The sequence below is a fragment of the Antechinus flavipes genome, chromosome 5, assembly GCF_016432865.1.
Source record: "Antechinus flavipes isolate AdamAnt ecotype Samford, QLD, Australia chromosome 5, AdamAnt_v2, whole genome shotgun sequence".
NCBI lineage: Eukaryota > Metazoa > Chordata > Mammalia > Dasyuromorphia > Dasyuridae > Antechinus > Antechinus flavipes.
Genome location: NC_067402.1, coordinates 188,742,281 through 189,002,984, shown reverse-complemented (window position 1 = coordinate 189,002,984; position 260,704 = coordinate 188,742,281). Strand labels below are relative to the sequence as shown.

The 260,704-nt window shown below is 33.9% G+C and overlaps 2 protein-coding genes across 5 annotated transcripts in view; one reads left to right on the top strand and one right to left on the bottom strand.

Moving 5' to 3' along the window:
* The first annotated feature begins 78,263 nt into the window (after nt 1-78,263).
* ATF7IP (activating transcription factor 7 interacting protein) lies at nt 78,264-225,632 on the top strand. Of its 4 annotated transcripts, none has more exons than XM_052001596.1 (15): nt 78,264-78,436; nt 162,735-163,777; nt 170,195-170,275; nt 170,568-170,716; nt 174,492-174,629; nt 181,321-181,386; nt 191,365-191,450; nt 191,913-191,998; nt 192,982-193,614; nt 197,094-197,158; nt 204,188-204,266; nt 208,338-208,496; nt 210,600-210,788; nt 214,246-214,358; nt 223,822-225,632. In XM_052001596.1, exons 2-15 carry the CDS (start codon nt 162,742-162,744, stop codon nt 224,236-224,238), a joined length of 3,297 nt encoding a protein of 1,098 aa, XP_051857556.1. In that variant the 5' UTR covers nt 78,264-78,436; nt 162,735-162,741; the 3' UTR covers nt 224,239-225,632. The 4 variants fall into 4 exon arrangements, with proteins under 4 accessions (XP_051857556.1, XP_051857557.1, XP_051857555.1 ...); XM_052001597.1 differs by lacking the exon at nt 78,264-78,436 and adding an exon at nt 156,394-156,753; XM_052001595.1 differs by lacking the exon at nt 78,264-78,436 and adding an exon at nt 160,722-161,180.
* Nucleotides 225,633-257,590: 31,958 nt separating this feature from the next.
* PLBD1 (phospholipase B domain containing 1) overlaps nt 257,591-260,704 on the bottom strand; it is a 77,109-nt gene continuing 73,995 nt past the window's right edge. Inside the window, exon 11 of the mRNA XM_051963482.1 lies at nt 257,591-257,893. Within this exon, the coding sequence (XP_051819442.1) occupies nt 257,654-257,893 (240 nt within the window). The 3' untranslated portion in view covers nt 257,591-257,653. The remainder of the gene's footprint in view (nt 257,894-260,704) is intronic.

Genomic DNA, 260,704 nt, shown 5'->3' with positions numbered 1-260,704 from the left:
TCACCAAATGGAAAGCGAGAAAGAACTGGAAACAAATCTTTAGTTTTTCTGTTTAGTGGATGGATATCAGTTCCCTATAAATGGCACTACTCTCCAGTTTCTGTGGATTCTTCAGATTAGTTCTGCAGAATTAATACTCCTAAAATAAAATGCATGCATTCTTCTTAACAGATTATCTTATCATGCTGTGAGTAACTTGAAACTTTTGCTTCCTTATGCAATTATCAGTCCAATTACCAGTCATGGGGAATTCAAATGTTCTGGGGGCCACTTCCTAAAATGACATTTTATTATGAATTGAACTGTGTACAGATCCTTTCTTAATTAATCTTTTTTTTTTTTTTTTTTTGGTTGCAATATCAGCTTTTGGCAAATGAGTCATCCATTCATTTTCACAAAGTTTCTATTAGTATCAATGTCAGATAAGTTATTCTACAACAAATCTCCTTTCACAAAAAGCTAGTGGTAAGCACTAGGAACCCACTGAATGGAACTCCTCATTCTATACCTCTCTCCCCAAATAAAAAATAATTCTAGTGAAGATATTGTTGTTTGTCCCCCCTTCAAGAAGAGAACCAGTGACAGCATCACAAAGGTGATGTGTTGACTTAAGCATGAATTGGATCCAAGTGAAGCAGAGCTATTTAAAGTCATCAGCCTTATTCTCTCCTCCAGAGTCACAGGTATTCAATGGCAAGACAAAAGTCAAGACAAGTGACAAAGCTCCAGAATGCAGTGAATGACCTTGGTCTTTCTAAATTAAAGTCTTTCCCAGACCTTAGTTTATTTGAAGCAATGTCTATTCAATAACTAAGGTGTAGGTAAGAACTAAGACGAAATATGGCCTACTTTCCCATAAAAGTATCTGTCTGGGAGGGAAATCCTCAAAGTTTCTGGTCTGAATAGAAAATAATTGCTTTTATACTCCTTCCAAGCCATCAAAATCTAAACAATAAGCAACAGAAGCTTGGATTGGGGCTATTATGGGTCATTCAATGAAAGCCACAGTGATTTGGGCTTAAAGGCTTAGTAAAATAGTTTCATTTGAACTACAATAGGCTTTTTATTTTTAAGTTTCTTTTTTCAGAGTTATATTTCAAGAAATCATAAATGAAAACTGTGCAGGCCAAAAGAACAAGAAAATTAAAAATAAATCTAGCCCTCTATAGAGGGCTGGGATTCTGAAAAGATATACTTGAATCAAGGACAGAAGGGTGCACCTACTCAGTGTGAGATAATGGTTCTTTAAACATATACTTAATATGATATGGTGATGTAATGGGCAATTGACACAGGCTCAGTGTGTTATAGTGATATAATCGTACTGAGTTTTTAAGAAAACAGAGAGTCTCTTTCAGACACAGACACAGAAGAAGAATCACAGTCACAAACACAAAGAAGACTCAAGACTCTAGGATCCAGATTCCAGACTCTATCTTTGACCAGCCTTGTGGTGGCCCTCTTGCTTTCATCACTTCTTCACTTAAAGACCAAGGCCTGTCCAGAGATCCTCCAGAAAGCTAGCCCAGACATTACATTTTGGCATCCAAATGTTGGTGCCTTGCAAAGCAGAGCAAAAATCAGTTCAACTGGCGCTATCATAAGCTTAGTGGAGAAGTCCCTGTAATACAGAAAAAGGGTGAGTACAAAAATAGACAAGCAGGAAACTTTGGTAAAGACTAAACTAGTCACTTTCATTTCTTCAGCTAAAATGAGGCAAATACTAAGAAAAGAGACTCCCCTACCCCAATTTAGATTTCCAATCATTAGGTGTTAAAATTTCAAAGCATAGCATACATAGTTAGGTTAATAAAGAAGCAAGATTTGTTGGTAACTTGGAAACAGATCACTGGACTCTTAAATATATTAGAGTGCACGTCTCCTTGGCTCTACAAGAAAGAAAAATTAAAGCCAAATATGTGGAAACTAGTAGGAGAGCAACTAATTGAATATTACAAAGCTATGGGTCCTGATTCAATTTCTGAGGAAACATGCCTTAGGTGCAACATAATACAATTGTCTTTAAAAAATCCCACAAGTTTTAAAAAAAGGAAAAGTTTTAAGATGGACAGTGAGACAAGGAAGGGTAAGGAGAAACAGCAGAAGGGAGATGGTATTGACAAAGCAGCTGAAAAGCATGGAGAGTTGGATAAGAAGAGGGTTTGGTATAGGGTGATAAACTTAAGGAGTGTGTTGCTTTTCACTTTCATAGCTCAGTTACACCTGAGCAGGCACCCTTAGGGTATTCCCGATCTCCTGACCCTCCTCCCTCAATTTCCCCTTCCTGAGGGGAGGAGGAGGAGAAATGGGAGGGTCAGTGATACCATTAGCACCACCCATGCAGCAGCTTTGTCCACCCCCTATGATACGATTACGAAAGGCACTAACTAAAGCTAAAAAGGAAGGACAGGATACATCTGGTTTGAGAATAGAAGCATATTGAAGTGATTGAAGAGTTTGACTCTTTGGGTCAAGAAAGAAGATACACTCCTTTTAATCTGGAAATTATCAAAGATCTGAAAAAGGGTTGCACTCTTTAAGGGTCTACATCATCTTATGTTGAGATGTTATTGGAGAATTTGGCTTTGAAATTTTAACACCTAATGATTGGAAATCTACAGCAAGGAAATATTTAGAACCTGGACAAAACTTATGGTTTTTGGAGTATAGTGAACTCTGTAGAATACAATATCAATGAAATGGGCAACCTGGAGCTAATATACTAGTCATCTTTCAAGAATTTCAAGGGAATTAATGAAAAAAAATAAAATGAAGGTGGCCTAGCTGTACCAGATCTAAAATTATATTATAAAGCAGCAGTTACTAAAACCATCTGGTATTGGCTAAGAAATAGACTAGTTGATCAATGGAATAGGATAAGAATGCACTATTTGACAAAAATTGCTGGGAAAATTGGAAATTAGTATGGCAGAAACTAGGCATTGACCCACACTTAACACCGTACACCAAGATAAGGTCAAAATGAGTTCATGACCTAGGCATAAAGAATGAGATTATAAATAAATTGGAAGAGTATAGGATAGTTTACCTCTCAGACCTATGGAAGAGGGAAGAATTTATGACCAAAGAAGAACTAGAGATCACTATTGATCACAAAATAGAAAATTTTGATTATATCAAATTGAAAAGTTTTTGTACAAACAAAACAAATGCAGACAAGATTAAAAGGGAAACAATAAACTGGGAAAACATTTTTACAATCAAAGGTTCTGATAAAGGCCTCATTTCTAAAATATATAGAGAATTGACTCTAATTTATAAGAAATCAAACCATTCTCCAATTGATAAATGGTCAAAGGATATGAACAGACAATTCTCAGACAAAGAAATTGAAACTATCTATAGACATATGAAAATATGCTCCAAATCATTATTAATCAGAGAAATGCAAATTAAGACAACTCTGAGATACCACTACACACCTGTCAGATTGGCTAAAGTGACAGGGAAAGATAATGTGCAATGTTGGAGGGGATGTGGGAAAACAGGGACACTGATACATCGTTGGTGGAAATGTGAACACATCCAGCCATCCTGGAGAGCAATTTGGAACTATGCTCAAAAAGTTATCAAACTGTGCATACCCTTTGATCCAGCAGTGTTTCTACTGGGCTTATACCCCAAAGAGATACTAAAGAAGGGAAAGGGACCTGTATGTGCCAAAATGTTTGTGGCAGCCCTGTTTGTAGTGGCTAGAAGCTGGAAAATGAATGGATGCCCATCAATTGGAGAATGGTTGAGTAAATTGTGGTATATGAATGTTATGGAATATTATTGTTCTGTAAGGAATGACCAGCAGGATGAATACAGAGAGGACTGGTGAGACTTACATGAACTGATGCTAAGTGAAATGAGCAGAACCAGGAGATCATTATATATTTCAACAACAATACTGTTTGAGGATGTATTCTGATGGAAGTGGATCTCTTCGATAAAGAGAGCTAATTCAATTTCAATTGATCAAAGATGGGCAGAAGCAGCTACACCCAAAGAAAGAACATTGGGAGAGGAATATAAACTGCTTGCATTTTTGTTTTTCTTCCTGGGTTATTTATACCTTCTGAATCCAATTCTCCCTGTGCAACAAGAAAACTGTTCAGTTCTGCACACATATATTGTATGTAGGATATACTGTAACCTATTCAACATGTAAAGGACTGCTTGCCATCTGGGGGAGGGGGTGGAGGGAGGGAGAGGAAAAATTGGAACAGAAGTGAATGCAAGGGATAATGTAAAAAATTACCCTGGCATGAGTTCTATCAATAAAAAGTTATTTAAATATATATATATATACTAGTCACCTTTGATGAACTAACAGGTGCACGTTCTTATGCAGACATTTTAGAGCAGATTAATTACCTTATAGCAGCATATGAGCAAATTGCTGCTGCTGCTGCTGCTATCAAAGCATGGGGCATTATCCCAGGAAGACAAGACAGAGGGGAAGTCTTCTCAAAAATAGAGCAAGGTCCAAATAAACCCTTTACTGATTTCATGGGACATCTGGAGTTAGCTGTCATATGAACTACTGATGAAAATGCTACAACAGAAATTATGATAAGACAACTTGCTAAAGAAAATGCTAATGAAGTTTGTAGAAGAATTATACTAGAATTACACAAGAATGTTTCTTTAGAGGGGATCATAAGACGCTGTGCCAGAGTGGGCACAAATGCCTTTTATACCTAGTCTACGATGCAGACTTTTCAAGATCCAAACATGGGATGACAGGCTCCCTTTTGGCAAGGGACTTTCAGAGACTCATCAATGCTTTCAATGTGGTAAAGTAGGGGCATTTGAAAGTTCAATGTCGGCATAAAGATAGAGTGAAAAAACAGGGTGGGAGAACAAGACCCAAAACCCCGGTCCAAAATGCAACAGAGGCTTCCATTAGGCATCAGCATATAGAATGACTCAGGGAAACAGGAAGTGGGGACCCAGCCCCAGGGCCCCAGGCAAAAAACACTTGAGGCAGGATTGCAGCCAAGGTTACAACCAAAGAGTCTTTAGAAGTTCAGTAGCAACAAAAGTTAGTGCTGCCCCTATGAGATGGACATTTGAAAGTGAAACAGGAGTTTTTACTCCTTTTGTAGTTGAAAAGATCCCCATCAATCTCTGGGGAAGAGACAATTTACAACAGTTAGGATTACAATTGAATACTTAGTTTTTTTAGGCAGGGCTGCTGTTGAAGGCCTGCCTGCACTCTCACCTGTTCCCATTCAATGGAAAACCGATACACCAGTGTAAAGATTCCAACATCTCCCCCTTTCTTTTGTTTTAGCACATAGGGTGGTCATGACTTCCCTGACTTCTCAAGGAGGTGAGAACCCCCCAAAAAAGGTGATCACGCCTTCCCTGACACCTCAGGAAGGGAGATGAAAACACCAAAGGAAATAGGAAGTCAAATCAGATTAGCGGGTTTCTGAAGGGGCTCACTTGAAACAGGTACACATAAATCCATCAATATGGGCCAGAACTTTGAAACAAATATACATGATATACATAAATCCATCAATATGGGAGGCATTACTCATAATTTACATAAGCACATAGCAGTATAACACAGGCTAGTAGTAATGTAACAAATAACATGAATCAACATGAAAATTTAAGTACTGCAATAGTCTCATCAACAATTTTTCATCTCAAGAAATCCAATGATTCTTGCAATTACATAAAATACATAAGCACATAGCAATATATCACAGACTAGTATTAATGTAACAAATAACATGAATCAACCTGAAAATTTATACATGTCCATAAGTCCTAGAAATAGTCCAAAAGGATTCCATTGTCCATTAGTTCATGTACCAGGAATCCAATAGTTTCTGTAAGCTCTGAAGTACTGCAATAGTCTCATCAACAATTTTTCATCTCAAGGAATCCAATGATTCTTGCTGGTTTTTCAAGAACTAAAACAGTCTCATCTTGTGTTAGGAAATCCAATGATTCCTGAAGATTTTAAGAGTCCTTTTAACAGGGTCATTGTCAGCCATGCTCTTTCAGTGTCAGATGTTTCTTAATTCTCCTTTGTTTTGAAGTTTTTCTCTTTTTCTATTTCATCTCAAGAAATACAATGATTGTTGCTGGTTTTTCAAGAACTGAAAGCTGAAGATTTTAAAGTTCTTTTGACAGTCTCATTGTCAGCCATCTGATTTCTTTTCCACCTGTGGAAATATAAGCAGATCCTCTTCCCCAAGCAGTTAACCTATCTAATTCTCTTCTATTTGCCAAATTTGGGATTTCTCCTCATATCTAGCAATCACATTGGAGCTGTTTGCACTGGACACTGCCCAGTTGAGTTAAAACATCTATATTCTCCCCAACTATAATCCTGATTGCTTTTCTGTTGGTTGATGACATCAGAGTCCTGAATTTCTAAAGTCTCTCTGGGTATAACCTCAACTATCATGCCTCACCTGTCCTTTGATTGATATTTTGGAGCTGGGCCCTGCTTTTCATTCCTTTGGGTCAACCTACATTCAGAGGCCCAGTGAAAGCCTCAGTTACATTTTGGACATGGGGTTTGGGGTTTTCTCTCACCCTGTCTTCTCACTCTATCTCCATATCTACAATGAGCTCTCAAATGTCCAACTTTTCCACACTGAAAACATCGACGAGTTTCTCTAGAATTCCTTTGCCAAGAGGGACTCTGTTTTTCCATGTTCATCATAGTTTGGGTATAATAAGCATTTGTGCCCACTGTGGCACAGCGTCTTATGATCTCCTCTAAAGGAGCATCTTTGTCTAGCCCCCATATAATTCTTTTGCAAACCTCATTGGCATTTTCCTTAGCCAAATGTCTAGTCATTATTTCTGTAGCAGCATTATCTCCAATGGTTCTTATTACAGCTATTTGCAAACGTCTCACAAAATCTGCAAAAGGTTTATTGGGAACTTGCTCTATTTTTGTGAAAGCATTATTTCCATCTTTCTGTCCAGGGAGAGAATTCCAAGCTTTATTGCAGCCTTAGAAATTTGCTCATACACTGTTATGGGATAATAAATCTGTTTTTGAACTCTCTGCATACTGATCTTGACCACTTGGTCAAAAGTGATTTGTCCAATAGCTTCTGTTTGCCTATTGCGTTGGGCTTGAATCCTATATAATTCATGAAACTCCGAAGGCCACAACAAATTTTGTCCTGATTCTAGACATGTCTTAGCTATGGATTTCCAGTCATTCGGTGTTAAGATTTCATAAGATAAATTATCTAGTAACATCTTCACATAAGAGGATGTAGCCCCATAAAGAGTGCAACCCTTTTTCAAATCTTTAATTTTTTCCAAATTAAAAGGAGTGTATTTTCTCTCTTTTTAACCTGAAGAGTCAAGCTTTTCAATAACAGGATATGCAGTTATAAAATCAAATATATCTTCTCCTTCATTTTTTGCTTTAATTCCTGCCTCTTCTAATCTTGTCATAGTCTGCTTTACAGGAGAAGCTGACTGTATTTCTGCCTCTCTCTCTTCCCCTTCTTCCTCCACCCAGGAAGGATTAATTGTGGGGGGAGGGTCATGAGATGTAGAATGACCTAATTCCTCCTGCCGTGAAGTATCATACTCAGAATTGTACTTAACTCCATTCTTATCTGATTCTTGCTCCTTTTTACCTAGTATAGTTGGCACCTCTCCCTGTTGCTGTTTCTTCTTTTTCCTTATTTTAATACTTATAAAATTTCCTAAAGCTAGTTGTATTAAATTATATGTATTAAGTATGTCTTTGGAAATTGAGTTAGGCCCATTTTTATTATAGAATTGACAAAGATCCTCTCCTACCAATTTCCATTTATTTAGATCTAATTCCTTTTCCAAATAGAAACAAGGACATATGTGCTTTACAATTTGTAAAAGTTCAGTGATCTGCTGTAAAATTATAATTAAACCTTGGCTTTCCATAACTTTGACAATGCTCTCTAAACATTTTCCTTGAACAGAAACAGGCTGTTTTCTAAACATCTGTCCCATCTTAGATGAAATTCTACTTTAACTCCTTTAACAAAATTTCTTTGTTGCACTCACCCTAATTTCTGGGTTGAAGAGTCTTTTCCACTGGATCAGGATCAGAGGCTTTTCCACTTGAATCAGGATTTTGTCAGCCCCACGCTGGGCGCCAAAATGTTGGAATTCTTGTTCTTCTTTATAAATAATAATATAAGAAGGTTCTCTCTGGGGGAGAAAGGTAGGTTTCTCGGGGGAGGTTTTCTTGGAGGCAGTCTTAGTATCAGTTCAGATCAATAATTACCCCAAATGCAGCCAGCTGGTAAAAATACAAATGTTTATTTTCTCCTTCCAAAATAGCCTGGTTAGTTGAGGCTTCTCTCTCTGCTTGGTTCCAAGAGCTCCCTCCGAATGTCTCCAAATCTAAAGGTTTTGTCCTTCAGCCTCTGCCTCTGCTTTCTTCAGCCTCCAATCCAGCTCGACTCTTCATATAATTCCGCTGAAATCTGTTCGAGAGCCTCTGTCTGTTTCTTTTATATGAGAGAGAGGAATTGTGGGATATGAGAGAGAGAGGGATTATGGGTTTTCTCCCATAGTGCTCTCTGGCCCCAAGAGCTTCAAGGGAGGTGTGAATTCACAAAGTTACACAGTTAACTTTGTGAACTCCCATACTTGTGAACTCCAATGAGTAAAGGTGTGAACATAAGCATTGTATCAATTAGTTCTACTGAGTACCTTGTTTTAGGTTCTGGCCCAAAACATCTTCTTGTAAGATCAGATCAATAATCTATCAACTCTAATGAGTTAGCAGTTTGTAAAGATTCCAACACACCAGAGAGAACAGTGGCCCTTAGCAAGTGATAGAATTCAGGCCTTATTAGATATAGTATAAGAGCAACTTGACTAAGGACACTTACAACCTTCTCTAAGTCCTTGGAATTCCCCTGTATTTGTTCTAAGAAAGAAATCTGGAAAATGGAGGATGTTGACTGATTTAAGAAAAATAAATGAACAGATGGAAACTATGAGAACTCTTCAGCCTGGACTTCCATCTTCTACTTAATTGCCTAGAGAATGGCCTCTTTACATTATAGACATTAAGGATCTTTTCTATTCTATTCCTCTAGATAAAAAAGATATGAAAAGATTTGCTTTTTCAATGCCCAGCATTAATTTAGCTGAGCCTTATAAAAGATGTGAATGGATAGTTTTGCCACAGAGAATGAAAAATAGCTCTACTGTGTGCCAAATGTATGTTGCTGCTGCTCTTACTCCAATAAGAAAAGCATTTCCAAAAGTTATGTTATTACATCATATGGACGATATCTTGGGGTGCTTACCTGAGGAGCAAATGTAAGAAGCATGTCTACAAAAGACCATAGAAACACTAAGGAACTACAAATCATATATAGCTCCAGGAAAAATTCAAAGACATACTCCTTTTCAATATTCAGGATATGATGTATATCCTAAGGTGCTTATGGCACAAAAACTTTCTTTAAGAACAGAGAATTTGAACACCTTAAATGACTTTCAGAAATTGATAGGAGATATCTATCCAATGCATGCATCCAGTGTTAAGCTTAACTACCTATCATCTGCAATCATTATATGACATCTTAAGGAAAGACAGTGCTTTAAACTTACATGCCAGTTTACAAAAGAAGCTCAAGAGGTAGTTGAACTGCTTTATCCAATGTGAAAGAGTCACTCAAAAACCCTTGAAAATACCAGTTTTTGCTACAAAAGAGGCACCCACAGCAGTTCTTCATCAAGAGATAGTGTGATAGAGTGGGTGAACCTCCCAGCACAACCGAATAACGCCTTACTCCTTACCCAGTGCTTGTGGCTAGAATTTTATTAAAGGCCATTAAGTGAGCAGTACAATTATCTGGGAAAAGACCTGACAAGATATGCACTGTTTATACTAATGCACAAATTAATGTGTGGTGTGAAACCATCCCAGAGTGGCAAGTTTTATTGGCCACAGCTCCAAATTTTACACACAAGCCTCCATTAAAGATAACCCGGCTATTACATAATTGGCAATGGATTTTTGGAAAAAAAGTTTCTAAGGTTCCTCTTAAAGGACCAACTATCTTTACAGATGCATCCAAACATAACATTTGTGCTGTATACTCACATACTTAACTAAAAAGAGAGTAGTCAGAACTCCTTTTCAGTCCACTCAGCAGAATTAATTGTGTACAATCATGCTAGTTCTTACATATTATCCAGGAGATATAAATATAATATCTGATTCGGCCTATTCAGTAGGTGTGGTACAAAGAATTGCCACAGCCCAGATAAAATTTGTAGCCTCTAATATATATCAACTCTTTAAGGAATTTCAAGAGTAAGTAAGAAAGCATCCAGGTAAGATTTATATCTTGCATGTCCACTCTCATAGTGGACTTCCAGGTCTTATTTTTTATGGAAATTCAAAGGCAGATAGACTTCTAACCATATTAGTCAATACTCCTTTATTTCAGGCAGCCCAAGAATCTCATTCTATCATCAGGCTGCTCAAGCTTTACATTTGCAATTTGGGATAACAAAAGAAGAAGCTAGGAGTATAGTAAAAGCCTGTATAGCTTGTCTTCCTTTCTACGCTCCTATGCTCCCTCCAGGGAAGAACCCTCATGTTTGAGACCCAGTGAAATTTGGCAAATGGATGTGACCCATTATAAATTTTTTGGTCATCTATCTTTTACCCATGTTGTAGTAGACACCTTTTCAGGATTCACTTTTGCAATACCAGCAGCAAAAGAGAAAACCCGAGTGGTCACTGAATTCTTTATACAAGCTTTTGCAATTATGGATGTGCCACAAGCAATAAAAACAGATAATGGACCTGCATGTACTTCTAAACATTTTGCACTTTTGTACCCAGTATCAGATTTTACATACCACTGGCATACCTTTTAATCCTCAAGGACAGGCAATAGTAGAGAGGAGAAACAGAGACATCAAGATGCTCCTCCAAAAACAAAAGAAAGGGGGAACCACAGGTAACTCTAGAGAACTTCTAAATTTAACTCTTTACACTATTAATTTTTTGATTTTTGATAAAGATGTACTGGCTCCAGCAGACAGGTTTTATAACCTGACAGAAGGGCATTGTCCAGTGCATAATCTCCAGGTGATGTGGAGATATCCAAAAAATGGAGAATGGAAGGGACCATATAGGTTAACTGCTTAGGGGAGAGGGTTTGTTTTTATCTCTCCAGGTGGAGAAGGAATCAGATGGGTGCCAATGAGCCAAGGTGAATACCTTGTTCATCAGAAAGAGATGGAGAAGACTCTTGAAATGAAGGAGAAGACCCAAGAAACATTCGTTCCATCACTAACTGTGCCCACCACTGAAAGAGCATGGCTGTTATGGCAATTGACTCATGATCAAATTGCTGATGAATCTAATGCAGGACTTTAAAACCAGCAGGAATCATTGGATTCCCTGACACATCATGAGACTGTTCCAGGATTTCAAAACTTGCAGGAATCATTGGATTTCCTGACACATAAAGTAATGAACAACAGATTGGTTTTGGACTATCTCTTGGCTGCTGAAGGAGGTGTATGTGTGATTGTTATTTATATACCCTCCTTCTAGGACTTATGGACATATATAATTCCTCATGTTGATTCATGTTGTTTGTTACATCACCACTAGCCTGTGTTATATTACTATGTGCTTGTGTAATACCTCCCATGCTGATGGATTTATGTATACCTGTTTCAAGTAAGACCCTTCAGCCCAGAGGAAATCTGCTATCAATATCTGGTTCGACTTCCCATTTCCCTTTGGTGTTTTCACCTCTCTTACTGAGAAGTCAGGGAGGGCATGATCACCTCCTTTTTGGGGTTCTCACCTCCCTTCCTGAGAAGTCTGGGAGGATTTGACCACCTATGAGCTAAAACAAAAGAAAGGAGGAGATGTAGAGGGCCAGGACTCTGAAAAGGTATACTTGAATCAAAGACGGCAGGGTGCTTACAGTTAAGTACTTACTCAGCTTGAGATAATGGTTCTCTAACCATATATTTAATGTGATGGTGATGTAATAGGCAGTTGGCACATGCTCAGTTGTTATAGTGATATAATTATACTGAGGTATTTAGGGGAACAGAGAATTTCTCTCAGACACAGACACAGAAGAAGAATCACAATCACAGACACAGAGAAGACTTGAAACTCCATCTTTGACCAGCTTCATGGTGGCCCTTCTGCCTTCATCACTTCTTTATCTACAGAGCAAGACCCATGGCAGATATCCACCAGAAAACTAGCCTGGACATTACAGCCCTCAAATTACAGTCTTACAAAACATAAGCCATCAAAAATACTTATTCAACTTCATTGTAAGAAAAAAAAAGTACTATGTGAAGTACTGGGGAAGAGAGAAAATTTAGATAAAACAAAAATTTTGTAATATTTATAAAATAGTACATACATATGACATTTATATGATATAATCATTCATATAATATGTGATAGGTGATGGGATTTTGAATGGTGTGCTAGACAGAGAGAAACTAAAGAATTGATCTCTGAGACAGCATGGATAAGACATTGATAGAGATCAGTTTAGCTCCATGGTCCCACCCTCTGGGGAAGTTATGATATAAACTCTATCCCCCTTTTCTTTGAGGATGGGGGTGGATCTGGGTTAGAGAAAGCCTAAAATCTCAACCCCTCCTGACCTTTGGGAGAGGCCCCACTCTCCTGTTCATAGGGGAAACTCCCAGATAGTGATCTCTACCTACAATTCAATTGGAGATCTTGGTCTGGGGCATAATCACTACTATTTATTGAATTAAAAATTAGCCTTTAATTGCTCCTTAGCCTCAAACCTCAGAAGGTAAATAAAAGACCTCTGAATCCCAAATCTTTGCTAAAAAGCCTAACAAGATTTGGTCCACTGAGACGTTGTTTCTTCTCAATGTAAACCCATCTTTGCTAAAAACCTATCTTTGCCATTTCCTTTGTAACTAACCCTCTGGGAAGTTGTTTCTCAGGTAATAATAAGTCCATTTTTTTTGCCAAAAACCTCCCTTACATTTGGGACTGCGAATTCTTTCACAAGAACCTGCAACACTGGCCTGGGGATCTTTCACCCTCATTTCTCATACCTCAACAGTTATCTAGTCTGAAATCCAAGTTAAATTTAAGATACACTAGCTGTAAAAGTCCCTAGCAGTTTCACCTTGCCTCGCCCTTTCAGAAATCCCTGACATATCACTGAGGTTAAATTTTCCCTATAAAACCCACTTATGGGCCATGACTGCTACCTGTCTTTGGGTCAGTTCACTACTGTAGTCTTGCCTCCTATTATCTTTCCTTTACCTCTCCTCCCCCATGCCACAATCTCTCCTAACTCTACTGTGCTTCTCAACCCCACTTCTCTTTCTTGCAACTAATTCTTTTAGTATTCTAAGTCCCTTTCAGAATTTAGCCTGACAGTTAAGAACATTCCCCAACCTCATTGGGTGCTCCTTTTCTACTGGGCAATTGTGAGTTCCACTGAAGAACTTGTCTTTCATATGCTCTTCTACTCTATTTCATATTTACCATTCCTGGTATTTATTGTATCCCTTCATTTTATTTATAACCTCTTTCCTGAATAAATCTACATTTTTACCAAAGAGAATGGCCATTGTGAATTCTTCAAATGAAGAAATCTCAACTTTTTGTTGCCTATCATCATTTTGATGTAATGTAGCAATGATTTTGAGGTCCCTTGATTTCAAGGGGAGCTTCTCTTCTAATAATATGTCAATAATTCTAAATCTTCTGATTTTGGAATCTGCCTCAGGGACTTCCCACATTTCCAATCTAAGAACAACAATCTGTCTGATTCTGAATAGACCACTCCTCAATTCACTGCTGACTCTCAGATAGCTTCTGGTCTCAGGATAGTCCCACAAATCAAACTCCTGAGACAGAAATGATAATCTGTTGGTCAGTGAGAACCAAATGGAGACCATTCCCTGATCTTGGACCTACCTCTGAGTCATAGAATTAGCATGTCAATGATAGAAGCTGGATAAAAGTGTCCTCTCTCTCTTAGCATTCTGCCAAATTCTCTTGGAATTTAGTCTGTAATGGCATTATTACAATAAAATTTTGCCCCATGACCAGGAAATGGGTTAAAACCTGTAAATTTTTTTTGAGACATCTCACAATACCGGTCTATGACTCCAAATTTTTGGGGACCCTTTCCCAATCTCAACAATCTAGTGTCTGTATCAACCATATCATTGGTCCCAAACCCCACATCAACAATCACATCATTATGTACATGAGAAAGATGGAACAGAAATGTGTTATGATAGAAGGGAGAGAAGGGCATGTGTGAATTGAAAGATAGTAAGTCTTAATGTAGGAAGTAGTATTTGAAAACTTCTAGTAATACAGGATTTAGTTCTCTCTCTCTCTCTTTCTTTCTCTCTCTCTGTCTCTATCTCTGTGTGTGTGTGTCTCTGTCTCTGTCTTGTCTCTCTCTCTCTCCCTCTTTTCCTCCCTCCTATTTTCTTAGTATATCTCTGCTTTTTACTTCGATTTCTGGATTTCTAACTACTGTAATCTAGCTATTTGTAGCAATTAAACATGAATCTGAACTTTCTAAGTGGAATTGTTCCTGTCCAGCTACATTTTTGTGTTCAATTAAGATTTCTAGGGTTGGTTTGCTTTTTTTTTTTTTTTTTTTTTTTTAACTAATATGTTTCCTTGACACAAATTTCCATTATTCTATATGTAGCAGGCTAGCAAGAAATGAAACTCTATAAGAGGACTTTCTAATTATTTAGTAATGTTTTTTGCTTAAGAGTTTATATTTCTAGTTGTTATATTTATTCAGCTAGGTGTTCAGTAATGCAAACATTTTTGGAAAGGCTTATTCAAAATAGTCCTTTGAAAATGGTAAGAATGGGTAGTTTTCAAAAAATATTTTTTAAAACAGATTTAAGGTAATTTTAATTTAACAAACACTTATTTATCAGGTGTTCAGTGTACTCACTCCAGGAATTGTAGACACAAAAAAGAAAAAAAGACAGTTTTTCTTTTTGAGTAGAAGAAATAAACAACTGTTCAATATCTGCTCTATATTGTACATTAAGTACCTTTTTGATGTCTTTTGGGAAGATTCTTGACAACAGACACAACCAAGTGTTAATTCACTGAATCTGAAGCTCTGGATTGGGGAAATAAAGGACAACAGGTTATGAGAGCCTTATCCTTTTCTTTAGGGACCAACCTCCCTCAGGATTCAGATCTGAATCTTGAAATCCAGAGGTTCATTAGGGAGAAGATATGCACCTTTATTTTTTTGCATCTAATAGATCTGTTACTGCATCATTACAAAAATAAGTATAATACAGAGTAGAGTGGATGAAGCAAAGGAAAAATCCAAAAAGATTCCAAATTCTAGGCTTATGCTTACAACTCTCACTTTTGCTGGCAGGTATTAGTTAACTATTTCCTGTTTCCTGTGGATTTAAAAGGTAGTTCTCAGGGATCAGGGGTAGTTTTTTTTAGTATTACAGCTCACAAGTCTCTTCTTATGGGCTCTGCTTGTTGACTATCTATCTATCTATCTGTCAATTATTGAGCCAAACTCAACTAACTTTTAGAAATGAATATTTACTAAGGTATCATAAATACAATTGGTAAAAAATCACAATTACTTCCTCAAGTCTAGGATGTATTCTCTCTCATAAATACATACAAAGTCTAGAGTAGGGGTCCTCAAACTACGGCCAGGGCCAGATGCATCAGCTGAGGATATTTATCCCCCTCACCAAGGGCTATGAAGTTTCTTTATTTAAAGGCCCACAAAACAAAGTTTTTGTTTTTACTAAGGTCCAGCCCTCCAACAGTCTGAGGAACAGTGAACTGGCCCCCTATTTAAAAAGTTTGAGGGCCCCTAAGGATAGTACAATCAAGGTTATAGTATATATAGTAAAGAGATAACTAAGAAACTCTTGTTTCTGGAAGTTTTCTTTTTCTTATGGCTCCTCCTGAAGTTATCCTTAAATGTGTTGTAGTTTTTTTAACTGGCATTCTTGTTGAGTCCTAAAGCTTTTTCTCACTGTGCCTGGTTTATCTATTTGCATGATAGAGACACAAGGGTGGACCCCAAAAATATATTGGGATTTGGAGCCAGTGTCATGAGATGTCTCAAAAGAATTTGCAGGCTTGAATCCATTACCTAGTCAAGGAGCAAAGCTTTATTCCAATAGTAACGCCATTAAAAAAACTAGACTTGAATTCTTGAAGCAAGGAGATATATTTATCCAGATTTCCATCATTGATATGCTATTTCTATGGCTCATAAATAGGAAGGAGTAATCTCCAGAAGGAATGGTTCTCAATTGACCAGATTATTACTGACAAGATTTTTTTTCTCCTTCTAAAATATATAGAGAATTGACTCAACTTTATAAGAATTCAAGGTATTCTCCAAATGATAAATGATCAAAGGATATGAAAGGACAATTTTCAGATGAAGAAATGGAAACTATTTGTAGTCATATGAAAAGGTACCAAATCACTATTGATCAGAGAAATGCAAATTAAGACAACTCTGAGATACCACTACACACCTGTCAGACTGGCTAGAATGACAGGAAAAGATAATGCTGAATGTGGAGGGGATGTGGGAACTAGGATACTAATACATTGTTGGTGGAATTGCGAATGGATCCAACCATTCTGGAGAACAATTTGGAACTATGCTCAAAAAGTTATCAAATTGTACATACTCTGATCCAGCAGTGTTTCTACTGGGCTTATATCTTAAAAGAGATCTTAAAGGAGGGAAAGAGATCTGTTTGTGCAAAAATGTTTGTGGCAGCTCGTTTATAGTGACAAGAAACTGGAAACTGAGTGGAGGCCGATCAATTGAAGAATGGGTTGAATAAATTATGGAATATTATTGCTCTGTAACAAACGACCAGCAGGATGAATACAGAGAGGCTTGGAGAGACTTACATGAAGTCATGCAAAGTGAAATGAGCAGAACCAGGAGATCATTGTACAATGCAACAAGAGTATAAGATGATCAATTCTGATGGATATGGTTCTTTTCAGCAATGAGATGATTCAAACCAGTTTCAATTGTTAAGTGATTGAGATAGCCATCTACATCTGATGAGGTCTAGATATGGGGTACCTAAATGAAATTAGGGTTTAGTTGAGGTCTAGTGGCAAGTTTGGGGTACAGGGAGTCAAATAGAGCTCTGCTACAATCCCATTGGATTCGGAGCAAGGATACAGAGTTAAATGAAGTCTAGTAGCAGCGTGAGAGTCTCCCATAAAGGAATGTATTGGCCCAAAAAGCTAGATTGATAAAAGAGGCTTATTATGGGGTTTGGAAGTAGGTTAAAGTATAGTTAAGGAAATAGGTAAGGATAAAGAGATAAGAAGGGCATCAGAAACAGGGCTGAGGGTGGAGTCCCAAGTTGGCTCAGATCCAGGTGGGGCTGGGATAGGCCCAGATCTTCTATTGGAATTCTAAGGGACCAGGATTTGTGAGTCAAAAGGTCCTGGATTGATAATGCATTAACTAGGAGGGTTGGAAATCAGAAAGAAAGGAATAATCAATTCTTAAAGGGACCACACCTGTATCACACCCAAAGAGAGAACCATGGGAATGGTGTGAAACACAACATAGCATTCTCATTCTTTCTGTTGTTGTTAGCTTTCATTTTGTTTTCTTTCCCAGTTTTTTTTTTTCTTTCTTGATTTGATTTTTCTTGTGCAGCAAGATAACTATGTAAATATGTTTGCATATATTGGATTTAATGTACTTTTTAACATATTTAACAGATGAATACCTGTCATCTAAGGGAGAGGTTGGGGGGAAAGAGGAGATAATTTGGAACAGAAGACTTTGTAAGGGTCAATGTTGAAAAATTATCCATGCATATGTTTTTTAAATAAAAAGCTTTAATTAAAAAAAAAATTACCAATTAGCAATGAACTGAGGAGTGGTCTTATTCACTATTGTCTCAAGAATTTGATCTGTGAGAGTTTCCTAAGGAGTGGTCAGAATCAGACAGATTGGGCTTGGGAATTTCCTAAGGCAAAAAATCTAGAATCACTAACTTATTGCCAGAATAGAAGACCCTCTAAAATCAGGGGACCACAAAATCATATTACATCAAAATCAAAAGGCAAAGATTTCATTATTATTATGAGGCAGACAGTTCTTAATGAAGCAGCTTTGTTACACTTAGTAAGGGGGCTAACTTCTTAAAAGGACTTAGTGAAGAAATGGGGTACTAGTAGATTCTTTTACAGGAGAAGAATAATCTTGGGGGTTGACATCCATAACTTAGCCTTCCAACTGGATATGGTAACTGTGGAGTCATGATAATTTTGTCAATGCAAGAAATTCAACAAAGGCCCACTGAAATAAAAACTTACTAAAGAACAAGACAATTGGGGCAGCTAGGTAGCGCAGTGGTTAGAGAACCAGCTCTGAAGTCACAAGGACCTGAGTTCAAATCTGGTCTCAGACACTTAACACTTCCTAGCTATGTGACCCTGAGCAAGTGACTTAACCCCAATTTTCTCAGGGGCAAAAAAAAGAACAAGAGAATTCTTTCAATGTTCCTCTCTACTTGCCTCAGATTGTATAAAGTAATTCAAGGCCTCTCTTGTTAATACCCCTCTGTGGGCCCCTATGGCCCACCTAGCTATCAATAACCTGGGATCTTTTTTGCTGGCATCTTATTCACCCTATCAGCTTTAGAAGCAAATAATTCTGTTAGTCACTGTTTTTTCTGGGCACATTGCTGAGACATCTATGTAAAGTCCAAAATCTTCAAACCTTTTGAAGTGAAGGAGGAAACAATTTCTCTCTCTCCATCCTCCCCTCATGTTCCCTAGCAATTTCTTTTTGGAAATTTTGAGGCATGTGCTCTTTTTAGTAGGTTAGATTATCAATTCAAATCTTAGATTCTGAACTGGCTTGCTATTTTACCCAAATATCTAAGGGAAGTAAATCATTCTTTTTGACCAATTCCAGTTCATTTTGTATGTAGTGTCATATTACTTAATTCAAATGTATTAACTTCTTCAAAAATGATCAATAGCTTTTCCTTTTACTAGATGAATACTTTTAACTGATTGATTCGTGTGTGTGTGTGTGTGTGTGTGTGTGTGTGCACGCACATGCCATTAAATAACCAATTCTAGGGGAGACCTAGAGTTCTTTCTTTTTTTAAAGGAAATCTCTCTCCTTGTCCAAAAGTTTACCTACCCAAACTATTTTATCCAGATGGAGTTGTTGCTCCATCTAACTAGAGTACCTTACAACGAATTTAATCTATTTAGACTTAAGTGGGAATAGATCCTTTGTCTAGCTTGCCCACAGCTGGGGGTCCTCTGGAAGTAATTTACATAATCAACATTACATCCTTCCTAACCCTTCTTTAGAATAGGTCCACCTCTCATTATAACATTCATCCTTCTCACTAATTATTAACCTATCAAAGTTGATTGACACTTTCAAGACCACTCAATCTTCCAAGGGCATTTAACCAGGGATTGGTTACCTGGAAGGTCTTTGACATTTGACTTTTTATTAGCTATGTATTAGCAATGACTAATAAAATGATTATTCAGAAACTATGTCTCTTGAACTTTTTATATGATACACAGTTCTTTCCTGACCTCAGTTTTGGTTGAAGAAAATTATTCTTTTCACTGTTAGTATTAACTTCTTTTTCCGATTCTAATTTCAACATTCATAGGCAAAGAACTTCCTGGTCTTTAGCTATCTAGTTTTTAAGACAGTTTTTAACGTTTTGCCAATTACTTTCATTATTGTTATTTCTCAATGGATTCTACCTTCTGTCAACTAGAACTCTCCCTTGTAGCATAGAAGTAGAGTTGGAAAAAAAAAAAACCAATAAATTATGCCCCAAAATGTATAATTCATTTTACAAATCCAATATGCCAATTTTCTGTTAAGAGACAGTAGGAATATCTCACGCAGTATTTTCACTTCACTTTATTGTTCAAATGAAAATGAGGTTCAAAGATTGCTTCTCCCTCCTCTTTTCCCCATTTATTCAGATTCTTACTTGTGTACTAAAATTATCTGGGATATTTTTTCCCATGATTCCTCATTTGCCCTCACTATATTACTTCTCATTTCTCTATTCTTGTAAAATCATCAAAACATAATAGAACCACTCCCTGGATTTTTGTTCAATTAGAGTCCTTCTATGATCCCTAATGATTATCATGAATCTTCTTAAAGGGAGGTCCTAATGCATTTTCTTCTCACATTAGATTATAAATAGTTATTGTTGATCTATATGATTGTTCGCATATTTACTTTTTTTTCCTCTTGATTTCTATGTTTCTACTTCCAGTCAGTTCTTTTCAATAGGAATGCTGGAAGTCCTTTATTTCATTTAAGAGCATCATTTTCCCAGTAGAATTACACTCAGTTTTGCTGGATAAATTATTCTTAGTTTAAAGTCTGTATTCTTTGCCTTCAGTAGTATCCTTCCAAGCTCTCTGCTCCTTCAGGGTGATGGTTGCTAAATCTTGTGTGATCCTGAACATGGCACCTCAGCATTTGCATTCTGTCTGTCAGACTGCATGAAGTTTTTCTTTTCTTTTATTTGGAAACTGTGGATTTTGACTGTCATGTTCCTGGGAGTTTTCATTTTAGATTTTCTTTCAGGAGGTTGACTGGTAGATTATTTCTATTTCTATTTTGCTTTGGAATTCTAAAAAATCCAGGAAGTTTTATTTGATCATTTCTTAAAATAAAGGGACCGAGGTGATAAAATAGAATGTTGGGCCTTGAATCAGAAAGACCTGATTTCATTTCCAGTCTTGGACACTTCTTAACTATGTGATCTTGGTTAAATTACTTGACCTCCATTTGCCTCAGTTTTCTTTTCTGTAAAATGGGGATAATAGCATATATCTTTCAGGGTTATTGTGAAGACCAAATGAGATAATAATGGTAAACTACTTACCATATTGTCTGGCCCATAATAAGTGCTATGTAAATTTTGGCTATCATCATCATCATCATCATCACCATCATCATTATCATCATCTGTTGTCTAGGCTCTTCTTTGGGAGCAACAAGGTGGCACAAGTGGATAATTCCAGGCCTAGAGTTAAGAAAATTCAACATGAGTTCAAATCTGGTCTCAAATAACTTACTGGCTGTGTGACCCTGGGCAAGTCATTTAGCTCTATTTCCTTCATTTTCCTTATCTATAAAAAGATAAGGAAATGACAAATTATTTCAGAATCTTTGCCAAGAAAACCCCAAAGGAGATTATAAAGAGTTGATATGACTGAAATGACTGGACAAAGGCTCTTCTTTAGGGCAAAGCTTTCAGGAAGCTCAGTGTTTCTTTTGTCAATATGTTTTCCAGGTGAGTTGTTTTAGCTGAGATAACTTAAATTGTCTTCTAGTTTTCAGTCTTTGGACTTTTTTTTTTTTTTTTGCTGAGGCAAAAACCTCATTCAGATTCTGAAGTGACTTGCCCAGGATCACACAGCTATGAAGTGTTAAGTGTCTGAGGCCAGATTTAAACTCAGATCCTCCTGACTTCAGGGCTGGTGCTCTATCCACTGTGCCACCCAGCTGTCCCAGACTCTTGATTTTTTAAAAATATTTTTTCATGTCTCATGGAGTCTTTTACTTCTATTTTTCTCATTCTAGTTTTCATAAGTTTGTTGCTTGAGCAAGGTTGTTTTCATCTTAACTTGTGTCAAGGGAAGGCTTTCAGCTGAAATGAAAATTTAGTATTATCCTCTTCACCTTACCATGGTGTTTCATGGAGAGGGGAATCTTAGTAGATGGGATTAGTATAATGGTTGGATCTGACTTTACTCAGGCAGTTATCTTATTAGCTTAATTTTGCATTGCAACAAAATGATACATTCTTAGGTCATCCAAAAGTTAATAAATGGAGGTTTGTTCTTGTTGTTTGTCTTTCATTCTTGAAGACAACCATGACTTCAGGGAAGTATTGTCATGACAGTAAGTGAATTGGATTTAAGTGAGCAAGGGCTGTGTATCTTCACAACCTCATTTTTTCTTCCAGAGTCATCTAAAGATATTGACCGGACATAGATCAGAATGACTCAAGATGGCGCTGAATATAGTGACAGATCTTGGCCCTTTTAAGCTATGATCTTAACAGGTCTCAGTTTGCCTGAGACACTATCCCTTTAGCAATTAAGGCTAGATAAGATAGAAAGGTTCACTTAGCATGTAAAGAATTTCCAAAAGGATACTACAATCCTTAGTTTGTATAGATGCAGCCTTCCCCAATCACCACATTACCACATGAAACATGTTTGGTCAGTAGGAAAGAGTGTGGAATTTAAGTGGCCTTAGAATATATATTAAATCTGAAGAGTTCCAACTCCATATAGTTGAGCCTTTATAATACCTGTGAGTGACAAGGAACCATATTATTATGGCTAGAGCCTATCAGGAAGCTACATCAAGGAAGATATAACTTGAATCTGGCCCAATCAAATCCCAAAATCAAGTCTGTCACCTTTCAGGGAAAATTGTAGCATAACCCTTGTGTCAGGACCAGGGGGGAATCCTGTCAGGTAATGGGTGTTATCACATTCCACCCCTAGGTGTCAAGAAGGTCCTAATGATCATCCAGCAGACTTTTTGCCATTTAAATGGTTTTTAGGGCTGTTCCTGAATAATTCTGCTCTGTGGATGTGAGGAGCCTGGAATAAATAGTCCTAGGGGAAATAAAGGGGGATGGGGTGGGGAAACTACATTTAAAAATAGCAACAAAAAATAGAGATTCACAACAACAAAAAAATCTAATGACTTCCTAAAGGATTAACTAAAAATATAAAACAAAAATATAAAGTAGCACCAGTAACATAAAGCCACAAATTCTCCAGCAGAATCACTGAATCTTGCCCTAATATCAAGCAATAATTATATGCAGGAGAAAAACTAAGAAAAACTAGGTCACAATCCAAGTGAAGATACTTCTTGCATAGTCACAAGATCCTTCATCACATGTCAGGGCCATCCCTGATAAAGTGGCTAAAATGTCAAATTTCTCTTGCATATTATTGCATCTGTGATTTAAATTTATCTACTCCTTACTCTATGTTCCCTGGATCAATCACTAAATCTGTCCTCCCACAGACATTCATGAGGGGAATGATTCCAAATTTTGACCCTTTTAGAAGCCTCTAGGAAAAAGCTGCCCCATTCTTCCACAGCAACTAGATAAGGATTCTCTTATCTTATCTTGCACCTTTATGCAAGCACTGAGTGTAAGGAACAGTGTGGAATTCTGGTATTATATAAACTCAGGATCACTACCAAGTAAGCTAGGGAGATTCTCTTTATTTTTCATTAAAAAAAATTCTTTATTAATTGTTTTATTTTTTCTCGTTATATGTATATATTAACTTTTAAAATCCACATTTCTTTATGAATGATTTTTGGAGAGAAAAATCAGAACAAAAGTCAAAAATATGGAAGAAAAAAACAAAAAAAGTCATTTTTATAAAGTTAGTCTTTCTAAAGGTTGGTTGTAAGAAATCACTAGAACATTCTTATTTCATAGGAATGAATCTTTCCCATTCTTAGAAATGCCTCAATTTATCATCCCCCTCACCCAGCCATGATCCTAATGAAGCAGGAAATAGAGAGAATGCCTTATATCTGTGTGGAGCTGAAGGGCCTCTAATATTACATACAGGACTCAATTCCATGGAACAATTTAACTACCATCCCTATAGGTCGGCCATCAATTGCTTTCTAATTGACCTTGTGTTTTTCAGTTATATCCAAAGCTCCCTCCAGAACAGTTTCATTTCTCTCTACCTAATCAAGCAGGACAGACGCTGTGCCTCCTCTCTCTATACCCAGAGCATTTGTTCTTTGTTCTGATAGCCATTTTCATCTTTGCTGGATAATTTTCTTTTATTTAAAGATTTATAGAGAAGCTCAGAGAGAACTGAACTTCTGGACCCATGAATTTCTGAACTTAACTCAAAGACAAAGAAACATGGATCAGGTAGTTACAGAATAAAATCAATTGTAGTATAGAATAAAATATGAAATACTAAAGCAATACTTTTTTTTTTTTTAACTGAATGATTTGTAACAAGTAAGAGCTCTGTTTCTAGTTTCTAAATGTGCTGGGCCAATTTACTTTCAGTCATACTAGGGTGACAGTCTAAATTCTGCAGCACTGTCAACAACAACTAGGGAATGCCTAGTTTGATGATTTCTTTATCCTCCTTCTTTGTCTTCTCCATTACCACTGAAATGGAGCTAATCGTTCCATGTCAGTAGAAGCCTGATCACTGTTCCATCTGGAAGCAGTTAGGTCACACAGTGACTAGACCATTAAGTTTGGAGTCAGGAAAACCTGACTTCATCTAGCCCCGGTCTTATATGGCACTAGGCAAGTCACTTAACTTCATTTTGTCTCAGTTTCCTCAAAATACAAATATATAAATATACAAATATGAAACTATAAATATATTGATATAAAATTTTATTTCACAAAGATAATAATTTTATGTAAATCATTTTTATAAATATATGAAATGGAGATGGTCACTCAGCAGCTAACAAAAGAAGGTTTAATTAGCCGTAACAAAGAAAAGATAATCAACAAGCCTATTGTAGTATGTAGCTTAGGTAACTGAAACCAGCACACTGGCCATTTTATCCTTAATCTGCCCCCACCCCCATCTCAGCGAGACAGGGTGTAAATTATTCAAGGGGTCTTGGGGTACAGGATACAAATAAACCCTGAAGGACCCCAGCTCTAAGTGGTTGGTTCTTTTTGGGGTTCTCAAATAACTAGGAAACTATTTCAAAATAGCCGCTAGTCATGAACAGGAAGCTGCATCATGAGCCTTAACCTCATAAATCAATCATGTACCGGGAACAAATTTTTTTCAAGTTTCTGGGGGTGGAAGAGAGAAGAGAAGGGAAGCTAGTCGTGTGTGTATGTGTGCGTGTCTGTGGGCATGCATGCATGTTGGAAAAACCCATAGTCTTGATATAATCAAGGAATGTTGAGGGCATGGTGATCCAGAGCAAGCATTGGCATTAACACTGGCACTAAGGACAAACTACATGCAAATCATTTATCTTCCTAGTAATGATGACTTTGATGCATAATGAAGAATCAATCACTGTGCCTAAAATACCATCATTAAATGCTGTATTCTTCATGTCCCTGGTACTAGTCTCTTATGTTACTGGTTTACATAAAAAAAAAAAAAAAAAAAAAAAAAAACTCATGGTAATTTCACATATTTGGCAAAATTCATCATAGGCTCAATGTTTCTGAGGTAATGGCAGTGGGAGTTGAAGCCTGGAATTTCTTGTCTTCATTCTCTTCCATATTCACTCACTCCTCCAAAATGCCATTATTGCCATCTTTTTGGTTTTCTCTCTCTTTTACCTGAAATAAGTTCTTCCTATTTCAGTGTTGTCAACACCATGTTTCTTGCATTTTTGAGGTCAGAGCTATTTAATAATAGCACCAAAACTATTTAATTTGTTTAAGTCCTTTTAAAAGTTCTTGAGACCTTGTCACCAAGAGCTGGGATATAATGGAAGATATAATTGTCATGAAGACAAGAAGAGGTATGGTTCAGCTGCATGATACACTTTTAAATGTATTCTGTATTTTTATATTTTCTCCATCATTTCTTAACTTTAAACAATCAATAAAACAATAAATTACTTCCTAATTTGTATCATTTGCTATTTTCAAGGAGCTAAGTATGCAATATGAATTTAACAATCTAATAAATGGGTTCATGCTGGCTCCAGTATATCACTAGTTGAAAAGTTTTGAAATTGATAACAGGAATAAGTATGAGAGTTCTATCCCATAAGTCCTCCAAACAGATATCTGATTGACTTCTGCTTGGGATATCCAGGAGGGGAAAAAATACATTGTAGTAAGACAATTTTCCAGAGTACCTTAGCATAGGGAGACAAATATAGAGGTCTATGGACATTGGGTTTAGAGACTAGGCAGAAAAATCACAAAACCATCACAGCCCAGGAAGAGGTTGTGGGCAAGGACAAGAAGAAATCCCAAATCCAATATACAGGGATTGAAACTTGTATAGGATGCAAGGATAGATGTCAACTCTCTATTGCTCACCACCTAGTTCCAGGTCACAGTCAGTACTGACTGAGAATGGAAGATACATCTAGAAATAACATAAAGTTCAGAAGCAAGCAGTAATCACATGATTCTGATCCCAGGAGCAAATAAGCATCTCAATTCTCCTGCCTACTCTGAAACATATAGTAGAATAACCTGAATAGGAACTTCATAACTTCAGGTTTGGAGTACCTGAAATTAATGACCCCAAAAAGACCCTATTCATCATATTTCAAGAAATCCTAAAATAAAGCTGCCTAGATTTTTTTTTCTTTTTAGAACTCTAGGACAAAGTAGAAATAGAAAGAATTTATCAAATACTTTCTGAAAGAAAACCTAAAATGAAAACTCCCAGGAACAGGATAGCTAAAATCCAGAGCTTCCAGATTAAAAAGAAAAAAAAAAGCAACAAACTTTTAAGTAACATGAAAAAGAGGATTTAAGTGCTGAGAAGACACAATCAGGATCACACAAGATATAGCAGCCAGAACTTGGAAGCAGCAGAGAGCTTGGAATACGATATTTCTGAAGACAAAGGATATAGACTTACAGCCAAGAATAATTTATCCAGAAAAACTGAGTATAATTATATGGAAATTAAAAATTGATATTAATGAAATAGAGGACTTTCAAGCATTCCCAATGAAAGACTTGAGTTGCATAGAAACTTTGAATTATAAACTCAGGAAAGAGACCAATAAAAAGGCAAATATGTATGAACAATCATAAGGGGCTAAATTGTTTTATGGGAACCCTTAAAGAGACTAGAGGAAAGATAGGCAATAAAACCTCACTGGTAGCTTCTTCCCATTGCACTCCTTGGATGAAGTCTGGTGGCTTGTGTCAGGAGCAGAGGGAAGGGAAAAGATATGTGTACTGGCGACTCTTCCCACCTAACTGCTGCATATGGTGTCAGAGGACATAAAACCCAAAAGTTCCCAGGGCAAAAAATGGGTATGATTTGTAAGTTTCCATGCCACCATTAGGAGAGGGAATATTCCTTATAAATAATCAAAGGATTAGAATCTTTCTCAAAGCTTCTATAAATTGACTAGGCTGTAGTTCATTATAGCTCTATCTTAGCTTTATGAATACGATTGCATTTGGCCTCCAAAGTTTATATTTGATGGGCTCCTGCTGTACAGCTGCTATTACATATTTTTCAGCTGCTTTCTTGCTGCTCAGCTGCAAATTGCTAAAGTAATGTTTGACTAATGGAGTTTTGTGCTTTTTAAAAGGAGAATTATTGATCTTTTGTGAAAGTGCCCAAATTTAGGGATACACAACACATTTTAGCTCTTTTGCTATTTGCCCTAAGGTACATCAAGCTAACCTAGAAAAGAACACTTAGGTTGAAGATTTTTTCTTTTCCAAGAACCTTATTTTTAATATCTTTATTATTAATATTGCTAATATTAATAACATATTCTTAAGATTATTGAAATATTAAATACCTTTAATATTCAGTTAGATGAGCGAGTTTCTTTCATCTCATTTTATAACTTTGAAAACTAGCTGCAGGGTTTGTATAGTTTTGCATGGTTTCAAGGTGATTAGAGCTAAATTAACACCATACCTGATGACCTTGCTTTGAATTCCTATTGTTACACCCAGATTACTGTCCTCCTGAAACATGAAGTTATTCAATAAACATTGCTTAAAACATATTATGTGCATGCCATTATGCTAGGCACCATGATTATGAAAGTGAGCACAGACCTTGTTCTTAAGAATTTATAAATTAATGGGGATGGGGAGAAGATATATGTAAACAATGATACTATAGTGGAAGGTAGAATGCAAAGCATAGGTCCAAGTAAAGTGTTATTATTAATATATGATAATTAATATATATACATATACATGGAAAAAGAGAGAAATATCATCTGGCTATGAAGGGTTATCAGGAAAGATTTTTTGAATGAAATGTCATCTTATGAACTCCTTAAAGAAAGGCATTAGAGACATCTAGGTGATGCAATGGAGAGTGCATCTTGGAAGGCAAGGTATTTTCAGTGTCCTCCTTGCAGTGTTGTTCATTACATTCCTGAATCTGATGAATTCTCTGATCCTTTTGATGAGCCATAAAGGGCCCTTGTTTTTAGAGTATAAGAAGGTCTGAGCATGTCCAGGAATGTTTCATTAAGGATGAGGATGTCTACTTTGTCTCAATGAAAGGAATGAATTGACTGACTCAGATTATATATTAGGCCTTTGCACAAGGATATCAGTGGCAATCAGGCTCTTTATTCTTTTTTTCTGAGATATTCCAAGAGAACCAGAAGCATAAAATTCACCAAGCTAAGAGAGTACCTAGGTCCTGAGGAAAGGGATTGGAGAACCTATATATGCACAGTCTTTTATGTAGGTATTATTAATCTACTTTGTGTGAACAGGACAATGGAGTTCATGTCCTTTTACCTTCATGTTTAGAGTTCCTATATCCTGAGTTTGTAGAATCAGGAATGCCGGGGTGCAGCCTATGAAGATAGAAAAGGAGTATTGTAGATATACATATTCTCAACCAAATGGTACAGGAGAGGAGAGTTATTTGGCCAAGTAGCAGGATTTCTGTTCCTGAATACCATTCTCTTATATAGATGAAGAATAATTTCTAGGCTAAATGTCTAGTCCCTGGAGAGTTTGGGGACCTAGTCTCCTAAACAGGGAAGAGAAAATTTCCCAGGCAGTTCAAGTCTTGGAATTGTCACTCCAAGACAAGGGGAAGGGCCTGGAAGAAAAAAGATTGTTTCTCTAGCAACCCTAAATTTATTTCCTTTTGGGGGAAATCCAAGTCCTTACACAGTAGTATTATAAGTGTGGAAGCTTAAATGTATAACTGGGGTACCACTAGAACCTATCTGAATATTGGGGTGGGGAGCTATTCCCAACCTGAAGTATATTTCCTTTTTGAGGAAAATTCAAATAAAGATTTTGGAGAATTCTGGAGATTTTGGAGGGCTATTTAGAATAGGGGAGGGTAAGTAGGATTTACCACAAAAGAAAGAGAATTTTATCTATTGTTAATTGATTATGAATTCTCTATATTTTCTGCATTTTCTTCTTTACTCCACATGCTTAGCTACCTTGAATACTTCCACAGTTAGATAGGAACTTTTAAAGTTATCTCTTTGGAGACCTAGATATGAGCTATTCTTGAACTATCTTCTGTGATTTCTGGTAAAAACTTCAAATCAGGGGCAAAACAAGCCACAAATACAGAAACTAGTCTTATATACAACTGGAGTCTTGGGCCATTGATTACAGTTACTATTGTTGACTATCTATGATTGTATAATAATTGTTAGTGTTGTGAATCCACTGAATAAGTGGATTAAGTTGTCATTGCTAATTAAGCCATTATATAGCTCCAGTGGCTTGGCTCCCTTCAAATTTTAAATTATTAGAAGATAGGAAATAGTTCTGAGATGACCTTCTGTGGGCATAATTGCCAAATTCTAATATCTGATTTGTCTCTAAATTTGGGATATTTTTTTCCCTTGACTTTTTGTATGTTTTGCACTTCCCCTTAAAAGTAGAAAATAGGAACTGCTTAACTACTGTGATTTTTCAAACAGAAAACCAGATGTAAAAAAAAATTAAAATATTCAACCTTTTGAGAAAATTTTGATAGATTTATTTATTTATTTAAAATATTAATAGATTTCTTTAATGTTTTGTATTAATGCTTTTTTGAAGGAGAAAAGAGGCAAAAATCTGTAAACAATTTCAGATTATTTAAAAGAGCTAAACTTCTTGATAATATTACTTTATTATAATCCATCTTCATTATTTGCTGTTTTTGCTACCTTGTATGTATACCATGAAGTATGTCTGCCCAGGATATAAAGCACTTGAAAAAAAGGTAATCTGTGAATCTAACCTATTCCACTGATCAGCTCTATTTTTTAGCCAGTACCAAATGGTTTTGATGACTGCTGTTTTATAATAATTTTCAATCTGGTACAGCTAGGCTACCTTCATTTGCTTTTCTTTTCATTAATTCCCTTGAAATTCTTGACCTTTTGTTTTTCCAGATGAATTTTGTTGTTATTTTTTCTAGGTCAGTAAAATAGTTTCTTGGGAGTTTGATTGGTATAGTACTAAATAAATAGATTAGTTCAGGTAGTGTTGTCATTTTTATTATATTCATTTAATCTATCCAAGACCACTTGATATTTTTCTATCTGACCTTATTTGTGAGGAAAATGTTTTGTAGTTTTGCTCATATAGTTCCTGACTTTCCCTTGACAGATAGATTTCCAAGTAATTTTATCCTATCAACAGTTATTTTAAATGGAATTTCTCTTTGCATCTCTTGCTGTTGGATTTTGCTAGTAATGTATAAAAATGCTGATGATTTATGTGGATTTATTTTATATCCTGCAACTTTGCTAAAGTTGTGAGTTATTCATATCTAACATATATAAGACTGCTTGCTATCTAGGGGAGGAGGTGAAGGGAGGGAGAGGAAAAATCGGAACAGAAGCGAGTGCAAGGGATAATGTTGTAAAAAAATTACCCTGGCATGGATTCTGTCAACATAAAATTATTATAAAATAAAATAAAATATATATAAAAAATAAAAATAAAGTTGTGAGTTATTTCTAGTAGTTTTTTAGTTGATTCTCTAGTTTTCTCTAAGTATACCATCATACCATCTGCAAAGAGTGATAATTTGGTTTCCTCATTACCTACTCTAATTCATTTCATCTCTTTTTCTTCTCTTATTGACAAAGTTAGCATTTCTAATACAATATTGAATAGTAATGGTATTAGTGGGCAACCTTGTTTCACCCCTGATCTTACTGGGAATGGTTCCAGTTTATCCCCATTACATATGATGCTTGCTGATGGTTTTAAATAGATGCTACTGACTATTTTAAGGAAAAGTCCATTTATTCCTACTCTCTAGTGTTTTTAATAGGAATGGGTGTTGGATTCTATCAAATGCTTTTTCTGCATCTATTGAGTTAATCATATGACTTTTGTTAATTTGGTTATTGATATAATCAATTATGCTAATAGTTTTCCTAATATTGAACCAGCCCAGCATTCCTGGTATAAATCTACTTGGTCATGGTGTATTTTCTGTAATCTCTTTGCTAATATTTTATTTAAGATTTTTGCATCAATATTGATTGGTCTATAATTTTCTTTCTCTGGTTTCATCCTATTTGGTTTAGGTATCAGTACCATCAGTAACAGTGTCATAAAAAGAATTTGGTAGGAGTCCTTCATTCCCTATTTTTTCAAATAGAGTATTGGAGTATTTATATAGTATTGGAATTAATTGTTCTTTAAATGTTTGTTAGAATTCACATGTAAATCCATCTGGTCCTGGGAATTTTTTCTTAGGAAGTTGATTAATAGCGTGTTCTATTTCTTTTTCTAAAATGGGACTATTTTTAAGTGATTTATTTCTTCTTCTGTTAATCTGGGCAAAAACTGTGAAAACAAAATGCAAGCAAACAACAACAGAGTGAGAATGCTATGTTGTGTTCCACACTCAGTTCCCACGGTCCTCTCTCTGGGTGTAGATGTCTCTCTCCATCACAAGATCATTGGAACTGGCCTGAATCATCTCATTGTTGAGAAGAGCCATGGCTATCAGAATTGATCATCATATGGTCTTGTTGTTGCCATGTATAATGATCTCTGGGTTCTGCTCATTTCAGTTAGCATCAGTTTATCTAAATCTCTCCAGTCCTCTCTGAAATCATCCTGTTGGTCATTTCTTACAGAACAAGAATATTCCATCACATTCATGTCCCATAACTTATTCAGCCCAATTGAATAGATGCCTAGAAACTGGAGAATGGCTGAATAAGTTATGATATAAGAATATTATTGTTCTGTGGAATGTTGATTAGGAAAATTATTTTAGAAAGACCTAGAAAGACTTATATGAACTGAGGCAAAGTGAAATGAGCAGAACCAGGAGATCATTGTACAAGGCAACAAGAAGACTATACAATGATCAATTCTGATGAATCTGGCTCTCTTCAATAATGAGATGATTCAAACCAGTTCCCATTGTTCCATGATGAAGAGAGCCATCTACATCCAGAGAGAGAAGCATGGGAACTGAGTGTGGACGACAACATAGCATTCTTACTCTCTCTGTTGTTTGCTTGCATTTTGTTTTCTCTCACAGTTTTTTTTTTCTTTCTTCTTGACCTTATTTTTCTTGTGCAGCAAGATAACTGTGTAAATGTGTATACATATATTGGAATTAACATGTATTTTAACATATTTAATGTATTGGACTACCTATCATCTAGGGGAGAGAGAAAGGGAAAATTTGGATCAGAAGGTTTTGCAAGGTTTGATGTTGAAAAATCACCCATGCATATATTTTGTAAATAAGAAGCTTTAATTAAAGAGAGAGAGAGAAAGAGAGAGAGAGAGAGAGAGAGAGAGAGAGAGAGAGAGAGACAGAGAGAGAGAGAGAGACAGAGAGAGACAGAGAGAGAGAGAGAGAGAGAGAGAGAGAGAGAGAGAATCCATACCTCCTTAAGACTGCTTCTAAGTCTTCCTTAACCTTTGAAAAAATACAGAGTAAATACAGCAAGCATGGATAAGGGAGAAGTAAAGAAAACCAATATGGGAAGAGAGGTGCCATGTCCTGAGAATACTGGGGATAACATCTTCAGGTGATAGCAAGGGAGCCACAGTCACTACCTGACAAGATTCTCTTTGAGGAGTAGGGTTGACTGACCGGAAGTCCAAATGGGGAAGAAGAAAGCAAGATGCCTCTGTTATCTTTTCCCACATTGACACCCTAGAGCAAAGTCTCTGATAGCCTGAGAGTTACAATCCTGTCCTTAGTTTTCCTCATGTGAAAAAAGAAGGTCGATATTCATGCATCCTTCCAGATTTAATGTTTATGACTCATAATAAACATGTATCTACCATATATGCTCCTTATCAACTCTTCCAGCAAAACCTCTTACCAACTATGTATTGATTTGCATTATTCTTTTATCAATGTTGTGGTACTAAGCTGTGCAAGTAAAAAGGTCAGTCACTTCCTCTCACTAGGCCCAGCCCTTATGTGGGCAGAGTTACTTCTCCCCTTGGATGTGACTTTTTCCCAGCCAGGCCTTCTGACCATTCTCTGAAACCAGCCTAGCTAATCAAAACCTTCTTCCCTTTCCCTTTACTTCTCCGAGCTCACCTACCCCCACTCAGCTACAGTTACTCATTATTTGTCAAAAGAAGTCCTATAAATATTCTCTTTCAGCACTGGAACACTGTTAAAAACAAATCAATAATTCTTGTTTTCATCTTTAAGCTCCTAGTCAGCCAGTTGTTGCATTTTTAATTCTATCTGTCTCCTCCTAGATGCTTCTTAATTATTCCTTTTTTGCCACATTTTGAGCTATGCAATGCAAGGCAATGGTTAACCACATTTATCACAATTACTTGCTTAAAGATGAACATGATAAACACAGAGAAGCATAGAAAGACTTAAATGAACTGAAGCAAAGTGAAGTAGATAAAGAAAAGAACACAACAACTATAAAGGGGGAAAACAACAACTTGCAAAATTTCAAAGAACAAGTTTGGTCCTAAAGAAGAAATGAGAAACTATCTCTTCCTCTCCTTTGTAGAAATTATGATAGGGAGTCCCAGAGTATGGGAAATTGCATATATTGTCAGATTTTTTTCAACAAATTAAAAGTTTGGTTGAATATTTCCTCTTCTTCCTTCTTTTATTTTCTTTCTTTGTAAATGTTTGCTATAAAGGAAACCTTTCTGGGAGGCAAAATGGATACAGGGAGAATTTTAAGGGAGAATTTTCCAAAGGAAAGCTTTTTTTTTTTTTTTTTAAATAAAGCCAACAATGGCATACACAAACTTTTAAGAAGGAGGGTAAAACAACATAGCATTTCCAAGTCCTCTGTTTTTGTCCTCTTGCATTTTTGATTTCCTTCTCAGGTTAATTTTACCTTATTTCTAAATCTGATTTTTCTTGTGCAGCAAAATAATTGTATGTGTGTGTATATATATACATATATTGTATTTAACATATGCTTTAATATATTAAACATGTATGGGTCTACCTATCATCTGGGGGAGAGGGTGGGGGGAAGGAGGGGAAAAGTTGGAACAGAAGGTTTTGCAAGGGTCAAGGCTGAAAAATTAGCCATACATATATCTTGTAAATAAAAAGCTATAATAAAAAAGAGAGAGAGAGAGAAGCAGAGGTAAATTTTCTGGGGAACAGGATATTGCCATCTTAAAAGAGAGGAAGAAAAAGGACAGAAAAGGAACAGAAATCAAGAACATTGGGTCTTGCCATCTGTATGGCTTAAAGCAAAGCAGGATCCACCCATGACCTTAGACATTGTTGGTACCTCTGAACTTCTGGTGCTGGTGACCTCATCCCTGCAACACTTGCCCCACTTTCATGGCAACTGTGCTTCCTCAGGCTTTCTTATAACTTCTCTTGGCCTTCTCTCCTATCAAAGCTTCTGTTCCTCAGAGCTGTGTCTGTGTCTCTCTATTTTCCGCATATTCCCACATTCTATCATACCAACTCTATCTGCCCTCATCTCAAATTAAGGGCTAGTGTGTTTTATTTCAGTTATTTGTTTTGTTTTTAATTCTGTGGTTTTGAATAAATATTACTCTAAGGAAAGTTGTAGGTCTTAGAGAATACAAGCAATTCAGTCACTATTTGAGATAATGTAGCTGATGATATGTGGAAATCAGATTTTTCAAGGGTCTTCATTATCAACCTAATTTTAGGGAGAACTTATACAAGATAAGCATTCACATAATGGTCAGAAGAGGAAGTGCAAGGACATTCTCAAGGTTTCTCTGAAGAACTTTAGTATCAATTGTGAGAGATGGATGATGCTGGCACAGAACCACAAAACATGGTGTACTCGCATCAAAGAAGGCACGGTACTTCAGGAACAAAGCAGAATCACAGTAACACAAAGGAATTGTGACCTATACAAATTCAGAATCACTTCCATTCTAAATATTCTAATGGACTTCTTGTGTTGGACATGTGATGGAACCTTCAGAATTCAAGTTCTGAAGCTAAATTGTTAGATTAATAATTAAAACATTTTTAGGGATTGGGACAGAATAATTCCTATGGTACAGGGGAAGCTTTTTAGATGAACAATTAGAACAATATGTTTCAAGAGGTCAATGGTTTTTGATTCTCCCTAGCAACATTCTCTTGTGTAATATTTCCCAACTCAATATTTTGAGATGAGTTAAATAATTAAGTTCTTTATAACCCACAATCAAAATTATATTGACACAAACATGTTTTTAAATTCTAAAAAAGAGAAAACTAAAATTTTGATGTAAGCATTTTTTAAAATAATTTTTTATTGATAGAACGCATGCCAGGGTAATTTTTACAGCATTATCCCTTGCATTCATTTCTGTTCCGATTTTACCCCTCCCTCCCTCCACCCCTTCCCCGAGATGGCAAGAGTCCTTTACATGTTGAATGGGTTGCAGTATATCCTAGATACAATATATGTGTGCAGAACCAAACAGTTTTCTTGTTGCACAGGGAGAATTGGATTCAGAAGGTATAAATAACCCGGGAAGAAAAACAAAAATGCAAGCAGTTTATATTCATTTCCAGTGTTCTTTCTCTGGGTGTAGCTGCTTCTGTCCATCTTTGCTCAATTAAGGCTCTCTTTATCAAAGAGGTCCACTTCCACCAGAATACATCCTCAAACAGTATCGTTGTTGAGGTATATAATGATCTCCTGGTTCTGCTCATTTCACTCAGCATCAGTTCATGTAAGTCTCTCCAGTCCTCTCTGTATTCATCCTGCTGGTCATTCCTTACAGAACAATAATATTCCATAACATTCATATACCACAATTTTAATGTAAGCATTTTTATGAATTTATTTTACCTCCAACTAAAACTGATCAAACTGATCAGCCACATCTGAACACTGACTCCAGCATCCTGATATCATTGATCCTCTTCAAAAATGACAATAACAATAGCTAGCATATATAGTTCTTTAAGTTTGCAAAGTGCCTTATCAATATTATGTCATTTTATCTTCACAATAATACACTAGGAGATAGATGCTATTATATTCCTACTTTGCATATAAGGAAACTGAAACAGACAGAGGTTAAATGATTTTTCTAAAACCACGCAGCAAGGAAATGTCTGAGGCAAGATTTGAATTCAAGTCTTCTTAACTACATCTGGTACTCTACTCATAATTCCACATAGCTGCCCCACTCCTACTCTCCTCTCCCCAATATTCCCAATGAAATAACATCAGTTGAAGCTTGAAGAAAAATACATTTAAAAATAATAAAAAAAACCCTGTAATTATTATAGACTAGCCTCCTGATTAATGCTCAAGAAATACTGTCATACACCTACACCCAGAGAAGGAACACTGGAAATGAATGTGAACTATTTGCATTTTTGATTTTCTTCCCGAGTTATTTTTACCTTCTGAATCCAATTCTCCCTGTGTAACAGGAGAACTGTTCGGTTCTGCAAATATGTATTATATCTAGGATATACTGCAACATACTTAACATATATAGGACTGCTTGCCATCTTGGGGGAGGGTGGAAGGAGGGAGGAGAAAAAACGAAACATAAGCGAGTGCAAGGGATAATGTTGTAAAAAAATTACCCTGGCATGGATTCTGTCAATACAAAGTTATTATTAAATAAAATAAAATTAAAAAAAAAAAAAAGAAATACTGTCATACTATGAAGCCAAGACCTTCATATTATGAAGCTTTTTTTTTAAACTGCTTGTAATGAACAAGCTAACATATATAAAGACTGGAGTACTAAAGACCAAGAGGGAAAGGTAGGGTTTTATTGATGTAACTCATTCTTTCATTCAAGCTTATATTCAAACAATGGTCAGAAGTCCAGAATAGCCTATAAGATCTGGGCATCTTCATCACACTAAAAGAGCCATCCTTTAAAAATGTTTTGGGAATTTTTTTTTTTTTTTAACTTTCAGTGGCACAAAAATATCTTTAAATTCTAAAAAGAGGAAACTAAGATTTTAATTTAAAGATTTTTATAAATTTATTTGATCTCCAACTAAAAATATTCACATAAAAATTATAGTTTATAGATACAAAAATGTTGAGAAATATACATAAAAAGAAAAAAAGTAGAAACACAAGATGAATGTTTTGTTTATTATTTGTACTCACTAATTTTTTACCCTTGGGATGAAAGACATGATATATGTCAAACATCAACCAGTCTTTTATTATAATAATCAAAATGTTTTTCTGAAGGCAGAAATGCCCCAAGCAATAAAGCCTTCACAGTTGATTTTTTCAAATAATAAACATTTAAAAATAGAGCTCCTTGGCATTTACTTCAATGTATTCCTGTTCTATAGATTATTTTATTTTCTAATTTTGAATGTTTTGTCTTAAATGTTAGTTGCACATGAGCATGGATTTGGAGCTAAAAGGGACTTTATGAATCATCTAATCCAAATAATCCAAAATCTCATTTTACAAAAGAGAAAATTAGATGAGTCACTTGAATGAATCAGAAAGGAAGCAACAACCTTAAGATATATAGAATGACATTGCATATTTTTAGGCAAGAGTATGTGAATGTTTAACTAATGACTTTCTAAAAAAAAAGAAAAAAATTCTATATGTGACAAAGTTTAATTTGTATTATTAACCTTTTCCCATCATCTTCTTTATTCTAAACAATCAACAAGAGTATAAATCAAGCCCTGATTTATAAAAAAATTTGTTGATTTCTGCGATCTAAGTACTCACACTGAAAAATTAATAATGGCTTCTTTTGAGCTGGTATCAACTAGCTCTAAACATACTCATATTTCTGAGTATCCTTCAAAAATCAGTTTAGTGAGTTCAGGAGACTGATTTGAAGAGCAACTCAGGACCTGTTGGGATAAGTAGAAAACAGTGGAGAAAGGAAATCTCTTAGTAACCATGTAGACCTAAAAAATGAGTATAGGCCTAAAGAAAGGGACCATGTCACAGGAAATACAGTTGCTTAGACTAATCTGGTTCAAAGAGGGTCATAACCAATGATCTGTATCTGAATCTTTCCTCATTACCAAGGACTCTAAGGTCTTTTAATTAGTTTCTCATCTCAAGCTTCCCCTTTGGTTGCAAGGAAAGTCTATTTACCATTATTTGTTTTAGTAATTTATTTTATATTTTAAAACAATTTTAAACACAGGTCTTTATTTATTTATTGGAAGTATTTATTGGAAATAGATGAAAAAAAAAAAAAAAACAAAGATGAAAGCAAATTTCCTAAAGAGATAGAACACTGAAACATTTTTGCCAGAAGTAGTGTCTCTGCCTGGGACTAAGAGCTACCAGGAAGATTAAATACAATTATAGATATTTTGATGCTTTTTCTCAGAATGGAGAAGGAACATAAATACTGAGAAACTGATCTATAACAACAATTCAGCATAACAACAAGTTGATAGTAGAATGAATAGTAAATGGGAATTGTCGAATACAAGATCAGATCCCTGGGACATTCTACTAGAGACTTCTCACCTGACATTGAACAAACAGACTTTTTGGTTTTGTTCATTTAATCAGTTGTGAATCAAAGTACACAGTCTATTGTCTAGTATCATTGCCTAGACCATTTCTATCTCTTTCATGAGAGTAGCATGAAACACTTTTTTAAAGGATTTGCCAGAATATAGGTGAATTGTATTTGAAATATTCCCCTTATCTAGCAGTTGAATAACCTAAACTAAACATGAAATAAGGTTAATCTGGTACAACTTGTTCTTTGTAGTATTGCTTCTTTGTGATAATCAATTCCTTTTTTTAGATATACCCTGAACATCACTTTAATAATATAATTTATAATTTTGTCCAAAATTGAAGTCAAATTCTCTTGCCCATAATTTGCATGGTCTACTTTCTTTTTGAAAACAGCAACACTGCTTTTCTCTGGTTTTACAGCACTTCTCCCATTCATCACAGTCTATCAGGAACTATTGATAGTGGTTCAGCTTTGTTATCCACTAGGTAGAAAGACATTCATCTGAACCTCCTAATTCAATGTCATGGAGGACAATTAAATAATCTCTTACCATCTTCCTTAGGTTTTAACTCCCTATTATGAATTTTTGTTCTTTACTTTCCATTCCAAAAATTATTCTCCATCAGAAAAAAACAGAAGCTAATCAATAACTGAGTACATAAGGGAAAGAGATTTGGCGGTTCTTTCTTTCCATCTTAGTTGATGTAACCATAAAATGTAATCACAGATCATGATATATTAGGATAGCAACAAGCTGTTAATATCCCATAATCTCTATATGCAGAGTAAATATACTTCAGTGACAAAATTTAGAGGAATATGACCATAATATGACCAAAAGAAATAGCATACTCTTCAGAGTTTAAATGGATAGTCCTGGAGACAGTTGAAGAGGTTCAAAATAGTGAAGACTACAAACCAGTAGCCTTGGAATAAAGCAGCTCTTCATTTCTTGGAGAGATATCTATCAAAAGACATTCTTTCCAGCAGTTAGAGACAGCTCAAGGGAGTTTTCAGTGCAATTGAGGGAGTGGAAACACATACTCCAGACAGAACTGGTAGCACCTTCGGGAAGAGAAAAGAGAGCCTATTATGATTTCACAAGAGAATTTACCTTGGAAATCTAGTTAGCTATAGACAGTACTCCACAGAGAAAGGACTTTTAGACATTAAAAAAAGGAGGTGGAGTGAGCAAAGACCTATGTGTACAAAAATATTTATAGCAGCTCTTTTTGTGGTAGCTACGAACTGGAAATCAAACGAATGCCCATCAATTGGTAAATGACTAATCAAAGCTGTGGTGTATATGATTATGATGGAATATTAGTGTGCTATCAGAAATGATAAGCAGAATGGTTTCAGAAAAACCTGAAAAGACTTACATGAACGGATGCAAAGCAACGTGAACAGAACTAGAACTTTGTACACACTAACAGCAATATTTTACGATGAAGAATTGTGAATGACTTAGCTATTTTCAGCAATATGATGATCTAAGACAATCCTAAAGGACTAATAAAGCATACTATCTAACTCCAGAAAAAAAAAAACAACAACAAACAAACAACAGATATTATTTGAATATAGAATACTTTCACTTTCTTTTATTCTTTTCTCTCCTTTTTGAGTCTTCTTGTACAAAAGGACTAATATGGAAATATTTTACATGATTGCACATGTATAACTTATATTTGTTTACTGTCTCAGAGAAGAAGGGATACAATTTGGAACTCAAAACTTAAAAAAAGTTTAAAAATTATTTTAACATGTAATTGGGGGGAATATATTAAAATTTTAGAAAGACTTTGAGAAACTGCAAAACTGGAGGAATGCTTCCTTGCTTGCATGTATTTCCTATACAGGAGTGTCACTACCATTGTATAGTTTTCAAGGATCATGTATTTATGGAAGAGTAAATCTCATATTAGAGCAGAAAGCAAGAAGGGTTATAGTTACCATTTTTACTATCCCATATTATTAATTCCTCTTACAAATGATATTATATCTCCTGACTGATTGTTGATGGACTTCTATGTACCATTATGTACCACAGCTGGATAGCCCTGAAAAGTCATTTAACTCTGCCTCAGTTTTCTCATCCATAAAATGAATTGGGGAAGGAAGTGACAAACCATTCCAATATCTTTGCCAGGAAAACTCAAAATGGGGTCATGTAGTGTCAAATATGATTAAAAAGTATAAATAACACTACCCATAGAATACTTCCTAGAACCAGGGAATCATAAGTTACTCTTTACACATGTAGAATGTGTGTGTTAGAAGAGTAGTCCAGAAGAGGGATTATAAGTTTACTCCATTATATATTGTCATTGTCTCATCCACCCAAAGCCAGTCTCATCTTTCCTTTTTTACTCTTACTTCCTTTTTTTTAAAAATAACTTTTTATTGACAGTTTATTCCTATTTCCTGAAAAAATGGCTTTAAAGAAAAATAAGAAACCCCCCTTTATTTTATTAGCTTTTTCCACTAACTTCAACTCATTCATAGTTTTAACATTTCTAACACTTTTTCACGGAACAGCATCATATTTTTATTATTTGTTACTTGTTTTTATCTTCTTTTATACAGGTCTTTTATTATTATTATTATTTTTATTGACATATTTTATCAATATATTGCGTTCATTCACAAATATTCACTCCAAATGTACCTATCATCCTGTGTAATATAGATTAAGAAAGAGGAAAAAAGCATTTCAACAGTTCTCCTAATGACTTTTGGATTATGGAATTCTGTCTATATTTTCTCTGAACTCGCAAATCTGTTCAATAATACAGGGTGCCTATAAGATTATCTTTATCTAAATATCTAAAATATATTTATCTTATCTGTATCTTCCTCTGTCACAAAGCTTAAAATGGGCTGGTTATTTCTTTCTAAGACAAAGTAGATAATATATTAGATTTGGAGCCAGGAAACCTTAGTCTTAAATTCTGAATTCAACACTTACTGTAAAAGTGAAATGATTGGATTAAATAGCTTCTAAGATCATTGTGAAAATCTAATAATAGTTCTCCCATTTAATTCCTCTACTTTTTGAAATTCATGGAGTTATAGATTTAAAATCTATAGATTTAAACCTTTAGAGGCCATATGGTTGAAGCTCCTTTATTTCACGTAAGTTAATAAGACTTAACCTTATTATGTCTTAAATTTTGCTTTAATGCCAAACTCTTGGAGGACTGGGAGAAAATACCATATATTTAGAGTTCACATTTTAATTTAGAGATAAAAGAATAAAATTCAATCCTTTTTTTTTTTTTTAAACTGAAGAGACAAGCAAGAAGAAAATGAGGGAAATGGCTAAGGTTTATGATAGGTTAAGGTTTCTTTTTGAAAGGAACCTGGAGTGGTTAGAGAAATCACATGTGAAAGGGACTTCCAACTTTTATTCAAGAAAGAGAATTATTCTTTCTTCAAAAAAAAAAAAAAGTACCAAAATTCATATATTCAGACAGCTCATCCCTGGCCATGTGTTGGAGGGGATTAAAATGTAGTGTTTGTGGGGCTTTTTTTTTCCCCTAGTAAGGATCTGGAATAAATTACATTAGAAGAAAGAAGAAGAAGAAGAAGAAGAAGAAGAAGAAGAAGAGAAGAAGAAGAAGAAGAAGAAGAAGAAGAAGAAGAAGAAGAAGAAGAAGAAGAAGAAGAAGAAGAAAGAAGAAGAAGAAGAAGAAGAAGAAGAAGAAGAAAGAAGAAGAAGAAGAAGAAGAAGAAGAAGAAGAAGAAGAAGAAAGAAAGAAAAAAAAAAGAAAAAAAAAGAAAGAAAAAGAGAGAAAGAAAGAGATTAAGACTCAAAGTGATTAAGTACTTTGCCTAAAATTATTCAGCTAATAGGTCTTTTCTTAGAGAAACTTTATCTTAGAGAAAAACAAAGTTGGGAGTTGGGGGAAGATAGTGCCATTGTAACATCACATACAAAAAAGTTATAATATGAGGAATTGGGGGAGGGTTTAGGTAATCTTAGTGGAAAACATTTGGATAAAAATCAATAGAAGTAGAAACAAAAGTGCTATTATAATCAGAGTATAAGATACACTACCAGGATATACGGCGGAAAAGAAAGAAAGAAAAGAGCAATTTAAGAGCCACAACACAAGCAAGACTGGCATTAAAATACGATTTAATAGTGATTTTTGTTAATCACTTCTGATTGTGATCCCCATGTACCATAGTCCATGTTTCAAGTACCATAGTACCATAGGTTTCAAGGTCTTTTGACCCTAAATCTGGCCCACTTTCCTCTATACAATGCTGCCTTTCCTTTGGTCATTAAGGCAGTCTAAGTAATAATCACCTATTCTGTATATAAAAAGAGGACAACTGAATTAAATAATTGAATTGGATACTTGTATAACTGAAGTCCCCAATCAATATTATATGAAACTGCTAGATGGCTCAGTGAATGGAATACTGGGGCTGCAGTAAAGAGGATTGAGTTCAAATTCACACTTGCTGTGTGACCTAAAGTCACTTAATCAGTCTTGCCTTAACCCACTAGAGAAGGAAATAGCAAACCACACCTTTGCCAAGAAAACCCTATATGCAGCACTAATGGACTATGGTACATGGGGATCACAATCAGAAGTGATTAACAAAAATCACTATTAAATCGTATTTTAATGCCAGTCTTGCTTGGGCTGTGGCTCTTAAATTGCTCTTTTCTTTCTTTCTTTCACCCGTATATCCTGGTAGTGTATCTTATACTCTGATTATAATAGCACTTTTGTTTCTACTTCTATTGATTTTTATCCAAATGTTTTCCACTAAGATTACCTAAACCCTCCCCCAATTCCTCATATTATAACTTTTTTGTATGTGATGTTACAATGGCACTATCCTCCCCCAACTCCCAACTTTGTTTTTCTCTAAGATATCCCTTTTGGATATGCTATAGCCTTGGAGTCATGGTTCCCATCCCATCATGTTTCAGTGATACTGATAAAGGGACCCCGAAACTCTCTGAAAACTCCTTCAAGGAGAAATTCTCGTTGAATCCTCCTCTGTGAGACCCAAGGAACCAAGATAAAGTAGTTTATCTTGGTGGGATTAGTTGAAATATTCAATTCCAAGATTTTCTACCCCTATTGTTGGCTAAAAACAACACCCAGTAAGTGGTCTCATCTAGGCCTGGGAGCAGAGACAGCAATGAGGGAATCTCATTCAATTGAAACTTCTGTCTCAGATTTCCTTATAAAAACTGTAACTCGGGACTCAATCTTTGCAAAGGAACTAATATACCATTCATGGCATATTAGTAAACTCTGCCCGCTTTCTTTCAGCATTACCCTTTCTTTATCCTTATCTATTTCCCTAACGAGATTTTATACATCTCTTTTGGGATTTCTCTACTAGAAACTTTACTTTTCTGTCAGACCTTGCCACTAAGGAATTCAGTCTTTCTATTCATGTATAGCAAAGGCTGACTTCCAAATGCCAATAATAAACTTATTTTTATCAGTCTAGCTTTTCGGGTTTGTAAATTCCTTTACAAAGGATCTCTGTGCTGCCAGAAGGGGGGGTTCCCAAAATTCCCTACTTTGCGCTAATCTTAAGGCGGTTTAGAGGAGCCAACCCTATTCATGTGGTTCCTTGAACCCCAAACCTGCCACTAGCCTCATCATTTAACTCCCTGACCACCAGGAACCCTAATCTCATCATTTGGTTCCCGGAATCTAGATCTCATCAATACAAGGTTAAAATTGCCTCCCTGTATTGGTTTCTCTGTTTCTCCTTGACCTTTATTCCTATATTGTATGACCATGGGCAAATTTTTTTCTTAGCCCTCCTTGGAAGCACTCCATCCAAGAAATTATAATTTCTCTATATTAAGCAGTGATGAAAAATGCAAATTCCATTCTCAGATACCTTCTTCTTAAACATTTGTTGGATATCCAATTTATTTACCTTTGCTTTTTGTAGCCTTAAATTTGCAGTAGTGATGAAAAAACACTACTATGTCTTTCCCAAAACTTCCTTAGCAATACTTTCTAGCTGTCTCTATGAGTTACCAGACCTGAGTTAACTTATTTTTACCTGCTTTGGGAGGTTCTCTGACAAAAGAAAGGAGCTTTTGATTATTAGATGGTCAATAAAGGGCTGCTGCAGTGGGTAATTCATTTCTTATTCCCATGAGCCTTATTAAAGGATCCCACACCTGTTAGGGCCTATGGATCCCTATCATCAGCTACATCCTGCTTATAGAGTCCAACTCCTTCTTTGAGAATGCTTTTATATCTGATATTTGGCTCCAAGTGTTCAGTGATCCTTTTTTTGCCTTTTCTTCCATTTCTTTAAAAGGAATGTTTCATTCTTTCTAATAATCTGCATAGCATAAAAAAAGGCAACATGGATATAATTCTCTATGGTTTGCAAATATATATACATACATACAAATGTTATGCCACAGTTCCCTTTTAATGTCCTGACCCAGCTTCTCCATTGTCCTTTTTAGTTACTCTGCTTCAGGTTATAACCTTTCCCTCTTAATGTTTGATGAGATAAAGATTTTATATCTTTAGGCTATAATCATTCCTTCTTAATGTTTGACAGGATAAAGGTTGATCCATTTTAGACATCATTAGACTATCAGTAACCTCTCCAGTACCTCCCTACATTGTGTCATCCTAGGTGCCCCCGCCCCCATTAGGTTACCCCCATCCAGGTGCCTCCCCCATTACGTCATTGTTATCCTATTAAAAATCTTGGTGTTTAATACTCAGTGCTGGATTCTTTGAGACAATAGTCTTGTTCAGTCCTGGGACCAACCATGAATCCATTTGGTCCCAGTATATCTCTCCATTTAATAAACTATTAAATTGTTCTCTAATCTCTGTCTTACTCAGTTTCTCCAGCATTACACACACACACACACACAAACACACACATATATAGACACACACTATATATCTATAAATGAAGAAAGATACAAATAGTGTTTTAGTGATCTGACTAGGGTTTCACAGCTAAGAAGTATCTAACTCAGGTGTTCCTAACTAAGTCTCTATCTACAATACTACCTTTCATTGTGGTCAATAATATCTGATTCTTCATAATCCTGGTGAGTTGTACTTCCTAGAAAGAATGTAGCAATTTCTCAGAGAGGCTAAAGCTACTGGACCTTGGGGATAATGTTGTAAAAAATTATCCTGGCATGGGTTCTGTCAATAAAAAGGTATTTAAAAAAAGAAAAAAGAAAAGTCATTCTTTATCGATCAATTTTCTTCAAAATTACAAACCTAATTGGACACAGTGAGAGGTAGACAAGTATAAAATAAGGTCTTTGGCCTTTCTTGGTTATGTGGTGGAAAAATATTTATTAATCAATTTAATTCAGATTCATAAATCTAATTGTTTTTGATGATTGCTTAAGACAAGTAGTTTTCAAAATTTTAACTATTAATTTGTTTACTGTATAACAAATTCTTTAGTAATTACATTTATATGTATAGGTTGTATGAAAATTCCAAATTGTGCCAGATGGTATTAAGTCACTGATGTTTACTTGTATGCATTATCTAAGGCAACAGCAAAACAATAGATACATTTATTAAGTGCTTACTATATGCCAGGACATAGTAAATCAAAATTTTCAAATTAAAAAAAAAAAAAAAAAAGCTACTGGACCTTGGGAGAGCCACAAACAACTAAGCCAGTGGTGGGTCAGCAAGCCAAAGAATTCAATGATGAGAGCTGCTCCATCTCTATTCAGTACTTTTCAACCAGCCATAGAATTCAATAATGGGTGCAACCCCACCCCTACCACTCCTCAATTGTACCTCTAAGCCATAAAATTAGCATATCAGTAACTGGAACCTATCCTTTGTTTCTCTTTCCTATAAAATTATCTTCTTGCTTTGGGCTCTTTGTTAAATTGCCTTGGAACTTAGCCCACTGTCAAGCAGCATAATAAATCTTTATCCCTTAACTTGGAGACAAACTTGAGTTTGTGGATTCTTTCATCATACCATCGACACTGATCTGGGGACCCTAATATTGTTGGGGTGTCTTCTGCCTCAACCATAACATTTGGGAATTTTTTCACAAAGATTTTGGAGTGTTTTTTCATTTTCTTCTCTAACTCATTTTTATAGATAAAGAATCAAGACAAACATTGTTAAGTGACATGGCCAGGATCCTACATCTAATAAGTGAAGACAGATTTGAACTCATTAAAATAAGTCTTTCTGACTTCAGGGCCAGCACTTTCTATTGTGGTACCTTGCTGCCCACTCTATCTAACTGTCTTTTTTTTTTTTTTTTTTACTTGCCAGAAAAGAAATTTTCATTCTATTATTCTCCTTAACTTTTTCTTTCAAACCAATATTGAATCAATTGAAAATTCTTTTAAGTTTCTCTATGCAACACCTTTCTCATCTATCCCCTTAACTTTTCATTATGACTCCACCTAATCTGACCTATTTTAAGGTGCCTATAGGATAGTCTCTATCCTCCCCAATCCAGATGTCACAAAGCTCTAAAAGTAATCATTCCAAGGCACAGGTTTGTGGGGGGAGGAGAATGCACACATTAAAAATCTCCATGTTTTATAGCAATATAGAGTGTGTGTTTTTTTTTTCTTTCAGATTGTGAGTTGCCACATTTGCTTATAAAAAGTTCTGCACTGAAACTTGTCCCCTAGATAAAGACAGCTGATAAACTTTTTTCTAAGACTGCATATTTAAGGGGGTTAACAGAAGGATTTTTTTAAATTGGAAGAACTCCAAAACTCAGAAATTTTTTGACAATAATTGAGAAAATAATCAGGATTCTATAGAAGCAAATTATGATTTCTTAAATTCTTCAAACAAATCATGCAACAAAATAAAGACAACTTCTTATCTCCTTGGTCTAGGACTAGGATTTATTCTTTTTTTTTTTTTTTTTTTGGCAGTTGGGGTTAAGTGACTTGCCCAGGATCACATAGCTAGGAAGTGTTAAGTGTCTGAGGCCGGATTTGAACTCGGGTCCTCCTGACTTCAGGGCTGGTGCTCTATCCACTGTACTGCCTAGCTGTCCTAGGACTTATTCTTAACAAAAAAATTTTTCAAAATCAACTGACAACTAGCTTGAGCTCATTCACAAACCCCTCCTTTCAGCAGAATACAAATCATCTAGTCCCCTGACCCATTGATATAAACTGAGATCTTTTGGGGGGAAATGATGAGGGTGAACCCTGAAACTGTCCAAACTCTCCTGTGAAAGAGACCCACCCTCAGGGAAGCCAGTTAAGTGGTCTCACTCAGTTGGAGATCATGGCCAGGGACATGGTCGCACCCTCTGTTGAGTTGAAGTCCAGAATCACTCTCTGTAGCTGAAACTCCAAAGAGAAGTAATTTCTTTTCAGTTGGAGCTCTAGGCCCAGGGCATTGTCAACAATGAGTGAATCTCATTGAATTTTGAATTGAAGCCCCAAGCCTGGGAAGGCTTGGGTCTTTTGCTATTTACCCAAATTCACTATTTCTGGCTCCCAGTCCAGGCACAATGGTGGGAGATGGAAGCCGAGAGGCTCTGTGTCTGCCCATGTGTGTTTGGGCCTCTTCTTGCAAGAACCAAATAAATGCTTCCTGTTTGTATCTGAACATGCCTCTGAGCAGTCACTTTGGGTAAGGGGGTCTAGCACACGTTCCACACAAGGGGAATTTGCTAAGGTAGCAGCAGCAGCATTCTGTGCTGCAAATGATCCACGTAGGCAAGTGGTGGAACAGAGAGAAAGGTGCAAGACACATTTCTGGCCTAGCTATAGAATTCAACTCAATAGACTCCTTTTTTCAAATCTCAGAGACCCAAAATCCAAATGACAGAAATCCATCTTAGCTGCAATGTAAGTTAGGACTCTGAACTGAGGAAGAGAGGGAATGGGACATGGAAACTGGAAGGACATTAGAGGTAGAGCTTTGTGATACTCTATTATACCAGAAAGAACACATCATCTATCTAGGGTTATATCTATCCCCAAAATCACTTGAGGGGGATTAACTCTCAGGCTGGTAACCATAAATCATTAACATGAAAAAAAGCAAAAACAGTTTAAAATCCAGCTCCTAGTGAAGAAGGGACCCAAAATTCTAAAAATTCTTGAAGGAGAAAATCTCCTTCAACTCTGCTTCAGTCAGGGACCTGCCCGAGGGCAACAAGACAAATAGTTTCATTCTGTTATCTAGATGGGGTTGGATCAGTCCTGAGCAAAAGAATTCTAACCCTATTCACTATTCTATTCAAATTCCAGCTCAAACTGAAACCCAGCTAGTAGATGAGACAACTTGGGACTCCACCTGCCAGTCCCCTTCAGCTTGTAGGCAAAGCTCCTATTATAAAAGAGCCAATCTAAAATCCTCTCTTTGCAAAGGTTCCAAACATGCCATGCTATGCCATGCCATGCCAAGGAGGCCTCTGCCCACTGGAACAATATTCTTTTCCAGTGTCACCCTCTCTTTACCCTCATCTATTTCCCTAACCAGACATTATGCCTCTGTCAGGATTTCTAACCTTACTTCCCAATCCCTATAATTAAATCTCTTTTATCACTCTAGGTTTTCGGGTCTGTAAATTCCTTTACAGAGAATCTCTGTGGTGCCAGAAGTGGGTTCCCTAAAACTCCCTACTCTTGTGCTGAATCCCAAGGGGGTGCAGGGGAATCAAACCTCTCCATTTGGTTCCCTAAACCCGAACCTGCCGCTAATCATTTAACTTCCTGACCACCAGAAACTCTAATCTCATTTTGGTTCCCTAAATTCAGACCTTATCTTTTGGTTCCCTATGAAAGGGAACCCCAAAATCTAAACCTCGTTACTAGGAAAATCTGCATGGAGATGGGGGGAGAGGGGAGAGAAGAAATTTACATGATAAATTTGTTTCATATTCCAAAGGAATAGTAAGTTATATATAAAGGATTTGCAGTTTCATGTGAAATCATTTCTTTATTGTGCTATGTTAGGGAGATGCTTTATTAGTCTATGAATTTAAAGTAAGATAAGTTTTAAAAATTGCCAGAATAGAAAAATTCGAATCTGTAATGGCAAGCCTTACCAACAAAGAAAGAACCATCCATCATAAGAGCAAATACAAAGATGTGTATAGAAGAAAAGAAGCAAAAAGTCATAACATTAAAAGAAAATATGTTCTTTATCCAAAAAAAAAAAACAATGATCTTGAAGACAGGATGTATAGATGTCCTAAGGATTATACATTTCCCAGAGAGAAAAACATCTGAACACCATAATGCAAAAAATAACACAAGAAAACTGCTCAGAATTTCTGAATACAGAAAATAATACATAAAAAATAATCTATACAGAATGTATAGATAACCTGTAGGAACAAACCTCAGGCTGCAAACTCCAAGGCACAGTTGTTAAATTTAAAAATTCAATTCAGAAACAAGTTCTACAAGTGATTTGAAGAAAGACCTTCAAATACAAAGGAAAGGAAATTTGAATAACACAAATCTATTCCATAACCACCAGAAAATGCTGGAGGGAATGGAATAATGTATTCAAAAAAGCAATGGAATTTAGGATATAGCCCAAGGTGACCTATTCTGCAACTCTGAGCTTAAAAATGAAATAAAAAAAGATGAACATTTAACAACAAAGAAGTATTTGAAACATTCTTATAAAGAAAACCAAAACTGAAGGTGACCTATTCTGCAACTCTGAGCTTAAAAATGAAATAAAAAAAGATGAACATTTAACAACAAAGAAGTATTTGAAACATTCTTATAAAGAAAACCAAAACTGAAGATAGCGCTTTTTCCCCCTCGAACACCTTAGACAACAGAGCAGAAAAAGTGAACAAAGACAATAGCCAAGGACAACAACAGCAACAAGAAACTTGTCAATGAGAAACTTTTTTTAAAAAATGTACACAAGGAGAAAGAGGTTGATGCGGGTGTGGTCCCTTTAAGAACTGATTATTCCTTTCTTTCTGATTCCCAACCCCTCCTAGTTGATCAATCCAGGACCTTTTGATTCACAAATCCTGATCCCTTTGAATTCCAGTAGGAGATACAGGCCTTTCCCAGCCCCACCCGGATCTGAGCCAACTTAGGCTGTCTCAGCCCCCATTCTAAAGATCTGCTCAGGTTTTCCAACCCCCACCAAGCAAGCTCAAGCCCTCACTGAAATTCATTGAGGAGCCACCTTGGGACTCCATCCAAGGCCCCTTTAGCTAAATCTCTCATTATAAAAAAGTTAAGCTGGAGCCTTCTCTTTACAGAGGGTGAAAACATGCTGCACCCAAGGACCCTCCGTCCGCTGGAATCCTGTTTCCAGTGTCCTCTTATCTCTACCTTCGCCTATTTCCTTAACTATACTTTAACCATCCTTTCAAACCCTATAATAAACCTCTTTTATCAATCTAACTTTTTGGGCCAATAAATTCCTTTATGGGGGACACTCGCGCTGCTACTAGACTTCATTTAACTCCATATCCTTGTGCCGAATCCAAAGGGGGTGCAGGGGAGCTTCATTTGACTCTCTGTACCCCAAACCTGCCACTAGACCTCAATTAAACCCTAATTTCATTTAGGTACCCCATATCTAGACCTCATCAAGGTGAAGGCAGAAGTCAGGTGGATATCCCAGGGAAGAGAAGAGCCTTGGGCATTATAGAGAAAACTTTGATGGACTGCATTACAAAATAGATAGCAGGGGATGAGGGACTAGGAAGATAGAGGGAAGTGTGCAATGTACTGCATCAAATTGAAGGCTGGCAAGTATGGGGTGAATAAGACCCCAGGAAAAGGCATGTATCTCTTGGCAACCCAGTGTCTAGATGGGCCATAAGGAAAAGCATTAACAGATGAGGGCCTTGATTGAATTTGTCAGTCCTAGTTGAATTACTTCATACAATTGGAGGCCAAACTACTCCCTGAGGCAAGCAGGGAGGGACTTTGACAAGATTATCTCCCTTAAAGAGGCCTTTGTTTCTGTGGCCCTGGTTGAATTCCTTAAATTCTTTGCATTGACACATTATCACCACAGTTATGTGTTCTATCTGGAGGCCTAGCTATAGATTTCAACCTCTGGGGTTTTTCTCTCCTATAAAAGAACCTACTTGTCTCCTAGTTCTTCAGTAGTTCATTAGGAACTGCTGATCTTAGGGCACCAAGTTCTCCAGGAACTTTGCCTGCTTTAGGGAATCTTTTTTAGTTAAGGCTAGTTCATTGGGAATATCCCGGCCTTACAGCATTGCTGGTTCATTAGGAAATTTGCCCCCTTGCTAAGTCACAATGGTGAATTCTTACTAAGTGTCAGCATGGCTAGTTTATTAGGAATTTAGCCCATCTCGTGGTGTATTTCCCTTTGTTAATGGCAAATTCTGGTAGGGAATTTAGCCCAAGACTTTTCTATTGTTAATTGCTAAACTCCCTTTTGGAACTTAGCTCACTGCCAACTATGTAATAAAAGCTTTGTCTCTTGATTTGGAGAAAGTTATGGGGAGGGTATAGCACACTGTTGGGCTACGTAATCAGAAAGGGAAGGAGGAACTTAACATAAGACAATTTCCCTTTCACCTACAAGAAAGGACATTTTTAAGGGAGTGAGTACAATAGGAAGGAAAAATCTATGGAATAAGATCTACAAGGCAGTGGCAGAAACTGCTTAAGCGAGAGAACCCAAAATGCAGGTTTGACTTCTTGAGGAATATAGAACATAGATTATTAAAGGAGTTATGAACCAAAGAAACTAGACTAATTGAAAGTGAGGAAGGGAAGAAGGAATTTAAGAGGAAGCAAAGAGGGGAAGAATTAAATTACCAGATGAAAGCATGAAAGGAAAACTTCCAGCTCCAAAGAAAAAGGAGTGTTGAGCTTGGAAAGGGGACCCCAAAAGTTTGGGGTCACAGATCAGTATCACAAAGTGTCTCAAAAGAATTTGTAGGTTTGAACCCTTATTCTAGTCAAGGGGCAAAGTTTATGTGTGATTGTAATGCCATTACAAGCGGGTTAAGTCCCAAAAGAAACAGGTATATATCTTGTATATATCTATCCAAAACTGGATCAGAGTTTCAAGTTACTTATTTGCTAATTTTATGATTTTCAGGTAGATTTGAAGGGTAGCCTCTCAGGAACTTGGTCATTAGTGACCAACAGATTATCTATTTGACAGTAGTATTTGTAGGACTATATTCTAACATCAGTAGACTTTGAAATCATTGACAGATAGATTGTTAGAACAAGGTCAGAGGGCTTTGGGATTACTAATATATTTTCCCTAAAAATCTAAGGGAAGAAATATTATTACATTTTAATTACTGACAGACAAGAGCACTTACATTCCTAGGCCAGAGGACTTTTACAGTCATTGACAGACAAGAGTACTCTTGGATCAAAAGGGCTTGAATCATTGCTGTCTCCCCTATATCAGGAGTTACAAGCAAGAGGGAGGAATCGGGGGTAAAGGCAAGCGAGCCAATGAGAATAGATTTTTTTAAAAATTAAGCTAATTTAATGGAAAAGACAGAATTATCTTTACAATGGAAGAAGGGAAATCACAATTTAGAAAAAATCAACTTTACAGACAAATTGAGGAAAAAATAAACCTAACTTTCAAAACTTTAAATGCAAATGTATTAAACAAAATGAAGGGGAAAGTGACAGTTGAATAAGAAAATGAAAACTGCTTATAAGAAACACATTTAAAAAACAAAGAAATAGACAAAATAAAATTCAGACAATGGGGAAATATTTTTATGGGGAGAGAGGATTTTTAATATGCATCAAGGGAATCCAAAAAAGCAGAAGTTGCTCTCATGCTATTTGGAAAAGCAAAATCAAGCATTTAAAAAACAAAAGGAAATAAAGAAAGAAAGTACATTATGCTATAAGGAAATATTGATAACAAACTGATATCAACAATAAACTCACATGCTCCAAATGTCTTGGCATCCTAATTCATAAAAGAAACCTCAACCAAGCAACAGAAAGACATCAGTAGCATCACAACATCACAACAGTGACAAAAGCCTCTGATAATCTGACTCTCAGTTTTGGACAAATCTCACAGAAAGATAAACAAAAGGGAAAATAGGGTAATTAAGAAATTGTTGGAGAAACTCAAGCTAAATGGAACTACAAAAGAATATATCAATTTCTTAGCACCACATAGAACTTTTACCAAAAGCATTATTATGTAGAACACAGAGATATTACAAAGGTTAAAAGGCTGAAATATTTATTATATTTTTATAATCCATAATGCAATAAAAATAGAAATTGGTTCAGAGACTACAAACAGAGTGTACCTACCCAAATGAAGACTTAACATTGAAATCCTAAATAATGAAATCTTTAATCACCAAACTCTGGTAACAGGAATAATTCAAATAACCTTGAAAAGGTTGATAAAGATATTCTGGAATTTCTTCCTAAGTAAAAACAAACTACTCCCACAGCATTTTAATCACATGAATAGAAAAAAAAAATTCATCAGTAAGTTTAATAACCCCCATACTACTTAGCCTGCTATCTAAATATTGTAGGTGTAGCTTTAAATTCAACACACTTTTAGTTCAGTTTTGATATCGGGACAAAATGAGAAACTTGCAAACCACTAACACTTAACAAAAGAGGATGTTTACTTTGTCCTAACATATGTCTAAGGATATGCAACAAGGATATGGTGGCACTTAATTTCTCTGGACACAATCCCCTTATCTCCATCTTGAAATACTTTTGGTCAGTAAGGCATCAAAATATTATGATTCATGTAGTCTCAGGCATCTATTAGGTCTGACAGAACACAGATGGATGGAATCTTTTTTGTCTCCAGATAGAGAAGTTGTATCAGGAGAGATAGATCAATCAGCTTGCATGAGAATGGGGGAAGGAAAAACATCAATCAGGAAAGTCAAGGAATCGGTGTCAGGAAAATGCTCTACACAATTTTTGGTGGCAAGGTCTTAATGATCTTCTAGAGGACCTTCTGCCATTTAAATAACTGTACAATGCTTCTGTCATGAATAGTACTAATGAAGAGAAAAGGAGATGAGGGGAAAGGGAAAAATAAACAAAATTATACAAAAATATCAACTCTGGATCTTTGCTTCCCATGTCTCCCTCCTTCTATTCAAGGACCAAGTCTCTTTTAGCTGACAGACTTGCAAACAAGGCAATACTAAGAGGGAAAGGAAAACAGAAAAACAAAACAAAAAATGTGGAAGAATACAAAATCCAGAATTGGCTTCTTTCTTATTCCAACAGAATTTTTTCCTTTTGCAAAAAGACTATGTCCCAAAGTCTTGTAGTGTGTTCTATGTGATGGATAATGTGATATCTTTGCAATTCACAGTGGGTCTCTTAATGCATAGAGATGATGATCAGACAGAGCAGTCTAAGAATATTAGAATAACAGCACAGATGATGACACTTTCAGTAAAGTTGCAGATTTCTTCTCCTGATATGAATTGGCAATGATGAATAAGAGCTGCATCAGATAGCTCAGAGCCTCTGCACAAATACTTCTGGTACAATCAACAACTCTTCATTCTACATCAGAATTATCTGTAGTAGAAGTAGCAAAGCAGTCATAAATCTCTTGAATGCAATCTTCAGAAATATTTGCAGGTTTTTGTTCCAGTTTAACCACTATATGGACCATCTTCTTTTGTACCAACCTGCAAAAACTACATCAAATGTAGGAAAATGGTGATCCTATGACACTAGGCTCCCTCACCTTCCAATTCTAGATAATAAAGATCAGTCCCCAGGTACCATCTGTCTTTTTCACTGGTCACAAAGAGTTATTATGTAGTACTTGCATATTGAGTACTTTAATCTTCATAATTATAGTTATAATCTACTAACATTTATTAAGAACCTACTATATTCTAGGTATTATGCTAAGCATTAGGAATAGAAGAAAAAAAATTTAATCCTATTCTTTGTTATGGAATATTATTGTTCCATAAGAATGACCAGCAGGATGATTTCAGAGAGGCCTGGAGAGACTTGCATGAACTGATGCTAACTGAAATAGCAGAACCATGAAATCCTTGCATAGGACAACAAGGTTATACAATAATCAATTCTGATGGATGTGACTCTTTCCAACAATGAGATGATTGAGGCCAATTCCAATAATCTTGTGATGAAGAGAGCTATCTATACCAGAGAGAGGACTGTGGGAACTGAGTGTTGATAACATTCTCCTTCTTTTTATTGCTGTTTGCTTACATTTTGTTTTCTTTCTCATTTTTTTCCTTTTTGAACTAACTTTTCTTGTGCAGCAAGATTATTGTATAAATATGTATACATATATTGGATTTAACATCATTTTAACATGCTTAACATATATTGGATTGCTTGCCATCTTGTGGAGGGGGTGGGGGGAAAGAAGGGAAATTTTGGAACACAAAGTTTTGTAAGGGACAACGCTGAAAAATTACCCATGCATATGTTTTGAAAATAAAAAGTTTTAATTAGAAAAATCCTATTCTTGAGGAGCTCATAGTGTATTGGAGTATATAACATACAAACAGCTATAAACAAATAAGATATGTACAAGATAAATAGAGAATAGTCACAAAGCAAAGGCATTAAGGAGAACTGGGAAAGGTTTCTTAAAAATGGTAAGATTTTAGCTGATATTTGATGAAATTCAGGAATCCAGGAGATGAAGATGGTGAGGGAAAGCATTCTAAGCACTGAAGACAACCGGTGAATATACTGAGTTGGAAGATAAAATATCTGATGCAAAGAATAGGAAGGAAACATATTACTCGATTGATGAAGATGAAGAGAAGTTAGATATAAGAAAGTTGGAAAGAAAGAAGGAGGCCAGGTTATGAAAGGTTTTAAAAGCCAAATAGAGGATTTTAGATTTGATTTTGTAGGCAATAAGGAGATTTTGGACTTTAATGAAAGGTGGAATGCATGATATGGTCAGATTTGTGTTTTAGTAAGATCAATTTGACCATTGTGTGGAGAATAGATTGATTTTTAGAGAGACTTGTGGTAGAGCAATTAGCAGGCTATTGCAATAGTCCAGATGTAAGGTGATGAGGTCTAGTACCAGGATGATGGCAATATCAGAAGAGAGAATTGGGAAGCTAGGAATATATAAGAGATATTATAAAGATAGAAAAGAAGGATTTGGCAACTGATATGAAGGATATAAAGGATGAGAAAGAGTAAGAAGTCAAGCATGATACTTAAATCATGAATTAAGTGACTGAAAAAATGGTGGTACTTTTGACTTTTACAGATATTAGGAAGAGAAGAGGGTTTGGAGAGAAAGTTTATGAGTTCACTTTTAAACATATTGATTTTAAGATTGCTATGGGATAGTGTTATGAGACTGGAGGTTAAGAGAGAGGTTAGAGCTGGACAAATGGATCTGAGAATCATCTGAATAGAAATGATCATTGAAAACATGGGAAGACTGAAATGATACAAAGGGAGAAAAAAAATAAGGCCCAAACTGATCTTTGGGGGATCCCCATGGTTAGCAGAAGTAACATGGATGAAGTTTTGACAAAAAGAAGAATGAGAAGAAATAGTCATCCCCATCAATAGGAAGGAAATATTTCTCACTCCTATCAATATCCACTATTGTATATCAATCACATGGAATAGTTTGGGTAACCTAAAGGGCTTCTGTTTAGCTGTCCTTGTAATAACTGGCATGGGAGATAACAGTACCAAAAAAGGTGGAGTGAAGCCAGGAAGTCAGTCAAGCTCTCCCAGTTTTCTTTGAAAATTATTAAAAACCAAGTCTCTGAACAAAGTCTGGAATGACAGAACTTTTGAGGATATAGAACAAAACAATTTTTCAGCTCAAGATAGATTTAAAGGACTTTAAGGAAGGTCAGTCTCACTGGGACAAAAGAGGTCTTTAGCCCAGCTCAAATGGTGTCCAGGAAAGTCTGTGGTAAGGCCTTAATCACAGCAGATGAGTAACTCAGACCCTCTATCTTGATTCAGTAGAACAATAGCAAAGAAGGCCTTAATCACAGCAGATCAGCAACTCAGACCCTTTGTCCTGATTCAGTAGAACAGTAGCAAAGCAGATCAGTGGAGCAGTTGATAGTCTCAGAGCAGAAGGCAAATTGATAGCCCAAGAAACCAGGCAACAACAGGTAGGACTGGCACTACAAGCAAGACACCAAATACAAGGGACCCAAGTGCTCAAAGCCAAGGCACCCATATGCTCAAAGCCAAGGCTCAAAGCTGTGCAAGAGGCTTGAAATTGTCTCAGATGACATAAAAATGTCTCAGAAGCAGAGCTTGACTTTAAAAGTCAGGAAATGGAAAGAAAGAAAGAGAGAGGGGGGGAAGAGAAAGGAAAGGGAGGAAGCAAAGACAAAGCAAAAAGCCATGAGACAAAGCAAAAGCAAAAATAGATCTAATTAAAAGAGATAAGGAAAAAAGTTACACCTTGTTAAAAATGTACCATTGACAATGATGTAATATCAATACTAAATGTTTATGTACCAAATGATACAGAATTCAAATTCTTAGAAAAGAAAGTTAAATTTGTTATAGGAAGAAAAAGAGAAAGAAGGAGGAAGAGAGGGGAGGAGGAAGAAAGGAAGCAAGGAAGAATTTAAGAAGAAACAAAAAGAGAACTTTGATCATAGAAAGCTACTATGATGAAAGGAAAAATCAAACATCAACAAATGAGGATAAAATATCCACATGCAAAATCTCAAAGGGGTATATGAATTGATCTCAAGCCCAAAGAGCTTTCTTGGAAGAGATCATAAAGAATTTTTAAAGTCAAATAAGAGCAGTAGAAGAAAAATCGGGGAAAGAAACAAGAATTATGCTAGAGAGTTAACAGCTTGCTAAAGAAAAACAATTTCTTAGAAAATACAATTGGCCAAATGCAAAAAAAAAAAAAAATCCACTAAAGAAAACAACTTTAAAAGCAAATGGAAAAGAAGATACAAAAGATAACTGAAGAAAGGCATATATTAAAAACTAGAACTTGGCAAATGGAAACAAATAAGACTATGAAATATCAAGAATCACTCAAGCAAAGTAAACAGAATGAAAAAATAGAAGAAATGTAAAATATTTCACTGTAAAAACAACTGATCTAGGAAAGAGAGCCAGGAGAGATAATTTAAAAATTATTGGATTACATGAAAGCCATGATCATAAAAAGAGCCTAAACAGCATTCTTCATGAAATCATCAAGGAAAACCACCTTGATATACTAGAATCAGAGAATAAAATAGTCATTAATGATAAACTGAGAAAAAAATTTTACATTCAAGGCTTCTGATAAAGGCCTCATTTCTAAAATACAGAGAGAATTGACTCAAATTTATAAGAATTCAAGCCATTCTCCAATTGTTAATTGGTCAAAGGATATGAACAGACAATTTTCAGATGAAGAAATTGAAACCATTTCTAGTCATATGAAAAGTCTAAATCACTATTGATCAGAAAAATGGAAATTAAGACAACTCTGAGATACTGCTATACACCTCTCAAATTAGCTAAGATGACAGGAAAAGATAATGACCAATGTTGGAGGGGATGTGGGAAAACTGGGACACTAATATATTGTTGGTGGAATTGTGAACTGATCCAACCATTCTAGAGAGCAATTTAGAAATATGCCCAAAGAGTTATCAAACTTTGTATATCCTTTGATCCAGCAGTGTTTTAATTGGGCTTATATCCTAAAGAAATCTTAAAGGAGAGTAAGGGACACTCATGTACAAAATATTTATGGCAGCCTGTTTTTGTAGTGGCAAGAAACTGGAAACTGAGTGGATGCCCATCTGTTGGAGAAGGGCTAAATAAGTTATGAGATATGAATGTGATGGAATATTATTTTTCTGTAAGAAACGACCAACAGGATGATTTTAGAGAGGTCTGGAGAGACTTACATGAACTGATGCTAAGAAAAATAAGCAGAACCAGGAGATCATTATACACGGCAACAACAAAACTATAGGAAATCCATCAAATCCATCAAAATTGATGGACATGGCTCTCTTCAACAATGAGATTATTCAAACCAGTTCCAATTGTTCAGTGATAAAGAAATCCATTTACATCCAAAGTCTATGGGAACTGAGTGTGGATCACAACATAGCATCTTCACGCTTTTTGTTGATGTTTGCTTGCATGTTGTTTTTCTTCTCAGGTTTTTTTCTTTTTTCATTCTAGATCTAATCTTCCTTATGCATCAAAATAAGTGTATACATATATTACATTTAACATATTTTAACATTTTTTTTTAAAAAGGAAAGAAAGAACCATGGAATTAAACTTTACACTCAGAAAAAAAGAAAGAAAGAAAGAAAAGAAACGATCAGCAGGATGAATTCAGAGAAGTCTGGAGAAACTTACATGAACTGATGCTAAGTGAAATGAGCAGAACCAGATCATTGTACATGGCAACAAGAAGATTATATGATGATCAATTTTGATGGACATGGCTTTCTTCAACAATGAGATGATTCAGACAAGTTTCAATAATCTTGTGATAAAGAGAGTCATCTACACCAAGAGAGAGAACTGGGAACTGAGTGTGGTTCACAATATAGCATTTTCACTCTTTTTATTGTTGTTTGCTTGCATTATTTTCTTTCTCATCTTTTCCTATTTGATTTGATTTTTCTTATGCAGAAAGATAATTTTATAAATATATATATGCATACATTGGATTTAACACATATTTCTACCATGTTTAACATATATTGGATTACTTACCATCTGGGGAGAGGATGGGGGAAGGGAGGGACACTGGAACACAAGTTTTGATACTAAAGAAGGCAAAGGGACCTGTATGTGCCAAAATGTGCCCAGCCCTGTTTGTAGTGGCTAGAAACTGGAAAATGAATGGATGCCCATCAATTGGAGAATGGCTGGGTAAATTGTGGTATATGAATGTTATGGAATATTATTGTTCTGTAAGAAATGACCAGCAGGATGAATACAGAGAGGACTGGCGAGACTTACATGAACTGATGCTAAGTGAAATGAGCAGAACCAGGAGATCATTATACACTTTGACAACGATATTGTATGAGGACATATTTTGATGGAAGTGGATTTCTTTGACAAAGAGACCTAACTGAGTTTCAATTGATAAATGACAGACAGAAGCAGCTACACCCAAAGAAAGATCACTGGGAAACGAATGTGAACTATCTGCATTTTTGTTTTTCTTCCTGGGTTATTTTTACCTTCTGAATCCAATTGTGCAACAAGAGAACTGTTCGGTTCTGCAAACATATATTGTATCTAGGATATACTGCAACATATCTAACATATATAAAACTGCTTGCCATCTAGGGGAGGGGGTGGAGGGAGGGAGGGGAAAAATTGGAACAGAAACGAGTGCAAGGGATAATGTTGTAAAAAAAATTACCCTGGCATGGATTCTGTCAATATAAAGTAATTATTAAATAAAATTTAAAAAAAAAAAAGAAAAATTATCCATGCATATGTTTTGAAAATAAAAATCTTTAGTTAAAAAAAACATTGATATGATGATATTTAAAAATAAAATTTAGAGGTGGAAAAAGGATTGCAGTGGGAGAAGAGGAAAGGGATCATAAAATTGATTAAATTAGATCACATGAAGAGGTACAAAAGAGAGTAGGGGAAAGAAAGGAAGAAGATGAGCATTAACTGAAGCTTAATCTCATCACTTTTGGTTCAAAAAGAAATAGCATGTACACTGAGTAACAAATAGAAATTTGTCTTTCCATATAGGGAAATAGGAGAAGAAAGGAGAAAGAAAAATTTCTTCCCTCCTCCACCTCTCAAGTCTCCTTCTCCTCAGCCTCCCCTGCTGCTGCTTTTAAAGGGCTTGGGATCACAGATGCTTTCTGCAGTCTCCTGCCTTCTGCACTGAGATGGTGAACGTGACTGATACAAAGCTCCACAACATCCTCAGGGTTCTTCCAGGCGCCAGCGAGTTGAAGGTTTATAGAAAGTTGGCCAAGGAATACCACCCTGATAAGAATCCAGGGACAAATTCAAAGAAATCAGTTTTGCATATGAAGTTTTATCAAACCCTGAGAAAACATTATATTGTTGTGCCATAGTTCCCTTTTGATGTCCTGACTTAGTTTCCCTAATTGTCCTATTTAGTTACTCTGCCTCAGGTTATAACCTTTCCTTTTTAATGTTTGATGAGATAAAGGTCTACCTCAGTTACTCTGCCCCAAAATCCCAGGTTATAATCATTCCCTCTTAAGTGGTTGATGAAATAAAGGTTTTATATCTTTAGGTTATAATCATTCCTTCTTAATGTTGGAGAGCAAAGTCTTCACGAAGATAGTGGTGGAGGCAGTGGTATGAATGATATTTTTTTCTCACATTTTTGGTAGAGGATTGTTCAGTTTTATGGGTAATCAAAATAGAAGTTGAAATGGTAGAAGAGATGAAGACATGATGCCCCCATTCAAGGTGTCCTTAGAAGATCTTTATAATGCCAAGACTACCAAACTGCAGCTTAGCAAAAATGTTCTTTGTAATGCATGCAGTGTCCAAAGTGACAAGACAGGAGCTATATATGAAATATAGTGCATGTTAGAGTTCGAGGTGTGCAAATAATGATAAGACAGCTGGCTCCTGGGATGGTACAGCAGATGCAATATCTGTGCTCTGATTGTAATGGAGAAGTAATTAATGAGAAAGATTGTTGTAAAAAATGTGAAGGAAAGAAAGTGATAAAAGAAGTGAAAATTCTTGAAGATAATATCATCATATAATTGAATATGAATGGTCTGTATTCTCCCATAAAATGGAAGCAGGGACAGCTAGATGGTGCAGGGGATAGAAAGCTGTCCCTGGAATCATGAGAACCTAAGTTCAAATCCAGCTTCAGACACTTAATACTTCTTAGCTGTGTGACCCTGGGCAAGATGCTTAACCCCAATTGCCTTTCAAAAAAAAAATAAAAGGAAGTAGATAGCAGATTGGATTAAAAATCAGAATCCTAGAATGTGCTATTTACAAAAAAACATTTGAAACAGAGATATACACAGAGTAAGATTAAATGGCTGGAGCAGAATATATTATGCTTCAGCTGAAGCAAAAAAAAAAAAAGCAGAAACGATTCAGATCTCAGACAAAGCAAAAGCAAAAATAGATGTAATTAAAAGAGTTAAGGAAAGAAGCTACATCTTTTTCAATTTCATACCAGAGACAATACAATAATATCAATACTAAACATTTATGTACCAAATAGTACAGAATCCAAATTCTTAAGGAAATTTATAAAAGTTACAGGAAGAAATAGATAGAAAAACCATATTAGTGGGAAATTTCAACCTTTCCCTCTCAAAATTAGATAAATCTAACCACATAATAAACAAAAAAGAAGTTAGGGAGGTTAATTGAATCTTTAAAAAATTTAGATATGATAGACCTCTGAGAAAATTGAATGGGGAAAAAATAAATATGCCTTTTTTTCAGCCTTACATGGCTGAGAAAACTTCACATCAAATGCAGAAAGGCAAAAATAGTAAATGCATCCTTTCCAGATCATAAAACAATAAAAATTACATGCAATACAAGGCCAGGGAAATACAAAAGGTAACAGGTACCTCATTGTCCTCTATGTTGCTTTCCTCTGGACCATCTGATCTCTAAAGACTATGCAGTGGAAGACTTAAACTATTCAGCTTTAGAACAATGTGACTTCAGTATCCTGTTTGGTGGACTAGACAGTATAAAAACATATGACCTTCTGTTTAGCTAATCCATATCCCAATATATGCTTCAAATCTTATCTGATTATTCACCTATTTCCTTCCTTTCTTTTGTGTTGTCTATACTACTCTGCTCTTATTTTTTATCTCTTACTCTCACAAGAGTAATCAAAAATATTATAATTGTTTCTGAGAAGATTCTATTCATCATTCTCTTAACTTTCTAAATCAAAACACTCTTTCCCTTGCCACCATTCCCTTATATGTATCTCTTCCATGGGTTGTCTTGCTTGTATATATTTATCCCCACTGCAACTATTTAACAATTGTTCCTCATTCTTTCATTCATTAACCCAGTCTAAGACCATAATAAAATTTTTTTGGATATCTTATTATATTGCTGGTTTATTTTAAGTGTACAATTTATAAAAATCCCCAGTTACTTTTAATACAAATTTTTTTCCTGCATACTTTCATCATGAAGTCAATTTCTATAACTCAGATACAGGATATTACACTTATAGTCTTGAAGTTTTACCCTATTGGTTCATTTCCTAATCCTCACCAGTAGCTACTTTTAGATCCTTATTCTTTCATCCAATCCATTCTAGCTTTATATAATCTGCAAATTTACAAAATTATCTTCTGGTCTTCATCTAAGTCTTTGATAAAACTACTAACAACAGAGTCAAGGAGGGATCCCTGAGGCACTCTGTTAGAGATCACTTTCCAAGCTGACATTGATCCATTAATGATTAATCTTTGGTTCTGGTCATTCTGCCAATATGAAAAATACACAACTTTGTCAACATTGCTCACATCTTATCCACACAAATATCAGTAAATCTAGTTATGTTATGTTTATGATAGTCTTGATCTATCATCTAGTAACTCAGTAAAGAAGAAATGAGGTTAATCTGGTATTACCAGTTCTATTTAATTTTTAAAATTCTGCACTTGAACAACAAACAGAATGAGCATTTCTACATATACAGCACAACACCAAAAGAGGATTGCATATGAAATTATGAATCTTCATTTTATATCTCTTATTTAAAAAAAAATAAATTGTAATGAATTTCATATATTTCATAATTGTCCTGTAATTTAGAAATGTTTCAATGATATTCATTTTTAAAATGACTATTGCTAATCTTTCCCCTAGTCCCTCAGTAACAAATAAACATAGTCAAATAAAACAAACATGCACAATGTCCAAAAAACTATATTTTTATCTGTACCTCAAGTTCATCATCTTTCTGTCAAGAAAGGGATCATATTAAAGGGATATATTTACCTCTGTAGGATTGTACTCAGATTTGTAAAACAAGTTCTTGGAGTAGGATATTCTTGGATGTAAATCTCTATTTTTTTGTAGTTTTGAATATTGTATTCTAAAGTCTCCTCTTGATGGGAGTGAACCCTGAAACTGTCCTCCCTGATTTTGGGGCGGGAGCCAGAAGGGTGAACTCTGAGAAATTCTCCTCTGGGAGAGGCCTACCTCAGGGAATCAAGATAAGTGGCTTTATTCTGTTATCTTAGTGGTGACTAGCTGCACTCTCTATTGAGTTGAAAATTTTTCCAGGACCACTCCTACTTAGCTTGAACTTAAGTGGTCTCATTCAGCTGGAGATCTGGACCTGATATAATTTAAGTAGTCTCATTCAACTGGAAATCTAGGCCTAGGGGCAGTGACAATATTGAAGGAATATCATTCAATTGACACCCCAATCTCAGATTTCCTATAAAAAGACAATTTTAAACTCATATCTTTGCAGAAGTCTGAAGTAGTATGCTTTGCCAAGAGACCTCTCCTCCTGGCATAGCTGCCTACCAAGACTCCTGCCTCCTGTGAAGTGACCTTCTTCTCAGTGATAACCTCTTGTTATTTCTCTGCCAAGACTTTATAACTAAGAAGTTTGCCTTCCTAGCAAAGCTGGCTTCTCAGTACCAACACAATAATCTTCCCTTTTGCCTTTCAAACTTTTCGGGTTTGTGAATTCTTTCACATTGGACCTTCATTTCTTTTTCTTCTTTTTTGAAATATTTATATGATGAAATACAAATTTGTAGAATTTCTTCATGTACTACTTGTGGAAAATCTATTTTTCCCCCTTTGTATGTCTGCATATAGTTATTATAAAGTTATTCTCCTTTTAGGCTGAGATTCAAAGCATCTCTATATCTACCAAAAAAATTATACTTTTAATATAATTTTTGGTTACTCATTTCCCCAACTAGAATCTGAAGGGGCTTTGTGCCAAGGTCATTCTCTATAGGATGTTATGCTTTTGAGTAGGGTAATTAGGTCTGCTTGATCTCTTCATGGATTGTGTCAATTCCTGTACTGATTTTCAACTCCCAATGTTAGACTTCTTGCTTTGAAGTTGTGGGTCAGAGTTCTACACCTTTCAGGTCCTCTTTTTATCTCAGACCAGAGTACTAGGGAACTTAGAGGTTTTGGTACCTAGATTGGCTACAATCTAAATGCTATAGCTGTATTGGTTGCTTCCATTTCCTAGGACTTCTTAGGTCTTTACTATGTGTTTCCATACATGCTGGGGCTTCCTAATCACCCTCATCTTTCAAGGTAGCCATTTATTCTTGTTTCCAGACATAGTCTTATAGGCTATGTGTATCTCTAGACCGTATTTGGTTATTTCTGAATATTTTATAAGGCTTGTTTTCCTATTCTGAAACAGGCGTGGATGACATCACCTTTTATGATTGTCTAATGAATTTCTGACTAGTGCAGTTATAGAAAGGAAGAATGTTATGGGCCAGCACTCTGAAACAAAGATTCTTACAAGGTGCTAACTCAGTGGACTTGGTGAGAATGGTTATCTAGTTTAGCATGATGATTAATAGTTTTCCAAGTTCAGTATGATTGATTTAATCTTACAACAAATAATGGTTTCCTAGTAATATAATGATTAATTTACAATCAGTATAGAGCATATAAGCTGAGCCAGATTTATTCAGAGCCAGAGAAGACAAGCAGACTAGAGGCGGGAGCTCAAGCTCTTGGAGCCAAGTAGAGATAGATTCATTCCATCTTCATCAGCTTTGTGGTGGTTGGCCTGGCCTCCTACACTTCTCCACTGAAACCAAGACTCCTGAAGGATCTCCAGAAAGCTAGCTGAAGCCTCAGGCAAGGAAACCAGACTATGAAGAAGATAATAAAGGATTTGGACTTCAACACCTGGCTATTGTGGTGATTAATCAACTGAAACCAAGGCTTCCCCAAGACCTCCAGAAAATCAAATACTATATTTTGGTGTCTGAACATGAGGCTAAGACCCTACATCTGTGACCCAGAAATTACAGTAAGTACAAAAATAGACAAGAAGGAAACTTTGTAAAGGGCTAAACTAGTCTTTCAGCTGAAATGGGACAAGTGTTTATAAAGAAGCCTTTTCCACTTCAAGGAAAATGTGTCAAAAGCATAGTTAAACTCATTAAAAGCCAAGGTTTGATTGTAACTTGGGAGCAGATCATTGGACTTTTAGAAAGGTTACAATACACATCTCCTTGGTTCTCTAAGGAAAAAGAATTAGATCCAGACTAGTGGAAATTAGTAGGAGAGCAACTAAGTGAATATTACAATGATAATTGCCCTGACTCAATTTCCAAAGAACCACTTTATACATATAACCTTATACAACTGGGTTTAAGAAATTATATAAGTATTAGAATAAGAAAAAAATAAGAAAGAGCCAAAAGGGAAGGATATTGACAAACCAGGATTAGACAAGAAAGGAGTTAAGTACAATTCTGATGAAATTAAGGAGTGTGATGGTTCACAGCAGGAGCCCTTTGGGCATTTCACAACCCCTGACTTACCCCCCTCAATTAACCCTTCATGGGTGGAGAGAGGAGGGGAAGAGGGAGGGGCAGTGACACAATCAGCACCACCTATGAAGCAGCCTATGACAACATTACAAAAAGCACTAGTTAAAGCTAAAAGAGAAGGATAGTATATATCTGATTTGATAAATGCATACCCTGTTATTGAAGAATTTGACTCTTCAGGTCAAGCCAGGAGAAGATACACTCCTTTTGATCAGGAAATAAGTAAAGATTTGAAAAAGGGTTGCACTCTTTATGGGGCTACATTAGGCTTAACATCTTATGTTAAGATGGTATTAGAAAATTTGGCTTATGAAATTTTAATCCCTAGTGATTGAAAACCTGTAACAAGGACATGTTTAGAACCTGGACAAAACTTGTTTTGGCTTTTGGAGTATAGTGAACTATATAGGATACAAGCCCAACAAAATAGGCAAACTGGAGTTAATATACAAATCATCTCTGACTAACTAGAAGGTAAAGGTCAGTATGCAGATACTTCAGTACAGATTAATTACCCCATAGAAGCATATGAGCAAATTGCTGCTGATGCTATAAAAGCATGGGGCTTCCTCCCAGCAAAGCAAGATAGAGGGGAAGCCTTCTTGAAAATAGAGCAAGGTCCAAATGAATCCTTTGCTGATTTTGTGGGATGTTTGCAGACAGCTGTCATACTAACAATTGGAGAAAATACAGCTATAGGAATTATGATAAGACAACTCACTAGAGAAAATGCTAATGAAGTTTGTAGAAAAATTATATGGGGACTACACAAGGATGCTCCTTTAGAGGAGATTATAAGATGCTGTGCTACAGTGGATACAAATGCCTTTTATACCCAGGCTATGATGCAAAACAAGGGAAGACAGGGTCCCTCTTGGCAAGGGACTCCCAGAGAGACTCATCAATGCTTTCAGTGTGGTAAAGTAGGGTATCTGAAAGCTCAATGTAAGCATAGAAATAGAGTGAGAAGACAGGATGAGAGAACAGTACCCAAAACCCTATGTACAAAATTCAACAAGGACTTCCACTAGGCCTCAGAAGGTAGATTGACCCAGGGAGATGAAAGGTGGGGCCTACCTCCCAGATCTCAAATAAAAAACAGGTGGGGCAGGATGGCAGCTGAGGTTACAATCAAAGAGTCTTTAGAAGCTCAATATTTTGATATGATCAATCAGCCAAAAAGCAATCAGATAGGAGAAAGAGATTACAATTGGGGAGAATATAGGCTTCTTAATCTGACAGAAGGGTGGTGTCCAGTGTGAGCAGCTCCAATTTAATCTCCAGGTGATGAGGAGAGATCTAGGTTTACCACTTGGGGGAAGGGTTTGCTTGTATCCTTCCTTGGAGAAGGAATCAGATGGATGCCAAGTAGCTATTTTCACCATGTCCATCATAAAGAGACAGAAAAAGAGAAAAACCTCAAAACAAAGGAGAAGACCTAAGAAACATCTGACAGTGAAAGAACATGGTTGATAACAAAACTGTTGCAGAACTTCAAAACCAGCAGGAATCATTAGATTCTCTGAGACATAAGACTGATACACCACTTCAAAATCTGGAGGAATCATTGGATTTCCTAACACATAATAAGGCTGATGCAGGACTTCAAAACTTACAGAAATTATTGAATTCCCTACACATGTGAAGTAATGGACAATAGATTGGTTTTGGACTATTTCTAGGACTTATGGACATGTATAATTCCTCATGTTGATTCAAGTTTATTACATCACTACTAGCCTGTGCTATACTGCTATGTGCTTATGTAATAACTCCCATGTTGATGGATTATGTATAATTATTTCAAATGAGACCCTTCAGAAACCCACTAATCTGGTTGGATTCCCCATTTCCTTTGGTCTTTTCATCTCCCTTCCTGAGACATCAGGGAGTATGTGATCACCTCCTTTTTGGTGTTTTCACTCCCCCCCCCCCCTTTTTTTTTTTTACAAAAAAGTTTTATTTACACAGAGCTTAGATAATAATCCAAAATATTATAAGAAATGAATATTTTCTTTAAAATCTTTAGCTTAAAATCTGATCATCATTGTGATGTCAATACTTCTGTAGTGGACTTAAAATGTAAATGAAGGCAGAAAACAAAAGAATAAAGAATTGTATTTTTAATATAACAATCCCAGTTGGATTTTGATATATGAATGACTTTTAGACTTATTATGAGATCAAAAGACCACGTGGACTTACACTAAAGATTTAAAAAAAAAATTTTTTTTTTATAGCTTTTTATTTAGAAGTTATATGCATGGGTAATTTTATAACATTGACAATTGCCAAACCTTTTGTTCCAGTTTTTCCCTTCTTCTCCCCATCCCCTCCCCTAGATGTCAGGTTGACCAATACATGTTAAATATGTTTTCATCCCTTTTTTGAGGAGTCAGGGAAGGTGTGATCACCTCCTTTTTGGGGTTCTCACTTCCCTGAGAAGTCAGGGAGGGCATGACCACCTATGTTCTAAAATAAAAGAAAGCAAGAGATATTATGGGCCAGAGTTCTGAAATAAGGATTCTTACAAGGTGTTAAGTCAGTGGAATTGATGATACAATGGGTATCTAGTTTAGCATGGTGATTAATAGTTCCCCAAGTTCAGTATAATTGATTTAATCTTAAACAACAAATAATGGTTTCCTAGCAATATAATGATTGATTTATACTCTGGGACGCAGAGCCAGATTCATTTAGAGCCAGAGAAGAGAAGTGGACTCGAAGCAGGAGCTCAAGTTTTTGAGCCAAGCAAAGACAGATTCATTCCATCTTCATCAGCCTCATGGTGACTGGCCTGGCCTCTTGTACTTCTCCACTGAAACCAAGACTCCTGAAGGACCTCCCAAAAGCTAGCTGAAGCCTCAGGCAAGGAAACTAGACTATGAAGAAGATAATAAAGGATTTGGACTGTAACACCTGGCAATTCTTGTGGTGATTAATCAACTGAAATGAAAGCTGCCCCAAGACCTCCAGAAAACCAAATAAGAACATTACAGAAGAAGTTACAGTAGTTTCTCATTTTATGTCTTTATTATTTAGTCTAATATGATTTTCAGGTTTTGGCGGGGAATCTGGTATATGAGACCTGGGTGGTTTTCCTCCATTTAGGCAGTCATATTGGCCTGAAGTTTTTGGTTTCAGTTGATTAAATACAAATTGATATTCCTTGAGTAGACTTCAAATTTAAGAAGATATCTTGATTACTTGAAGCTAAAATTATTGGAAACATATGTCTTATTTATAAAGACCAAACTATAAATGGGAATTTTTTTTGTTTAATTCAATTTAGAGTTTTCTCTTTACTCATCTTTGGTCATATTGAACAAGAGCCAAAAAAAATGTAATTTGTTTCAAGAAAATATTTTCCCAAAATTGTGCCTGAATTTCATTCTAAATACAAAATTGTAAAATTAATGTATTTTCATTTTACTTTGTGCAATTTTTTTCTTTTAGCTCATTATTATTATAAAATACTGGCAGAAATTTCTTGTATAAGAAAGAATTTTTATTATCAAGAGGGATTTTTATCTTTGTAAAAAGCCAGAACTCTGAGAAAAATATACTTGAAGCAAAGATACTTACAGCAGGGTGTTTACTCAGTGTGATTGATTAGATAATGGTTCTCTAGTTCACGTATATTTAGTACTTAGTGTGATATGGTGATATAATGGTTCTACAGTTGACACATGCTCAGTGTGCTCTAGTGATGTAATTGTACTAAGGTATTTAAGGGCTGAGAGAACTGGAGACAGTGAGTGAGTTATGTGTGAGTTCAAGCTCAGACTCCAGACTGCAGACTCCAGATTCCAGATTCCAAACTACAGACTCTAGACTCTATCCCTGACTATCCTCATGGTGACTCTCCTTCAAAGACCAAGGCCCATCTAGAGATCCTCCAGAAAGCTAATTCAGACATTATAGATCTTCTGGACGTCTCTTAAAGCGTAAGTCACTGTATAGCTCATCTCCATTTTGTCAACAAACTATTATTAACCTTTTATTGTGTGACAGATATTGTGTTAAATTCTGGGGATATAAACAAGGCCCCCAAAAAAGTTTCTTCCCAGAAGGAGTTTACATTTTAAGGGAAAATATGGCATGCAAATAAATATTGTTATATAAGATGTGTATAGTGTAAATGGAAGGTAATTTCACTGGGAACGGAGTGGGAACAATCATAAAGGCTTCTTGTAGAAGGTAGAATTTAAGCTGACTTCTGACAAAAGTTAGGGGAGTGAGGACACAAAGGTGAAAAGGAAAAGTACTTCAGGCATGTGGGACAGCCAGCAAAAAAGTCAGTCAGCAAATAACAGAAAAAAATAGTAAGTAGGACTCTATAATTGGATCTTAAAATGCATACCAAATGAATGAGTGGATGAGGCATTTATTTAGCATTTAACTATTGGCAAAGCATTTTCTGAAAGAAATCCCAAAGGAAAAAAAAATTCCAGAAATATGATGGATCAAACCCAGAGTCTCCACATCATAGAAAAAAATTACATTTTTCATTCAGAAAGCATTCAGAAAGAAGCAGTTCAATACCAAGAAATTATAGTCAGGATAACACAAGATCCAGCAACTTTCATATAAATGAGAGGAGAACTTGGAATATCATATTTCAAAAGACAAAAAGAGACAACCCAGAATAACTCTCTGGGCAAGATTGAATATAATTCCACAGGGAGAAAATGGCTCTTTAATGAAATAGAGACACAGAATAGAACTTTAAGAAACAACTTGATTTAGTGAATTTAACCCAGATGAAAATCTATCAAAAGACACTGACCCATTTTTAAAAAATATAGCTTGACCCATTAAAGAAGTTAGCAGGGAAGAAAAAAAGGAAAAAAAAAATTCTGTATACTCCAGCTTTATCAAAATTGTCTGTAAAATAAAGTTTGTTTCCTTAATGATAATAATAACAAACAATAATAATATCCAACATTTATATAGCAGCTATTCTTTGACAGGCACTGTACTAAGTGACTTTCTTTCTTTTTTTTTTTGGTGCAATTATTATCTTCATTTTACATTTGAAGAAACTGAGGCAAACAGAAGTTAAGTGAGTTTTCCAGAGTTAAACAACTAATGAATTTAGTCACAAAGCTATACTTTTAAATAGTATTCACTAGTAGTAGTGAGAAAAATATTGTCTCTTTAGATGTTATTTGATGTCAACAATGATACTGTTTGAGGATGTATTCTGATGGAAGTAGATCTCTTCGATAAAGAGAGCTAATTCAGTTTCAATTGATCAAAGATGGGCAGAAGCAGCTACACCCAAAGAAAGAACACTGGGAGATGAATATAAACTGCTTGCATTTTTGTTTTTCTTCCCGGGCTATTTATTTAGATGTTATTTGATGGTCAAAAATCCCTTATATCTATGTATTACTAGATTGTTTAGAAAGGGTGCTTAAGCAAAAGGTCAGGAACTTCAAAAGAAACAAACAAGAAAAAAGTAGTAATAAAGGAATTAGTGCCAAACCTTAAACTGTATTACAAAATAGAGCATTGTGAAAAATGTAAAAAGGTTAATTTTGCTTATTTTAAATCAAAATATTATAAAAATAAAACCTGTGAAGCCAAGAATAGAAAGCATGCATATAACTGCAGAAGAACTCTCTCAGAAAGGATGTGGTATAAGAAATGAATTGATATATTTTTATTTTTTATTATAACTTTTTATTGACAGAACATATGCATAATTTAATATTATGTATATATGTATACAAATACACACATATATACATACAGTGTGTATATACATATGTACATATGTGTATGTATATATATACACACAAACACACACACATACACATATAAACATATATGTAGAGGGCTGCAGAGAGTGGGGGAACTTTGGGTAAGGTATAAGACCCTTTAGCCCAGAGGAAACCTGCTGACAATATCTGGTTTGGCTCCCCATTTTCCTTAGTGTTCATACCTTTTCCTGAGAAGTCAAGGAGGGCATGATCACCTGTTTTCTACTTTAAGCAAAGATACTTACCACAGTGTGTTTACTCGATGTGATTGATGAGATAATGGTTCTTTAGTTCACATATACTTAGTTCTTAGTGTGATGTAATGGTTCTACAGTTGGCACATGTTCAGTGTGCTGTAGTGATATAATTATACTAAGGTATGTAAGGGCTGAGAGGACTGGAGACAGAGAGTGAGAGTATGTGTGAGCTTGATCCCAGACTCCAGATTACAGAAATCCTCCACAAAGCTAGACCATTTTGGCACCCAATGTGGGACACTGAAAGAAGCACACTATATTTTGAGGCTCTGGAAGTAAGGACCTACATTCAGCAGTTTGACTGATGCAATCATAAACTCAATGGAGATGTCCCTGTTACCAGGAAATAGGGTGAGTACAAAAATAGACAATCAGGAAACTTTGGTAAGGACTAAACTAGTCACTTTTGTTTTTCAGCAGAAATGGGGCAAATACTAAGACAAGAGCCTTCTCCACCCCAAGGGAAGTGTGTAGCATGTATAATTAGGTTAATAAAGAAGCAAGTAACTTGGTTACTTGTTGGTAACTTGGAAGCAGATCATTGGACTCTTAAATATATTAGAGTGCATATCTCTTGGCTCTCTAAGGAAGAAAAATTAGAGCCAGATATGTGGAAACTAGTAGGAGAGCAACTAATTGAATATTACAAAGCTAAAGGATCTTATACCTTACCCAGAGTTCCCCCACTATCTACACTTATATATGTATATATGTGGGCGCATGTTTGTGTGTATTTCTATCTATCTCTATGTTGTTATAATCTTTTTTTAGGAGAGATAAAAGGGGGGGAAACAAAGTAAAAAGTGTACAGTAGAGAACAAAAGAAAACCAACAAAAGCTAGGCAGTTTTCTTGAGATGGAAATTTGTTTTATATTGAATCCTTTATTGTTATTTGCAGTGTACATGGCAATTTTTTCCTCTTCTAGCCCATTTCTCACAGGCATCATTTATGGAAGTAACTTTGGAGCACAAAGGGCCAGCCATCACTATTAACTGCTAACCAACTGTCATACAAAGAGCAGGCATGCCAAATTAGCTGAAGCAACAAAGCAACCTTTTGTGAAAAATAGAAAGCCAAATCCAAGTCACTATATTTGGTTAAAATTTTCTTTCAGATCCTGATGGGGATGGCCCAAGATCTTAAACTCAAGAGCTGCGGCCATCAGATCTAATTACATCCTGGTCCCCAAAACCATTTTCATGAGAAAACTTGTCTGGGAGTGAGAGGAATGGTGGTATTCCTTCCTCATCATCACTAGTAACATTTCCTGACCAATTATCATCAATAGGGAGGTAGGCACAAGAGTAATCTTCTCCAGGTAGGGATGGTTAGAGAAAGGGCTATCTATCTATACTAACTGTCAACCAATTATTACCTATAGATATACAAAAAGCTGTCTACTTAAGACACCTTGAGGGAAAATTTTATGTACCAGTTAAGTTAAATCATTACCACCATCTTGATCACCATTCCCCCCATACCCTGGTTGGGACAGCTCAGGACTCTGAATTCAAGAACACTAGGAATAATAACATTAAATATCTAGATTAAAAAAGACACATTCCTTAATTGTTGGGCATCCTTGCAATTTCCAGTTTTTTGCCACCACAAAGGGAGTTGCCATAAACACTCTAGAACACATAATTTCTTTTCTTTTTTCCCTAATCATCTTTGGAAGCATATCTTTCAGTGGTATTGCTAACCCAAAGGAATTAGGCAACTTAATAACTTTGGGGGCATAATTCTAGTCTGCTCTCTAAAAATGGCTGGATCAGTTCACAACTCTACCAACAACAATTAGTGTCCCAATTTTTCCACATTCCCTCTAACACTGGGAGGAAAGGAAAAAAGGGGAGGGAGGAAGAAATTTAGCTGATAACTTTGTTACATAATTTATTGTATATGTTTAAATGGAATATTATATATTAATTTATTATATTTAAAATATTGATTAGATATATTTAAAAGGAACAGCAAGTTGTACATAATAGATTTGCATTTTCATGAACAATCATCTTTTAAATTTATACTGTTATGGAAATGTTTGTTTTATTCCATAAATTAAAAATAAAAATTTAAAAATTAAAATAAGAAGAGACATTAATATATTTGCTTTGCTGATGTACCTCAAGGATCATTAAATTTTTCTGACTCACAGCCTAAACCTTCCATATATGTTGTCTCCTTCATTAGAATGTGAACTATTGAGAGCATTTTGTGTATATCACCAAAACAAAGTGTGTATATAGTAAACACTTATTAAAGGCTTCACTTATTCATTATGTACTATGCCATCTGCCTAATTAAATTGACAGACTTGAACCTAAAAATGCAGAGTAGAGTTTAAATCTTTTTTCTTCCACAGTCTGGACTCATCTTCCATAGTTGTAACCTGGTCACACATACTTACTAGCTGTGAGACCCTGGACAAGTCACTTAATGATGTTTGCCTCAGTTTGCCTGATCTGTAAAATGAGCTAAATAAGGAAATGGCAAACCACTCCAGTACCTTTGCCAAGAAAATCCCCAAAGGGGTCACAAAAAAGTCAGATATAACTGAAAAATGACTAAACAACAACAATCAACCAATAAATAGCCAATATCTTTTTTTTTTAATTTCAAGAGTAGCCCTTTATCCAATAACTATGCCATATTATTTCTCATGAATATATTACGATGTTATTAGGCTGCCACAATGAAACAGATGATGTCCTTAACATTAATAAATTACAATTTAGCATCTTGCTTTGGAGGTAAGATTCTTAACCTTTTAGTGCCATTGTCCCCTTTTGCAGTTTGGTGAAATGTATGGATTTCTTTGAAAAATGTCTTTAAATGCAAAAAATTGAATATACCAGATCACAAAGGAAACTGTGTTGAAATAAAATTATCAAAATATTAATAAAAGGAAGTTCTTGGATCCCAGAATAGGAGCCCTATTTTCAGTGCATAAAAGTCACATCAATTTTGAAATTTCCTTTACCATGTTGCAAAAGTGTGCTTTTTTAATGAAAAGTTTAAAAAAAAAAAAAGGCTTTTTTTTTAAACTTATAACATGATTTGAACATTGTTATTGTGCTGTTTACAATATAATATTTACTATTTGCTGTATTTAGCATATGTTAATATACTATACACAAATTTTATATAATACACAAATATTTATCTGGAAATATACCATTGTACACTATGATGATCAAAAGCATTTGCATTTACTAAGTTGTCTGAGTGCAATGACTGTTTATATTTCTGGAATCTACCACAGCGCCACACATTTTCTTGGCAAAGATACTGGAGTGGTTTTCCATTTCCTTCTCCAGTGGACTGGCAAACAGAATGACTTGCAAACATAGAGCTAGTGAATGTTTGAGGCTGTATTTGAACTTAGCCTGACTCCAGGCCCTGTGCTCTATTCATTGTGCCATCTAGCTGCCTTGTATAGACTATAGCATGTACTTAATAGATTCACATTTTTATCAAGAAAATTCCAAATTGGGTCACAAAGAATCAAATGTGAACATGACCAAGAAAAAAATGTCCTTCAATAAATACTTTTGGAATTGAAGTAATAAAGAGTAATGAATAGAAGGCTGGTGATAAGAATCAGCAAGATCTGAGTCAAGTTCCTCTTCTGACACAGGCTGTGTGACAACAGGCAGGTCACTTAATTTCTCTGGTTCTGGGCTTCTATATTTGTAAAATGATGGATTTGGATTAGATCCATGTGTGGGTGTATGTGTGTGTGTACACATATGTGCATGCACACATGTATGAATGTGTCCTTTTCACAAATTTCACAGATTCACAAAGTAGCAGATTTGCATTATAACATGGATTAATTTACATGGGGGAAGGAGGGGGATTCCCTAACACTAATTAGAGATACAATTAGGAGAACCAAAATAAATGAGATCTCAAATTGCATTTAACAGTACATTTTTACAAATTAATATTTACTAGTTTATATAGCACAATTAAGATATTACAGAACAGTACAGCAAAAACCTATTCTAAATAATAATAATAATAAAAAAAAATGCAGTCCCCTAAGGAAACTGGGCTGAGATCTGGCAATTAAACAGCAGATTTTTAAAAGGTAGAAATTGCCAGTGACATTATTGCAAAATATATATCAATATTGCATTTACTGTATATATGAATAATATATGCTGTATACAAGTATACAAATTACCAATAATCTATACCAAGAATATATTTTATACATCATATGTACTGTATTTAGCAATGCAATGTATTCACCAATAATGCAGTATTATGTGCAGCATTAAATAGCATATTACACATTATTTATACACAATTTTATGCAATATATCCATAACATACAATAAAATATTCTACATACACTATATTATGTGCTATATTATTGATACATAATGACATGCAGTATGTTCAAATTACACAAAAATCACTTTTTAAGTGTCAGAATGGGGGAACTCGAACTCAGGCCTACTCTGTTTCCATTGCTGGCCCTCTTTCAGCCTGCAGAACAAGCCATGCAGTTTGGGGTGAGTCACAAGCCTCTGTTCTAAAGGGCACAGAGCAAAGATGGAGTTGAGGGTTTTCCCCACCCCCACCTTCTACTCCAGACTGCTTTCTCTGTAGAGGTTCAAAGTATACTTTGAAAAATGTAAAAGTAAATGATCAACAAATTAAGCCACTTCCGATGATATCTTTCCTGAAGATCTCAGGCTCAGCCTTCGACCTTAACTCCCCTTCCCTCCCTGCTTCGCTTTCTTCTCGGAGCCACTGCAAGGGCTAAGCTTAAGCGTCTCAGCCGACAGCTCGAAGCACAGGTCAATTATATAGCCCAACGGGCGGTTGGATTATTGACCAATAACCGTCAGATCTCTCCACAGGGTAGGAGGCGGGGCTAATTGCCTTCCTCATTCAAATAAAAAACCGGGAGATTTGCATGGCAAACCAACGGCCGATTTTCCCATTGGCTAGGAGCTTTAGAGGCGTGGCTAAGAGACTGAGGAACGAGCCCCTCCTCCTTTCATTTGCATAACGGCCCCCGCGCGTGCAGGGGAGAAGCGGGTTTGTTTTTGAATCTGCGGAGGCGGTGGCAGCGGCGGCGGCAGGCGGCGCAGAGAGGGGAGTGTGCGCGAGACTGAGGTGACGAGTTTGAGAGACGCCAGTGCGGGGCGGACTGCAGGAAGGAGCTTGGCCCTCCCTGCCGCATCTCCAGCCCCGAAAGGTATATATGGACCCTAGGGGCTGTTATAACCATAGTTTTCTTAAATTACTATTGTAGTTCGCAGGGCTTCCCGCATTATGGCGGTCGCTGATGGAGTGTTTGCGCCTGCGCGGTTGCGGAGCTGCGGGCGGCGCTGCATGGGAGCACGTGATCCTGCGGGGTCCGGCTGTAGCTGCAATTGTGCAGCTGCTAGGGCGGTGGCTGCGCAGGCGCAGTGTTCATTTCAAGAGCTAATGTGGGTGTTTTTTTTTTTTTAAACTGGACGCCATTAAGTTCTAGATTCCCCCCCCCCCCCCCTACCTTTCTAAGGCATTATCTTTATGTGTCTTGATGTTTTTGGAAAAATGAGAAACTATCTTGAGGTCATTCATTTTCAAGAGAATATTTTACTTTTGTTTAAGGCTCTATCCCCTAAGATTTTCCCTTTCTCTCCCCAGTACTTTAGAAATAATGAATCTTGGTTTGTAAAATATAGCACACATGGTTCTAGATTATAATTTAATTCTTGGATTATTACCGAATTTAAATTTCTTATAAAAATGTTTTAAATATTCAGTATAGGAGGACTTACTAGTATGAATTAAGGAAAATAGTTTTATGTAGCAAAAATGTTTTGAAAAAAAACTTGAACTGAGAATTTTGCAAATGTTTAACTGAGCCTGTAATTGTCATTTTCTGAATATGAAAGCATTCTTCCGAAAATGTAAAAGAGGAAAATATAATTTTAAGAAAATATTAACATTGTAAAAAAGAATTCATTTTGTTTTTCTGATTTTCCAGATTTGTATAATTTTAAGTGTCTGAAGTTTTCATTTTAGTCAATTTGGGTACCACTGAAATAGCATTTGATCATTTCTTTCTTTTAGTTATCTTGTATTTTATGTAACATTTTTACCAAGTTAATGCCAAAGGTTATTTTTATTTTGTCACCTTATATTTAAGTGTCAAAATTTTGTTTTCTTCTGATAAATAGGCATATTTGTTTTTATAAACTTTAAATCTAACACAAACACAAAATATGGAAGATTTGACAAGGTCTCTGAGAAGAAAGTATGGTGTGAACATAAATTAAATGCTAATAGAGCTGGAATATACCTTGCAGTTCTCTGGTCCTCCCTCCTCCTTTTGTTGAGGAAATTAAAGACCCAGGAAGGTTAAATGATTTACCCAGGGTCACACAGTTAAAGGCATAATTTGAATACAAGCCATAAACTCCAAGGTTTTTTTGTAGTGTAACTACTGGAGCTACATGCCAGTAAATTTTTAATAATTTTACATATAAATAACAAAACAAACATTGAGATAAATATTTGTAAAGGTAATGCTGATCATTTTAGATTAGACCATGCTATAATGTAGCTTATTTTAAATTATTTTACCAAATTTTGGAAAATTCTAATTTTAACTATTTTGAATAATTCTAAATTTTGTGAATGAATTTAAAATAAAACCATTCAGTTACTGTGCAGAGACCTAGATTTATATGAAGTTGGTACTAGATAATTTTAGTTATTTTGAATAATTCTAAATTTTGTAAACAAATAAAAAATAAAAACATCCAGTTACTGTGCAGAGACCTAGATTTAGTACCATGTACTAGAAAAGGAAGTGATATATCAAAACTGGCCTTAGTGGTGCCTAAAACAAACAGAAAAATAGAGGGAAAAGTAAACTGAAACAATTGAAACTTTCCTATTGTATATTTTAAATAAATGTCATATGAAATAAGTCAGAGGTGGAAGAATATGGGAATAGAACTTGTTTTATTAAAAATAATTCAATAAACATTTTAACTTCTGCTAGGACAATATTTGTAAAATAGCCTTTTTCTTTTTAATTCACCATTAAAATTGGTATTAAATCTTATCTCCTAGAATTTTGGAAAATCTTTTTATATGTGTTTTAGAATTATAAGTAATTGTGTTTTACATTTCTTTTAGTGGAGTTAGGAAAGACTTGGGTTCAGATCTGGCCTCTGGACACTTATAATAGTGTGATCTTACATGACAACCTTTCCAAGCCTGTTTCCTTTTCATATGAGGGTAACAATATTTGTATTTATTTATTTATTTTTAGTGTTATGAGAATCAAATGGGATAAGTAAATCTCTGTGTCAGTTATTAAATGATTTTTCTGGGAAGTGACTTTAAATGTAAATATTTTATGAGAGTTGAAAATATATTTGAAACAATGGCATATTCGGTTAATACTGATATTAATTGATTTTTAAATACACAGAATTATAAATTTAAAATCTAAGGAATATATATACTAAAAAAAATTTGATAGTGAAAATTCCTACGCAATTTTAATTTTTGTTTGAATAAGGAAAATAGTTTTATATAAATTTTAAAAATTAAGAGATCTTCCTTGCCAGTAAATATTTTGTCTCACTATTTAGTCAGTCCTGGCTTTTAAAATCCTTCATAACCTTCCACCTACCAATCTTTCCAGCCTTGTTATGCAGTACAACCTTTCTCACACTCTCTGCTCCAGCCAGACTGCCTTATTGTTCCTTACATGATTCACTCCATCTCTGTTCTCTGCCTTTTGTGCTGTCTTCCATGCCTGGAATGATCTTCCTCCTCAGCTCTTTCCTCAGAATCCTTTTTATGTCTTTCATGAGTCAGCTCAAGCATTTTACAGGAAGTCTTTCCTATTCTCCCCTACTGTTCCTTCCTTCCCTAAACTACTTGTCTTTTATCTGTATATACTTACATACTTACAGTCACCTCTCTTGTCAGTCTTTTCCCTCCTCCCCTCCCCCTTAGGTTCTTGTTGATTTTTTTTGTCTTTGTAGTAGAGCAAAAACTGTATGTGAAAAGGAGAAGCAGTAAGGAAAAGTAGAGTGAAACCATATTATGGAAGGATTTGAATACTAGGAATTTGGAATTTATAAATTTAAGTGGCATTTAGTGTATGTAGTTTCTATGCTTAGTGAATACATGTAAATTGCTGTCTTTTTTTTTTTTTTTTTTTTAAATTGCTGTCCTTTCAGTAGGATGGGATGTTCTTTTTCTTAATGCTTAGGTTGCCTAAATGGAATTTTATTTTAATTACAGAGTTCATAAAACAGCCCTTTGTAGTGCAAAGTACACAAGTTTATGAGTCAGATTTTTTAAAACAACTCTGCTTGGATTTGGTATGGCCTTATACAAGTCACTTCCTTAGTTTTGAAATACAGTAATTTTGTTTTTATCTCTAAATTTTAATGTGTGTCATTCTTTGTAACATTTGATTCTTTTAATCATATCCTTTCCTCTGATCCACTATCCTCTTCGTCTTCAAAAATAACACTGCTTTTCTTTCTCCTTCTAACCCTCTGAGGATTATTTTGCTGATTATCATTCTTGCCCTGATCCCAACTGTAGGTATTACCTCAAGGCTTTTCCAGGACTGCTTTATTTTCTCCCCCTGCACTATAGCAAGGAAAGGAGTGTTGTATAAGACGATGGGAAAAATAGAAAGAGGCTGAATTGTGAAAGTTTTAAATAGATATTAAAGAGAGGAACTTATATTTGATCTTGGAGATAATAGAGATCCTTAGAAATCTGGGTAGAGGTGGAGGAAGTAACATAGCAATTGTGGAAATCAACATTTGTTAGCAGTGGGGAAAGACTTAAGGCAGGATGACCCAAAAGGAGATACTGCAATAGTTTGGGACAGTAGTAATGAATACCTGCAAAGGTGGCTATTATATTAATGGAGAGACTGGGGCATATGCAGAGGATTTTGTGGAGATTAAAAACAGCAGAATTTGGCACGTATTGAGTATATATAGAGTAAGATTAAAGAATTGAAAATGATGATGATTCTGAGTATCTAGAGGAATGGTAAAATCTTCATCACTAATAAGATTTTGAGGGAAAGATTGAATTTTGTTTTGAATGTAGAGTTTATCATTTCCACAAGACTGGAAACCAGTTTGAAATGGTTAGGAGTCAGTAAGGAAGGAAATAAACGTTTGGGGTTTGTCTATATATATTTGATTGATAACTTTAATCAGCTCCTAAAGTTCAACTATCAGATCATTAAGCATTTAAAGGCTTACTATGTGTCTGACACCAGCTTAGGACAGAGCCTTTGGAACAGAGCCACAGTTAATGGGTATGATGATGATCCAGTAAGAACTCTGAAGAGAGATCAAACAGTTAAGAGGGAAAACTAATAATAATGTCATGAAAATCCAGAGAGAATAAAGTATTCAGAATGCCAGAAAGGAAGATCTGAGCACAAGTTATGCTTCTGAGAACAATATGGTTATATTAACCTGGGAAACTTTTACTAACATTTTCAGTGGTCTAAACAGAATATCTTTTAAAAATATATTTATTTATTTATTGTAGCTTTTTATTGACAAAACATATGCATGGGTAATTTTTCAACATTGATCCTTGCAAAAACTTCTGTTCCAGCTTTTCCCCTCCTTCCCTCCACCCCCTCCCCTAGATGGCAAGTAGCCATACATGTTAAATATGTTAAAGTATATGTTAAAAACAACATGTGCATACATATTTATATAGTTGTCTATATCGAATTTAGAAAGAAGGGAAAAATAACCTGGGAATAAAAACAAAAATGCAAGCAAACAATAACAGGAAGAGTGTAAGTACTATGTTGTGGTCCACACTCATTTCCCAGTGTTTTTCCGCTGAGTGTAGCTGGTTCTGTTCATTACTGATCCATTGAAACTGATTTGGATCCTCTCATTGTTGAAAATAACCACTTTCATCAGAATTGATCCTCATATAATAATGTTGTTGAATTGTATAATGATCTCCTGGTTCTTCTCATTTCACTTAGCATCAGTTCATGTAAATCTCTCCAGGCCTTTCTGAAATCATCCTGCTGGTCATTTCTTACAGAACAGTAATATTACATAACATTCATATACCACAATTTATTCAGACATTCTCCAATTGATGGGCATCCTTTCAATTTTCCAGTTTCTAGCCACTACAAAAAGGGCTGCCACAAACATTTTTGAGCATACAGGTCTCTCCTTTTAATATCTCTTTGGGATATAAAGCCATTAGTAACACTGTTGGATCAAAGGGTATGCACAGTTTGATAACTTTTTGAGTATAGTTCCAAATTGCTCTCTAGAATGGCTGGATCCATTCACAACTCCACCACAACTCAATTCACAACAATGTCCCAGTTTCCCCACATACCCTCCAGCATTCATCATTACCTTTTCCTGTTATTTAAGCCAATCTGTCAGGTGTGTTGTGGTATCTCAGAGTTGTCTTAATTTGCATTTCTCTGATCAATAATGATTTGGAACACCTTTTCATATGGGTAGAAAGAGTTTTAATTTCTTCATCTGAAAATTTTTCATATCCTTGACCATTTATCATTTGGAAAATGGCTTGATTTCTTATAAATTTGAGTCAATTCTCTATATATTTTGGAAATGAGGCCTTTATCAGAATTGTAAAGATTTTTCCCAATTTATTTGCTTCCCTTCTAATTTTGTCTGCATTAGTTTTGTTTGTACAAAAGCTTTTTAACTGGATATGATCAACATTTTCTATTTTGTGATCAGTAATGATTTCTAGTTCTTCTTTGGTCACAAATTCATTCCTCCTCCACAGGTCTGAGAGGTAAACTATCCTATGTTTTTCTAATTTATTTATAATCTCATTCTTTGTGCCTAGATCATGAAGCCATTTTGAATTTATCTTCGTGTATGGTGTTAAGTGTAGGTCAATGCCTAGTTTCTGCCATACTAATTTCCAATTTTCCCAGCAGTTTTTGTCAAATAGTGTATTTTTATTCCAAAAGTTGGGGTCTTTGGATTTGTCATACACTAGATTGCTGTAGTTATTGACTATTTTTAGACAGAACATCTTAAACTTGGTATGTCAAAACAACTCATTATCTTTCCCCTAGAGGGCAGGACCATCTTCTAACCTCTTAGGCTTTTGGCCTAGAAGTTATCTTCAATTCCTCATTATTTCTCTCACTAAAAAACAGCTCCCTCTCTCATGTGCAACCAAATGCTAAAAACCTGTTGATTTCATCTTTGCAACATCTCTTTAGTACTGTTCCCTTGACACTTTGATCACTCCAGTGCAGGCCCTACGCATTGTACTGCTGGATTATTGCAGCCTGCTTCACTTTTCTCCCCAATGCACATATGATCATGTTACTCCTTTACTCAAAGTCCAGTGGCCCTCTATTGTCTCCAGTAATACAAAATGCTTTGTTTGGCATTCAGAGACTCATAATCTAGCCTCCTTTTATCTTTCCAATGATGCTGGTCTCCTGGCTGTTTCACAAAAAAGGTGTCTCATCTCTGAGTACTAGGATTTTCTTTCTCTGGCTATTCTTGGAACATTCTCTCTTTTCTAGTTCCACTTTCATTACTGGCTTTCCTCACTTCCTTTATGTCTCTTCTAAAATTCTTTCTTTTACTTGAAGCCTTCCCCAAACCCTCTCTGTTAATGATTTCTTTCGGGTTTGTCTTTTATATACCTTGTTTTGTTTATGTTTGTAAGTGCTTTGAGGACATGGTTTGTATTTTGACTCTAGCTCTTCGCTTCTCGAATAATTTGGAGTTTAGTGCTTAATTCAGAGTATAAGATGTAAAGAAGTAACTTGAGGTGTACTATATGATCTCTTCTAAAAGTTTGTGCCTCATAATGAAATCACTGATCTGAGCCAAAATAAAAATGCTGATTTGTCTGTTTTTAAAAGAATGAAGAGTAGCTAGTATTGGTGACCAGAAAAATATGTAGTTATATGGTACTCTGATTTGAAGTATATGATTTTATGCCTTTGGGCATGTCTAAATTATGTACTCTGTATAGTTTCTCATAAAATTGTATTTTAATTTAAAATCTAAAGTATGCCATGATTTGGCATGGGTAAGACATGTATTTTGGGAAATTGGTCTAAGTTAGTTTAATGAGATGATTCTTAGCAAAGTGGATGTCTCCCTCCATTGGTGCTTTCTCATCTTGTATGCATAAAGTTTTCATTCTATAAATCTCTCATAAGTCCACCCAACATGCTGAGTAGTTCTTCCTCTATTTGAAATTGCATATATATCAATGCAGCCATTATCTTTTGGATATATGAACTATATGCTTATTTATTTTCAGTTCTTAAGTCATATTCATGGTACTATCCTGTTCTCTCTGTCTGTACTTGCCTCTGAAATTCATAACCTTTTTCCAGCATTTCCCTAATAATAACTTTTATGTTGCATCTCTTGCATAATTCTTTAATAATAACAATATGCTGTCACTCACTTGGGCCCCTAATGTATCATTTTATTGCCTTTTGGGTGACCTGCAACTTTGATTCTTTAGAGAAGTGGTGCTATCTGTTTTGTAGTCATAACGCTAAAGAATATTAGTGTTTGAAAGGTGCCTCTAACAACAATAAAGGGTTGGTTAAAAAAATAGTCCTGGCCATGCAGTTCTGTATTTTAAAAAGTGTAAAATATATATTCACATTGCACATACTTTTATGTCATAGCCAGGCAGAAAAATGATTGCTGCATATCTGGTGCTCAGTAGCTTTTGAATCAATTTCCTGTCAGCTTCATTGACTTTTTGACAGTGTAAAGTCCAGCTTCTTCCTGATAGTCATAGAGATCAATGAGTGCCATTCCCTTCCAAATTTCCCTCATTCATTTAACTCCTGATTAGCCATGATGGTTTGGATTTTCAATAAAACTTTTTGAATGACTTGTCATTCAGAAAATATTGATTGAGCATTTCCTCTTTGCAAAGCCATTGCCAGATATTGTGGGGGATACAAAGAAGGCAAGTTTCTGCCTGCCAGAGTAGATAAGCATAAATTCCTGAAATATTGGAAGAAGAAGAAGCCTTAGGCTAAGATCTTCGACTCTGACCCCATTTTTACAGACAAGGAAACTGATCTAGATTTAACAAGCAGTGTGTTTTGAGCCTACCTCTTTCTGACCCAGAAGTTTTTGTGTGCATGTATTGAGGAGGGGTCTTTCTCTCTCTCTCTCTCTCAGCGTTATGAGAAGCCTATTGTATGCCAGGTGCTGAAGTAGGTATTGGTGATATGGAGAGAAAAAAAATGAAAATATTTGTTCTCTGGAAGCTTCTATTCTTCTGAAGGGAACATGTTTATGTCAAACAGATACAAATGAATTCAAGGCACTTAGCAAAAGAAAAGCGCTAGCACCTACCAGAACAAGGATCAAGAAAGGCCTTTTGAGGGGCAGCTAATTGGTGCAGTGGATAGAGCACCAGCCCTGAAATCAGAAGGGCCTGAGCTCGTCTGGCCTCAGACACTTAACACTTCCTAGCTGTGTAACCCTAGGCAAATCACTTTCACTCCAATTGCCTCAGCAAAAAAAAAAAAGAAAAAAAAAAAGAAAGAAAGAAAGAAAAAAAAAAAGCCTTGTTAGTATTTAAACTGTTTTTAAGGAAGGGACAATTCTGTGAAGTCTGGAAGTACATGGAAGATGTAAATGAAATGCCAATGTGAGACACAAAGAACATCAATTTGGCCTAATCTAAGAGTGTGGGAAGAGTAGTAATATTCTTATACGGCTAAAGAGAGAAGTTGGAGACAATTTTTGTTTTTGTGTATTTTGAACGACTTAATAGCTAAAGGACAGAACTCTAGTTTGGAAGTTTATATTTTATTCCACTAGTTTCTATATCTGGATTGATTTGGATTATATTGTTTATTTTAAAAATTGAAAGTAATGTTACTATTTTCACCTTAGGCAAATAAGCAATAAATGAACTAATGATCTTAATTTTTGTTTTTAAAATTTTTTTATTCATATATTATCCACATTTCCCATTGGAACTGGGAGAGATAACTTTTTAAGTTTTTGGTGTGAGCATTTATACTTAAGAATTTGCAAGAGTACAAATGAAGAGCGGGATTATAATTTTATTTGATTACATTGTTTTATTGATTGTCTAAACTTAAAGAATGATAGAAAAATGCTAATAATACAGATTAAACTTAAAAATATGTGGAACTTGAAGCCATCTAAACATTTGTCAGCATATCTCGCCTATCCCCTTCCAGAGAACTACCCCTTGTAATAAATTATTAAGAAAAGGATAAAAAGTTCTGTAAAACTTATATCAAAAAACATCTCCCATTCAAAATGTAGTCACTATAGTTTTGAAACATAGTTTTGATTGATTAGGTATTATTCTTTACATTAACATTATTATATTATTCTCTGCTTGTCTGTATTCATCATTAATAATTTAATAATTTCTTCTAGCATAATAATAGTTTTATATCACAAATTGTTTAACCGTCTTCCAGTCAATGGTCATTGATTTCCCTCTCCCCCCAGTTTTTTGCCACTACAAAAAATGCTTCTTTAAATATTTTTTTGTAGGTGGTTTTTTGTCATTAACTTCCTTTGGGTTTACACTTACAGGGCAAATTTTAGTCAACAGCTTTAGATATTTTAGTCCCTTTGCACAATTCCAAATTCTTATCCCAGAGTAGAGTAATTGGACCAGTTCATAGCTCAGCTAACAATGTATGAGTGTGCCGTTCTTTTCATAATTCTTTCAATACTGACTTTTCTCATTTTTTGAAGTCTTTGCCAAGTAGTTGGATGTGAAATGAAACCTCAGAGTTGTTAAGATTTGTATTCTCTAATTTTAGCATCTTGGAAATATGTTCACATGGTTGTTAAATAATTTGTAATTCTTTTGAGAATTGTCTATTTATATCTTTTGCCCACTTAACTATTCGGGAATAGCATTTTATTTTATATATTTCTTTTTGATATCTTTGTATCTTAGGTACCATTGGTCTTAATTTCTAAAGCAATTAGTAGATTTTCTTAATACATACAGTCATCCATATTTTCCTGACTGAAAGATTCCTGATAATAATAGAACTATGTACATAAAATAATAAAACTATTTATCTATTAAATTTTCTGCTAGACAGAATATCATAAGCATATAATAAACATTTAATAATTGAGTTGAATCAAATATGAGTAAATTTAGAAGGTTAAAATACTTTTGTCATGGTTTTATTTTCGTGATTATTTTCTTATTGCTATGTAGCCTAGAGGTTTTATCCTAGTGCTTTTTAATCATCTGAGACAGACTTAGAGATAAAAGATGGTTATAGGCTTTATTCAAACCTTTGCTAGAAAGAAGGAAAAAGAAAGTTGTTACAAGAAACTTTTTATTTGGGGGGGGAGGGAGAGAAGGAAGAACTGAAGGAATTGGAACAAAGGAAGCTGGGAATAGTGAGCCACTTATTCTGGTTTAGGAACACAAAACTGATTTTTTAAGATGCCTTTTTGGAAATGATTTAGGCAGGGAGTGGCCTTTTAAATTTGATTTCACCTATATGTGTTATCTCATCAGATTAAGGAAATTTGTAAATATCTATCTTCTTGTTAACCAGTTTTGGGTTTGACAGAGTTCAAAGAGAAATTGTCCCAGGATGTGTTATTTTGCTATTATTCTTTCTTGTGTAATATTCTGCTATTTTGCTGGTAGACAAAATGGTAGCTTGACAGCATTTTGAAATTAAAGTATTAATCTCATTGAAAACATCTTAAACTAATTGAAAGCATCTTAAAGACAGTCCTTAGAGCAGACTGGATGAAAGAGAGGTGCTGTGTACTTCATATTATTTGCACATAGTTTTGACTTTTGCTAAGTCTGTTTTGAAACCTTTCATTTCACTTAGTTTGGTAATATTTATTTAAAATTTGTTCATAATGTTCCAGTTCCAATATAGTTTGTTGAATTATTATCATCCTTTTTACAATGCATCTTATCTTTACATTTGAGCATGGGGATTGTCTCATCATAATACAAAATAAGCAAATTCACAACAAAAAAACTTTTTAAAGAAAATCCAGAATGATGTGAGCTCTTCTAACCAATATGCTATTGTTTCTCATTTTTTCTTACTTTATTTCAATATTTGACCTAGACTTAATCATCACAGGTTGATACGGCTTCGCCTACTTCTATCTTCCTTGTGGGAGAAGAAGTAGAAGAACTAATTTAATGTTTGTTTGTTTATAAGAATTTTGGTTGATAGACTGAGGGCTGGATAAAAACCAGTTAAATCAATTCCCACTAAGTTGAAATTTGCTTTCTTGGTAAGAATAAACAGAAGATGCATTTGGACAACTAGAAAATTTTTAGTAAATCTCAACAAAGGAATTAAATAAACAAAAGGAAATATAAAAGTTATCAAAGCAAGGTAGGTAAATAATTTATTGTTGAGTAGTATGAAAGTAGAATAAATTATAATTCTCGATAGTTTAGATAATTAATTGAAAGGTACTTTTAGGTGCTATGTTGTTACGTCTAAAGTCTTAGAAGACTTAAAGGTACTGTTGTAGTTTTATAATGGGCTGTTTGAAAATCTGGTTTTCAGTTTTGTTGCTTAACACTTAATTAGCTCTTGGCAAACAATCAAGCCAGTTAATTTATGTTTATGGAGATCTTTCAACCATACTAAGTTTCTACCTTCTTTATTCCTAGACAAAAAAAAGTTTTCTTGAACAAATATATGTTGTAATTAATTTTTGATACGGACTTCAAAAATTATTACCCTAATCCTTGTAAACTAACAAATACACGTAAGGAATGATATTGGTACTAGAATATAATTTGAGAAAAAAGTTGCATTTAGAAATCTAAAATAAATGGTTAGAGAACATCATGGGGCAAAATAGATTTTTCCATAAAGGAATGAGTGAGCTAGAACCACTTTGGGCCTCTAAGTAATGGTAATTTATCATAAACCAAGCACATTGCTTACTATATTGAGCTTTAATAATGAATAGAATTGTGTCCAAATATGGCACTGAAGTTCCCCACTTGTGGGGAATACCTATAAGTAACTTGTTAAGGTCCAAAAAAATTTCATGTTTTATGATTATATATATTGATTTATAAAATAAATGATGATCAAAAGCTTTTGTTAACTAATCAGTTGAGATAACACATAAAGCTCTTTCTAAACTTTGTTATATAAATTATGATTTTAATTTCTATTTTATTAATTACACCAGCAGCTATATACTTCTGAAAAACCATAAACATGTTTATTATATTCAATTAATTCATATTTAATTGAAGTTTGAAGGATCAAAATCACAATGATTGACATATACTTGGATTCAGGAATTCCTTGTGATAATTAATGGCTGATGGGAACTGATATATAGCTAGCTATTCTAGCTTGTTTTTAGGAGTTTCTCATTTGCCTTATTCCAATTTTTCTTATTCAATTTTTAAGATGAAAATATTTCAGTATTTACAATAACTAAAATTAGTACTACTTTTGCCTCTTTTTGTATCCCTAGTGCTTTACATAGTGTCTGGGGACATGGTAAACACTTAATAAATGTTTATTGATTGATATTGATTACTGCTTTATCTAGCAGTACTCTTTGAACAATTGTGAACGATTACAGATCTTTCTGACCAATTTTTTTTTTTTAAGAACAATTTAAGAATTGTTTAAGAAACAATTTTCGAATGTTTTTACCAAAGGAAAGATATTTAATTTTCTGGTTATATTTAATATGCTTAAATCTGTAAAGCCATTATTGTTAATTGAGGAAGAACCTTCTGAGTAAGATTTTTAAGTCCTATTAAATGTTTTTAAATGTTAAAATTTTAAAACCAAATAGTTAATGAAATTAATAAATTATAAGCTTGGTAATGGAATAAACTATTAGGAGACAAACTAGAATGGTTACTGGAAAATATGGATCCAGTAAAGATGGATATTATCCAAATTATGTGAATTTCCTTAGCGGAATTAAAAATGTATGAAGTGCCTAAATTGTAGCCTGCTAAATATTTTTATAGAATTGATGTGATGCCTCAAGCTTACTAAATGTGGTAGTGATTTGGTTAATTTGGGAGATGACATTGTTGATATCAGTGCTATTTCTCATTGTCATTGTATATCATAAATTGTCAGAAGTGAAGTGAACAGAATCTCAGAGTTTATATAACCAGCTCCTTTCTGAAGCATAAGACCATCTTCCAGTGTACTTTCTGGTCTCAACTTCCAAGACTTCTGATGAGGAGGCACTAATTGATGATGAAATCCATTCTATTTTTTGAACAGAGCATATAGTTAAATCTTCCTTAGACTGAGTCAAAATCTTATACTTCAACTTCTTTTGATCTTGTTCTTGCCATATAGTTCCAAATAGAATAATTCTTATCCCTCTTGGATTTAACCCTAAATTTATTTTTAGTTTAGGCAATTGTAAATCTCTTCCCCCTCCCATCTACTCTGATTTTTCCCTTAAGGCTAAATAAACAATCCTAGTTCCTTGACCCAGGACTAGTTCTAGTAGATATGTATTGTAAAAGGAATTCTTGTTCAGGTATGGGTTGGAATAAATTACCTTTAAGATTCCTTCAACCCTTAAGAATGTATAGTTCGGATCATTGTGCCTTAGGCAAGGTTTGAAAATAGCATCCCTAGTATGAACCAAAAGTCTGTATCACGACATACTGTATCACAAATTAATACCAGTCAGGTATTTAAACCTCAGCAACACAGCAGATTTTCCTAACATTTTAAAAAAATGTGCATTTATTACAAAGTAATATTATACCTCCACTCCACAAAGCACACACTTTATGCTGTGTTTGTGTACTTTACCTATACCTGATTTATAACTCTGGATTTATTGCCCTGGTAAGCCATCTTGAGCTTGAAGAACTCTTGTATCGGACAATTTACTACCTCCTGGAGTAGCTCATTACATTTTTAGATGGCTCTTAATTGTTGTGAAATTTTTGTTGTGACAAATCAAAATAGCCTCTCTGAATCTTTGGTCCATTGTTCCTAGTTGTGATCCCACAGTGAAAGTCAGCAGCCCCTGGTGCTTTGCTATCCCAAATGCAGATGCTTCAGTGAGGTCAGTTGTTTCACCAGTCATCATGGCGTTCCCTCAACCAAGAAGTCTAATAAGCAGTAAGGGTCAGATTTTAGATTGTTGAAGCATAGAAAAAAAAGAGAGATTGATGCTGAAACTGGGCTGTTTGAACCTGACAAACCCTACCCATTCTTGCATTGTGTTACAGGTTAAATATAGTAGTAGTGAAAACAAGATAATGCCATGGCAAGAAGAAGAGAACTAATTTATTGTAAAAGTATGAAAGGAAAGATAGCAATGGGAAAATCCTAGACGATCTCCTTCAAATCAAACAGTTGTCAGACAAGGGTGAAGGAGCTTATAAGACAAATGCTTCCCCTTTTCCCCCAATTCCTTTTACTCTCTCTCCCCATTTAAAAATATCAATGAATCAATTAGTCTATCAGCAAACCTTTATGAAATGCTTATGTGTCAGGCACTGTGTTATATCCTGAAAATACAATAGAAAAAAGAAGTGAAGAAAGTAACCTTTAATACGGGATCTTAGGCTGCTCTGCTGAAAAGAAAGCAAGTAGCCTTGCTTTTCCAATTCACATTGGAAAAATATTTGTTGGGGAAGAGTGAGCTATGTTAAAATTTCTGGTAATTTATGATATTGTGGATAAAATATTCTGAAAAGATCTACTAAATAGATTTCTTGTTAGCAGGCCTGTCACCACCATATCATGAACATAATTTACTCTAAAACTTTAAAGAATATATATAAAACTGTAAAATAATATAGCCTCTTGATCTCTTAGAAGAAAGCCTTTTTTATTCATAGCATGTATTGGATTTATAATCATATCTTAGCTTTACCTCTCATCAGTTATCTTTAGAATAAAGCAAACTGGGGAAAGCTCTCCCTCAACCTCCTTACCCCTCCCTCTTCCCCCCAATAGATGGATAGTAAATATCACAAGAAAGTGTTTGGTAGGTAGGGAAGGGATCCTAGGATTTTAGAGCAAGAAAGGACTTCAGAGGGAGGTCTCTCTCTCTCTCTCTCTCTCTATTTATTGATATAGTCCATTTTACATAACAATATATTGCCACCCATCCTTGTGTTTCCCAAAATGTCTCTTAAAATGTGTTATCTATATGTTGTTTCTTTATGTCTCTTAAATGGATTCACCTAAGATAGTGGGACATAAAAGGTTTAAGACATGGGCTACTCTCTTACCTTTGCTTCCAAAGGAAAATGGTGACTGATTGTTCATCCTTCTATCTAGGGATACGTTTACTTCTTTATGTCTTTCTCCATTTTAGGGAGAAAGAATTACAGATACCTCAAGAACAACTTTTATGCAATAAGTGTTTTATAAAGAAAAGCTTTTTTTTTCAACTAAGTAGTTAAAATAAGCTTCATTAATTTTGTTAGTTTTAAGCATATTTTTACTTCTCTGACTACTCAAAATAATTTGTGAATTTCACAATTTGTCTTTATATTCTACAAAATATGGATGTTTTGTTGCTTGGGTTATATAAAATTTCCAAGCATTTTATTGTTTTCCTAAAAACAATGAATTTTGGTTTTTATAGCTTTAAAACAACAACACCATTTGAAAGCTAAAATTTTGAGATTGGCAATATTATGAAAATATATGAAAAATGAAATAGCTGTGAGCAATGTTTTGTTGTTTTTTGTTTTTTTTTTCTGGACTGAAATGTAGATTTTTCTTTGAAAAGTATTCCCTAATATTTACCTACTCTGTGTGATTTGGCTCTTTCTCTGTAACTGTTAATATATGACATGGAGTTAAGCTATCTGGGATCTGGAAGTATCTGAAGTCTGTATTGCATATCCTGATTCACAGGCGTTACATTACAAAACTGGCTTCCTGCCTTCTGTGTTTTATTGTTATGTTCTCAGAAGCTGCATTGTTTGTTGCAGTTTATGCATTAGCTGTTGTCTCAATGCTTATTCAGTTTCCTGCAGGCTGACAAAGTGGGAGGTGCTTTGTTTGATACATTGCTGATTTTTCACTGTGAGCTTGTTCTGGAGTGCACATTGCAGCCATCTTAATTACATTTCAGTGCAACTGAGACAGTGCAGTGTCTCAAAATGGCTGCTTGAATGTTCTCTGTAGCAGTTTAGCTTGAATATATGCTAATAAGCAAATCTTTTGTAGTCACATGCATCGGGACTAGAGGTAAGAAGCCATTTACAATATTCTTGTTTGGAAAATTAATTCTTACCAACATATTTGAATTTTGTTTAATTTATGGAACCAAAATTTTATAAAAGAATAGGTTCTCTTGATAAGTTAGCATTAATAATTACTCATAGAGCCTTATTGCTTATAAAAATCTCATATAAATTAATGAGGTCAAAGGTTAAATTCTTTAAAAATTCTCAGACCAAAAATAAATTTTCATTATCTTAAATTGTTTCACTCAGACACACTAACAGTGCTTTTCTGCTCTTGATTGAGTAAGTTAATATTTAATTTGTGCTAAAACTTATTGTATGTCAATTATTTTTTAAATCTTTTAACAAATTGAATCATTTGAGTTGTTTTTTTCCTAAAGTGTTTTAAGCCAAGCTGACTTTCTAAAGGTTTTATTATAGAAACATAAGACTATAAGTCTTAGATTTTGAAGAACAGTAAAAAGGTTTCTCTGTCTTTGGAAAAAAGTCATTGTTTTTAGTGATTTAAAGGTCTATGCTTAAATGTTAGTCTATGAGAAGTATACTCCTTAGTTATAGACTGTTCATTTTCTATCTTGTATTCCATTCCTTCTCCCATTGTGATTCTCTTACTCCTGCCACCTCTAAAAATAAATTTTTTATTCTAGTTTTAAAATTTAGTTGACATTTAGATCATGACCTTGAATTTAAAAGTTACTCACATTTTCTTGGGCCCTAGTAACTGTTTTATTTTTCTACTGTGTGTGTGTGTGTGTGTGTGTTTTGTGTGTCTGGCTTTGGAATTTAGAAAATAAAAACATTTTAAAACTTGGAAAGATTTTGGAAGGACATGGAATAAATAATGGATACATGATATTCACAAATAAGAATAAGCCCTTTTGACATTTAAGAATCTTTTTTTTCTCCGTTAATTATCGTCTCATTATTTGGGATTGAATAAACGTCTTAATCTTCCATTTTAATTAGCTTTATATATTTCATTGAATTATGAAGTTAAAAATAGAATGGACTTTAAAAAGATTATTTAATACAACCTCCTCCTTTTACAAATGCAGCTGAGGCCTAGAGCTCATATAAGTAGTAAGTAGATATATAAGTAGCTGAGATTCGAACCCATGGCCTTTTATCCCCTAATCTTTCCACTTCCTTGACTGTATATAAAAACCTTATTAAAATAGGTCTAGAATCAGACATGTGGCATATGTGGTATTTAAGTTAAAATTTGAAATGTTTCTTTTGGATTTTGAGGAATCTCTTTTACTCCTTAATGATGGGACTCAGTTGAAATCATTAGTATTTTCAAATTATAGGCTTAAGTAATTGAAGCTATTATTATATAAACTTTGAATTAAAATTTTAATTTGCCTTAAATTGACTTTTTCTATAGATATTAATTTTCCTAGATCTTTATATATGCATTATTTAAAAGAAATAATTGAAATAAAAATATTATTTTGCTTTTTTGAATATTTATATGATCAATTTTACTGTAATATAACACAGTAATTCCAGTTGTTTTCTGGACAGCTGAAAATTATTACTTTATCATGGAGTCAGAAATTTTAGAATTTGAAGGGACTTTAGTAGCCATGTAGTTCCATCTATTATCTAACCTCTCGGGTTCTACTATTTCAATAAATGCAAAATTTTGTCTCATGTCCCTGTCTTTCAATATTCTGTTATTTAAGGAGTTTATGACATATTGAAACATTTATAAGATTGTAGCAACCATATGCAGTTAATCACCAGTATTTTTATCTTAACCCTCTGATGAAAATCTATAAAGTATTAAATATTTTCCTGCTTTTCAGGGGAGTATTAGTTGAAGCCCTTATAGGCAACTGTAGAACTAGACATAATTTAACCTTCTGGGGGGATTAGCTCAAGGTCACTTGTGATTATTTATACTGTGTTGTAAATGGTATGGGACATTGAATTGAATTTGTACTAATTCCAAAAAATTGTACAAACTTTGGTTTCTCTAATAAAATAGGTAACACGGTATAATTTGTATTGAATGATGTGTGTTGAACTTGAAATCAGTCAGGCTTGAGTTCAGGTTCTTCCTTTAAAACTTGTAGGACTCTGAATATTAGTTTCATCATCTCTAATATCTGTAGTACTTATTTTACATATTGTTTCAAGGACCAAATATGATAATTTATGTAAAAGGCTTTGTAAATTATGAAGTATCATATCACTTGTGATAATACTTATTCTAAAGTTCTGTTGTAATGAATTAGAATCATGTAGTACAGGGAAAGTAAAAAAAAAAATCCCAGTTGACAGAATAATAAAGAAAAGCATTACAACTATAATTCAAAGAAGGCCTAAGATGACTTGCAATTTATAATCCAAAGTGCCCTGAATTGTTTTTATTACTATTTCAAAACGAATTCTGAACTCATTCTAATTAGTTTTTTTCCATGACAAACATAACCCTAGTTTAAAACAAAAAATTTGTTTGCTTTATTGGCCTGTGCATGTAGTACACTTAGGAGCTCTCTAACGAGTAATGGAAATTCTTTCCTGTGGGTCAAACAAGTGAACCTTATATCATTTGGTCACTTTGGTGATATTTGTACAATCTGTTGGTCTGATTTACTGATTTTTTTTTTTTTTTGTGGGGGAAGGGCAGTTATCCTAACCTTTTTTCTTTCAGATTACATTTTGGATCAGTCCTTCTTATCTGATTTGTTTAGCCTATAACTACCACATAAATGTATATTACCTGGAATATGCAAAACTGAGTAATCTTTTGGCTCCCTAAAATCTTGTCCAGTTAAAATTATTTTGTCAAGTCACTTGAGTTAAAGTATAATAAAAAGACAACAATAAATGACAAAATGAATGGAAATTATATTGCTGTGAGAGATGTAGGATCACATGTTTAGGATTACAGTAAAAGACAGACAGGGTTTGATTTGAAACCTAACAGTATAATGGAAAGAAGACTGAACTTTGAATCGGAATATCTGAATTTTAGTTTTGCATCTGCTACTAATTGTGTGATACTGGATAAATTCCTTAACATTCAGACTGATTTCTTCTCTAAAATGAGGGGCTTGAATTATAAAATTACAGAATGAGAAGGTTTGGACAGAGATCAAGTTCAATGCATCATTTTTCATTACATTATCCCATTTACATAATTTCTGTTAAGCATTTAATCTTTACTTGAATAAATGCAGTAGTTTACCATGTACTAAGCACATAGTAAGTAAAATAAAAGGGAAATGATATATATTGGGGAGTGATGACCAATGAGAGGTATTTTGGTCTGGAATGTACAGGGATGTAAATAGAACTATAGAGGAGTGTGTTGATACACTTTGCTGTAGCATTGACAATATTGATTTGATATGATTTCTGAATTAGAAAAGTGGAAGAGAAGAGATGTTTTTAAGAACTTTAGTGAAGAAAGTAGAAATATTATAGAGTGGGATAGGGAAGAAAAAATGTAGGACCATAACTAGTTTGAATAATAGGATGAAGGGAACATTTTTGTTTTTAAGGATAGGTTATAGGAAAGGAATCAATAGATAGGGTGAGATTAGAGAATAGGGGCAGTCTGTTGTAGAAGGTTGGTAGAAATGAAATTATGAGTTTTTATAGAAGTATTGGCCCATGGGGTCTGGGCAAAAAGGTTACCACCATCACTGGAGACAGATGAAGCAGGAGGGGGGTGGGGAGATAATGTCTGAGAGAAGTGAGATAAGGAGTGGAGAAATTATAGCTCTTACCTAATGACGTCATTATTTAAAGATGAGGTTAGCCTTTATTCAGCTTCAAGAATGGTAACAATCCCAGAGACTTGACTTGAGGAGAAAAGAGGTTTGAAATGTGGTTAATGGCATAGAGAATCAATTAAGGGGTAGTTTGTAGAATTGCTTTGCTATAGTGAAGGCCTACTTAGATTTTTTTTTTTTGGGGGGGGTAGTAGTTTATTAAGTTTTATTGAATAAACTTTATAGAAGACTATTATGCACAGAGGGGACAAGAGTGTATGTGAGATAATTTCTTGGTCTTTTCCTTGGACAATCTTAATGGTCTCTTAGTTTGTAGATCCTTTTTTTGCCTCATTAGTCTTAGATTTGTGAACCTCAGCTTGGTCAGACATGATCTGTTGTATCTACCTTCAGTTTACAAATATGTTCTATAAGGGAATACTTTTGAGTCTATTTACAAAACAAAAGTGCCACCAGCTTGGATGTGAATGTGATTATGTATTGCAGTTTTTTTTGAATTAACAGTATTTATGAAGTTGGTGATACAGAATTTTCATTCTCTTTGGACTCAGATCATTTTTGCATATAAGCATTGTCTAAATCTTTTCTCTCGTCCCACGTGCCCACCTTTCTGTCATAACCGGAGTGGTTTTTTGTATCATTGGATGTGATAATGGACAATAACAGGCTCACAGATATATAAACAACAAATTGTCCAACCTCTATTTAAAGACTTTCTAGGAGGGAAACTTACTGTATCTAGTTCTGTAGTGGTATATATAACAAACTCATTTCTCCATCAGTTAGAGGAAAGTGGTCATAGTTAGACATTAATATCCCAACCAATCATACACTGCACGAAGAATTAAAAATGGCCATAAAGAAACAGAAGACATCATTATCCATAAAGTCACTCCTTATAGTCAAAACATGTTCATATTTTTACCACTTAACCATTGGAGAAAAGCTTTTGACCTCAATTGGGTTAATTCATTCTATACTTCAGATTTCACATTTTTGTAAGACTTGATGGCAACGTTTCCCTTTATATTTTTGTATTATATGTTTCCAAATATACATATTTGGAATTTATAGTGATATTTGTATAGGATGGTAATTGTAACCTTATGACTGACAAATTGCTTTCAATATTTCTTGTTCTAGAGAATCCAATTCCTAGTAGTTTTGTGTTATTAATTTATTGATTCTATGTTATTGCATTCATTTTCTGAATTGTGCTGATTAGTTTCAGTGAGTTTACTTTCTATTTTTAAACAGTACAAAATAGTTGGTTAGTGCCACATTATGATATAATTTAAGATATAATTGTAGGTCCCGTTCATTTCTACTCTTCTTTACATAGCCAACTATATGCTTCCTTTGTTACTTTTTCATCCATTTACTTAGACAACTACTTGTTAATTTGATTGGCATATCTCAAAAATTAATATATTAATTTAGATAATATTTTTATAATATTGGTACAGCCTAACCATGTACAGTAGTTTTCAGTTTTGATATTCTTTAAAGAGTGCATAGTGGATGTTTTGGTAATTAATACCCACATATTTTATTCATTTTATTTTAAATTTAGATGAATTTTTTTCTATTGTTTTCCTCTTGAAATGTATTAGTAATATTCATATATCCAAATTTCTGTAGCTCTATTTTGTATTAGAGCTAGTTTATTTATTTTTTTCATTCTGTAGTGTTTCACAATAAACCATCATATGTACAAATACAGGTAATTTTTGATTCTTTAATTAACTTTATTTTCCAAAGTTTTCTTACTTCATTTTATATCTAGCATTTCTGCTGTTGTATGTAATTATTTTGAAGATATTGAGCACACCTCTATTTTCTTGAAATAACTTCTTTCAGTTACAAATAATGCTAGCTTTTTGGTTTTTATTCTTATTTTATTCTTATATTTTTTGCTTTTAACCTGCTGTGGAATGGTTGATATTTGGTTTAAATCCAATTTGATCATAATTAATGGTCTTTTTAAAAGTATATTGTTATAGCTCCCTTTGCTAAAATTTTAATTAACATGTCTGCATCAATAATTATGATGTTTGGTTCTGTGGTATATGGTGTGTGTATGTGTGTGTTTAAATTTTTATCTCTGATTTTTGATATCAAGACCACATTTGTCACATAGGAAGATTTTGATAAGATGCCTCCTTTTCTTTTTTTCTTTTTTTTGCATATAGTTGATGCTACAATTTTTTGGGTATTAGCTGGACAATGAATTGAAAGTAGGGAAAAGATTGACTGGATTTTGTTTGGAAAATTGTAGAGTTTAAAGATTTCAAATTCTTGAAATAAGTAGTGAAGAGGACAAGGTTGTGAAGGGAGTATATAACACATTCCAAACAAGGATTTATGTTGTCTTATGACATGGTGCTTATTAATTAAATATTAAGAAATATTTAGTCAGATTAGAAGGTGGGTCAATTATGTAATGAGAGTAAAAGGATTACTGGTTGAAAGCAATATTACATTTTGCTCCTGGTGAATGAACATAGTTTTTTGGAAGAATTTGTGATTTTCACTGTGATTACCAGCACTACTTTCTACTATTAAATGTGACAGAATTGGCAAATTGGCAAATTCAATAAGGAGAAGATTTTACTTATATCCGCATTTCATGTTCTTGTTTATAGTTCTTGTAACTTTGGGGCTGAAAAAGGAATGAATTAATAGCTGCAAGCAGGAATGGTTAAGTGTTTTAGGTTTGGCTAGACTCAGACCTATATTACCTTGGTATATTCCACTCTTACCTCATTCCAGTTTGTCTTTGGAACAAAAGGAAACTTTTAAACATAATTTAATGGTTAACAAAAGATTGATTTAGCTATAGGAGGAAAGCCTACCAAGGGTATACATTGAGATCTCCTTGAGTTGATTCAGCTGAGTGAAGTTCTTTTGAGTTGGTCCATCTTCTACCAACTAAGCATCAGAGAGCATTTGACATTCCTGACTGTTTTGTAGTCAGGCAATTGGGAAGTGATCACAGTAACCAGAGCCTTTTGATTTCCTCTGAGCCAGTCATGTCCTAAGAATGATTTTAATAATAATAAAAATTTTTTTTGTAATTTAATTTTTTTGTTACATTTTAAGAAGGCCATATTGTGTGTGTGTGTGTGTGTGTGTGTGTGTGTGTGTGTGTAAAATTATACTATGCATACTTCTATTTATCATTTTTTTTTTCCTTTGGAGTTGGATAGCATGTTAATAGATTATTTGTAGTTGATTTGACTATTTTAACCAGCATCATAAATTAGTCATTCACAATTATTTCTTAAAACAATATTGCTGTTACTATATACAATTTTTAAAATTCTTCTTGTTCACTCTTCATTATTTGATACAAGTCTTTCCATGTTTTTCTAAAATCAATCTGCTATTGATTTTATTTTAGAAAGAAATTTATTTGTTTTAGAATTTGTTTTATTTGTTTTAGAAAGAAATTTATATTCCATTACAAGTATATATTTCATCTTGTTAACCATTTCCTAATTTATGGGCATCTCTTCGATTTTCAGATCTCTGCCATCACAAAGAGAGCTCTCTTTCCCTTTTCAATTTAATCACTTTGGGATACAGACTTAATAGTAATATTGCTGGGTCAAAAGGAATATACAGTTTTATAAGTCAGATTGCTTTCCAATCTGATCTCCAATTGGATCAGTTCAGTTCTACCAGTAGCTCAATTGTATTAGTGTCTCAATTTTTCCTTATTCTCTCTAATACTTGTCTTTTTTCCCCTTTTTGTCACTTTAGTCAATATGGTAGATGACATCTCCAAGTTGTTTTAATTTGCATTTATCTAATTGATGAAATTTAGATTTTGGGGTTTCCAGTTAGGGAACCAAAATAATGAGATTAGGGTTGGTCATGGAGTTAGATGATGAGGTTTATGGCAGGTTCAGGGTTCAGGGAAGCAAATGAAGAGGTTTGGCTCTCCTAAATCCCTTTAGGATTTGGTTCAAGATAGGGAATTGTGGGAACCTCCTTTTGGCGACACAGAGGTCCTTGGTAAAGAAATTTAGGAACCTGAAAAGCTGGACTGGTAAAAATAAATTTATTATTGGTATTGAGAAGTCAGCCTTTACTATGCATGAATAGAAAGACTGAATTCCTTAGTGGCAAGGTCATGGCAGAGGAAGTAAAGTTTCTAGTAGAGAAATTCTGAGAGAGAGGTATAGAGTCTTGTTAGGGAAATAGGTGAGAAAGATAAAGAGAGGGTAACGCTGAAAGAGAATATTTTAGTGGGCAGAGGTTTGCTACTATGCCAGGGAAAGAGAGTTTCCTTGGCATGGAATATTAGGTCCTCTGCAAGGACTGAACTTAAATTTGCCATTTTTATAAGGAAATCTGAGACAGAAGTTTCAACCCAATGAGATTCCCTCAATGCTGTCACTGCCCCCAGGCTTAGATGAGACCATTTACTGGGAGTGGTTTTGAGTCAACAATAACAATCAGTAGAAATCTAGATCTCCAGATAAATGAGATTACTTCAATTAGTCCCACCAAGATTTACCACTTTATATTGGTTCCCTGGGGGTGATCTCACAGAGGCAGGGTTCAAAGAGAATCTCCTCCAAGGAGATTTTAGAGAGAATTGCCAGGCTTCCCTCTTCATAATCAGTAATGATTTAAGTCAGTTTTCATATGACTAGATAGTTTTTCTTAACTGAAAAATTGTTTGTTCATATCCTTTGACCATTTATCAATTGGGAAATGACTTCTATTCTTAGAAATTTGCAAAATTCTCTATACTTGAGATTTTTATCCACAAGTTGTCTACAAATACCATTTTCCAATTTCTGCTTTCTTTCCACCTTGGCTAAACTGGTTTTATTTGTACTAAGTTTTTTAAATTTAGTGTAATCAAAATTACCCATCTACAATATTCTTTTATCTCTTGTTTACTTACAAATTCTTCGGTCCATAAGTATGATAGTTAACATATTTCATGTTCTTCTCATATACCTGTATTTCCCTTTATTACTAGGCCATGTATCCATTATCTTAGTAAATGATAAACTATACTGCTTTCTAGTTTTCCCAGCAGTTTTTACTAAATAGCGAATTCTTATCCCCCAAATTTAATCTTTACATTTCTCATAAAGAGATACAAAATTTGGTTTTAGCAATTTTTAAAGAAAACTTAGCCTAACTTGCATGGGGAAAAGGATATTCTTCCACTATGACAGGGAATCTTACCTTTTAGAAGGAGAATACTAAGACATAATCACTATGATTGCAGGACTAGCCACAAGGTTTTCAAACCAGTATTTTATGTGAGCTTCACAACTCTGTGATAGAAATCCAGCAAATATCACTACCTACATTTTATTGAAATAAAGTGCAAGAGAATGAAAAAAACAGCACTTATTGAGAACTTAACTTGGTAAGCCTTTACTAAACTCTGAGGAAGGAGGCAAGTAGATAAAGCTAGACATTTCTTGTTCTTAGGGAGCTCATAATGTAATTATGGGAGACAACACCATTAACTCCTTAGTTTTCTGAAGAGATTAAATGGCTTGCCTAAGGTTGTACAGATGCTATCATAGTATTTGATCCAAGATTCTCCTGACTCCCAGTTTAATATAAGTCATATTTGGAAGATTCCAAAACTTTGGACAAATGCATTACATATCTAGAAAAGGAAAAGACCTTGAAGAACCACTCTAAAAGTGAACTCTTTTGTCAGGGAAACAGTGCAGTAAAGAAAAAGGTGGCTGTAATGTATTTATAATCATATTGGTATACTTCTGCATCAGGTTGCCAGGTACTTGATTTTTCTTTATTTGCTCCCTAGCTACCATTTTTATTTCATGGATTCCATTAGTATTTTTTTTTTTTTTGAAGCCTATGGACCCCTTTTTAGAATGTTTTTAAATGCATAAAATGAATATAAAGTATTGTAAAAGAAACCAATTATTGTAATTAAAGTTAGCAAAATATAAAAAGAGTTAAACAACTTTTCTTTAGACATATCATAACCAGGTCATCCTGGCGTTTCAGCTTTATATATCTTGGTACAGAACTGTGATTTATGAGTTGTGCCCAAAGTCATACAGATTCTTACTTCCAGGTCCTCTGATTCCAAATCCAGGGTTAAACTATTCAGGCCTTCTTTTATTTTTTTGCTAATTCATCTAGCCTTACTTATGGGCTGTATAAATCAGAATCTTAAACTTATAAAGAAACTAGATGGCACAGCAGAATTGCCAGTCCTGCATGCAGTTCAGAGAAGCTGAGTTCATATCCAGCCTCAGACACTTTCTAGCAGTGTGACCGTAGGTAAGTCACTTAACCCTATTTGCCTCAGTTCTTCATCAATACAATGAATTGACTCATAGCAGAAAGTGAAAAGGAATTAAGAAGTTTCTTCTTGGATGAGGGTGAAAGAGGAGAATGTAAAAGCTGGCTTCAAGTTTAAACAAAAAAAATTAACCAAAAAACAAAGATCTTGGCAATTGGTCCCATCACTTCCTGACAAATAGAAGAAATAAAAGCAGTTTTAGGTTTTCTATTCTTGGGCTCAAAGGTCACTGCAGATGGTAACTGCAATCTTGAAATGAAAACATGCTTGTTCTTTAGAAGGAAAACTATGGCAGATCTATACAGTGTACCAAAAGCAGAGACATCACCTCATAGGCAAATAGCTTTGACTATATAGATCTGTTTTTTTTCTAGTAGTAATGTATGATTATGAAGGTTGGACTATAAGGAAAGCTGAGTGTACCTGAATCAACACTTTTTGAATTGTGAAGCTAGAGAACACTTTTAAAAGTCGTTTGGACCACCAGGAGGTCAAGTCAGTCAATACTCAAAGAAATCAATCAGGCTATTCACTGGAAGATCAAATACTGAAGCTGAAGTTGAAGCTTATTTTGAGAAGATGGGATTCATTTGAACAAAATCTGATGTTGGGAAAGACTGAAGTCAAAGGAAAAAAGGATAGCAGAGAATAAGATGGGTAGTTCATGGATACAATAAGTATGAAATTGGATAATCTTCAAGAGACGTGGAAGATTAAAAGGGCCTTATATGATATATGACTGAACTACAACACTAGCAAAATAAGGTGGAAAAGGAAAGGCAGACCACTCCAGTATCTTTGCCAAGATAACCCAAATGAGGTCACAAATAGACATGACTGAAATAACTGAACAACAATAATGATCATGGATAGGTGGGCATTTAGCTTTATATTTTCCCCTAAATCACTGTAATATAAGCAGAGTTGAAAACATTGGTTTCTTTACCTCTACCTCCTAGAATCCTTAGCATCCTTCAAGGCTTAATTCAGGTGCTACCTCTTACAGGAAATATGATCCTATTACATATATTATGTTTCTATGTTGTATTTTCCAGTATAATGTAACCTTTTTGAAGGTGGAGACTTCTTCCTTTTTTAAACTATAACTCCAGGGTCCATGTTTAATAAATATATTAGGAAAATAAAATAATTTTAATACTTAAGTAAATTTATTTTTTCTCAGACTGTTTTTCTTAGTTCCTTTTTTCCTTAATAACATTTTATTTTTCCAAATACATGTAAAGATAGCTTTCAACATTCATTTCTGTGTAAAATTTTTATGTTCCAAATTTTTTCTTCCTTCCTATCCTCTTCCTCCCCTAAAAACAGCAAACAATATCATATAGGTTAAACATGTATAATCCTTCCAAATTTGTTTCCAAATTTGTCATGTTGTACAAGAAAAATCAGACCAAAAAGGAAAAAATCCTGAGAAAGAAAAAGCAAACAAAAAGGAGAAAATACTATGCTTCCATCCACATTCAATTCAGTCTCTATAGTTCTCTCTCTGGATGCAGATTGTCATTTTCCACCCCAAATCTTTTGGAGTTGTCAGACCTAGTTCTTAAAACTGGTTTCTTTGATTCATCGTTTTTATGATTGAATATGAAATAACTAGTCATTTTCCTTTTCTTTCTCTTTTCTTTATATTTGGCTTTCACAAAACATAAAAGGAAAATTACTTTTTAAAATAGTAAGAAATGCTGAGGCTATTGTTTCTTAATTTTGGTTTATTATCAAAAGTTCGATTCAGTTATCTAATTAGATGCCTAAATTTTCTTTTTACATATATGATTTAATATATTAATGATAAAAATGTAATTTTGCATTTAAAAAGATAAGCAGTATTGTGCCTAGTTATTATGAAAATTAAATGTGCTTTGTAGTATTTGTAAAGAGGAAAGCAACCTATTTTCTAAATGTAACCCAAGTAATTGTAAGAATAGAAAAATCATTAATTTTATCATTTGAAGTTTTTGTCAAATGGTTATTTAGTTAAGGATTATCTTAATTTTAAAGACTTCAATGAAATGTAGAGAGAATTTTTCTTTTGATATAATAAAATGCGATTTTTATTGAAAATGTTTGATTTGTTTGTTTTTTATGGTATTAGAAAAAAAAAATTGTTATTGTCCTATCCCAGGAATAAACTAATTAATGCATGTTGTTTGGATTAAGTTTTTTAAAAACATTTTTCGGTGTAATTGAATATGTTAACTTTCTTATTATAACTTAGATATGGAATAATAGTACACAAAAGAATAGATTGTATTCCTAGAAACAGTCATTGTCTGGATGGGGCAAGAGGGGATAGGATTTGGGTGAGATGGGGAAGGTTTATTAGCAATATCCAGCTTTATTTTAGCCATGAAAGGAAAGTTGCCTTTATGTAAATTGTTCTTACCAGGCTGGCTAACTGTAACTGCAATCTGGCTATGTTTGGGCAGCAAATAACAAATGTAATGGACTTTCTCCTTGGAGTGTGTAACAGTTCAGCTCTCTGGACTGAGAGTAGAAGTGATCTGAAAATGAGGATTTTTTTTTTTTAAATGAGGATTTTGACATCCAAATATGGACATGGAAAGTATAGACTAGGAGCTGGTTTCAATTCATTCATATACGTATATATGATAAGTATCTGTTTTGTGCTTTCTTTAATAGCATTGTTAGTGTTGTATGTAGGATGTTCTTTACACAATTGCTGCAGACTTAATAGTTGACAGCACAAAAAGCATACTAGACAGTTAAGTTGCATTTTGTTGGCTGCAGTGTGCATGTTTTATGAGCTTTACTGACATTGCTACTTCTTGGTAATTGTTGGCTTTGTGTATTTTAGTCAGATATAAAGTTACTTAGCAGATGTGAAAGGCAATGAATTGACTTATTGTTTTTTTTTTTTTTTTTCAATCTATTAATAGTCTTCAGTTTGTGCATAAATATGAACCACATGAGGTTTTTTAGGCTCAATATGGCTGACCTGGAAGACTTATTTGAGCTTTTGGTGTTTATATAACTGAAGTTGTGTGTCTGGTTTATACAGAAGAATTTCTTTTTTGCAGTATTAAGCTGTCCACAGGTAAGAATGAATTCTTTTTCCTTAAAAATTTTTGGACCTCTGCCTTTTATCAGGGGGATGTTTTATTTTTTTTTAAATTTCTGAAAATACGAAAATCATTTTTGGTAATTAGATTTTTTTTTTTAGGATAGTTTGCCTGTTTTAATACTTAAACACACACACATATATTTCTAGACACATATATAATTTAAATTGTGGCATTATGCTTGGGATAGGGATTATGCTTAGGATAGGAATAATTGTGTAGTTTCATAAAATATCGCCATGACTTGGTCAGAATTAACTAACTCACTCTTACTGTGGAGTACATGTATAAAATAACATGAGTGTGCATATGTACATTTACATATGAGTAATAAAAAGCCAATTTAAGGCACTACATCATTCTGTGATTATATTCTCACGTAGAGTGACACCCACTGGTGTATGTGGAGATGTGAAATTTTATGATTTTTCTTGATTCTAAAGATTTGGTCTAATTATTTAGTAAGGAAAGGAAAGGAAAAAAGCATACTTTTTATATTTCAAATATTCTCTAATAGAATTGATGAGATTAGTATAGTTTTCATATATCTATAACACTCAGAGTATGAGTTTTATCTCATTTCCCTCATTCATAATTTTTCCTTACTAATGATTGTAATAAGGTAATGATAGCAATGTAATTTTAAAGTGCAATGCCAAATTTAATTTAGCAATTCGATTAATTTTTAAAAGGAATATTAGATAAATGTTATAGTTTTCCATATATTATATTGTAATTAAACACACATGTACGCACAGCTGTAGCTTTGAGTTTGTATGCTTATAAAAAGACATTAATGTACACTTACGATATTACCAGATTGGCCAAAAATTAAATATATCACTGTGATGAGGATGAGTTAGGGGGAAAGGAATTATTTTAGATAGGACTTTAAATTTACTTGACATTATGCTCTAGAACCATTATATTTGTGTGTGTGTGTTTTTTTTTTAAGGTTTATTTATTTATTTATTTATTTTTAATAACTTTTTATTGATAGAACTCATGCCAGGGTAATTTTTTACAGCATTATTCCTTGCATTCACTTCTGTTCCGATTTTTCCCCTCCCTCCCTCCACCCCCTCCCCGAGATGGCAAGCAGTCCTTTACATGTTGAATAGGTTACAGTATATCCTGGATATATGTGTGCAGAACCGAACAGTTTTTTTGTTGCACAGGGAGAATTGAATTCAGAAGGTATAAATAATCTGGGAAGAAAAACAAAAATGCAAGCAGTTTATATTCATCTTCCAGTAGAACCATCATATTTGAAACCTCACAGCAAAAAAAAAAAAAAAAAAAAAAAAAAGTTAATTTCATCCTGAAGCTCCAGGTCTCTAGATTGTGACAGAGAATGCAATGGGATGCTTGCTATTCTGTATAATTCTGACAACTCAAAGACTGGAGGTCAAAGTACTGTAGGCACTTATGGCCTTGTCGGGATCATATATTGCCCTTTTGTAGTATTTATTGAATCTTCTGAGGTGATTTTTGTTTTCAGTTGAATATGTCAGTCTTTTGAATATATAAATATTTCAGTCTTTTTTCAATCTTTAGAAAAACTTTCAGTCTTTAGAAGTACATTTTTAAGGAATAATCATTATTATTGAGAGAAGAGAAATGTAGGAATTAAGTATCTTGCCTGTGGGAGAATACTGATTGTAAAGGGGTGGGTAAATCAATATAAAAGCTAGGAGAAAGGATTAATTAATGAATGGAGAGATGAAGTGTAATTCAATCATAATAGGAAAGTACATAAATGCACTTTTGCCCATTGATGTGAGCAATAGCCAAAATAAAGATAAAATAAGAACAGGATAATGTAGAACAAATTGCCACAATTTTCTTCCCTGTCTTTTCAGTAATAGGAAATCAGCACTCCAAGCACTATGTACTTATATACATCTGTTTTGTCATAGTTACTTGGCTAAATATTTCCTTATAAGATTTTAAGTTAGAAAACAGGTTGCTTCTAATACAGAGATAAATTTCATTGGTGGAGACATTCTCTTCACCAATCCCAGGGATTCTTTAGAGTTCTTTGTTGCACAAACTACCGTGTTTCCCCGATAATAAGACCTATCCCGAAAATAAGCCCTCCCCTTACTGTGCAAGATTCCTCTAAAATAAGCCCTCCCCCGAAAATAAGCCCTATTGAGATTGCTAGTGTAGTGAAGGTGATCCCCTGTGCTACACGCTACATTATGGTACCCTCAAGGACCATTTGCGCATGGAAGTCAATGACTACATTGAAAATAGAATGGGAAAAAAATCAGCATGGAAATTTTGTGAACCCCTTTCTGCAAGAAGTCGTGACTTGAGTGAAGAAGTCATGGGATAAAATTACTGACAGCCGTGTCGCCAAGGCACTACGAGCAGGTTACCTGGACAAGACATGTTCATTTAAAGAGAGCTATATTGCTGGACATGACAGATTGGGTCCACTTCTTCTGAAGGAAATAGAGGCACAAGACATCCAGGATGGAATTCAGGGTATGGACACTTATGACGATGTTGTTGAAGAAGATGACATGATCATTATTGAATAAAGGTACTTTTTTTTGTTCACATTTACCTGTTTATTAAAATTGCTGTCAATGTTCATTAAAATCAGCCCTCCCCTGAAAAGAAGCCCTCTTGTGTTTTTCTGTCCAAAAAAATAAGACAGTGTCTTATTATAGGGGAAACACGGTATCTACTTAACATAGCCAACCCTTTGAAAGAAATAAGCCTCTTTCACAGAAAATGACACACTTAGAATCTATACTTAGGCTCCAACTTTTCAGTGTTGTACGTGAGTTGGACAGCTTGGTTGGCATAGTCTTCAGTACCTGAGATCATTTATAGACATGATGATGCATTTACATAGGATTTTAGTGGAGGGTTTTGCATAAAATAGGCATTGTATTTTTTATATCGAATTGTATTTGTGAAAATTGCATTGTGAAAAAATGAGTTAATTTGGGGTGCCATGTTTTAAGAGGGAAATTGACAAACTGAAAAGTAATTGAAGGATAAAAACAAAATCTAGAAACCATATCACAGGAGAGGTTGTAGAAGGAAGTAGAGATGTTCAGACTGAAAGCCTGAACTTGTACTCACAAGTATTTTTTTGAAGATTTGAAACCTTTACTTCCAAATGAGACAAATTAAGACCAATGGGTAAATTAATGAAAGGTAATATTCTGGCTCAACAGAAGCTATAATTTTCTAACAACTAACTATAATTCAGTCTTAAAGTAGATTTGGCTGCTTCATGAGAGAGCAAACTTATCAGTATCAAGTCAGAAGCTTCTATTAAGACTACAGGATACAGATACAGGAAAAGATGTATATTGAATGATTTAAAACTCTACCTTTCAATATTTTCCCACAATCTTATACATAAGATTGCTTAATACATTGACTAGCTATTTAAGAGACAAATAAGCTTTATTTTTACCATTCTCTATTATTATTATCTATGTGTTCTCTTCATTGTTTCATTATTTCAAGTATTTTTTTCCTAGAATTTTTAAATTAACTCACAGTACTTCATATATGGTTTGACTTGCAAAGTTCAGTGGAACAGATATTCCAGATCAGGAGATTATACTGTTAGTGAAGCAAAAGAATACAAGCATTTCTTAGCCTAGTCACAGCATTAGCTTAGTGAACTTGTAGAAATTGTAACCTTCCCTCCCCTTCCTTTTTTTTTTTTTTTTTTAACATGTAGTTAAATTACATTTATTTGTATAAGTGGATGTTTTGAACCTATGTGTAGCATTCTATCAAATTTGTTCCTGTGAAATTTCTACCATAGACAAAGAAATTTTCTTAATTTTTATTATTATCAGAAGTTAAATTATCTGATTTGATGTCTAGATTTTCTTTCTGTGTATATTGTTCAGTATATCTTAATGATGAAAATGTAATTTTGCATTTAAAAATAAGCAGCTCTTAATGAAAATGTATGCATTTTTAAGCATTTGGTAAATATAACCCAACTACATATTTGGTTATAAAAATAGAAAAATCATTAATTTTATCATTTTGAAGTTTTTGTATTTGTGTGTAATTATTTCTTTTATTAAATACTTATTCTTTTTAAATGTTGTAAAATGGTTTTCCACATATTAGCAAATATATAGCTCACTGGGCCTGGAATTAGGAATTAGGAAGACCTGGATTCAGATTCAGATTCAAATACTAGCTATGTATTTTTACCCTAGGCCACTCAACGCTGTTTGCTTCTGTTTTAAAGTTATTTATTTAATCCAATCCTTTAATATAGATAGATGAAAAAACTCTCCCTGAAGTCATATTATTAGATACAGAAGAGATACCACACTGTTCACTCTGATGCCAACTTATATCTTCTTATGTTTCTTGATGTTGTTAGTTTCCTCCTTTTGTCTCTAAACATTTTCTCAAGAAGTTTTACAAATAATTCCCTTCCTCTGATTAAGCTATAATGTTCCCTGTTTTTAAATAAAATAATCACATCCAGTCTCCCTGGGAGATTGTCCCTGATTAATCTGAATCTATCCTTAATTCCTGAAATACATTTTCTATTCTTCATTATGGAATGTGACTAACAATAGCAAAAAATAATTGACTATATTTAGCGCTTTATACATATTATCTTACTTGAGCCTCACTGCAGTCCTGAAATTGTTATTATAAGTATTATTACCTGTGTTTCACAATTTAGGAAACAGAAACTCAAAGAGAGAAGTGGTGAGTTGCTTATAGTCACAGCTAGTAGGTGTTGGGAGGTAGAAATCCAATTTAGAGCTCACTAACTCAGGAAGTTCTTTGCACATCTTACTGCCTCTCACAGGGACTTCTAAAGTTTTATTTTAGACTTTTAAACATTAAAACTGTGATGCTACAATGAGTAACCATTATAAATGCAGGATTTTGAGGGTCCCATGTTAATATAGGAATGTGTCGATGTGTTTATAGAGATGTGTGAGTTTCTAGGATTCAAAGTTAGCCGTGAAGATCATCTAGGCCAACCTAGTTTGTTAGGGAAATTGAAAAATGAAGAAAGTAGTTTATGGTTACATAGGTAGGTATTATGTATCAGAATAAGGTATGAAATCCATGTCTTCTAAATCCAGTGCTCTGCCATTTTGCTATATCTAATAAAATATCCTCTTTTATCTTGAATGCCACAAGGGGAGCTAAGCAGTATTTCTTTGGTATTGTTGGAATCTTCCTTAAGGAAAGGAAGCAGAAGAAGCAAGGGAGATTAAAAAAATAGTAGAAAAAATAGAAGAAAGTAAATATATATGTTGAAATAGCAATAAGACTAGTTCCATTAAATATCATACTGTGTATAAAAGCCCACTATACTTTTAGGAGTGCCATGAGGATCCTCTATATAGGAGACCTATAATAATATTGGTTCTGCTTTAAAAAAATTCTTGTCATAAGCACAAAAAATTTAGAGCCAGCAAAGACCTTACATAGTAATAATATTAGCTAATATTTATGTAATGTTTTTAGGTTTACCATGTGTTTATATATAATTTCATTTTACCCTGGGAAGTAAGTACTATTATTATCCATGTTTGATAAAGATAACAGAGAATAAGAGAAATTACCTGACATACAACTAATACTTATCTGAAACAGGATTTAAACTGGGGTCTTGTCTAGCTCCCAGATTCAGTACTGGGTCTATTATATCACTATTTCATTTTATAATACAGGAAACTGAGGCCCAAAGCAATAAAACGATAACACAAATGTTAAGTGGCAGAATTGAGATTTGAAAACAATTTCTCAATTCATGGTTTTTGTTTGTTTTGTTTTGCTCTTTCTTTCTCTGTGTGTGTGTGTATTTCAGTAATTTTCCTTTTGAATCTTTAGGAAGTACCAAGAATAAGGGGTTTTTACAGGTCTTTTAAAGACAAAATAACAATTAATCCAAACATTCTTTTTTTAGATCTTTTCTCAGTTATCTTCAAAAACGTTCACTGCTTTCTATCTCAAAAAAAATCACCACTGCTAAAATACCTCCCTGTGTCTCTAAACTATCTTTTAAAATAGAAGAGTATGTACACCGAAAATGTATTCTTTTGATTATATCCCATTCCCTATTGTTTCTCTTTTCTCAGCAATAATTTTAAATATAATATTTCAGAAAGTTATTCACAAACAGTTCTTTTACACATGATATCATTTAAAATGTTTGGTAGCTTTCAATTTAAAGGAAAAATAGTAGATATTTTGGTAAATCAAGTGATTTGCCTTTAAATTTTACCTGGACCATAGTATAGACATCTAACCATAGAGAAGAGCAATTAAAATAGTTACGAGAACATAGTATAAAGCTTTTCATTTTAGAAGTGGGAAATCAGAGAAAGTGAGATGATTGAAGTCTATAAAATCACGAAGGGAATTACATCCACATACATATATTTATAGTAATCATATATTCATTCTCCCAGTTCTGGTATAGTAGAACTAGCAGACTTTTTTGAATCTTGAAAAAGGTAAATGTAGGCTAATTTAAAGGAAGGCTAATGAATGACGTTTGGAAATCATTACTCTAAGACTTGCATATGGCCAGAAAAGACTGAGGTAAATCTTGGGCCTCTATTAGTAACTAAAAATATGTTTTGGAGTTTGTTGTTAATTTTTGAGTTCCTTCCCACCTTTAAATCTATAGTCCTTTTTGAAGTTATCAAGGAAGACAGTTAGTATCCTAAAAAATGTTGATACAATTAGATCTTTATCAACTAAAGATAGTTGAACTATCTTGATGCTTTTATTTTAATTGAAATGAAAAATTAATCAAGCACCGGACAAAGAAATGATATGAATGAAATAATTCCTAAGCACCTCAAGAAGATTGTACATAAGAGGTGAAGGAAGAAAGCATAGTATAATAAGAAGTGCTTAATTTGGAATCTGAAGGTATCTGGGTTCAAATCCCAACTCTGGCTTCCATTTATGTGAATTCAGACACTTTTCTGGGCTTCTTCAGTTTATTCATCTGTAAAATGAAGAAGTGATTGTGTGATTGCTAAAATCTCTTTTAAGCCCTAAACTGTTAGCCTAAGAAGTTAACATTGTGTTTAGTACAACTTAGGAAGCAATGTTTTTGTTGTTGTTTTTTAAATTTTTTTAAAATAAAATTTTATTTTTTTTATTATAGCTTTTTATTTATAAGATATATGCATGGGTAATTTTTCAGCATTGACAGTTGCAAAAACTTTTGTTCCAATTTTTCCCTTCCTTCCCCCCACTCCCTCCCCCAGAGGGCAGGTTGACCAATACATGTTAAATATGTTAAAGTATATATTAAAATACAATATATGTATACATGTCCATACAGTTATTTTGCACAAAAAGAATCGGACTTTGAAATAGTGTACAATTAACCTGTGAGGGAAATCAAAAAATGCAGGAGGACAAAAATAGAGGGATTAGGAATTCTGTGTAGTGGTTTACACTCATTTCCCTTAGTTTTGCTGGGTGTAGCTGGTTCAATTCATTACTGTTCTGTTGGAGCTGATTTGTTTCATCTCATGGTTGAAGAGGGACATGTCCATCAGAATTGATCATCATATAGTATTGTTGTTGAAGTATATAGAGATCTCCTGGTCCTGAGCTCATTTCACTCAGCATCAGTTCATGTAAGTCTCTACAGGCCTTTCTGAAATCATCCTGCTGGTCATTTCTTACAGAACATTAATATTCCATAACATTCATATGCCACAATTTATTCAGCCATTCTCTGATTGAGGGGTAGCCACTCAGTTTCCAGTTTCTGGCCGCTACAAAGAGGGCTGCCACAAACATATAGGTCCCTTTCCCTTAAGATCTCTTTGGGATATAAGCCCAGTAGTAACACTGCTGGATCAAAGGGTATGCACAGTTTGATAACTTTTTGAGCATAGTTCCAGATCACTCTTCAGAATGGCTGGATGCGTTCACAATTCCACCAACAATGTATCAGTGTCCCAGTTTTCCCACATCCCCTCCAACATTCCACATTATCTTTCCCAGTCATTCTAGCCAATCTGACAGATGTATAATAGTATCTCAGAGTTGTCTTAATTTGCAGTTCTCTGATTAATAATGACTTGGAGCATTTTTCATATGGCTAGAAATAGTTTCAGTTTCTTCGTCTGAGAATTATCTGTTCATATCCTCTGACCATTTATCAATTGGAAAATGGCTTGATTTCTTATAAATTAGAGTCAGTTCTCTATATTTTGGAAATGAAGTCTTTATCAGAACCTTTGACTGTAAAAATGTTTTCCCAGTTTATTGCTTCCCTTCTAATCTTGTCTGCATTAGTTTTGTTTGTACAAAAACTTTTCAATTTGATATAATAAAAATTTTCTATTTTGTGATCAATAATGATCTCTAGTTCTTTTTTGCTCATAAATTCCTTCCAGGGAGCAATGTTTTTAACAGTTTGGGATTTGTTGAGATAAATAGGCTATATAATAATACATATAGAACAGAATCCATTAATTTTTTTTAAGAGACTAATTAGGGTATTTCATTTAGTAGAAATTATTGCCCTTTGATGGTTTAATGAAATGTATTAGACTTAAGTAATAAAATAAAAGGTTTTTAAAATAATAGAAAATCTATTATATCTAATTGATCTCTAACTGAAAATATTTGTGTTCTTAAGCATGTAATTAGGATATTACTTTATTCTGTATCCTCATTTAGCTCTCCTGACTTTTAAGGATAATTTTTCTGACTTCCTCTCTGATTTGAGAACCTTAGTTCTCCTTTGAGTCTTTGACTTCTTATTTTACTAGAGTATTGCTGCTTGACGCTTTGCCCCCGATAATACACTGAAGAAGCCCTGTCAATTGATTTCCTTAGTGTCCTTTAGGCATCTCACCCAGTCTGGTAACTTTGTCAGTGAATACTGGCAAATAAATGTTTTACCTTGGATATGGAACAAAATTTTGATTAATTCAGGTTTATCTACTAGAAAAAATATGCTAATATAGCCACAAAATGACTGAAATCTGGGAGCTAGGAGAAGTTGGTTTTAGATATAGACACTTGAAATTCTATCTCACTATTTTTTATTCTAATGAAGTATTATTACTAAGAAGGACTTTGTTCATATCCTTTGACCATTTATCAATTGGAGAATGGCTTGATTTCTTATAAATTAGGGTCAGTTCTCTACATATTTTGGAAATGAGGCCTTTATCAGAACCTTTAACTGTAAAGATGTTTTCCCAGTTTGTTGCTTCCTTGTTTGCATTAGTTTTGTTTGTACAAAGGCTTTTTAATTTGATGTAATCAAAATTTTCTATTTTGTGATCAGTAATAGTCTCTAGTTCATCTTTGGTCACAAATTTCTTTCTCCTCCACAAGTCTGAGAGATAAACTATCCTATGTTCCTCTAATTTATTTATAATCTTGTTCTTTATGCCTAGGCCATGGACCCATTTTGATCTTATCTTGGTATATGGTGTCAAGTGTGGGTCCATGCCTAATTTCTGCCATACTGATTTCCAGTTATCCCAGCAGTTTTTATCAAATAATGAATTCTTATCCCAAAAGTTAGGATCTTTGGGTTTGTCAAACACTAGTTTGACTATTCTATAGTTGACTATTCTATCTTGTGAACCTAACCTTTTCCACTGATCAACTAATCTATTTCTTAGCCAATATCAAATGGTTTTGGTGACTGCTGCTTTATAATATAATTTTAGATCAGGTACAGCTAGACCACCTTCATTTGATTTTTTTTTTTCATTAATTCCCTTGAGATTCTCGACTTTTTATTGTTCCATATGAATTTTGTTGTTATTTTTTCTAGATCATTAAAATATTTTCTTGGAAGTCTGATTGGTATAGCACTAAATAAATAGATTAGTTTAGGGAGTATTGTCATCTTTATTATATTCGCTCAGCCTATCCAAGAGCACTTAATATTTTTCCAATTATTTAAGTCTGACTTTATTTGTGTGGAAACTTTTTTGTAATTTTGCTCATCTAATTCCTGACTTTCCTTTGGTAGGTAGAGTCCCAAATATTTTATGCTATCAACAGTTATTTTGAATGGAATTTCTCTTTGTATCTCTTGCTCTTGGATTTTGTTGGTGGTGTATAAAAATGCTGAGGATTTATGGGGATTTATTTTGTATCCTGCTACTTTGCTAAAATTATGAATTATTTCTAATAGCTTTTTAGTAGAATCTCTGGGGTTCTCTAGGTATACATCATATCATCTGCAAAGAGTGATAGTTTGGTTTCCTCATTGCCTACTCTAATTCCTTTAATCTCTTTCTCGACTCTTATTGCAGAGGCTAGTGTTTCTAATACAATATTGAACAATAATGGTGATAGTGGGCAACCTTGCTTCACTCCAGATCTTACTGGGAAAGGTTCCAGTTTTTCCCCATTGCATATGATGCTTACTGAAGATTTTAAATATATGCTCCTGACTATTTTAAGGAAAAGTCCATTTATTCCTATGCTCTCAAGTGTTTTTATTTAGGAATGGATGTTGAATTTTATCAAATGGTTTTTCTGCATCTATTGAAATGATCATATGGTCTTTGTTTGGTTGGTTATTGATATAGTCAATTATGCTAATAGTTTTCCTAATATTGAACTGGCCCTGCATTCCTGGTATAAATTCTACTTGGTCATAGTGTATTATCCTGGGGATGATTTTCTGTAATCTTTTTGCTAGTATTTTATTTAAGATTTTAGCATCAATATTCATTAGGGAGATTGGTCTATAATTTTCTTTCTCTGTTTTCAGCCTACCTGGTTTAGGTATCAGTACCATGTCTGTGTCATAAAAGGAGTTTGGTAGGACTCCTAAGAAGGACTTTGTATTAGATATACTTCTGTCATATAATGCTATTCTTGAAATTGTTTCCAGCCACCTTGTTGGCTTTATTTAAATCTGCAGTCCTATGCAAGACAGCCTTATAGATTAATCGAAACATTTTATGCATGCTGGATTATACATTCTCTTCTATCCCCGATACTACCTTAGTGCCAGCCATGATCACTTCATGCCTGGACTATTTATTGCAATAACCTGTCAGTTGATCTCCCTCCCTCAGTCTTTCCTTGTTCTCCCATGAAATATCAAAGTGATTTTCCTAAATTCAGTTCCAGTGGCTTCTTATCATCTTTATCTTTTATCTTATCATCTTTAGGATTAATCATGTCATTTGAAGTGCTTTACAATCTGACTTTCTTCTCTCTCCCTTTAAGGTCTTTTTATACACTATACATATTCTTCAGGGATCCAGTGACACTCACCTTTCTGTTCCTGGTCTAAAACATTTCTTATTTCTCCTCTGGGTATCTGTACTGATTGTACAGTGCCTAAAATTCCCTAGATGAAGACATCTCTGTTTCCTGGCTTCCCTTGTCAAGGCTCAGTTATTTCTCAATCCTCCTCCTTAATAACTGGTGTATTTTCAGCTTCAATTTATTCAGTATATACCCTGTATGTACATGCTTGTTTACTTGTCACCCCTCATTAGACTGTGATCTTGAGATCAGGAACTGTCTTTTGTCTTTCTTTGTATCCCCAGCACTTTGCACAGTATTTGGCAAGCAATAGGTACTTAATAAATATTTATTGACTTGGATGCATTTTTAGAATCAATTAATTTTGAGCTCCTTTTGTGACTAATAACTTTGAAATTTTCCTTTGGAAATCAGATTTGTATTCAGAAAGAACCCATACCCACAATTTCTTTCCCAGGCTTATTCAGATAACTCAAATAGTTCAGCAGATTAAAAGCAATATTCAAAAAAGCTTTGAAAGGGTGAAGGAGAGAGGAGGGATTAAATAATTGTGATCTCTTGACTGAATAATATGTGTTTATATATATTTCATTTTTACAAAAGTGTATATTCCTCTAATTAAAAAAAGAAAGAGAGAAACAAGAATAAATGGAATTAATGCACATATACATATCATTGTCTGTGGTGAGTTCTGGCTATTATCTTCTCATGATCTGTCTTAAAAGAGCACACAAAACAAAAACCAAATATTATTTGAGATTGTATTTTCCTTAATTCAATTTTTTTTTCTATTAAAGTCAATAAGCATTTATTAAGTGCTTACTATGAGCCAGGTACTGAGATAAGCTCTGGGGATATGTAGAAAAACAAAAAATAATCTTTGTCTTGTCCTTAAAGAGCTTACATTTTAAGGGAGGAGGCAACATTCAGACAATTGTGTATTACAGATTGTGACTCTGTGGCTCACAAAGAGATCTCCAACTGTGTGGTAATGCAAAGTAAGCTGCTAATTACTTTTGCCACATTCTCTGTGTTAGATTATATTGAAATTCAGGCAACATTGGTACTTTTATATATACTCTTCTCATATTATCAGGAATGATTGAATTGGTAACCAGGGTGAGGAGAGCATTTTTTGGGAATTAACTCTAATCTTTTCATTGCCTTAATTGAAGAAAAGAAATTGCAACATCTAAAACCACTTAACTCAAGACATTTTAGAGAGAGACCTCACAATTCTTTGAAACCATTTTCTCCTATGCAGTTTCTATTGGTTTGGCGCTAAAGTTATCTTAAATATATGATCTATGAGAATATAGCAAAGCTTTCTTTAATCTGTCATGATTGTATCCCCTTGTCAAAAGTACCTGACAGAGCAAATGCTTGTTCAGCCTCAACCTTAATCATTCCCAAAGTTAAGCAATAATTTGGCAGAAATTTTTCTCATTTCACCAGTATGTTAGAAAAGTTTCCAGAATAGTTCTAGAAATTTTCTACTTTCTACGTACCATTTTAATAAAATTTGGAAAGGTTTTGTTATTAATAGTCAGATCTGATGGTCATAGCAATCCCTGAAACCAAGAAAAAACACAAAATGATTCCCAGTTCTATGTAGCCAGGTCCATTAGATTTCCACAGTGAAAGTGACAATGTGAAGAAAAGGGAGAGAAAGAGTCTCAAAATTTAGTTTATAGTATTCTTGCCTAGTGACTAATAAGGACATGTTCTTGCATAAATGGAATCATATCACTCTTAACATTTTTTTTCTTATAAGTCATACAAAGCAATTGTAGTTAAATGGAAAAGTGGTTCACATGTCTTTGGAGAGGCAAAGCCAATAAAAGAACTGTTGGAGTTAGTTTTTGTTGTTCATCAAAAGACCACAGAAGATAGGTACAGTTTTTTGACATTTTAGGTCATTTGGTATTTAAATACTCCTATTTGTTTAAGATATTAGAAGATAAGAAGGAAGAGAAATTCTAAGAAGAACTTGATAGGACCAGTTCATGTAATTTCATAATTAGTGACTTAAGTGAAAAAAAAATATATGTATAGCTAAGAATGCAAAACATGTGGGAAAACATGGGTCAGGAGTCAGAAATGAGGATAGCTAAAAGTTTATAATCCATATAGAAGTTTGATTTCTTATCACAAATAATTTGTTCAAGAATGTGTCTATTGGACATGGAAAGTACTAAATAATATTACAAAAATGGAAATTGATTGTATTTTGGAAAGCTTGTGGTTTCTGGTTTGAGTAATTTATGAATCTGATATTTCTGAATAATTAAAACACTGACTTGTTCTTTATAGGAATGAAAATCAGTTTTAGAAGAAAGAATAAAAAATAAGTCTGTGTAATGTCCAAATTGAGTCAGTTCTTGCCAGATCTATTTAAACAAACTACTGGCATTGGCAAATAGAAATGGATAAAATAACAAACATCAGTAAGAAACTATTACCTTTTGATTAATTATCATATAGGGCCATAAGCACATCATTTTCTCCTGAAGCATAAAGTTCTAGTCGCCAAGAACAACAGGGAGGTTGGAATGTAAAGATGATATGAGGTTGAGTAATAACTGTTCCTTTTAAAACATAATAGAAGTAGAAGGAAAAATAAATTTATGGAAAACATGTTAAGATTAGCTAATCATTATAGTCTCTAGGAAACTTAAGTATGAAGCTTACAGGAAAATGGACAATCAAAAGGGGAGATAGATTCAGGTTTTTATAACTTTTCAATCAATGATAACAGAGCTATTATATTTGGATTTAATATTATAGTTCCTTGTGTTTCCCATGAGGAAGTAGAAATTGTATCCAAGAAAACAAAACTGTGAAAAGCTGTTACCTTAGGTCATAATGGTTTACCTAGCATCTTACAAGTAGTAAGTAAACTCAGGATTCTTCTCTGCCCAGTTTCTCCTTTTCCTGATCTGTGAAATAGACCTGGCATTTCTCAGCAATACATCATTAAAATAATAATAATAATAAAATAATACCTTTTTTTAAGTTTATAAATAATGAAGTTATCTATTGTTGATTTGTTCAGATGAATAACCTGAAACATAGGTATGTTGAATTAGATTGCCTTGAAGATTCCTTCATGTTCTAAAATTCTATAGTTCACTATTAGATTCCCAAGAATACAAAGCTACATGTTGAAGTCTGATCTTCAATTCAGCTCTTCTATCATTTGCAGATTTTGAGCTTTTTAAAAATTTTGTTTTTTTCTCACTTTCACCACTGCTCTCCAGGCTTGGCAACATGATATGTCCTTATTCCTCTCTTTTCTCATACATGACTTTTGACTATCATTCTTTCCTATTTCTATTTGATTTCGAATTCTATAATCTTCCACTCCCATTCAGCCCTGATAAATCTTAGTCAGTTTATCTTCTGGTGCTCACAATAAACTGTTGCATTTTTAAAACAAATAAAACTTGTTATACTTTTAAATATGATAATAGTTTTAAACAGTGTTATCAGGCAATATTCTGTCTGATTATAGCACAGAAGAAAGTGAGAAAATGTAGCAACTATTCCCAACTCAACAAAAACTTTATAAGACTAATCTTCATAGCATAGGGCATCCTAACAGGAAGAGAACTGCCAGACTTTTGCAAACTATTCTTTTTTTTTCTTTTAATAGCTTTTTATTTACAAAACACATGCTTGGGTAATTTTTCAGCATTGACCCTTGCAAAAACTTGTTTCAGCTTTTCCCCTCCTTCCCTCCACCCCTCCCCTAGATGGCAGGTAGTCCAATATATGTTAAAATATATGTTTAATGTACGATATGTATACATATTTATACAGTTATCTTTGCAAACTATTCTTTAACACACTTTACTGCATCTTTTACCCCCACCCTTTCCTCTTTGAGGCATTTAGAATAAAGTGACTTGCTCAGTGTCAAATAGCTAGTAATATCTGAGGTTGGATTTGAACTCAGGTCTTCTTGACTCCAGGGCCAGTGCTCTATATCCACTGTGCCACCTATGTGCCCCAGACAGTAGTCTTGATTGCCACACAGTTTGAAAGTGTGGATACTGTAAGACTCAGTGTACTTATTACTTGTAACCACAAAGAAAAATAGAACTCTATTCAGTGACCTTCTGATTATTAATATTAATTGTAGATGTACTTGTCAAAAACTGTTTGCCATTTCCATGCCATTGTCTAAATGGTAGAGGATTTCTTCTCAATTGCAAAGTCCTAATGATGTTCCTATTTTAAAATAATATGGTGCTGACTACTGTACAGCTACCTAGATGAGATTCTTACTCAATCAAATGTTTTGTCTGAGTATCTATAGGAAAAACCAAGTGGATGAAATATTCTTATTGTTCAGATTATGATATGTAGTTGGACAAGCCAGAGTGCCAGTCTATTAGTACGTATATGTCTTGGAGAGAAATAAGTAGATAATGAACTAGGCCCACATTTGGAAAAAGAAAGGTGGATATATTAGTTCTTCTCTTGGGTAAGCTGTATGGGTACAAGTCAAAGATTATTCAGTTACTGAAGAATTAAAGTTGAAATATCAAGAGATCTAAAAGAAGGCCCCCAAGCATGTTGAATGAACCCCACAAAGAATTTGTGGTAGCATATTGACTAGTTTGGTATAGGCTAAAAATATGTGGGTGTGTTGTAGTCTATACCATTGGAGAAAATATCAAAGTATTGTTCTGGAATCTGTTTTTCTTTCATTTTTTACCCACTTATTTGGGGCTAATTATTTAGCCCTTTAGATAATTGAAAGATAGAGATTGTTACTTCCTTAGCTTTCTTCATATTAAATATCCCAGTTTACTAATTGATAGTTCTAGCCTCCTTACCATTTTAGTTATTGTCCTGAATTTGTTTTAGTTTGTTAGTGTCCTTTTAAAACCATACCATCCAGAACTTTATTGAATTTTATCTTTGTAGGACAAAGTACATAAAGACAAAAGGAATAATTCATTTGAATGTCAATTTGATTTTGGTGGTATTATTCTATGCTCTGTTAGGCAAAAAAAGGCTGAAGAGGGCCTTTTCTTGTTACCCACAGCCAATTCTGTCTCCAATAACATATCTCCTGACTAGAATGAAAGGCTTTGTTACCTGTTATATGCCATTCCATGAGGGCTATTTGCTCACTAGTTGCTCTTAAGATAGCTTCAAGTTTTAATTGACCAGTTGCAAATGTTGAACAAGTCTGCTTTAATATTTTTGTAGTTCTTTGATCGCCTGGATTGCTAGAATTCCTTCCAAATACACACACACACACACACACACACACACACACACACACACACACACACACATATTCTGTCCCTGTCTTCAATTCTTATGTGGTATTTATCAACCTCATGGTATAAAAAGCAGCTAACTTTTCACAAATATTTTGGCAGAAGTTAAGAATTTGTAACAAAGTTCATTGGAGAAAGTAACTTTTTAAATAAAAAGCAATTTGTAGCAAATCCTGTGTAATGATTGCTATGGGAAAAATTTGATGTGAAGTGCTAGTTTAAACTATCCTTGGCTTCTAGAATTACTTGAGTGGGGGGAAATTTGGAATGAGTGAAGCACTTGAGATTCCTTCTCATTCTCAGAGGTCCGCCCAATTGGTGAATGAAATGTTTTTGATCTTTTTTTAAAAAGTTTTTTATTTTAAAAATATATGCATAGTTTTCAGCATTAACATTTGCAAAACCTTGTGTTTCAATTTTTTTCCCCCTCTTTTCTCCACCCCTTCCTTTAGAAAGCAAGTAATTCAATATATTAACTATACCTTTTGGTAACCTTTAAAACCAAAGATAATCCAGACTAGTTGTGGGGAATGAAAACTGGTGAATGAGAAAAGCTCTTGATGTGATTTTGAGTGCATATGTGGCTCAGGAAAAGTTGGCTTTAGTGTAGAATTTACAGGATAAAAGTAAATTTTTTTTTACTAAAATCTGGGGATTTAGATATTGACTTAATGATCATATGTTAACATAATTATGATATTTTACTTTATTATTATTATTATTTTGCTGAGGCAGTTGGAGTTAAGTGACTTGCCTAGTGACACATGCTCTCTTAAATGACATTTGGCATATACTGCTTAATTTTTGACGTTAATATCTAAACTGGCCTTTGTAAGGAAAGAACCCCTTCAGAAATGACTTTGTCTTTTCTACCACTTCCATTTTTATAAAACTTAATTGAATAACTAACCAGTGTTGGCAGTTAGTTCATTTGATAACATAAGTGGAGAATAAGTTAAAATCAGAAAACAGTCTAAATACTACCATGAGAGGCCATAAAAGCTTTATTTCTGCAGAACTTTTGTGATAATCTGTGATTATTTCAGGATGGTTTGTAATGTGCATGGGGAGTGATCGTAGTTTCTGAATAGCCAGACATTTATGCAACAAGAATGCAAACATTTTTAATATCTTGATTTGCATGATTACATAGCTGGTGAAGTACAAATACAGAGTAAAAGGAAATGAGGGAGCAGCTTTGATGCCTTCGATAGAATGCAAGTGAGCATATGTGCATACTCTGAGCATCCCTTGAGCATCTAGTTTGTTTTTAAATGTTGAACCCCTGTAGAGGTTTGGAAACAATTTGATGATAAGTTGTGAAACTCCCAAGAATGTTTGTTGAGGTATGATCCATATTGGATGTGATTGTTGCATGAACATAAATTGTTAAGTGGTTGATTGCAATAGTTTATAATGGTTATAGAAACAAACCTAAACTGCTTCAAACAAGCACATTCTTTTTTTGACAGAGGAAAAATATATTTTATAAAATATATTTGACATTTTATCACTGCTTAAGAAACTATTTGAGAACTTTTAGTATCAAACCCTTGGACCATCCTAAGAAACGCCTAAGCAGTTTGTGATCCACTAAATGGGAACCATAGCTGTGGTAGATACATTAATTTTTTGTAAATAATAGTGTGTGAATGTGTGAAATAGTCTTAAATATTTGAATGTTTTGGATTGTCCCTGCCTTCATTTCTTATGTGGTATTTGATCTTATAAAATAGTCACTGAGAATGCTGTTTAATGTTATATGTTTTGCTGTTTAAAAAGAGTTGTATTAAATGTTTAAAAAACAGGATTAGATGTAAAACTGACTATTTCTCAATTAATCATACTAATGAATAGATTATTTTGATAATGAAGATACAAAGTACTACTTTTGATCTGGTTGCATCTTATGCTGATATAGAGCCAAGTGCTGTTTATTTAAATTGTCCACCAAAACCTACAACTTAGTAGTAAATTTCCCTCTGCCAAAGGGAAATAATTTTTTCTTTGACATTTTTGGTAGAAGTAAAGGTTATTGTAATAGTAGTTAATTTAGTTTATTTCTGGTTTGTGGATTCCTCCCTCCACACTTTTTGGTTATAAAAGATTTTTATTTGCTCATGTAAATTTAGTTTAAGAATTTTTATTGATATTAACCCACCAATCTGCATATACAAAACATTGCAATACACAATGAAGGAAAGAGAATAATGTATGAAAGCAAGAATTTTGTTGCATAGAGTTAAGTATACTTTAAATCAAACAAGAAAGCACAAAATTGTCCCATTTGTTTACTTTTTGAATCTCTTGTTTTCATTGTGTTCCATTGTCTCTTTTTTGTTTTTGGTTTTGGTTTTTTTTCATCTCTTAGTACCTACAAAATGTACCTAGAGGCCCTTCTTTCCCCCATCCCAGTCTTTCTTTACAACACACAAAGCAAGTCAAACAATTAATACAGTAACTGCATTTGAAAATACAAGTCAAAGGTCATATGTTGTTTAATTCTTTTGGGGGGCAGTATATGTACTTGAAATTGATTTTCAGAATGTTTGTAACAATTCCTGTGTCCCCTTTTAATAGTTGGCAATTTTCCTCTTGTTATTTTTGCTAATATAAGTATGTGGTAGAATCTTTGTTTTTAAAATATTTATTTCTCTTATTTGTGATGTGTAGTATTTTTTCATATGGCTACTAATAGTTAACATTTCCTTTTTTAGAAATTGCCTATTTATATATCCTTTACTCTGTTGGTGAATAGTTCTTGTTCTTATCTGTATCAATCTGTCTTTATCTTAGCTATCAGATTTTCATGAGAGAAGTTTACTGCTAGTATTTTCCTCATTAAGTGTTTTCTTTCTAATTTATATTCTTGATATTTCTTGTGGCTTGTGTGAACCCTCAACATAGAAAATAATGATGAAAATATTTTTAAAAGAATAGATTTTGAAGAAACATTCATCAAGGTGTAAATATTAAAAAATTCTTAAGATATTAGAATTTATGTCTTTCTTGATATCAGTCTTGGAAGAGCTTATCTGTAGCTGGCATCTTGATTGCTTTACTGTTTTATTGTTTCTGGATTATTCCTCCTAATTCCCTCTGTCTCCACTATGAAAGCTCTAGCTCAGTCCAATTATGCATTCGCAAATGGCTGCCAGATTTCTGAGTCTTAAACTTGGCCTGTTGCTGTTGCTAAGCGACTACTTGTAAAATCTTCTGGCTGGGTTTTTATTAGGAACAGAAGTGTAATTGAAATTGAGATTGGAGGAAAGGTTTTTCTCTGACTTTCTCTGCCATTTGAATTTGAATGAGCAGTTAAATCTTCAAAAACAGACTCAAAAATTTGAAGTAACAACTTATCTGGAAAATGCCAGCACTTTATAGAAGTCTTCTTATTTATATGTAGACTTTTAAGGAAGCTGTAGATTTCAGTGCCTTGGTTAGCATAATTTATAATAATCTCTCATAGATCAATTAGTGTAGCTAAAACCATTCTTATGTGCTTTATCAGTTAAAGTTTTTTGCTTTTATTTTATTTATATTATTTATTTTTATTTTTATTGATTTCTCTCTCCATCTAAGTATCTTACAGTCTTAATAGGTTTTTGTAGATAATTTTTTAACATTGAAATGCTTAAGAAACAGCTGTGTAAATATTAGAAGTATGATATACTATTATTAGTATGTTTAAATTATAGGCAACCTAATTTCCATTTATATACTTAAGCTTCCTCCCCCCTTCCCCCCAAGCTGTTTTGGTTCATCACTGTCAGCCCATCACCTTTCTAGTAATTTTATAAATGTGTTAACAAAAATCTTACTGTTTTCAAATTTAAAAGGACTTTAGTTAACGTTATGATAGCTTGCATTTGTTTAGTGCCTTAAGGTTTGCATATTGATTTTAAAACTGCTACTATTATTTTCACAATATTTGGAGGTAGATGCTGTTGTTATTCCATTTTACAGATGAGGAAACTGAGGCAAATAGGTTAAGTATCCAGTGTCACACAGCTGATAGGTTTCCAATGCTGAATTTAAACTTCCCTCTTCCTGACTCTGGCTCTAGCACTATGCTACTATGCCATCTAATTCCCTCAGTCCAATTCAGTGCCCCTCAATTTGCAGATGAGGAAATTGAATTCAATATTTCAGTGGCTTTTCAAAGACAAATGGTTGGAAAACTGTGGATGGGGATCGATAAATCCTTGTTTCAGTGCTGAAGTAATCACTGAAACATATATACCAGCCATCATCTTCCATTTCTCTCTTCCTGATTCTCAATTAATTTCCATAACATCTTCAGGGCTTCCTGCTGCCTTTTTTTTTTTTTTTTTTTAATTACTTTTTAGTCAGATCAAATCAACAAGCATCTAGTAAGTGCTTACTATGTCCTTGCCACCATGCTAAGTATTAGTTGTAGTTAGTGTTGTACAAAGACAGGCAAAAACAGCTGTTTGCTTCAAGGAGTGTATATTTTAGTGGAGGGGGGAGTACGTGAAAAAGATCAATGAGGTGACATAAGTTAGAGGATACAAGACAATTATCATTTTTATAAAATTTTTGTGAGTATACAGGATACATTTTTTAGTGTAATTGTAAAAAGGAGTAATAAGTTTTAGTATTTATTTGTAAAAGTTTCAGTTTTTTCTTTCAGCAGTAATTTCCTCATTTTATATTGACCTTCATTCAAATCTTATATCCTTCTTTTTTGTTTTTTGGGCTTTTTCTAGCTTTTTATTTATAAGTTATATGCATGGGTAATTTTACAGCATTGACAATTGCCAACCTTTTGTTCCAATTTTTCCCTCCTTCCCCCCACTCCTCCCCTAGATGGCAGAATGACCAGTACATGTTAAATATATTAAAGTATAAATTAAATACAAAATAAGTTTACATGTCCAAACTGTTATTTTGCTCTACAAAAAGAATTGGATTCTGAAATATTGTACAATTAACCTGTGAAGGAAATAAAAAAAAAATATGCAGGCAGGCAAAAATATAGGGATTGGGAATTCAATGTAATGGTTCTTAGTCATCTCCCAGAGTTCTTTCGCTGGGTGTAGCTGGTTCAGTTCATTACTGCTCCCTTGGAACTGATTTGGTTCATCTCATTGCTGAGGATGGTCAGGTCCATCAGAATTAATCATCATATAGTATTGTTGTTGAAGTATGTAATGATCTCCTGGTCCTGCTCATTTCACTCAGCATGAGTTCGTGTAAATCTCTCCAGGCCTTTCTGAAATCATCCTGTTGGTCATTTCTTACCGAACAATAATATTCCATAATATTCATATACCACAATTTATTTAGCCATTCTCCAATTGATGGGCATCTACTCAGTTTCCAGTTTCTGGCCACTACAAAGAGAGCTGCCACAAACATTCTTGCATATACAGGTCCCTTACCCTTCTTTAAGATCTCTTTGGGATATAAGCCCAGTAGTAACACTGCTGGATCAAAGGATATGCACAGTTTGATAACTTTTTGAGCATAGTTCCAAATTGCTCTCCAGAATGGCTGGATGTATTCAAAATTCCACCAACAATGTATTAATGTTTTACCCTTTTTTCCCACATCCCCTCCAACATTCCTCATTATTTTTCCCTGTCATTCTAGCCAGTCTAACAGGTATGTAGTGGTATCTCAGGGTTGTCTTAATTTGCATTTCTCTGATTAATAATGACTTGGAGCATCTTTTCATATGGCTAGAAATAGTTTCAATTTCTTCGTCTGAGAATTGTCTGTCTCTATCCTTTGATCATTTATCAATTTATACCCTTGGTTTTAAATGAAACCAAAACACTCTATAGTTCCTTTTCTCAAACAAATCATAGTTTTTCTCAGGCACAATCTATCCCTACCTATTTTACTTATGGTGTCAAATTACTGACTACCTCTAAAGCTGTTTTGAAAAAAGCATTTTGCAATCTCCTCCTCCCCCCATCTCCCCCATATTTTCTCTGTCTCTCTTTTTCTCTCTCTCTCTCACACACACACACACACACACACACACACTCAAGACAAGTGGGTAATTTATTTGTATATATGTATATACATATATTTGTGTGTGTGTGCGTATATCTGAATACTGATAGTTCTTATCATTCAATGGATATTGGCAAGGATAAAAACAGTATTGCAATAATTTGTTAAAAAAATTTATTTTTACTATAAAATAGAATTTTTTTTTTCTTTTTCTGTTCCAAATGAAGATAAATATGCTTTTTCCAGGGTATACAAGATTGATTAATACATTGCCTCAAGATTAAATGAGCTAGCTTTTTGGAACTAGTATCTTTCACCACACATCCAATAACCACTTGTCATTCTCGGGGTCTCTTTTACATGAGAATCCTATGATTTATGGAGTGAATATGCTAAGAATAACACAAAGTAAGTTAGAGGTATGTAGTACAAATTTTATTTAGAAAAAAAGTTTATTCTTGTGTAGCTATATAAATTATCACACAATCACATATTCTAAACACCTAAAAATGACATTGAGTAACAGAACATGTTTATAATTCCTAGCATATTGGAATGAGCACTATTACTTCTCTTTAACCTCAAGGAACAGTGATAATGTTGCCTTTAAACTTTGGAAATTCCTGATGCTTCCATTCCAGTGTATTATGTGGAAAGTGTATTATTACTATGTGGAAAAATAACTGTGGAAACCATGTAGTTTATGTTTTTGATGATTTTGTATAGTTTTGAAAATTGAAATGGTTCATGATTATCTGTCAAATTAATTTGGTATATTACCCATTTTGAACTATGTGTTCAAGTGAAGAAAGATTTGGTTCTACCAACAGCAAAATTTGATACAGTTTTTTACTTTGGGTATAAAAGATGTTGGAAATTAATTCATTTTAACTATAGAAGTTAATATAGCTAATGCTTTACATTTTTCTTTTTTAAATATAGAGAGCAAAGATATTTTTGGAGGTAGCTAATCTTTGATTAATAAATATTTAATTAAACATCTAATGTTCTAGGCAGTGAATTAACCACTAGGGATATATTCAAACAATCAAATAAGTTTGATAATTTTTTGACATTGGATTTATTGCAGGTCACAACCCATTCATTATGAAGCATTATTTCTAAGAGATAAGCTAGAAACCTTTCCAGTAATATCATGAATAAAGATACGTATTAACACACTAGAATTATTCAGTATTATACTGAAATGCTAGTTATAACAAGAGAAGAAAAAGAAACTGAAGAAATGAGAATAGGTAATGAGGGAAAAAAGCTATTACTCTTTACAGATATTATGATCGAAAGCTTAGAGAATCCTAGAGAATTGACTAAAAAAAGTTGAAATAATAACATAGTTGTAATATAGAAATTAAACATATAAAGCATGAGCATTTTTACATATAACCAACAAAGTCCAGCAAAAAGTGATGATAAGAGAGATTCTATTTAACATAATTGCAGACCATGTAAAATCGTTGGATGACTACTTGCTTTAGTATGCTTTCAAAAAAATCTGGAGAAACATACATGAACTGATGCAAAGCAAAGTGAGCAGAACTACAACACTACACAGTAGCAGTCATATTTGTACAGTGATCAACTGTGAATGACTTAGCTATTCTCAGGAATACAATGATCCAAAACAAAGACTTAGGATGAAAAATGCTATTTACCTCTAGGAAAAAAAAAAACTGGTGGAGCATAAATGCAGTCTGAAGCATATTTTTTTTTAGCTTTATTTTTCTTGAGATTTGTAGTTTATTTTGAGTTTGTGTTTTCTTTTGCAATATGGCTAATATAGAAATATATTTTCAAGATTTATTTCTATACAATTTATATAAAATTTCTTTCTCAGGATGAGGGGATAGGTGAGGAAGAGAAGAATTTGAAATTCAAAATTTATAAAAATGAATGTTTAAAAAGTTTTAAAATCCATATATTAGAAAAAAAATGAAAGAAAAAAATCCCAATTTTTTTTTTAAAATATCCAATTGAGAAAAAAACAGGAAAGAAAAAATTTGTCCATTCTTGGTTATTGGCTACAGAGACAATAATGAAAACAGTCCTTGTTCTTGTAGAGCTTATGTTGGATTTGAAGTAATGACTTTTTAGTAGTTATTGCAATGGGTCTGATTCCAATATATGCACTAGGCATTGTCATCCTTATTTAGTTAAATATGTAAATTTGCCTTCTGTATACATTGAATAACTAATCTGACAGAGAAATGTATTACTATTACATATACATTATGTATTTATATATAAATGATATCATAATTGCACAGGATGTTCCTTCTCATAGCTCCAAATGTCTTCACTAGCTGCCTCTTATGTTTGGAAAGTTCTCTTCATTTATGCCTACTGTTTTTTCTGATTTTCTTCAAGCCTCAGCTCAAATTACATAATTGTATATAAGTGTTAAAAAATATGAACTTTTTATTACATATGTTTTCTTTGGATTTTAAAAACCAGGTATCTATAATTAAATTTATAATTATTTCAACTCTAAATCCTTGATTTCAAAAACAATTGAGGTAGATATAGCTACTGTAATAAGAAGTGCAGTAGATGAAAATGTACTAACTAATCAAAGTTACCAAAAAAAAAAAAAAAGTTAACCATTTATTATAGTTTTTTAGGTCTACTAGAATTGGGGGAAAAACCCATTAATACTGTATGTTTTTGTGTTCTAGGTACAATTTAGTCAGAAACAATTTCTATATGATTATTATTAGGTTATTAATCTCATCGTGTGTTTTAGTATTTTCCTAATATAAACCAGTTGTACATTTTTGGTACCAAGCATGCCTAATACTGGTGTATAATCTTTTAAACATGTTGCTGTAGTTTCTTAATATTTCATTCACTACTTTTGTATGATATTCTTTATATATTTCTGTATGGAGTTTGATACTTTCTCTTTTTTCAGTTTATGTGGTTTTGGAATTAATTTTTCATAGATCTTCTTTCAAATCCATCTGGGCCTGAGGGTTTTTTTCCCCTTTTAGGATTTTATTTATGATATTTCTAATTCTTTCTTGTGGTTATGTTATTTAAATTATTAGCAAAATTATCATTCTGTTAATCTGGATATTTTATATTTTTCCTCATTTTAAAAAAATCATTAATTTTATTTTCATGTGATAAGGATAAAATTTTGAAACCATTTCCTCAATGTCCTAACTATCATGGATATTCCTCTTTTATTTTTGAGAATAGAATTTTGGACTTAGTCCAACAGTTCATGGTTCTCTTATTAGTTCTTCACAAAAAACAAACAGCTAGCCCCTAGTTTTATATTATATTTTTCCCCTTCAGTTTTGTTATTCTCTACTTTGATTTTCAGAATTGAACATTAGGATTTTTTGCTTTGTGACATTTAGGGGTTTTTACTTTCAGTTTTCTTTTAAGAGGTGATGAATGGACTCCTCTTATTTTTTGCTGTCTTGTTTTAGTAAATTTTAGGCAGTTCTATTTTTATGATTTCTTGAATTATGGTGTCTAAGTTTTTTTATTGAGGTCATGATTTTCAGGGATTTGGGTGAATCTTAAATTTTATTTCCTTCATTGGTTTTCTGGGTCTGTTGTTTGTTGAAGTTGATTGATAACTTGACATTCTACTTTTTCAATCTTTTATTGAATCAACAAACTCTGTATGGTATATTCTCTTTTTCAGACTACTACTTGGACTGTATTTTCTACCTCATTTTTACAACTTATTCTCCATTCATTTTTTCTCCTAAACAACTTAATTCTTTTTTTATCTTTTATTTTCCTTTCTTTCATCTACTTATATCATTCTTGTATATAAGCTTTGGGGTGACTGGGTTCATCAGAGGCTCTATTTGTATTTTTGGAGTTGATAATCTTTTTTAATAGCTGGGCTCTTTTTGACTTGTAATATTTCTTTTTTGTATTCACAATTTTATTTTCATTATTATTTATTATTGTATTATACATATTATTTATTATTTTTTTTTCATTTCTAGAACCTCAGCCCCTGGATGGAGACTTTGTACTATTTTCAGGGCCTGCTTGATCCCCCTATTGACTGGATTCTAATGTTGCTACCATGAATTGAATAGCTGGAACCAGGTTTCATCTTTTGCCATGGTCCCTAATTGTTATTATTGTTATTTTGTTGTCCAGTATTCTGAAGCATTATTTATACTTAAGATACTTTTTATTTTGCCCATTTTACTATAGGAGAAAACCGGATTCAAAAGACATAAGTGACTTGCTTGGGCGTCACACGCTAGTAAATGTCTCAGGAAGGATGTGAATTAAGTTATTATGATACCAAATACAGACTTTATCAACTATACCATTTCATTACTCTGAAAAGACATTGACAAGAACTGCTCCTGAGGAGTTATTTTCTGCATTAGTGGGTACTGTATTTTCCTAAGTATGCCTTTTTCTTTTTCAGTTGATAGCACATTTTATACCAATCTAATTACTTACAGGTTTATAATGTTTTAAAAACTTTTATCATTGTTATTCCTGTCACAAACACAAGTGATAGTCCCTCTTGAAAGTTTTGTAACCCAATTGCCACTCTAATTTTGAGCCTCTCCAAATTCAGAGGCTTATTTTCAGATGAAGACATAACTTGTCAAATCCATAATTGAAGTCTTTCTTGTTTGAAAGTGATTTAAACTTTCTTAAGTTCTTAAAAGCAAAGGACTAGTTCTTTTTTGTCTTTATATTTCTAATACCAAGTATAGTGGCATATATTTAAAATGCACTTAATATTTGCTAATTTTTAAGTAGGAGCTCAGTTTTCTGCATAGCTTTTAAAATCCCATTACTTCCTTCTTTCAGCCAAGAGGAGTCATCTTGTAGTACTCTTTTTTTTTTGAGATGCTCATATTTTTTGCTATTATAGTTATATAATTTAAAGTAATATAAAAAATTATGAAAATTATTTCAATATGACATGATTGATATTAGCCAGAAAGCTGACCTGGAAGCCAGGAAGGCTTGTGTTCAAATTCCTCTTTGACATTGCCTCTAGGCAAGTTAATAACTTTAGCTTTTTGGTGATCTAAGTAACTCTTTAAGACTCTTGAAGGTGAATAAAAGGTGCTGACTTATACTAGTCGCAGGAATTTCTTTACTGGAGAATCTCTTAAAAGTGCAATCACAATACCTTTCTGTATCTCTACAGACAATATATTGTAGCCCATGATTTCTGGCTGCAGTTTGTTTTAGGGCAAGAAGAAGTGGATTGTTTGTCTTAGTTGCAAGTGTGTTTACACACAATAGAATGAGTCAACATATCAGTATAGAATACTGCATCACTTTAACAACTGTATACTTATTTGGAATTAACTTTTAAATTAGGAGTAGTAGTAGTAATAGTAAGTTTAATCAAATTTACTATGATGTGTGATGGTAGTATGTTCTGATTTGCGGATCACTAATTCAACAAACATGAAGATCCTTTCCTAAATGAAGTTTTGAACACTAAATCCATATTTTTTGGGTAAATAACTGAAGATTATCCATCAGGTGGATTAAAATAGAACAAATAGTTTTGCAAAGTGACACAATGGATAGAGCACCTGGCCTGAAATCAGAAGACTTTTTCCTGAGTTCAAATTTGGTCTCAGATATTTACTTGCTGTGTGATCCTGGGCAAGTTGCTTAACTCTGTTTGCCTCAGTTTCATTCTGTAAAATGAGTTGGAGCAGGAAGTGGGAAACCATTCCAGTGTCTATGCCAAGAAAATTCCAAATAGCATTACAAAAAAAATCAGAGCTTTAAACAACAAGAAATACAGATACTAAATTGTAATTCTATATGCTGTCAGAGCTTCCATTTCAGTACCTTGGACTTTCAGAAGGCAGTCTATTTCTATTCTTCATTTTCCTACCAGCCTATGTTTTATATTCCAGGAATCTGCTATTCCTTTCGTTTTTCCGAAGCTCAATACTGGGACCAGGGAGCCTCCACATAGTTCTCAGAAGTTCATAGCTCTTGCTGAGGGAGATAGAATTTCCATTCTATCATCATTTGGCATTAGGAAGAAAGAGAGAGGATGATATTGCTTATTTCAGATGCTATGCAAAGCTCTGGTAGTTTGGTTTTTTCAGGTTCACTATTTTAAATAAAAATTTTAGATGAAATATTTAAAAACTAGAATCTTCCCTTCTCTTTCTTCCTCTTCCACATCTCTTCACCTATCTTTTTCTTCCTTTTCAGCTCTTATTGATTGAGGACAATGAATGATATGAGACGCATTTCAAGATGGGAGTGGTGGTTATATTTTACCTACCTAGGGAAATCCTAAAGCCCACTAATTTGAAGGGAACGTGCTTCTATGCCCCCTTCTATTGTGCTTGAAGATAAAGTTCTACTTCACAAATTCTCAAAAGGACATTTGTACTAATTTCATAATCTCTCTCCAGAAAAAGAATCCTGTTACTCTATCCAGCAGGATTGAGGGAGGACTGACAAGCTGAGGAAAGGGTGAAGGATTAGGGCCTATTAGACACAAAGCTGAGGCATTTATTTCCAATAAATAAGTCATGATATCTTTAGCATTTCACAGGTATAAATGAGGAGCAGATGTGTTAAAGTGGCTGTGAGGGGAGGAAACTGAGAGAGGCTTTGTTTCTGGATCGTAAAATGTCTCTTTTGACTCCTGGAATAAGAACCTGACCTGGTTCTTTCTCTTTTGGGTTTCTGATCTTTCTTTGATGCTGGAAGTACATGATAGTGATGTTAAATTAGTATAGGCCTTTTCTAGGTAATTGAGTATTTTTTACTCTATCCTTTAATTAATTGAGTGTTTTTCTATCATCATATGCTAAACAATTAAACTTGACTAAATAACCAAACCTGTTACAGAATCCAAATTTTGCTTTTCTTCCCAACCTGACCTCATCCCCCGAAGTACTCACTGTCATACCTTTAGATTGGTGCTAAAAATACTCTTTGCTATTATCTAGTTTCTTTTTTTGGCAAGTTTTTATGGAACATTTATACATCATTCCCTGTTTTACATATATCTTGTAACATAAGTATATTTTAATCTTTTTAAAGGATAATTTGATTTTACTTTTTTGTGTTTCCCACAACACTAAATACAGTTGTTTAATTTTTTTTTTTAAACTTTGGCTTAATTAAACTAAGTGACCAGCATTGGCCAAGTTATATTTAATTGATTGACATTGCTATCGTTATCAGATCACAATTACTAGGTACCTTTAGGCATCCAGTTCTTTTATATGATGTCCCCAATATCCAAGTAGTGTTGTTTTCTAATATCTGGATAGTTCTAATGGACAATTTCATTAAACATTTCTTGTCAGCAGTAGCTGTTCTAGAACTGGGAGCAATGCAATCAATATAAAAGAATAATTCTCTCTCTCTGACTATTATATGATTTCCTAAGACACAGTATATAACCCATCTCACTTTCTCCTGTTCAACTCAAAATATTTTTTTTTATTGAAGTCTTTTTTTTTAAACATCACTAGAATTCCTCCCCAGTTTTACTCTCCTTTCTTTCCCAAAGAGCAGTCTCACACCATAATATTTTTTAAAGAAAAAAGATCAGTAAACTGCTCTACCTATAAAAAAGTTCTGAAAATATTTTTAGTGTAATATACCCATGAACCTCCTACTTTTGCAGGCGGGGGGGGAGGGAGGGGAGGAGAGAGGAGAAGGAGTGTCTTCTTATATTCCTGCTTTGGAGTCATGTTCTTTGTAATTTCACAAGATTCATTTAAAATTTTTTTTGTGCTTCTTTCCATTTACATTATTCTAGTTTTATTGTTTCTTGGTTATGCTTATTTCATTCTTTAATAGATTGTAGAAGTTTCCCCAAACTTTTCTGTATCCATCATATTCATAATTTCTCATAACATTACATTCATGTACCACAATTTGTTTAGTCATTCCTGTTGTAGGTGGAACTCTAAATTAGTCAACACCCTCTTGGTTCAGGTTTGATACTTGGATAAAATTAGGCACTTAGTAGTTGAACAGGTTTATTTTGCCCAATCAGGATATTGGGCAAGCAAGGATATACAACAAATATACTTTCTCTGAAGTAGGCCCTTCCTGTCTCCATCTGGAAACACATCTAGTCACTCAATCATTGTGTTACAGCAATCTGTATGATTGGGGCACCCACCAAGTTTGAGAGTCATGGAGACAACTTGGCCTGGGTTTTTATTGGCCTTAAGTCATAAAGCTGCATCAGAGCTGCTGTGGTGGGAGTGGGAGGGTTATGTGTGGGGAGAAAGTTGTGTCAGGGTAAGGCAAGCTATGTCAGGAAAATGCTGTTTACACCACATTTTCAATCAGTTTGTTTCCAATTCTTTGCTATCACAAAAAATGCCACTATACATATTTTGATACTTAGAGAAATTGTTCTTATTATCAATAATCTCCTGCTTATCAGAATCTTTAGGTCCAAAAGTATGGACATCTTAGTCACTTTATTCACATAATCCATATTGTTTTCCAGAATGTTTGTATTCATTTACATATCCACCAGCAATATACTAGCCTGCCTGTCTTTGTACAACACCTCCAATAATACTATTTCCATATTTTATCATCTTTGCCAATTTTCAGAACATAAGAGTAGAACCTTAGGGTTGTTTTGATTTGCCTTTCTTTCATTAGTGATTAGAATTCTTTGATGCAATTGCTAATAGTTTACAATTCTTTTGAGACCATCTACTGGGGAATTGCTGGCTGTCTGTCTCTCTCTCTCTCTCTCTCTCTCTCTCTCTCTCTCTCTCTCTCACACACACACACACACACACACACACACACACACACACACAGAGTAACTTATCTATTCATTACTATATAATTTTAACAACAATTTATCCATTTGATTTTTTTTTTATGTGTATATAATTAAGCCAAACCTTGCTGTGTGAGTATATGTCTTAAAATTGCCTTATCCAGAAGTTCCTCAGTTCTCCTTGGAAAATTGGTTGTTATATTCCTGGTTCATTACTACTAGTATTACTACTAGTGTTATTTAGTGTTTGAATGTTAGAAATGCTATAAATAAGACAAGGAAAATAAATTTAGGAAATAAGAACTAGTCAAAGAGAAAATGAAATTATCTTTATTAGAATTAATATAAGCACTTACTTAGGGAACACCATAGAATAAACAACAAAAAAAATGAAGACACAAAAAGCAGTGATAGAATAACACCAATTTTTCTTTATGTACTAATAAAGTCTAAAATTAGTTGTTAGAAAAATCCTATTAATTGCAAAATGAATATCTTACATATTAATTTATAAAGACAAAATTAGGAATTATAGCATTACAGTGTAAAAAGTCTTTGTCAGAAATAAAGGGGTATGTAAATAAAAGGAGAGAGAGTACTTCATTGTTTATCTTAACCTTAAGCTGTGTAAGAATGATGATAACTCAAACTCCAAAGATCCTGCTATTGAGTTAAACCTCAACTGTGGTTTGTAACCCCCATAAAATGTTTTCTAACTAAATGTGGGGGTCATGAAATTGTTTTATTATTAGTAAATGTTTGATTAATATGGCTAATTTATATACTTAAATACCCAGGTCATGTAAAAATTTCTTGGGCAAAAAGGTATCAAAAGTGGAAAAAGTTGAAAAAGCCCTAAACTAAACAGCATATCGTAATTCAAAATAATTAAGGTCAAAGATTTCAACAGAAAAAATGAAAAAAAGACCAGAAAGAAAATAGCATAGCTTTATTAATCATAAACTGTGTTAAAAAGCATTCATTTTTGACATTATTGGCAATAGCTAAAAATAGATCAAAAAGTAAGTTGATAAAACATAATAAACAAACAAGACTTAGAAGAAAATGAACATAGTGCTTCTGTCTTCCACAGTGTAGAGAAGACACAACTTCAGAGGAAAGTTTTTACAAGAAATACCGGGGGAAAAAACAATGGCAGAAATAACCTTAGACCAATATTTTATACTGTCTACTCATTTTCATGGGATCAAAGGCTCAATATAAAAGGTCAGATCTTAAGAGATCAGAAAGAAACATCTGCTTGGTGGGATAGTGTTTTATTTAACAAGCTAGAGAAGATCCCTTGAAAAATCTCACGGTAGACATTTTTGATAATTTAAAATTAAAAAGCTGAATTGAATGAGCAAAATCAATGCAAATAGAATATTAAGACATTTTTAAGTGAGGGAAAATACCACATACATTAGATAAAAATCTCATTTCCTTTTTTGATAGGTTTATAAGATTATGATCCTTGGGTAGATAATCTGTCTAAATATCTAAATTTAAGAAAGATATTTGGGAATTTCATTCTGTGTCTTTTTTCAGAATTTGGAAAGATGTGGGCTAAGTAATGTGACAGTAAAGTGGACTCAAAATTTATTTGAATATTCATTTTCAGATTATTATCTAGTTAGCGAAAGTCTATAATTAAATTACCCCAATTATACCCCAAGACATGACTTGAAGGGAGACAGATGGCTTTTTAGAGAGTAAAGGAACAAATTTTTCAAAATTGAGAGAGATAGCTAACAAGGTTTATGACAACATTGATGTAATCAACAATGAAATGGAAAGAAATGTAAAGCTTTACATTTGGTTTCAAATAATCAACTTCCAGTAGGGGAGTTGTAAGATAGCCATGGAATTATTCAATATTTTTTTTCCTTTGAAAAAGGAAAAATTATGTATTTCAAGTTAAGAAGTTAGATCTGCTTGTTATAAACTTTCAAAATTAAGTAGGCATCAACATATGGATATAAAATAATTAAGCTTAAGATAACATAATACCCCCAAAAAGATTAGTTTATTGGCAAGAGTTAATATTTGAAATTTTGGAATAGTTTTTAAACTATGCCATCTCAGTTATACTTTGAGAATATGTTAATTTGGATAGCTGAAAGGTAAACCTTGATTTTTAAATCTTTTCTAAAATAGTATTTTATTTTTCCAAAAAATGAAGATAGTTTTTGACATTCATTTTTCTAAGACTTTGTAATCTAAATTTTTCTTTCTTCCTCTCTTACCCCCCCTCCCTTTGCAAGACTGCAAATAATTTGATATAAGTTAAATATGTATAATTTTGAAAGGTTAATATATATAAATATATTATTTATATTATTAAATTTAATATTTATATATTTATATTATATTATATTATTATTTTATATATTATTATATATTATATTATTATATAAATTTATATTTATTTAATATTAAATATAATAATATTAAATATATTAAAATATATAATGTTGATGGAAGGTTTCTTACTCGAAACTTTCCTCAGCATTAGCAAATATATTATACCAAATATAACTTATGAAATCAAAGAACTTTGCCTCAGAAAATAGGATAAGAAAATAAGTATTAAATGCTTACTATGTGCCTGGCATGGTGCTAAAATAGAAGTGCTTTACAAATAATATCATACAAATGTCCTCATAACTCTCTGAAGTCAGAATTATTTTATTATCTCTACAGTTGAGGAAATAGACATTAGAGATTTGGGTCATACAGCTAGGAAGTGTGGAGCTGGATTTAAACTGGTCTTTTCAATTCTATGTCCAGCACTCTATTTTTTGTTCTACCTAGCTGTCCTTTAGGTTATTTGATTCAGCTCTTGAGGAAACTGAAGAGTAGACACTTGTCCAAGTCTCCTCATTTAATAAAGGCAAGAACTAGAATTTAAATCCAGTCCTTTGAACTTATATACTCAGTTCTACACAATGCTGCCAGAGATATAATAGGCAAAAAAATCAACTAGTTAATATGATAAACCTTGTTAAATTAAAATTAGACTAAGTTTTATATTCTCAGTACATTTGTGAATTATAAACTCATTGCTTAATAAAGTAATTCAATGGATAAATGAATTCATATGTGATTCATGTCTTTATCATTTCCCATAAATCTTCTATAAATGTTCTTCTTAAAGGCCTTTCAACATTTTTTAGACATCTTGGACGAACTCAATGTAATTTTTTTTTTTTTTTAAGATTCCCCCCCCCCCCCTTTTTTTTTTTTTTTTGATTAAAGCTTTTTATTTACAAAACGTATGCATGGGTAATTTTTCAACATTAACCCTTGGAAAACTTAGTTTCAAATTTTCTGTTCTTTCGCTGCATCTCCTCCCCTAGTTGGCAGGTAGTCCAAAACATAGTAAATATGTTAAAATATATGTTAAATCCAATATATCAATACATATTTATACAGTTATCTTGCTGTACAAGAAAAATCAGATTAAGAAGGAAGAAAAGAAAATAAAATGCAAGGAAATAACAACACAGAGAGTGAGAATACTATGTTGTGGTCCACACTCAGTTCCCACAATCCTTTCTCTGGGTTAAATGGCTCTCTTCATCACTGAACAAGTGGAACTGGTTTGAAGCATCTCATTGTTGAAGAGAGCCACTCCATCAGAATTGATCATCATATGGTCTTGTTGTTGCCATGTATAATGATCTCCTGGTTCTGCTCATTTCACTTAGCATCAGTTCATGTAGGTTTCTCCAAGCCTCTCTGAAATCATCCTATTGGTCTTTCTTAACAGAACAGTAATATTCCATAACATTCATATACTGTAACTTATTCAACCATTCTCCAATTGATGGGCATCCATTCAGTTTTCAGTTTCTTGCCACTACAAAAAGGGCTACCACAAACATTTTTGCACATGTGGGTCCCTTTCCTTCTTTTAAGATCTTTTTGAGATATAAGCCCAGTAGAAACAACGCTGGATCAAAGGGTATGCACAGTTTGATAACTTTTTGAGCATAGTTCTAAATTACTCACCAGAATGTTGGATTTGTTCACAATTCCACCAACAATGTATCAGTGTCCCAGTTTTCTCACATCCCTTCCAACATTGGTCATTATCGTTTCCTGTCATTTTAGCTAATCTGAGAGGTGTGTAGTGATATCTCAGAGGATTCTTCACTCTCTTTATATTAAGGATGCATCTCATCTGATCATACATTTTGTAGTTGATATGCCTGAAACCACTTACTCTGTGACTGAATTTCTTTTCACTGAAAATGTGGCTACCACTAATTTTTGTTCACCCATATTTCTCCCTTACCTCTGGGATTGCTTATGGTTTTATATTCTGTGATTTATTTGTCAAATAACATCACTGAGAGAAATGCTGATACCAAAAATACATTTTTTTAAAATATATGTGACAGGGAGGGAGCAGGTTGTTAAAAAATGCTTCCTTTTTTTTTTTTTTTTTGGATCTTTTCCCAATATAATATAATTATAATAAATAATAAAAATTGTCATTTTAGATATGCTATGTTTTAAAATGTTTGGATTTTAAAATTTGCCTTACCCTGTGTTATTGCTGTCTTTTGGAATGACTATCTTTTTCTCCTTCTTCCCTTATGTCCTTCTGGTTTGAAAATTAAAATCCAGAGGATTGATTATATGTGTACAAATTTGATAGCAAATATACGAAAACATTGGTCACAAAAGCTGATTTAAATCCTAGAAACATGTAGAAAAATTTGATATTAATAATACATGATTTGAAGCAAATTAAGAGATGACTAAGAAAATCAAGTTAAAAATTTATTACTCTTGATTTTAACTTACCCTTAAATATTCAGATATTTAACAAAGTTGTGTGTGTGATTTGTGTGTGTTGGGGGGTGGGGCTATTGTGCCCATTTCTTTTTGATTGCTATCAGGTTCCAATGTCATATAAAATTGCACCTATTTTATTGTAAGATTAATTCAGAAAATATTGAAATTAGACAATTTTGTTTATTTAGACACCTATCTAGAGGGGTCTCTGTTTATGAAACACTAGAAGGGAAAAGACGGCCTTGCTCATGTTAAAAAATATGAATTACAAAGTGAGAGTAAGTAGGGACTTGAATGTGATTCTTCAGCAAAATAATGTTTTGAATTTAAATGCAGTTTTCCTATATTTCCCTGAAAGTTAAAATTTTGAACAACCTGAGGATACCATAATACATTATTTGAACGTTCCCTACTGCTGAGTTGTTGTTTTTTTAAAGGAGATAATAACAGGTAAACTTTATTTTATCCAGTGCAAGAATAAAACTTTTTACTGCTAATAGTGCATATATGTTTAGACTAGACCTAGGAGTCATAGTGTAATTTTCTTAAGACTTTTGTGAGGCAGAATTTACTTTCTCTCTCGTTTGCCAGTTTACCAACTACTTGGTTTATTAAGCTAAAATCTACAATATTTATTTTAATTTGTTTTTAACAATAGAAAAGGAAAAAAACCCTCAGGCATTGACCTGTTAATTAGTACATTTAAGAAAAGTTTTGTATTCACTTCTAATTCTACCTTAGCAGCTCATGTATATATAAGTGGTTATAATGTATTTTTATAATTTAGATAAATAATGCATGCTAGCACTTAGTGTTTTAAGGAATGTAGAGGCATTATTGGTTAAAATAATTTGTGTGTATGAGTAAATCTTTATTAAGTATCTACTATTTACCATACTTAAACATTGGGGGTACAAAAAAGGCAAAAGAAATTTAAGTCCAATGGAACAGATTGCATGCAAACAAATGAGATGTAAACAGGATAAATTGGAATGAATTAACCGAGGGAAGGCTCTAGCATTAAGGTTTCCTATAGAAGGTGAGATTTTTGCTGAAGAAAGCAGGGGAAACCCAGAGAGCTGAAGGAGAGAATTCTAGATAGAGGGAACAATCAGTGAAAATGCTTGAGGTTAAGAGATGGAGTTTTTTGTGCTAGGAATAAGCAGGCTAGTGTCACTTCTCAGAGGGTAGGTTAGGTGAAATAAGGTGTTAAAAAGTTAGGGGTGGTAAGGTAGTGGTAGGGAGGAGATAAACATCAGCTTGTAAAGGGCTTTAAATGTCAGAGAATTTTATATTTGATTCTTGAGTTGATAGGGATCCAGTGGGGTTTAATAAATAGATTATATAAGTAGTCAGATCTTCATTTTATGAAGATCACTTTGACAGCTGAGTAAAGAAGGGGTCAGTCCAGCAAAGTGTAGCAGTAGTTCCAATATGAGGTAATGAGGGTTGACACCAGGGTGGTAGCAGTGAGCATTTTGGAGAGGTTTTTATAAGTACTGTCTATCTGGCCATCCATTCACCCATGTATTTATCCATTCATTCATTTATTGAAAGACTAACTGGAACCAAACAATAGGGCTTGGATATAGCGATCTTTTGTGTCGAAGAGTCAAGGATGATACCTAGGTTTCAAGCTTTGGTAATTAGGAAACTGGTGTTGAAAAAGAGTAAATATGGCATAATGATAGCGTGCTGGCTTCTGAGCCAGTTAGCTAGCCCTGGATTCAAGTGCTGTCTCCACTTGTACTGTCTCAGTGACCCTGGACAAGTCACTTAACCTATTCAATATCCGAGGTAACTTTCTAAGATAATATACTATAGAAAAGGTTTCAGCATGTTTTGTAGGACTTTCTTGATTCTTATATTACTGAAATCACAGATCAAACCTCTCCATTGTCACTGTTTGATAAATCTCAAAACACCGCTTAATGACATCAGCCTATTTTGAGAAGAAATATATATAAGTCTATAACTTAATAGAGATCATAGTTACAATGTTTGCATTTTAAATAGGCATGTATTAAATGATAATCTATTCTTTTGCATACAGCAGTCCATGTCATTCTAAAATATTACTCTCTGCTTTTCCAACCAAACCCTAACCATACTTCAAAATGGCTTATATAGTTAGTAAGGATTTGGTAGAAAGGATCATAATTATTGTTTATGTAGGAAAAGAACAACTACTTAAGAAACCTAGCAGTTTTTTTATTTTTTTAAAAACAGCATTTACCCCTATGAAGGCTTTTCTGATTTTTCAAACTACCATATATTTAATTACTTACAACTCATTACATCAATTCTGTATATTTTTATATATGTTTTATTTGTCTTCCCCATTAGAATGGACATCCCTTCCTTCTGAGTAGGCGTTTTTCATTCTTTCTATTTTATTCCCTTCATTTAAATGCCCCTATCGGATAGTTTAGCTCCTATAACCATTGATTAATCTGTTTTGGTATTTAGCTGTTGAAAACATGAACATTTTTTTTCTATGAGTCTATGGGTGTTAAATCCAATCCCTGGGGGGCTCTGTCTTAGTAGGGATGTATAGTCACTGTGATGAGGAAAATTCTTACCAATGGAGATTTGAAATTTCTAGGGGCAGGGAGAAAATCTTAGTGACTTCCCTGGACTTATAATGTCAGAGGTGAAATTTAAAGTCAAATCTACTCGACTCCCAAGTCAGAAATGGTGGGGCAAGTTATGTTTCTAAGGATTCATACTTTGGCTTTTATTTGTTACTTTTGTAAACAGTTAAAGGAGTTTAATAAATTAGAAAAAAGATTAGTGGGTAGGATGTTCAATGGAATCCTAATGCACCAGTACTTTGCATTGTAGTTTGCCTAAAAAATAATACAGCCAAGCATTTGACAAATACAAAAACTGATCATCATGTTGTTAAAACAGGGAAGAAAAATTAAGGAATTTGAGCAGAATTAGTCATGTACATTGTCCCTTGCTTCAAAGTAATGGTGCCAAATCATGGGTGTCATCTTCCCAGAAATGGGTTATGATATTTTACTAAATATAGTAATAAAACAATTGATCAACATCTAAGACCACTATTTGAAGCTTAGACTAAAAAAATCAAAGCAAAACAAAACAAAAAAAAAGCACTAAATTTGAGCAGGTAAAGACATAATAGTTTTGTCAATTTTATTTCATGCAGAGAAAGCAGTTACCCATGTTTGTGTATTGCAGTCCTTTTTAGCTGTGGTTTTATGAGAGACTATTTCTTATTTCAAGGATTGCCAAAACATTTGTTTTAGTGCAAATTATACTTAAAAATGTGTCATGGAGCACTTTTAAGGATGATGGAGGAAGTTACAGAATCAAATACTAGTAGATTTTAAAGATAATTTAATTATAAGCAAAGTCATATTTTAAAAATGAATTGAAGATTGTTATTCAGGGGAATTATTCACTCACCACATTCTATAATAATATAAAAATAATTGATGATAGAAACTTCTATATTGAAAGTAGGATCAGGAAAATGAATTAAGTTCTTAACTGTTTGTTTCTGGAAGCTTTTCATGTCTCTTTAAATTTTTATTCTGCTTTAGTCTTGTCTCCTATCAAATTACAAGTATTACTGAGTCAAATAGCAAATGACACCACACTTTTACTTTGGTGAAACATTTGATCAAATAATAAAGAGAAATCAATTTCTTAATAGCATTCGTTAACCTGTTTTGAAATTGTTGATATTGAAATACCTTTTTTTTTTTTCAGTCCAACTTTGTTTTCACACAGTCTGAATTCTTGGTTTAGTACTTGCCCTCATATGCTTCCCTTGTTGCTGGGCAGGCTATGTGGAAACAGTGTCTTATTGGTTTTCAGGCAGCTGCTTCTTAGAGCCAATCAGATAGTGAGTGAATTTCAGTTCTCTCCCGGTACTGAAGTTGGAAAGCATCAAATGATTTATTTTTCCTGTTGGGAGAGTGTGTAAGCTAAAGGATATGGCTGCTGCAGGCTCCCTCTGGGGTATGTTTGAAAAATTACAAGGTTCATCTGTGTTTGAAAGATAAAAAAATTTGGTTTAAAAAAATGTGTTAATCTATGTAAGTTAATCTAGAAAATATTGAATATAAGCTCTAAAATTTTTTCCAGTGATAAAATCCCTTGTATTTGTTTTATAATTTAAATATTGAATAAGAAATTGGTATAATGAAATGCAAAAATTTCCTCAGAACTTTTGTGAAATTTATTTTCTAATCAAGGCATTTTCCTTTATTTTTGGAAGAGGTGATTCAAGTCTTTTTATAATTTATTTATTTCAAAGGGAGTAAACAGACCACTTTTAAAGCTTTTGAATTTATATGAGTTTAAAACATTTTTAAAGCAATCAAGATGCATTCTTTTTAGGAATTGGGAATTTTAAAATAATTAGATCCATTAAACAAGTTCAGTACATAGTAAAACATAGAGAAGCATAAGAATCTTAAAAAATCAGGATAAAAATCTAACACTTGAAATCAGGAAAATATAGCAACATTTACTGATAGATGGACAAAACAAACTCTTTTATATTGAATTTAATATTGTTTTGTTTACCTCTTTTCATTTATAAATGATATAATGTTGAACTTAATTTTTAGACATTCTCATTTTCATGCTGCAAATGTTTTCTAGAGTAATGTGACCTTGTTCAGGGCTAATCTTTGGTTCTCTAGATAGCAATTCATTCCACATCTAGAAAAATTGGTGGTAGTCGTTAAGCTAAGAATAGTTTTCACTAACCACATAGGGCTTACTTATTAAACAATTTATATTATTTTGTGTTAGATTTATTGTATTGTGTACAGTAGACTTGGACTTTGATGAATATTGTATTCTAGATTACTTATATTATACAAAGAACCACACTGCTTTGTGTTCCTTGTTTTGTTTAACTCTCCTTCTCTGTGACCTTCTCATTGTCTGTCTCCTGTTGCCAGGCAGGATTCAGAAGGCTGCTTGCTCATTGGCTGACTTGTGAACAGCTCTTGAACAGCTTCTTAAAATTCTTGAGCTTTTTGAGATGGCAGATTGTAGGCTAATACTTCTCTTTGTTGTTTCATTGGAGTGATTTTTTAATGGAACAGAGGAGAAAATATACAGTTTTGTATAGGAAGCAGCCTTTTTAATTTTATTCGAGGAGAAATTTTAATTTTACTAGTTCATTCTTGATTATTTTAATTCTTTCAGTAGTGAAAAACCTTTGCTAATAATGAAAGATAGTTTATTAGAGATAAATTATTACCAGAAAACTTCTAGTAATTTTCAGCCTTAGTATATAACAACACAATTAAAAATACAATAGTATATAAAAACACAAAAGCCTTTAAAATTGCTCTATCAAATGATATTTATTTATTTTTTTGTTTTTGCCATAAGAGCAAAAATAATGAAAGGCACAAGTTGATTAACTTTTTGGATATTTATGTCTGGCATTGGGAGCAGTTTTCTATTCTAAAATGTAAGCATTTTATCCTGAGGAAAAAATGTAAAAACCACATGATGCAAATATTGCTAACCAAAGAAATAATTTTTAAAAATGTAGAATGATTATAATAAAGTCACCATCACGAAAAGCTCCAAAATGATACTTATTAAATACATTGTAGCATTTAAAAAATAGCATTTAGACTACATTACCCAGCTCAGAGAGAGGTTCCACCCTTTTTTTGATATGTAGCCTCTCTAAGAATTCCTTTTATTGATGCAAAGCAGATTTTCAGAACGAGGTAGCTGATTGGCTTGCACAAATATGGCTAAACCGGTCTGAACTGGTTTACCAGATACTACTTCCTTGTTACTTCGATTTTATTTTTCATTACCTTCAGTGCCTGTAAAAGATCTGTTAATGGCTGCAGTATGCTCCCTTGTGGGTGTGGATGGTAATTATTCTTTAATTCTCTTTACAATTCAATATGATTTATTTAAAAATCAAATGATAGTTTTGTGATGAAACTACTTATTTAATAAGAGTTCTTGATTGTGCTTGTTTTATGTAATGTTTGACTTTATAATGTTTTGGATATTAAGAATGTAATTTCCTATTTCATATTTAAATTACCAAGTGAAATATTCCTAGAGGATCCTGTTTATGACATCTTTGTTTTGTTTTGTTGGCATTATTATAGATATCTATATATAGATATAAACATATATATGTAAATAAGATAATGTATATTTTCAAACAGTATGAAGATATATATCTGTGTGAAGAATATTTAGTTTTAGATTAATTGTGTATAGCTGCCAGAATATGAAGTATTCTTGTAATAACTCTAGAATGAGGATCATATTCCAAAATGCCTTTTCTTTTACTATTTACTTGTATTGCTTAAAAGGATTTTTTGGTCATTAAAAAAAATCAAGTTGACAGAATTTTCAAATTATAAATTAACTTAGCTTGTCCTTGCAACTTGAAATAGAAAACTATTTGCTTGCATTGTGAGTGCTCTTCTGATTCGATCCTTTTTGAGTCATTTGCAGCTTAGTTAGAGTCATTTTTTGTGATAGACTAAACAGGGTGCAGGATAGTAAATAAATTTGTGACTACCCCCACAATATCCTTTTTCCAGTGCATTAAAACTTTTTATAAAACAATTTTCTCAGAGTAACCTGTATATGTAATCCAAGTAGTTTTGTTTCCATTTTACAGATCAAGAAACTAAGGGTCAGAATTACATGCTATAAAGGGCTGTAGGAATTTCAACTCAAACCTAGGTTTCCGTGATTTTAAAACCATGATATTTTTTCATCCTACCTGGCTAACCTTCACTTTCTAGTTATTTGAGTTGTCCATAGAAGCTCTAGAGGCCATTTACTATCCCTAAATCTATGTTGACATGACCCTTGGGCCCCAGCTTATATGTGTAGATCCTTCACTGTAATGTGAAATAACATGCAGGAAGCTTTGTAGCTTTATTGAAGCTCTAAGTGAACATGGCTCTGGCCTTTCCTTGAAAATATGGGTTTCTTAGCTTCTTGGGGCCTGATTTAGGAATAGTTACTACCTTCTTAGCAAGCCCCAGACTTAGCATGCCTACAGTCTACTGCACACTGGCACAATGATTCCTTTTTCCTGTGGAATGTTTAAAAAAATTGAATTTTCGTACAATTCTTGATTTACAAAGAATTTATAATCCAGGTGGTAGAAGGGAGTGTGGGGGGGAAGAAAGCAGTTGGAGACTTAACCAATATTATCTTTGTTTTGCTTCTTTGTTTCTTATCTGTGTCTACAGAAGTCTTCTTACAGTTATCTATCTCTTTAAGACTTATTTTAGCCTTTATATAGAAGTGTACATCCTAGGGTTATTAGACCTCTCCTGTAGCTTTTTTTTCTTACCAAGCAACAAGAAAGGAATCCTATGAAGCATTAGTAACTTCTGATTTTAGATTGTGATACAAGTAGGTTTCTTTCCCTTTTAAAGATTCTTAATTATTTGAAGCTGGAGGTAAAATAAATATTGCTGTTGTATTGAATAATCAGATTTGTTTCCTAAATGCTTTAATGTATTACACAACTCAATTCAGCAAGCATTTATTAAGACCATAACTATGATAAGAAACAAAAATGAAACAAACAAAAACAAAAAACAGTTTCCTGAAGGAGCTTACATCTTCCTGGAGGTAAGAAATAGAAATTTTATATAGATATATAGTTATAGATATGTCTTTCTGTCTCTCTGTCTCTGTCTCTGTCTCTTTCTCACACATACAAAAAATGAGAATTGAATGGAGAGTTAAGAGATTGGAAGTAGGAATTCCAATTAGGAAGCTAGGAAAGAAATGAAGAAAACCTGAGTGGTAAAGAAATGGAGAGAAAGAGAATATTTGTGGTAAAGGATGAGAAAATAGATTATTTAATACTTGACATCTGATCACTTGCTAAAACTAAGGATGATTAGGTGGGGAGGCACAGCAACAGGTGAGGAATTTAATAATTTTTAAAGATGGTGGTACCAAAAAGAGGGAATTTAGGTGACTCCAACATTGTTAAGATTCCTTATAAGTTTTTTTTTCCTTTGGTGGTTCTTTTATACTTTTAATTTCATTTTTAAACATTGGACTTGTGCTGTTAAATTAGGTATTTTTATAGCTAATCTTTCATTGCTTTAAAGTTTCCAGCCTTGCTGGCTAAATGTAATTGTGCATAGTGTGTTCTGACAATTTATTTCCTTATTTTGATTTCACCCGAAATCATTTTTATTAGTAATTTTATTTTTCTCTATCTTTTTCATCATTAGCTAAATGCTTGTTACTTTTATTAGTTTTCTTAGAGCTTCTAAATTTTATGATCATTTAAAGCGTTTTTGTTTTCCAGTTTATCTTTCTCTAATTTTTAAGATGTCTTTTTTTTTTTTTTGGTGCTAATTTTGGTGTTACTTGATTTTTTAAGAAATTAAGGAGGGGCAGCTAAGTGGCACAGTGGAAAGAACACCAGCCCTGAACTCAGGAGGACCTGACTTCAAATGTGGTCTCAGACACTTAACACTTCCTAGCTGTGTGACCCTGGGCAAGTTACTCAACCCCAATTGCTCAGCAAAAAAAAAAAGAAAAAAGTTAAGGAATGCTCTTGTTCTTATTATGCATATTCTCACAAATAATTACTTCCTGAGTTCTTTTTATTTTGTAACTCAGAAATTTTTTTTATATTGTATCTCATTGTTAATCTTTTTTAACAGTTATTTTTCCTGATTTTTTTTGCCTTATTCATTATATTAATATATATTCAAAAGTCCTCATGTAGGTCTGTATCTCTTTTTCAAATTTCATTAATATCAGTAAATAATGTGCTTATCATTTCTGCTTTTTAAAATTTTATTTACTATTTCTTGGTGTCATGGCACATAGTTTATTTTTATAAAGGTGTCCTATAATATTGAAAAATATTTATATATTTAAATGCTAACATCCAGAGAACCCCCTTGCTTTTCTAGTTCTAAATTCTCCAAGTTTTATTTAGCTTTCTATTAGATTTTTCTAGGTCTGAGAAGAACACTAAAGACTCCTATAATTATTTTACTTTTATATTTTTTGTAACAAAAGAAAATTTGTTTTTTAATTTAGATGCTGTGCATATCAAGTTAAAAATTAGGTATTAATTCATTGTCTATGATTCCTTTAGGTACAAGATGTCTGTCTGTCTGTCTGTCTCTCCTTCTTTTCTAACCCTTTTCACTCTTTCTCTTCCTGTTCCTCTCCTATTCTTTTCCCTTCTCTCCCTTCTCCTTCACCCTCAAACAAATACAAACTTTTACTTGCAGGTATTTACCATACTAGTAGTAGAGGCTAGGGGAAATTGTCCTGCTACATCACCCTTAATTGAAAATGCAAGGGATAAAGTTAAAGAATTTACCATGTTCAGCATATGAGAAGAGAGAAGAAAGATTTTATCTCTTGATGCTGTGAATTTTTATCTTTGCTTTTTTTGCACAATTGCAATGTCTGTTTTTTTTTTGGGGGGGAAGGGGGGTTCGGGCAATTGGGGTTAAATGACTTGCCCAGGTCACACAACTAGAAAGTATTGTGTTTGAGATCACATTTGAACTCGGGTCCTCTTGACTTCAGGGCTGGTGCTCTTATCCTTTGCATCGCTTAGCTGCCTCACAATGCCTGCTTTTTTGGATTCATCTAAGAGACACACACACACACACACACACACACACACACACACACACACACACATTTATATATTATTCTTAGCTATTATTTTTGTTCTGTAGATGTTTTTACTTTTTAGGTGTATTTGGTTCACATTTTGCTAGGTTTTGTTTTGGCCATTTTATTGTCTTTCATTTTAATGGCTTTCTTAATCCATTCACATTTAAAATTGTAATTGTTAGGCTTGTTGTTCTCCATTTATGTTGTGTTGTTTTGTTTTGGTCCCTATCACAATCTATTTTTAAAATTTTTTACAATTTAAAAAAATCCTGTACTTAGCACCAAAATAAAAGAACCATTTCTATATAAAGAGCAAAATGGAAAAATAGAATTGCATTTGCATCCATGAATTTGCAAGTCCTACAGTTTTCTTTTCTTTGCAAGGGAGGAAATTTTTACAATAAAATTCAGAGTAATTTTCAGAACTGTTCTTGGAAACTTGCATTGTAAAAAGAGAAACAAACCAACTGACAGCTTGAGATCCCTGCCAATAGTATTTTATGATATATAAAAATAATATGCTTCTTTTAAAAAATAGTCTACTTAAAAAAGGTTCTGTTACCAAAAGACACTTGAATGGAGACACTATATTCAATTGCATTTAATTTAATTATAAAGTGCCTGGATACTTTATGGGTATAGTATGATACACTTGTCAAATGGGTATGGTATAATACGTTTGTCAGTTTGAATAGCTTAATTTGAATGATTCATAAACCCTATTTTTGGAAATTTGTGTGCAGAATTTTGTAAAAGTTAGCCTGTCATTTTTCTTTTGGTTCTATCTTGTATTTTTAGGAAAATACCGAAAATGTACTGCATAGGTAACTTGTTTATTAGAGGAAATGAATTTAAGATTTTTAAAAAAATACAAAGTTTTCACATTGTTTAAAACATCATTTTTTACATTTTAAGATTAACCCACAAACCCTGCTTTTTGGGGGGGCATTTTATACCAAAGTCCTTGCACTTCCAGAAAACTGTTCAATCCTACAGCATTTTGGATATTTACTATTCATTTTAAGCCTTACCTCCCCCCACCCCATTTACTTTGAATTTATTATGTTTATATGATGTCAATGTGGCATCATCTTTTTTTTTTTTTTTTTTTTTTTTTTTTTTTAGCCACTCCAAATAGAGAATAATGCTTCTGGGATCTTTCCTTTTAAAATTTTAAGGTTTCTTTTATATAATTTTGTTATATACTTTAAAAAAAATTCATGTTCCAAATTATTGACAGTTTGTTGCTCTAAGCCCATCCATCTTTTTCTCTTAATATTTGACTACATATAATTATACATATATTTTCTTTGTAAATTTTAATTTGCATATTTTGTTTTTATATCATTTTTTTCTAAACACATTCTTCCAATGTCATCATTTCTTCCCTGCCCTATTAAGAAAGGTAGGAAATAATTTTACTTTATAGTTAGTAAAATAGTATTTACTTTCGTAAAAGCCTATAAGTTTTCATCCAATAAACATTAAATGCTTTGTACATTACAATACATTATAATAAAAGTATGTATGATAAATGCTGAAGGTCATAACTAAGACAAGTAACATGTTATATAAATGCTTTAATGTACTAAATCTAATACAATGAGATCATCTTATGATCTTGGGGGATAGGTCCTAAAATAGAATAGTATTTTCACACTTGCAGATGAATTTATGATCTCTTGAATATTGATCCTCTATGTACAGATTACAGAATATTTATTTTCTAATCAACCTGTATGATTCTTTTATATGTTCTCTGCTAGATTCTTAGCTAGTTTTACTGGATGCATTCCTTAAGTTTTTTTTTTTTTTAAATTTCATAATCAGTTGCATTCCTGTTATTTCCTTAATTCATGACTTTTATCAACATTTTATCATTATTTTCTTTTATGATCTAATCTCCTTTGAAATGAGAATTTATTTTACAACATTTATTTGAAGTTTGCCTATTATTATGAGATTTAAAAGTTCTCATTCAAGAGTAGAGAAGATTTTTAATGCAAAAATAATAGTTAAGGAAGTTTTTTAAAATTTAAGACTCTGTAGTTGGTAGTTCACATTAATCCCTCACATCCTTCTACTCCTCCCCTCCCCCATCTGTGTGCAATCCTAAATCCTTACAATAAGGATTTTTGTTATATTTAATGATACTTTCTTGTATTAATTCTTCAAATTGCTCATGTCATACTTGAATTACTGAAAACTGATACACAGGAAATTATTATAAACACTATATAGAGTTGTAAATTGACAACTCTAGAGTGACATTATATAGGGGGATGATACTGGCAAGTTCATTGGTGGATTTGAGGGTCATTTAAAGGCTATCTATATATGTTACTTCGGATGTTGCTAGTAAATTACAAGATTTAGAATAGAAAGAAGGAAGGATTTGTGAGATAAATCTAGTACAATTTCTACCTAAAATGTTCAATCACTTCTTTGACATTGGCTTTACTTGAAGAATTCTAATGTCTTCAGTACATGATATGGCAAGCTATGGTTAACTTTTGGAAAACTTTGTTAAGGATTTTGCTTTGAATAAAGTCCAAAATTCCTTCTCATCAATCTTTACTCATTGGTCTCATTTTTTATTGTGTAGCACTAGCCAGAGCAAGATTGAACATCTTTTTCACAAACTCTTTTTAATAGGGACTTGTCACTGCCTCCGTTTCCATTATATCTACTTTTCAAGGAAGTACTCCTTAATGATCCAAATCAGGCCTAAATTATCAATAATCAACAACCCAGCAACTTTTAAAAAATTAAACCCTTGTTAAGTCAAGAATGCTAAAAGTAAAAAGTTAATGGGAGTGGTATCAGGTCTCAGATTTATTACTATGTTCTCTTTAGAGTGACAACGTTTATAATCTATTTCCTAAACTCAGCCATATATTTCTTCTTTCTTGGAACATAATCAAGCAAGAAATCATATGTCAATCATTTCACTCTCTGATCTCCCTAGGTCCAGGTATCTTCACCTTCACCCTGGCCATTTTCTGCCCTGCTTCTGCTTCAAAATGGACCTTCAACCATGCCTAGGAGGTGCTAAAGCACTCAGTTATGAACTCCATGAGCTCATGCATCCTCATCTTTACACTGGTCATTTTCATCCTGCTGCTGACTCACCCTTCAAACCAGAACTTCAGAGACCATTTCTGGGAGAAGCTAAGACATTCAGCTCTGAACTCCCTGGACCCATTCATTCATCCTCATCTTTACCTTGACCATTTTCAGATCTGTTGCTATGAATATCTCTTAACCTTTCTCCTCTTTAAGTAATCAAATCAACTCTATCATTAGCTTTGTAGATGGGATGTCAGTGGTATGTCCTAATGTTTCATTTATTATCCCTTGATCTGGGAGACCAAAACATCTTTTTTTTTTTTCCTGGTCACTAGAAAGGGAATGTTCTCTCTCCTTATTATAAACTTTAGAATAGGGATGTCTTGCTTTTGTATTTGAATTCCTAAGTGCATGAAATACCTGGTATGTGTCAGCCAGTATGCTAGGTGCTGGGGATAGAACAAAAGTTCAACAGTTTCTGGCATAAAGGAGTTTTTATTTTAATAAAGTAGGTGCAAATATATAGATAGATACATACACAGAATATTAGCAGCTCAGGGAGTAGAAAGGGCCTTATTCCAAGTCTTAGAGGAAATAAGGGATTTTAATAGCAAAGAATACCATTCTGAGCATAGAATAATTGTCAAGCCACAATGACTATGTGTCAGACATTGTGATAATGCAAAAACAATCCTGCTCTCAAAGAGCATATATTATAAGGGGAAAAACAGCATGTGAATGTGTACATGAAAGAGATTATCAGTCCATGTAGAGAATCTGAAAGAAGAAAGAAGGCATTAGTTGCTTTGGGCATCTCAATAGGCCTCCTGCAAGAAGAAGGTATTTGACCAACATCTTAAAGGAAGCCAAGTAAACTAGGAGATAAGAGGTCAAGGGCAGAGTGTTAAATTCATGATGGGTAGCCAATGCTAAAACATTGAGTCAAGAGATGTCATGTGTGAGAATTTTAGATTGTGTGGAGGGATTTAAAATATGTGGAAATATAGGAAAGGGCCAGGTTGCAAAAGGATTTTATATTTCATCTCAAAGATAACTTGGTGGAGTTTATTTGAAATGAGGGAATGGCGCTGAGAGGAGGGCAGGAAAGTGTGATACATGTATGAATAGTGGTAAAACAGGGAGACACCAAATAGGTGGCTCTAGTATTCCTATTTTACCTTTCTACTTATCCATACACGCTTGTTTTGTCTCATGCTTTTTCACTGTACTGTTTCTTAGATTTTTTCACAGAAGAAATGTCATTTTGATCTATGAGGGCTACATTTGTGATTTCTTATTTATCCCTGAATTGAGGCCTTGAAATTTTGTTAATCCCCTTTCTTCTTTGATATTTGTCAATCAGCAGGAAAACATTAAATACCTATAATTAAAATTAATAAGCACTATATTAGGATCATAGATCTTGGATCTAGAACAGGCTTTTAAGGCCTTTGAGTTCAACCATCTCATTTTCTTTTGTATCTGCTGCTTATTGTGGTATATGGTTTAGTAGCTGACATATGGTATGTGGGCAGTTTCTTTCCTACTCAGTTTTCTGCTTAAAGGCCTTTTATAAAATTGTAGTTTTCAGGCAAATTTAAACTTACAGAAATCCACATGCCCTTCCCAGATGCTATCTTCTGGACTAGCAGTTCATTCACCACCTTTTTTCCCCCCCTGAAGCTCCTACCTATTAGCAGTAATGATGAAAAATACTACCTGCACTCTTACAATGTTCAGATTCTTAGCCCAGTATAATGCCTAACGAGAAGCAGGAGTTCTTTCAAGTGTTGCTCTCATTTGCGCATAGATAAATTATTAGAAGTGAGTAAGTAATAGCAAATTTTCAGGATATCAGATGCACATCTACTGAAGCTGCATTTCTCCTTATTTTTCACATCAGCTATGAAGCAGATAGCTGCTTCATTACCCTCTCAAAGTAACCAATCACCACTACTTGGTTTGTTTGTTTTTTTCCCTCTGACCAGTTTCAATAGCTTCTCTCCAAGTACCATGTATAAGATTCTCCTGATCATTTTTTTAAACTAGCAAAGCTTCTTTGGAGAGGTCCATCTCTTTTCCTGGAAAGTTCCCTTAATCTATAACATGGAGTTCTCAAAGGACAATAGTTGTCCTATGCTCTGATTGCTTTGGCAAGTACTTGTTTCAAGACCTTCTCATTGCTGATTGTTATTGTTCTTAAACTATGGGTTTTAAAATTGTACATAGTATTCCAGATATGGTCTGGCTTGGGAAGAACATATATATGAATGGATTCTAAATTTACATAATTTAATGCACCCTGAAATTATTTTGGCTGCCATGGCTCAGTGAAAGTTATTTTGCTATAATTCTTATTTTGAAAACACATATTTCTTCTAATATGATTGATATATTAGGAAATAATTTTGAACATAATTAGAATTTCATATTTGCTTATGTTCTATTTTTTCCCTCATGAGAAATGATAAATTTATAAAACTGTACCTAACTGTGAACTGAGCTATGTAAGAATACAGAAACGTATATGCATGTGTTTCAAATATCTGCCTGCTATCTTTTTTTTTTTTTATGTTTGTGAACTTTGATATATATAAATTCAACATTTTAAATATGTCTAAGCATCCTGATTCAAAAACACCAATCATCATATAAAAGGAAAGATTTTGGAGAGAAGTTTGAAATAGTAAAGCATTTTAAAGGAAATGAAGAGAACATTTGATATCTCCCCAGCAGCAGGAATAAAGAATTCACATGGTGGTGATCATCAGAAACAAAAAACCTATGAAAATATTAAAAAAAAAAAATCCAATGCTGGAAGTGTTGTTCCCATAATCCCCATGTGCCCTGTGGTTATTATTGCACAGTTTTGAATAGTATAGTGACTTTTTAAAAATAAAATTAATTGACTTATAATCAATTTTTATTTCTTTAAAAATTCTAATATTTTGCTTCAGTTATTTGTTTTACATGATTTGAAATTGTTCACAAGATTGTGATATGTTCTTTAACATTATACATTAGATATTAAACATACCTTTCAACAGTCTATTTCCCGAGTCTAACTTTCATTATATAGCCTATATGTTTTCTAACCAAGCAAGTTCTCAGGCTATTGAAGCATGTTTATCATCATCTCTTGGATAGATGGCTTTATTTTTAAATTTTTAAAAAATAATTTTTTATTTAAAAATAAAAGCTATATATTATATACGGATAATTTTTAACATTTTTTTTTTAAGTTCCAGATTTTCTCTCTCCCTTTCCCCTTTCTAGACAGTAAGCAATTTAATATAAGTTATACATATTTAAATCATGCAAAGCTTACTACCATATTAGTTATGCTGTGAAGGAACACACATACATATAGACACAGACACAGACACACACACACACACACACGGAAAAACCATTTTTAAAAAGGTGTAGGAAATGCAAAATCCAGATTCCATCACTTCTTTCTGTGGGGATGAATAGCATTTTTTATCGTGAGCTCTTTGGAATTATCTTAGATCCCTTGTATTGCTAAAAATAGCTAAGTCATAGTTGCTCATTGTACAGTATTGCTTATTTCTGTGTACGGTATTCTGGTTCTGCTCACTTTATTTTACCTCAATTCATTTAAGTCCTTCCAGGTTTTTCTGAAATCAGCTTGCTCATTTCTTACAGTATAGGTAATATTCTATTACAGTCATGTACCACAACTTGTTCAACCATTCCCCAAATGATAGGCATTCCTTCAATTTCCAATTCTTTGCTACTACAAAAAGCTATTATAAATATTTTTGTACAAATAGGTTCTTTTCCCTTAAGCTTCTAGATATTGTGTGTTCATAGTGTTGGAGGGAAAAAATAGCACCAAGGAGAACAGTGTCCCTGTAGCATTCGATGTAGTTGACATCTATCTGTTAATATTTGTTCTGTTTTGAATTTAATATTATTTGGTCTGAATATCACTTCAAACATTTACTAACTTCATTACAATTGACAAATGATAGGGGGAAGTAAACAAGCCTTTTATTAAATGCTTATTGTTGGCCAGGCATTGTGCTAAGTGCTTTATATATATCATTTCATTTGATCTTCACAACAATCCTCAGAGGTAGATGCTATTATTATCTCCATTTTTACAGTCAAGGAAATTAAGGCAAATGGGTATCTAGTGACTTGCTCAGGATCACACAGCTAGTAAGTGCCAGAGACTGCTGGAGTTGAACTCAATTCTTTGGGACTTAGAATCTAGAACTCTATCCATTGTGCCACTTGACTGTCACTTTTAACTACTTAGAACCTCAATTTCTTTTCTGAAAATTGGTTATAACTATTTTTTCATCGTATTTCAGTGTTGCTTCCCCTAGTTCAGAAGTTCACACCGGGATTTTATCATTTTGTATCATTTCTGTAGGTAAAATTATCATAAGAACTTTTTTTTCTATAGCTTCTCTATTACTCTTCTTACAGTGTTTTTTAATAAGTTTTTATTGGTCTTAAATTTCTTATGTCATCAACGTTGTTCCCAGTATTCCTTAAATTTCCCCTTCCCAGAGAGCCATCCCATATAATGAAGATGTGTCATTTTTTTTTAAGAGGAAAGAAAAACAGCATAACTGAAGAAATGCATTGACAAAATCCAAAAATAGATGCAATATATGTTACCTACATGTGGACCTATCACTTCCTGAAGGGGTCAGTTGAGGATGTTCTCCCATATCTATTCATTCAATACTTGATCTTCTTAATTTTTATTCCTTTTTTTGGGGGGGAAGGTATGTGTGGTGGTTTATTTATATTGTGATTATTGTGTATATTGTTTTCTTGATTCTGCCTGTAAGATTTCACACAGACCTTTCCATGCTTAACTATATTTATCACACCTATGATTTCTTCAAGCATGGTAATAATCCATATGAATGGGCTTCCATTTATGCATTCCCTAATCATTCTTTTGGTTTCCAGTTCTTTATATTTTGGTGTATGTGGAATTTCTTTGTGGCATTTCAGTTATTTCGGAGATAGGGCTTACTTCATAAATTTCATAAATCTTAGGGCAAATGTTTATCCTATTTAATTGGAATAAAGATCTGAAATTCCTGTATTTCTAAAAATGTTTCATTGAAAGACTATTAGGAAACACATACCTATATAAAGAGCATCATCTTTAATCATTTGCCTACCATTGTTAAGATAAAACATTTACTCCAAGAAGATACTTTTATCTTCCAGGCAGTTTTATTGTAAAGGTCAATCTATAAAATAAGTAAAAGTAAGCAGTTATTTAATGCAGAAGAAAATTTCATTTTATTTTCAAAATGGGGCTTAAGAGCAAAATTTTAATTTTCATAGTGTAAATATTAGCCTTGCTGGTTCTTTTTGAGGTACTTTTAAATGATCATACAGAATGTAGAAGAATATTTGTCTTCAATTATAATCTTGAAAATCTTTAAAACTAATTTTTAAAAAATTAAAAGTAGCACTGGACTTGAAGTTATAAGTGACCTGTATTCAAATTCTATTTTTCTATATCTTATTGCTTTTATGACATTGGACAAACCATTCAACCTTAGCCTTGGTTTCCTAACATGTAAAATTGCTGCGATAATACTAATAGTACATTTTTTATAAATTGCAAATGAGGTGATATGCTTTGTAAAACTTTATTTATTAAATAAAATGTCAGATATTAGAGATTACTGTTACTGTTTAGAGACAAAACTAGCAAAGACAGTGTGAAAGTGAAATGAAGATAGTCATTTTAAAAGGGAGGACACTTGACCTATTGGTAAGCACGTTGGTCCCCAATATTTCTGTACTTAACATAAATATTCTCCTTTTTTAATGTTAGTCTGGCATAATATATACTGATAATGATATTTAGGGAAAACTCAAAAGAATGAATAGGGGCTTGTAGCAAGCATTGTAGTTTTTTCCCCCCCTTAGACAGTTGGGGTTTAAGTGACATGCCCAGGGCCACACAGCTAGAAAGTGTTAAGTGTCTGAGACCAGATTTGATCTCAGGTCTTCCTGATTTCAGGGCTGGTGCTCTAAACACTATGCACCACCTAGCTGCCCCTAAGCCTTGTAGTATTTTTCATAGTAGAGGAATGTTTCCCTACTGAGACCAGTGATCACGTTATATTGTCAATACATGGTTTATTTTAAGACATTTTTTGGTATTGCAAGAAAATTATTATTTAATGATTTATTAAATATTCATTTAGTTATTCTTTTTTTTTTTTAAAGATTCAAAATGGAAAGTACAGAAGAACCTCAGAAAAAAATCTTTAAAGCCCGAAAAACAATGAGAGTGAGTGATCGTCAACAACTTGAGGTGGTATACAAAGTCAAAGAAGAGCTACTGAAAACTGATGTCAAACTTTTAAATGGCAAGCATGAAAATGGTGACTCTGACCTAAATTCACCATTAGATAGTACTGACTGCATAGATGATAAGGAGGTGAATGGCATAGAAGATGTTTGTTTGGATCTTGAAGAAAAGAAATCTGAATTGAAAGAACCCTCTCCTAATTTCTTAAATATTGATGTAAGAGAAGAGGATGAAGAATCGAGTCAAAAATGTGAAACAGCATCTCCTAAAAATACAGTTTATGAACCAGAACAAGATACTGTCCCTGAAACTGAAAACACAGTTCCCAATAGCAATAAAGAAGATGGTGATATCCTTGAAAAAAATAGCACAGATGATGAAAATTTGGACCAAAGAGAAAAAGAAAGCCCACTTGAAGACAAAACTATAGTTAGTGATAAAATTGAAATTGAAGAAGAAAAACTGGAGTCAAATACTGTACCTGTTAGTGCTGATCTTCCAACTGAAGATGAAAAGAATATGGAGGAAAATCCTGTTACAGAGTCAGCTTTTGAAGAAGAAGCTATATCTAGTAGTATGGAAATAGATAAAGATGCAAAGAGTGAAGATGACAAATCTCCAGGTCTTCCAGAAACCACTGATGAAAATGCTGAAGATGAGAAAAATGAGAAAATTTTAGACAACACAGACTCTATGGAGACAGATGAAATTATTCCCATTTTGGAAAAACTAGCTCCTGCTGAAGATGAACTTAGCTTTTCTAAAACTTCCCTCATTCCACTTGAAGAGACAAGCCCAGATTTGGGAGAAAAATTGGAGAACTCTCTAGGTTCACCATCCAAGCAAGAGAGTAGTGAGAGTTTGCCAAAAGAGGCTTTCTTGGTACTCTCTGATGAAGAGGAAGCTTCTGGTGAAAAAGATGTTGAAGTTGTGTTGCCAGTTGAATCAAGTTCTCCAGGTTAGAGAGTTAGGTTTAAGTTTTTTGTTATTTTCTTCATGATATATAGATTGTAAAGGCCTAATTTGTTATTTATAAGTTGTGAAATGTCTCAGAGAGTTGAAAACATGGGCTAGGAACTTGAAATCACCTAAATTGGAGGTACTGGGAATCATCTTCTGTGAACTGATATTCAAAATCATTTCTGTAGATGACATCGTATGGGAGAAGAGCAGATTAGAGGCCCGACAATAGAACTTTATGAAATTTACATATTTGGGAAAGAACCAGAAAAGGAATTAGTTTAGAATTGGGAGGAAATGGAATAGATACACCAGAACAAAGAGAGGGAGAAGGCCTTATTTATGGTTAGACACTTCAGAGGGGTCAAAGAAAAAGAGCACAATGAAATAATTTTGAATATTACTAGTCATGTGGTTTCCTTTTTCTCTAAAAACCTTTTTGATATATATTTAAAATATATTTGAGGATTGGTGTTTTAAAAAATGACTATACTTGGTTCTCATTTTCTTTTATTAAGGAAAAGGAAATTTTAAAAAGAGTTGCTTTGCCTTACTTATTTTGGTGTTTGTTTTTGATTGTTGTTTTTTTTTTTTTTTTTTTTTTTTTTTGGTTTGTGTTTTGTTGTTGTGGTGGTGGTTTTTTTTTGGGGGGGGGCGGGGTTTGGAAAGAGGAGATTCTTTGACTTAATTGTGACCTAGTCTTAATCACTGAATGGGTATGGGCTTAGATCTTACCTTAAAAAGGTGAAGGTCTTCCATTTCATCCAGGGCCATCTCCAGTTGTCTTGATCTATATCTGACCTCTGGACACAGAAGGCTGTGGAGGGGAAAGTGAGGCAGATGACCTTCTCCAGCTCTCCTTCACTCAAATCTAATTCACTTGCATGTCATGGCCTCACCTCCCTGATGTCACATGGACTTCTTCAAGAACGAAGGACAAACAACATTAGTACTACAAGAACTTTTTAGAGCAAGATTTTTTAAAAAAAATTTTGCTCGGTCAGTAGCTTAAATTAAACTGCAATCTATCCATCTCATGTTTGAAAAGACTCAGCAAAAACTATTAACTCTGCCAATGATGCCTCTTATTTCTTACCTCTTCCCTCAATTTATTTCTCTTCCTCTTCTATGTTATCTAGACAGCAAATGTAAAGCTGTTGACTTACAGTAATGTCCCAAGTCAGAAGTTTAAAACTTTTCAAACTTTTAAGTAAAATTTAAAAAAATTTTTCATCCCTTGGTTTCATTGTTAAAAAGTAGAAGTAAAAATATTTGGCAGAGGGCATTTAACTTACTATGTGGGAATAAGACCTTCAGTTTCTCCTTAGACTATCAGTGGAACAAACAAGCTATCCACCTGTTTTGTGATCATATGACTCACTCATCTTTATTCCCTATGGACATCTTTACTGCTTTTGTTAGAAAATGTTTTTTCTTGTTGTTTTATGTTGCATTCTGCTCACATCCATAAGGCACTTCTGTATTGTGAAAAAAACTTTTTTAAAGCACTTAAATTTCAGGGTAATTAAAAAGTAACATTTCATATTAATCTCTTCCTTAAATCATCTTTTGAGTCACTGTGTCCTTGTGGAAAAAGTTTTGGATTCTTAGTTAGGAGAAATAAATTTCCATTCCCATTTTATAGTTGATGTAGGGGAATTCATTTAAATGGGCCAAGTTTTATTTTTCTTATCTGTTAAGAATAAAAATAACTACTTCAATGGTTTATTATAGAGAAAAGTCTTTATAAACTTTACAAATACTTATAAAGTATTGTAAAGTTTATAAAGACTTTTCTCTATAATAAACACTTTATAAGTGTAAGGTATTGCTGAAGAATAAGCAGTAAATTTGAGCTTTCCATGTGCTCAGACAGATTTGTCTATTGTACTGAGGGGCCTCAAGGAAGAATAAGATAATTGCAAATGAAAAAAATATGTAAAGAATATGACAGTTGGGGCAGTTAGGTGGCGCAGTGGATAGTGTACCAGCCCTGAAGTCAGAAGGACCTGAGTTCAAATGTGATCTCAGACGTTACACTTTTAGCTGTGTGACCCTGGGCAAGTCACTTAACCCTAATTACTTAAAAAAAAAATACATTAGTCAAGTGATGTCCTTGGCCTCAAAGATTTAGCCTACAACCCAAAATTCTGATACCACATCATTTGTTGTCAGTACCTCATCTATAAGAAGAGCTATTAACCCCAAGCCCAATGCCTTTTCTTTTTTAATACTTGATAGAATTCAATTATGTACTCTCTACCATTCGTAGGATTCAAGGTTTTGCAGCCAGTTAAAAAGATACTTACCTCATGGCAGTCTTTCATTTTCTATTTTTCCATTCCCAATGATTTATAATTCTTGTTGGCTTAAGCAGAAATCATCTTTCTACTCCTTTACTCCTTGCTGCCACTTCCTATTTTCTGATCCCCATTCTCAGCCCTTCTATTTCCCAATCCAACTCTGCTCATTCTTTCTCTTGTGATTTCTAGAATTTCTATCTTATTATTAACAAATTTCCTTTCATCTTAACACAATTTTCTCCCATTGTCCTTCCATCTTCAGGCATCTACAGGATGCTTCCTCCAGGAAACACTGTACCTCTGACCGTCTTTTCTATTGGTACTGATTGTACCTTCTTATACGACTTTTTTTGAGATTCATTCTCTCTAGATATATCACCCCTTCCAGATCCTGATGTTAATTGTCTCCAGATCTCTCCCTCACTTATCCCCATCATTTTTTCTTCCTCTCAAGTTGTTTAGTACTTCACTCATACACATGAATCATCTTCAACTTCTGCCCTTATACCAAGTAATTTTCACATGTACATTGATGTTCCCTTAAATTCCCTATTCTCCCAGTACCTTTAATTGCCTCTGTTCCTGTGATCTATTCTTTTATTTACCTCAGCCACAAGGGAAGGTTCCCAGTTCCCATGATCAAGAACTATGAAGTTCCTTTGTCCTACTATTACTCACCATTATGCCCTCTTTCCCTGTGATTTATTCCTCAACCCTCTTCTTCATCTTTGCCATGACCTTCAATCTCTGTAGCTCCTCTCAATTCTCTAAGATCATTAACCCTTGTTTTGACTTTACTTCTCAGCCTTGACCTACAGTTATATACTAATCTTTAATCTGGAATCTCTTGTCCCTATTTTCTATTACTGCTTTTGTTTTACAAAATACCTGTCCCAGATTATTCCCATCTTCTGTCTTCTCTGCTTCTACTAACCTTATGCTAAAAAGGTGCTAGAGGAAGTTGCTAAAGCCTTGATAAATTTTTGTTATCTGATCTCATTTGGGTAAGGCAAGTACTTTTATTCCATTTTAATTGATCCTCTATCCTATTCCCCTCAGCAGCTGTTCTAAACATTTTATAATATCTGAGCCTTCCATAACACATATGTCTTTAGCCTACCTTTCTCCCAGAAAGTCTACTAAGAAAAGGGGGATGTTTACTGTGAATTCTGTCTTCTGTTATATTCTGCCTCTCAAAACCTTTGATGTCACCTGTCATTCCTTTCTTTACTCTTGTCTATGATGGTGATAGCTTTTTTCTATTCCAGGACCATAGTCTCTGCTTCTACCTTTTTTTTTTTTTTTTTAAATTTTCCTCAATTATATGCAAAATAACTTTTTAGTGGAGTTTATACGTACATGTACATATCACTTTTTTTTTTCTGTATTTCCATATGAATCATATTGGGAAAGAAAAATCAGAACTAAAGAGAAAAATAAAATGAAAAAAAAAGAAGAAAAAATTGAACATAGCATATATTGATTTACGTTCATTTTCCATAGTTCTCCTTTGGGATGCAGATGACATTTTCCATTCAAAGTTTATTGGGATTGCTTTGGATCACTGAACTGCCGATCAGTGCACAAGTTTGCTGTTGCTATAATAATGGTTCTGCTCGTTCACTCAGCATCAATTCATGTTCCAGGGCTTTCTAAAAATCAGCCTTTTTTTTTTTTTTTTTTAAATAAAACAATAATATTCTATTGGTTTTCACATACCATAACTTATTTAGCTATTTCCCAATTGATGAGCATCTTTCTACTCATAGTTCTTTGCCACAACAAAAAGATCAACTTTTACTCTCCATTTCATTCAATCTATCTCCTATTACAGATTTATATCTTCTCTCTTTTCACTTTGTGCCTGGGGTTCAACCTCTTACTCCTTCCTTATTTTCCTTGAAGTCTTGTATCCACTTTTCTCAAACTTCTCTGCAAAGTACCACTTTTTTTTGTTTTATGCTAACAATAAATTGCTACATTTTAAGGCATAACATTATATAACATTACAATTTACATAAATTATCTCATTTAATCTTTCACAGTTACTGTGAAGTAGGGGGTCTTACTATACCCATTTTAAAGATGAGGAAATTGAGACTGAGATATTATAGTCTTCCTTATTTCCACATTTAGCACTATCTATTGCACTTCCTCCTTCTTCCTTTTTCTCTCAGAGGTTCTATAAGTTTTTGTTACATTATTTTTTCTTGATTCTTCTCTTTCCCTGTCTGGTCTTTCCTTTTCAGTCTTTATTGGATCCTGCTCCATATTCTTTCCCCTAAGTACTCTAAAGTGCAGACGTGGAGGTTTCTTTGTCTTTTTTTTTTTTTTCCTTCTCTAATGTTTATTGAGTGACAGTCTTTGTCTCTGTCTCTGTAAATATACCTTATCTCTGTCTCTATTTATTAAATACTTATTATGACTGGTACTATGTTGGATGCTGAGGATATGAAGTAGTCCTTATAAATATTTACAAAATACATTTGGGGGGGGGTAGGAAAGGGATTAGGGGATGCCTAATAGGTAAACTCTTTAATATCAATGTAGATCAAAAATAAACTACTCATATCAGCACAGAGTATTATCTTCTTTTTATTTTTGCCTGAGGGGTATTTAAAAGTTAAGAAAATTTGCTATGGTCACATAGCTTAATATATATTCAAAGTGAAACGCAAATTCATTTTTTTTTTTTTTCAGTAAATGAGCCTGTACTGTAGGAAAATCACCTTCTAACATCTTAGGTAGAAAAATGTAGCTTTTAAAAAAGTTTTTAATCTTTTGAGGCGTTTTTGAACTCACAAGTGATAATTTTATGAAGTGAAAATAGAGCTGAACCAGAAGTTATTTCTTCTGTGGTGTAGTGCTCAATATATCACTGAATAAGTAGTTTGATGTTGTGTTAGAGAATTTTAGTATGAATTCTGCCTGCCAGCCTAACTCTCTTAACTGTAAACACAATTTACTTAATCTCTCCAGACTTCTGGTTCCTAATCTTTAAAATAAGAGGATTGCATTAAATCACTTACTTTCCAAATCCAATCTATCATCCTATGATGATTAGATAATAGATTATAGGTGTATAACTAAATAGAAGTGTATGTGTATGTAAATCACTTTGCTTCTCCTGTCCTTAGTTTTTTTTTTTTTTTTTTTAATATCTGTAACATGAAGAAGGGGTAAACTAAATTATTGCTAGAAGTTGAACTCTAAACAGTTATTGTCGTGTTAGTGCTTGAATTATATAATACTTCTTGAAACTGAAAATCTTAAGTGTCAACTGACACTTTACCAATATATTTTGCCATTTTTATTTTTGCCTTAAGTACTTCTAATGTATCACTTGCTATTTCTCTTTCTAGTATTCCTTTTCCTTAATATTGTTGCTATGAATGAATGAGACTGGAGCCTTTCAGTAAACTCACTTATGTAAAATAACCTTCAAGTTGTAAGCAGCTTGTAATTCTCAGATTTACCAACTATTTTGAACTTAAAGAAATGCATTTATTTATATGTTATGACAGCTTTTTTAAATATTTGAGGTATTTAAGGTTAAAGATATCAACAACTTAGGCTTTCTGCAAAAACTTCTGTTTTAAGAAATCTAGATGGACTTGGTGATACATAGCTATAATTTCAACTACCAGGAAGGTTGAGACTAGCCAATTTCTTGTGGTTAGGACACTTGGGTTATTGTGAGCTGTGCTGATCATTTGTCTTTAGCAAATTCAGCCTTCATTTGGTGAACCTCCTGGAGCGGGGCATCCCACCAAATTGTTATTTATCAGTGGTGGGATCAGCCAATGAATGGCCTCTGCTTTTCAGCTTGAGCAAAATAAAGAGATGGAAACTCAATCTTGAAGCACACAAAGAAAGGGAGAGAAGAAGGAACGGTCTGTATTTCAGTTTTAATCAAAACAGAAAATTGACAGCAAACTTCTTAAGATACTTCTAGTAGTCATTCTTCTGGTTTTTCTCATTTTATTCTTTTAAAATTGAAGCTGATTTTTGTTATTTCCATAACTATTAATTATGGTGATTTTTTTTAAATAGTCAAAAGATTATAATGAATTACTTTGAACTTAAATGTGCTTTTTTTTTTTTTAATACAGTAGAAACAGAGACAAAAGAAAAGGATTCGAAATTAGAAGAAGAAAAGGAAGCTCATAAAGAAGAAGAAAGGCCTGGAAAAAGTATGCCATGTGCTAATTAAAGCATAATTAAGTTCTTATAGATTAAAAACAATTTGAAGATATATTTATAGCACTTCATTTCCTCTTATAGTAACAGAATGGATATTTTCATTTCTTAACTGCTTCTTTTCTGCTCGTTTCTTTCACCAGATTAATATGTAGAAATTTTTGTTTATTGTTACTGTGTAATGAGCAATGAGACAATTTTTTTGACCTAAAGGAGTAGAGAAAGTAAATCCTTCTAGAAAGCAATAAAAATCAAACTGAGCATTCATTTTATTTTATGCTCCAGATGAATTGTTGTCGAGGAGAAAACGGTCCAAATCAGAAGATATGGATAATGTGCAATCTAAACGTCGTCGATATTTGGGAGAAGAATATGAAGCAGAACTCCAAGTAAAGATTACTGCAAGAGGAGACATCAACCAGAAGCTCCAAAAAGTATGATAATATAGACAGCTTCTTAACACAGCAGAGATTTGAATGGAAGGTTTTGAACTATTTAGTTATTATTGTTCTAGGTCTTTGTAGAAAATTTTAAGTTTTCAGTATACTAATTAATAAAGACATAATAAGTGTTAAGTAACACTGTTATTTTTAATATTTTGTGTTTGGATTTTACTACAGAAAATGGAACACTAAAGATTACATTTTACATTAAGAATTATATATGCTACTGAAATCCTTTGTAATTGTAATCTTTTTTCTGATTTTCCTTTCACAGATATGAGATGTTATAAAATTTCACTCATTTCTTTTTCTATCATCCCTGAAAGGGTTTGGGCTCTAATATGCTGAAAGGGAGAGGAAAGATCACAAAGTTTCTTTTAGTATTGGTAGATTATCCTTTAAAGACTAGAGTCCCAATTTATAGTCACTAAACATTTATTAAGCTCCTCCTTTGTAATCTCCACTATACTATGTGTTGGGGATATAAGTACAAGAAGAAAAGACAATCCTTTCCTCTAGGAGTTTACTGTCTTTATAGAGGACACTCAAGCCCAGCTGGGGGCTATAAATGGAGGAGTGGAGAAAGAGTAAGCCATCCAGTAAGAAAGGAGGAAATGTCAGAGCTGGGCTTTTTTCTTAAATGGAGGTTTGTCAAAACAACTCCAACCTCCCATCTGACACATGTTCTAGACACCTATTCTTTCAACCTTACCTCTCTTTTTTTCCCCCCTCTGACTTGAATTATACAAAAATTAAAACAACAGGTAGTAAGAATTAAAAAAAATTGTTCTTAAGGAGTTTATAATCTAATGGGGAAGACAACATGTATGTTTAAAGAAAATAAATTAGAAATAATAGAGGGGAGATACTAGCATATTTTAATGTATGTGAAAAACAATGGTTTTTAAGGTATAAGAGGATACATGAATAATAGAATAGAAAGATTAAAAGTGATCTAGAGCGGTAATACCAAACTCCTATAGACATGGGGCCCTTTATACGGAAGGATTTCCACAAGGTTACATATTGACTTTGAAAATCCATATTAATATTATCTGTTTTAATTTATTTGTTTATTTTGTTAGATTTTCCCAATTATGTTTTAATTTGGGCTACACTTCAGACTGTTGGTGGGCCTGATGTTTGTTACCTCTGGGCTATTGTTTTCAATTTTCTGCCTTTCTTCCCTTTTGCCTTAGTTATGACTTCTCTCTATATAATCTGTAATACAGATAACAATACCTATATTTCCTGATGTGCCTTCACTAAACTGTGGTGTAGGAATTTTAGGTTAGAGTAAGAATCTAGACTTGTGATTTAATCATCATGGGAAATTCTCCTCAAAAGATACAGATCAGCAACTCTTCTGTAATTTGTTGACTTAAAATAGCTGCCTATCTTGAGAAGAGCAAGTAATATGCCCATGGTCATATAGTCTGATTGTTTCAGAAATAGGCCAAGAACTCCTTTCTTCTCTCTCCCTCCCTCATTCCTCTGCCTTCCCTTCTTTCTTCCCTCTGTCCACATAGGGTATCATATCCTTACCTGTAGATGCTCATAAGAGCAGGACTCTTCTGCACCTCTGAACCTTTCCAAGATATCTTAGGATTTACTTACTAGTTATCTTTCTTTAGGACTATACCATAAACCAAAACCAATCTGATTCTCATTGGCCTGCAATAGATCCTATACCAAGCCCCATTTGATTATTGTTTGGGTCCTGACTGACTCAAATTGAATGTAAATAGCAATCATTTCTGCTGTTCCAAAAACCCCAAGTTCTTCCCCTCCCAGATTCATTCATTCATTTATTTAGAATTTTTTTGGATTAGGTGTAGGAGAGGTGTAGGTGCCTCTGAAGGAGAAAGTGAGGCAGATGACTTTGCACAGCTCTTGCACACTCAAATCTAGTTCACTTGTGCATATTGAGTTTCTCTTGAGGGATAAGTGAATTGTGCAAATTCTCATGCTATGTAGATAGTTTGCATTTCTTAGAAATTTAGAGGGAGTAAAAATTTTACAACTATAACTCATCCAATTCATTTATTTTATAGATCTAGGAACTGAGATTCAGAGAAGTATAACACGTCTTTCTCATCATGAAACATTTTATTGGTAGTAGAATTAATATGGTGGAAGAAAAAACCCACACTTAAGTAGTAACCTTCATTTATTTCTGTGAGAAAGCTGATTTTGATTTAGAGAAAAAAGATGTGACCTAATGTCTACAGAATAATAATAAATAATGTTTTTTTTTATTTTAAAGGAAACTTCCCAGAGTGGATTATAAAAATTGATATTCCCACTAATAATTACATATTTCTTTTTTTTTAAATTGACGTTTTAAAAAAAAGTCGGTTTTCTTTTGTCATAGTTCCTGATAACTCTTCCCTTACAAGAAATATGTTAATTAAAACTAATCAAAAGAGCAACTAGGACTAATTTAATACATTACAGGCAATGTTTAACACCTCTAATTGCCTATTTCTCTAGTGAGGGAAGGAATGTGTTTTATTTTTTCCAAAATAAACTAATTATATTTTCCCAGATACAATCTCTTATATGATCAAGTCAAGTAACATTTTTTTTCTATTTTGGTACATCTGGGTATATTTGATTAAGTTGAGATAATATGTAAGAAAAAATGAACTGATGACTAGAAAACCAGGGCAAGGCAGGAAAATTATAGAAAAAGATATTCAGAAATGCATATTACATATTCAGAGGTAAATATAAGAAATGGCCATTTTGCTGAAAATTTTACACACATTTTTAGTAATTGCTTGAGATTCTTTTCTTTCTCTATCTCTCTTTCTCTTTCTTTCTCTCTCTTTGCTTCTGTCTCCTTTCCTTCTTTCCCTCTCTCTCCTTCTTTCCTCCTTTCCTTCTTTCTTTTTTTTTCTTTCTTTATTCTTTCTTGCTTGCTTGCAATTGAGGTTAAGTGACTTGCTCAGGGTCATACAGCTAGGAAATATTAAGTGCTTGAGACCAGATTTGAGTTCAGGGCTGGTGCTCTATCCATTGCACTACCTAGCTGCCCCAACTTGAGGTTCTTTTTGAAGAACCTGTAGGTGGCCGGTAGTTTCTTGTGTTTCAACTATTGAATTATTTTTTTTAACACAAATTAGTTATTTTAATATTTATTAAGCCCATACTTTAATAGACATATGATCTCAGTAGTAGAATATGAGTTGATAGAAGGGAACAGAAATAACTTGTGGAAGTAGAATTAACAGGACTTGATGACTGATTCCTCCACTGAGATATATTACCAGTATGTCAGAAACCTTCCATTAGGTCTTTTTAAGTTTTGTGAATAACATTGTAAAATACTTGATATGTTCATCTTTTACCCTTTTTTTGCCCTGGATAATATCCCTTATTCCATTTCCTTTCTTTCCCACTATGGGCTTTTCTCTCCTCCCATAAGCCATTGTTGAAAATGCAGGTTAATCTATTTATATTTACAATTCAATTACATTGGAATGTAATTACAATTACATTTACATTCTTTGTTCCTATAGTCTTTGATGTCATCATATTTTATAAAGTTCTATGATTTATAATCCTATAGAATCATTTGGAAAACATTGCTGTTATCCCTCCCCCCCAAAAAAAAAAGTTTTGTCCTAGGTACAACTTTCACTATATATTTCAACTTATGGGATAAGTTGACAAATTGTCAAGACTTTAACCATTATGAATATAATACTGCTTTAAATATCATATGCTTTCTGATATGATAATTCTCTTTTATATATTTTAGGTTGTACAGCGGCTTTTAGAAGAAAAACTGAGTGCTTTGCAGTGTGCCGTGTTTGATAAGACTTTAGCAGACTTGAAAATGCGCGTGGAAAAGATTGAATGTAATAAAAGGCATAAAACTGTTCTTAATGAATTGCAGGTATGTGTGCAAATTTAAATTTTCGACATAGCATAATAAAAGAAAACAATGTTTCCTTATTATAACATATAATTATAAAATTTTAAACCAGGAATGAACTTACTATATAAATAGTTCGTTTTCATATTACAAGGTCTGAAGAAGATAACTGCTTGTTAGACAGAAGTAAGATAGTTGAAGTAAGAAATATGAATTTGGAAAGGTGATTTGAAGGGCATTTGAATTTGGAAGAAGGCCAGAGATTGAATTTGGGGAGGAGAAATTTGAGAGAACGTGGGCAAAGCTGAAGGGGAAGAGCTTGTTGAAGGAGGAGATGTTTTCAGGAGAAATAGAACAACATAAGATGAAGGAAGAGCAGAAGAAAGTGGAGGATCCAAAGAGAACTTGAATAAGAAGAAGGACTTGAACTGAAGAAGCAAGGGGAGAAGGTTATGTTTGTCCAGATAATGTTTGAATGCAAGGGAGAGAAAAGAAAAGAATTGATCTGGTTGTCATCCCGTTAGAAGCATTAAAGATGGTGTAAAACTTTTAATGGAATGAAAAGCCAAATTTATAACCCTGCCCTCTAGCAGTTTGCCATGCCACTTTGAGAGAAGTGCTAAAATAAAGGCTGATTATCTCACTCTTGGTACAAGGCGAAATTGTTATGAGCTGTACTGAGAATATGATGTTTGTATTTCTTTCGTGGTCTATGTTCAGAACACAAGTTTTTCTTATAAGAGAATTTGAAGAAGCACTGTCATTGCCTCTCTACTATGGATACTTAATCTCTTTTATTTCAGGCACCTCTTTGGTGATCTTCTGAAACCTCCAGATTCCTCAGAATAATGTTTTTAAATGGATAAGATAAAATACATAAGATTGTAAAGGAAACATTATATTGAAGTTAAGTTATCAAAATGTATATATTTTAAATTCACAAACCCTAGGTTAAAAATCCTTGATCTGAATTCTGAAAACAAGATAATTAATGTGTTTAAAACAACCAAAAACACAAGAAAGCCTTCTTTATTAACCAAAGGCATAGTTCATTCTTGACCTGTATCAGGAGTTTGGACTACAAAAGGATGTATACAGTTGGGGAGAAACAGAAAAAGAGTTACTCAGAGGTAAGAATGTAATTTGGGACTCTTCATGAAAAAGAATAAACCTGTATTCTCTAAGAGAGCAGCAATAGCTTTTCTTCCTAAGAGTGATCATATGTAAATACATGGATGAAAGTTGATACAAGTGACAAAGGAAGAAGAGAGTGGTTGTATTGACTCTTGGCGGAGGGTAATTATGGCAGCTGGGTAACTACCTGGAAATGTGTTTTTAACTGACAGAGAACTTTGCAATACATGCAAAAAGAATGATTACTATTCAATTCTGATGACCTGTCTTGTTGAAAAGGTTGTTCCTAAAAAGAACATAGGAAACATTCCCAAAGATGACAAAGTTTAGGACAAGAAACTAAATATAAAGGTTCATGTGGTGTTTTTAGCAATATGCCTGCTGAATTCAAAAAAGGGGCACATTTGGGAAATGAATAGCTAATTGGGAAGAAGACACTTGGGTTTAGATTTAGGATGGCAGCTTAAAGTAATGGACTATACTTAATAACCCCTTATAATAGTGTTCTTGCTGGCTTTACTTAACTATGGTTAACTATGCTTATTTGTTTAGAAGGATTACATTCTTTTCCCTTTTTGTTTGAGAGTCTGATGATTTGGAAACATTGGAGAATCTAACAAAAATATTGTCCTGAAATAAAAGAAATTCATGGAAGCATCTAATAAAATGCTCAGGATAATGTTCAAGAAAATTCAGAGGTCAAATAGACAATCAGGACACTTTAAGAGTAAATACTAATAAAGAGGTAGTAGATTTAAAATGCAAGAAGAAATTTTTTTCTTTTTTTCAATTAGCAATAATTTATTTTTTTAGCTCCTATTAAGAGAGAAAAATCTAAAAAGAAACCCTTGTAACTAATAAGTATAGTCAAGCAAACAAATTCTCAGATTGGCTATATTCAGAAATAAGTATCTCATTCTGCTTAATCATTTGTCTTCAAGAATCATGATTTATCAGTGCATTGATAGTGTTTTTACATCTTTTATAATTACATCAATTTTTTTTAAGGGAAGTTTTGATAATTATAAGATCTTGCCTTTGATTAGGGGGATATTTAGTATATTTTTAGAAGCATAATATTAGAGAAATAGAAAAAGAAGCAGTCAGAAGGAAACAACCTTGGCTTCATTAAGAATAGTTTGTCATGCAAACCTCATTTTCTTTTTTGACAAAATTTCTCATGGGACCCTTGGTCCAATACTATTTTACTATCAATTACTGAAATAACTTTTTGGTCAAAGCTGCAAGTGACTAAGCTGGGGGAGAGAGAGAAAGGACTGAATGACAGATTTCAAGGTTCAAAAATATCATTAGTGGCCAGAACAATAGGCTAAATTGAGTAAAATGAAATCTAATAGGGATAAACATAAACTCATGTGGTTTTTCTTGAAAGAAAAATCATAATTACAGATATGTACACCTTGAATAGGAAATTTTTTATCTAAAAAAGATCTTGGATTTTAGTGAATTATTAGCTTGAGTATAAAATCAGTTTGAGTATGAAATGAAATGGAGCTAAGAAAGTTAATGAAATCTTAGACTGCTTTAAGGGCAACATGTTTTCAAACAATAAGGAGGTGCTGGACGGACTCTGCCCTATTAGGTGTCTATCAGGAGTATTTTTAAATTTTGGAATCCATATTTTAGGAAGGACACTCTACAGATAGATGGATAGGTGCTATAAGGACAGTCTGGATGATGGATACTCTTGAATTTTTGACACATGAGAAATGATTAAAGGAATCCTGGGGATTATAATCTTGAAGAAGACAGTATTAGGAATAAAGAATGCTTTCATTTATACCCAAAGTTACCAGCGTTTTTATAGCATTCATTTTAACTAGTGAAACCTTCCTTTGGGAACATAATTCTTTGCACATTGGACTTAAAATTGCAGTTCCATATTTTCTTTTAAAAAGTAAACTTAGAATTTTTTGTCTGTTACAATAATATATATTTAGCATTTGCTTGGTCCTGGTTAGTGACTTGGGATAGCAGCGATATAGAGGGATTACAAAGTTCAAATAAATCCCAATTCCTGCTCTTATGTATGACCATCCATTTAAGAAGAAAGAACTATATTCTTTAAGATTATTTGATAATTATTTTAGTTAAAATAGAAAGCATTACATGTCATCTAAACGGGAAAATTTTGAGAAGGGATGAATTTTTATTTTTACTTAACAAGTATATATTTTGTAAAAGTTCTAAAATTATCTCTATAATATTATTACTGTATAATTTGTTCTAGTTTCTTCATTTCAGTCAGATTGCATTTATTCAGCACCTATTCTGTGTTAAACACTGTAGTAAGGAATAGAGTACAAAAAAGGTAAAAACCAATCTCTTCTTTGAAGAAGTGCTAAAGTCTAATGGAGACAACCTGTAAACAAATCCAATATAAGCAAGGGGTGTGAGTGGAAGGCTAAGGGATCATGGGTGGGACAGGGAGGTGTAGTGTCAGTTTCAGAAGATAAAAAAATTAAAGAGAACTGGGTAAGGTTTTCTGTGGGTAAAATTTTAGATGGAACATGAAGGAATCCAGGAGGCAGAGATAAGGAGCATTCTAGGTTTGGGATCCTGGATAACTTTATGCTTTAGTTCATATAAATCTTCCAGTGTTTCTCTTAAACTACCCCATTATTAATCTCTTACGGAACAGCAGTGTTTTTCCTTTATATTCATATGTCATGATTTTGTATTTATTACTCAATTGTTAGGTCCATCCCTCAACTTCCAGAGTTCCAGTTCTTTGTCATCAGTAAAGGTGGTTTAAGTAATTTTAATAAGTCTTTTTCCCTCTTTGAAATGTTTGAGGTTATAAGCCTCAAAGTTGAAGTGTTGTTGAGTCAAAAAATGAGTATAGTTTAGAGATTTTGGGACCATAGTAACCAATTGTTTTCCATGCAACTATACCAATTTACTTAGCTTCACTAGCAGCATATTAGTGCATAAATCTTTCTCATATCCTTCCAAAATTTGTCATTTTCTTTTTTTGTCATGTGTGCCAGTCTGATAGCTGGGAGATGGAATCTTGGAATTTCATTTTGTATTTCTTTAATAGTAGTTTGGAGCATTGTTATTTATAGCTGTTCTTGGATTTCTTCCCTTGAAAACTGCTGGTTCCTTGACTATAAATTGGGGAATGGAAATGAGGTGCTTTTCTTTTTTTTCTCTTTCAGGTTAAAGTAGTAGACTATATATCCATTATAATCTGCTTCTTGGAAATAGTCTGTCTCACTTTTATATTTGTCATTTTATCACCTAGCATAGTGTCTGGCATGTAGCAGGCTCTTAATAATTGATTCATTGATTGTTAGATTGGCTCTGAATAAAGTTTGAAAGATCACAGGTAAAATCAGAAAGGAGCAAACTTTGAAAGAGGGAAAGGGGAACAAAGCCGTACAATGACCCAGTTCATGTGTAAGAGATTGTATTCAGGTAACAATAGTGCTGGAGTCTTAAATGGTAGAAAGGAGAATTGGGGAGGAAGCTCCCAAGTAAGGAGGAAGAAGGAATAGGATTTCTGATTGTGGTAAATGGGACAATAGTGAAGGAATTAGTAAGTTAACTAACAATAGCAAAGGAATTATTAAATTTTTATTTTGCTTCTGTTTTCTTTGTCATAGAGAATGGTCTTTGTGAAGGAAATGACAGAAAAGGAAATTATAAGAGTGCCCCATTTGCTCAGATTAATCCTTATGTAAAGAATTGCCAATTGTGACTGAGCCACTGTTAGTTCTATTTCATAGATGTGAAAATTGAAAGAAGTGAAAATGTTCCAATTATCATAAAATAAAAAAGCCAGCAGTTTGAAATTCATAGGTCAATGGGCTTGACTTCAGTTTCTGGGAAACTTCTGAAATATATTATAAAAGAGATGGTTATTGAAAACACATAAAGGAATTAGTAATTCTCAAGAGCCAGCATGACTTCAGCAGGAAGCGCTCATACAAGACTAATCTATTTTGTCCTTCCTTCCTTCCTTCTTTCCTTCCTTCTTAACAGGGTCATTAAACTGGTATATGAGGGGAATATTGTGAATATAGTTTACTTGGATTTTTAAAATACAAGGACAACATATCTCATGACCATTCTTGTAGAGAAGAGAAGAGATATGAGCTAGATAATAATAATGTAATTATATAAATCAGAACTGTTTAGATGGCAGAAATCAAAGAATAGTCATTGTGGCATAATGTGTCCCCTTCAGGGTCACACAATATCTATGTTAAGCTCTGTAGTTTTGGTTTTTGTTTCGAGAAAAAAATTATTATTAATTATTAATGACTTAAAGGCAAATTTAGCATATTCACCAAATTTATAAAATGATAAAAATCTGAGAGGTGTATTTAACATAGAATCCAAAAAGGTCTTGGAAACCTGGGGCATTGGGTAAAATTCTATAAATTTCATCTTATTCCTAATGAATTAGGAATAAATGTAATACTTGTGCTTTAGTTAAAAAAAAAATCATCTTTTTAGATACAGAATATGGGGAGGCATCATTAGAGAACAATTTGTCAGAAAAAGATTTGATAGTTTTAGTGGATTAGTAGCTTACTGTGAAAGCAGGAGAGTGTGATAGTCAGAAATGCTGATGAAACCTTTGACTTCAGTAAGAGATCTGGTTTCTAGGAATGAGAGTAATAATACCGCTTTGCTGTCGCCTGATCAGACCAAATTTTAAATGCCATGTTCAGTTCTGAGTGCCATAGTTTACAAAAGAATATTGATAACAGAAAATAAAGGAAGGCACCTAGGATGATAAAGGAGCTTGAATGTTTGTCATATGAAAATTGATTAATTAACTGAGACTGTTCAGCCAAGAAAAGAGAAAGGGGGAGAGTAGGTAGCAGTGCAAAGGGCATATTGGGTTTGTAAAGATGTTAAAATGACCTGGTTTGAAATCCTAGCTTCACTTAAACCACAGGAAACTTGGGCAGATGACTTATCTTCATTGAGCCTTATCTGTAAAATGATAGGGTTGGTTTTTGTGGCCTCCAGGGTTCTTTCTTGTTCTAAATCTTTGATCCTAAATTTGACATTTATTACCTATTTTTAAAAATATATTTATTCATATTTATATTTATTTAATATATTTATTACCAATAACAAAGACTATTAAGTGATTTCTTTGGATATTTCAAAGTTGGAGAACACTTTGAATAAGTGATAGGATGAAGCATCTATATGTAACTAATGTTATTACCACTTAAAATTTGTTTCAGCAATAATGTAACTTTCATTATTTCCTTCTTGTATTTTTATGTTGTTGGGTAGTTGAACTGGGGAGAAATGTATAATTTGCACTGCAATGACAACCATAGCAAACCCAAAGGAAATTAAAATTTCAGAAAACTTATCAAGAAAAATTTTGCCACAATTTCTTGTTTACTTTTTACTTGAAATTGTTTGATTTCATATGCTTCCATTTGAGAGCTTGCTCATGGAGCCATGTAAAGTATAAATTTCTCACAGACCATATGCTTCTTTAAATAGTATTTGTAAACTTCTTTTTAATCTTTAAGTGAATATCATAATGCAAACTTTTCAGTTATGTTATTGTTTTCTTTAGGCTAAAATAGCCAGGTTGACCAAACGCTTCGGAGCAGCCAAAGAGGACCTTAAGAAAAGACAAGAAGTAAGAATTAGTATTTATAAAATAATATTGGGTACCAAAAGGAAATGGTCGATTTAATAGGAAAGGGTTTTTTTTATCCATTTGTCCTCTTTTTAGTAAGATCTCTCTTCGAGAAATTTGAAATTTTATTTGTACTTTAATTTTATTCATCTTAGTAAACTTAGTGCCTACTCCAAAGTTTCATATCAGTAACTTTAAATCAAATTAGCTCTTTTCTGTGGCCTTCCAATGTTTTCATCTATATTTAAATCGGCTGTTTTGAATTTTATTTCATTATATTATTCTCTCTTGTTTTACCCTTATAGCATTTAATTAAGAGTGTGTTCACTTTTCTTTCCTAATGGATCCAATGTAAGATGTCTTTTATTGTGTTATTATACCAAGATTATGGTCTTAAAGAGTTACCACAGGATATTCTTCTTTCTTGAATATCCTACTCTTTTACTACTTCTTTGATACCTGTTTCTAAAATTCTCATTTCCTTTTCTCTTTTATATGTGTCTTCCCTTAGAGGTATGTATCCTGAAATCCTTCATTTATTATCTTTTCTTTGAAACCTCACTTGGAAGTTCATTTTCTCTCTTAGCCATTGGAGACAAATATTGACTGCAATGTGTAGTTCTTGGGGCAGCTAGATGGTGTAGTGAATAGATCAGCCCTAGAGTTAGAAGGACCTAAATTCAAATCTGACTTCATATACTTACTAGCTGTGTGACCTGGGCAAGTCACTTAAGCTCAAATGCCTCATCTGAAAAAAGTGTAAGAGTGTGTGTGTGTGTGTGTGTGTGTGTGTGTGTGTGTGTGTGTGTGTAGAGAGACTTCTTAATGTAATGCTCTATTATCATCCTATAATCAATTACTATATACTAATTATTTATAATCCACTGGAAAAATGAGCACTTTTATATTGTTTAATTGCTCCCCATTGTACATATTCTCTGCTTATTTTTCCTATCATTTTTTTTTTAAATTGGTACCCTTTGTTTTAATAACACATTTGTTTCTGAATATATCCTCCCTACCCTAAACAGCAAGCCTTCCCTTCAACAAAAGTTTTTAAAAGAAAGAAAAGTTGGGTAAGCTTTTATGTCTTTGGAATTTATGCCTAGTAGTAGAGAAAGAGCTCTGAACAGAAGATAGGAAAATTTTAGTTATTTTCTAAGCATAATTTCAAATTGCTTTCCAGAATGTTTGGACCAATTCACAAATTATAATTAGTTTATAATAGTATGTAATAAATAGTACCTTAATTTACCTCTACCCTAGTTTCTTCAATGTAGGTTATTTTCATCTTTGATCTCTTGATAAATTAAAAACAATTTTTAATTTTCTCTTGCCAACTTGCTGAGCATTTTGTGAAACTTTGTTAATAATTTGTGCTGTTGATCAACTTTTCTATTTTTAAATCTATTCCCAATACTTTTGATGACTACTGCTTTATGAAATAATTTTAATTCTGAGAGTGCTATTAATAATCCTTTCTTCACTACTTTAAAACACTGTTTTTCTTAAAATTTTGACTCTTGTGTTCTTTCATATGACATTTGGTATTTTCTCTTTAAGTCAGTAAAGTAATTCTTTGGTAATTTGGTTTATACAAAGAAAGCAAATTATGTTGAAATATAATTATCAATTGAAAAAAGAACAAATTCATGAAAACTAGATTAAAAATCAGGTATCATGTCTTCTGCATAAGTCTTTTTTTAAAATAGCTTTCATTTCTACTGCTTTTTACCATACTAACACCATCAGGAGTTCTCTCAATTAATAGGCTACTTTTTCAATAATTCATTACTAGGCATTTTGGTTAGTGTTTCTAGAGGATTACTTGCCTTAAATAATTACCTATGAGAAGTAGTCAAATAAGATCCTACTTGGAAGAAGGGCAACTTCTGAAGTTTTGCTCACGTGTCAATACTACTAAGCTCTCCCCATTTTTGTAGACTTTTAAAACCACATATTAGCCACTCATTTGGGCTTTCAACATGAGATCTTGATCCAAGATTCATTATAATGTCTCTATAAAAAACATCCAAATCTGATTCAGTATGTTTAAGATTCCATATCTAGATATATCTTTAAAGCTTTTTCTACATTGGAAAGGATTTACATTATAAGGCTTGTGTTAATCAAGTCTTTTCCCTCCTCAAGGTAGAAGTATGAGACCATGGAGCATAAGTGTTAACAGCTAAAAATTTTAATTGTTTTTATCAGAAATACTTAAAAAAATGAAATTAGTACTAACTTGACTCTTTCTTCTATTTTCTCCTCCTAATTCAGAATTTTTACATTTCTTGATATCCTTCCTCTTAGACCTGCAGTTGAGTAGTACAGTCTTCTTTGTTGTCTTGGTCTTGTCTTTTTTTTTTTTTTTTTAACATGTTTTCTAAATTAAAAAAAAAAGTTACTAAGTGTGTGACCCTAGGCAAGTCAGTTTTACCCATTCAAAATGAGGATAATGGGGACAGCTAGGTGGCACAGTGGATAGAGCACCAGCCCTGAAGTCAGGAGGACCTGAGTTCAAATCTGGCTTCAGACACTTAACATTTCCTAGCTGTGTGACCCTGGGCAAGTCACTTAATCCTATTGCTTCAGGGGGGGAAATATTGTGTTTATGAAATTTATGGAATATCTCTTAAATTTATTGTGCTAAATTTATTGTTTTGTCTGTTTTCTTTATTTGATTTTAAGAAATTGACTATGTACAAAGATCTTTCATTTGTTTGAAGATTCAGTCACCCATCACTCATTGGTAGTTGTATGGTCATTAATTAGTAAATAGTACTTAATAACTTACTACTTAACATAAATGTGCTGGGCTCCAGGTAGACAAAATGATACAATTCTTCCTTTTGAGGAATTTACACTGTAATGGAGATGGCAGCATTTCACATGTAAGTGTATGTTGTTTTTTATATGTTTCTTTCTCTGGGGGTTATGTGTATGTCTGTGTCTAAGTAAGTAAAAATAAATGCAGCGTAGTCTTGGAGGAGAAGACAACAGCAACTAGAAGGACCAAGAATGACTTTGTGCATTAGGAGGCTTTTCAGCATAGATTTTGTTGTGTCTGACTATTTGTGATCCCATTTGGGATTTTCCTGGCAAAGATGTTTTAAGTGGTTTGTCATTTCCTTCTGTGATTTCTTTTGTAGATGAATCTAAGGCAGATTTAAGTGACTTGCTCAAAGTTACACAGCTAGTTTCTGAGACCAAATTTTAACTCAGGTCTTCCTGACTTTAGGCCTGCTCCTCTAATTAGTCTGTCACATAGCTATTCATATAGAATAAATACAAGATAGTTAAATTAAATGCAAGATATTTAGGGAGGCAGACCTTAGTGGGAGGGAGATTTAGGAAAGGCTTTATGTGAAATGTGATGGTCAAATACAATCATCTTCCTGGACTGACTAAGTGCTAAAAGGTTATAGCCTTTTAAATCTGAAAGGAATGTGAAGCAACCACCTTATTTTATAGACAAGACGTCTTTTGAGCAGGAATTATCTGTTTCTATTTACCTTTCTTTATAGTTCTTAAATTTCTTAGCTTCTTTGTGATTTACTTTTTAATCTCTCCTTCTTTTCTATATTTTCTTGTCCATTCCTGGAAGTATAACCTTGCCTATTTCTTGAAGAAGAAATAGTGTCCATTACTACAGATATGCAGAAAAATTTCTCTGCATATCTTTTTTGTGTGGTACTCAAATCCATTTCTTTTTTTTCGTTAATCTTTCTATGCAAACCCATTACCCTGATTTTGGTCACGTTGTAGCTTTTATTATAGTAACTATATTATATAACTATAATAACTATTATCATAATAACCTACTTTCCAAGCTTCTAAACGCAGATGCCCAAAAAGTCATTTGAGTATCTCCTTTCTATATAATACTGTGAAATATGCATGCAAAGAGAGTAGAAAAGAAGATATACTCTTTCTTAAACTAAAAACTATACCAATGCTTACTTAAATATAAAATATTTTCTTTACTTTGTGTATATTCTTTTATCAATATTGATCCCATCCTTTCACTCATTAGGAGATTATCTTTATGAAATTATTTGACAACAAAAAGAAAAAAAAAATCACTAAATATTCAGCTTTTATAAGACTTGGGGGGGGGGGTAGAGCCAAAATGAAGAAATAAGAAAAAAGCACTCAGCCAAACACTTTCCAAAACTTAAAAATAATGCCTCAAATCAAATTCTGGAGTCACAGTTATTAACAAAAGGTGAAAGTGAGACAACTTGGAAATCAAGAAAGAGACCTATGATATGGAGATGGAGGTTAGTCCAGAGCCCATGTGGATGAAACACCAGTAGTAGGACTAGGTGGTGACAACAAAAACAGCAGCTTCTGGAACTGTCAAGTTAGAGATGGTTAGGGGATAGAAATTACCAGGTATCTCTGTGTTAGCACTGGATTCAGGACCATACACTATTTAACAACTCTACTGCCTTTTTCTCCTTTTCAGTCATAGTTCAAGGGCAGTCAAGCTTTGAGGGGTATTATCACTTCTAGCTCTAAGGGAGAGGGCCCTTAAGAATACTTGTTGATTGTAATCAGAGGCCCATCTGGTTGAAGATGAGAGTGTAAACTGACAGAGCAGTAACCATACCTCTCCCCATATCAAACCCCTTGGGAAACTGAAAACTTCCAAACCTCCAGTAATAGCTCTAAAAACAACAGTGTGAAAAAAAACATGAAACTTGAGACACAATCCCTCCCTCCCCTCATGCTTTAACATTAACATAAAGTTCTAAATCAAGAAATAGAATAGAAAAATGAGCAGATAAGAGCCTGAACATAAAAAGCTACTATGGTAACAGAAAAGATTAAGGCATAAACTTAGAAGATATCAATGAAGTGAAAACACCTATAAGCAAAATCTCAAATTAAGAAATGTGAATCGCATACAAGTCCGATGAGAATCCTGGAAGAATTAAAAATTGTTTTCTATATAAGAGTGGTAGAAGAAAAAAATAGAAAAAGAAGAAAGCAAAGGAAGAAAATAATGGAAAGATTGGCTTGGCAAAAATGTGCAGAATCTTAAAAGTATAATTGGCCAATTGGAAAAGGCTACATCAAAAATTCACTGAAAAAAATAATTCCTCAAAAATTAAAACTGAGCAACTGGAAGCTATTGAGTCCACCAAACATCAAGAAACAATAAAACTAAGTCAAAAGAATAAAGGAAAAAAATGAAAACTCGCATTGGGAAAACAACTGACTTGGAAAAAAAAGATTGAGAACTGTTACTTTAAGAATTATTGAATTATCTATAAACCATGACCAAAAAAAGAACCTAGATATTTCTCAAGAAATTCTCAAGGAAAACTTTCCCACTATAGTAGAACAAAAGAGTTAATTAGAAATTGAAAGAATCTACTAATCATCACTTGAAAGAGATCCCAAATGAAACTCCCAGGAACATTCTATTCAAATTTTAGCACTCCCAGGTCTTCCAGCACCAGAAAGAAACATTCTTTCATGTTCAGGTAACATGAAGCCATATGATCAGAATCATGCAAGGTTTAACAGCTGCTACATTAAAGGATGGAGGACTTGGGATATTGATATATTCTGGAAGGCAAAAGAGCTAGGACTACAACCAAAAATAACCTATTCAACAAAATTTGGCATAATCTTTCAAGTAGAAAAACAAACTTTTTAATGAAATAGAGGATTTCAGGCATCCTTGATGAAAAGACCAGAACTGAATAGAAAGTGTGGCTTTCAGATATAAGACTCAAGAAACATAAAAAGGTAACCATGAAAGAGAAATTGTAAGGGATTTAACAAGGGTAAACAATTTACTTTCTGTAGGGGAAGGATTCCACATAGGATAAGGTGGTATCAGTGAGTTAATTATGGTGGAATAATGTACAAAAGAAGAAAAAACCTGAACTTGATAAGTGAGAAAGAAAACTCTATTAGGAAAAGGGATAAGGGAGAGGAAGAACTGAGAAAATTTTCTTAAGGGGTAATCAAGGAAGAGCTTTTATAGTAGAAGGGAAAGTGGTATGGGCCTTTAAATTAGTTCAAAAAAGGGAAATATATTTAAATACTCAATTACTCAGAAATCTAAAGAGGAAAGTCATTGGAAAAGAGGATAAAAGGATAAGGATGGGTGAGCTTGATAAAGAAAAATCAGAACCAAAATAGACTTAGACAAGATGACAAAGAAACAAGATGAGAGAGAGAGAGAGAAGATATAATGGAAGAAAACAGGATGGAAGGAAATGTATAGTTAATAATTATAACTGAATGTGAATGGGATGAACTCACCCATAAAATGGAAGTGGATAGCAGAATGAAATAGAAACCAAAATCCAACACTTAAAGAAAGTGTTTGTTATAAGAAAGACTTGAAATAGATACATAGAGTTATTCTGGGGCAGAATCTGTGATGATTCAGAGGAGATAAAAAAAGGCAGGTGTGGCAGTCATCTCAAATAAAGCACAACTAAATCCAATTCAAAAATATCTTTAGGGAACCTATATCTTGCTAAAAGGAACTATAAGTAGTGAAGTCATACCAGTATGAAACATAAGCAACAAATGGCAAAGCATCCAAATTCTTAAAGGAAAAGATAAATTATAGGAGGAAATAGTCTACTAGTGGGAAGAGATTTCAACTTTCCCCTCTCAGAATTAAATAAATTTAATTATAAAAAAGAAGAATTCAAGTTGATGAGTAAAATGTTTTAAAAAGTTAAATATGAATAAATTAGCTGGCACCTTTCCAAAAAATAATCATAGGGCATAAAAACAACCAAATGCAAAAAAGAAAAACCCAAATATTAAACCCACCCATTTAGGACCATAATCCAATAAAAATTACACTTAATAAGTTGCTATAGAAGCATAGATTAAAACCTAATTGGAAAAAGAATGAATCAAAGAACAAATCATAGAAACAGTGTTTTTATTAAAGACAATGGCGCTAATGAGGCAACATTAAAAAATTTGTGGGATTTAGCCAAAACAGTATTTAGGGGAAAATTTATCTCATCTACATTCATACATCAATAAAAAGATAGATCAGTAAATTGGATATGTTACTAAAAGTGCCTGAAAGAAAAGAATATATGTTATGTAATAGGAAAATTACAAATATAATATGACTGCCAAAAGTTTAAAATGTTTGTGAGTCCATCTGTCAAGACAGATCTAGAGATTACATGACACAGTTTCAAAATGCTTTTCACACAAATACAGATTTAAACAATTGGGAAAAATAGTAATTGCTCATGAGTAGGCCAAGCCAATGTAATTAAGTGACAATACTTAAATTAATTTGCTTATTCAGTGCCATACCAATTAAGCCACCAAATAATTTTATAGGCGTTAGAAAAGATTGTAACATCTTCTGGAAAAACAAAAGGTCAAGAGAATTGATTTTTTAGAAAATATCCAGCTATTCCAGACTTAAAACTATATTAACAAAGTGATAACCATTAAAATGTGATACTGGCTAAAAAGTGAAATACATTAGATACACAATACATTAATAAAAGTAGTAAAAGACCATAGAAATCTTGTCTAATAATCATGTTTTAAGTGTTCATGACCTCATGAATCATAGTACAACAATATTGTCCATGAGATTTTCTTGGCAAACAAGTAGAGCAGTATGCCATTTCCATCTTCAGTGGATTAAGACAAACAGAAATTAAGTGCCAGGTAGCAAATAAATTATATAGCAAGTAAACTTCTGAGGCTGGATCTGAACTCTGGTCTTCCTGACTCTAAGCCCTTCCTGACGCTTATCCATTGAACCACCTACCTGCCTTCACAATATGCTCTCAAATTGCTACTATTCTAGTTTAGGCATCTTTCTGATGCAGGCCATTGTAGTAGCTCCCTAATTGGTTTCTGTGCTTCAAGTCTCTTCCATTCTCTAGCCTAGTTTCAAACAGCTACCAGTGTTAAAGCTTTAAAGTCCAGATCTAACCCAATTATTCTGTTGTTGCAAAAATCAAACCCAAAAACAAACAAAAAGAAAAGAAAACACTTTCTTTTAACTTAAAGGCAGATTTCTGTTCGGCATTTTAAAATCCTTCACAAAATGGCTTCAAATAAACAGACTGGTTGCTTTATTTTTTTTTTTTCAAATATTGTAATATTCTTTCTCATATCTCTTTGCCTTTGCATAGGTTGTTCTCTAGGCCTGAAATGCAATTCCAACTTAGTTTTTGTCTCTTAGAATTCCTAGTTTCCTTTAAACATTACCTTCTTCATGAAAATTTTTCCTATTCTCTCAAGCTGTTATTATCTTGCATTTATTTTGTTTGCATTTATCCTCTACTTGTGTATATTTTGTCTCTTCAGATTTAATATAAGCTCTTTAAGGGCAGGGACTATTTTATTTATAGCTTTAAAAATCTATAACAGGGCCCTCCCATATTGAGTGCTTGGACCTCACTAGCCACTTTATGTTGTATCATAGGATTTAAAAGAATGAATGGTGATCTGAATTTTTGATCTTTTCTATGGACATGAAAATCTCCCATGATAATTTCATGGTCCTAGAGGTTGGGAGTCATTATACCACATTTTATGCATGTGTTGTTGTTGTTTCTGTAAGATCAAGTTCCTTTTTTGTTGCTTTTTTTGCTGTTGTCTTTAAAAAAAAAAAAAAACAAACCATTTTATTTCACATAGGAATTAGTAAAACAGAATTATTTGTTGGAACTTGTAGATAACATCTATAAGAAAGAAATGTGGCTAGAGATAGTTGGTATGGTATCAGGTCATTTACAAATAACTATTTCCTTATCTTAATCACTTTGGGATTTTTAGCCTTTCCATTGTGGAAATTATGAGAGGCAATACAGCATAGTATATAGAGAACTGGTCTTGAAGCTGGGAAGACCTAAGTTCAAATAATGTCTGATACATATCAGCTGTGTAACTAGAAAAGTCTCTTGACCTCTCAGTGCTCCAGGTGCCCCTTTAAGATTATAAATTGCAGAAAAACTTCCATCCTTCAGTAAAATTCTAGATCTAGGCCTTCTCTCTCACTCTTTCTCACTACATTTCTTTACATGGGCTAAATCAAGTAAAACATTTTGATAGTTCATGTTGATGTCTTTTCCTGTTTTCAGCATCACTAGCATACTTGGAGGTGTTGTAAATTGCATGCTGTATCTCATCATCTTTGTCTTTCTATCTGTTATTATTTTGTTCAGCAACTCGGATCTTCTTCTACAGCATATGTATCTTTCCATTACTATTTTCCTGTCATGACTCATCCTGTTCTTTCTCAGTGATTCATTTGAATCTTGCATAAGAATTCTTTTTTCCCCCCACATCTTAACTTATTATGTAATAATATTTTTTATACACATTTGAGGCCATGAGCTTATTACTGTCCCTCTTTTGATATTTTCTTCTTTTGATAATCTCTGTTCCTGTTTGAGATCTTTCACTTTTTCTAATAAATTAAAAAACCTAATAAATAAATAAATAGTCTAATTAATAAATTAGGTGTTATATGTTCTTATCAAATTTTCCTTCTCTAGTTTTAATTTAAAACCTTCAAAGTTTTCATGTAATTTGAAACTGGCTTTAGATGTCTAGATCTCCTTTTGTAGAAATGTAGTTTCCATCTATGTCTTAGCTGTTCCTTTCTCTTCCTTTGCCCTGCACACATTTATTATACTTCAGTTTTCTTTTAATTTGTTTGATTTCATAATATTGTTCCTTCAAAGTGATGTATTTTATTCTTTTTAAAATAAAATTATTTAGACCTCATTTTGGAAATTTTTACAGAATTGCAAGATAACCCTATGAGATGATTGAAAACATGGTTGTTTTTTTTTTTTTTTAACTGAGATTTTTTACTTAGATCTTTAATTAGTTTTGATGGTGGGAGAATGAAATTAAATTGAAATTAAAAAAACATTGATAGTATATTTGAAATTCTTATTAGACTGAGACATAAAAATTTTTATGATTGCATATTTTTCTTTTCAGAACCCACCAAATCCACCAAATCCACCTGTGTCACCAGGGAAGTCATCTGCAAATGAAGTTGTTAGCATTAATAACTTAACTTATAGGTGAGCACTAAAACCTTTTTGCATAATACTCACATTTGTAAGGAAGCCAATTTGGATAGAAAAAAAATGAAGTTTAATCATATATAGTATATATTGAATTTCTTATTTTTTTCTCTATTTTCTGGTTTTCCCTTATTAAAATTTAATATTTGAATTTAAAACATTTTCTCCCCAAAGATCATTGTAAAAAAATTTGCAATAAAGGAGTATTATTTTAAGTAGCTTAGAAATGATTGGGAAAACCTTTTTTGGTAAATTATATTTTTTAAAGCTTCTTAATCTTTGCTTTCACATTGAAACTGACCAATGGATAATAAAACAATCATCCCCTAATTTTGTTGGCTAGAGTATTTGGAATTAGTTAATATCTCCTTTTGATACTTTTTCCTTCTTATTTATTGTTGTTTTTCACTGTTTTATGTTTATATCCTGACAACATTGATGTTAACATTTATTCTGTAGAAATGCTGGCACAGTGAGACAGATGCTGGAGTCTAAGAGAAATATTGGAGAAAGTACACCACCTTTTCAAGCTCCTGTCAATGCAGGTAACAAAGCTTCCCAGACTAAGATAAAAAATGTACATTTTTGCCCTTTTTTTAAACATTTAGAAACAGGAATGAACCTGAAAACAAATATGGGTATATTTGTCTATACTAAATACAATTATAATATTGGCAGCAATACTGTAAGGCAGGCAGTCATCTTAAATTTTAGATGAGTAAATTGCAGATGGAATATCATTTAGGCTTATATTGTAGATAGATGTAAAATGTTTGTACTCATGTGCTCATTACCTTCACATCAAAAATCCCTAGTTTTTGAATAGAGTATATAATAGGTAGAAAGAGTAAAAATCAAAGAAATTACAGAAACCTAATAATACACTGGTTCTTTTGCTTTGCTCTGGGCTTCAGTGCAATTTTCATTCTTCACCCCTATTGTGCCACATTCATGTTAATCTGCATTTATTCTTTTTGGTCTAAGTCATTCTGGTTAGGATTAGACTGATCAGGCTGTGCATTCATGGGAAAACTTATTGTAAGGAATAAAACATACCCCAACAATAAATACTTTTTACCATGACTTCATCATATTGATGAATGGTGATAGTAATCTTTGAATTGGATTTCTTATTTTAGTGGCTTTTGAATTACACCTTAGATTTATATATTGCTTTTTTATAAATATAGTTAGTATTTATTTGTTTCCTTGTTATTTTTCCTAGTGTTTGCTCAGAAATTAACTCTTGACATTGTATCTAACAAAACAGGCTTTTTGTTAGTATAACAACTTTTCTTGCATTAATTATCATTTTTGAGCTCTCTTTGTACTAATGAATGCAATATAATTTTCTTCAGAAATTATTCTGATTACTCAGTTTTTTAATTCTAAATAAGGTTTTATAAAAGTTTTTCTGCTATCTACAAATTAACATAATATTTGAATGTTTTCATTACTTTAATCCAGTTGATAATTAAAAATACAAGTGACTCATTGAAATTCATACTAATCTTCTCCCTATTTGTAGTTTCTTCAACCAGTCTTGCCACCCCGCAGACAATGGTTGGTGGTCAACCTAAATCTCAAACTCCAGTAACCTCTGGTTCCTTGACGGCATCAGTTCTTCCTGCACCAACTACGGCTCCAGTAGTTGCTTCTACCCAGGTGTCTAGTGGAAACTCGCAACCAACAATATCTTTACAGTCTTTGCCAGTGATTCTACATGTACCTGTTGCAGTATCCTCCCAGCCTCAGCTCCTACAGGGCCACACAGGGACTTTGGTCACTAATCAACAGCCTGGCAATGTTGAATTTATTTCTGTGCAAAGTCAGTCTACAGTTAGTGGTCTTACCAAAAATCCCACACCCTTGCCATCAACAAACCCCACCAAACCAAATAACAGCCCATCTGTAACCAGTCCTAGTATTCAGAGGAACTCTCCAGCCAGTGCTGCACCTTTAGGAACAACACTTGCAGTACAGGCTGTTTCAGCAGCACACCCTATTGCACAAGCCACAAGGACTTCTTTACCTGCAGTAGGTACTTCAGGACTGTTTAATCCAGCCAGCAATCGATCTATACAGATGAAAATTCCACTTGCTGCATTTGGTACTACTTCTACTGCTGAGCCTAGCAGTACCACAGTTCCATCTAGAATTGGTAAGTTATCATGTGTTTTTATATTAGTGTTGACAGTAAGGGAAATAGACTTTGGAAAATTAAATTGTGTCAGTGACTAGGCTAGAATTCTAGTCACTTAGATAAAGAAACAGGGTAAATAGAATCCCCTTAGAATGAGTTTAATCCTTGACATCTATAAATGAGAAAAAAGACTCATGGGTTTTATTGGGAGTACAGAGAAGCTAAAAATTGTGTACTACAAGTTTTAAAAAATTGTAATATACTTTTCATGTAAATCAAACAAGTTATTTTAGCTTTTTTCAGAAGTTGTTCTGGAAAATTTTTCTTGTATAAAGAAAATAATTTTGTTAGGAAGAATAGATTCCAGGTTTCTGTTCATGTGCCTTTCAAATTACACCTTTCTCGCCTGTATCGCCCTATGTTTCTCCAAAAATAAGACTATTCTAAAATCTCAATTAGTTAGTTTTTACAGTACAATTGAGGTATTTGGGGGCCAAAAGGGTGAGGTGTTTGGGAAGGAGGGGAAGACATAGGAAATGAGCTAGTATTATCAAGATTTATTTGCTATACAAAACCATAATATTTATGAGTATATATTTAGATGTAAAAAAAAAAATTACTTCATTATCAAATGCTCATAGTATAATCAACTTAATGTCTAAAATCTTTTAAAAATTCAAAGTCCACGTAAGTAATTTTTATTTTCAAGAAGGCACATCTTTGCTCCCATCTTCTTGTTTAGATGGTGTTTCTGCTCTCACTTTCTCTTAACTATTTTCAAAAGTCAAAAGTATCAAGAGGCAGATTCAAGGGTTATAAAATTTCCCATTTATCATTCAGAAAATGATGTTCAATAATTAGCTTCTAAAGCAAAACATATCTTTTCAAAATAAAATATCAAGCATATTGTCATAATCAACTTTTCATTTACTAACTATATTGTATCTTACATATGCACATATGACCTTATCTGTTCAGTAGCCTACTCCTTGGCAACTTGTAAGCATTGATAACCATTACTTTGTAGTAATGATAAATACTAAAACTAGGATATAGTTCTATGACATTTCAAGACAAATACTAGTTTAATCATAATTTAGGTCTGTTGGCCAAGACTCATCATCATCTTATTCAGTGCACAAATGCTATATGTGCAAAGTTAGAGAAGCCACCCCAAATATTCATAGAAACTATTTGGATTTGACCTGTGGAGGAGCATTTTGAGCTCATATTGGTCTCATCAGCCACAGTCAGATACACTAACGACTCTAACATAAGGATGTAATTTTGGGCAACAACCAACCAACTACACCAACAGAAAGATAGTGAAGCAATGTGTGCCACTTTGTCTTTGTATATGTGTCTATGAATAATTTATTATTAAAAAATATTTAAAATCTTATCTTTGGGTTATAAAGATATTGTTGAACTTTTTTCAGCTGAAAAAAAAGAGCTAACTTATTCTATAAAGTATGCAAAAGTAAAAGTAGGAATTCTCAATTTATTTCAGAAGATTCATTTTTATGATAGAACATCATTATCTATGAACTTTTTTCAGTATTGCTAGTGTGTTTACAAATATAGTTAAAAACAAGTTTGACTGGTAATGCATATTAATAATGTACTAGTTGTTTAAATATATTGTAATTGTTCTATGTAAACATATCCATATTTTAGGATGAGTTTAATTTTGATGGTATTTCATACTTGTATGAACATTTGTGGGTTATTCCAGTCATACACATATGTTAATACTCTAAAAGATATTTCTGAATCATAAGAGATTAAATTGTGTCTATTTGATTTTACTTTTATGCATTTTAGTGTAAATATTTTGCAATTAGTGATCCATATATAGTGTATCTTTTAACATTATTGAGCAGAACATTATTCTAATCAAGATAATCTGTTCTCCAACCATGTAATCATGTGGCCAAATCTCTAGTTTGATTTCTTGATATTGTTCTCAATACCAGAATATCAGGGTGAAGCTTAAAAGAAGAGTTGGTTGTGATATGGACTCTAATATTTATTATTACCACCAAATGAAATGTATTTTAGAATTGAGAACTATTGGTCTTGTCTGATCTTGACCAAAATCCAAAACCAAAAAATACCTTGTACTTAGACATCCTCATTTTACAGGTGAGGAATCCACAATTCTGAGAGATTAAATGAAAACCCATGATCACAGGTGGAAGTTGAGTTTAGATATTTGCTGCCTACCAATATAGTAGTCTTTCTGCTGTGAACATATTGCTTCACAAATCGTATCAAGGGGTTCTGCTAGAAACTCCTTAAGTACTTATATTCATCTGAGATTGCTGAATTCATCATTAAGAGATGCCTTAATTAATAAAAGCAGGTGCTTATAGAATGTATTCTTTAGAAATATTTTGGAAATTTTTTTAAAAAGAAAAATTTTTATTCCCTCTTTGTTGGCCTGTGAATAAACAAAGAGAATAGTACAGATAAAGTTGGCTATTTATTATATTCATTAGTTTTAGTTTCTTCTGCTGCCTTGACCAAACATGTTTAAGTAATAACTATTTTCTTTCTTTTTTTTAATAGCTTTTTATTTACAAGTTATATGTATGAGTAATTTTACAGCATTGACAATTGCCAAACCTTTTGTTCCAATTTTTCCCCTCCTTCCTCCCACTCCCTCCCCTAGATGGCAGGATGATGTTAAGTATATTAAAGTATAAATTAGATACACAATAAGTATACATGACCAAAACTGTAGTAATAACTATTTTCAAGAAAACTTGAGAATATAATACCTCTGTTAGTTAAGTAAAAGTTTGCATTATTTTTTGTGGTGATTGTTTTATTGATAAAGAGTATGGCAAAAACATCCCCCAGATATCTTTGATTAACTGATGCAGGTGGTAGTCATTCGTTTCTATGTAATTTCAGAAAAATTGCTTTGGGGTTGGGGCAGGAAGGGAGGGAGGCTGAGTGATGGATTTGTGATTTCACTGACTTGGGAAACTTCTATTGGGGAAACTTCCTCTAGTAGTACAGATCTCTATATACTAAACAACTTGCTTAGTCTGACACACTGAGGGATTGTGACCTGACAAGTCACATAATCAGTATTTGACTGAAGTGGAACTTGAACTTAGAAATTACTTCAGTTATTTTCAGAAAGTTAAGTACTTGTATATTTATTCAGTTTTCTCATTATATAGTAATTAACAAACTAATTAACCAAAATCATCACTTTGCATATTGAGAAATGTCATTTAGCTATGTATTTTGAGAAACAATTAAGGTTGTTTCACACCGTACAAATGACTCATTTGATTAACAATATGTTTTTATTTAAATTGTCTTGGATTTTATCATCTCTGCCGTAGAAGAGTAAAATTAAATTAAATGTATTTTTTAAAAAGAGAAATATTTAAATTTTCTGTGAACTATTCTGGTTGTTGAAACATTTGTTATGCTGTGTGCTGCTCTAGTTGAAAGGAAAATTGTTTTTGATTCCTTAGAGAACCAGACCAACAAAACCACAGATGCGTCTGTGAATAAAAGAGCAGCTGAAAATACACCACAGGTAGGATTATTCTTCATCATAAAATCTCAGTTAAAATCCACAGGGATATATATCTCAATTATTTCTCTGATCACATTTTTAATCAACTGTTTTTACAATTGTTCATTCAAATGCTTTCTTTTATTTCTTACATGGTTGACAAGAAGTATATTTTCTTCTACAGTGACACTATTACAAATGTTTCTAATGTTTCCATTATAATTTTTGTTTTAGTATATTGCTTAGTTGCTTCTTGGATTATACACATGAATTCTTAGAGCAGTCTCCTTGAGTACCTTGATGTACTACTAAGAATTCTACCTGGTTTTTATCTTCCTTCTATAAAAATTTTCTTGATAAATTGTTTGTAGTTTTTTAATCATTAATTTGTCTTTATCATCAGCTGCAACTTTTAAAAGGAAGGGCAGTAAGCTAATTAATGAGAAACTTTTTAGAAGTTGGACAAAACTCATAAACCTTCTATCTCATTGCCTAAAGTAAAAACCTGGTTTTGGATTTCCTACTAACTTTCCTAGTTTTCTATTTGTGAAAGCAACAAAAACCTACTGAAGTTCTGATTGATCGTGTTTTATATATAATTTACATATACACATCCCCTATGTATACATCATAAGTCTTATCCATTTTTGAAAACATTTACAACTAAAAAGAACAAAATTCTCTAGTGTGGTAGGAAGAAATGACTGGTATATGTATTTGAGAAAATAGGATAGAAATCTCATGTGTAATGACATTTGATCTTGATTATATTCATTTTTAGGGCTAAATTAGTTCATATTTCTGGTTTATGAGGTAGAATTTTTTTTTAATTCAGTGAATGTCTTCAGGTGAGAGGTGAATATGTATTTCTTTGTGATAGAGCTAAATTATGTAGCTTTATGATTAGTCTGTTTCATGTTTCTCTTCACTGTAATTCGAGTCATAATTTTTCCACTATCATGTGACCTTCACTTTACAGAATTTCAACCAAAAATAAAATCTCTCAGACATTTTATGGATCTATTTAATAATATAACAGCCATAATTAAAGAAACAATTTTATTTTCCAATTTTATAGTCTGTCATATACTGTTAAAAAAGGAAAAATTTGGGTAGGAACAGCAAACAGGAAGACAATCAGACTTTTCTTGAATCCTGGATTTTAGCTTCATTTAAAATATATGTTGAACTAGTTACACAGTATAAAATATAGAATGTTTTAGAAGTTATATTCAGAGACTTTAAATGACATTTGTTCAAGAATAACATATACCAAGAATTTCATATTCAGTGAATCAAAGAACTTTTAAAAATTCTTTCTCATAGCATTGTTAATGAGCATGCTAAATAACCTTTTCAAGACTAAAAGAAAAAAAATGTTTAAAACAGTAATAATAATGAAAAGCTGTATACTAATTTCAGTCTTGTTAAGTTTTTATTCATCTTTTGACAAAATACAACTACTATTCCTATTAAAATTATAAAGCAGAAGAATGAAAGCTTTTCTTAAAATAAGTAGTATCTATCCAAAACTAAGAACCAACATTATCTGTAAAGAGAGGTAAGCTAGAGAGGCCTTTCCAGTAGCTTCAGGGTAAAACAAGCATGTTCATTCAATTCCACTGTTTCACCAGGAAAGAAATGAAACGCATCCTTATTCATCCATGGCTACCGATGTGCATAATGTCATATGCCATTGTCAGAAAACTTAGCAAGGAAGAAATTCAGAAGCTCCTCATTAAATGGACAATATAAAATAATTAGTATTCTAGAGAATTCAAATTGTCCAGTTTTCTCATTAATAATATCTTTTTCTTGGTGCTTTTTCCTTCCAGTTCTTTTTTCTTATTGTTATAATGAATATTTTGAGTAATAATGGTGATAATGAACTTTTGCTTTACCTTTATGCTATTGAAAAGGTCTCTCTAGCTTACTTCCCTTAACAGATAATGTTGACTCTTAGTTTAAGATAGAAAGCTTTCCTTAAATGAATGGATGCCCATCAATTGGAGAATGGCTGGGCAAATTGTGGTATATGAATGTTATGGAATATTATTGTTCTGTAAGAAATGACCAGCAGGATGAATACAGAGAGGACTGGCGAGACTTACATGAACTGATGCTAAGTGAAATGAGCAGAACCAGGAGATCATTATACACTTCGACAACGATATTGTATGAGGACATATTTTGATGGAAGTGGATTTCTTTGACCAAGAGACCTAATTGAGTTTCAATTGATAAATGACGGACAAAAGCAGCTACACCCAAAGAAAGAACACTGGGAAACGAATGTGAACTATCTGCATTTCTGTTTTTCTTCCCGGGTTATTTATACCTTCTGAATCCAATTCTCCCTATGCAACAAGAGAACTGTTCAGTTCTGCAAACATATATTGTATCTAGGATATACTGCAACATATCCAACATATAAAGGACTGCTTGCCATCTAGGGGAGGGGGTGGAGGGAGGGAGGGGAAAAAATCGGAACAGAAACGAGTGCAAGGGATAATGTTGTAAAAAAAAAAAATTACCCTGGCATGGATTCTGTCAATATAAAGTAATTATTAAATAAAAATTAAAAAAGAAAGCTTTCCTTTACTATGCTTTCCAGTGTTTTAATAGAAATAATAATTGTATTTTGTCAAAAGCTACAGTGGACAACAGCATTCTTTAAAAAGGAAGGAAATGATGTTTTGCTTTGTTACTCAGCCCAGATTTACCTCAAAAAAGGAAGACCAATAGTGCAATTTTTATAAGCAGTACTCTACAATATCTAAATTAGAAAGATAGAAGGACCATTTTTTGGTTTCTGTAAAAGTAGAACATAAAATGAAGAAAAGGAAGTGCTGGTGAAGATATAGAAGGAAAAGGAACAGAATAAGTCACAGAAATATGGGTTCCAATACCACGCCTTAGGTAAACTACTCTTGAGTTTGAAAGAGCCATCAGATCTTGCTTCCCATGTACTTGCAATTATAGCCACACACCACCATACCTCACGTTTTGTAGCATATAGTTGCAGAAAATTACAAATACAATTGCAAGTCTAAAAAAGACTTGCAAAATTACATAACAAAGCATTATTTTAAAATATTCCTAAAATATTATCACTAAGGGTCTAGTTATTCTTGATTGTAAACCTATCATTTACCTTTCTAGAATGCCACATTTGGAGTTCTTTATTTTTCTGGGATGAATCTTGTGTGGTGCTCACTTTGCTCAGTTCTTGTAGTCTTTATTTCTGGTTGCTTTAAATGTATAGTTTCCTTTATCTGGAAGTTTTGAATTTTGACTTTAATATTCCTAGGAGTTTTTATTTGATTGATTACTGATGGATTCTTTTTATTTTGCTTTGTTACCTGGTTTTAAGAGGCATAGGCACTTTTTTTTTTTTTATGATTTCTTAAATATGTCTAGGCTCTTTTTTGTTCTTGACTTTCAGATCCTTTATTGATTCTTAAATTACCTCTCCTTGATAGTTTTCCAGATCATTATTTTTTTTCTATGAGATAATTCACATTTTTTAATTTTTTTCAGTCTTTTAAGTTTTATTCTTTCCTGCTATCTCATGGAGTCATTAGGATCCATTATTCTAATTTTGAAGGATTTTTATTGAAAGCATACAGAATAAAGATTTAAATTAAATACCTAAAACATGGTATTATATTATAGCAAACTAACACCATAATTCATAACCGGTCTTGAAAATATAGATTAGCTTTCCAAAATATAGGTGTAGATATAATAAAGTTAAACACCGCACCCCCATTAAGATTTTTGTTCACATATCTTATTAAGTTTTTTGAACTCTTAGGTCTGTAAAAAAAAGTCTTAAGTCATTTAATACAAAGTGTCTTACAAATAAGGAACAAAATTGAGGGACAGAGTGGTGGTCTTATGATAAGCTAATTACTTCAGAGACGTTTAGTAACTCCTATAGTAGGTTGATGAAGAACCAAAGTTCTTCTATGTATTGATTGAATACGTAGGCTTAGTAGGTTCCCTCTCTTCCCCTTAATCTTTAGAGTTATCACTTTAAAAAAGAAGAAGAAGAAGAAGAAGAAGCAGAGCCCAGAGTATTTGCAGATTTGGGAGATTTCTCCCCCAATAAAGGTTGTTAATCAATCCCATTCTGTTGATGAGAAATCAAAATTGTCTACTTATCTCTCATTACTAACATTCCTTGAGAGATTTCTCAAGTAAAAAGATCTCATTCTGACTTCATTAATTGGAATTTATGATAAGTTAGATAATATTAGAGAATATATTCATTTTGTATATTGTGTAATTACAAATTGTAGTTATTTAATTCATTGATACATCTTTTACTTAGGAGATGTCCTAAATTCTTTTAGAATTATTGTGGTAAGTAATAAATCTATATTTAAAAAAGAAAAAAACCATTTCATTAATTCTTATTTTTCACAAGATTAAATTGAGCTTTTCCTTAAAATCATTGAAATTTAGTGAGTAAACACTTTACTGATTTAAATAGGAATGTAGATGTTAATAGATGTTTTATCTATCTATCTACCCATATACATATATATATATATATATATAGATCACTGTAGTGATATATCCACATTTGTTCCATGAAACCAATTTGATGCATTGTGTGTATTTCACAGTGGGAAGCTTGCAAAATATTTTTGCTCAGAAATAAACTACTATTGAGTTATGTAATATTGATTCTGTACAATGTGTGTGTGTATGTGTGTTTGTATTTTCTTAATTCTGTGACCTATTTTTTCTAGAAGAGTGTAAAAGTCAGGGAATCTGAAAAGATTTTGCAAATTTGGGAGGGAAAGAGCAAATAGATGTATTTCCATGAAATCAGAAAAATAGTTGTCTTACTTTGCCTGAATGTCTGTGTCTGTTCAGAAGAACTTGGAAATGCTTATTGTAACCATTATGAGGCTAGTTTTCTCACATGATAAATAGATTGCTTGAGATGTCTGATTGTGAGAAAACTCTTTTCATTAATATTTGGATCTAACTAGCTTACTAGTCAAGGTAACTTGCTAATTGTTCCTAATTAGCAGATAGAAATGGTCCAGTTTTCCATCCTTGTCACTTCTAGATTCAAACAGTGCAATAAAATTTTCTCCTAGTTCTCCCAATTGAATAAAATTTCTTCAAAGACAGAAATTGTACTAGACAAGATATAGTCAGTTGTGGTTCACTCAGTTCCCATAATTAATCATTTGGGGTCCTAATCCCTCAATTCTTTCACAGATAACATTCACACTCCTATAAACCAAGAATGATTTCTATTACATGTTAAAATACTTGATATAGGTCTAGAAAAAAATAGAATGTGTGCTTTTCTTTCCCCCTAATAACTCTAGTGAGAGACTTAATCCAAATTCATTAACAGCTCAATAATATTTTATATTGCCTGATATTCTTTAATAATGAAAGAATTGAGCAAATCTAAATATATAAAAGTAGCCATAGAATTAATTCAACTTTTTAAATTAACATTTGGATTTAATAATTGATATTACGAATTAATAACCATTTAACAATAATTAAAGAGTTGTGTTTGAATTTAATAATTCGATTAATTCAGTTGTAATTTGTTGCAGTGGTATGCACTGTTGGTATCCTCTACCATTACATCTTTTCTTTAATTGAAGTTTTTTATTTTTATTATTTTATTTTATTTTATTTTATTGTTGAGGCAATTGGGATTAAGTGACTTGCCCAGGGTCACATAGATAGGAAATGTTAAGTGTCTGAGACCAGATTTGAATTCATGTTATCTTGACTTCAGAGCTAGTATTCTATCCACTTGATCCATCTAGCTGCCCCAAAGTTTTCAAAACATATGCAAGGATAATTTTTCAACATTAACACTGAAAAACCTTGTCTTCCAGTCCCCTCCCCCCCTTTACACTCTCTCCCCTAGATGACATGTAATTCAATATATATTAAACATACCATTACATCTTTAAATTATTATCTGAGATTTCCATTATATAGTTTATAATTCACATCATATTTAAAAAAAGATTCTTTCACAGTTATTTGATATTTTTAGCACTTTTAATAAATTTGTTTTTTTCTGCCAATTTTGAAGCTTGAAAACAATGAACAATCCTTTCCAAATTCTTATCTTAGCAAGAGATGTGATTTGTTTTGTTTAGAGTTTAATTTTCATCATTTTCTTGATATCCTTGTATATGGAATATTTTTCCATTGAATTGTGCTAAAGGGAGAGAGGAAGATTATATTAAACTTTTTCTTAGACATCTTTATTCTGGTGACAGGAATTGCTACAGAATGAGTATCTGTGTATTCATAGGAATCTACCCCTTCTAATCAATAATCTAATATGATTTGTAGAGCTTTTTAAAATCAATCACTTGTTAACCCTAGCTTCTGATTTTTTTCCCTGTTCCTTTACAGAAATTATCTGGTCTATCAAGGAGTGAAATTAGTTCTGGGATAGGAAAAGAACATTAAAGTAATAGTTATCATTGTATTAAAATGAATCAATGATAAATTTTGAACCTGAAGAAAACTTCCTGAGTTAAATTCCATTAGAAAGTTTGCCACAGTATGAATTTCTGGGTGTTTTAGGGAAAATAAAAAAATGCCACTAGCTTTTCCTATGAATAAGAATTTGAAGAATTGAAATACTGTATATTGTTAATTCACTCTTCCATTCTTTAACTTTTTTTCTGAATTCATAATAAACACTGTAACAGTACATTTCTACGTGGGTCATACACTTGATTTATCCTTTCTACATTTACTAATATATAAAAAATTTTCCGTAAAAAGACTCTAAAGTATCCTAACTTTTCCTCAAACATCTTTTAAAGGTGTATAATTTATTTAAAAGTCTGGATAATGCCTGCTACTCCATATTCCTCCATGCCTTATCACAGCTCCCTCCACCTTCCATTTAGTATCTAATCTAGACTTTTCCAACTCCCCTTCCCCTTTTGCTTCAGCCCAGTATTCCCTTTCCCCCCTTTCCTCTTCTTTCATGTCTCCCCAGTTGCCTTTGCAAAATGCAGAAGTTTTGTCTTTCAGAGTGGAAAAGCCACAGGCAGTGATTCAGGAGGTGTCATTGATCTCACATTGGATGATGAAGAAGTTGGTACTTCCCAAGGTAAGTTCAAAAAGTTCCATTTTCTAGAGAGTGCTTCACATTAATAATGATCAAAACCAGTCTCTGGAGATCTTGAAAATCTTTCATTTCAAAATTTTACATAATGAATGTATTCTTGTTGGTGTTCTTAAAACAAATACCAGAAAGTTCTGATATTTGGCTTTTGGGCTGCTTCTACTTTAGTTATAAAAAGTTAATTTGTGTGCTACCAGAACACTGACTTGACAAATGTACATTAACAGTTCACTTCCCCCCAAAAAAACTTAGTCTTTATCTTTAACCTATCAGAATTTTTAGGTATTATAAAGTATCAAAATCTGCTAATTTTGTCAGATTTTTTTTATTCTTAAAAATGAATTTATTCATCAGTTTAGATGTTCTTTGGAAACTAATAGTTCAAAAAAGAAAACTTGTTTTTACTGACTTTTCAACTATTACTTTAATGCAGTTCTGTTATGAAAGCATGGAAATCCTTGCTATATGTTGCATGAGGCTTAAATTGTTTTTGTAAATTTTGGCTATTTTAGAAGTAGCAAGTAAAATTATGTATTATTTAAAATCCATGAGGCCAGAGCTTAACAAACAAAACTTAATAAACATAGAGTAGGCAGGAAGTGAAGAGCATAATTATAAAAGACAGCAAGAAGTGCTGTTCTAGCGTATTTTCTTCCTTCCTCAAAGAATTCAGAAAGAATGGCTTTCATTCCTTCTGAATTCTTCCCTTACAGTAGGAAACTGGCATATGTGTTGATGCTTCTTCAGAAAACCTTAACATCCCATTTCTTCAGTTCTTTCAAATCCCAAGACATTCCTTTATTCCATCTAGAGCACGGGGAACCCTCAGCCACATAAGGCTTGTGGAATCATTTGGTCTGGATCTGCCGATGCAATCAAAGGCGACAGTAACCTCTCACTGCTTGAGTTATTTAAGTGTATAATTTTGTGGGTCCCACAAATGATTTTCAAAATATGCAAATGGTCCTTGGCAGAAAAAAGGTTTCCCATTCCTGATAAGGAATACTATCAGGAAGGGGAAACAAAATAGCATAATGAATTGAGCACCAATCCTGGAGTCAGGAAAGAATTGCATTCAAGTTTGCCCTCACACTATACAAGTAACCTTTATTTACTTCAATTTCTTCAAATGTAAAATCAAAAAAATAATAACATCTACTTAACAGAATCATTGTGATAATCAAGTGATATACTTGTATAGCACTAAAAATAGTGCCTGAACATTCTAGGCACTGAATAAATGCCATCAGATATGGGTAGTAAGGGGATCTTACCATTCATTGACTCGTTAAGGGTCCATTTAATTGATTAAAGACTGGTATTCCTCTATCTGACACTAACCTCCTATTATGCCAGCCCTTTCTAGGCCTTCCCTCTTACACCTATTTTTCCTCTCCTTGTAAACTTTTAGTCTCTCTAATCCTCAGTACTTTTTCAGGCAACTACCTCTGCTCTACCTCAACTCTGTAATTAGTAATTCAATTCTGCATTGTCCTCTGCATTATTCTCATCTCCTGTTCTTGTCGTACTCCAAACTTGGATGACTCCTATCTATCTCCACTAAAGTACTATCCAGCAGAACTGGAGAATTTTACAGACTCATGCTGATTCTGTAACACTGCAAATATGGATTATCTGTCGTCAACCAGGTAGAAAAGGAAGTATTAGTCTTTTCTTTCTCTTTCTCATGATTCCCCATTGATGATCCATCTATAGAAGCCATTCCAGAAGCTTCTCCTCAAGCCTCCTATAAATTCTGATTTCCCTCTCAGGTGAAGCCTTAAACCCTTTTTTAACTGTATAAGTTGAAGCCACTCACCATGAGAGCCCTGTTTTCCTCCTCTTCACAGAATTCCTTAACATTGTTTCTTTTTCACTCTCTCCTTTTCTCTCTGGTAATGATCTTTCTACATGTACCCTTGATAACTTGATCCCTTCTTGTCTTCTCTAGCAGATTCCAGTCTCCAATAGACTGCAGCCTCAGTTTTTCCCCATCTCTCTCAAATCTTCAGCCGCTTCCCTTTCTAACAGATTCTCTCATTTCTGTTAAGGCAGTGGTCTTCCTTCAATATTCTTCACCCAACATACTCATTTTCAAATCTTGCCATTTTCTACTTTCACAAATCTTTTGACTTTGAGTTCCATTTCTGTACCACTTCAGTTCTGATCTCACTACTTCCCTCTGTGTTTGCCATAATATTTTTTGGTCTTTCTGCATCAGGCCCTTCCCTATTCTGATCCACTCTTTTCCCTACAGGATTTTCCTTAAGCACACTCTGTGCCTTCTTGTTACTTGTTAAAAACTATATTAATTCGTTGGACCTTTAATAACTTCCCTCAAACTTTTCTGACTGGCTGGTCTACTTGTTCTTTATTTATTTCTCATGTTCCATAGTATCTTTAGCATTGAGGGTAGAATTGTTTCATTTTTTGTTTTTTTATGCCCAGTACCTTACATGTGCCTGGCACATAATAGTTGCATATTAGACACTTCTTGCTTGCTTGATAACAGTTTGTTATTCCTCCTCATAAAAAACTGACATTAGTACAGGAGTGGAGTCAAACAACTCATTTATTCCTGAAATTTTGTAGATTAATTTGATTTTCAAAGAAACAAATGTCCTGTTTTAACTTCATAAAAATGTCAAGAAAGTATAAGGGGTTTTGAGAGAATGCAAACAGAGTTTGTCCTGGGAATCTTATCAGCCATCAAGGTTTTACCAGTCACTAGTATTTGCATAAATAATTTTAGAGTCTATAATAGGTAAAAGCCTTTATTTTAAAACAACAGAATTCTTGATTACATTACATGTACTTTGAAAGAGAAGATAAATTTTGGATATCCTTTCACTTTAAGTCATACCACATAGCTTGTGCCATATTAAGTTATAAGCTTGTGCCCTTCTTTCTGGGGCAGACAGATGATGAAATGAATGGTATACTGGAAAAATTGACCGATTCAGGTATGTACCTTAAGAAAATGGTTGATAAAGAAAATTAGATCCAGTGATAATTAATGGTAAACCTAAGCATATGAAAAGAATATTACATGGATTGCAGTATTGAATTCTATTTAATTCAACACGGTTGTTACAAACCATCAAGCACGTAGGATGCAAGGATAAAAACACCTCCTGCCCTCAAAGACTTTACTTATTCTAGAAGATGTATAAAGTATACACATATAAGTAAGAAAGAAGCACTACCAATTGAGAGCAAAGGGAAGTAGGAAAAACTTTAGGTAGAAAGGGGCATCTGAGCCTGATTCTTGAAGGAAAGGGAGTTTTCTGAGAGGTACAGGTGAGGAAGCATTGCATTTTAGGTATGAGGCATAACGTGCAAAGACAAAGAGATTTGGGAAATGTCTACTTACTAGGGCAGGCTAACAAAACATTTGATTGCATGAATAGGGAGTAAAATAAAGTGTTTGGAAATATAAGCTGTAGTCAAATTATAGAGAGCCTTCAAAGTATAGGCTGAGGAGTTTGTGCAGAGAAAATATGAAAGCACTGACAATCTTGATAAAGGAGACAGAAGTTATCAAATCTACATATGTTGGCGAATGGAGAGACTGGAGGGGCAAAAAGCTTTCACACTAGTCTAGGTAAAAGTATAAGGGCCATATGGAATAGTAGAAGAAAGAAATGTCTTGATAGAAGTGGAAAGATTTGGCATCTGATTTTGAAGCTCAAGGCCCTTGGGAAGCTATTAGAAACTCCTAGAAATGTTCATTTCATTTAGTTAAAGAAGATTTTGCAGACATTTAATTAAAAATGAATTTGTTGCAGTCAACAAGATTCTTAGCTTTAATCTGAAGAGATAGAATTCACTCTTAAACCTAAATGCAACTGTAGATTATATTTGTTATAATCACATCATAGCTCAGTTTTCAATTAAGTAAAGTGGAAGTGGTACTTTCCTACTTGTGATTTGAAAGCAATTGTTGACATCTCAGAGGGTGCTTACATATTATATTCTCATTACCTAGAAAAGAGAAATTATTTATCTTATCCCTGCCTTCTGATTTTCTGACAATGAATAATCTTTCATTAACAGATCCAAAAAAACTAAATCACACATCTGTGTCGTCAGCGATGAGTCAGCCTACTCAGCCGCTTCCTCGTCCATTGCAACCCTTGCAGCCTGCTCCTTTGCAGCAGGCTGGGGTGCCAACAAGTGGACCATCCCAAACGACCATACACCTACTACCTACAGGTATTATTTGCTTTATAGCCTTACTTAAGTTTAATTGGATGAAATAAAATCTTGGGGTTTGCCTTTTGTTTTTAGGGAATTTGAAGTCATCGTGGAGGGATGTCATATATGGGGGAATAAAAAAAGTTGAAAAGAATGAAATAGTTCAGTATTACATTTGATTAATATTTCTCTTTTCAGAAATAAAAGTTTATGTGAGATAAAAGTTTATGAGATCTACTATCCACATGTTAAACTGATTTTGGTGCTTTACTTTCCTTTCCCTAGAGGAGATGTTCACTAGCGCCAAATCCACTCCGTCTCAAGAAACCTTTAATCAGATAACTCAGGATTTTGACATCTTAACCTATCCACCCAGAACTGAATGAAAGCTAGCCAAGAAGGGAGCATTTCCTTTGTGAACCTGCTACAACAGAATATGTGCTGACATAAGTTTTTCAACTTGAATGTTTATCAGCTTTAATATCTTTTGTATCTTCCCTACTTTTCCCTTAAAACCAGAAATAAAAGCAAAGACTAAAGAGAGAGATAAAAAAGCAGTTCAGTAAAATTAAGTAATATATCAATAAATCTGATTATGTATTGAATGTTTGATACCCATAGTATCTCAGCTCTACAAGTAAGGGAGTTTCATTTTCTGGAGATGTACTTTCATTTGTTGTTGTTAGGACCAAACGCATAGAATGTGACTTTTAAAACAGTTTCTGCTCTTGTATGTTTGATTAAGAATGAAATGATTTCTACCACTGTTCCTTCTAGTGCTTTCATAGGTCACTAGACCATGACATAAACTTGTGAAAATTCAAAGGTGATTAATATATTTCATATAACATTTATTAAATTACTTATTGAAAAATCATTCATCTCTATTAGCTATTCCTGATAATCCTAAATTGTCAAATTTTTGTGAAAGAAGCTATATTTAATGAATGTATTTACTTTTGTCAGACAAGAAAATGATCTCTTAAATTCACTTGTAGCTGTGTTTTTGTTTTGCACTTAATTGCTGGAATATGTTTAAATGGTACAATAGTTACTCAACCATGGTTTAAGGCAAGGACTTTATGCTTGTTATGTTTGTATCTCTTCTTTTGCCTATCACAGTGCTTTTAAAATAGGTGGCTGCCATAAGTAAGTGATTTAATAAATGGTCAAATGAATGATTGTTTATCTTTATGTAACAGTTTCAATGGAAATAACTTAAATTCTGAGATTTCTTGCTAATGGATCTTAGTTGATTTTCTTTTCATTATGTTAGTTTTTATTGAACTTAAGGGTTTTTTGGTTTTTTTTTTTTTTTTTTTTTTTGGTTTCCTTAATCCTTCTTTTGCTATTGGAGTGACTGATAATTCAGAAACAACACAGTGAAAAGGTGGAAGAAAGAGGGATGTTTATTAGTGAGAATAAAAGATTCAGTGAATTTGTCATTGAAAAAGTGAAATGAATGAAGAAGCAGAGAGGGTAAAGAAAGGAAGAAAAGGTTGTAGCTAGGTATCTTGGGCTTTGGTACAAGGAAAAATCAGTTGTTTAAAACAAATGGTAAACTTGGGTAGCAAAGAGAAGGGAAGTTAACCATATCTTTTTTTAAAGTTAGTTGGGGGGAGGAGGTGGGGAGCAAGACTTTTAGTTATTGAATCCTTAATGAAGAGCTCATAGCCTAAATCTAAAGTAGTGGAAAAGAAGCCTTCAATAGACTTTTCCTACTAATAAAAAGTTATTAATGCAATTGTTGAATGGAGGATGCTGTTCTCTATTTTTTTCCAAATGTAGAAGTCTATTTCCCTTTTGTTGATAGATTATCCTGTATTTTTCTTTCTTCCAAAATGGAAAAGAGGGAAGCTCCTGAGCTTGGAATTTCTCTGTGACCTTATATATGACTCAATAGCATAAGATATGACAAAGATTTTTGTGAACTTTGGTTAGCTCAGAAATTCTTGTATTATGCACTGTGTTTAAGTATTTGACATTTTTTCAGATTTATCTATGATCTCATTTTAATGCTATCAGGTTAGTTTTCACACCAAGAATGTTGGCTTTTATTTATAATAAAACCTTTTTTTGTTTGTTGCATGTTTGTTAACATCTTTTTCCATTTCCCATCAGCTCCAACCACCGTGAATGTAACACATCGGCCAGTGACTCAGGCTACTACAAGACTCCCTATTCCAAGAGTTCCTACTAATCACCAAGTGGTTTATACCACTCTTCCTGCACCACCAGCCCAAGCTCCAGTAAGAGGAGCAGTTTTGCAAAACTCTACTGTACCTATTCGACAGGTCAATCCTCCAAATGGTAAGAGACACCATTTAAAATGGTTACAGATAATAACTAATATTTAGAAAAGGTTAACGTTAAATATGAAACACCAAAATTGTCTTTAGAAACTAATAAAATTGTTTTCATTTCAGCAAGAAACTAAATTACAGAAAATTTGTTTTTACATTATCTGCATACCTCTCTTTCACTCAGCTTTGGGTTAACTGATTTGTGTTATGTTAATTCAACTACAGAACTAAAATTTAAGCATCCATTATTTATCCTAAAAATATACTTGTTTATATCCATAAAAATATACTGACTCTAATAGAATCATATATTATTCTTACTAAAAGTAAATATCTTTTTTCCACATTCAGAAAACAAGACACAGTCTCTGATAACATGTGGAATATTCTTCAGTTTCAGGAGAGAAATAGTAAATGAGAAGGAAGGAGATAAAGAAAAAAGACTTAGGTAGCTGTGTTACATTTTAAGACTTAATTAACTCGGGGAGTGGGGGAAAGAAAGGAAAAAAAAAAATCTGATAAAAGGTTTGGGAAGCCTAATCTTCACAAGGTTAGGCTTTTTAAAATTCTTCTCACATGTTTCACTTCTTTCTCCTGTATTTTTGTTTTGCTCAGACAGGACTTGAAAGGTCATGTGTTTCATTCATTGATGAGATATTATTTTAGGATTAAAACTTTGTTATAGAAACAAAGAATCATAGAACCTCATATTATAGAAGGGTCTTCAAAGACCATGTAGGAATTCATCCCTTCTATAACATTCCTTACTGCATTTGTTTAAAAAGCTTGTATTGAAAGGAAGAATCCATCCCCATCATCCTAATATAATCTCTTTTTAGTTAGTTTTTTCTTATATCAATACTAACCCCTCTGCAACTTTTACCCTTCACTCCTAGTTCCATGCTCTGGTTATCTTGTAAACAAATCTAATTCTTCCTCCACATGACAGTACTTCTGATACTTGAAGACAACTCTCATGTCTCCTTCTAAATCTTCTGCTCTCCCATCTATATATGGGTTGGACTTCAGACTTTTCACCATACAAATTTCCTTTCTCTGGGTGCACTATACATTTGTAACTAATTAATGTTCTTCAAGTGGAATGCACAAAACTAAATACTGCTAGTTAAGGTAAGCCCAGACCAGAGAACAATATTCTCCTGGCTAGTCTTGGCTACTTTTCCTCTCTTAACAGAATTCAAAATTATGTTACTTTGGCTACCATATCACAGTATTCACTAATAAAATTTCAAGTGCAAACTTTTTTCTAAGTATACCTCTCTTCCCAATCTTATATTTGTAAAGTTAATTTTTAAAATTTAAGCTCAAGAGTTTGCATTTATCTTTATGAAGTTTCATTTAACTTGTTCTTATATCCTTTTGGATCTTAACTTTATTTAAGTGTGTTTACTATTCTTTGCAACTTTATGTCATCTGAAAATTTGAGAAGTATGCCACCAATCCTTTATCCATATGCAGTGTTTTACATATGGGTCAAACAAAAAAAAAAAAAAAAAATCAACTTGCAGTCTGGGCAAAAGATTTAAGACTTGTAATGAACTCAAAATAAGGCAGATACTCAGTATGACTCAGCTGTATGATTTGACAGTCAGGAAAGCTTGTGTACTCTTTGGCCACATTAAGAGAAGCATCATAGCCAGAACTAGAGATTTGATAGTCCTGTTCTCCTCTGCACTTGGAGCAGGATTTCTTAACCACTTTTGTGTAATGGACACCTTTGCATTATGATGAATTTTATAGATCTCAGGTTAAGAATCTCTCACCTGGAGTATTATTTCAGACCTAGGAACTTATTCAGTTATTCACTTGAGTTTGACTCTTCATGAGCCCATGGACTGTAGTATTCTAGGCCCTTCTGTTCTCCACTATCTCTTGAGGCCTCATGTTTGTTGTTTTCATGAAACTATCTCATTTTCTGCAGTTCTCTTTTCCTTTTGCCTTCAATCTTTCCCAGCATTAGGTTCTGTTTCAGTGAATCCTGTTTTCTCATTATCTGGCTTCAGCAACAGTATTTGACCTTTCAGTGTATAGCCTGAATTAATTTCTTTTAAGTGTTGACTGATTTGATCTCCTTGCTGTCCAAGGAACTCTCAAAAATCTCTTCCTGCTTCACAGTTTGAAAGCATTGATTCTCTGATGCTTAGCTTTCCTTATAGTCCAATTTTCATAGTCAAATCTCTATTGGAAAAACTATAGTTTTGATTAGTATAACCTTTTGTCAGCAAGGATTGATGTCTTCTGCTTTTTAGTATACTGTCCAGGTTTGTCATAGCTTTCCTTCAAAGGAACAACTATCTTTTAATTTCATGGCTGCACTCTTTGTCTGCAATGACCTTTGAATCTTAAGAATATAAAATCTGGCTCATCTTCTTCCATTTTTCTCTCTGTTTCCCAGAAAGTGATGGGACTAGTTGCCAAGATCTTTTTTTTTTTTTTTAATATTAAACTTCAAACCAGCTTTCACCCTCTTTCTTCACCTCTTCTCTTTCACCCTCATCAAAAGGCTAATTCTCTTCACTTTCTTCCAACAGTGTGGTATCCTGTACATATCTGAGAGAGATATTTCTCCCCACAATCTTAATCTGGCTTTTGATTCATCTATATTGGCATTTTACATGATGTACTCCACATATAAGTTAAATAAACAAGGTGACAATATGGAGCCTTGTCATAATCCTTTTCCAGGCTTAATTAAACCAATCAGTTATTCCATGTACTGTTGCTTCTTTGCCTGCATACAAGTTCCTAAGGAGCAAGTAAGATGATCTGGGGACTACATTTTGGTGAATTCACTTTTCTGGGCTTTTCTTTAACCTGTAAATGAGTGAATTGGAGTTGATGGTCTTTAAGGTTCCTTCAGCCTCCAGATTTTATATCTCTTAAGTATCTGAAAAGCTATCACATGAAAAACAAAAACAACAAAAAGAAAGAAAAAACTGTCACATGAAAAACAAAAACAACAAAAAGAAAGAAAAAAAACTATCACATGGAAGAGGAATTGCATGTGTTCTTGGCTCTGGAGGACAGAACTAACTAGAGATGATTAGAAACTGTAAAAAGGCAGGTTTAGTCTTGATGTGAGAAAAAAAATTTAACAGTGGAGTTCCAGAAATGGACTACTTTATGAGGTCATGCCTTCTCTCTCATAAAAGGTCTTTAAATAAAATATAGATGACCACTAGTCAGATGTGATATATAAAGATTCTTTTCCAACTACAGGTTTAAATACAAGCCCCCTGAAGTTCCTTTTAACTTTTAATATTCTATGAAAATGCAAGGAATCAAAGCATTTTAAGGCTCATTCTTTTCTCTAGCTTTTAAAAAATTTGAACAATAAGGATTTAATGTGATTCATTGGTTTCACATTTACTGCATTTTTTAATCAAAGTTCCACAACACCTCTAGAATAGATTGGTGATTATGCTTTTTATTTCTTTTGGTAGGGGTCACAGTGCGAGTGCCTCAAGCAGCTACATATGTTGTAAATAATGGACTAACCCTTGGATCAACAGGGCCTCAACTAACAGTACATCACCGACCCCCACAGGTGCATCCTGTAAGTAATTTCTTGGCATTACTAGATCATTAACTATACAAGTAATAAGATTAGTTGTACAAAGCATTAGCTTCTTAGAAGGAGAGGGAGAAGGAGCTGGGGAGAGGAAAAGGGGAAAGAGAGATGAAGAGGAATGGGGAAGGGGGGGTGGTGAGAGAGAGTTAGTTTTGTTTTGATGTCATTGACATTAGAAATGCCACTGAAATGAATTGGTTCTTCATTGGTTACTGTAAGGTACAGTAGAAACACTTTCTTTCACAATTACCTGTGCTTTGGAAATAGCATGACTCCTTCAGCTTTCATGATTTGTTTATATTTCAAGAATTTACTGTTAAGATACTATTTTGAATATTTACTACTAATACTACATAGTGGGTGGCTAACAGAAGAATCAAATAGCCACCTGGATAAAATAAATAAGAAAAGTTTATGAGGTAGTTATTAAATGCCTACTATATTTTAGAGAGGGTTCCAGCCTTCTGAAGAAAAGAAAAAGAAATGGGATCAAGTATATATGTGAGGGAGCTTGGCAAGAAGAGCTACCTTGTTGCCTGAGAATAGGGGCAAAAAAAAAAGAAAATGAGGGATGATTCAAAGGTTTCAGGGATGAAAAAATGAGAATAGGAGAGTTCACATGATATAACCTCAAAATATCCTCAGAAAATTAAGTGGTGACCAGTTCAGCTGAGAGATAGCAGGGTAGAGGAATGTGTAGGAAGCTGGAGAACAGAAGGGATAGTTAGAAAAATAATTTCCCTGCTACAGTGAAGACCCTGCTGAAGTTGGTTGACATGATTTTATAATTATCCAATTAGCACAGTTGTGTATCCTCTTCCATCTCTATTTTGGTAGAATAATTTCTGATCCTGCACATGTACAATCTACAGAAATTGTCTAATTCTCTTTAATTCCTTCATCTTTTCTAAGTAGCAAAATGGTATGAAATCTATGATCTGTGGAACTGTACTCTAAATTCAAAGGTCATTGGTTCAAATCCCACTTCTAACTTCTCATTTTTCAGATGAAAAAATTGCAGCCTAGAGAAATAAATGATTTATTCAAGGTGACTAGTTCTACGTATTAGGGATGGGACTTGAACCTAGGGTTTTAATGTAGACTAGGGCTTCATAGATCTGTTGCTCCAGCAAGAAACCAAAAGCACCCTACTCAGCAAACATTTGGCTTATTTTTCCAAGAAGAGAGCATGGTCAAAAACAATCTAAACAGAAACGTTGGTAGGCATAACTTGTTTTTAAAAATTGGACAAGAGATCCAGCTAAATAAAGTCATCCCCAAATCATTCAAGGATGAAAATTGATAGAAGAAAAATTGGAAAAGTTCTATAAAAATTTCATTAACAACATTTTTTCATCATCAAAGGTAATAAAGAGTATTACACTTGGATCTTAACATCATAGTCCTGAATATTCTTTTAGAAGAGGCAAAAATGACACTAAAAAGAATATAGATAGGAAAAGCAGCCAGATTAGACAAAGTATTTAGAAAGGATATCTGTGTTGAAGAAGAGAGAATTATAATTGAAGAATTGATTTGTAAGTATCTGAAATTGCGGAAGATTTTAAGATTTGGAGTAAACTTCAGACATTTTTAATACCCCTCCCCCCATAAAAAGAATAGTAAAACTTTATTAATTAGCTAAAGCAGTATAGACCTACTTGCACACATTTTCTAAATTTTTACAAGATAGACCTACTTGCACACATTTTCTAAATTTTTACAAGATCACCTTTGATGAGACTTTTGTTAGGAAACAAGCAGATTCTTAAGACTACAGCTTTACCATTTCGCAGGTAACTGAAATTTGTAGATAATCTATTTTCCCATTGTGCTTATCATTTGTTGAGTAAGTATTGTATTCATTATAGCAAAATGCTTCCTCTATGATTCATTTCTCATCCTTATATTAAAATAATCTGGTATTTAAAAATCATGATAGCAGAATGACCATATTCAAAAACTATGATTATAAAGATTATATAAGGCATAAAAAAAGATAAGTATACATCTGAAGAAGTTCACTATTGAGATGATCCAGTACAAAGTCCAAGTTGTAAAGGATTTCTCTGTATGATAATATCTTCTAGTTGCTGAGATTTTGAATAACAATATGCTGGTTGTATCAAGTTCCTAAACATTACAGAGACCCATAGGAGAAATTTGTAAGTACTCAAGGGTGATCAGAACATGGCCATCCATACAGGAAAGATTTAAGTGGTAAGGAGTTTCTATTGCCCAGATTATGCATTTGGAAGGAAAACAGTGATTGTCTGTTGGTATGTATGAAATAGATATTACAGATGGACAAAGGATTGGGCATAGAGTTGATCAGGAAGAAGAGAACAGAGATTACATCTTTGGCAAATTACAACACTTTTGTAAATTCTTATGAAAATAAAAGCCCATCTTTTTTAATCCCAACATTCTGTCAATGAGTCGGCAATAGGAACAATGAGAAACCTTAGAGAAGAACAGGAATAAAAGTTTTTATGAAGGAAATGTATAAAAGGCAAGAAGAGAAGATAGATTGGTTATACTGGCAAGATGATGACATTGCAAGAGAATTATGAAAAAAGCATCTTGGAATAAAGAAAACAACTGCTTAAAAAGTAGAATTGGACAAATGAAAAAGGAAACACAAAAGCTAGGTAAACAACTTCTTAAAAGTTAGAATTAGACAAGCAGATACCAGTGATACTGTGACAGGACTTCTTAAACTTTTTTGAAACTCATGACGCACTTTCACCCAAGAAATTTTTATGTGGCCCATTATTTCATGACCCCCATATTCAGGTAAAAGAACCCATATTGGGGTTGTGACCCACAGTTTAAGAAGCTGGGTTCTATGAGATATCAAGAACTGGTCAGATCCAAAAGAATGAAAAAATAAAGAAAAGGTAAAATGGCCTTATTGGAAAAATAGCTGACCTTAAAAAAAAATTTTTTTTTTTTGTGGGATGCAGCCAAAGTGGTAATAAGGGGAAATTTTCTATCACTAGAGGCTTACTTGAATAAAATAGAGAAAGAGAAGATCAATGGATTGGGCTTGCAACTTAAAAAGCCAGGAAAAGAGCAAATTAAAAACCCCCAAATACTAAACTTGAAATTCTAAAATTAAAAGGAGAAATTAATAAAATTGAAAGTAAAAAACCCCAAACTATTGAATTAATAAATAAAACGATAAGAGTTGGTTTTATGAAAAAACCAACAAAATAGATAAACCTTTGGTAACTTTGATTAAAAAAAAGAAAGAGGAAAATCAAATTGTTAGTTCTTAAAAATGAAAAGGGAGAACTTTCCACCAATGAAGAGGAAATTATAACAATAATTAGGAGTTACTTTGGCCAACTTTATGCCAATAAATTTGAGCACCTAAGTGAAAATGGATGACTACCTTCAAAAATATAGGCTGCCCAGATTAACAAAGGAGGAAGTAAATTGCTTAAATAGTCCCATTTCAGAAAAAGAAATAGAACAAGCTAGTAAGAAACTCCCTAAGAAAAAATCCCCAGGACCAGATGGATTTACATGTGAATTCTATCAAACATTTAAAGAACAATTAGCTTCATTGTTATATAAACTATTTGAAAAAATAGGGAATGAAGGACTTCTACCAAATTCCTTTTATGACATAGACATGGTACCTAAACCAGGTAGGTTGAAAATAGAGAAGGAAAATTATAGACCAATCTTCCTAATGAATATTGATGCAAAAATCTTAAATAAAGTATTAGCAAAAAGACTACAGAAAACCATCCCCAGGATAATATACCATGAACAAGTAGGATTTATACCAGGAATGGAGGGCTGGTTCAATATTAGGAAAATTATTAGCATAATTAACCATATCAATAACCAAATTAACAAAAACCATATGATATCTCAATAGATGCAGAAAAAGCATTTGATAAAATCCAACATTCATTCCTATTAAAAACACTTGAGAGTATAGGCATAAATGGACTTTTCCTTAAAATAGTCAGTAACATCTATTTAAAACCATTAGTAAGCATCATGTGTAATGGGGATAAACTGGAACCATTCCCAATAAGATCAGGAATGAAACAAAGTTGCCCATGATCATCATTACTATTCAATATTGTATTAGAAATGCTATCTTCAGGAATAAGAGCTGAGAAAAAGATTAAAGGAATTAGAATAGGTAATGAGGAAACCAAAATATCACTTTTTGCAGATGGTACTTAGAGAACCCCAGAGATTTTACTAAAAAACTATTAGAAATAATGCACACCTTTAGCAAAGTTGCAGGATACAAAATAAACCCACATAAATCATCAGCATTCTTATATATCACTAACAAAATCCAATAGTTAGAAATACAAAGAGAAATTCCATTTAAAGTAACTGATGATTGTATAAAATATTTAGGAATCTATCTGCTAAGGGAAAGTCAGGAACTACATGAACACAACTATAAAACACTTTCCACAAAAATAAATTCAAATCTAACCAATTGGAAATATATTAAGTGCTCTTGGATAGGTCGAGCAAATATAATAAAGATGACAGTACTACCTAAACTAATCTATTTATTTAGTGCTATACCAACCAGACTCCTGAAAACTATTTTAATGACCTAGAAAAAAATAACAAAATTCATCTGGAAGAACAAAAGGTAAAGACTTTCAAGGGAACTAATGAAAAAAAAAATCAAATGAAGGTGGCCTAGCTGTACCAGATCTAAAATTATATTATAAAGCAGCAGTCACCAAAACCATTTGGTATTGACTAAGAAATAGATTAGTTGATCAGTGGAGTAGATTAGGTTCACAGGACAAAATAGTCAATAACTTTAATAATCTAGTGTTTGACAAACCCAAAGACCCCAGCTTTTGGAATAAGAATTCACTGTTTGACAAAAACTGCTGGGAAAATTGGAAATCAGTATGGCAGAAACTAGGCATTGATCCACACTTAACACCGTACACCAAGATAAGGTCAAAATGGGTTCATGATTTAGGCATAAAGAATGAGATTATAAATAAATTAGGGGAACATAGGATAGTTTACCTCTCAGACCTGTGGAGAAGGAAGAGATTTGTGACCAAAAAAGAATTTGACATCATTATTGATCACAAAACAGAAAATTTTGATTATATCAAACTGAAAAGCTTTTGTACAAACAAAACTAATGCAGACAAGATTAGAAACGAAGCAATAAACTGGGAAAACATTTTTACATTTAAAGGTTCTGATAAAGACCTCATTTCCAAAATATATGGAGAAGTGACTCTTAATTTATAAGAAATCAAGCCACTTTCCAATTGATAAATGGTCAAAGGATATGAACAGACAATTCTCAGATGAAGAAATTGAGACTATTTCTAGCCTCATGAAAAGATGCTCCAAATCAGAAAAATGCAAATTAAGACAACTCTGAGATATCACTGCACACCTGTCAGATTGGCTAAGATGACAGGAAAAGATAATGCTAAGTGTTGAGGGGGATGCGGGAAAACATTGAGGCATTGTTGGTGGAGTTGTGAATGAATCCAACCATTCTGGAAAGCAATTTGGAACTATGCTGAAAAAGTTATCAAATTGTATATACCCTTTGATGCAGCAATGTTACTACTGGGCTTATATCCCAGAAATCTTAAAGAAGGGAAAGGGACCTGTATGTACAAAAATGTTTGTGGCAACCCTTTTTGTAGTGGCAAGAAATTGGAAATTGAATGGATGCCCATCAATTGGAGAATGGTTGGGTAAATTATGGTATATGAATTTTATGGAATATTATTGTTCTGTAAGAAATGACCAGCAGGATGATTTCACAAAAGCCTGGAGAGACTTACATGAATTGATGCTTCAACAACAATACTATATAATGATCGATTCTGATGGACATGGCTCTCTTCAACAATGAGATGAACCAGATCAGTTCCATTTGTTCAACAATGAAGAGAACCAGCTACACCCAGCAAAAGAACTATGGGAAATGAATATGTACCACAACATAGCATTTTCACTCTCTCTGTTTTTGTCTGCTTGCATTTTTGATTTCCTTCTCAGGTTATTTTTGCCTTACAACTAAGTCTGATTTTTTTTGTGCAGCAAAATAACTGTATGGATATGTATACATATATTGTATTAACATATACTTTAAATAAAAAAGAAAGAAAAAAAATTGATCCAAGACAATGTCAGAATCATTGGACTACCTGAAAAGCATAATCAAAAGGAGGACCTAATAGCATTTTCAAAATTGCCTTGATATCCTTGAACCAGAGGACAAAATAGACATTGAAAGAGTCCACTGATTATCTCAAGAAAATGATTCCAAACACCAAGGAACTTTATCTTCATATAACAAAACTATCAGACCAAGGAAAAAATATTGCAAGTCACCAGAAAGAAACAAATAGTATATCAGGGAGCCACAATGGGGATTACACAAGATTTAGTAGCTACAACATTAAAGCATTGGCGTTCACAAACCATGATATTCCAGAACCAAGAATCACCTAGCCAGTGAAATTAAGCGTAATACGTCAATGGTCTGCTTTTTTTTTTTTTTTAATTAAGCCTTTTTTTATTTCTAACTTCATACTTGTTAATTATCATGGTGTTATAGTATTTCATATCCATGCATTTTTAAAATAATGAAACATTGACTCAGTATTTTCTAAGAATTTCTAGCAATGTTTCTCCCAATGACTTTTTTTCCTACAACAGTGGAAACAAATGAGTAGTTTAGTTGTAAAATAGTAGAAAGATTTGATGGCAGCAGTAATGTTGGCCTAAAATTATAGACCAGAAACCCCAAATTTTCAGAAATTTAAAGATACTTCTTAAAGTTCAGTAATTGAAACTTTACTGTGAAAGAAAATTACCAGTATTTTGAGAGAGAAAATGATTGAGTCTTGAAACACAATAACAAATTAAAATTCAGGCAGCAATATAAAATTACATGTTAGAAATAAGTAGGCTGCAAGTTATCAATGTTGACATGTAATGTAATAAGTGGAGAAAAAGAGCAATGCAGTATATTTATGACTTGAAAAAGATATTGTTTGGTTTTCATATTAGAATGAGAGAAATAAATTAGCCAAAAAAGAAGAAAGAACTCCATCACTAAAACATATTATGGGAACAGGGAAGACTAGGATTCATCTTCAGAGGAGGACACTATAGCAAAATAAATAAATAAAAGCTTCCACCACAAAGAGTGATGTGAAATAGCTCCCTACTCAGAATTTATAGAAAGAACTCAAAAAAAAATTCAAAAATCAATTGAGAAACTGAGAAAAAACTAAAGAAAAAGATTAAAATCCAAGAAAAACAAGAAGTTGATGAAAAAAAAATTTACCAACTAGAAAAAGGGGTAGTCTCAAAGATGAAAATAATGCTTTGAAAATTAGAATTGGGCAAGGGCAAGCCAGTGAAGCTGAGTAAACCTCAAGAAATAACAAAACATTGTAAGGAATGAGAAAATAGAATAGAATGTGAAACAAGAAAAATAATGGATTTAGAGAACAGACCAAGAAGAGAAAATAATAAGAATAATCGGATTGCTAGAACATTCTAACCAAAAAGAGAACCTTGACACAGTAATGTAGGAAATGATCCAAGAAAATTGTCCTGGAATATGAGGGGAAAGTAGAAATAGAAAAAATCCACCAATCATCACCTCAAAGAGATCCTATGTGGAAAATACATGGAAATATTATTGACAGATTTTGAAACCTCCAGATCAAAGAGAAAATTCTGCAAGAAACAAGGAAAAAAAATTCAAATACACTGGAGCTACAATTAGAATTGTATAAGACTTATCAACAACTACAATAAAAAGACCACAGGTCCTGGAATCATATCTCCTGACAAGTAAATAACTAGACCTGTGGCCAAAAATATCATATCTAGCAAAATTATCTATAATGCTGAATGAGAAAAAATAGATATTTAACAAACTTGCAGATTTCCAGGACTTTCTGTCAACCAAGCCCCAACTTAAAAAATTTAACATGTAAGAGCCAATATGAAAGATGAATTTTTAAAAATTAACATTGAGCAAACTGCTAAGCATAGATAAAATTATTTTTGGTGTGTGTGTGTGTTTGTGTGTGTGTATTATATAAGATTGACATCAACATTAGGATAGCTCAAAAGAAAGATTAACAGAGTTAAGGTCAAAATAGCAATCATGCTATACATGTATAACATGATTGCTATACAAATGAGGTGCAGAGGAAGAAGAGACACAAGAGGTATTAAAGGGAGGAGGAAGGCTTGTAGTTCTGAATACCTACTCACATTGGGAATGGGTTCAATAGGCAACACTACATATACACCATGAAGGGTTTAGCACCCTCCAAAATCTATTTAAAAAATAAGGAAGGAGGGATGAGTATACAGGGAAGCAAAAGGTGAGGGAAAAAGAGAAGGGGAGAGATACCGGGAGAGATACCTGGGTGAGGGGAAGGTTAGGTAATAATAAAGCAAGTTATAAAGCAGAATTTAATTAAAGAGATGGCAAGGATAGGAAAAACATGTGTGTGAGAAAGTGAATGTGTATGTGTATATGTTTATATGTATACGTAAATATAGCTTGCTGGGGGGTAGGGGTGGAAGGAGGATAAAAATAATGTAAATAAAGTGCACAGCAGAGAACCAAAGAACAATTTACAAGGAAGTAAAGAAAAATTGGACATTCATGAATGTAATTTCTTCTAATATGTATGTTATATATATATATATAAAAAAGTGTGTGTGTTTGTGTGTTTACTTTCTTGATCTTGTAATTTGTTGTTATATATTTTTGAACCCCCTCTGATATTCTCCTAGGCACATGACAATGTTCTCTTTTGTTTTGCTTTATTTTGTTTTGTTTTTCTGTTTTCCTTTTTTTCTTACTGTTTTTTCAACAACAACAACAACGAAAAATAGATAGCCAAAATGGTAATACTGGTATACTTGACATACAAAATGTAGAAAAACATCCAGCATACTGTTACATAGGGAGTAGTTATCATAAAGGATTGTAAAGGTCCAAGGACACAGTCTATGTTAATGGTGAGTAGCAATACTGCTGTTTTAGATAATTCAAAAATCAGAATAAGGTATACTGGTATTGAAGTGTACAATATAATTAGTTTACTCCTGTGTAAGATGAGTTGGTTTGTGAAATTAAACATTAGAACTAGAAGGGTAGACCCTCAAATTTACCTAGTCCATCCTCCTTATTTTACAAATCAGCATCTTGAAAGCTCTGTGACTTTAAGTGACTTGTCTGTGATACTGCTGTGTCAGAGGCATTATTTATAACCCAGGTCTTCTGAGTCCAGAATGAGTGATCTTTCTGCTATAATATGTTGCTTCTAAAGTGGGACTAGACCACATGAAGCAAGCTGATCTCCATTCTAGCTCTTCAAAATAATAACCTGTACTTTTTCCTTAACATTGTCTCTTTTGTTTTGACTTTTAGGAGCCATCTCGCCCTCTGCACCCAGCACCCCTACCAGAAGCTCCTCAACCACAACGTCTGCCCCCTGAAGCTGCCAGTACCTCCCTTCCTCAGAAGCCACACTTGAAGTTAGCTCGGGTCCAAAGCCAGAATGGCATTGTCCTATCCTGGAGTGTCCTGGAAGTGGACCGTAGCTGTGCCAGTGTAGATAGCTACCACCTCTATGCTTACCATGAGGATCCCAGTGCCACAATGCCATCACAGTGGAAGAAAATTGGGGAGGTAAAAGCACTTCCTCTGCCTATGGCATGTACTCTCACTCAGTTTGTGTCTGGCAGCAAGTACTACTTTGCTGTCCGAGCCAAGGACATTTATGGACGTTTTGGACCTTTCTGTGATCCCCAGTCAACGGATGTGATCTCTTCCCAGAGCAGTTAAACACTTGGAGCCTTTACATCTGTCTTCTTTTCAGAGTTTCCTTTTTTTGGTCTTGTTTTTAATCTTGTGCATGATATTCACTGTAAAATCCACATTCTGCAAGATTTCTTGGACAGATGTGTGTAATACACTACATACATTTATATCCAGAAGTAAAATAAACTCTCAGTCCACAAAGCAAGAACTATTTTCCTGGACATTTCAAGCTTCAGGATTTTGAAATATAAATGTGCACCTTCCTTTGAGTTTTGAGATTTGGGGGACATTTTGTGTGTATGAGAGTGTGAATGTGAGAGAATGTGCGGGTATGAGTGTTGCTTTCCTGTTTGTTTGTTTCATTGCAGCAGTTTCTCCTTTTTACATCCTCATATTTACCTCTATTTCAGGATAGAGTGTAAAGGTCAAGGAGAAAATGGCATGAAAAGTTAGGATTTTGCTTCTTAATGAGGGTGGGTTCATACTTTGCACTACATAACTGAAGCTAAACATAATCCAAAGAAACAATCAAACAAAAAGCACATGCAAACTAATTGATTTCTTCACATCTTTCTTAACTTGGGTCCCTTTCCTAGTCTCTGCTTAACATTTGAAGAGGGAAAGGAATATTTTATTTCTGACCTACACTTTCTGTGCTGAAGATATGTTCTCAAAACATATTAATGAAGGAAGAGGACATTAATTCTGGTCAGTTTTAGTAAAGATAAAAAGCTCTTCTGCTTGAATCTGAGAACATCTGTAGCCTATTTATTATCTGCTTAATTAATAATCCCCCTCAGCCATTCCTGTCTCTCTTACCAATTCTTTTTATTTTGTGCCTTAAAAAATAACTGTAAAAATAAACATGGCCATATCTCCATTGTGTTTACTTTTTTCCCTTTGAGATTTTCATTTAGTATCTCCATTTTCCCCTAACTTCAAAAAATGATTTTTTTTCCTATTATAAAATTTTGTGGTTAGGGGAAACAAAACTTTAGACTCTTTTATGATTCTTACTCCATGGCATCATTGGGTCTATTCAAAATTTGTGAATAAGCTGTCTGTCTTCCCTCTTCCCTCATTATAATATGTTCAAAATTTTGATTGTTACTACCAGTTAAGCTGACTGCATGCAGTATGTGGACTGAAATTTTATCAGGTTTTATTTTAAAAGCATCATTCTTCATACATCTATTGGCATTGGTTTTGCCCACTTGCAACAGAGATTAATAAGGCAATTGTAGCTTATTATTACCATAAATTTTTAATACTCTCTTCATTTTAGAGTAGCAAAACTATGTCCAATAACTAAGATCCAAGGCAAAACTTAGCTTTATAAAACTTGTTAAATTTACTGTCTCAATGTTTTGGAGCAACCAGTGTGCTATTTTAAAATAAATCAAGTGGAGAATGGTTCACATCTTTTCTCACATCATTCTTTTTGACCTATTTTAAGCAGTCATGCAGATAAAAACTTTTTCTTATCTTTTGATAGTGCCAAGGTGATAGTTAGACCTGCCCTCATAAAATTTTATATATACTTTGGTCAGAATTTAAAGGTGTATCTTTCTGTGTTGTTTTACTTAGCATACTTAAAACTCCTGGGAATCATAATTTAGCTCCAAAGGGATTCAGCCTTAGATCATGACTTGTTTGTTTTTTTAAATGTCAACCACATTGGTATTCAACAGATATTGGGAGTAGATATGTTGCTGGGGATGGGAGGGTTGGAATAAATTGGAAGAGGTAGGTAGGAGAGGGTTATAAAAGACTTATGAATAGAGTCTGTGATCTAAATTTACTATGTTGGTGGCTTTATTCTTGGCCATCTCATTTTCAAAAATCTAATTCTGAGATTTATAACTTTCTTGAAGCATAGGAGGGAGGGGAGCTTTCTTGGCTCTCCTGTCCTTTTTTTGTATATCTTTGATGGTTTGTAGTTGGACCTGTAAGGAAATTATCTTCTGAGAGCGTTCACACTAAAGATTAAGGTAATGTCGTCTGTTAGTGTGAACAACATAGGCTTGGTGCTGAACAAAAGCCTTTCTAACTACTGATTGCCAATAATGTAATGCTCTGATGCCTTCCTTTCACTTTCAAGGAATAAGACTAAATGAGAAGTAGGGTTGTAATAAAGCCAGTTGGTTCTTTTATTGTTTTTATAGTGCATATGTTTAGAGCCAGTTCTTGCCAACTATGGGCCTTGTAGTCATTTGTAGAGCATTTTTAAGAATGACAGTAAAGCAGTTGCCAATGCCACACCACAGAACACTGAGGTAGAAATTTCATTTGAAAGAGATGTCCTATTTTATATATGTATATAAAGATATGCATACTTGTATATACAATTTTTTTTTAACTGTCAAGAAGAATTGCTTATGTTTAATTCCTGACTACAGTGTGCCCATCTTTGACAAAGTTCTCTATTGGCTTGTTTAATGGTTATGTGACACCCACCTATTTGCTGACTTGGCTAGGAAAAAAAAATATGTTGACTAGAGTAATCAATATGACTTTACATTTACATTCATCACTGTCACTAATACAACAAAAGCCTTCCTCGTATAAAGATATAGAAATCAGGTAACAAAGCCAAACAAGCAAAATAGAGTTCCTTATTTGCCCTGTCTTCCCATAGTGTGTTTTGTGAGAGGAAAATAATTGAGAATCTCAACTAGTAATCCAGAAGATGACTTTAAAATTTTGTTTCCCGTAGTAAAATAGGGCAAAAATAATACTCGGAGCTTTTTCTTGTTCCAAACAGTGGAAGGAAGTTGCAAAGAGAATTGCAGTAACTTGGAGACAGCAAATTAGGGACTTTGAGTCCTCATGTAGAACAATATTCAATATATGTAATTTTATTGTTTTAGTTGTTAATGGTCTGATTACAAGTGTTTAGACATAACCAGTGGATTGATAGTGCATTTTTGTCTGTTAACTGCGGCCAACCCTCGGACTAGTACCCCTAGAGGGTATGGAGGCAGCAGCTGATTGAATGTGCAAAAAGGGGTCTGGGCTAAAACTGAAAGCACTTCTCATTCTTGGCTTGTCTCACTTTGAGAGTTTGGGCTTTTGTTGTTACTTTTAGAGAAAAGCTGAGATCACAAATAACTAGAAGTAGCCACTTTGAACAGTTCTGCTCTGGTTAAGAGTTACACTCCATGATACCTCTTTACTCCATGGTACCTTTTCACAGAGTATTATAAGCTGGATTTTCACATTATGGGAATGCAAGGTTGCTACATTTTTAGTATGGCAACATCTTAAGTGTTGCCTGTTGGAAATCTTGAGAATTTTGAGGATTTTAACTTGAAATGTAGTAAAAGTTTAGTTGATTTTTGAAGTGGCAGTGCTGTTCTTTTTTTTTTTTTTTTTTAAATTTTGTACTTTGTCAAATTAACGGTTCACTCTGTTTTAAGTGTGATTATTCCTTTCAAAAAATTTGTTCTTACCAGTAAATATGTAAATGGAATATGGACTCCACCTGTTCATAAATAGAACTTTATCCTCTCTCCATTTCTCAATATAAAGCATACTGTGATACTTTCCCAAAAACTTGTTTATGGTGGAGTTGAGGCAAATAGTTTCTTCTTTATTGGAATCTGACTGTTCACTGGGAGTGACTCTTTCTTTTCCTCACTCATCTTTTTCCTTTTTATATTAGCTAGTAATAAGTACTCTGAAGAAACCTCTTTACCAAGCAACTTGAGATAATTTGCGATCTTAAGGTACATAAGTCCTTAGGCAAAGCTGCTCCAAAAGTGGCTTGATTGCTTTATACAGTTTCCTCGATTTTATTAAGTGTTAACTTAGCTTTTGGTTTTTAATTTCTGTAATTTAAAATGGAAAAGGCAAACTATATGAAGTCCTACCTACTACCATTTATGTAGTGTTAGTAGTACTGCATGATCTTTATAATGTGTTCATCAACTTTGGTCTCTGAAAGTTTTCCAGTACTGTACAAAATTGAGAAAAAAAAAATAATGCCTGTGGTATCCTTCACCTTCTCTGCACACTGTGATCTTTACACAGAGTTACTTCAAACCTCCAAGTGTTCTCTTCCTAGCTTCCCTTCTCCTTGGGCCATTTCTATCACTATCCTGTGATTTCTCATTATGATGCAGATCTGTGTGTGAACCTAGTTTTGCTCTAATTCCCAGAATAACCATGTCCCAGTATTAGATAGATAATCGCAAATAACACTGGAACATAGACAATCTTGATAAGTGGCCTCCTAAATCAATATGTGCTTATAAGGATCCTTATGGTTTTATGACCCTCAGTTCTATTTGAGTTTTGATTACACTCATCTAGGCAACTTTCTTAAGATTTAGTTGCAGAGAAGGTGTTAAGCTAAATTTCCTCACTTGGGAGTTCCTTGGACTAGCACAGTCACAGATCCCTATATCTGTTTTTCTTTTTTTCTCAGTATTTTATCTTTCCAAATACATGGAAAGATAGTTTTCAACATTTATGTCTTTAAGATTTGATGTTCAAATTTTTCTTTCTTACTTTCCCCTGCCCAAGACAACAAGCTATCTGATATAGGTTAAATGTACAATTCTTTTAAAGATATTCATATGTTTGTCATGTTGTACAAGAAAAACCAGCCCAAAAGGGAAAAAACCATGAAAAAGAAAAAGCAAACAAAAACCAAAAAGATGAAAATACTATAATCCACATTCATTCTCAGTAGTTCTCTCTGGATGCAGATGGCGTTTTCATCCCAAGTCTATGACAATTGTGTTGAATCACCTCATTGTTGAGAAGAGCCAAGGTCATCAAAGTTGACTATCACATAGTCTTGCTGTTAACTGTACAATGTTCTCTTGATTCTGCTCACTTCACTCAGCATCAGTTCTTGTAATTCTGTCTAGGCTTTTCTGAAATCAGTCTGTTCATCATTTTTTATAGAAAAATAATATTCCATTACTTCCATATACCATAACTTTTCCAGCCATTCCCTCAATTGATGAACATCCCCTTAATTTCTAGTTCTTTGTTGCCAGAAAGAACATTTTTGCACATGTGGGTCCCCTTTTTTATGATCTCTTTGGGATAGAGATCCATTAAGTGACACTTGGATCAAAGAGTGTGCAGTTTTATAGCCGTTTGGGCATAGTTCCAACTTGTTCTCCAGGTTGATTGGATTGTTTCACAACTCCACCATCAATGCATTAGTGTCCCAGAAAGTCCTCACTTTCCCTCTAACATTTATCATTATCTTTTCCTGGCATCCTAGCCAACCTGAGAGATGTGAAGTGGTACCTCCAAGCTGTTTTAATTTGCATTTCTCTAGCCAGTTGTGATTTAGAGAATTTTTCATGAGTATAAATGGCTTCAATGTCTTCATCTGAAAATTGTTCATATTTTTTGATCATTTATCAGTTGGGGAACTCTTGTACTCTTATAAATTTGACTCAATTATCTATATATTTTAGAAATGAGGCTTTTTTTTTTTAGAAACACTGGCTATAACTATTGTTTCCCAGCTATCTGCTTCCTTCTAATCTTGGCTGCATTGGTTTTGTTTCCATAAAACCTTTTTAATTTAATGTAATCAAAATTATCCATTTTGCATTTCATAATATTCTCTAGTTCTTCTTTAGCCATAAATCCCTCCCTTCTTCACAAATCTAACAGGTAGACTACCCCTTGCTTTACTGATTTGCTTTTAGTATTACTCTTTATATCTAAACCATGAGCTCATTTTGACCTTATCTTGAAATGCTGGTCAATGCCTAGTTTCTGCCATTCTATTTTTCAATTTTTTCTGCAATTTTTATCAAGTAGTGAATTCTTATTCCAGAAGCTGGAGTCTTTGGGTTTATCATCTACTTGATCTTAACCATTGTTCACAGCGGAATCTGTATTAGTTACACCTTTTGTCAGTTATGTTAAGGATCTGGCCTTATGGAGAAAATAATCTGCAGATGCCTACCTATAGACCCTTATTGTGATTTCACCAAGCTAAGTTCAATGTATGGATACACCATGAATTGCATAAGATCAAAGCTCCAGCTGCTTCTTTCTCTGATTATTCCAACTTATAAGTGATTGTTAGAATGACAAGAAATGGGCCAACTTAGCAAAATTCCAAGTCTTTCTACTTTATGCTCCACATAGGTAGTGGATGCCATGAATTCAGTGAACAACCTGGCACAAGTCCACAACAGTGCTGTGGAACCATCAAGAGTTAAGGGAAACAGTGTGGAAATTATTGTCTTGGGGGTAATTCTTTCTATAACCAGCATCTAAAGTAATGGGAGTGAGTACATCTGTTTTTTCTTTGTGAGTAAGACTATGCAGTCAGTGTTGCTCTTATCACCTCCATGGACCTAATCGTTCTAAGTATCCTCTCCCTTCTTAATTATATTATCTTTTCCTATCTTCACTGACAATCTACTTTAATTCCATACAACTAGATAGAAAGGATAGAGTGTTGGATGTGATCAAGACCTGAATTCAAAACTTGCCTCACACAATATAAAACAGCTATGTGATCATTCTGTTTTCTCACGTGTAAATGGGCATGATGAAGGGCACCTACCTCACTGGATTAATGTGAGGATTTAACAAGATAGCATATATAAAGTGCCAGAAAAGTTTGAAACAGATTTGTCAGATAGCTGTAACCCAAGATTTTAAAAGCCATGCCAATGGAGTGAAAATTCTGACAGATCCCAACAAGCTGAAAAGGGTTCAGTTAATGAGCAAACATTTAGGCTCCTACCATGTGTCAGGCACCATGCTAAATCTTGCAGACTTTTTGTATAAAAGAGAGAAAGCTCTCAAGGAGCTGATAATCTAATATGGGAGACAAGGTACAGACAAATATACCAAGCAAGCTATGTACAAGATAAATAAGCTTGAGAAACTGGGAGGGTGGTATTGCCCCTTAGAGAGAAGGGGGAAGGGTTTAAGAGGAAAAATGGTGAATTCTGCTTTGGACATACTGTTTAAAATGTCCACTGGACATCCAGTTGAAGATAGCTGAAGGGCAATTGGAGATGGGAGATTAAAGGTCAGTAGAGAAGTGGGGGAGGAAACATTGATTTGCGAAACATCAGCATTTCTATAGGAGCTGGTGAGATCACCAAGTGAAACAGTATAGAAGGAGAAGAGAGGGTCCAAGACAGAACCCGGGACAGAACTCCTCCTGGGAGGAGAACCCAGTAAAGCAAAGAAAGAACAGTCAACAGAGGAAAGGAAAACCAGAAGAAAATGGTTTTCCAAAAACCTAAAGAGAAAAGAGTATCAAGGAGATGGAGGTGATCAGCAGAGTATCTTTTTTCATCATGTCTGATTCTCCATGACACCATTTGCAGTTTTCTTGGCTGAGATACTGGAATATTTGCCATCTCTATCTCCAGCTCATTTTACTGAGGAGGAAACTTAAGCAAATGGAATTACCTGAGTTATCCAGGATCACACAGCCAGTAAGTATCTGAGGCCAAATTTGAACTCAGGAAGATGTTTTCCTAACTTGAGACCTGCTATTCTATTCACTGTGCCACCTCATTATATAAAAGATAAAATATCAATAAAATATCGTTCAATATATTGTTGAAAAGAATTCCTAATGTAACAGCCCTGAGAAAAGAAATGAAATCTTAGCAAGATGCATTATTGTGATCCATCAAAGACACAGAGGCATGTTTGTTTTAAAAAAAAAAAAAGTGACTTCCAAATGGGCTCTGGTTTTGTTGATTCATTGGGAATCACTTCTTAAAGGAAGGAAGGCTTCCTTCAGACTCATCTTCCTGAGGTTAAATCTGGCCTTAAACACTAGTTATGTGATCCTGGCCAAATCCCTTAACTCAGTTTGCCTCAGTTCCCTCATCGATAAATGATTTAGAGAGAAGAAAATAGCAAACTGTTCCAGTACCTTTGCCAAGAGAACCCCAAATGGGATCACAAAGTATCAGATGTGATTGAAATGATCAGACCCCCAAAGGACAAAGTATATATGAAGTAGCTAATAGGGAACAAAGGGGTTAGGCTGGATCACTTAGGAAATCATATAGTGCATGAAATAATCCAAAGCTGCTTGTTATTACAAAAGGTCCTCTCTTTAACAAACAGAAGAAACAGAAAAAAAAAAAAAAGTCAGAGATTAATAGATTAATGAAGGACTTTAGAGCAGTGAAAATCAGCACTTTGATTGTCTCTAGACCACAAACAGCCCTGTACAGTCCTATGACACTCCATAGATGACTCCTAAGGCTCTTCAAAATCTCCATTTGCCTATTGACTATTACCTATTCCCAATTCACCATGCGACAGTGCCTCCCTGCACTGCTACCGTCTCTACCCTGTGCCAGAAATGCAGTCCCTTTGGCTTGAGAACCATCCTTTCAGAATCTTTCCTCTTTCCTCATGGCTTAGCCCTGGGGCAACTTTATCTATAAAGCCTTCCTTGGTCTGCGGATGAGTTCATGAGTTATGATGGGATTTCTAGGCTGAGGTATTCAGTTTGACAAATACTAGGCACTGAGCCCACAAAGATGAAATAATTTAGTGTCAGTGAATAAATATTTAAGAGCTTACTACATGTCAGGCACTGTGTTAGAACTGAGGATACAAAGAAAGAGAAAAGACAGTCTGTCCTTGCAGAACTCACATTCCAATGTCTAATACAACATAATCTCTGATCTTAGTCAATTTATAATCTAATAAAGATAAGACAAAATTTATAATCTAATAAAGGCAAGACAAAAACATGTGTACAAGCAGAATGTGATGAGAGTAAAGTGGAAGTCTGAGCAAAAAGCTTTGAGACAATTGAGGAAGAAGGAATCATTTTTAGCAGAAGGAAAAAGGAAAGTTTTCCAGGAAGGGTGTGCAAAAAGTTGAGATACATTCTAAATAAATCACAGAATCTGGTGACTAGGTGAATTTAGGGTAGAGGGAAGAAAGAAGAAAGAAAGATAATTTTAAGGTCTTGTAGCCTAAATATGTAGAGGAATTATACTGTTAACAGAAATTGGGAAATCAGGAAAAGAAACTGGTTTAGAGAAAAAACTGAGAAAATTATTTTTGAGAGTTGAATTTGAGACAAAAGAAAGTTATCTTGGTGGAGATGTTCAAGAAACAATGGGAGATATAGGATTAAAACCCAGGAAAGATTTCTGGAATAGGTCTGTTACTGCAGGAGTTATCTACTAGCATTATAGGATGGCATAGAGTGCTTTTTGTTCCAAGGACATTCAAAGCGCTGATCTTCGCTGTGCTTTTCAAAGTCTCATTAATCTATTAACTTCACCCTGACTATGACTTTTTCTTGTCTTCTTCTGTTTGCTACATATGCTTCTGTTGCTTCCTGAAGAGACTTGGAGACTTAACAATCAATCAAGTAACATTTATTATTAAATTAGGCCCAGTATGTGCCAGGCACTGTGCTAAATTTAGGACATTATGATAAATGCTTAAGTTAATTATCATGAACAAAGTACCTGTGAGAAACATACTAGAATCAACTACCTTTTTTTAAAGAGTTTGCAGAGACATTTTGGGAGAATTGAATTTAACTCTCATTCTGCTGAGAAAATATCTTGATAAGCCTGCTTGAGAGATTTAAATTGCTTCTCTTGTGAGAACTGAATTATTGGAATGAATAGTCATCAGTTGCAGCCAAAAAGGTAATTCTGATTGCAATCTTTCTCCAGCCTAAATTATTGACATATTAATTTATGTCTTTGCATTATTTTGATTACTACTAATAAATTATATATTTAGTAACCTCGATGTTTGTGTTAGCCTATGTGCTGATTTTATAGAGGAGAGAACTGAGACAAACTAGTCTAAGTGACTGCTTGGGGTTATATAGCTAGTAAGTGTCTGAGGCCAAATTTAAAGTTAGGAAGATGAATCTTCCTGATCACAAGCCTGTTACTTTATCCACTGTGCTACTTAGCTGCTCCAACACAGATTATGTACAGAAGTATATGGTAAATCCAGTTTATACTCATTTAGGTAAATTATAGTCTGAAGTGTCTTTATCCTTCACTTCTGGGATGCTTTTTCTTCTGGCTTTTATGTTTTTTCCTGAGCACAAACAGGTCAATAGCTTGTCAGTCTTTCCAGAATTTTTTGAAATCTGCCTGCTCATCATTTCTTATAGCACATAGTGTTCCATTACATTTATATACCACAACTTATTATTCAATTGATGAGCATTCCCTCAATTTCCAGTTCTTTGCCATCCCAGAAAAAGCTGCTTTGAACATTTTTGTATATGTGGATCCTTTTCTCTCTTTTATGATCTCTTTGCAATACAGACATTGCTGGATCAAAGGGTATGCACAGTTTGATGGTCCTTTGAGCATAGTTCCAAAATGCTCTCCAGAATGGTAGGAGCTATTCACAACTCCAATAACAACGCATTAGTGTTCCAATTTTCCCACATCTTCTCCAACATTTATCATTTCCCTTTTCTGTAATATTAGCTAACCTAATAGGCATGGGGTAGAGAAATGTACATTTCTCTGATCAATAGTGATTTAGAGACTTTTTTTTTCTTATAACTATAACTAGGTTTAATTTCTTCATCTGAAAACTACCTTTTTATATCTTTTGATCATTTATTAATTGGGAAAATGATTTGTATACTTATGTATTTGACTCTGTTTTCTATGTTTTAGAAATGAGGCCTTTGTCAGAAACACTGGCTGTAAAAATTGTTTCCCATCTATCTGCTTTCCTTCTAATCTTTGTTGCATTGGCTTTGTGCAAAATCTTTTTTAATTTAATGTAATTAAAATGATTTATTTTGTATTTCATGATGTTCTTTCTCATGTTTTATCACAAATTCTTCCCTTTTTCATAGATCTGACAAGTAAACAAGTAAAAAAAAAAGTCCTTGCTCTCCTAAATTGCTTATGGTATCACCTTTTATATCAAAATCATGTATGCATTTTGACCTCATCTTGAGAACTGAATGTTTCTAACCTTGAGGAAAGGTATAAATGATTCCTGAGTTCTTGAGGATTTAGACATCTGCTACCAGAGATTTCCTTAATGGTAAATATCATGGGGGAGAAGAGGGCCTGCCTTTCACAGAAGAACTGACTGAAGAACTGCATCCATACTTTGGCCAATTAGGAGAGTTATACCTGGCTAACTGAAAACTCTCTATAATTGTTCAGGCATTTTTCATTCATGTCCAATTCTTTGTGACCCCATTTGGTATTTTCTTGGCAAAGATACCGGAATGGTTTGCCATTTTCTTCTCCATATCATTTTACAGATGAGGAAACTGAGGCAGAGTTAAGTGACTGGCCCAGGGTCACACAGCTAGTAAGTGTTTGAGGCTGGTTTTGAATTTATGTTCTCTTGACTCCAGGGCCAGAGTTATATCCTGTGCCACCTTTGTAATACCCTCTCAAAAATCTCCTTTAGTCACCGTTTCCCCTCACCACCTTTGTGTACTGTATGCACTGTACTCAAACAAGCCATTTATACCATATCAAGTTAAACATATAAGTAGAGAGATCAAACCAAAATAAAAGAATACAATTTATAATAATATATCCAGGAAGCCCATCAACTCAGATACCAAGTGGCATCCAGTTAAGTGGTAAGTATGGGTACAAGGAGGAACAAGATTATGGAAGGGAAGGTAAAACCCCAAAAAGCTTTTCAGCAGTTCTTAAGAAGTGTCCTAAGGGACAGTAATTCACAGAGGGGCGAAAATCAGTCTTCATATGTGTTTCCTGGGAAGTGGAAACTGCCAGACATTTAGTACCTTGTCTTGATAAGCAACCTGTGGTCTGTATGAATTTGAATCTCTTATGTGAGACTTATGGAAAAAAGGCTTGGTTTCCAAACTTCCTTTTTTTGAGAGCCCCACACATATATTTTGGACTTATCTGACTTTGATTTTTTTTTAAATGCTAAAAGTTTTAGGATTTTTTGTTTTTGTACTATCACAGAGTCCAGACTTCTATTTCAATATCCCACTCCTTTTTAAAAGGGATCTGATGGACAAATATCAAGGTATCATAGGTATTATGTGGGGACCTAGTTAAAAAATGTTTGTTTGGAGATTAATGTGAGTTATTCTTTGTATTTCAGAGATTCCATAGAGAAATGTGTTACAGTAACGCCCTATATTCTGCAGGAGGTATATGGGATGCTCAGAGAAGACTAGTTCTTCTGGTGTGAGGACTCGGGGATATTAGCCCTTTGTTGCTCATCTGATTCACCTAGTTCTCATTTTTGACTCCAAGAAGCTACAGTGTGCACAGCACCGTGGTAAACCATCATGGCAGAGAAGCTAAATCAGCTGAGGAACAACCAACAAGCCTCAAACCTATTGGTGAATTTGGTTTCCCAAGCATGTGAAGACTTTTCCAGTGGAATAGGTGAGAACAATTGATTCAACAACCATGAAAGCAGCTGAAGCATATGATATGGAGCATTTAGAGCTTGGTCAAGCATCATTGAAATTTGATTTTCTGAAATTATTGCCTTCTCTCTTCCCTTCTTAGCCAAACTTCTAGAAAAAATAAATTGCCACCTTACTTTGACCTTCTCACCACTGGGATGTGCTAGTAAATATTTAACAACTGGCTCTCTGGGGAATAGAGGGAGGGAGGAAGAGGAGGAATATATAAACTTTTTTAAAAAAATCTTTCTAATATTCAGTTTTTTAAATTTTGAGTTCCAAATTTTCTTCCTTCCATCCATCTTATACCCATTAAGAAGACAGGCATGGGGCAGCTAGGTGGCACAGTGGAAAAAGCACCAGCCCTGAAGTCAGGAGGACCTGAGTTCAAATGTGACCTCAGACATTTAACCCTTCCTAGCTGTGTGACCCTGGGCAAGTCACTTAACTCCAGTTGCCTCAGCAAAAATAAATACATTTCTAAAAAAAAAAAAAAAAAGACAGGCAGTGTGATGGGATCTGGGTAGTATTTCCTAGTTTGAAATATGAGGTAAGGCACATGTGAAGAATTTACAATGGTGTTCTTGTGTGGGACAGGTATTAGACCCCCTTTCCCAGATTAACTAATCAGAGACATCATCAGGTACAAAAAGAAAGCATTTATTTAGTCCCTGCAGGGAGTGTCTCCCACTGTGTGCTCGACCTGACCAGCAGGAAGCAAAATGCCCGATTAAATAGGAAAAGATCCAGACCTTTTCATTGGATAGACTAAAAGGATGTAACCATGCTTGACCAATGGTCACCAATATTGTCTGCCTCCCACAGGTCATGTCACTTCCTATAACCTCTTGAGGGTCTGATCTTTAGAGACCATGTGATTCCTTGCAACCCAAGGTCCAAGACTTCTTCTGGCTCTAAGAATAGGGATCATGTGACTTAGTCTCAAACTGAGAAAATTTCATCCAGTCTTCAGTCCCACTTATTCTCTTTGCCAAAAGATATCTTTATTTTAAAAAAAAAAAATTACACATGGACCCACACTTAACACCGTACACCAAGTTAAGATCAAAATGGGTCCATGATTTAGGTATAAAGAACGAGATTATAAATAAATTAGAGGAACATAGGATAGTTTACCTCTCAGATTTATGGAGGAGGGAGAAATTTGTGACCAAAGACGAACTAGAGGTCATTATTGATCACAAAATAGAAAATTTTGATTATATCAAATTAAAAAGCCTTTGTATAAACAAAAGTAATGCAAACAAGATTAGAAAGGAAGCAACAAGCTAGGAAAACATTTTTACAATTAAAGGTTCTGATAAAGGCCTCATTTCCAAGTATATAGAGAATTGATTCTAATTTATAAGAAATAAAGCCATTCTCCAGTTGATAAATGGTCAAAGGATATGAACAGACAATTTTCAGATGATGAAATTGAAACTATTTCTACTCATATGAAAGGGTATTCCAAATCACTATTGATCAGAGAAATGCAAATTAAGACAACTCTGAGATATCACTACACACCTGTCAGATTGACTAAGATGATAGGAAAAAATAATGATGAATGTTGGAGGGGATGCCGGAAAACTGAGACACTCATGCATTATTGGTGGAATTGTGAACGAATCCAACCATTCCGGAGAGCGATTTGGAACTATGTCAAAAACAATGACCTAATGGGGGAGGTACCTGGATGGGGATGACCTAAGGGGGGGAAGGAACCTAGGATGAAGATGACATAATGGAGGCAGGCACCTAGGATTACATAATGGGAGGTATCAGAGAGGCTCCTGATATTCTAATGATGTCTAAAATGGATAAAGACCTTTATCCCATCAAACATTAAGAAGGAATGATTATAACCTAAGTTCTAAGATATAAGACCTTTATCCTAACATTAAGAGGGAATGGTTATAACTTGAGGCAGAGTAACTGAATAGAACAATTAGGGAAACTGGGTCAAGACATTAAAAGGGAACTGTGACACAACATTCCACACTCTCTCTCTTCTGACTATTCAAATCATTAAATTACCTTCCTCTAGGTCTTAGCACCATAATTTTGACCAATCCTATCTTAAGTAAATAAACCAAAAAAACAAAACAAAACAAAATAAAACTAGAAAAATGCAAAGACTTATGGTAAGGACAAGTCTCTCCCTGATAACCCCAGAGTTAATCAGCAATATACAAAGCTCCTTATTGTAATCATGTCAGATCCTCTGCAGTCATGGAGCATCTTAGCCAGAGAATCCAGTTTGAGATGGATAGTTCACTGTGAGTTAGATCTGTGGTCAATTGGGCATTTAACTCAGCCTCTCCTTACAGAGCAGCAGAGCTCAAGACAATTGTGTTGCCCATTCAGAGGGGCAACCCACTACTGGGGAGAAGGGTGAAGCTTGGAGTTGCTCCACCTGTCCCTGCCCAGAGGAACAGGCAGGGCTGCAGAAAGAATCAGATTTCTGAGCAGATTATGCACAGTTAGACCAAGGCGGCAAACCACAAACTTTTAGAGGCCTGATACCAAACTGCTGCAAGGTCCTTTGAGAATGCTGAAATACTAATTAAGGACCTGGAGTAACAGGAGTGGAGAAACAGATCAGAGAGACTGCCAGTCCCAAGACAGGTATTCGATTTCTGGTTGTTTCTAAAAAATAATCCCAAAAACTGAGTCTGCCAGGGCAATTCAACAGAATAAGCGATTTCAAAGTTAAAGCATAATCAGCAAATCATAGTCCAGTAAATTTAAGAAAGGAGTAAAAAATGAAAATGACTGTTTAAAGGACTTCCAATTAAATCTGAACTAGTAAGATAGGGGGTGGGGCAGAAGTACCTAAGAAAATTACACCAGTTTCTCCAATTTCCTATGTCTTCCTTTTTTTTTTTTTCCTTACAGAAAGGAATTGTCAAATAACCATTCCACATATAAATCCCAAGAGTGAATCAAAATTCCTATACGTAGACACAACAAACTAAAATTCCTTAAACATAACAGCAATAGTTACACAAGTTTAACAATTTCCATCCCAAGTCTTAAACACAGTAATACAGTTAAAATTTTAACAATTCAACAACTTTCCATGCCTCCATATCAGTCCAAATTACATCAGGAGCAGGGGCAATGGTTTTCTCAAAAACTGCTTCCTGCTGAAGATGGGCAGGGATGCTCAGTCCAGGGAGGGGAATGGGTGTAGTGTGGTGTGCTGACAATCAAAGCTGATCTAGGTCTCAGAAGCAAGTCAATATATCTGTAATTTGACCAAATCTAGAAACAAACAAACAAACAAACAAACAAAAACCCACAAATCTAAGAAAGAAAAGTTAGAACAGCCTGAGATAGAAAGACTGATCCACAAAGACTGCTACAAGATGTGGTCTCTCATTAGTTAAGAAACCTTTTAAAAAAAGCCTTGAATATCCAGGTACAATATCTAGTAACAGATAGATGACCAGACTAAATACTTATTTGCTCAAGTATTTAGGGTATAATGATTACAGATAACCAGATTGGAAACAGCAAAGTATGACATAATTGAATTGCATTAACAGTTTCTTATTGACCATTGCTCTGATTACAGAAATCAGTTACAGGAAGAAACAATATAGAGACATATTAACTACAAACCCAAGAAATTTTACCTCCAATAACAAATCCCATTAACCAAAGTTCTGGATAAATCCTAAACAGATATTTACCATAATTTTATATTTATACAAATCAGTTTGTTCCTTTTAGCCAAGACCAGGTGGCTACAACTTGATTAAAAAAAAAAAATCTGGAATAGTTTAGAGGGAGGGGGGAGGAAAAGATGCCACAGCTACCCTTCCCCCCATTTCACCTCCAAAGAGGCAGGGGGGAGGGAAGGCGAATTAAACTGCAGCCCAGGCTAACTGGATGCTCTGGACCTGAAGTATCAGAGAGCAGGGGAGGGTGTCTTCACCTTTGAAGACAAAAGATCCCTACTCCACCCAACCTTTAAAGTAGCAGAAATCTGGAGCTGAGGGGAGGGGGGGAAGAGGGGGAAAAGGGGAGAAAAAGGGGCGGGGAGAAGGGGGAGAATTCCATAAAATCAACATGTCCAGCAGAGCTGGATTAAAGCATAACTTACAATGTTATAATATAGTTAACAAACTCTGAACCAAAATACAGCTTTAAATTCCCAATAATATAAAACTTATTTTCCTATCATATTTCAAATAATGAAAGAGCATAGTTTTTCTTTTTCTCCCTCTGGCCCCATGTAGCTATTATTCCCAATGGACTTCTCCTAAGCTCCAACTTGCCCAGAGTTGGAGCCTTCAGCAAAGTCAGATCCTTTTTTGCTACATATTTTACCTAATTAGAGGCACATGATCCCTTTCAGGCAAGTTAACAGAACTTCTTTAACAAGCTATTGTTCTTTTAAGATCTTATACTTAAAGATAACTCAATCTAGCCTGCATAGGCAACAGTAAAATTATTTCCCACAATTTAAAAAACTTCCCAAAAGAATACTCAGAACAAATCTGGCATGCAAAGGCAATAGTAAAATTATTTCCCAAATTTAAAATCATCTTAAAATTCCTAATCAAATGTTTTCTCCAGCTGGAGTTCAGAATTATACTAAGTACAGTTGCAACATTGAAATAACCAATTCCCAAATTTCTTGATCATTGTTCTTAAATTTAACAGAGCTCTTAAATTAACAAACCAGACAAACAAATCACACAGAACACAAAACACACATAGACTGCACAGTCAAAACATTTAACACAGACCAGGGACTATCTGGAAAGAATAGCCCTGAGGGAAGTAGTCAGTTCCAGTCTTCCCTCCCATAATTCAAATGGAGCCTTTTTTTTTTAGCCAGATGATGTCTTAAAAAAAAAAAAAAAAAGACACCCAGATTTATACTCTGGAATGCCCAGAGTTGTACCAACTGGCACACAGATGTGTCTTAGACACCCAGGTAGGGTCCCCTGCATCCAGAACACCCTACTCCCAAAATTTATGCCTGTTAGCATTTCATAATTCTGGGAATCCAGATGCTAGCATACAGAACAGAACAGGTCTTAAGACTTAACCAGATGGCACCCAAAAGGTACCCAGACAGACTTACTCTCCTGTGGCTAAAATTGAGGTGTCTACCATAAGGCTGTTGTGGCTGGAAACGGCTCTCTTTCCTGGAGGCTCTGGAAAAAAATCCAGGGGGGCCGGCCTCTCCAGGCCTAGAATTCAGATCCCCAGCCACCCTGAGGCCTAAGGCAGAGACCCAAAAATCTCTTATCTCTAATCCTGCTCATTTTTCTAACATCTTGCTGGGGAGCCTCCAAAATGTAATGCCGGAGAAACTGAACAAGATAGAGATTAGAGAATATTTAATAATTTATTAAATGGGAGAGATTTACTGGGACCAAGGTTTGGTCCCAGGGCTGAATGAGACTATCATCTCAAAGAATCCAGCAGTGAATGTCAGAATGTCTTTTATAGGGTAGCAAGAACAATGACATGATGGGGGAGGTACCTGGATGGGGATGATCTAACGGGGGGAGGCACCTAGGATGAGGATGACCTAATGGGGGGAGGCACTTAGGATGAGGATGACATAATGGAGGCAGGCACCTAGGATGACATAATGGAAGGAGGTACTAGAGAGGCTCCTGATATTCTAATGATGTCTAAAATGGATAAAGACCTTTATCCCATCAAACATTAAGAGGGAATGATTATAGCCTAAGGTCTAAGATAATAATAAGGCCTTTATCCTATCAAACATTAAGAGAGAATGGTTATAACCTGAGGCAGAGTAACCAAATAGGACAAATAGGGAAACTGGGTCAGGACATTAAAAGGGAACTGTGGCACAACATTGGCAGCCCTGTTTGTAGTGGCCAGAAATTGGAAACTGAGTGGATGTTCATCAATTGGAGAATGGTTGAATACGTTATTGTGTATGAACGTTATGGAATATTATTGTTCTGTAAGGAATGACCAGCAGGTTGAATACAGAGAGGCTTGGAGAGACTTACATGAACTGATGCTGAGTGAAATGAGCAGAACCAGGAGATCATTATATACCTCAACAATGATACTGTATGAGGATATATTCTGATGGAAGTGAATTTCTTCGACAAAGAAAAGATCCAATTCAGCTCCAATTGATCAATGATGGGCAGAATCAGCTACACCCAGAGAAGGAACACTGAGAAATGAATATGGACTACTTGCATTTTTGTTTTTCTTCCCAGGTTATTTTTACCTTCTGAATCCAATTCTTCTTGTGCAACAAGAGAATATGGTTCTGCACACATATATTGTATTTAGGATGTACTATAACATATTTTACATGTATAAGACTGCCTGCCATCTAGAGAAGGGGGTGGAGGAAAGGAAGGGAAAAGTCGGAACAGAAGTGTGTGCAAGAGATAATGTTGTAAAAAATTACCCATGCATATGTTCTGTCAATAAAAAGTTATTAAAAAAACAACTTAAAATGCTATATAAATACTATTTTAAAAATTACAGACAAAATGAAGAGGTAAAATAGACACCAGGAGTTGTAAATATGAAATGGATTCGAGAGATCAATAGAAAGAGTGTTGTAATTAGCAAGTGAAGGGGATACATTAACTGAAAAGCTAATCCTAAAAGGAATTTAGCAAAGATGGCACAGGCTATGGGCAGATTTGTTGTTTTTTTTTTTTTTAAACTTTATTTTCAAAACATATACATAGATGATTTTCAATATTCATCCTTGCAAAATCTTGTGTTCGAAAATTTTTTTTCCTTCCCTTTCCTAATTTGCTTATTATAGCATTCCCTTCCTCTAAATGGCTAATTCAATGTATGTTAAATATGTGCAATTCTTCAATACACATTTCCACATTCATTATTCTAGCACAAGAAAAATCAGATAAAAAGAGAAAAAAAATTGAGAAAGAAAATGCAAGCAAACAACAAAAAAAGTGAAAATACTATGTTGTGATTCACACTCAATCTATGGGTAGATTTGTAGGGGAGGTTTAACCTCAGTACTTTGACATCATCACTTTGCTTTCTGTTAGGAAAAGGGGAAGTTTCTAAGACCTCCACAGGAGGTGGGCCTGTAATCCAAAGTTTCACCTGAACAAAAGACCTACTTAAGAACAAAAGGCTTACTTAAGGTTGAGTTTATCCCCCTTTCTGCTTGTTCAGGGAGCACTACAATCCAATCAGTGCTTCAGTTTTTCTCAGCCAACACTCACCTAGCAACCCAAGATTTCATCAATATGGTTTTAATGATCCATTGAAATCAGCAAAATATTTCCATATTAACCATGTTGCAAAACCAAATAAGAAAAAGCAAGAAAAATAAAGTAAAAAAGTATCCTTCAATATGCTCTCAGAGTTAATTATTTCTTTCTCTGGAGATAGCATTTTTTCTTTGAGTTCTTTGGAATTATTTTAAATCATTGTGTTGATCAGAGTAGCAAAGTCTTTCACAGTTGATCATTACAAAAATGTTATTCTGTGTACAATGTTCTCCTAGTTCATTTTGCATCAGCAACTAGCCTGCTCTTATAGCACAAGAGCATTCTAGCACAATCATATACCATAACTTGTTCAGTCTTTTCCCAATTGATGGTAATGTAATATAGCAATGATTTTGTGGTCCCCTAATTTTAGGGGACTTCTGTTCTAACAATAAATCAGTAATCCTAAATTTTCTGGCTTTGGTTTTGAAATGCCTCAGGAAACTCCCACACCCAATCTCTCTGATTCTGAATAGACCACTCCTCAATTTATTGCTGACTAATAATCTGGTCAATGATAATCTGTTCAGTGATAATCAAATTCCGGAGACCACTCCTCTGGGCCATAGAATTAGCATGTAAATGATAGAAAGCTGGATATATATATGTCTCTTTGCTTCTGTTTCCCTACTAATTTCTTTTGGAATTCAGCTTGCTTGTAATGGTGTTACAACTTTGCCCCTTAACTAGGAAATGGGTTCAAGCCTGCAAATTCTTATAAGACATTTCATGACCCTGGTCTGTGACCCCAAATTTTTGGGATCCCTTTTCCCAAACTCAATAATAGAAATACTCTCAATTTCCAATTCTTTACCATCAAAAAATTATTTACCACAAAAAACTGCTATACATATTTTTGTATATGTAAGTCTTTCCCCTGCCACACCTCTTTATTTATTTTTTTAATCTTTTTGGGCTACAGACCAAATGTATGCTCAATTTGATAGACCTTTGATCCAAATTTTTCTCCAGAACTGTTGGACCAGTTTATAACTCGATCAACAATGCATTAATGTACCTATTTCCCCCTCCCCATCAGCATTTATCATTTTCCATTCTGACAGGTATGAGATAGTACCTGAGAGTTGTCTTAATTTGCATTTATCTAATCAACAGTGATATAGAGAATTTTTTTTCCAGTGATTATTGAAAGCTTTCTTCTTCTGAAAATTGCCTGTTGATATCATTGACCACTTATAAATTAGGAAATGGCTCTTATTTTTAAAAATTTGACTCATTTCTTTCTATATATCTGAGAAATGAAGCCTTTATCAGAGAAACTTGCTATCATTTTTTTTTTCTTTACTACAGGTCCTTGCTTTGCTTCTAATTTTGACTCCTTTGGCTTATATGTGCAAAATCTTTTTAATTTTATACAATCAAAATAATCCATTTTACTTCTGTTTTCCTCTTTATCTTATGTAGTGTTCCAGTTGTTTTTTTGGAGGTCTTGGGACCACCCTTTGTTTAAAGGAGTTCGTTATTATCTCCTTCAAGTTTAGTTCCCTTACCTGGGGCCTGGGAGAGCTTTCTGGAGGTCCTCCAGAATGTGTCTTAGTTTCTGTGGGGGAGGTAGGAGGACCACCACTACAGTCTCTGTTTTGAAGTCTCCTTGAGTCCGGGAGCTTGTGCTCCAGCCTCCAGTCTTTAGTCTTCTGTCTTCCCAGAGACTGATCCTGGCTGAGTTTGTCCCGGCTTATATGCTCTATTATAATTAGATTATTTACAGTATATAGAGTATAAGCCAATCATTATATCACTAGGGAACCATTATTTGTTGTGAGATTAAATTAATCATACTGAACTAGAGAACTATTAATCACCATGCTAAACTAGATAACCATTGTCTTATCAATTCCACTGAGTTAGCACCTAGTAAGAATCATTGTTTCAAATACAGAGTTCTGGTCCATAACAATCTTGTTTGGTCATAAACTTTTCCCTTAATAGATCTTATAAGTAAATTTTATTCTTTATGGTAATCAGTTATCCATGTTTACTTTATCTTGGCATACAGATGTTGGTCTATGCCTATTTTTTTCCCCCAAACTACTTTACAGTTTTCCCAGAAATTTTTGCTAAATGTTAAATATTATGCCAAAAGCTTGAAACTTTGTGAATCAAAAACTAGATTATTATGGTCATTAATTATTATGTACTATGTACCTAATCAATCTCACTGTTTCACCATTCTATTTGTTAGCTAGTACCAGACTGTTTTCATGATTATCACTTTCTAGTATAGTTTGAAATGTGGTACTTCTAGCCACCTTCCTTTATATATTTTTTTCATTTTTTAAATTGATATTCCTGACCTTTTGTTCTTACAGATAAATTATTTTTCCTGCTCTATAAAACAAATTTTGGTAGAAATGACTTTAATTAAGTAAATTAATTTAGGTAGAATTGTCATTATTATTATATTGGGTTGACCTATCCATGAGCTATGAGTATTTCTCCAGTTGTTTAGATCTGTTTATTTGTGTGAAAAGTTTTTTGTAATTGTGTTCATATACTTTCTGGGTCTTTCTTGGTAGGTAGACTCCCAAGTAGTTTATATTGTCTGGATTTATTGAGGTTAGTTAAGCCTATCAGCAAGAGTTAGAAAGAGAAATTCTATTTAAAATAACTGTAGAAAGGAATTGATTCAAACCAGTTCCACTTGTTCAGTGATGAAGAAAGCCATCTACATCCAAAGAGACGTCTGTGAGAGCTGAGTGTGAAACAACATAGCATTCTTACTCTGTTATTATTTGCTTGCATTTTGTTTTCTTTCTCAGTTTTTCTTTTTCTTCTTTCTTGATCTGATTTTTCATGTGCAGCAAAATAACCATGTATTAAATATATATATATATATAAAGTAAATAAATATGTATTCATATATTGGATTTAACATGTATTTCAACATATTTAACATGTATTGGACTACCTGCCAGCTAAGGGAGGGAATGAGAGGAAGGAAGGAAAATTTTGGAACAAAAGTTTTGCAAGGGTCAATGTTGGAAAATTTATCCATGTATGTGCTTTGTAAATAAAAAGTTTTAATAAAATAAATAATAAAATAAAATAACTGTAGACAATATAAAATATTTGTGAGTCTACCAGCCAAGATGAACTATGCAAAATATAAAATTATATAATTATATAATCATCAAAATAATATAATTATCAAAACTAGTTGGTACTGGCTGGGAAATAGAGTGGTAGATCAGTGGAAAAGATTAGGTACATAAGACAAAATAATGACTATCATAATCTACTATTTGATAAACCCCCAAACTCTAGTTTCTGGGATAACTCATTATTTGACCAAAACTGCTGGGAAAACTGGAAAATACTATAGCAGAAATTAGGCATTTACCAGCATTTCACAATAAGGACAAAATATGTACATGATTTAGACATAATGGATAATACCATAAGCAAATTAGAAAAGGAAGAAATAGTTTACCTGACAGATCTATGGCGAAGGAAAGCATTTATGACAAAACAAGAGAAAGGGAACATTATAAAATGCAAAACAAATCATTTTGATTGCATTAAATTAAGGTTTTGCACAAACAAAGCTGATACAGCAAAGATTCGAAGGAAAGCAGAAGAGAAACAATTTCTAGAGCCAGTGTTTAATAATGGCCTCATTTCTAAAATATAGAATTGTATACAAAATATTATATACTAGTCACATTGACTAGTGTACAAGTCATTCTCCAATTGAAAAATGATCAAATAATATGAACAGGCAGTTTTCAGATGAAGAAATTAAACCTATTTACAGTCACATGAAAAAATGTTCTAAATCACTATTGATTAGAGAAATGCAAATTAAAACAACTTTGAGGTACCACTACATACCACTCAGATTGGCTAAGATAACAGAAAAGGAAAATGATAAATGTTGGAAAGGATGTAGGAAAATTGGAACACTGATGCATTGTTGGTGGAGTTGTGAATTGATCCAACTATCCTGGAGGGCAATTTAGAACTATGCCCAAAAGGCTGTGAAACTGTATATACCCTCTGATCAAAGGTAGGTCTGTGTTGTGTCCTACTTTCTAAAGCCCCCAAGTTGAGGTGACAAAACATATTGTGCTTTCTAGAACCCCCATGCTGGGTAGTTAAAATATACTGTCTTAGTGAAGAAGTGATGAGATGAGACTCCCGAAGATGGTGGAAATATAGAGTCCATTTATTCCAAGGTCTTTCATCCTTATATACCCTCAAAACCTTATGTAACAAAAACACTGGGCATGTGCCCAGTATATACTGCTCATGTAAACATAAACACATAAACTATTTGCTATTTTATACAGTTTGCCACCTGGTATCACTCTTCCACCTGGTATCACTCTGCTTCAATCATAACACAGGTTTTCCCCGCCCCCTGATTTCTTGGGAAGGCTGAGAGCCCTTAGGGGAGATGAGAAGCCAAACCAGACATTGTCAGCAGGTTCCCTCTGGGTTGAAGGGTCTTATACCTCACCCAGAGTTCCCCCACTGTCTGTGGCCCTCTACATCTCACCCTTTCTTTTGTTTTAATCGAAGCAGGTATATACCAGTGGTTAAATTTGTTACCATGGGAGGAGTCACACAGGCAAGTTGTAATATCATACAAGCAAGTAGAACAAAACAAAAAATATGAATAAACAAAATACTATAAAGATTTCCATGAGTCCCAGAAGGAAGGTGTAAAAAATAACTTTCAATTCACAACCATACATACACCTCCTTCAGCAATCAAGAGATAGTCCAAAGCCAGTCTATTGTCCATCACTTCATGTGTCAGGGAATCCAATGATTCCTGCAGATTTTGAAATCCTGCATCAGTCTCATTCATGAGTTAATTGCCATACTTAACTGCCATGCTCTTTCAGTGGTGGGCACAATCAGCAATGGAACCACCCAATGTTTCTTGGATCTTCCTCTTCGTTTTAAGGGTCTTCTCCTTCCCCATCTCTCTCTGATGGACAAGGCAGATATGCTAGCTGGCACCCATCTGATTCCTTTTCCATCTGTAGAGATACACGCAAGCAAACACTTTCCCCCAAGCAGTTAACCTATCTGGTCCCTTCCATTCACCACTTTTTGGATCTCTCCTCATCACCTGGTGATTATCTAAAGATAGTGGATCTGCTCGCATTGGACACTGCCCTTCTGGCGGGTTATGAAACCTGTCTGCTGGAGCCAGTGCATCTCCATCAAAAAAAAAAAATATATAGTGTATAGAGTTATGTTTACAAGTTCTCAGCGGGAGGAGGAGGGAGCAGTTAGGTGGCCTAGTGGCTAGAGCATCAGCCCTGAAGTCAGGAGGACCTGAGTTCAAATCTGACTTCAGACACATAACACTTCCTACCTGTGTGACCCTGGACAAGTCACTTAACCCCAATTGCCTCAGAAAAAATAAAAGAAAAAAAAGTTCTCTAGGGTTACCTGTGGCTCCCCCTTTCTTTTGTTTTTGGAGGAGCATCTTGATGTCTCTGTTTCTCCTTTCTACTATTGCCTGTCCTTGAGGATTAAAAATGCCAGTGATATGTAAAATCTCATACTGTGCACAAAAGTGTGCAAAATGTTTAGAGGTATATGAAGATCTATTATCTGTTTTTATTGCTTGTGGTACACCCATAATTGCAAAAGCTTATATAAGGAATTCAGGGATCACTCGGGCTGATTCTTTGGCTACTGGTATTGGAAAAGTAAATCCTGAAATATACAAAAGTAAATCCACTATAACATGGATTTTCCAGATTTATTTTTTACAACAAATACAGAGGAATTCCAAAAATTTAGAGAATGTTCTAAGTGTCCTTGGTCAAGTTGCTCCTGTACTATATTTAATAAGGCCTGAATTTTATCACTAGCTAAGGGCCACTGTTCTATCCACACTGGTATATCCCTTTTCCATTGAATGGGAACAGGTGAGAATGCAGGCAGGCCTTCAACAGCAGCCCTGCCTAAAAAGCCAAAGTACTCATTTGTAATCCTAAGTGTTATAAGATGTTTTCCCCATAGATTGATGGGGGGTTTTATTTACTACAAAAGAGTAAAAACTCCTGTTTTCCATCTCAAAGGGGTAGCCAAGTTCAGCTGCTATTGATCCTCTATGCCAGACACATGAGTATTTACCGCAATCTTTGGTCAGTGACTGGGATATTATCTACACTTTCCCCAGTTTCCCACATCAGTGTATGGATGGACATTGTTTTGTAAGTACTCTCAGGAGGTGAAATGGTCAAGTCTATTGTGTTTGGAGGCAAAGGATTTATAGGCTAGACAGGGACAGGTTTCACCTCTCCAGGAAATATCTCAATAGTCCCAGTGGCATACAGCTCTATTCTTCTTAATTACAATGCCCTTTTCCCCACAGGCTTGTTTAAAGACATTCTGGGTGTAATAGTTGCCATCTTTTTCCAAGTGTTTTTTGCGTGGGATCCTATAGTGGAGCCCCCGCTTCTGGTAATGAGCACATAGAGGGTGGGCAAAACTATTTTGTGGGCAGTACCCATTGTATCACTGCCCCCCCCACTCCTACTCCTCCTCACCCTGTAGAGGGCTGGAACTCTGGAGAAGTATACTTGAAACAAGGTGTTAACTCAATGGAATTGATGAGATAATGGTTCTCTAGCTCACATATATATTTAGTATTTAGTATGGTGTTGTAATGGTTCTCTAAGTTCACACATAATCAGTATGCTGTAATGATGTAATTACAATAAGGTATATAAGGGCTAAGAAGGCCTGGAAGAGAGACATTCTATCTTTGACCAGCCTCCTGGTGGCTCTCCTGCCTCCTGCACTAAGATCAAGACTGGGCTAGAATAAAGAATCTAGACTCTCTTCTTGACCATTCCTATGGTGTCTATCCTGCTGAGACCAAGGCTGGTCCCAAGGCCCTTCAGAAAGCTAGTCCAAACATTACCACCACCACTCCCCCACCATAAAGGCAGAATTGAGGGAGGAGGGTCAGGAGATGGGGAATACCCTAAGTCGCACATGCTCAGTTGTAGGCAGAATTGAAAATGAGCTTTGAAGGTGAAAAGTAAGCTCATCAGGAAGGTAGTTAATTCCTTTTCTGCCCAACAGGCCATGGTACTTAAGATACTTAACTCTCTTCTCACCCAACTGTCAGTGTCCTACATATTTCCTAGAGCAGTAACAAGCAAAATAAGTCAGTAAAATGTTAAAAAAAAAAAAAAAAACTTCCTTAGCTCTGTCCCAAGTGCTGTACTCTCCAGGGCTTTGGGCACAAACTCTCTGCTTGCTTTTGTCCTCATACTTCCTTGTCTGGCTGCCCAAGTTAAAATCGTTCCTCTTTTTAAAACTTGTAGGATTCTTTAATCCATTGTATTCAGTTAATTGTTCTCCCACCAACTTCCAAATCTCTGGCTCCATATTCTCCTTCTTACAAAGCCATGGAGATGTATTCCAGAGCATCTGAACATTTGTTAACCTAACTAACCAAGCTTCATACTTCCCAGAGTAGGGGGAGGCTCTTTTCTTAGTATTTATTTCCTTTATTTCCTTTGAAAAATGAAAGTGACTATAACAGTCCTTACAGAATCTTCCCACTTGCCTATTTTTATATTTACCCTTCCGGATCACAGGAACTTCTCCACTGAACTTGGCTTGTGTCAGTCAAGCTGATGTGTGTAGGACCTCACCTAGAGCCCCAAGTTTGGGTGCCAAATGTTGTGTCCTGCTTTCTAGAGCCCCCAAGTTGGGGTGACAAAACATACCATGCTTTCTAGGGCCCCTACACTAGGGTGATTAAAATAAACCATCTTAGTGGAGAAGTGGTGAGGTGGGACTCCTGAAGATGGTGGAAAAATGGAGTCCAGGACTTTCCCCTTTTTATACCCTCATACCCTTATGTAACAAACACTGCTCATGCGCATTGTAAACAAATACTGCTCACATGGGACCACATAAACAACTTGCTATTGTACATAGTTTGCCACCTGCTATCACTCTGCTTCAATCTCAGCACAGGTTGTCACAGCCCCCTGACTTCTCAGGAAGGCCGAGAGCCTTTAGAGGAAGTGGGGAGCTGAACCAGACATTGTTAGCAGGTTTCCTCTGGGCTGAAGGGTCTTATGACTACACAGAGTTCCCCTATGACTGTTGCCCTCTACAGGTCTGTATTCCAAAGAGATCATAAAAAAAGGGAAAAGGATGCCCAAGTACAAAAATGTTCATAGCAGTTCTCTTTGTGTTGGCAAAAAATTGGAAATTGAGGGGATGTCCATCAATTAGGGAAATAGCTAAAGAAGTTGTAACATGTGAATGTAATGAAATACTACTGTTCTATAAGAAAGGAAGAGGGGGCAGCTAGATGGCACAGTGGATAGAGCACCAGCTCTGAAGTCAGAAGGACCTGAATTCAAATCTAGCCTCAGACATTTAACACTTTCTAACTGTGTGACCCTGGGAAAGTCACTTACGCCCAATTGTTTCAGAAAAAAAAAAAGCAATATAAGAAATGAAGAACAGACAAATCTCAGAAAAAAAAAACAAAACAAAAAAAACAAATGGAAAGTCTTATATGAAATAATGCCGAATGAAGTGGAAACAAATCATTATACACAGTAGCAACATTGTGTGGATGATCAATTTTGGCAGACTTTGATTTTCCTTAGAAATACAATGATTCATGCAACAGAAGTAAGTTCAAGGGATAATGATGTAAAAAATTACCCTGGCATGGGTTCTGTCAATAAAAAGTTTTTAATAAATAAATAAATAAGAAAGAAATACAATGATTCAAGAGAATCCTAAAAGACTCATGATGGAAAATGCTATCAATATTCAGAAAAAGAATTAAGGCATCTGAATACAGATCGAATCATATTATTTTCACTTTTTTTGTTTTGTATTGTGTTTTTTTTTCTTTTTTTCTGATTCTTTTTTCACAACATGATTGTGGAAATATGTTAAATATACTTGTACATGTATTGCCTATGTCACAATTGCTTCATTGGGGAAAGGAGAAAAAATCAAAATCAAAATATTATTAAATGTTGAAAACTAATAATTTTAAAGGATTATTTAATTTCCTATTAATTTTTAATCTATGCTTCCATAGCCCTTTGTTGAATGTAATTTTCATTGTATTAGGGTCTGAAAAAGGTGTATTTAATATTTTTGCTTTTCTATATTTATTTGTGAGGTTTTTATGCCTTAAAACATGGTCAATTTTTGTCAACGTGCCACTACTGAGAAAAGGTATAATCCTTTCTGTTCCCATTCAATTTTCTCCAGAGTTCTATCATGTCTAACTTTCCTAAAATTCTATTCACTTCTTCTTTCTTATTTGGTTTATAGTTAAAATTTATCTCTGAGTGGGGAAAATTGAGATCCCTCTCTAGAATAGTGTTACTGTCGATTTTCTTCTGGCATACATTTATTTAACTTTTTCTTTAAGAATCTGGCTGCTATGCCATTTGGTGCATATGTTTAGTACTGATTTTATTTTGTCATCTATGATATCTTTTAACAAGTTGTAATCTTCCTGCCTAACCCTTTTAATTAGGTCTAATTTTATTTAGACTTTTGCTTTCTCTGAGATTATGATTACTACCCCTGCTTTTTTTCTACATAAAAGATTCTGCTCCAGTCCTTTATTTTAACTGTATATATCTCTCTCTGTTTTAGATGCATTTCTTGTAAAAGACATTTGTTACATTCTGGTTTCTAATCCATTCTGCTATCCATTTTGTTTTATGTTTAATTCATCCCATTTACATTCATAGTTATGGTTACTAACTACCCATTTCCCTTTAATTTATTTTCTTCTGTTTATTCTTCTTTCTTTTCATAATGTTTCTCCTAAAAAGTCTACTATTTTGCTCCTGCTTTCCTTAATCTGCTCTCTCTTTTATCCTTCCTTCCCCCTTTCTCTTATTTTCCTTCTACTTCCCTGTCAGATAAGATAGCTCTCAATTTCCAACTGAATGTGCCTGTATATTCTTCCTTCTTTTAACCACTTCTAATGAGAATAAAGTTTAAGCATTGCTTACCACTCCATCCCACTCCCATTTTCCCCTCTACTATGAAAGCTTTTATTTGTGCTTCTCTCTCTTTTAAATTTTATTTTATTTTATTTAATAATAACTTTATATTGACAGAATCCATGCCAGGGTAATTTTTTTTTTTACAATATTATCCCTTTGTGCTTCTCTTTCATGGAAGAAAATTTCCCTGTTCTTCTTCCTCTTCCCCTTTTCTCTAGCACATCCCTTTTTATCAATTTTTTTTTTTTTTTTTGGTTAGATCATCCCAGCATAATCAACTTACTCCTGTGCAATTTATGTAGAGGCCTTCTAATTGCCTGAATAATAATAAAATTCTTATTTGCTACATGTTACCTTACCATATAGGAATGAATACAGTTTAACTGTATTGATTCCCTTATGATTTCTCTTTTATGTTTACCTTTTTAATGTTTTTCTTGAATCTTATGTTGAAAGTCAAATTTTCTATTCATGTCTGGTCTTTTCATCAGGAATGCTCAAAAACTCATCTATTTAATTAAATATTTATTTTCTCCCTGAAGAATTATATTGTTTTACTGATTAAGTTATTCTTGGTTGTAACCCTAACTTGTTTGCCTTCTTTAATATTAAATTCAAAGCCCTTTGCTCTTTTAATATACTAGCTGCTAAATTTTGTGTGGTTCTGATTTTTCCATGGTATTTAAATAGTTGCTTTCTGGTAACTTGAAGCATTTTCTCTTTGACCCAGCTCTGGAATTTGATTATAATATTCCTGGGAATTTTGATTTTGAGATCATTTATGGAAGATTATTGGCATATTTTTTCAATTTCTATTTTATTTTCTGGTTCTAGAATATCAGGATAGTTTTACTTTATAATTTCTTGAAATATAACATATATAGGCTTCTTTCTTAGCTTTTAGGTAATCCAATAATTCATAAATCATCTCTCCAGGATCTATTTTCCAGGTCATTTGTTTTCCCAATAAAACATTTCACTTTTACATATATATTCATTCTTTTGTTTTATCATTTATTGATATCTCATGGGATGATTAGCTTCTAATAAGTAGCTCTAATTTTTAAGGAATTATTTTCTTTATTGAGTTTTTCTGCCTCTTTTTCTATTTGGTCAATTCTGGTTTTTAAAGTATTTTGTGCTTTTAGATTTTTTTTCATGCATTACTCTCATTTCTTTTCTCAGTTTTTCCTCAATCACTCTTAATTTATTAAAAAAGAAAATTTCCAGCAATTATTTTTGGGCTTTGATTAATTAACCTTTTGGGGGGATAACTGTTTTTGCATTATTGTCTTCTGTGTTTTTGTCTTCATCTTCCCTCTCAGTATTGTAGCTTTGATATTATTGTAGTCGAGGTGTTTTTGTTATAATTTGCTCATTTTCCCAGCTCATTTCTTTATTTTGAATTTTATATTAAAAGGACAGAATAGGTTGGAAGCACTATTCCAAGCTTCATATATTTTAAAGTACTGCTGTTTTCAGAATTACTTCTAAGGGTTTGGAAATCTGCAGTGCTTCTTGGGTGGTGTGATCTAATTTAAAGGGTGGTGACTGCTTTTTTGGTCTATCCTTTTGTCCTTAGCCAGGAAGGGCCCCTACTCCCCAGAGTCCCACCTCCCTTGAGACTGAAAGCACTTCTCTCTGTGCTGTAACTACAAGCCAGTGCTAGGTATGGGCAATGTAGTTGCCCAACAGTGATTGGTCATATGCTCAGTGGTAGCACCAGGGACCCCTGTAGTTTCTTTCTGACCAGTTGTCCAATCCCCCTATTTTCTTTGGATTGAAAGCTCCTGCTGCCGCTGCTGTTGCTGCCCATAGTTGATATCGCTATATTGTGTACTCTGGGCTGCCCTGTACCACATTGTCACAGATCTCACCTACTGATGTCCTAAGTTGTCTTGGGCTGGACAAATGTCTCATCCTGATCTTTTGTCGACTCTGTCGCTCTAAAATTTGATATAGACTTTTAACGTTGTTTCGAGAGAAATGCTGGGAGAGCTTGGCTATCATGACTTCAACACGCCATACAATTTAACCTACAGCCTTTCTTCCATCCCTTTGGATGCTAACTCTGAAGCAATTCCAGTGGAGAAACCCCTCCAGCCTCTGAAGGTCTGGTCCCCCCCCCCCCCACCTCTATGAATGGTACTTAGCACTCTCACTGCAAACGTCCTAATCTGGAGGCTCAGTACTTTTACCCCAGATTATTAAAATGGTCTATTAAATTAATTGGTCTTTATTCTAGTCTCTCTCTTCTTTAATGCATCCTTCTTGTTCCTACCAGTTATCTTCCTAAGGTACCATTCTGATCATACTATTCCTCTTCTCAAAAACCCTCAATGGCCCTTCATTGCTTGTCCTGGCATTTAAGGTACTCACTCTGTGTGCTACTTTTCTAGCCTATCTCAATTACTTACTTTCACATACCCTGGTATGGTCAAATGCTTACTCACAAATTACCATTTGGGGGAAAACGAGGCTAGACTTAGGGCAGCTGGGTGGCACAGTGGAGAGAGTGCTGGGTAAGAGTCAGGAAGACCTGCATTCAAATCTCTCAGAGAATTACTAGCTGTGTGATTTTGGGCAAGTCACTTAACCCTGTTTGCCTTCAATTTTCCATAACTCAATTTGGTATGTAGTTTTTATTTAGAGTGAGCTAAATTTACTCCCCTTCTACCTGTTGGACCAGTTATGCCCTCTAAGCCAAAAAACAAAACAAAACAAAAAAAAACAAATTCAATCCCATTTTACATTACAGTTCTTTGAATATTCAAAAACTACTTACCTTCATCTCACCTCAGATCTCATATTTATTCTTGTCTCCACACTTTTATTACAGGCTATTGTTACTTATTACTTTATTATTATTATTACTCTAGGCTACTTATGACTTATTAATAGAACATTACAAGATTTCCCAATTAGTCCCTACACAGTTTCTTCCTGCTTCCGTTCATCCTCTTTCCCATTGCTTTCTTTCTTTCTTTCTTTTTTTTAATTTCATAGCTTATTTTATTTACAAGTTACATGTATGGGTAATTTTACAGCATTGACAATTGCCAAACCTTTTGTTCCAATTTTTCCCCCTCTTTCCCCCAACCCCCTCCCCTAGATGGCAGGTTGACCAGTAGATGTTAAATATATTAGAGCATAAATTAGATACACAATAAGTATACATGACCAAACTGTTATTTTGCTGTACAAAAAGAATTTTTCCCATTGCTTTCTAGAACTGCAAATATCTTCCTACTTCATCCACCATTGCACTAGCTTAATTCATGACTAGGTGGTTAAGAATCTTCAGGAGAGCTGCTTCCTTATTGTCCTTGGCTAGTGTTGCTGTTGGCTCTGACTGATGCTCAAATGATTTTGGAAGTTTTCTCTCATTTTTTGAAACTCACGAGATCATAGCTGCATTCAATCTATCTCTGATGTTCTGACTGAGATTAGGAAAAAATGAAACACAAGAGAAACAAAAGAAATAGTGGCAACATCCACTCCTATGCAGGAAGGTCCAATTATCATTATCTACTATCTTGTATTATTGATGATCTTTTTATTTATGTGTCTTACCTCCCCATTTGGATTTTAAATCCCTGAAAGGATCAAAATTCTTGTCTTTTCATTTCTAGTGCTTAATGCTATCTAGATGAGACTCTCAATTCCTGTAGCTGTTGTTGCTAATTAAGAAAACAAAGAACAATGAATGTGAAAACAAACTTGTTTATTTGTGAGACTATGAAAAAATATAGATATATTTAAAAAACCCTTTAGTTCCTTCGCTTCCTCCCTCTAACCTGCTTTCCCCGCCTTTTCTTTTTTTCTTTGTGAAATTCACACAATTTAAGAACAGGTTTCATGGTGACAAAATCAAAGTTGTAAGCTTCTGGCAGGCCTTGGTGGACAGTACGGTTGAATAGTTTCCATTGGAAGACAGGAAGTCCATCATCCACTGTGGGACCATTGATGGCATATGCAGTGAACTGGGATGCTAAAAACACATCTGCCACCTAGAAGGAACAAAGTAGGAATATTTCTGAAATCATTTGGAAAAATGCTGAACAACCTGTATTCCAGTCTTCATTTTAAACCGAAAAGGAAAGGGAGAGAGAAGGAAACTGCCAATAATTATCCACCAACCCAGACAAAATGCATTGTAGATACAATATAGGAAGGACAATAGAAATAGAGATGACCAAAAATTCACAGGAGACCCAGTCTAAGAAAGTAGACAGCAATACAACCCATGACTCAGATATTTATATAGGCAGTATAAAATACACATGAAATATAGATAGTAAGGACAACCAGAAATTTTAATGAGATGAGGAATTCTGACTATGAATGCATACATATATACATATATATATCTATGTATGTTGTGTGTGAACATACAAAGAACAGATTTCCTGGGACAAGAGTCATGATTGGACTCTGGAAAGAACAAGATGAAGAAATAGTACAAGACAGACATAAGATAGGCTCCTGCAAATAAATTAAGGAATAAGGAATGATGGTGAAAAGCATTTTAATGAAATAATAGCATCAACAAAGCATAATGCAGACCACTGGCATTAAAATGGATGTGATTTTTGGGAAATAGATCACAAGCTGGGCAAAGAGACATAATAATGATGGGGGGCCTCAATTATTAAGCTCTCTGTTGGAATTCTTTTTTTTTTTTTTTTTGCCAAAAACAAATCAGCTAACAGTTTCTTGCCTTAAAGTCTAAATAAAGGCTTATTTCCCTCCTTTCCTTCCTCTCTACAGTATAATGTTAAATCTATGCCAATATGAGTTATTTCTATAATGTTACCTCATCTACCCTGTCTGGGAATAAGTAAATTTTAGTCACACTGGACTATTTGCAGTCGTATTAGGAAAATAATTAGATGTATTCTGAAAGCACATAAGTTGGCCCATTGTGATGGAAAGAGGGGCACATTCTTCACTCCTGTCCTTAACAATGAAAAGTAGACCAACTGAATTTTCTTGTATGATACGACAAATATGGAAATATTTTTTAAAGGATTTTAAAAGATTTCATAATTAACCTCTATTAGATGGCTTGCTGTTTTGGGGAGAGGGAAGGAAAGGGAGGGAGGGAGAAAAAATTTAGAATACCAAGTCTCACAAAAATGAATGTTGGAAACTATCTTTACATGTATTTGGAAAAATAAAGTACTATTTAAAAAAAAAAAGAAGAAGAAAAGTAGAACAAGCCTGAGACCACAGGCATCAGTTAATGAGCAGAAGCTTAACTGTTCTCAATTCCTCTGCAAGTTCCATGAACCTTGAGACTCACCTAACAAATGGCAAGTTTGATATTCTTCCCATCCTAGTTATCATTGGCTTATCTAGTAGTAGACTTGTTTTGTGTTGAGATATAACGTGGAATGGTCATGAGAGTGAGAGTAAGATAGTCCAGACAAAGGTAGCCTGGGATTTTGAAAAATTCAGGAAAATAATAATTAGTCCTTCAGGTATCCTATCATTCAGACTAGCCAAACATTGATGTCTAGAACCAAGTTCCTTTGGTCATTTTTTTCTCAAGTTATGAATATAATAAAATATATAATATATCATGTCAACATTTGGTGATTCAGAACATGGATTAAATTTATTCCTTTCCCCATACAACCTAGAGTTTCTTTTGCACATGAATTTCTGTATGACAAGATATAATAGATTACATTGGCCTATGAGTAAGGAGACCTAGGTCTTTTGATTCTAAGAAATTCAATGCTTTTTACATTTTTTTATTACAAATTTACTTTTAGCAGTGTCCTCCCACTTTGAGGGGCATTGAGATTGAAGGCTAGATCCCCTTGATGAGTGAAGATTGAAACAAGTTCCTGTAAATCAGCAGGCTTTGAGGACATTCACCACTATGCAGAGAAGGTTCTGATGGAGTATCCAAGAGAGAAGGAGCAGGACAGTCATTAGAGCAGAACACAACGTATAACAATACTTTTATTTCAAAAAGAATAGTATTGCATACATATCTCATACATGGAAGACTGCTGTGGTATCTTTGCCAAGAAAACTGAAATGGGATCATGAAGAGTTGGGAACAACAGAAAACAATTGAACGATACTCTCTCACACATGTGTGTGTTTATGTTCTGACTACTCATTTTGGTTTATGGAATCTGACAATTTAGGAGAAAGGCCCATTCTTTTAGACAAACTAAAAAGTATTTATGCATGTTTCTATTTAAGTTCATATCTGTAGCTGCTGCATGTGTTTTACATAGAGGCATCTGGTGGTGTACTGGATAACATATTGGGCTTCATACATACATACATGTATGCATACAGACATATAAATAGACTTAGGATAAGCAATAGATTTGGGATCGTTTGAATTAGTAGTTGCCAGCAACAAAAGTATTTTTGTACTATGTATGTATATCTATCTTTTTCAATTAAAAAAAAAAAAAAAGGAATCAGCCCCAACAGAAATGAAAGACAATTTTTAAAGGATTTTCTCTTCTCCCTCTTCTATCCCCACTTTGTGACAACAAAAATGGGCAAGAGGAAAAAAAAACCTTCTAGTGCAGTTTTGCATCTTTTTGTTTGGCTTTAATACCTCCATGATGCTTTGTTGCTGGAGTTGTGAAATGAACCAGCCATTCTGGAGAGCAATTTGGAATTATACCCAAAGAGCTGTCAAAATGTGTTATTCTTTGATCCAGCAGTGTCTCTACTGGATCTGTATCCCAAACAAATTCTCAAAGAGGGAAAAAGACCCATATATGCAAAAATGTTTGTAGTAGTCCTTTTTGAAGTGGCAAAGAATTCGAAACTGAGGGATGCTT

What these genes read in the sequence shown, in the direction of transcription:
- ATF7IP (XM_052001595.1), top strand. Translation starts at nt 161,155, where the DNA reads ATGTGGACCTATCACTTCCTGAAGGG. An exon ending in ATTAATAACTTAACTTATAG is followed by an intron (nt 191,451 to 191,912) that starts GTGAGCACTAAA and finishes TTTATTCTGTAG; the next exon opens with AAATGCTGGCACAGTGAGAC. An exon ending in CAGCTGAAAATACACCACAG is followed by an intron (nt 197,159 to 204,187) that starts GTAGGATTATTC and finishes TTTGTCTTTCAG; the next exon opens with AGTGGAAAAGCCACAGGCAG.